General features: G+C 41.4%; 6 protein-coding genes and 1 pseudogene across 8 annotated transcripts; 2 read left to right on the forward strand and 5 right to left on the reverse strand.

Moving 5' to 3' along the window:
- Window positions 1-10,114: 10,114 nt before the first annotated feature.
- On the reverse strand, window positions 10,115-23,436 carry fbxo28 (F-box protein 28; the record flags this gene model as incomplete). Its single annotated transcript, XM_079168956.1, has 5 exons — window positions 10,115-12,872; window positions 14,126-14,321; window positions 17,921-18,059; window positions 19,498-19,607; window positions 23,248-23,436. 5 exons carry the CDS (start codon window positions 23,434-23,436, stop codon window positions 12,358-12,360), a joined length of 1,149 nt encoding a protein of 382 aa, XP_079025082.1. The 3' UTR covers window positions 10,115-12,357.
- Window positions 23,437-27,379: 3,943 nt separating this feature from the next.
- Window positions 27,380-38,038, reverse strand: polr1c (RNA polymerase I and III subunit C; the record flags this gene model as incomplete). 2 transcript variants are annotated; one of them, XM_079169255.1, is made up of 9 exons in its annotated part: window positions 27,380-27,751; window positions 28,822-28,938; window positions 29,328-29,477; window positions 31,462-31,614; window positions 31,841-31,972; window positions 34,825-34,957; window positions 35,147-35,254; window positions 35,525-35,596; window positions 37,967-38,038. In XM_079169255.1, 9 exons carry the CDS (start codon window positions 38,036-38,038, stop codon window positions 27,633-27,635), a joined length of 1,056 nt encoding a protein of 351 aa, XP_079025381.1. In that variant the 3' UTR covers window positions 27,380-27,632. The 2 variants fall into 2 exon arrangements, with proteins under 2 accessions (XP_079025381.1, XP_079025382.1); XM_079169256.1 differs by lacking the exon at window positions 31,462-31,614.
- Window positions 38,039-45,731: 7,693 nt separating this feature from the next.
- LOC306703445 (uncharacterized protein) lies at window positions 45,732-47,279 on the reverse strand (the record flags this gene model as incomplete). The annotated part of the gene is made up of 1 exon (XM_079169422.1): window positions 45,732-47,279. One exon carries the CDS (start codon window positions 47,277-47,279, stop codon window positions 45,732-45,734), a length of 1,548 nt encoding a protein of 515 aa, XP_079025548.1.
- Window positions 47,280-88,870: 41,591 nt separating this feature from the next.
- LOC306703448 (uncharacterized protein) lies at window positions 88,871-110,872 on the forward strand (the record flags this gene model as incomplete). The annotated part of the gene is made up of 5 exons (XM_079169425.1): window positions 88,871-89,617; window positions 99,993-100,154; window positions 101,964-102,039; window positions 110,114-110,241; window positions 110,747-110,872. 5 exons carry the CDS (start codon window positions 88,871-88,873, stop codon window positions 110,870-110,872), a joined length of 1,239 nt encoding a protein of 412 aa, XP_079025551.1.
- A 10,709-nt stretch (window positions 110,873-121,581) lies between these two features.
- On the reverse strand, window positions 121,582-156,382 carry prkg2l (protein kinase cGMP-dependent 2, like; the record flags this gene model as incomplete). Its single annotated transcript, XM_079168538.1, has 19 exons — window positions 121,582-121,677; window positions 122,771-122,837; window positions 130,616-130,678; window positions 131,387-131,509; window positions 132,317-132,480; window positions 132,563-132,704; window positions 134,716-134,805; window positions 135,690-135,826; window positions 138,020-138,155; window positions 138,394-138,492; window positions 139,699-139,767; window positions 141,901-141,995; window positions 145,759-145,836; window positions 145,979-146,042; window positions 149,801-149,906; window positions 151,155-151,268; window positions 152,769-152,935; window positions 154,804-155,169; window positions 156,261-156,382. The coding sequence occupies 19 exons, from the start codon at window positions 156,380-156,382 to the stop codon at window positions 121,582-121,584; spliced, it is 2,298 nt and encodes a 765-aa protein (XP_079024664.1).
- A 3,335-nt stretch (window positions 156,383-159,717) lies between these two features.
- Window positions 159,718-160,715, forward strand: LOC306703450 (annotated as a pseudogene). Its single transcript has 2 exons — window positions 159,718-159,723; window positions 159,985-160,715. The product of its transcript is annotated as an uncharacterized misc_RNA (transcript).
- A 484-nt stretch (window positions 160,716-161,199) lies between these two features.
- col13a1 (collagen, type XIII, alpha 1) lies at window positions 161,200-221,201 on the reverse strand (the record flags this gene model as incomplete). The annotated part of the gene is given in 39 exon segments (XM_079169431.1): window positions 161,200-164,753; window positions 171,876-171,914; window positions 175,404-175,490; window positions 180,309-180,344; window positions 180,966-181,019; window positions 181,109-181,162; window positions 183,384-183,419; window positions 186,864-186,950; window positions 187,094-187,120; window positions 187,924-187,974; window positions 188,104-188,145; window positions 188,342-188,413; window positions 189,789-189,923; window positions 190,318-190,362; window positions 191,624-191,677; window positions 191,765-191,788; window positions 191,881-191,937; window positions 192,042-192,077; window positions 192,177-192,203; window positions 192,331-192,417; window positions 193,010-193,063; window positions 193,152-193,187; window positions 197,733-197,777; window positions 198,997-199,023; window positions 201,277-201,321; window positions 201,774-201,800; window positions 202,115-202,132; window positions 202,244-202,285; window positions 205,465-205,557; window positions 209,124-209,186; window positions 212,524-212,550; window positions 212,976-213,002; window positions 213,100-213,126; window positions 214,656-214,682; window positions 214,972-214,998; window positions 216,033-216,068; window positions 218,182-218,232; window positions 221,059-221,088; window positions 221,091-221,201. Coding segments are annotated over 39 exon segments (1,896 nt in total). The 3' UTR covers window positions 161,200-164,720.
- Between the last annotated feature and the right edge of the window lie 67,157 nt (window positions 221,202-288,358).

The following is a 288,358-nucleotide window of genomic DNA, read 5'->3' on the forward strand; positions in this document are numbered from 1 at the left end:
CAAGGTGGTCACCCTTCCAGCTGTTCAAGCTTTTTTTCCACCTCACTGTTGGTGAAACAAGATGGCACAGAAACTGAAGGCGGCAGGAAAAAAATTCAGATGGAAACCCCTAACAAAGGATGAGTTTTTTACATTTTTGGCCGTCGTCATTTTCTGTGGACTGGTGAGGTGCCCTACAAGAGATGACTACTGGAGGAGAATACCGCCGTACAATTTCAGCTTTCCAGCCTCAGCCATGAGCCGAAATCGGTTCAATGCTATCTTCTGGTGTCTCCACCTCAGTGACCCTGATGAGGATGACAAAAATGAAGAAAAAAGGGGAACTCCACAGCATGACCGGCTTTTCAAAGTCAAGCCACTTTATGACGACATTATGGTAGCGTGTAAGGCATCCTATCATCCTGACCAGAGGCTGGCCATAGATGAGAGAATGGTAGCCACAAAAGCCAGGCTAAGTTTCAAACAGTATTTACCACTAAAGCCAACCAAGTGGGGAATAAAACATTTGTTGTTTCCAAATGTTTGATGTGTGATGTGTAATATATTTATGCCTTTTTTTTCTTTCTAAATAAATCTGCTCCACTTGGAGTCAATTTTGCATTGCTATTGGTGGTTATTACACAGTTATACACATTGGTAATATCAAAAATCTATTGAAAAGTTGGAAATTCTAAATTTGTGAGCATTTTAGCTCTAATTGATGAAATATATCAAAATGTAAAGGAAAAAACACCTTTAGTGTGTCAGAATATCATTTGGTTACCATGTGTCCAATTGTGTCTCCAAAATGTCCTTTTAGAGCTCCGCCTGCCTGGATTTCTTCATAGAAGAAACACTGTAGACTGGTCATACTTTGTCCAATCTTCTTCAAATTTGAGGCAGTTGTTCACTGATAGTGTAGTTACAACCCTATACTGTCCTTTCCTGGTACAGATACAGCCACAGACAGTTATTTATACTGAAAGTATTTTTTTTATTTTCGGAGGACAAAAATCTTCAATTTTGACTGACTTCAAAAGCCCACTGCTCTGTTTCTGTATGACCTACATGTTTTCTGACACTTTCACAATGAACTATAGGGGGTTTTCTTTCTGGCAAGACATCATTGATGCATATAGTCGGAGTGGTTCAGGCGTTATAGCCATTCTCATTTGGGTATGTCATTTTAGGCGTTTTTGCTCCAAAATGGGGGAGTGGAAGAGGTTAATTGGACCATCCAGGAGTGGAAGATTTTCTGGGCCGTAGCCGGGGTCCAGTGGACATGGTCACGGTTGTTCACCTGGAACTGGTCCTCACTGATCCCTTTAAGGGTTCTGGTGAGGCCTCCTAGAATACGGTTGAATTCAGTAAGGAGGGTGATTTGTCTGGGCCGTAACTCCGGAGAGAACTGGATCAGGGGGAACCAGATCTCCGCCAGAGGAAAAACAATGCTGGTTCGGGCCAACAGCTGTTGTAATTGTTTTTTCATATATGAGCCCAGGTTTTCATCCAGACCATTGCACAGGCCCACCGAGAGGATGACCTTTTGGGTGGTGGGGCAGGGGTCCAATTTATCTAGAACATGTTTAATATTCTGTATTTTGGCTCCTGGGAAGCTGTCAATCTGGACCGAGGGAAATTGACAGTTTGTTATCCTGGCCAGATTGGAATCCCCCAACACCAATACCGGCTGCCTGATCTCGAGGCTCCAGATGGATTTATGGTAAGTTTTCTGGTGGCAAGTGGTTCTATGGTGGGCTGGGGTCTCCCCCTCAGGGGTGGGGGCCCCTGGAATAGGAGCATCCCCTGTCCCTAAGGTAGGTTCCCCTTCCTCTTCTACCAGTAGCTGGAATTCTGGCAGTTCTATCGCCACATTGTCATGTATAAACACCGCCTCACTGGGACCAGGCAGGTAGTCACTCCTCATCGGAGTAGGAGTCCCCCAGACCGCCGAGGTCGAAACTGGGTCGAAGGCCCAGGTGGTCATCCAGGGTGCTGGGACCAGCTATAGGATGGATATCCACTAAGTGGACCTGGAGCCTCTTTGCCAGCTCCAACTCAGAACTGGCCCGAGTGGGCTCCCCCACCATGGAGGTGAGCACGGAAGTAGGAGCTGTATTGTGCTGAGAGGTAAGCCCTGAATTAGACGTCGGGGGTACAGTAGTACCTTCCTTCGGGACATCAAGAGGGAGGTCCAACAGGCCTACGGCCAGGAGCGGGGATCTGAGAGTGGGGACCCTGTTCCCCATTTGATCCCTTTTGTCTCCACCTTTTCTCCTACGGCCCAGATCCTAAACACGCGGGTCAAGGGTCATTTTAGGGAATTACAGGACCAAATAGAATCTCTTTCCAATTTCAGGATCATAGCAGCAACCAGAAGAAATAAAAATCTTAAAGACCTTCTGGTACATGCTTCCCTAGGCAACAATACACACAATAAAGTAAAACATTACAAACATATTAAAAACATCAAATTCATAACAAATATACATACTCACCTGAGCGCACCGGTCTGGCACCTGACTAAACCAGAGTCCTCCAACCTGGTCTACTGCATTGAGTGTGGAATATGCAGCATGCTGTATATTGGTCAAACCAAGAACAGCTTGTTAACAAGATTAAAACAACACCTACACTTAATCCAGAGGAACAGAACGAAGACCCACCTGTACGAACATTTCCACCAGCATGGGCAGGAGGGTCTTCGGATCATGGGGTTGGAGACTTGCTCTTGGTGGTCAGCTGGACGGAGATGCTTCCAGGAGAGGCACTGGATCAGGAAGTTGGGCACTGTCTACCCTTTTGGCCTCAACCAAGTGGGATAGACTGGTCTATACTTACCTTAGGATCACCTGCAAAAAAGTGTTTTTAAGAAAAGTAGAGTGTGTATATTTTTATATATAAAACCCAGGAGAAAACACCATGTTTTAATTCTAAAGTTCTTTGTGAGCCCGTGCATCTTCTGGCTGTCTTTTAAAACAGCCAGTTGCTCTCTTTTCCCCTGCACCTAACCGGCCATTTTAATATATCATGCATGTTATCGCTCCCATTTTTACTCTTTTAATTGCCTTTCATTGTTAATTATTCCTTTTTTAATGTTCTTATTTATTTATATATTTATATATATATATTTGTTATTTATTGTTATTTATGTTTGTTATTTATATTTATATTTATCTTGAGTTTTAATTTATTTATTTAATTCCTTCCATGGTGGAGACACTCCCCTGAGGCAGCCCCCCTCTCCCCCCGATGGCAGGCGAGGGGCCCCCCCTCCTCTCTTTTAACGGCTCACGTGGGATAGGGTTATTGGGCATAATCTTACATGCTTTTTGCACTTATCCTTTAACCAGTGTTTCCTTATTTCTCTTATCTGCATGGTTTTACCTTTTTTAAAGCACTTATCTTTTAAAGTTTTAGATGTGTTGTATTTATGTCCTATTTTATTGTCTTATTTATTTATTTATTTATATATATTTATTAAGGAAACACTATGTATTATTTTGCCTTTATTCTCTTATCTCCTTGTTTGCCCGTTTTTATGAATTTTATTTTCTTCACCTGTATCCCCCGGGGTGAACCATGGAACCTTGATCTTGTGAACCTCCTTTCCCCTTTTAACATTTTCTCTCTGACTGTCCCGCTGTTTGTTGCTCTGTTGCCAGGCTGTTTTAACAATTCTTTTTTTAAAGACAGTTTATAGTTCGTTTTTTATCTTTTATTTTTTTAGTAATTGATTTTATTTATTTTTACTTACCACCCCCCTTCTTTTTATTGTCCATTTTATTTTCCCCATTTTTTCTTTTATTTTTTATTTACTTTTAGTTTTACCTATTTCTTCCCCCCCCCTTTTTTTATTGTTCTCCCCCCCCCCCCCTTTTTAATGTTTTCCATTTTATTTTCCCCATTTTGTCTTTTATTTTTTATTTTTTATTTTTTTAAGGGTTTTTTCAAAACATTTTTAAAGGTCAGCCCCCTTGTGCCAGTGCCCTTCGTGGCCCTCTTCGGAGGGCCGCGCTCCTCACCAAACCTAACCCTCACACACGCACTTACTCAGTAATGTTGCTCTACCATGCAGTAACACCATCTCATCCTCTCCATCTACAGAAATAACACCCCAACAGCAGAGGGAGCCAGTGCTGTGTGCTGTCGGGCCTGCTAATACAAAGGCAAGCACTGAGGTGGACAACAAACCCATGATGATGAAGGGAACAATAAAAAGCGAAAAGCTGACCTCATCCCCAACATCTGAGTTGTCCACCCTAAACCACAGCAGTGGCTCGACGGTGCCACCTGGCTCCCCAGGACGGCTAGAACCTCACAAACACCCCCACACCCACAGAAAGTTACAAGACTGCGGAAGACGACCCTGATTGTTGGGGACTCGAACCTCGCACGCATTCCGACATTCAGACATCCACACATACAGATAGACAGTGTTGAGGCTGAAGCTACTGGAGGAATCGCAAGGCCGCTGCTGTGTTTACTTCTTTCTGCGCAGGCGCATCTAAAAGTAACTCGATCCGGTCCAAATTCAAAACAGTATTTAATTAAACGATGACAACTGTAAACTGATGATGACAATTACAATCTATAATGCACTATCGATAGTATGCATCTCGAGAGCAGAGACCACGTGCAACTCCACTCACAGGCCCGACCTAGTCGGGTCCTGCAAAGCGAACTACCATGGCCTGGCGCACGTCCTCGCAAACAGTCCTTTTATGTCTTTGATGGTCGGAAAGTGTCCGAAATCTGTCGTAAAACACAAAGGCCGTCTTCTGGGGTCAGTGATTGGCTTCCAATCGCTCTGACGCCTCCTTCATTGATCCGCTGCTCATCTCAATGGCTGGCTCCTTGTGACATCACCTCTGACCTGCCCTCTGTCCTGCGGCCGCATAGTGTTACCCAGGAGTCCTCTCTGTTGTTTTATGGCAGTCTGCTTCCCCTCAGTTGTCTCCGAAAAGCCTTGCCTTGAATTCCTTAACTTTCCCTGATGGCTATTCTTTACAGTGTTTAAATCCTCCAGTGTTTATGCATTCATGATTTCAATACATTCAATATGTCAATATACTGTAACATATAATATCCTTCATGTAAACATATTACAAACATAATTCATTCTTCAGTAAATATTTTGTGACTATCATATTTTACCTTTTATTATTGTGACACCTCTATTCACCACTAAGGGTGTTATAAATTCTACTAAATAATGCTTTTAATTCTTAAATTCTCCACAACAGTTACCCCGGAGCTACCCTTTACCATCTCACAGCTATCCTTAAGAAACTCCCTCCTCAGTTAGACCCAGTATACGTCATTCTTTCAATAGGCCTCAACAACTGTTTGGCAGAGAACCATCTCCTCACCATACAAAAACACCTGTGGCGCACCAGCGAACTCACTTTTCCCAACGCCACCATCTACATCCCAATCATCAACTTTTCGGACACACCGGCACTTAGAAAACAAGCACTTCTCACCCAATTGAACACCTTCATCAGCAACAAATACAACTTCATTCCAGAAATCAACCCACTTCTGTTTCACGTCAACCCAAGGGACGGCATTCACTGGACAGCAGACACGGCCGGAGTGTTGCTCAGGTACTGGAAACAGCATTTAAACATGTAACTGGGGAGGAATGTAATCATACATCTCCCCATACCTCCAACACCACCAACCTCTGTTCCACCTTCTCCCTCACGGCCGCACAGCTTGAGATACTGGAAAAAGGGCTCACTTTCATTCCCACACCAAGACCCCCCACCCGACCGGAGCTCAGGGGGGATCTCCACACCTTTCACAGGAGGCTTAAACTGATCGACCACTTCTGGGGAGCACAGAGGCGGGAGCCTGTGCCCTTCACTGGACCGTCCACCTGGGAACCACGCTCGAACACCATCTCACCAGTTATCACACAATTAATTCACACTAACTTACAAACACTCACACAATGGCGTCCACCTACACACACGCAATCCAACATTAGCCAGGAACATCAACACATCATCAAAACACTAAGTAACAACAAACACATTGTCATTAAGCCAGCAGACAAAGGGGGACAAATAGTTTTACAGGACACACATAACTACATCTTAGAAGCCGAAAGACAGTTAAATGACAACACATACTATAAACCACTTACACATTCTATACAACTAGAAACACAACAACTTGTAAGGAACATTACACATAGTCTACACCATGACAAACATATAACCGCAAAACAAAAGCAATACCTGGACGGTCCAGATGAACCCAGGCCTCGCCTCTTCTACCTTCTCCCCAAGATCCATAAGCCTCCTGGGACCTGGACGGTCCCCTCTGTTGTTCCGGTCGGCCGCCCCATTGTCAGTGACTGTAACTCCGAATCCTATAGAATAACAGAATACATAGATCATTTCATTAACCCACTTTCAAGACTTCACCCCAGCTACCTCAAAGACACCTACCATTTTGTTAATAAAATAAAAAACCTTCAAGTACCCGGTCACACATTCCTTTTTTCCATAGACATAGTTTCTCTTTACACAAACATTGAAACACCACTCGGCCTTGCTGCCATTCAAAACATCTTCAATAAGCACCCAGACCGAGCCAGACCTGACAAAGAAATCATACAGTTATTACAAATCACCCTCACCAGAAATGACTTCAAATTCAACAATAAGCACTATCTCCAGCTGTGCGGTTGTGCAATGGGCCGGAAATACTCACCATCGTATGCCGACATCTACCTGGCCCATTGGGAGGAGGAAGTATTCACCAAAATCCAACACAAACCCCTCCTGTACTTCCGGTACCTGGATGACATCTTCGGCCTCTGGGATCACACAGAACAGGACTTTCATACATTTCTGGACACCTTCAACTCACACCATCCCAGAATCAAACTTCAACACAACATTCAGTTACACACGGTCGAGTTCCTCGACACACAGGTCTTCTTCCGTGACTCCGGCGACCAGCAGAAAACACTGGCTACGAAAGTGTTTTTCAAGGACACTGACCGCCACGCACTCCTCCACAAGTCAAGTTACCACCCCAAGCACATGTACAGAGGTCTCATCAAGTCCCAGCTGATCCGCTTCCACAGAATCTGCACCTTCCCGGAGCATGTGGAGGAGGCTACCAGCACCCTCTTTGGTGCGTTGAGGCTCAGGGGTTACTCGAAGCGCTTCCTCAGAAGCACCAAGGCGGAGGTCACCGGCACCTTTAACAACAACACCCCGGTGCGGCCGTCCGACCTAATTTTAACATTCTCAGACTGTACGCAGAACTTTTTAAAGACACTGAGAAACAGTTTTCAGGGGACGAGGGAGGACTGTGCCGCCCTGAGTGGGTGCCGGATGATCTCTGCCTTCCGTAGGAATAAAAACTTGAAAGATATCCTGGTCCACACAGATCTCAATAAAGAGAGGACCAGGAAGGAGGCGCTTCGAGGTTCGGAGATCGGTTTTATTCGTCTCCCCCATGTTTTTAACCCTCATGCGAGGATTGGTTTTAATCTGGGGCAGGCCCTGCAGCCTACGGCTACAAACGCAGTCTACGCTGTCAGGTGTGGGGCCTGTACGTGGGGGAGACGGGCAACGAGTTACACCTCAGAATCAAACAACACATTTATATGATCAATAGTGGGAATGGCACGAGCGTCCTGTACACACATTTTAAACTCCATGGCTCACACAATGTACAAAGTGTGGGCCTTGAGAGCAACAGACATTGGAGTGTGGCGCAGCGGCGGGCAGCGGAGAGGAAATGGATGCACAGACTAAAAACAATAGAACCTGATGGTCTAAATGAAAAATACTAACTGTGTGTCCATTTTTTAAACCAGGTTTTTAACCCTTTTTTAGTAAATAAACCATTTCCGGATCTCCATGGTCCCACCCCCACTGGTCTTTTTAGCGGTAATTCCGTCTGCTGTACGATTATTTATTTATGTCTTTTAAACGCTCCTTCCTCCCCTCCTCCCCTCTTCCCCCCCCCCCCCCCCTTTTTTGGTTTTTCTCCCCCCGCCAACCATTTTAGGTACCCCTCCACCGTGTAGTCATATGAAATATTCAATATTGAAATTATAATTTTTTCATATTTATTTTAATTATTTATTAAATTAATAACTTTATTGTATATATTTTATGTTATTAAATATTGTGTGCTTTTAACTTTTGCATGTTCTTATATTTTATATATATATATTTGCATGTTCTAATTAATTTATATTCCTTATTTTAATTATTTATTCTTTTAGACCTGTACGGTGGTGGGGTTGCCACATATTTAACTACAATATTCTTAATTCTCACACGCAGATGGAAAATATTTTAAATAAAGGACCGTCCATTTTAACTATTCCTCTTAACCCAGTGTTTCTTCATTTTGTTGTTGTTTTATTTACATGTTTTACCCCTTTAAAGCACTTGCCTTTAAAGTTTTAGATGTGGTGTGTGTATATATTTATACTATGTGTATTTATCTTTTTATACTTTGTTATTCAATTTATTCATTTATATCATTGTTTTATTTATATATTTATAAAGGAAACACTGTATTAATTTGTTGGACGGTGCCTTTGATACTTTTATAGGAACCTCCACCGGGGGGCGGACTTTGGAGATCCTGGGGTTTCTTTTAAGGGTCTACTCTGCTCTAATGCTCTTTTTACTTATTTTATTGTTTTATGAGATTTTAATCCTTTTAACAAATTTTTTTAATGTTACCCCATTTTTAAACTTTTATTCTTTTAGAATGTCGTTTATCATGGGGGGTCTTTTAGCAAAAACTATGCTTCATATTAAAGAACACTCATATCTTTTTAGATCAATGTTCCCCTAGTGCCCGTGCCCCCCGAAACCTAAACCAAAGATGAGAATTTTGTGCATCCAAACACGGCCATGTTTTGTGACGTAATTTTCGTAAGCAAGCCGTAAGAATATAAGGGGAGGGGGTTGAAGCCACGGCCCCATCGAGGCCACGCCCCCAGCCCAAGGCAATGGGAGTCTATGACAGCAATACCAAAAGAACAAGCTAGAGCCACCAAACTTGACACAAAGGTGCTATGGATAGCCAGGAATACACACAAAATTACCTTCCTATCACACTTACCCTAACCCTAGACCTAACCATAACCCTTATACTGTGCTTGGCCACGCCCCCAGCCCAAAGCAATGGGAGTCTATGACAGCTATACCAAAGGAACGAGCTAAAGTCACCAAACTTGACACAAAGCTGCTATGGATAGCCGGGAATACACACACAAACTTTCAAAATACCCTCTTTTCTAACCATAAACCTTACAATAACCCTAACCCTTAAACGATGAGCGGATACAGATGATGGATGGATAGTTGCTCTCACATCACATGACATGAATGAGACATTAAAAAGATCCTGAAGCATTGCGTTACGGGAGATGTATGAACCCGTGTCTTGGGGCTTCAGCCCTATTAGGGAGAAGTCTGTATATCTCACCCTCTGTTTAGATTTGGGCCTCATACACTGCTAGTATGTTGAAAATGTCAGTCCACCACTTTGGTCTATTTTAACTATTGAATGTATTTGGTAGCCTACAGGATGAAATGTAACATGGACTTTTCATACAGCGCCACCATCAGGTCAAAGGTTTTGTGGTTTATGGCCAAATACCAGCAAAACTAATAGAATGTCTTCTGTCCCGCTGTTTACTGCTAATGTTTGCAGACTAACACACTAGGATGGGGACCATGGTAATTATACCTGCAAACATTAGCATTAGCACAAAGCATCTCCTACCTCAATCAGTCAGCATGGCTCTACGCTGTAGTCCTGTGTTAATGTGCATCTCACAAGCCCACCGATTTAAAACCAGCAGATCGTCTACTAAAGTTAACCCGCTGATAGAAATGAACCAGAGAAGTTACCAAAGCAGAGCCTGCAATGTGTGTAAACAGATATGTGAGGTACGTTGAGTTTTTAATAGGTTTCATTTGTACATTTTTAACAGCAATGAGTGCCACAAAACCAGAGTTAGCCCCAAGTTGGCCAACTCAAACATAGTTTTCTTGGTATACACATACAGAATAATTCACAATCTATACTTGGAAGTACAGGAAGATTACAGTACAGTTCTCTAAACTGAGATGCAGTCTCAAATTAAGCCTCTAGTTTACATCTTGTTTGTTTGGCCCAGTGTGATCATAATATGCTCTAGTGTTCTCCAAGACGTGAACTGCAATCTCCAAAGTTTCTTTAACAATAGTTCATGCCATGAGTAAGTCTTCCAAACTGAAGAGCTTCAAAGTAAGAAAACTAAAGTACAGCCACAATATGGGCTCAGAACCAAGTATGTACAGGAGAGGAAGAGCAGTGCCAGCTGGGGGACTTACCCTGACCCATTCTGTTGCTCACACATGTAGAACATGTCAAACACGCCTCTGCTGTCGCTGCACACCAGTCAGACGTTCTAGTGGTTTCCTTACTCTCATGGCAACAGGCTGATTTTACGCTTCAATTTTAAAGTTGTTGTAACAGCATTTAAAGACAAAAAGGAAACTTCTCAAGGGTCAAAAATAGATTTTCTCACTTCCCTCTGGTGACATCGATCCATACGGTGTAGGTCCCTTGTTTTGGGGTTGGAGGCAGAAGCCTCAGAGACAGACATGGCAAAACATAAACCAGAAACTATCTGAATGGCACTAAAGAGGAAGTGAGAGGAACAGAGCCTTTAAATGCCAGTACATACAGTGAATACTTTTATTGTCAACTTTTAAGGACCATACAAGTGTTTTCCACCTATTTACTACAAATAATTAGCCTGGGCAACAGTAACGAGTGTCCGAGTCCAGCAGGTCACATAACGTACTATTCAAAGCAGGTACGACCTTACATTTAAAGTATGTAGTGCATTCCCACTGCATAGTATGTGGATCTAGTGGACGTACTGTAACAACTGTAATGAGTCATGTCATGTTGATTTTCATTTGTGATTAACAATTATCATTCAACGTGATGGATAGTCACATGATCTAGAGAAGATGTGGAGGTACTTCAGACTGAACAGTCTGCTGGTGACGACTCTACAAACCTTGGAAATAAACTCCGCTGAAGGCTGTGAGATGCGCCTGAAAAGTCAGAAAAAAAGTAGGAAGTAGATCTAGAGAAATAGAGGTTTGATGGGAAAAACATAAAAAGTTCCACATACTAGCATCTCAAGGTCATGTCCAACACATACTGTAAAAAGACAGTGGGTTATGGTTGAAAGTGTCAAAAGGAAGCTTGCCAGGGACTTTGGGAAAAATAATTTTGTCAAACTATTTACAACTTGACAAAGCAATCTTAACTATAAACTAGTATTTCCAACGGTAGGGACTGAGGGAAGTGGCTGCAAGCTCTGGAGAAATCTAGTAAGAGGACCGGGTGTCTAACTTTGATCACCCCGATCGGCAGAGGAGACATCTTAACAGCACCATGTGTTCCGTTTATCAGTTTGAAAACTAAGGCAGGTCATGGAGCACATGTTTCTGCAGTGAAAAGAATGGAAATAAATGGCTGTCTAGAAATGAGAAACAACTCATTCAAGTACTGCAACACTCATTGTACTTAATCAACTGTTTAGCTGAACTGAGCTGTGCATTATTTGTATTAAATAGGCTGACATGTGTAAGAACACTGGTATGATCCTAAAAGAGCAGTTTAGTTTCATAGCACGAACACCACAGAGCCGGATCCTTCTCTTTAAGACCACATCCCTCCTTTGTGAGCTGAATCACAAACTGTGTTACTGAATATGAAAAGAATATGACTTATGTCTTACTCTTCAGATGACTTTTATTGCACTTAGCCAGAGTAAGAAGAAGCGAGTGTGAATTAAATGATTTAGACGTCTTACCCATGTGAAAATGGAAAGGAGCTCACCGATTACCCATAACATGCAACTTCAGTTGGGTTTATTATCTCGGTGACCTCAGTACTTTCACGCCTCTGTATTTCTACTGTGATATTCTTTTCATTGTGTACGTTTCTGAAATAAAATATCTTGGCAGATTTATTTTTCTAGAGACAGGATCTACATTAATAACACGTACAACTTGACTTCTGTTAACCAACCATCTGAATTTCTGTTTAGACATACCAATGATTCTGGAAGCAGAGAAGCCTTCTAGAAAAGCTTCTACATTAAAAAAGCAATACAGTCATTTTAATATAACCTTCAATAAATAGTCTCGAACAGGGCAGCCACCTGCCTATATTCTGATTTAGTGAGGGTTGACTCATCTCAGACAGTACGGGTGATGCGTGTTGGTGGGGCGGGCAGGTCTCGGGGGAGAAGATGTGATCAGTCGGACCTCGAAACCAAAAAGAAAGCTTTAACTAAATGACACACTGAGTCTCTTATTTCTTGCTGCGCAGCCGTTTGGACTGTCGTGGAAGGTCTGAGCTCTTTCTGGTGCGTTTGAGCGATGACCCCCCCTCGCCCTCCGGCTCTCTGGATAGAGAGGCTGTGGCCACGCTGCCACCTGCCGACACAGTACCGGACGCGCTGGTGGCCACAGTGGAAGACACAGCGGCGCTGCTGGACGTGGAGGGGGCGGCTGCGCCGGGTCTGGGTCCTCCCATAGCAGCGGCATTACTGTCCATCAGCTCGCGGAGCTTGTGCTCTAGCTCGGCGAGGCGGGCGTTCTGCTCACCGATCACCTGGGTCTGTTCCAGCAGCTTCTGCTCCTGGTCCTGCAGCTGCTTCTGCTGCTCCAGCTGCTTGACCCGGATTTCCTGCATCTCCCTCCGCAGCACTGTCATTGACGCCCCGTTCACCTTCACCTGCTGCTGCACCTTGGTCATCTCAGACCGCGACGGCGTGTTCTTGGCCAGCAGGGACATGGTGGTTAGGGAGGTAGATGGACCTGCCACTGAGGGAACAGGACAGAGGTTCAGAGGTCTTCAGGAGTTGACAGCTGCACAAAAAAACAACTCAAAAAGCTGAGATCCTGCTGGGCAAAAGCAAAAATGCTGCCGGACAAGACCTTTTATTTTGGAGAATATCCTAAGTAAGCATTGATGTTTGGAAGAGATTGTTTACCACTGCTCTAAGCAAACCCGGGACCCAAACCATATCAAGAATGTGAAACTGCTACTAAAAAACAATTCATATACAATGCTAATATTTTATCTTCTACAGATCTTTTCCAGTGATGATCTCGCTGGTTTGACAGTCAGGAATCATTCTATTCAGTTAGATGTTCGGATTTCAGAGACGGCAGACTATGGCTAGAACTTACCAGCAGCTAACAGCTATCTAGAGCAACTAAAAAATCCAGAAGGTGTGCAGTTTTATTTTTCTATTTTAATAAGGACCATGAGAATATTTCCTGTCTTGAAACTGAGCGATACTGGATCAGAGATCGGGTTGATACGGACATAGCTGGTCCGGGTACACTTGAATCCTGATCTCTATGATGTTGAAGACCAATCGCTTGTTTACCATTTATTATTTAAAATAATAAATGACAACTCAGTACATTTATATCTATGTATTTATTTGTTACATTTTGTTTCACGACTTTAGGAAAGGGGACTTAAAAAGTTGGTTCGGTGCATCGCTACAGAAAATACATGTTTTTTCAGAAAAAGCTGAAAGAACGTCCACTTATAATAATGGTTAAATGATTCATGAGACTCCTGTGTCTCCATGGTGAAGAACATTTAATAATGAATGGACTTTAATATAAAAAGGGAATTTCAAGTTGGGAGAAACACTTCCACAACCAGCTACTCGTCTTACTTTGGAACTCTATTGCTATCTGGACATACCTGCTTTAGTTATTTGTACTGGAACCATGGTCATATTTATACGCAATGTGTTGCACCACAGTACAGTGTACAAGTTCACATTTTCAGATATTACTAGTCCTTTTAAATGTGAAAATAAGTATCCAGTGCTACTTATCTAAACATTCAGCATCTTACAGTGAAGCTTTTAACCAAACGCGTTCGACAATGTCCCGCCATTGTTTTCGATTTAAATCATGATCAAAACCACAAGAGCTGATATTTTTATCTCATATTGATGTCATATTGAGAGCAGTAGTATTGAGAGCTGCATTAGGGGGATTTTCTTTTGAAATCACAAGTCTATGAGTCAGGAGAAATGCATGTCTGTTACCTGGCGTAGAGCCAATGAGGCGGCCGGACAGGTCGGCCCCCGGCAGCTTCTTCTTTAGGATGGGGACAATCTTCTCATCGAAGTACTCCATGGCCATGGAGGAGATATCTCTCAACTCCTGCAGGACCTCATGAGCTCGCTGGGGGGCTCGAGTGGAGTTCACGTAGCGCAGCACGCGGTAAATCTCATCTATCACCTGACAAAACATAATGGCACGTGACATAGCAAACAAGGAAAACAGAAAACACAACAGATATGGCTGAAAGAAGACTGAAACACTGATGGCTTTTTTACACCCCTGACTGTCGCAGTGGGCTCTCTGCTGGCCAGGTCTGAGAATGCTGCTTGGGCAGCTGAAAAGCTGGAGTCTTATTTGTCTTCTTTAAGAAAGGTCCAGTATGTAGGCTTTGGCAACATCTAGTGGCGAGGTTGCAGATTGCAACCAACTGAAACCTTCCTGTGTGCCAAGCGTGAAGTAGATGGACTTCGTGAAAATGTGAATGGCCTACTCTAGAGCCAGTGTTTGGTTGTCTGTTCCAGGCTACTGTAAAAGTTAAATTGATTTTAAGTGCAGTTTTGAAAGTGGCGAGTGACAGAATGGCTGGGTGCTGAAGTGCTTGGGGAGAGAGTTCCAGAGGAAAGGGGCCGCAATGGAGAAGAACCTGAGGCTGGTGGCGGCGGATCTGAGGTTGTGGGTTGGAGTGTTTTGGTGCAGGAGGTCTGAAAGGTATTAAGGGGCTAGGTTGTGAAGGGCTTTGTATGTAATGAGGAGAATCTTGAACCAGACTATTTGCTGTGTGGGGAGCCAGTGGAGGTTTCGAAGGACTGGGGTGATGTGATCTCTGGTGCGGGAGTGGGAGAGCAGACGGGCAGCTGAGTTCTGGATGTATTGTAGTTTGTTGATTTCGGTGGATGAGCCGTACAGGATGATGTTGCAGGAGTCCAGTCGAGAGGTGATGAAGGCGTGGATGAGTGTTTCAGTAGCTGTGGGGGAGAGGGAGGGGCGTAGACGGGCGATGTTTTTGAGATCAAAGAAGGCGTTTTTTGTGATGTGATTAACGTGGCTTTTGAAAGAGGGTTTGATCAAAAATAATACCAAGGTTACGGATATGTGTGGAAGCAGGAACAGTGGTTCCATCAATGCAGAAGGAGAAGTTGTGGTGGGATTTGTTTAGTGATTTGGGGCCAATGATGAGGATTTCAGATTTATCGCTATCGAGTTTGAGAAAGTTAGCGTGCATCCAAGTCTTTGTCTTTGAGGCAGTTGGTGAAGTGGGTGGTGGGGGTGATGGATTTGGTGGGGGAGATGTAGAGCTGGGTGTTGCCAGCATAGCAGTGGAAATGGAAACCATGGTGGTGTCTGATGTTTCCAAGGGTGAGCAAATAGAGGATGAAGAGGAGGGGACCGAGTACTGAACCTTGGGGGACACCTTGAGAGTGTGTCAGACTTGAATTTATTGATACTAATGAGCTGTTCATGGTCAGAGAGGTATGATTTGAACCAGGAGAGGGCTGTGCCAGTAGTGTGGTGAGAGGATTCGAGACGAGAAAGGAGGACAGAGTGGTTGACGTGTCAAAGGCAGGTCGAGTGGTATTAGCATGTTGAGGGAGTGGTCATCAGAGGAGAGGAGGAGGTCGACTTTGATTAGGGCAGTTTGTGCTGTGATGAGATCTAAATCCGGATTGAAATGGTTCATACGGTTGGTTCTAGTCAAGGTGGGTTTTGAGTTGTTGGGCAACAGTGCGTTTCAGTATTTTAGATAGAAAAGGGAGATTGGAGATGGGGCCGTAGTTGTTGTGGATGTCAGGGTCAAGGCCAAGCTTTTTGAGGATGGGTGTGACTAAGGCTAGTTTGAGGGAGAGAGGGATAGGCTGACAGGGATGAGGGGCAAATGGACTTGATATTATGGAGAGTGATGGGGAGTGTGTCTTTAGGTTCTGGGATGGGGATGACGATCTCCATGATGATGGCTAGATGGTGAGGTCAGAGCGGGAGAGGTGGCCAATTGTGATTCCAGTGGAACCAGGTCCAGGATGTGACCGTACTTATGGATGGGGAAATTGATGTGTTGAGTGAGGTTGAAACATTTAAGCATGTCCAGAAATTCTGTGGCTGTTTTACAGTCTGTGGAGTCGATATGGATGTTGAAATCACCGAGCAACAGGATGGAAGGGGAGATGGAGCAGAGCTGGGTAACTAAATAAAATAGGTCGGCGAGGAAGGCAGGGTTGGGTTTGGGGGGGGCGGTAGATCATTGAAATGACCAGGGGTTTAGGACCCCACAGTTTGAATATCAGGTGTTCAAATGAGGATTGAGTTTGGATGGTAGTCAGGCTGGTTTTTATGTGTTGCCGGTAAAGAGCAGGAATTCCTCCACCAGGTAATGATATCCAGTAGGGGTGGTTTGGTTGAGTGCGTAGTAGTCCAAGTGTTTTTGCCAAGTTTCAGTGAGACAGAGGATATCAAGGTCGTTGTCAGTAATGAATTTAATGATGATTAGGCTTTTGTTGCTTAGTGACTGCGTGTTCAACAGAGCAAGTTTCATGGAGTGTTTTGTGATTGGTTGTGAGGATTTGGGTAGGGGGTTGGCTAGATTCAAGTGCTGTTTGTTATGATGACGTAATAAGGGAGTGGATGTGCGCCGGTGTTGAGTCCACAAAGACGGGATGGGGTTGACTTAAGCAGGGTTGTAGATGATGAACTTGCACTGGAAGTCGATATGAACATAACTGAAGGATGTAAGAGAGGTTGTTTTTGTTTATGACTTTGTGAATGCGGTGTGGACGGGGCAGCCTCTGTCACAACAGTCTGAATGGGGAGAGCTGCGGCTGAAGGGGTTAATGACAGGTGGGGCCAGTAGGGGGAGGAGTCACGGGAAACTGTGGTCTGAGATGGCAGCGTAGAAGAAGAGGAATGGGGGTGGAGTTTAAATAGTCAGTTGCACAGACAGGAGTGTACAACGTGCTGCAAATTAGCCGCGAGCAGGCGACTACCCAGCTTATTCAGATGAATACCATCGTTCTTAAAAGAGGAAGAGCGGTCCCAAAACAGATCGTCTTTATTGTCGTATTTATTTTCCAGCATGACGTTGAAGTCATGAGGGGGAGGAGAGGGATGTCAGTTAGATGGGGAGGTGAGTGGAGCAATAGTAGATGTGGGGGACGCAGGGGGTCCAACCAGGAGCCCACAGCGTGTTTAGGTTTAAGCAAAGGTGAGAGCTGATTCACAGAGGGTCCAGTTTTCCGTTTACTGACAGTAGATACCCGGTATCTGTGTTCCCCGTAGCGTTAGCTAGCTCCAAAGTAAAAGCTAAAAACAAACTGGTAGTAGCCTCGGCAGGCTGTCCGGCCTGGGGAACGTTAAACTTAAAAAGGTCTAGTATGTGATGGCTGACATCGTACGCCTAGTTTAAAACATATGGAATATAACAGCCATGATCTAAACAGTTTAACATAAAATGTCATGGCAGTAATTATACACTAAAGAAAACACTAATATATTCTCTTTCTACTGATAGATCCATCTAAATGCTACACACTGGACCTTTAAAACTAGAAAAGCATAGATGCTGATCGCATATTTTACTAAATATTGGCGGATAACAATCGGATAACAATAACTTCCACTGAGTGTAATCTATGAGTGGAACCAGGACATCACATCCCGGCATAATGATAGCATGTGAGCTTCCTACTGTACTGAAAAGAAGCTTTTTAAAGAAGCGTTGCCGCTGGTTCTCTGTCTGTAAGACTACCGTTGCTGCCGCTCTGTGCACCAGAGGAAGCTGAGCTAACCTTTCCAGGGATGAAGCAACAGAGGTTGGAGTCAACGTATTTCATGAAGGTCATGTTGAGCAGAGAGAGGCGTGTCTCCACGGCAGCCAGGATGTCAGCGTGACGGGCCAGTGAATGGTTTCTCCTCTCAGACTCTCGCCTGCAGACAATTCATGATGAACACATTGGTCAAGACCCGGGCCCTAGATTTCAACAGAACTTTCCTTTACATTTCTCTCCCCATCAATGACTTCACCGATAGCTTTAGTTTGAGAAACTGAATCTTCTTTCTACATCAATAAAAAGAAAGTCACAAACCAAAGATTGTGATTCTCTCTTTAATGATTCACACAGCACGTCACAATTAAAAGGGTTCCCAAAACATCCTCAGCTGGCTCAGTAGGTAGACTGCTTGTATTTACATTGAGATGCCTTGTATGTATTGCCAATACATGCCTGACAATAAAAACTTTTGTCGCAATTATAAATAAATATATATACCAAACAGAAAGGTGTTTTATTTCTCTGTAGATTTCTTTCCATAATGTTGTCAGACACTTGGAATAACAAAGTGAGTCTGTCAGTGGCAGACACACAATGCTCATTTAGTGGACACACATCGACGGTGAGGAGCTGCATCACAGCACGTTTAGCGGCTGCTGTCCGCAGCGCTCTCCTTCAATACTGGACCAATTTCAAAAACGGTTGTCACCATCAGTCACTTACACACAAAAACATGAAAACAAGGTCTAGGTTGAACACTGGACAGCTGAAAATCCCATTTTTGTATAATGTATTCATGCTGGATTCAAATATTCATTAATAAGGTTTCTGTAGAGCTTTGGCTCAAGTTAAGTAACTCCCGGGTTGGAGCTGAGATCACTCAGATAAATATGTCCTAAACCAGTGGTTCTGAACCGTTTTTTGAGTATTGGACCCCAAATAAGTAAAAGAATGAAGGAACAGGTACGGTATTCAGTTTTAACCAGCACAGCTGTGTACACTGGCTTCATCAGCTTTTCCTCTACATTCCCAATACCCGTGACCCAAAGCATTCTTTCAGGCTTCAAGTCCATTTTCTCCTGCTGTATTGGGCTGTAAGCTCTGATAGTCTATGTACACAACACATCCCGTGTGGAGTGGACTGGAGCTGCTGCTGACGTGGTGCTTTCACTACACGGCCAGTGAAGACAAGTCGTAGGCCAGAATTTAACCTTAACTGCCGTCAGCATGACTAATGAGAAATATATGTAAGACAGACATTTAGTCACTTTTGAAATGTAATAATGGTCATTTCAATTAGAAGAAACATAACAGTAAACAAATCTATGTCTACTTATTTTTTAAATGGTAATGACCCTTCAGAGACATATAGATAGATACTTTATTAATCCCACAAGGGGACATTTTTTTCACTACAGCAGCATTTAGAGATACAGGTAAAGCAAAAATAACAGAGTAGAAAATACAAAAATGCACAATATATACAATAAAATAATACTAAATTAACTAAATAAACAATAGTGCAAAGACTTAACCAATATGTGTGATTTCACTCTGCCAATGTTATTCTACAGTATGTGGCTTGTGATACTGACCTGGGCAGCTGAGCTTTGACTTGCCTCTGGCACAGACTGTGGTAACGCTCCACCTTCAGGAAGCCCTGATTCAGGACCCGCTGGCAGATCATGTCCATACGCTTACACACCTGGAGAAGACGGACAACATAAAACAGGTGAACAGGTACTCTGTTTTAGGAGTATGTTCATTCATGACACAAAGTTGCAGCAGCAATCTACAGTGGAGCTGGTGGAGTTTGGCATCTTTTTCAAGGCCACTTCAGCAGGAAGACGTCTGCCTAGTTAGGGTTCTTACCAGGCGGCTACCTCCGGTTCTGCCGAGTGAAGTCGATGTGGGAAGCGTCTTAAAACCTGCATTCTCTCTAGTGTCCACCAGGGGGTGACTCCTCTGGTTGTATAGAAGTCTATGAGAAAATGACTCTACTTCTCTCTTGATTTATTACCTCAGTAAACATTGTAAACATGAGTTTATGGTCTCAATCTCTAGTTTCAAGTCTTCTTCAATACAGCATGATGTTCATTTAGTAAATGATGGTCCATTTAGAGTCACACAGACCATAAAGCAGGGGATGCTTTAGGGCGGGCTTACTGTGATTGACAGGTCTCTGCTGCTACCAGAGATGTACACAGCTTCTCTACTTCACTCCATATTCCACATATGGTAACTTCTGTTCACCAGTTGCAATTTACAAACATAGCGACGGCCGTAGTGCAAGATGTTGACGGCGAAATTGCCAAACTCGAGGCTTCAAAACATCAGTCCTCAAACCAATGAGTGACGTCACCATGACTACGTCCACTTACAGTCTGAAATGACATGCATTATCAGCATTGAAGAGCCAAGCATGTTATTGATCAAATCATAATAGAATAAAGCATTTTTACCTGCTGTCAAACCTGACTGGCACTGACAGGCTATCCTGTGACGCCCAGACGCCGTGTTTGTCAAGTTTGTCCTTTCTGTAGGGCAGGGAGACTCTCACAACTGCCCGTTTATGTTGTCTATATATTCTACAGAACATTCCTAAAACCAAAAAGAAAACTGAAATAATCCCCTCTTCTCTATCTATCTATTTATGCATGCATGTATGTAATGTTTGTATGTATGTACTTACAAATTGGGACTTCGGGACTACAATATACATTTAGTTGTGCATCCCTGTCGTACAATGACAAATAAAAACCGTGTAACCTATATCATAAGCATACAAAAATGTGTCATGTCAATACAGTGTCAAATGTGCCATGTGGTGAGTTAGCTCGCTAGCAAGTTAACCAATTACTTTCAAAAGTCAAGTCAACAATGTGGGCTATGAGCAAATGTGGGGTTTGTAGCGGACAAATAACTTTATACAACAAACATTTTACAGAGATCAATTAAACCTTAAAGACAGCTGGCTAGCAAAGACTAGCAGAAGGTGTGTAAACTGTGTACTACCGGCTGGTTAACCAAAATATCAAATACATTCCCTCCAGTAAAATAATCAAAAACTTAAAGGAAAGCGTGTCGTACTAAGGATCCGACGGTGCAGTAGGGTGACTGCACATGTGACAGAAGAATGCAGCTGAATGTTTTTTAAAAGATATGAGTTTTAGATTGAAATTTTTAAACATACAGCATAAAAACATCTCCCAGGGGGAGGATGCCCCCCTGACTCCCCCCTAGATTTGGGCTGAGCCCTGAATGTTTACAACGTCTACTTATGCCCCTGAACCAGAGGACATATTTTCTCTTGCAGAGGATAAAAGAGGCGGCATGTTGAGGATTAGGTACATATCCTCCTTTCATTGGTAGATTACTACTGTGACTCAAAAATCAATGCAGTAGTCAAGCCCCAGCCCACCGGCACAGGCCAGGCATCCAACATTGATTTACCATAATACTTTTGTACAGTTTTCCCTAACACAGCTGCACAGTAAGCTTACAGTAAAAGTAGCAAAGGAATTTAATTAAGTTTGAGACAACAACGTACTGTATATTGAGATGGAAGACTTGTCCACTCTTCCCCACTACACAAAAGGGAAGCCAAAATATTCCAGAGACAGGAGCTGCCATCTTGAGATTTTGACATCATATAGAGCCAGTGTCTGCGCAGCAGTGATTGGGGGTGGCTGCTGAGCCAATCGTGAGCCAAGCACAGCAACAGCAACAGCTTGTTAGTGTGAGCCACCTAGCTGCTACGTTAGCACCACAGTGGCTGTTTGGCCAGAAAGAAACAACTAACCATAACATCTCTATAAATAAATATATGATCAAACTGACGCATGTTCTATTACTCGTTAATCATTAAACATCATGTGCGTGTCTGCTGACACTGATATTAAACACACACGACGTTCTCTACGACTACTACTTCAGCTGTCAATCATGAGGTCACAACCCCTTTGCAGAGCATTAAAAAACAACTTAAAAGCAAAGAAGATTCACACTTGAACACACATCAGAGTGATAAGAACTATTTAAAATGACAAACCATCATTGGGACAAATGAATTTGACATGTACTTGATAGTTTGGCCCATGTCCCATCTGCTCATGTGAAGGGGGCGGGTTTATTACATATTTGTTTATGGACTGCTGTTTTTGAAGCCTCGAGTTTGGCAATTCCGCCGTCGCCATCTTTGTGATTACGGCCGTCGCCATTTTGCCTTGTTGCAAACGGTGAATGGAATTTACCATATTTGGAATTCGGAGGAGTAGAGGATAGATACGCCGTATACGGCTCTGTTAGTGGCAGAGACCTGTCAATCACAATAAGCCCGCCCTAAAGCATCCCCTGCTTTATGGTCTGTTTGACTCTAAATGGATGTTGTATTGAAGAAGACTTGAAACTAGAGATTGAGACCATAAACTCATGTTTACAATGTTTACTGAGGTAATAAATCAAGAGAGAAGAAGAGTCATTTTCTCATAGATTCTATATAATCTGACTTATTTTTGCAACTAGAAGTCTCAGACCTGGTCAGTAGAGAGATTACAGGTTTTAAGACATATCCACATTGGCTCCACTTGCCTGTATACAACCCATGATTTAAACCAACAACATAACTTTCACTAAACCTGCAAATTACCAGCCACAAACATGGACACAGTCATGAATAATGTGGAGGATGGGGCCTGTACCCTGTCTTTGCCCAGGGGCTCATTTGCTCTTGATCCGCCCATGCAACACAGAATTACAAGAAAGGCACAGACTGAGGCAGAAAATGTTGCATAGCAATAACACGTAGTAAAGGAACACAACTGCTGCAACCAAGCCTGCGTGACCTTGAGGACCTGACGCCTTGTCAAAAGCTCTAACTGTGCATGTGACCTTAGCAGAATTAGGTGAGGGGGCTGCTGGGAAGAGCTGCAGTGAAAAGCAGACTAGTGTGCAAACTGTCCAGTGAATGATTTCCAGCTAACCTCACGAAAGAACTTATCTAAAAGGGGCCGGACATGTCTGAACTGCAGGGATACCAAAACAGGAGTAAACGCATCTAAAGAGTTCGGTTCGAATCTCTTATTAACAATTCAACATTCCTCTCTTGGTGTGTGGTGATCCGTGCACTCTGCGTCTGCTCAGCTAGGCTGTGCTGCAGATTAGCTAACAGTGCACTAACCACTGCGGGCCATGGCTGCAGTCAGACGGCTGCACATTCAAAACTGGCTTTAAAGACTATCCACACTTATTTCTACGTAGAGTTTACATATCTGGCATCCACAGATAAGTGCATGTGGCTAGCGTTAGCTTTGTTCACCTTCTAGTCGGCTTGTTTTTGTTCTTACCGAGCGCAGCAGGCTGATTTCATCGTAAGACAGGAAATTGAGAACGGTCTCAATGGCCACAATGGGCAGTCCTAACAGCGGGTTGTTCTGGTGCGGGTGGTCCGGTGGAGGGCTGGACTGTCTCGGCGACACCGCGTCTGAGTCCAAGGACCCAACACATCCATCAACTCTCTCTACGACGGCCGCCATCTTGCTTCGCTAAGGAGGAGACGGAAGTGACGCTTCAAAGAGAAGTGGTGTTAAAAAAGTGTTTACAGAACAAGAGAGGGGAAACCTATCAGGAGACTTGATTTAGTGGATATCCTATTGAATACATTAGAGTTAGTTCCATAAAAAAGAAGTTGACATCAGTTTATTTGACAAACCTGAGACTCTAACTAGCAAAAGAAGAAAACATATTTCTTGATCCAAGATCTTTTTTCCTGTTTCTCTTCATGAAGATAATTTAAGATGAGAGCAACAGAAATATTTTGTTTCTGAACGAGTGCATTGTCTCGCTCACTTGACCTTATATTTAAATTATGTTTTGGTAACCCAAGCAAAATCACTTTAACATTGTAGCAAACTACACTTTCCACAAACATTGAACAATGATTCACGCCATGGCCACACACTGCCCTGTGTAGGACCACAGGGCCGGGAGAAAGCGGCAAACCCAGTCTCGCTGATGATGGATGGCGAGCTGGGTGGCTAGGGTGCAGTTAAACCGTTCCACCAGCCCGTCGCTTTGAGGATAGAGAAAGTTCTATCTTTGGCCATGCCACTAGATGCTCCAGACTGCAGTGGCCTCAATGGCTTACTTCACTTCTTGGATTTCTCTTTTCATTATTTGTTCATTCAAAGGGAGTTGATTTCTTTTTTTTAAATACCAGCAAAACATGGGCTGATGCAAGTAAAGTTACCCAGAATAATGTTGAAACAATCCGGGAGCAAGGATTTATATGATCGACCTTATAAGTAGTAGTTAATGCATCATTTGTTAATACTTAACAGATCGGTTATAAGGCAGTTATAAGAACAACTTTGTGTTGGCCAGTTTTGGAAAAACCATCACTTACTTATAAGCAGTTCTTCAAGATGGAAGGTTTTTACCTTCTAGAAAAGAGCTGTAATGGCTTACTAATAGTTATAACTGTACGTAACACTTTATTATAAATTGAGAAATTGCTCACAACCTGTCAACCAAAAAATGGTCTTTTTGATAGCTTACAACTGTACTTAAGTAGAATTTTGAGGTACTCGTTCTTGAGTATTTCCAGTACCACGCATTGATTCTTTATCTGACTGAGGATTTTGCCCTTGGAACTGATTATGGCCCTTCCAGACAATCCCCCCATAATTCCACCAAACGCACCGCAGCTTCCCAAAAACAGCTAGGTAGCCTACTGGTTGTGTATTTATTTAAATGTGGTGTGTATTAATACATCCATGGTGTTGTCCGTGGTGCTGAATTATGAGATGGTTTTGTAAATGCAACTTTTTCTGAGTCCTCTCCTTTGTCCCATGGGGAGCATTTACACCCAGAAAAGAAATATAAGCCCCCTACTGCCTCCACTCCTCTGCTCTGCTCTGGAGGCAAACAGTGCACTTTTTACTACACCACATTCATTCGACAGCTTTAGCTACTTTGTAGATTTAGATTATTAATATAAAATATAAATCAACAATAAATAATGATGCATTATTATGGGGCTAATGGTCCAGTGTGTAGGATTTAGGTCAGGGGCCGGCAACCTGCGGCTCGTCAGCCCCTCTGTTGGCTCCCTGTGGCTACATGCACACTAATACGTTTTCGTTTTAAACGATCTCCGTCCACACTGCGTTTCAGCATCGTTCCTAAATGATCTCCGTCCAGACTGAAACGCCTGAAATCGAATATCACGTGACTATTCACGTATACTGGGCATGTGGGTGGGTGCCGGTGTAAACAGAAAGTAGACGGCCGCTCCGTAGGTCTGATAACGCCGCTCGACACGCTGCTCGCTAATCGCTCCAATAACAGCTGCTTCCTCCGCAGAAATGCAAACTTTAACTGGACAACAGTTGCTAGTAAAGACAACAAGGTCAGTAATACCTGACCTTAAATAAAAATGTTTTAATATTTTGTCAACTAAAATGTGCGTCACATCCTATTACGCCTGTCAAGAGCCTTTCCCTGCAGGTGGCTCATCATGATCTGCAGAGCCCCGCCCTCGGTAAACTATCAATGGATAAATCCAAAAAAAGAAAAGTCAGGGAGGAAAATAGAGTTTAATTCTGCGTGGACGTATTCATTTGCTTTCACTGCCAACGATGCTGGCTTACCGGTATGCTTGATATGTGCAACAAATGTAATGTTGAATGTCACTTCCAGAACAAACACACAGCATTTGCTGGAGATGAGCGAAAAAGAGCGATTCCTCAACTGTTGCAGCAAACTCTCCTCTTCATCAGAGTTTGATATTGTTATAACAGGTCAAATTGCAATAAAATGTCAATAATTGTCTTTATTTGTGTTCTATATTTTCATAAATACAACAAACTATAGTTTTTGTATATATAACTATATATAAAACTTTATAAGCTGTGATATCAAATAGCTTTTGCGGCTCCAGACACATTTTATTTGGTGGAAAATAGGGCAAAATGGCTCTTTGGATAGTAGAGGTTGCCGACCCCTGATTTAGGGGAATCAATTGGGAGAAATGGAATGTAATATTCAACTATGTTTTCTATTGTGTATACTGACCTGAAACCAGCCATATAAAGTGGTGATGGAGCGCCACCCTCAAAAGAAATGACCACACCAGACCTACAGCTTCTGATCAATATTTTGTCACTCATATTGTGTCCTGTTTATCTAAATGTACACAATCTACACAAGGTCTATAGCTTTTTTTTTGCCACAAAGACATCTCAAGGTTTAACGTTTTATGTTGCAAAATGTGTTTTCACTAAAGACGTATGCCCGTTACCAACCATAAAGTGTATCACTGTGGATAATAGGTCTGTTTTATTTATGCTTTTATTCCCTCATAAACCCATTTTGGGCTGCTTAATCTCACCTGCACAATCTCTTTTTAATCCTGTTGAGTTAAATGTTATTTTGTTATCTTATCTTTAAGTGTGTGGTGTTGGCAGGAGAAATGTCAGAGTGATTGAGAAGTTCTTTAACGTAGATATTGTTGGTATAAAGTACTGCAGCAGAACATTTCTCTCTTTTGTAGTTTTTTCGATCAGAATCACGTCGTCAACCAGCCATACTGAAACATGGGTGATGTAGCATCTTCAACAGTAATCCAAATGTTTCATTTTATACCCGGACTCTCTTTGGACTTCTAATTGTGAGAATGCACCTTAAATAAAGCCCAGCAACATTCCTGTGCAGTGACGGTGATCTTGTTTGCACAAGGCTTTGAAACTACAATGCTTTACATTTTCATGGCACAAAATAAACATTTACAACATTATACAGACTTGAATCTTGTGTCTGGTCAAATCCTTTCAAGGGTGGGGGGACTTGACTCATGAGCCCAATATTTCTAAACCCTGATTATGGCCCATAATGCACTGAGAGGGACATTTTACAGTTCAAAAATAAATTTGTCAGCTGAGAAACAATGAAACGGCGACGATATCTCTTAATTATAACAGACATCTTATCAGCAAATATATACACGGGTATATCTGATAATACTGCTGGCTCAGCTCATACAGCCCATTTTATACTGTGCATACATAGCATGTTCATATACATGTGCTGCTGCAAGTAAGATATGAAATAATAGAAAATACATTCTAGGGAAGAGGATAGAGGACATTGCTGTTTGAAGTTATGTTGCCAGCAAACGAAAAGATCACACTGATATAGAACAGTCACATCTATGAATTTATCATAATAAAGTAGTCTTTGATTTTATATTAAAACTATATATATACTGATCGTCCACTAATACGTTAATGGTAAATGGACTGCGACCATCCAAAGTGCTTTAACACTACATGTCACCATTCACACGCATTCATACACTGATGACAGGCGCCACCTGCCCATCAGGACTAACATTCACATCCATAAACAGGAACAGCCTGCAGGAAACCTCAAGTGCATATCTGGGCATGTAGATATTACTGATGACGTTTGTTTGATTCATTATGTTTATTTGAGAATCAAGAGCGCTTTACAAAATACTGGAGACAGCCATATATACATACTTACAAGAAAGTCAAACCACCATGGCAAATTCTGCTTTTTGAAAATTCTGAATCGGTTTGATCACTACAGCCATGTTTCAACGGAGCCATTGAGAGCACATAATCAACCACACAAGCTCTGATAGACACGTGTATGGCATGTTTCAACATCATATCCTCTGTGGTGGTTCTGAGCATGCTCAGTCATTACTTCACTCCAGGTCAGTAGAGTCCAGTGCATTGAGAAACCTCTGGCACTTGACCATGAGGACTTTGATGGCCTCTGTGACCAGGACATCTGGAGGCAGGATGCCAGTCGACTCCACGGTAACTGTATGAGAGAGTAGAACTACAGTAATACAAACTGCTATTCCATCACAACAGATATTTTTTAAAAGAACAATCCAAAGAGTAACATTAATATTGCTATGTGTACATTGATGGTTATTTAGAAACGGCAGGTTTGTGCAGAATGTTCTGTGTCGAGCTAGCGACGGTTCTCTGAGCAATCAGTGGTCTGCAGTGTTTAACTCCTTCAAGTTTCAACTTGCTTGGAACCTCGACCAAAAAGAGTACCAGGTACTATCCACAACTTCTGACAATGGAAACGTGATAATAACCGTTCTAATGTGGAACGGACTGATTTGTGGAAACGTGGCTAAAGAAACTCCAGCATGTCATTGCACCGGCCAAGAAAGCACATAACCCCATGTCAAACCACAACATCTCTACACTTTGGTCTTTTTACGGATTGAATAAATATAACATGTTGATTAGTGAGTCAGATGTTCTTATCTTCAGTCAGAGCCAGGCTCCAGTCTCTATGCTAAACTGTCTCCTGGTGGTAGCTTCATATTCACCCTATATCTCATTTCACTTTAGAAATGATTTTATTTTACAAAACCCCAGAGCAGTGCAGTTTTATTAGATGGAACTATTTACTGAGTTCATGTTGGCCATGGGTCCTGATTGACAGTATCACACACTATCAGGGGAGAAGGAGACACACGCAGATTAGCTCATGTGCTCCGTCTGTTTTTGTTAAAACACAATATGCAAATTGATTGTAACTTTCCTGAAATAACAATGATCTGCTTCTTTTTCTTCAGATGACATTACATACACAACTAATAATGTTTTGAGGACATTTTGCTGTGATGGTTGATTCTTACACTAGTTTCTTCTTTAGTAGGTAGACCTTGTGAGTTCCTCATGTTGGTAGGATGAGAGTCATCAATGTTCATTTAAACCTCAGTTTATTATTTTATCTGGAAAACAATCAAATCTTCTTGTTGAGACCTCTGACTCAACAAGTCAGAGGTCTCAACAAGTTGTTCTCATTCACTTGGATTTGTTTGGTGCTGCAGAGTCTGAACGCATGAACAAGGTCTATGAACTTACAGATGAAATGGTCTCGAAGTCTTCCAAGCTTCACAGCATTCTTCAGGTCGTCATGTCGGAGGAACTCCCTGCTGCATGTATCCAAGCGACTGTTCACTACTTTGGCAACCTTTTTCCCTGAGAAGGGGAACACAAGAAGTCAGATGGCTGCATTTAAAGACTTCAGGGACTCACAACAGACTGAACAAGAATTGAACTCCTCTGCCATCCTAACATCTTTGCATTCTTGCTTGGGCACATACAGTGGAAATCTAGCTCATAAAAATGATGAAACTGCTGAGAATGTATTATTCTAACTGACAGCTTATCCGGTTTCTTTCTATATTTCACTGAACCCTTCCTTAACGTACCATCTACCTATATCTGTTAGACAGCCTCACTCTAGATGAAAGAAAACATGTGGAAATGTGCTGCATGCTTGCAGAGTTCTGTCCTCAGACTAACAGATTTATAGTATTAAGTTGTTTCATCATGCCCTCAGATTTGTGAGGTTAGTTCTCGCTTACCATCAACATCTTGTATGTCTATAACTCCTCGTGAGAAGCAGCGTTTTAAGCGCTCTGCCTTCTCTCCCTCCACCGGCTCCAGTAGGGTGATGTCTGGGAGGAGGCGGTAACTGGCTGTGGCCACTGGAGAGAACTTAGCATGGTCCTTACCTGAACAGAAAACACACTTCAGTATCAGGCAGCAGAAAATACGGACTAGAAAATGGAAGGGTTTCTGGATCAGGCGGCAACCTCTGGTTCTGAAAAGTGAAGCCAATGCTTAATGTGTTAAAGCTGCATTCTCTCTACTGGCCATCAGGGGGCGACTCCTCTGGTTGTATAGACGTCTATGAGAAAATGACTACTTCTCTCTTGATTTATTACCTCAGTAAACATGGTAAACATGAGTTTATGGTCTCAATCTCTAGTTTCAAGTCTTCTTCAATACAGCATGATGTTCATTTAGTAAATGACGGTCCATTTAGAGTCACACAGACCATAAAGCAGGGGATGCTTTAGGGCGGGGCTACTGTGATTGACAGGTTTCTACCAGAGCGTTGTCCGGTCTGGGAGTTGTCCTTGTTTTCGTCTTACAACTTAAACCATTTCAGTGTATTTTCCCTTCATGAAGTTGCCTAAAAATATCTCACTCAGGATTCAGTTGTACTAATATCTGGTTCTGAAAACCAAGATGGGGGTAGCCAAAATGCCAAACTCCAGGCTTTAAAATGTCAGTCCACAAACCAATGGATTACACCACTGCTAGAACAAGAGCACAAAGTTCTTAAACGACCTAGCCTACCTGTTATACCCGACCGCGGACCATTTGGGGTTCCATCGAGAAAGTTTAGCGTACAGAGTGTCGTACAATGCACTTTTCAGGAACGAATATAATGATGTTACACACATGTTATATACCCAGTTAAAGAAGTCTGGGCTACAAGATCATGTAAGCCATTTTTACACAATCCAAACAATTCTACACAACTAAAACAAACTAAAAGAATTAACATAATATCAGTCATATTTCACCATGAGGGAGCCGACTCCGCTACCAAGACAAAGCTACAAGCTAACACGGAAAACCAAGATACCAGAAAGCAAGAGAATTCGACACAGATTACGGAGATATCTTCAATATTTCTCTCCGTGAAACCATTACAGAGATATTAGCCAACAAGCACCAGAACCACAAACCTCTTTATTGATAATTATCAGAAACGCAGCTCACCTTTCGCTGTTTTCGTGAAGACAAAAGAATAAAATCCGTGGATATTGTTGCAAATATCTGTTCTACGGATGTCCCGTTTGTTTCCGTGAAGACCGGGGTTGAATTTGAGTCCGGGCGAGCTGGGGGTAGGGATTTGACTTTCGGCGTCTCGGATTTTACGCTTTGCGAGAGATGGTGCGTTTTTGACTCTGACTGGCTAAACTTTTCATTTGTGCTGTATGCCATCTTAATTTACTCTTAACCAGTAACATAGACACTGATATTTACACATCTGAACAAATCTCACAAGTGTTCCCTTTATTATAACATCAACATTATTCAAATAGACCTTGTAGTTAGAGAAATACACTTTTTAGTATGGGTATGGAATTTTCGAGCAGAGGCCTAACAATAGGGCTAGAGTCCAGAAGGTTTAGCGCTCACAGTTCAATGTTGGGGAATTTGTCAAAATGTGGATGTAATTTAGGAAATCAGGTTTTCTTTGCATTATAAGTGTTTTTTCAGAGCACCTTAGGCAAAAAAAGAGGAAAAAAGTATGCTGCCATACTTTGGAGTCACACTCATGCACACACACACACACATCACTTGCAGAGCCCCGTTCCCCGCCGCAGATCAAAGACCAGAGCAGAGAGGCTCACCCATGCATCCCCTAGCAAACTAAACATTTGACCTGTCAGGGAGCTACAGCCAATGAGAGTGCAAGACATGTGTTGGGGAGAACCTTGGGGGAGGAGTCGCCTGTTAGTCATCCAAAGAAATGGAGGAATTCGAAGCTAATGGCTAAATTTAGAGAAAAAGGATTGAATGCAACTGTATTAAATCACTTTCTTTGGTTTAAAAAAATAGTGCAATGTTGTGTTGCACCAAATTAATTGATATTCATTATATTTTATGATAAATTGCTTTTATTCATCATCCTCTTACCAATTCCTTTGACACAGTGCATGATGACGTCCAGCTCCTGTCCCGGTCGTAGCTGAGCTATCAGGATGTCGTCATGCACCGGTCCGATGACGGCGTCTGCAAAGACGTCTGCCTGGTTCCCAATCGGGACCCACGTGATGTCCCTTGAATAAACTGAGACAAGACAGCACGGGACAGGGGAGGATAAAATAATCCCATTACTGTTGGATGTTCTTTCTTACTTAGTCATCAGTGCCTTGGAAAATGTCCTTCCATCAACTGAAGATTTTCAACAATCACTCATTTGTGTGTATGGTCTGGTGTCAGCTACTGGTTGTGAGCCTGTATCTGCAAACATCACCAGCAATTCCTCATTCATTTGGTGTCACCTGAAACCTACCCATGTGGTTCAGATACAGCTCTCGGGGGTCAGCGGTGTCTTTGCTGGCTCTGGGGTTCCTGCTGCATTTAATCTTCAGCTGCAGTTGAATTGTGTCTATTTCTGAACCTTCCTCCTCGGCAGACTCTTCACCTGGAATAAACAAAGCATAACCGGGGTGTGTTACCTTCCCTCTCAAGACCATTCAATACGTATCTCCATATGTGGTCTGTGCCCCGATGTACCGATTTGATGACGTTTGATTCATACTTTGATGCAATCTGATACCATTCTGTTGAACTGATTTCACAGTGTTGTCTTGATGGATCATATATTTCCCTTTTCGTTGATCATGGTAGTTATTTAATAATAGCTTTGAATTTTAACTGGTTGCTTAATATCTGTAATGATGATGTAATGGAATACTATGAATTATTAACGTTGTGTCCCACATAGTGAAACGATTCCCCTCAAATTTGGAGTCAGATTCAGATTTTTGTATTGATGTAGCTGTATTGGTTCCTCTTAAAAGGAACAGTGTGTGAGATTTAGTGGCATCTAGTGGTGAGTTGCAGATTGCAACCAACAACAAACCCCTCCCTTTCCAAGCATGTAGAGAACTACGGTGGCCTTCAGGTAGAGAGTATCTTTAGGATTGTATTACTACAAGGAGCTACTTTTATCAATACTCTACTTCTTCATGACTAAATTATTTTCTTTTAAAAACACAGAGAATTAAAAATAATAAAAAATAGATTCACAACAGGATTAGGAGTGATTTATAATTTTGATATAACAAAATATTGGTTCAAGAGCAGCAACAGTAATGTTTACAAAAGCAAAGTCACAATATAAAGTAATCAATATATCACTGGAAACAGATGTTGTATCACACAGTGATAAAGTGTGTGGTTACGGGGAGAATAAGATACTCATGTGTTCCTTCCATCCTACCCGCTTTGATAGCACTTGTTTGACTGTTCTCTGTTTGGCAGAGACTACAACCAGCTGTTTTTCCTCAAACTCTGGGGGAAACATGAAATGTGGTTGCTCATGTTAGTTAGACACACCTTGCATACCGCGTGGCTCTAGTCCAGTTCCCTTTTGCTTCCATTCACTAGCTTTGAAGCCAGGGGGGGGGGGGGGGGGTACCGGTGGCATTGTATCCATATCCGCTCACACTGAGCTAAACTGTGCTAGTAGTTAGCCTCAGAACATGAACATGGGTTTTACGTCTTTCAGACTGATACAGGCAATAATGATGTTGACAACTGAGTTTTAAATGTCCAATTATTGAGTTTTCGGCATCGCGACATAATCTTTAAATACAGAAGCTAAGAATCTATTTGTTCTCCCACCCCTAGTGTGTGTGTGTGTGTGTGTGTGTGTGTGTGTGTGTGTGTGTGTGTGTGTGTGTGTGTGTGTGTGTGTGTGTGTGTGTGTGTGTCTAAGTGCAAGCACGCATATACGTCCATTATCTGTGTAACAAAACACGCAAACATCCAACCATACATAACTTAAAAATCAACAGAGGCTTCAGGGACAGAGACAGTGAACGTAACTACAACCAATAAGCATGTTGTCTAAAGACTAAATGTAGAACAGCTGCCAGCATTCACACCGCTCTGAAGATGCTCTGTTGCTACTTTTGAAATGTACATGGATCACAATAAAAGAAACACTGAAAATAAGTTAAGGGTGGTACATTTCTCTTATTAGGATAACCGTGAATGTTGTCACAAGTGACTTGATAAAGCAGTCTGGCTCGCAATTATGACAGAAGTGAAAAACAGTCTGATTTTAAAAAATGAAGGAATTATAGCGTAAGAAAGAACAGACTTCAACAATGTCCCTACTTTTGTCTGATCTTTGAGCCTGTATTTATGCAGCTGGGCCTTATGGTATTTCATTTCCTTATTCAAGAGTGTCCTATCTGTGAAGCAACAAAAAAGATTTGCTTCCAAACTTAATGTAAGGTTAATTAAGTGACTTAAATGGCATTTCAAGTTTTCAGAATATTTTAAATTACAAGATATCAGTGGCGGGCCGTGCATTTTATACCTGGGCCTTCAGTGCTGTCCTGCAGCTGAAACATCTCCTAATAACCTCATGATGGCGCCACAGCTACGGTTATTTGTTTCTAGGGGTGTAACAATACACGTACTCGTATTGAACCGAACAATATGCTTGAATAATACTAGTGCATTTGCAAAATTCAGAAGCTTAAATTGTGGGAAATATAATGTTTTCGGTGGACTGCGCTCACGTAGGCGACAACAGGCTGTGACCTCTGAACCCGGAACAATAACAAAAAACAGCCTGCTCCACAAGAGAGTCCTACTCTCTCTGTCATCACTGTACAAGTATGAGGGAGTCCTCTCCGATGAAACAATCAGTCCATCAAACTTTTATGTCCATCAAATTGATACCAGTACGTGGTCCGATACTGTGCTCATGTACTCAACTACATATAACCACACCTGATAGCACTTTACAGCAACAGGACGTCGAGCTCGAGTTGTGTTAGGATAATTGATGATGAATAACTAGGGGTGATATTTTTTATTTGATGTCGGACCGCCAACCCGTAGCTTCATTTCTTAAACACCAGCTGCCGTGTTTGAGTCCTAGTCCACCTGTGTGACGTTAGTCTCCACCACATCACTTAGTTTACTGTGAGGTTGTTTGCTCCGTCTATCGTGAGCCCGGCGGCCTGCCATGTGTGTGATGAGACACAACTGTATTATCCTTCTATATTATGGATTACACACAAACTACATCTTTGAGTTTTTTGTCTTTACAACTTTAGTTACTCTCCAATGTTGAAAGTTTAACTGAATTACATCCACAAGTGATAAGAAAAGATTGTGATTGGATAAGCAAATTCAAAACAGGATCATGACTATCCAACCCCAAACGGCTTGAAGGTGAACCACTGCAGCAGAGTAGAAGGGAGCCCTGGGCTCTACTGTTACATGTGTGAGTGAAGCCCTGTGTTGCTTTACCAGTACTCCTGTACTCAAACAGACGAGGGTCGGCTTTGATGGGGACCAGGCCCAATCTGTGGGCCAGGACTTCATCCTGAACGATGGACGTGTTGTTGTAGATGAACACCTTCTCTATAGCCATGGTCGGCACCTACAACCAACAATAATGCAACTTGCATGAAATTAAAATTTCCAAGACTCCTTTCTCTTAAAAAACTGCTACAAAATGTACAATTTCTTCACATTAGGACTGAGTCACTAAGTCCTAATGAGTCACTAAGTCACTAGTCACTAAGTCACTAGAAAAAGTAATATGTAGACCTAAAAAGACTTGTCCTACCTCTGCTAGTAAGATCCTTCTGAAGGCGTTGGCGATGGCTGCATCTATCCCCACCATGTCAAACTCCATACTGCTCTCATCCAGATGCACAACGTCAATTCTGAAGTTCTGCAAACGGAGAGGACATCTGCATTTAATCTCTCACACACACACACACACACACACACACACACACACACACACACACACACACACACACACACACACGAGTGCTCATTGGATCAAAGCAGTCCAAGTCTGACTGAAAATACACTGAAAGTAGTAACTTCATTAGTTCTTTCTTGACATAAAGCATGAAATTATGTTTCAGTTTGACCATTGACCACACTTTACCCATCACCAGCAGCCACCCTCAGGTCTAAAATAACTCAAATGTACCTTTTGAAATTTCTGCATATCCCAGGTGTCATCATAGCCAGGGTAGTTGCCAGGGTAATCTGATGTATGAACCTAAAAGCAACAAATAATCATCCAATCAATAAGCAGAAGAAGTTAACTATTCATTATATGTATGCGCTGGTCTCATAAACGTCACACCCAGAGTCAATGCTAGGTTGTTGTTGTTTTTCTTTTGCACCAATTGTATGTTGGAAATGTCTATATTTATGTAAAGGAAAACTTCTGAAGAAAATGTAGGTGATGCTTCAACATATGAAAATATAACTGAATATAATGCAGTAGGGCTCTCATTCTGGATTGCTTTCACATATTTATTCTCCTGTAGATCAAATCCTCTCAATTATTCTAATCTCTGAGGAGTCCTGTTTTGTGTCTTTATTAAATGAGGCACCTCAATGCAGTGGTGGGCATTGAGGCATTATCTTATGTTCTCATTGCACAGCTACTGTGTTCCTCAGTTGCTCTGCTTCCAGTGCAGCTTGTTTTAAGTAGAGCTTTTATCCAATCAGAGTTCACCTCTGTGTCTCTAGGTAGAAGAGAGACCCGAGGCCTGCAGACTCACCCAGTGCTTCCATGTGCAGTTTAAGTGAATGGGGACGATATTGTTGATTGTCATATTGTTCAACCAATCAGATCTTTAGTTTGACACGTTGGGCGTATTCTTTGACGTGTCAGAGCTGCTAGCTGGCATAGCCATACGTGATTGGTCAGTGGGCTAGCGTGACATGTTGGGCGGTGACAATCCCAATATCTGCTGCCTCTGTCGAGCGGACATTTTCAGCCCTCAACGCATTAAAACCTATTCAAGAAATACAACTGGGGAGGCTCGACTGTCTTTACTGGTGTCCATGAATCGAGAACGACTTCTTACTGGAACTAAAATGCACAGATGTACTGAACAACCGTGAGATTAAACTCTTTGTTAACAAAGAAAGGAGGATGGACTTTGTCTTGTTTTTATGAATATGGATTTTTGTTTGGTTTTATATGTGATAGGATCTATTGTTACGTCCAATGTTGCTCTGGGGACACATTTAGTCGGTGCACAGCAACAAGAAGACACGTGAAGCGGCAGAAGTCTAAATACTCCGCGCAAAGTGTTAAAGTTAAAGTGTTAAAGTTAAGTTTGAGTTAAAGTGATCAACTTTGAAGATTCATGTGTTTTCAAGTGGACTCATTTTCCCTCTCGGTGTTGACAGATGAATAAATCCGTCAGTAACAAGAACTATGGAGTCGTGTATTTCCTGGAGGGAGTGATCGTAGCGTTACTACTGTGTTCAGGTGTCTATGTGGATATTGTTCCCTCTGAAGTGAATAATATTTGAATGGCCCGTGCTCTTCAGTGTGCGGTGGAATGCGTGTTTTAGCTTCGCAGTTTTTTTAACGCATTGTCCGTTAATGACGCAGTAATTCAATTTAACGTTATCTGCACTTAGTGTATTTATAGGTGTTGAGCTTCATTTTTACACAAAACAAATAACCATAGCTGTGGCATCATAATGACGTTAGGTGGTTCAACTGCAGGACAGCAGTGAAGGCCCAGGTATAAAATGCACAGCCGCCACTGCCTCAATGATACATGGATTCATTTATGAACCCCTTGACTTTAATAATTCATGTGTGTATCAGCAAGACTTTTGCTCATGTTCAAAATGTTCTGCTCATTCAAAGCACATCCCACATGAGAAATCATGTGTTCAGTAAAAAGTAATATTACGAATATAAAGTCATAGAGAGAACAATGATTTAATAAATTCAGTAGTGGCTGATGATTTTATACAGAGAATATAATTGTAGTCTAATTGTGGGTTGTTTTTTTGTGCTGGTCTTTGATAAATTCAGGTCTCAATGGTGACCGATAGGCCAGGATAAGCAGGCTGATGTGGTTGTTTTATGAACATTCTGCAGACTAATGTCTTCAGTGTTATCTGGAGAGACGCACAGACTGACAGTCCTTATCATAGAATTATATAATATAGATATCATGAGGACAATAATAAACAGTAGATACATAATAAATTAATACTAAGATAACATTGTGAACACAATAGAGTAAAGTCACATGTTAATATGTTCAGATGTAAGTCAACAGGGCTAAACAGTGACTTTTAAAAGTGGTTGGCAGACTGGCTGAAAATATGGTGACTATTTATAGTCACCTTACGTTCATGGAGGAGTATTTACTGGTGAAATAGAGACGTTAAGATACGTTCATGGAGAAGTATTTACTGGTGAAATAGAGACGTTAAACGACATAAACCTGACGTCTGCCTATGGAACACGTTAGAGCTCGCGGCAGTAACGTTATGTGTTCCGCTCTCGTGAGGTGACTGAGCGGGTCCGTGCAGCAGCTCAGAGGAACCTGGACGCCGCAACTAGCAGATAACGTTGTCATAAAACCATTAATAAAAACGGACTTACATTCGTTACATTATATTCCCCCAGTATTACTCGACTCCGAATTTCTTCCACGTTGCTCATGGTCGCCGCCATTTTCCCAAAACTCTGCTTAGCTCCGCCCACATTTCCGTTCCATATTTGAATGCTTCACAAGTGGTCACATGGTGCATTACTGCCACCAACCGGTATGGAGTGTGATAATCCATTAAACTCTCATCTGTGAAATATATGATCTGATGTTTCTTCTCCTCCACAAAGGGCACATGTTCCTTGTTATGTTTTCCTATTTTAAACAATGCGCTCTTTAGTTCTGTCAACTTAATCTGGATATTCTTGTATTATTGTAAAAAAGTCTTGTTTAAATGTCTCTATAGCTCACAACAGTATGATGGTCCAAAAACTTTCACCAAAAACAGTGTTGGTTTGAGGAATGACGTCTATAATTTATCTGCATGACCGAAGGTTGCAGCTTCTGAGTCAGTAGAGACTTCTATAAAAACATCTCTCTGTTCTCTCTTCTTCCCACAGCTGCTACCTTTCTGTTAATCTGTGTTTATAGCCTGAACTCTTCAGTTCTGTTTTTAAGTTATATTATTGTGGTTCTTGTTCTTGGCTCCTTTTCCAAATTCATCAATTGTTTTCTCAAACTCTGCAACTTTTTCAGAGATGCATAGGCTATTTGCTGTAGATCCAAACACCATGTTAAAAATCTTTTTAATGGATGTATATTATACGTCTAAGTGTCTGTAGATGTTTAGTTTAAATTAAGGTTATTCAAGGTTGAAAAGCCTTCATCACCATATGAGTAAATAGAATCTGTGTTTATGACAAAGATAAACAGTTACACTGTACACGCTGGGATGTGCAGACAATGTTTGTATGCATTTGAGCCATTAATATGAAATGATGTTTTTAAAATATGGTTTAAAATAAAAATAGCCTATAAATCCTGGTTGATATCAGAGCTAAAGCATAGAGGCAACGTTGAAACGACGTCTATTGCTCAGTGGGAAACCAATATGAATAGTCCTCAATACTCAATTCTTTCTGCCCCTCATTTACTTCCAACCAGACATCTCATCTCATGTAATAACTCTATGGATGTCTGAAGCATCTTATTCTTTCATCAAACCACAATTTCAAGTTTGTTCTGGGTTTGAACCCACTGGTCAGACTTTGGGCCTATCTGTGTAGAATTTACATGTTTTCCCTTTGTCAGCTTGGCTCCCTCCCCCAGTCCTCCCACATTCTTCCCACCACCCTCCCCCAGTCCTCCCACATTCCTCCCACCATCCTTCCCCAGTCCTCCCACATTCCTCCCACCATCCTCCCTCAGTCCTCCCACCATCCTCCCCCAGTCCTCCCCCAGTCCTCCCACCATCCTCCCACCATCCTCCCCCAGTCCTCCCACATTCCTCCCACCATCCTCCCCCAGTCCTCCCACATTCCTCCCACCATCCTCCCCCAGTCCTCCCCAGTTCTCCCTCCATCCTCCCCCAGTCCTCCCACCATCCTCCCCTTCTCCCACCCAGTCCTCCCACATTCCTCCCACCATCCTCCCCCAGTCCTCCCACAGTCCTCCCACCATCCTCCCACCATCCTCCCCCAGTCCTCCCACCATCCTCCCCCAGTCCTCCCACCATCCTCCCCCAGTCCTCCCACCATCCTCCCCAGTCCTTGCACAGTCCTCCCACATTCCTCCCACCATCCTCCCCCAGTCCTCCCACATTCCTCCCACAGTCCTCCCCCAGTCCTCCCACCATCCTGCCACCATCCTCCCACAGTCCTCTCACCATCCTGCCACCATCCTCCCCCAGTCCTCCCCCAGTCCTCTCACCATCCTGCCACCATCCTCCCCCAGTCCTCCCACCATCCTCCCCTTCTCCCACCCAGTCCTGCCCAATCCTCACACAGTCCTCCCACCATCCTTCCCTTCTCCCACCCAGTCCTCCCACAGTCCTCCCATATTCCTCCCACAGTCCTACCACCATCCTCCCCCAGTCCTCCCACATTCCTCCCACAATCCTCCCCCAGTCCTCCCACAGTCCTCCCACATTCCTCCCACAATCCTCCCCCAGTCCTCCCACATTCCTCCCACCATCCTCCCCCAGTCCTCCCACATTCCTCCCACCATCCTCCCTCAGTCCTCCCACATTCCTCCCCCAGTCCTCCCACATTCCTCCCACCATCCTCCCCCAGTCCTCCCACATTCCTCCCACCATCCTCCCCTTCTCCCTCCATCCTCCCCCAGTCCTCCCCAGCCCTCCCACCATCCTCCCCTTCTCCCACCCAGTCCTCCCACATTCCTCCCACCATCCTCCCCCAGTCCTCCCACCATCCTCCCACCATCCTCCCCCAGTCCTCCCACATTCCTCCCACCATCCTCCCCCAGTCCTCCCACCATCCTCTCACATTCATTCATACATCATGTATCATACCACAACATAATAAAGGGCTCACTATACTTCCTTCATGTGTTCCATTTTCAACAACAAAGTTTCCTGAATAGCTCTTCTCATCCACCGAAACATATGACATTTAACCACTAATTTACTGAATTTATGTAATAATCAGTTCATGGGCCTATGATAGCTGCTAAAACTTTTATTTGTTCTTATTTCATATTCTAAACATAATGTTTGGTCCACTGTAATCCCATTAAGAATAATCAAGTTTCTATCTGATTTAAGCCTTTTGTTGATTTGTTCCCATAGAACTTTCACAGTCATACGCTTCTCAGCTCCTTTTACTATATGTGTATTTCCTGTTTTGTGTTTGTACAGTCTGTACAATTAATAACAAAAGCAATTAACAAAAGCAATGTATCCATAGTCAGTACTATTAGTTTGCACCCTTTGTCCTATCTTGATGTGGAGATTTCCATGCCTCCGATTTGAAAGCTCATCTGAACTTGATTTTGTCTACAGAGCAGCAATGACAAAATGATACCCTCTCACCTCATTCTCCTCACCTCTCCTCCTGGAAACTCTATTTTAGTTTTTTACAGATCCTCATCAACAGCCCAAATAGAGGGATAATATACATATCAAACATATTTTCAACATCAAATTGCTTAGTTGGAGGTGTTATATGTTCTTCAGTTTTGCACTTTACAAACAATCTTCCATCTCCAAGCACTTTGGCCGGTTCCACATGTCCTCTCTTATTCTTCAACACCCAAGTCAACGCTATCGGACTCCTACTCTCAGTCCCAAGGCGCCTGGTTGAAATGGGATCTGCACAAGCACAAGATCACATGGTCAGAGCTGTGGAGACTGAAGCCCTTCCGTATTTCCTTCCTCTTTGGATCCGTGTACGATACCCTTCCTTCGCCATCACATCCGCACACGTGGGGGCAGAGAGAGGACCCTTACTGCAAGCTCTACTCTATATTCAGAAAGGGACACTGGTACACAAATAGTCCGGGGTGCAAAACATCTCTAACTTTAAGGGCGGTACAGTCACCTGCAGCAAACTGCTAGGTCCTGGAAGGTGACGGTCCAAGAGCGACGCAGGCTGCCACACAACCTTCCGTCCGAACATTGTATTGTGGGACCAGAAATATATTCTGGTTGAGCTGACAATAGAGGAGGGATGTGAAGAGGCCCATTGAAGTACCAGTCCTTAGTTTGAGTGTAAGGACAAGGCAGGCAATGTTTTTTCCTGTGGAGACCGGCTGTAGAGGCTTCCCAGCCCAATCAGAATGTCTGTTGTTGTCAAGTGTGGACCAGGAGGAAAGAAGTGGGGCAGAACGGCATGTTGACAGACATAGAGGAAGTGAGAGGAAGGAAGCTGGAAGCCAGGAGCTTCCTTTACCACATCTTCTTACACTAGGAAGTGCTGTTCATGTTCATGCTGCATCATCACAGTGTATTAACTGTGTTTTATTACCTTTTACGCATCTTAAAAAAGTGATTGCTAACTACAGTCCATGTAGTTAGCATACTCCTGGCTGTCTGATGTCCGGTTGAAGAAAAATAAGATGGATGAAAGCAGCGTGAGGTCGGTAGCTGTTGAGTCCACATCTTCACAGAGACCTGGATCCATCAAGCTGAACTTGATTAGACCGGAGGACAGAGAGCAGGACTCTGGTGGACCAGAGGAGGACTCTGTCTACATTCCTGATGCTTGGTGCTCAAACACAGTCACAGTTGATGGACAATGTTTTCTTCATGTTGAGTTTTTAATGTGAAGATGTCGGCCACATTATCTGACCAGAGAATTGTTTCTGTTGCTGCTGTCTACATTCCGGATGATGAAAAAAATGCACTACAGGTATGCACTACAGTTTGTGTTTTGTTGGGTTACAAATGGACTACCACTGCATTTCGTTGTGCATCCCTGTGTTGCATAATGACAATAAATGATCCTTGAATCCTTCATACTGAATTCTCTTTTCATGCAACACATTCTCACTCATAACTTGTCAAATACAGACGCTTGGTGCACTGCCTCTTGCACCCGGCCTAGCAGACGCTCGGGCACCTTATACTACGTCACATGCTTTAACCTTCCACTAATGCTGCAGGAGGGTTTACATTGGAGTTCGATGAAAGCCTGGTGCTTCGAATACAGTTGCTAAAGGGTCGGTGACAAAGCGGCGGCATTTGACGAGCTGGGGGTGAGAATGTGTCACTGACTTTATTGTGAATGGCTCAGCAGTCGTAATGGTCTTTTACTTTTCATGTCAGCTAATTTATGAGCTTTTGTGCAAATCTTAACAACATGTCTTCAGCTATATACTAAACCATCGGATTTCACAAGTTGTTGCCACTTCACATTACCTAGTGGAATTATTGTGTCTTTGACATTCGCACCAGGACAAAGGCACCACAGAGTTTCAGTAATTTATTGCTGGCATCAAGATTTGGACACTCAAATTGCTCCAACTAATTTAGACAACAAGACTTTCAACTGACAAGCACTCAGTCGATATTCTGTGTTAATTCCTGTGTGGAACCTGAAATATGATTAAGGAGGGCCTCAGACAAAACAAAGGTTATACTGCAGTGATTCTCAAAAGCAGCCATCATGTGTAAAGCAGAGTACCAAGAAAACAGAGAAAGAAAGTAGTGAGTCAAGAGGCCGTCTTGCTCAATGCTACCTCAGGTTCAAAGACGTTCTTCATCTCTACCGGTGGAGAGCATAGTTCCTCATAACGTAACATAACAGGAATTTAAAATAACAAACGTTTAACACAACACATAACAGAACATATTATATGTCAGCTCTACTGTAAAATTGTGATGTTACTTTTTAGCCGGTCAGATGATCAGATGTGAGTTTCATCTCTGTAAACTGATTTGTAGAGAGTACAACATCAGTCACAACTTCAAACTCATTCAGGCATACTGTTTCTCCTTTGATGGATCTAGGCTGGTAGTCTACCTCCAGTCTTTATGCTAAGCTAGGCAAAATACTTCCTAGACCTGTACTGGATATAAAGAGATGAAACTGATATTCATCTTCTCATCTGGAGGAAGATGGCAAAATAATTCCCAGAATGTCCACAGATTTCTCAGAACGTCACGCTGTCCATTAAAACTTCAGGAAAACTTTTGGTCTGTTCAGGCCCCGACACACCGGGCCATCGGAGAGCACCGTCGGCACCAGTCAGCCCTTGTCAGCAGCTTTTCCACCGATTGAACTGGTTGAATCTGCGGCGGAGCCCGTCGGGGAGAGAAGTGACTCTGATTGGCTGTTCAGCTGAAGCAAATCAGAGTAAGAGGACATACACAGAAGGCTCTTTTCAGCTTTCATTTTTCATCTTCATCTCATCTGATCATTCCATTACACAAATATTTTCAAAAGGACACAATAGTTGCCCTTCGTCGCCACTTAGTTCTTTGATGTCGGTTTGGTGTGTCTGGGCCTTTAATCCAGTCTGTTTGCAAAAGCTTTACACTGAACTGACACAACAGAGTTGATGACTTCACATAACCTCTGGCAATGGATCTAACTAAACACAAGTGGAAACAAACAGAAAGGAAATGTGAATAATGGAGCTGAAGAAAGCAGAAATACATTCAGTGTTTCACAAAATGAAGACGATATATCTGTAAATCATTGAAATACAGTATACCGAAGTATGATATATATAGTAAATTAAAACATCTTTACGTTTTACACAAAATAAAATCTGATAACCTGACCCTTCACATGTTTCATTATTCAAGGGTTTCTTTCGAATAAAAAAGTTCTGGCATCAGGAACGGAAAAGTCTGTAAAACAGGATTGTTCACCAGTAGGAGGAATACTGCACCAAATGCTTGTGTTTCACAGTGTGTTAGACACTTAATGCACAGTCACTTTTCGTTCTTAGTCTCTGCTTCATTGATGACACTGATGAGTCAGGATCGGGTCAGGAGCTCGATTGTCTTTGCTCTATGAAGTGAAACAGTTTGATTTACTTATTTCACACCACCTAAATTATGTATTTTCCATTACCGGTGCTTCTGATACTTGACTGGGCAATTTATCAGCTGGTACTTTGCTGTATTACATTAACATCAGTTACACAGTTGTGACAAGGAAGTGGAGAGGCTTGTCTGGATCATATAAACATGATTAAAGTAGGCTGCAGTGTTCATTTCACCCCACAATGAATACTAATGTCTTATTGTAGATCTGTGTTTCCCACTCTGGGGACCCATTTCTCAAAATAATGTGAGAAAAGCTTATTTGTGCGTAAATGAACAGTCCTAATAATGTTTACTGCCATTTCCATATCACCATATATTATCTTGAATAGGTAAAGCAGACATTTAGAAAAGTTATATGTTTGAAAAATCACAACTCGCTATGTCATTCTTTTCATTTCTTCTCATGAATGCATTTAGGTTGTGTTAATAGACCCTTTTCCCCCTGTCATCAATTAAAGAAACAAAATGTATGCTAGCCTTTCATATTAGATTCATTGTTTTAAGTAGGCTAATTATCAGAATACTACACACACTCAAAGGTGTACTGTAGATAGAAATGTGTAAATAAAAGACTATGGATGAAATTCTGTTCATTTATTTGACGACCTAAATAAAATCTCCTGCAACCGACCTGAGGGTCCCGACCCAGTGTTTGGGAATGACTGCTGTAGATTATGAGCTGGTGCCAGAGCCATGAATACATAAAGTACAGCAGCCTCAGGATGAGAAGTGACCAGTGGTTTGCTGTTCTTCAGGTAGCGCTCACCATAGGCATATACAAGCCACTATACTGATTATGACATGTTACTGCTGTGTGCCATTTAAAAACAACATGTCATGTCTCATGTTCCACAAATAACACCACTCTTCAGCATCGCATCAATAGAAGGCTTATGTTTTAGTATCATGTGGTGATGCTTTGTGAAGAAAGGGGTGAATTGGACTCTATGGCTGTTTCTGAGGCCGTAGACTGGAATGTAAGATAAAGCATCCCCTGCAATGTGGAGCCCCAGTCAGCCAGGCGGAGGAACACCAAACCCACAACGTGGTGGGGATGGGAGAGGGAGGAGAAGGAGAAGCAGGGATTAAGAGGGTTTGGTTGTGCTGCCCTCTGAAAACACTGGCAGTGCAGAGCTGCAAGAATCATGATTCCAATAGTTGAAACGTTGAACCATTAGACATCAAATGATGAAATATAACGCCACTGTTAGTTCATCATTTGCTTCCTTCTCAGCGCTTTTTCTTTTTCCCCTTTTCAAACCACAAATCTTTAAATATCATTTCATAACAAGCTTTTCCATTGGTTCTGGTAAGCAGATTATTATATCTTCCATGTGCTGAGACTGAGCCTTACCCGTGTCCCGTTAGTCTACAGCTGTAGTGCAGCAGGCGGGGGTTCGGATGGAGCCCATCATCTTGCTCCTCTTTCTCTGACAGCCGGCGTTCCCGACCTGCTGAGAGACGTCGGTGTCCTGACGCGACAGCTTGGCCGCCTGGCTCGCTGTCTCCTTGATCTGCAGCTCCAGGTGTTTCTGGATGGCCACACCCAGCTCCTCCGGGTCCACAGAGGCCCCGTACACCTCCCATGTCATCCCTTCTGCATCCCACTTCACCTCCTTTACTGGCGACTTGGGAGCACCGCCTGGCTTCTTGAGAGTCTGGCTGCAGGACGTCTCACTCCTGCTCTCCTCTGCCAGGCAGATCTGGGGGAACACATGGGGCGTGACAAGATGTCCTGTCTGCACCCCGACATCCCTCAGCTCTTTGTGGGCCGTCATTGTCCCCGCTTCCCGAGTTATGGTTCTGAAATGGCTAACGGGACTGATGCAGCACTCTTCACCACCAAAGTGTTTTTGGCACTGTGGCCCAGCACCAGGAGGCAGCAAGCTGATCCAAGAGCAGTTGAGGTTGCAGCACCGCAGCAGGTGTTTGGCATCCAGGCCCGTCTCACTAACAGAGGAGATGAGGCGAGGTAGGGTGAGGTGGTTCGTCGCTGAAGGAGGTGCCACCGCATCCTGGATGTCACAGTCTGGCTCTACGCCGGCCGGGCGGGGCAGCAGCTGGGAGGGGGCTGGGATGGGCTGGGGGTGGCAGTAGGCAGCGAATGTGTCATCAAAATTGACATGATGGTTGTAAGAGCCATAGCAGAGTGTCTTGTTACATGTAGGGGGAAGAGGACCCATTTCTCTAACACCCTGCACTTTGGGTTCTGCCTTGGGCGACGAGACACAGACACACCTGGTCTGAGGCTGCTGTGCACCACCTTCTCCGCTGATGGCCCCTCTGCAAACGGTGGTGATGATGCTGCACTGCTGCAGCGGCATGGGCTGCTTGCAGGCTAACATGGAGTGAGTCTCGGCCTCTTGGCTACTTTTTTCTCCACCGTAGTAAGCAGGTGCACGAGTCCCTCTGAGTGGAGCCTGGGAGGCTGCTCCCTGTTGAACCGTGGGTAAAGTCACTGAGTGGCTCCTGTGAACAGGGAGGGAGGCCGGCTTCATGCTCTGCTCTGTCTGACCAGCCCAAGGGTTGTCATCGATTGCATTCACAACGGTCTCGTGGTGATGTGTGGATGTATGTGTCTCAGCCAGACCATGGAGGTGGCTTGAAGCCCTGGACGGCACCAGGCATTCTGATTGGCTTCGTTCTTGGTCGCCAGGCTCCCCGCCGACCCTCAGACTGCTGCAATTGGTTTCTCTGGTCGTAGAAGTAGCTGGATGTTCTTTACAGATCTCTCTGACGGCCTTTCTTGGTTCCTCCTGGGAGGTGTTACCTGGTCCTCCTGCCAGTCTGGAGGGTGTTATTGTCTGTGTCTTGGAGGTGTCAAAGAGAGACTGATCAGAGAGGGTAGAGTCCAAGGAAGCAGCTTCCCCTAGTGGGAGCTGCTCTGACACAGGACGCCCGGCCTCTGCCATGGAAAACCTTTAATAGAAATAAAACAAGTGAGTGTGGATGTCTCACACTTACACAAATAATCCTGTAGTCCTTGCACTTTGAAATTTGACAATTTTGCATCAAGAGTGTAAGTCTAACTATTGCTCACTGTATTGCCTTTAACAATTTAATAATACAACATTAAAAAAAGATAATACATTTAAAAAAACATCATCGACCACTTTTTTGTAATATGACTATAATAAATATAAATATTATTTTATGTAGAGTTGATTATTGTGACACTCAAATTCTGAAATGACCAACTAAAAATGTAAAACCAGTTCAGAGAGTGGCAGCTAGACTCCGAGCTGACAGGGGGGCCCAGGGCAAAAAGGCTAAATTAAAGTGGTTGGGCCCCATTCTCCCTCCTCCCTGTGCACCATGTACACAAGTCCTGTGCTGGAATATCATGAAGATCTAATACGGACGTATGTCTGATGAAGGTGTCTAATAGTGTCCCATATAAGCACAATATCAACTGAAATTGCCTCATGACCAGGTAATAATGAAGAACCCGGCCTTATGATGCCAGTAGATATCGTGTTTTACTACTGCATGTTCCCACATAGCCAAACTACATGTTTTTCTATTTGCCTCACAATAAACCTAGAGAGTTAGTGGGCCCTAGTTGTCTGCTTTGCCCAGTTGGTAGACCAGTTGGAAATGGGCATCAGCGATCATTACCAAGAATAATCAGGTGGGACATGCGTTACATGGTACAGCCCAACATCACAATGTGATCTACAGCACCTTTGACACCACCTAGAGGTGATGCAGCATGGTACTGTACTGCAGTGCCACGGTACATCACTGCTGCACAAAGTGTGGAAAAAGCATATTGCACTAGTTGGCAGGGCAAAGCTTACTAAAGACGATGAAGTAACTCTTTACCAGCGTCAGTGACAGCTGGTTTGGTGTGGTATTGCGTGTTATCATGGCCAAATGTGGTCCTGGAGACACAGGAACTACCACACAAGAGGTTTTGAGTAGGTGTTCATATGTCTGAGAACAGATTCTGTCACTGCTATAGTCACAACCTTGCAAGATGTAGTCATGAAACTACAGGAGTGTAGTTGAGATCAAAATGAAGGCTGAATTTTACGACCCTAATCCGATTTGGCATGGGGGCTGATGTGATCCCATCACAAGATGGTATCTAGTTAAAACATGCAGCCAAACCTCAAACACAAGTCTGTGTGAAGACGCCTGACCTCTTCTGGTGACAGCAGAAACTGAATTGTAAAAACTATTGACTGATCCTTTGCATAGACTGTAAGAGGTGGACACATAGTCACTGTGACGTCACCCATTGGTTTATGGGTTACCGTTTTGAAGCATTGAGTTCAGCATTTGGCCTTAAATTCTTGTTAATTTGCAACCAAAAGTGACATAAGAGGGAGGAGCTCAGTACAACCAAAACACGGACAACTTCCAGACCAGACAACGTTGTGGTTGAGACCTGTCAATCACTGTGTAGCCCCGCCCTAAAGCATCCCCTGCTTTATGGTCTGTTTGACTCTAAATGGACCATACTTTACTAAATGAACATCATGCTGTATTGAAGAAGACTTGAAACTAGAGATTGAGACCATAAACTCATGTTCACAATGTAGGGTAATTTTCTCATAAACTGGGAGGAGTCTGATGGACATTAGAGAGAATGCAAGTTTATCTTTAGCATCGGCTTCACTTTTCAGACCCGGAGGTTACCACCTGGTCTTTTGTGACAGGATGACTCGATCAGCCAATAACTAACAAACATAATGAAGTTTGGGGTTTGGTTATTATTTTGTCTTGCCTTTATGGCCACTCCTTAAAGGTGCTAAATTCGGGTACAGCTGGTAACCACCCCCCACCTAACACACACACACACACACACACACACACACACACACACACACACACACACACATACACACTCTCTCTCTAGGCGATATAGTCAATATGATGAATTATTTTTATCCCCATACAAACACATACTTGCAGTAGCACACAGCCCTAATCTCAACTGGGTTGATGATTAATGTGTCAAAGAAAATTCGCAGTGACAAGTGTTCTAAAGGTCTTCTAACATTCTTCAGATCATTAATATCTCATCAACAGCTATCATCTCTGTAAAGATCTAGAGGAGTAATGTCTTCCTGAGCAGAGAATGAAGTCTCTCTCCCTCTATGTGTGTTGTTATCACAGCTTCTACTCTCTTTGTTCATAAATTCGCCCGGCCGAGTGACTTTTCATGCATGTTGGTCAGAATGCAGTGCAGAATGTTAGTGCATGTGAGCGTACCTTTTACAACAGAGGTCTTCAACGTTTTTCAGGCCAAGGACCCCCAAACTGATAGAGAGATGGAGCAGGGACCCCCGACTATATATATTGTATAAATTGTGTTTTATATTAAACTGGACCTAGTGCCATGTATAAACATACCTTGTTATTGTGCATTCAATACTAAACTATTCAAATAATACACAGGTTCATATATTCATGTTATTTTAAACATGTGAAGGTACAGTGAGTAGGGGGGCCGCGCCACTGCCATTTAGAAACATACCTTGTCAACTGATACCAATGCCAACATCAACATTGTCTGTCAATTGCATGATAGTCATGCACACAAGCTATTCAAATAGACGTTTTCATTTTAAACATAAATGTGGAAACGGAAATGAGTGATGGCCTATTAGTGCCACTGCCATGCATAAACATACCTGTTATCTTGCATACAATACTGAACTATTAAAATAATGGACAGAATCACGTTTGAAAAAAATAAATAAAAATTGTCTAATCAACCAAAAAAACTCTGGTTCCCCCTCAGGAAAACACTGTTACCTCAGCACTGTTGTGTTGTTAGCACTGTTCCCGACAGCAGTGTGGATGTAAGATCTTAATCTAAATATGCTCTGCATTTTGAATTTAGCACCTTTAAACTTTTTTATTGTGTTAAGAATCTCCTTAGTGATATTTCTGACATTTTGTATTTGTTTGTATTTGGAATGTGTAATTCTTTTAAATGTCGCAGGGGCTTGTAAAGTTATTTTAAGTGTCTGTTGTACACTCGAAACAGCATCCTCCAAGTTTACAATAACTAACATAATTCAATAGCATCATGAATATGTGCACACTTCATGCTCATTTCTTCCAATTAAGATCAGGAATGAAGCCTGTTTAAATGGAGTTCCTGCTATTATCGGGGCTTTCTTGACTACATCTGTTACATGTCATGGCTAAAGTAACGTGTGTGGGGTAGCAGCACGTGTGCTTCTATGATTGTGTGTTTACATGCTAAGGACTGTCATGTGAACTCAAACCAAAGCCGCCTCCTCCAAACCACATTAATGTTACAGCAACTAAGTTGGCTGCTACTGGGTAAGGCAACTTTTCAACCTGCAACTGTTAACAATTCATTCGTTTGGCTAAATGTTGTTAGAATAATGACAATGCATTATGCGAAATCTGTGAACACAGGACAAAATGTGCAGGGGTGCAACAAAACTAGTGGAACAACAATCCCACAGCTCAAAGCATTCAAACAATTAGGAGAAGAACTGACAATAAATACAACATTTTATCATAATGATCTGCAGCACTGTGTATAAATATAACCGATGTGGTTAACAACATATAACCCCTTAAGGTCCCTCTGGTCCCTCTTTCTGCAACGTCATTTTTGCAGAAAACTAAACTAAACTAAAAAATAAAGCTGAACAAAATAACTCAATAAGATCAAATTCACACATACTCAACAGAATTGTTAAATTATAATAAGATTCACAAATACCAATTGAGAAAAAGGAATTGATAAATAATTGATTTCTTTACATTTTTAACTCTGTTACAAATACAATTTCAGTAATGTTTTGAGTTCCCGGTCTACCAGGAAAAAACTGACATGAAAAGCAATGATTTTATAACTACTGTAACTAAAATCTAAGACCCAGACAGCAACAGGTCAGTGTGCTAACAGTCTGATGCTGCCTGTAGCGTCTCAGGGATTTTAATCTAAATTGTATAGCTTGATTTAAAAGATGTTAGGCTTTTAGAATTGAAACTTTTGTAAATATATTTTTTTCAGATGCCAGATCTACTACATTGAACTTCAAAACTTGATGTACTAATTTTCTTATTTTCAATTAGATTTAGCAGATTCAGGCAGACAGATACATGTGTGGGACATTTCCAGGACTCATTCAAGGAAACAATGTGCTAAAATGACCTCAGGAGGTGGGCTGAACCCCCTTGAACCAGAACCAAAGACTACATCTCATCTTTCTGCACAACATTCTCACAATCAGATTGACACCCATGGACACAAATCAGACACAGAGCGGCTGCACAAACACATGCAATAACAATAGCGTACACACACACACACACACACACACACACACATATGATCCACATATGATTCTAGGAGCGAAGAGGGTTTAAACATTTTCATCCACCAGCTTACCTTTCACAGTGAAATACTTGCTGCTGAGCCTCTATCTTTTTCTCTTTATTTGCAGATGTGTCGGGTGATGGGTGCAGTTCCTTAGAAAGCCCTCATCCTCTTCCTCCTCCTCCTCCCCCTCCTCACATCCACAGGTGACCTCTCCCCTCTCTATCTTTAAATACACTCCATTCACTGAGATGCATGCAATCCCTCTGCTCTCTCTCCTTTGTCTCAGCAACCCCCCGGCTGTAAACAAGATGGAGGAGACCTTGAGATAATCCTTCCCTACATCTGATTACAAATGTGAGGATGCAATCTTCAAATCCCTGTTCTGTAAGAGTCGAGCCGGTTAGCGGCTGGCTTATCCAGCTGTAGTGGGAGACGGATGGAGGGGGTGGGAGAATGATAATGAGGGGAGATAGTCAGGCAACCAGCGTCATCATCCCTCCACCTGGGAAGAGGAGCAGGGCGGATGCACGAGAGAGCAAATAAAAGCAAACAGCCTGTTTCTCTGTCTCCGTTCTCCACCCCTTCGTCTTCATCCTCTCTCATCACACACTCTGACCACAGTTACCGCTTTAGTTTCACACCCTTTCTCGCTCCACGTCCCTGCCTCCTCCCCCCACCAACACCAACACACATCACTGTCCCTGTTGCTATGGAAACGGCAATACTCAATTGGCCTGTGAATTTTTATTTTCATTTTCTGTTTTCATACAGCAACGAGACCGCTGCAGCCAGTTTCACATACCAGCTCATCTATTTTCATATATATATATATATGACATATGTTAACAGATGGCAGCACAATCAGTGAGTGTAGAGAACATGGCCTCATGTTTACCACCAGCTGCTTTACAGGAGCAGGAAAATCTCCATTTGGTCAAGTGGGAGGAAGCGTGGGCGGGGCTGAGCCGGGATCAAGTAGTGGTAACCACCACGGCTGCCTGTGATTGGCTGCAACACATGTCAAGCCTTATGGTGCTGTCACACTGAAATACACTTCCCATTCATTTCTATGTGGACTGGGACGAGACACAATTCTTCAACACAATGGATGCCGAGCAAATATTAAAGATGTGTATTTTTTGGCAACTTCAAATACTGGGCTAACACACACATTATTAACCCAGGGTTAACCTAAGCCCAGGACTATAGGAGTCACACTGCACTTCTACTAGCCCTGGGTTAAATGTCCATTATAGCACGTCACTGTCGTTTACATTCCAGAATTTCAAACAATTCCACTGTTTACTTCAGCCCCGTCTCGCATCGCTTAACTTTTAGTCCTAAGTTTAGTCGATTTTGCTGAGTAGAGTCAGCCAGCCCTGGGCTAAAGTTAGGGCTAGCCTCTTTGGAATAAACCAGGATTGTGCCAGTGTGAAAGCTTTCTCTGCCCCCTGCTGAGCTCCCTTATAGTCTGGGGCTAAATGCTGAGTGCAAAGTGATGCTGCTGTCGGAGGAGACCGTTCTCCTTCTGAGACAGAGCCACTTGGAAAGATGGATACTGGAATACATCCAAGTAGCCTTTGCCCTTTCGTATATGCTGTTTGCTCCTCTCCCAAGACACCACAGAGTAGTGACTCAATTTAATCTCAGACTGGGAAGATTTTTCTACCCATACCAACAAAAGCTACACATTTATTAATACATGTGTTTTTGTATTGCTTTGTTTGATCTGCTCCTGACTCAAACACGTAACACCCACATCGTCTGCACCTCACATTCAGCACTTTTAACACCTTTATCACCTGTTCTCTCGATTGTTGTGTTTTCTGAGCTGGCCTAAATACAAGACAACTGTTGTTTCTGTGCTGGACAGAAGGAACCACTAAAGCTTCACCAAAGCATATGAAAATATCCTCTGTGTGAGAAAATCGTTTTGAATCTTTTATTTTGTAACGTTTTTTCTAAAATCATTTATCAATCAATGAAAAGCCAGGATGAGAATGTTTTTTTATAACTTTATGGTCACTGCTCTCCAGACTACATCAACCACATATACGTCGCTCTACAGTAGAATATTCACACATATCAACACCATGTTAGTAGTGCTAGTATTTGGAGGCTGCCTGTGCTCGACCTCTTCTAACACAGAAAACTGTTCATCTGGAGCTGTTAGATTTAGAAAGCAAATTCAGTAGACCTTCATCTCTCCTGGTGCTGATTTGATGTAAAGGCGACTGCATAAGAACATCAGGACGACCTGCATTTCTACCATTGGTTAAACAATAATAACAAAATAATAATAATTAAAAAAAAACTGCATTTACACGCAATAAAATAATTGTCGGCGTTAATTAATTAATGCGTTAACGCAATAATAACGCATTAACTTGCCCAGCACTAAAACAAATCTAAAACAATCGCCACACAATCCCCATTTCTCCAGACCATAATTCTTGCCTTGTAAAAGAAAACAAAACCCCAAACAGAGAATCAAATGTCCGACCCTAACCCCTACAGGTTATTATTTGTTTTGTGTAAAAATGAAGCTCAACACCTACTAACTGCAGAGTGCAGATACATGAGTACGCACATGATGGGATGCTTCGTCATTAATGGACAATGCAGAGTCAGAATCAATGTAATTAACACAATGACAAGAACAATCTCACAAGAACCAGTCACATATATTTATATGACAACAAAGCATGACAAATCCATCCAGCAACACTGCGGTGCTAAAACACGCTGTCCACCACACACTGAAGAGCACGAGCCATTCAAATATTATTCACATCAGAGGGAACAATATTAACCATATCATAAAAACGACACCATAGACAAATGAACACAGTAGTAACGATACTGCAGATGTAAAAACACAAAAGCAGTTCACTTACCAAAGCTGCTGTTCACTTCAAGACAAAGTCCATCCTCCTTTCTTTGATTACACAGAGTTTAATGACGCGGTGTACAGAACATCGGTGCAGTTCAGTTCCAGCCAGAGGTCCTCCTGCGAACGTGTTCGTTGAGTTGTAGATCCACTCAGATAGCTAGCTAGCAGATCTTAGTGTTTAGTAAGACTTCACGTTGAAACATATGTAAGAGAAGTTATGACATTTTTAGCGTTTTGCTTGGTGTAGCTTTTTTTTTTAAACACCCAATGGCTGAAGGAGGAGGAGAAATGGATTCAGGAGTTACTGACTTTGGTATCAAAGAAAGGAGGATGGACTTTGTCTTTAAGTGAAGGCAGCTGTGGTAAGTGAACTGCTTTTCTTTTTACATCTGCAGTAGCGTTACTACTGTGTTCATTTGTCTCTCGTGCTCTAGCGCTGCCGTGTTGCTAGATTGATTTGTCATGCTTGACATTTTAAATATACGTGACTGGTTCTTGTGAGTTTGTTCTTGTCATTGTGTTAATTACATTGATTCTGACTTGTCCGTTAATGACGAAGCATCCCGTCATCGCGGGGTTATTTCGAACATTTGATTCTCTGTTTGAATCAGTAGGGAACAGCAAACTGCTGTTGTTTCCCCACTAAGCTAGTTTAGCTTAGCCTCTCTGAACACACACGGGGCCTCAGCTGTTTTTTGTTATTGTTTTAGGTTTAATACGAATGCGTGTATTATTACACCCCTAGAAACAAATAACCGTAGCTCAGTAGGACAGCACAGAAGGCCCAGGTAGAAAATGCACGGCCCGCCACTGCCTTTACGTATTATCTAGCTTTCAAACTAAATGTTGATGTGTTCCTTTAAGAAAACACATTGTGTGTGTGTGTGTGCGTGTTACAAACATTAGAGCCTGGGTGTAGTTGAAGATGGGAGTGACACCGAGGAATCTCTAGATTCCCTCCATCATCAGACCATTGGACCGCAGCAGGGCCCCGTCCACGATGTGCAACTACAACACACAGAGCAGCGTCATCCAGAACCGTCTCCACAGGGGTGCATGAGATTTACATGTGAGAAGGAACTACTCAGACAAACAGCCATCTAACGTGCAGGGCCGAGATCCTTTTTGCGGCACTGGCACCCCAGTGGCAGGTGTCGGAACTGTGTCAGTCAGGTGCCACAACTGTGGCAGTCGAGCGGCACTGAGCGGCACCTGAGCGACACTCGTTCGGCAGCTGCCGAGCTGAGTGGGCGGAGCCACATTTCTAGAGAACACCCATTGTTGTTACGACAGGTCAGCTGCCATAAATCAGTTTTATGATTTTAGTTGAGTCACCGGAGCCATCCGTTCTCTGTATACATCCCGAGAGTAACCATGTTGTACTTTTTTGTTTCTTATTCATTTTATTTAAGTATGATTTTGCTGGTTTTGCAACAAAAGGAAACATAATACACTCTTTCCAAATTATTACTTTTATAGTCATTTACAACAATCGGCTAAAATAATGAAACTAAATCATCCGTTTTATTATCACTTAAAAGTATATATATATATATAAAAACGTTTTGAAATTAAAACCCATAAAATCTCCAATCCAAAAATACATGTCTGAAAATATCTTCACTCTTCCTCTGCTTATATGTAGGTGTCAGTAGTAGCCACAAGCTGCCAGTGACAATAGTTGTCACAGGAGTGTGTACATGGATAAATTAATATTAAATCGCATGTAGTCAACTATTGTTGCTAACACACTCCCATCAGCCCACATTTATTCATTTATATTTATTTATTTTTCTCCTAATGTTACCCTGGTATGTGCTTGCATCATAGACGAACCATTTTCTTGTATATGGTCATTCTATTACCTTCACTTTTATTTTGACATATTCTTACTTCCGAACTACCTGTCTTACTTTGCGTCGCTCTTGAAAAGAAAAACAAATAAACCATAAAACAGACTATCAAAACATACACAGACCAGGGGGGCACACCCCTCTGCCCTCCAACACCCCTCTGACTGCTGGCGGCACTCCTGTGACAACTATTGTCACTGGCAGCTTGTGGCTACTACTGACACCTACATATAAGCAGAGGAAGAGTGAAGATATTTTCAGACATGTATTTTTGGATTGGAGATTTTATGGGTTTTAATTTCAAAACGTTTATATATATATATACTTTTAAGTGATAATAAAACGGATGATTTAGTTTCATTATTTTAGCCGATTGTTGTAAATGACTATAAAAGTAATAATTTGGAAGGAGTGTATTATGTTTCCTTTTGTTGCAAAACCAGCAAAATCATACTTAAATAAAATGAATAAGAAACAAAAAAGTACAACGTGGTTACTCTCAGGATGTATACAGAGAACGGATGGCTCCGGTGACTCAACTAAAATCATAAAACTGATTTATGGCAGCTGACCTGTCGTAACAACAATGGGTGTTCTCAAGAAATGTGGCTCCGCCCACTCAGCTCGGCAGCTGCTGAACAGTGCCGCTCAGGTGCCGAACAGTGCCGCTCAGTGCCGCTCGACTGCCACAGTTGTGGCACCTGACTGACACAGTTCCGACACCTGCCACTGGGGTGCCAGTGCCGCAAAAAGGATCTCGCTGTCTCTCCATCTAACAGCAACACGGGATAGAGAGGCATCAGCTGACCACTGACATCATAATCCCCTGATCGCATCATTACTATATAGTAGGGCTGTAAGAAAATATCAGTACACTTGAGAGGGTTACTATGTTATACTTAGTTTATATTTACTAATTTGATTACCTCAAGAATCCTGCAAGTAGATCACATTGTTCTGACTGCATAGGGCTTTTCTGTCAAGCCCCCCTTTGATGATATAGGAACACTGTAAGCCCCCCCCCCCCCACCGCACCCGACCCCACCCACCCCAAACCTTCTTTGTTTTGAATTCATTGCATTATAATATATAAACTCTATAAAATATGTTTTTCTTTCTAAAATAAGTACATATCACTTCACTTTTCCACTTCACAGTTTATTGTTCAGTTTGTCAGATTGGACTTTAGATTGCTTTCAAGTAGTGCACACATATTAATTGCATTACATTCTTGAATATATTTTCAAGTAGAAATAACTTCAAATGTTAAATTGAAGTTAGGAACAGTGCAACAACTTACATTCCCCCTTTTAACGGGTTTTTCAAACTGAAGTAGTGTGCAAGAAAAGAAAATCCTACATATAGAATAATGATCAAAGACAAGATGTGCAAGTTACTCAGTGCTTTCTCTGCAGAGATCACATTCATATTCCTACATGTAAATTGCTTGCTGACATATTCATTTGTAAATAAAATGAACTTAATTTCTTTTAAGTGCAAACAACGTATATTTCCCCACATTTAACAGTGAGTTGTGCTTTCACAGGGACAGATGCAGCTTTCACAAAGTCACTCTGCTGGGCATGACAGTTTTCCAATTTCTTTTTGAAAAAGTCAAGTTGCTTGTTCACATTGGGTTTCCAAGTGTCTTTTCAATGTAGTGGGCTTCATACTGTCTGCCGCCCGTATTTTAAGACACACAACACACTGGGGTCTCTCTTCTTGGCCGACCATAGTGCTTGTAAAGCCCAGGGACAGATACACCTCGTTACATTTTCTTACTTTTACCTGTTTTTGTGCCGTTGTTGTGGTGGTCACGTCGCCTGTTACAGCTGTAACAGACTTGCCATCTGATTTGCACTTTATACCAGTCACACATCTGTCCATCTAGGTACATCGCTTCCTTCTTATCACTTTCTGTGTCGCTGTGTCTGTGTCGCTCTGTGTGTCGCTCTTTTATTTCTTAGATGCAACCATATGATATAGTGCCCGATCTTTACAACTTGTTTGCAATTGTATTTGTTATTATTTTATTTTATATTGTTTTACCGGTGTGTGTGTGTGTGTGTGTGTCTGTGTCTGTGTGTGGGTTGGTGATGAAGCCGCGCCCCCCTGTAGTACCACTGCGCCCCCCAGTTTGGGAACCACTGGCATAGGGGTCAATTGCATATGGCAAGTTATGGCATACGCAATTTTTAAAAATATGAATAAGAGACTAATTTGATCATTTGTGCTCAACAAATCTTCCCTTGGTAAATGAATGTTGCACGTTTTGCAGGGTTACTGCCATCAGCAGAGCAGTAACACAATGCACAGCAGACTATAGGACAGGTCGCTTTGTTCGGTTTTCTTTAGCAACACAACCCATCAGAATACCTCAGAACTCCCACCCTATAATATATCTATCTATAACTGGACAGTAGGGGGCAACAGAGTCTAGTGCAGGTTTGAGATGTCGAAGCAATGTGATGCTCTTCGTGTCGTTAACTTGAAGCGACTGCTGCATACTTCAGCTCTTCAAAGAGGTAGTCAGTTGTCACAATAAGCCCTGAAGTCTAAACGTGTGAAAGCACAGACTGATCTAATGGGAGCTGGATGACGACTTCACATTTTTAGGCTTTTCCTGCTTCGAGACGTCTCAGAAGGATGGTCCATACATATTATGAAATGACTTGTTATAATCAGTTTGCAGATGGTTTATCGCTGTGGTTCATGTTGTGAAGTACATTGAAACTTTATTAACTTACTGTAAGTTGAATTAAAATGGTCACATCACCACCAATGTTATCAGCAAGTCTTCACCAGGAACATGCTGAGCAGATGTTGAGTTTGATGTTTTGTTATGCAGATGTAACCATTAGTGAAACCAAACTGATATTATAGAAGTAATATATTGATAAAAAGCATCTTCATTCAGCACGGAAATTATCCACAAAGGACTTAAAATGAGCTGTTGACTGTTACAGTGGTAGGCTGGACCATGATGCCCACGTACCTGGCTGGGCTGGTAGTGTTGCAGCCAGCGCTCCAGGTGAGGAGCGTAGGCCCCCGGGTGAAGGCAGCGTCTCTGGAGGGCCAGCAGGTCCCTGGGGCCAGAGGGGCCTGCTGTCACCACAGCATGGAAAGTGTTGTTGTGAGGACCGAGTCCTTCGTTCAGAGGATTTTCAACGCTGCATGTGTGTATCCTCTGAGCTCCTAAAAAACACCCACAATCCTATGGGCTGGTGAAGGGTCAGAGTTGTTGATAGCAGATAGAGTAAGGTTGGCAGCATCGGTCTGTAAGTTTGAGGGGCATGATGGAAGAAACAGGTTTGTCAGGGCTGAAGAGGCTGTGGTTGTGGGGGCGGGGAGCCAAAGGGGAATTGCTAACTTTAGTAAGCTTGGATGGAATCCTCGCCTTTGGTTCTGTGAAAGCAGCTATTTGGTCGAGATTGGCCACTTTTTTGGTAGTATTATTAGCCAAATTAATGACTTTCCCCTTTATGGCAGTGATTGTGAATAGACCCGGCATTCATTCTCCATTTTCCCACCTTTTCTCCGCTGTTTGCATATGTTTTTAAGACAATATCAAATAGGCAAGTGGTGATATATTGTATTCCAAGCCATTTATCCAAGTAATCACGACCACAACCCCTTCACTTCAAAATAAATAGAGCCACTTACCTCGTACTCCTTTGGAAACCTCTGATGGATATCGTGCATCTCTGCCAAACATTTAATAATATGGATTATGCTTGGTTGTCAATTGTTTTTTGGTCCAAACATTGTAGCATCAATTTTTTTGTGGTGATTTAGCTGAGAGACCTGACAAATTCCCCTTAACAGCAGCTATTTTTATGTCAACAATTTCTTCTATAGCATTCATGTTGTGTGCCAATCTAAGATTATGCAATTTACCTCTGGATGGTGACATAAACCATTGGTTTGAGGATAGTATGGTGAGCAGAAGCTTATTTTAATGCAAAGGGCTTCACAGAGTCTAGCATTCACCTTGAATTCCATTCAGCAGAAAACAAGTCTGCATTTACAGCATGGCTTAGTAACATTTATCATGACTGTAATGGTAGTTTTTTACGTAGTATATATATATTTCTACTCAGTATATTGTATTGATGCATGAGTAATTTTGCTCTGAACTTTGTTGAACTTCACCGTGTCTCTGTTGTGCAGAAGAAGAGTTCTCCCTCTCTGTTCACATAGATAACTAACTGTGTTGTATGAGAATGTTCCAGCGCCAAGGCCTTTGGGCTGCTTGGTTTGGTTGCTGGCCGAATGTTTTTCATTGTTGTTCCGATCAGTCTGAGACCAAAAGTCTGAGACTGAAATGTCTGTAACATTGGCCATCGGCCCCCACCTTTGCTCATTCTGTATCAAGAAAGCTTGTTCACTTTCTTCTTGGTTCTTCCTCACAGACTGTACGCATTCTGTTGTGATGATTGAACCTTCTCTGCGCAGAGAATAAATACTTAAAAGACAACCTGGTTTTTGGTATTATTTATTTCACATTAAAAAGATTCATGCAAAGCGGGTATAGGAATATTTTCCACCACATGAGTTTTCTACCTAACTTTTTAAACTTGGTCCCCTGATCTAAGCAGTCTCTGAGGTGCACCACATTTAAATGCAAAATCTATAATACAATTTGTCACCAGCTTTGCAGATTTTTTCTTCACAGGGTGCCTCTGCCCACTTTGGGCTAACTAATCAGCCATAACACAAATGCATTGATTCCCTGCCTTGGTTACAGTGAGCTTCATGAGATTCATCCCAACCAGCTTAAATGCATGAGGTCTAGCAGAAACAGTAGGCCTAAGTGAAGGAGATTTATCACATATGAGTGTTTTTATACAATTATCTAATTACAGCTTTGATTTGACAGATTGTTTCAGCAGGCTTACATGTAAAAAAGGGAGGTAAATTTAGGTGTCACTTCTTACCCGTCTTGCGGATGTCAGCTTCCATTCCTGGCCAATGTAGCAGCTGATCACCACATGGTGCGTCTTCTTAACATAACAGTGGGAGCCATAACTGCTGTAGTGCATTTCTTAAAACACCTGCCTCAGCCACCGTTAGTACCAACTTTGCCAAATGTTCCCTGTCTTTCCGTCTTCTACAAATGTAGTGAAGTACTCCATCTTTAAAAAAAACACCTACATTTTATGTTAATATAACAGAACAAAATGACTTAGTGATTGATGGTGTATAGCATTAATACTTACCCTTGAGCACAAATGTAAAAGCGCTTCTCTTTATGGCATACCTATGATGTTTGGTTAGGCCCTCTGGGAAGCGATTATGGATTTTATAGTCCGTGATTTCTTTGACAATGTTTGCATCCATTTGTTCTTTCTCCTCTTTTTCGTACATGCTTTCTCTTTCAATTTTTTTTCTCCATACTTCTGATATTGTTACACTTGACTGGTCTATCTTCATCCTTTCCGTCAGCCTTGGCCTGTTGTATAACAAGTGATTGGAGATGTAGCATTTCGTGAAAGAGCCATGCAGGGCAAGAGGTTCCATAATATTATCAGAGTTCACCATGTTCCTGAGAACCTGTGAGTCTGTCTTGTTTAGAGACGACTCTGAGACTGGGTGTTCTGGCCCGTTCATGAAACACTTACAATTGGGGAGAAGATTCAGGGATAAGGAAAACCCTGTGTCTCTCCAAATGGCCTGTTTTCTTGAATTAATACCTCTGGAGCTGATAAAAATAACAAAAGCACATCTGGCTTGGATTAGGAAGTGATTTCTTCCATTATACTTCATGGTCTCTACCCATTTTCCATTGCAAGAGAGCAAATTACATTGTGTATATGTAAGTAATGGTAAATGAACAGTACTTGTATAGTGCTTTTCTAGTCTTCCGACCACTCAAAGTGCTTTAACACTACATGTCATCATTCACCCATTTACACCCATACACCCAAAATGGGTATTCAAATCAGAAAATCATGTTTTTCACAATAGGAAGTGCCTTTTTAGTGAATTGTTAAGGGTGCCATATTGTGTTTTTTGAGATACACAAAGATGTTACTGTGAATGACATTTTGATTGTGGATTCATTCTTTTTTGTGCTGTTCCTTACTGTTATGTCATCTATTTTGTTTGTATTATAATTAGTTCTTTTGTTTCAGTTCTCCTGTTTTAAATTGTTTTGATTTGAACAGAACTCGAATTTTAAATGTTTCCTGTAAAAAATGAGTAACTTAAATGTAAATAAATGCCATGTTTTAGCTGCTCATATACTGATGGCAGGGGCTACCATGCAAGGTGCCACCTGCCTATCTAACCATTCACATCCATTCAAACACCGCAGGAACAGCCTGCGGGAGCAATTTGGGATTAAGTGCCTTGCAAGGACACATCGACATGGACTAGCAGAGCCGGGGCTCGCCGATCCTCTGACTGAAGGACGACCCTGCTCGACCACTGAACCTTAGTCGCACATTAGCTAAGTGTATCGGACACAGGCTGAAGGGTATCTCCACCCGCACCCTCAGATCTTCAAACAGCTCGCTCCTCCGGGTCCCCAACACCAAGCTCCACACCATGGGCGACCGGGCCTTTGGCTCGGCAGCGCCGCGCCTATAGAACAGTCTCCCTGAGCACCTAAGGGCAACACAGACACTGGACTCTTTTAAGACTGGCCTAAATCCTTTTTATTCAGGAAGGCGTTTCTGACCTTGTGCTAAATCACTGTCAGTTATTTCTTTTGTGTTTCTGTTCGTTCACTGTTTTCTATTGTGCTTATGTTTACTAGTTTTTTTTAAATTATAGTTTGTTTTAACTATGTACTGGCTCTGTGGCACTCTGAGATTTTCTGAATGAAAAGTGCGTTACAAATAAAATGCATTATTATTATTATTATTATGAATCTTATTCACACTTATTTTTGATACAGCCTTCATTCACATCCTCCATTGACTCTACAGACTCTACAAAGCTGCCAAGTGTGCTGCTCTGTCATTGGGATACCTCCTCCTGGAATCTGTTGTTTTGGGAGCTCTTGCTGAAAACAAACTTACTCAGACACCATTTAATGACAGGCTACTGGGTCAAACAAGCTCACACATGCTGCATCAACACACGACAGCATGTGCTTTCCACCGATGTAGCTGCTCACGTTCCTTTGATGTTCATCGCTTTTAAAGAGTGGTTATGTATGAGTAGTACATGTCCTCAGGATACATTTAATTTGTGGTCTTAAGTCAAACATGTTGCCAAATAGTAGCTTTGAAAGTTGGGAGCTTGAAGCCCTCCTTGGTCATTGTTTTTCTTTAGGGTTGTCAATTTGATTTATTTTTCCAAGACATTTAAGTCATTGTCGAATCCAGAGAGTTAAACTGCGTTTGAACTCATGCTACATTATTCTCTGAAACGCCAGAGGACGAACAAACAAAATTAACTGTGAAGAATCAGAAAGACATGAGCGTAACCGTAAAAAAGCCATAAACCAATCACCAAAATGCTGAGGAGGAATTGTATGTAGTGCTGGGCGGTATGACCAAAAATGTGTATCACGGTATTTTTTAAGATTCTGGCGGTATTTTTTTTTTGCCTTGACTGTGTTTTTATATAGGCTTATAGTGGCTTACTCTACTGTCAGGAGTACATATAATATAACAACTTTTTAATGTCATCATGTATAAAGGCTTTGCTTACTAGAGGGTTTGCTCGTTTGTTAGTATAATGTTGGGATAGCAGTTTGGCTGAAGTATTGTCGCATACCTACCATATAAGACATACCTTGAATCCAGTGTTTTAATCGTTGCTCTGAGTCTTACTCGACTGTAGCGGGACCATGTCCTTGCATAGCTGGATCGTTGTTGCGTTCGTAATGTCGCTCCACCGCTTGATTTTCTTGTCATATGCAGCGCCTCGAGCAAATGCCTCTTCAAGCGATGTGTGACCCTTCAGCTTCACTCGCGCTAACGTTACTGTTACCGTTACTATCGGTGCATCTCCGGTCTGTCGTTGTTCATCCTGCATCGCTCTTTTCTGTTCTTTAATGTAGCGTTACGGTAGCGACGGAGCCTCTCGCAGCTGTTAGCAGACTGTTGTGCTAGCGGGCTAGCTAGCTAGCGAGCTGTACCCAGCATGCAGCTCGGTGGTGTAATTTTATAAATGTACAATTATTAGTGTTACAAATTGTTTATGTGTCACAAACTGTTGTGTCGTGGTGTTTTGCCCTGTTAAAGAGCGTTAGTTGTGGGTTATTAATTGTTGTTATTAAGTTATAACCATGACTAGGGGTCCCTCTCAATACACTTAAGAGAACTAGCTCCGACTTCAAAGAACATATTTAGCTTCCTGTTGAAGAGTGACAGCAATTGTTTCGACTATGTATCGGTATGACGGTGTGTGAAAAATTCAAATCATACGGGAAATTAAAACCGGTACTGCCCAGCACTAATTGTAAGTATCTGTAAATTCACATCTCATATTCATGGACTACTATATACCCAGTGAGCATTTTTCCATTTAAAAGACGTCTACGCCCACCGTTGAAAAGACGTTCAGAATTGGTTCAAAAATGAAAGTTTTTTCGCCGACTATTCATAGACGGTGATTGAACGTTCACGCTTAGACCAGATTTCAACGGGATTTGCAATACTACAATTTGTCTTCCTCTACATTGTGCTAATAGTATATCCTCATTTTAGAGGCGTACTAAGAAACCACATCCACATTTATCAGTTGAAAGCCAGTATTGCAAATCCCGTTGAAATCTGGTCTAAACCTGAACGTTTAAACAACGATTATAAATAGTCGGCGAATAAACTTTCACTTTTTAAACAGTTTTAACATGATTTCACCTCGAAATGCTCTCAGATCAATATGTAGCAACTAAATACTTAAACATAGTAACACATCAGTTTACTTACAGGACAAAAGACCAAGTGAGACAGGCAACCGTTCATTTGTATTTATTAACGTCTTGCACCCGAGAGCCCCCTATAAATACACACAATATAATGCACAATATAAATAACGTTCTTTATATATATATATATAACCATCATCTCCTTTTCCTGATTTAAATGTCGTTGTCAAAGCCGCACAGGAGCCGGTTTCAGAAGGTCTGCCATATTTTCAACTTGGACATCTGTAAATAAAACAAGTATGAGAAAAACATATTATTTATATACAAACATATTTTACGTGAACATAGACATAATGTGCTCTGCTCTCATTACGATGTCCTGGGAGCTTCTTGTTGACAGCACAGAGTCTATAGTTCCATATTTATGACGTTTTATATGAAACATTAAATGAGTTGAAATCACGTCTTCCTGTAGACCACATATCAACGGCCAGCGTAATATCATTTTGGAGAAATATGTTTAAAGTAACCAAAATCGCGTCTCTTTCAACCTACAACTGAACAAACCATCAATATTTTAAAAGAAATTGGTGTTTTGTGACACGTTGTTATTGTAACCGTAATTTAGCCGGTTGAAATGATGGTGAAAATAGGTCTAAGACGTTCAGACCCGATTTCAACGCGATTTAAACCAAATATCAACGTTGAAATCCGGGTTAGTGCTCACTGGGTAGCTTTTGTACAAGCCCTGTAAAGAAAGTCAAGTATGTATTACATTCATTTTTAAAGAAAGAAAGGCTGAATATCCTGTAAACAATTTTGAAACAGGAAAGGTCTGTGAGAGAGAGAGGTGTGTGTTTTTAGCATTTGACACAACCTAACCAACAACAACCTATGATGTAATAGCCTGCAATTAAGAAGACATGTGAAAACAATGACAGCACAATGACAGCATGTGTCTTTCCTGTGATTGTGAGTTGTTCACTATTGCCTCATTCAGGCACCACTATACATGTAAATACCTGCAGAGATGGTTCCCATCCACATTTGGGAATAACTGACTATGTGTCCGCACACACTGTATTTTACCCATATGAGTGCCCTGACCACAATCCTATTTTTGTTGGTAGTCATATGCATAGTCCATTATCTGTGCTCTGACAACAACCCCAGCTAAGGCCAGAGGGCCTTTTTGACATCAAGTGTTATCATGATGGTCGGCTGGAAAGAGATCCGCGCCCATAGCTCACATATCTTGTTGTCCAGAGACTGCACGTTCGCCGGTAACATTTTGGGGGAGTGGGGGTTAGTGAGCTCACCGCCTCATTCTTCTTCCTCCGTTTGGGAAATTGTGAGAGGGATCTTGGCTGTGGTGAGTGCTCACCTTTCTGATGTTTAGTAGCGTTTCTCTGTTGTTGGGGATCCTGTGGTTGCTGATGTCCATTGTTGGTTGTTGTTGTTGTGAACGCAGACCAGGGCTGAGTTGCTTAACTATTAAATATAAAACTACTGTCACTGCTGTGGCCTTGACATCAGTGTTTTCCAACTGTGGCATCACCAGAGCCCAAGTGGTAGATGGGTGCTACTTCCCCGTTAAGCATCAGCAGCCACACCACAAGATGGCTGCTGAGACAACAACTACAGCTCCCAGAAGGCCTCACCACTCACCCAGGTGTGGGTGTTTAAGCCACCTGATTGAGGCTGGACTTAAGGGCTGCAGGAGGAGAGAGAGCACACGGCGTTAAGGAGCACCGACAACTACATGAAGGAAAGTTCCGAACCAGAGTGAGGAGGATTTAAAAGGAAGAAGACCCGGTTGCTGGTGAAAAGCCGAGGACACTCTAAGTTGAGTTTTTTTGATCTAATACTGTTCTGCTTGAACGAACCATTATCTCCGCATGGATGCTTTTTGTTTGTTTGTTTTGGATTTTTGAGAAAGAGACTTCCTTGAGTTGCCTAGCAGAATAAGAATAAAACGTGAACTTATTCTGAGAGCCTTTGTCTGTTTTTGTTAGTTCCCTTGCGCCACCCCACCCTAGCCTGCCCTAATGACCTCTCATGACGTTGCACTACATTCCTGTTTCTCTGTTTTTCGTGTATCTCCTCCTCCCCCGTCAGTCATTATGTCTGTGTCTTGGGGGTACTAATTACTAATCATCTTCACCTGGCTTACCTGCACACCTGGTTGCAATCACCTCAACACATCCAGTATAAAGTCTCCAGGGTACACTCGTCGCCAGATTGTTCCTCTGTGGTGTGCCTCTCAAGTATCTCCAGTGAGTTTTTTTTTTTGTCGCTACAGTCTTGCAGTGGTTTTCCCCTAATGTCTGCTTCCTGTGCTTAGGATCTCCTGTCTGCGCCGGGTCTACAACCACTCTCAGTTCCTATCATCCTCAAGCAACATCATCGCCCCTCTGCCTGCCTCCTGCCATCTCCCTTTTCCCTCCGTTAGTCATTAATAACTCTTCTTCACTCAGTTGCTGTTTTTGTTTACGTTCTGAGTCCACCAATAAAACAAAACGTAACCACTCCTTAACCTATACAGAACTACTTAACTTAAAAATAACCCTTTAACTAATAAGTAGCATATAACCTAAAATGTAACGCTAGTGTTGTGCTGTTTTGCATGAGCGGGATGACAATAATCGGACGGCTTGCCATGAAATGGTCAAAAATTCAATTTGTCCAATAACTGTCAGTCGAATACATATCACTTCTATTGTTTTTTTGCCCATTGTAATAGGGGGGTACAGCCTACGTTTAATACAACTTGGCTATTATTTCTGTAGTTTTGGCTGTCATTCTTATTTAATTACACTGTATTCATCAGTGTAATTTAATCTGAGAAAGCAATGATGGTGCTAAAAAGAAAAGGCAGTAAAACAATTCAATTAAAATGATTGTCCAAAGTGTCTGTAAACATCCATCGCAGTTTACACCCACTTCCTGTTTCATCTTTGACCTACTGTCAGAGCTGGGCTGCGGTTGAAAAGTCCTTTTTGAACTGTAAAATGACCATTTAGGAACTGGGTCAAGTTAAAAAGTAAATGGTTGAATCTACATTATTGCGCAAAAGAAATGATATTGCACAGTTTCATTGATATTGCACATGAGTAAATTGTTCCTACTGAAGCAGTGTTGATTAAGTGTGACAGCAGCAGGAAGGAAGGACATCCAGTTTCTCTCCTTCACACACCACGAGTGAATCAGCCTATCACAGAAGGAGCTCTTTATAAAGTAATGTAACAGAGGGATAGATTTTATCTCTGAGCACCACGGTTCTCTTTTCCTGACTCCTCGTGAATTCTTTCACAGCCTATTCCACTGTGTTCACACAGAAACTACTTCATGTCTTTGAGATCAAGCTATGCAGATCACACTTAAAGGACAATTATTGCCACTCCTTACTCATGATAACTCCTATTGCCCTTTACAGTCATTTAGCAGATGCTTTTATCCAAAGCAACTCACAATTTAGATTCTATCTTAAGTGTCTTGCTCAAGGACACAACACACAACTAGCGGAGCCCGAGTCGGGGATCGAACCACCGAACCTCTGATTAAAGGGCGGCCTTGCTATCCACTTCGTCACAGTTGTGCCACAGCTCAGTGCATCGCTGACCCCAGATACTACTCTGCAATAAGAGACACACAGCGTGGGAGAACAGTTTACTCACTTTTGTTGTGTTGGACGGTGCATTTTGCTAACGGCTACCAGTACTGCTGTAACTCTGCTATGCGGGCAGACAGCTTGGTGAGTTTAATTTTGCTTTTGGTATGATTGTATGAAGTGTCTTGTACAGAGCCCAATTACCTGCATACATCGCTGCTGGTTTTTCGTTTAAATGAAGTGTGTTTGTCGAGGCCTTACAGCCCATTGGTGTCTGGACGGGGCATTAGCCTATGGTTGTATTCATTTAATTTGCTAACATTACTTTTGTCCAGAGGAAGCTAGTCCCACTCTGCTTCTACAGTAATATGCAATAGATCAAATATTCATTCATCCCATTATCCCTGTCTTTTCCACACATGTACATGACCTATACATATGTACTCTAGTTTGCTGAAGACAGACTGACATTACAAGGCTATCAGGCAGGGAGACAGAAGGAGGGAGATCATTTATCTTCATAGTGATGGGAGAGAGCCGTATGTGGGTGTGTCTGAATTCCATGACTTAGCTTTGTTTTTCTAGTTGGTGAAGAAGAAACAAGATGATAATGCCAGGCAAGGGGATATCCAGGAAAGCGTCAATATTTGGAAGGAATGTGATATTGAAATAACATTGCTAATAGAAATACAGCCCACTGGTGGAAGACACACAGTTTGTTGCAGTTTTTTCATGTTTGCTTTTTAAAATGAAGTAATAATGACATTGTTGTGACATTTTTATCACATCATCTAATACTTCCTGGCTTATGAGAGTTAATGAAAGACAGTGTTGCTCACTTCCCTCAATGTTTTCAATGATACTGTCGGTCAATGGTTCCTTCATGGACACCTGGTGAAGATAGAAAGAAAAACTTTCTGCTAAAAGCTCAGGCCAGATTTGATTTCTGCAAGGGATTTAGCAGAAGATCTCAGCTTTCCCACAGTTTTAACTCCTTGAATACAGTTTATATTTTGGCTGATATAATTTTGCATAACCTCAATTCAGTTTATATACACCTGTGGCACATAACTTTAAAATGATGTAAGTTATAAGAGGAGATGGTCCTTTTAAAAACTGCTTTGAAATTAAATGAAAAATACTTTTTATTAATGCTTCAAAATCCCTATAGTAGTGATATTAGTGGTTGTTCTAGTGAGCAAAAAAATACATTGTTCACACACAGCAGGTATTTCAATCAGCCACTGTAAAGGGATGTGAATGCAATTTGATCACGTGTAAAATTTGCTACAGACATTCATTGTTCCCAGAGAATGTATGCTAATATTTGGGTGAACAGCTGAATCTTCCTCATCAGGATAACGTGTGACTTTGTTGCTTTGTGCAACACTTTGATTTATGACTAAACACCTAACAACCTAATGACCTCAGCTTCAGCTGTACTGTTTTGTGCTAATTAGCAAATTTTAGCATGATGACATGTTCAGCTAAGATGACAAGTGTGAAGGACAATAGTTGCACACTTGTAGCCACGACGCAAAAACAGATTTACTGACTTACCAACGTTGGTAAATTATTAGATCCTATTTTCCGTCATACTTGTACTGACACCGTGGTCAGCATCTCTCCATCGCTGGTGTGTGTTCCTCCTCTCTCGTCCTAAAAAAAGTTGACAACCATTTAGCACTATTATTATTATTATTAGCACGTTAGCTTTGCCATTGTTAGCATGTTAGCATGCTGATGTTAGTGTTTAGTTATTCAAAGTACTGCTGTGTCTTGATGTATTGGCAATAGCCTCAGCTTGAAGAAGCATGTTAACACAGGAGACTTTCCAAGATCAGTTCAATTTAATCCAGGAGAAATCCTGAGACTGTTATACATGTTCTAATTGCCTCTCTACGAATGTCTGAATCAAATGCAAATCACAGCTTCTCCAAAATGCAGCAGCCAGACTTTTCACCGAAATCAAAAAAAGAGATCAAAATAAACTGGTACATTTTAGAATTAATTTTAGGACATTATTGACACATCTCAGATCGAGCTCCTAATTCTTTGACATCCTTCTTAAAAACTGTGGTCAGAATTTTGACTTTTAAAACCATTAATATACAAAGGCATGGTCTTTTATTTCATTGATTGTTATGTTATATTGTTCTCTTTATTGCATAACTTTTAAACAGTTTTGAATTGTTGTTTTTTGTCGTCATTTGTCCACCATTTTGATCTTGTAAAACAATTTGTAACCTTGTTTTGAAAAGTGCTAAATAAATAAATGCTAGTGCTGGGCAACGATTAACAGTTTTAATCGAGCAAAAAAAATTTGAACATTTTGCTATGCGCAAAATTCAATAATGAATTCAAAAGTAGTGTATTGCGCACTTGTATTTTAAAAGTACTGCTATATGAACAAAAGTGCAATAATATTTGGTTTGCAAACACTTTAAACAAATAAGGTGCTTTTTAACAGCAGTATTCCGTTTACACAGTAGCAGTTATAACACAGTTATAATGATTCTGATAATAGATATTCAGCCGGTGTTCACAACTTTATGTGTGTAAGAGATGCAATTTGAAATATACACCTTTAAAACTGCAAACCTATCTACGTCGTATTTTTTGTTTTGTTTGTTAAATTCTCAGTAGCGATAACTAAATGATATGCTTATTATAGATATTACAAACAAAACAACTTTAAAAACTCTAAAAAAATAATTAAAATGAATCATTTGTTTTGAGCTTTTTTGGGTTTGTTGGTCAGACACATATGCAACGCTGATTACCGTAATATGTGTGGTGTTTGTTATAAATGTACATTGGTACATAAAGGATGATAAGAAGCTGTACATGGAGGGACTTAGGACCCAGGGGAATGTAGGTGAAGCATGGGAACCTGGAGAGAGTCTGTACCGTGACAGTCACGTGCATGTGGAAGTTATGCTAATAAAGAGTTGCAGTTAAAAGCAGTTTGTTCTCACGTGCTTATATATGTTTATTTAAAAACATGACAATATGTATTTTGATATTGTCACGTTTGATCCTGTAACGAGACGATGGTGCGCGTGTGTGAGACAGGAGGGACTGACGGTTCCGGACCGGGTGTGTCACCCGGTAGGGGGGGAGCGGCAGAAGGAAGTGACGCCACACAAACACAGCTGTTCACCGCTCGCTGCCTGGTTCTTGTGTTAAAAATGTCTGCTTAATAATAAAACATAAAAAAACTGCATTAACGCGCGATAAAATAATTGTCTGCGTTAATTAATTAATGCGTTAACGCGTTAACTTGCCCAGCACTAATAAATACATTTTATTAATATTATTAATATTATTATTATTTATGAGTACAGCCACACAGAGCCCCTAGGTCTCCTTTGCTGTTATAACATCTCAGTTTGTCCTTGACCTTGGAAACAGTTGTTTTGTACTCCATGTAGTATACTGCCATTGCAACAGAACAATCGCCATCCACTGATGAAGAAGACCCTGCATGTGGCCGAAAGCTCCTAATAAGTTAGTAGAGATGTTGTAGTAGTCAAACAACTACTTCCCCAGTCAAAAAAGCTGTTGTAACTGTTTAGGACAAAATGGCTCGCATATTAGATGTCTCAAAATAAACTATAATTCAACCCCTATTTTGAAATATTTAACCATCTGTTTCATACAGCTTTAGGGTGGTTCCATCGTACACGGGTTATTCACTGTACCTGTTTGAAGTCTGAAGCTGTGATTGGTGTAAAGGGGGACTTCAAATCATTGAACTATTCTTGCGCTTCCTATAGCTCTTGTTGCTCCCTGTTGTGTAAATCTCGTCTGAGGCTACATCCACACTACTATGATCTCCGTCCACACGGCGCTTCAGCATCGTTTTAGAGATGATCTCCGTCCAGACTAAAACGCCTGAAAACGAATATCACGTGACTCTTCACGTACACTGGGCATGGGTGTGGGTGTCGATGTAAACAGGAAGTAGATTGGTTGCTTAGTTAAAATAAATATGACAGAGTAATAAAGTAGTCTTTAACAATGAAAGGTTGTGTTTGATACTTAAGATCTTCTCTAAAATCTTCCTCTAAGAACTCAAATAGACACATTTCGTGGAAAGTTTTAGAAGTTTTATTTTTCAGACTTAATGTTAGTTACAATGCTGTGGGTCTCTCTCTCTCTCTCTCACTCACTCACTCACTCACTCACTCACTCACTCTCGCTCTCTCTCACACATCAAATTCACTTTAAAATCAACACTTACACATAAAGGTTTACTAGATTATGGTCCATAAATGTGGTCAACACACGTCTCTCACTTGTTTCCTCGGTTTCATTGTTGTTCATCCTCCGTTTGAAAACTCTGGCGTAGTGTGGACGCTCAGTGTAAATGTAGCAAAACATATGCGTTTTCAAATGGAAACGGAGTAGTGTGGACATGGCCTTAGACTTTTCCCTGCTCCACCTCTCTCCCTCCAGCCGGCTGCAACTCCTCCTTCTCCCCTTCCTCCTCTCATTGCTCTGAGTGGAGCCCAGCCCCCTTTAACTTTTCCCAGCTGGAGCTGTCTGACACACACTCACACACAAGCGCTCAGACCGTCCAGCAGGCGAGGAGACACAGGTATCATGACCCCGCTCGAGGACAACCTCCACACTGAATTCCCCAACAACAGACAGCTTTTCAACTGAACTTCAAGGCAACCTCTTGAAAAACATGATGAGGAATCTCTAATCTCTTCACCACATTTGCATTGTTCTCAACCTCAGGGATTGTTACGGGAAGATGAGTGTGAAAAGGAAGAAGACTGGACTGGTCATCAGCTGGCAGAAGTCATTCACAATCCTGGCTCCTTGGAGGAAAGGTTCGGTCACCTTCTATCTGGTTCTCAGTCTTTCCATGGCAGCATGTGTGGTCTAACCCTCCCACCAGCTTGTAATTTCTCTGTGTCATGTGAGATGAAATGCAGCAGTAATTTCAGTCATTAGGTGTGTTTTATTTGACCTCTCTGATGGCTCTCTGTTCAGGGCATTTGTCTCAGTGAGCAGAGTGATGATGAGCACTCTGACGGCCTTTGTGCTGACATTTTAACGGAGAAGAACTGACTTAACTGTGGGTCTACGGGGACACTTTGATGGGAAGAAAATCTGCAGTTGGTTAAGTGAGACTAGCAGTCTAGTCTGTTTCATGAAAGTTTAATTGGAGTCTCAGCCAATTCACTTCTCTTTCTTAAGGGCTATAAACATTCAGTGGGAACTTTTAATACCTAAGTCTTCATCGTCTCTGGCACCTCATCATAACACTTTTCATTTCATTTAAAGACAGGATTTTAATAAAAACTTGGAGCTGTAAGTACTGTGTCTAGTCTGGTTGACCCAACAACACAGACATAGAGAACTCAGGCCTGTGTACCTCCTCCTCCATCAGAAGAGAACTTTAACTTATTGATAGGCAGTTGCAGGACTACTCCATACGTGAGCTTGACCAAAACAGCCAGGGAAGCTGGAGTTACTGTATCCATTTGTTGTGTATGTTACTGCTCCATTAAAGAAGCCTTGTATGTAAAGCTAATAGCAAGTTACATTACATCATAACTGTAAAATATTACAATATGTTGCTTTAATAGAATAAAAATAACTATTCTGCTAGTGTGATTCATCACCATTTAAAGTTGCATTAATTGTTTTGGGCACTTGGAGGCAGCAGAACAAGCTGAAAACAAAAGATATTATCACCCATATGAAGTTATTGGTTAATGTGTTAGCAAATAAATAGCTATTTACATGCTCTGTGTATAAATGGATGGTAATTGTACAGCGCCTTTCTAGTCTTCTGACCACTCAAAGCGCTTTCACACTACATGTCAGCATTCACCCATTCATACACTAAATCAGGAGCTACCATGCAAGGTGCCACCTGCCAGGTATAAGTAAGCTACTATGGTTGTAGATGTAGACAGTGCAGGCATTGCGGTTGCACTGGAGGCCCATGGAGTGGAGGGGCCCATCGAGTGCGGGCCCCCATGGTTTTTAAAATGTTTGCCCTCTGTCCATTTTTTATAGAAACTAGAAACTATACAAATATTTGATGAAATAAATCATTTCTTATTTTCTCTGGGATTTTCATCACATAGAGATATGCAATGTGGATGTCACTGTGACTATGTCCACTTCTTGTTTATAGTCTATGAGACCGAAGAGCTGAGCACATGGTGTGCCCGATCTATGCTTCAGACAGTATCTAGCATGCTCTGGGGCCCGTCGTAGACACCTTACACCACTGCCCAACTGGAAAACCAACACAATTAGCTAGTCGATGCTAATAGCTGTGTTAAACTGCAGACTCTGTGATAATTCCTTTTGGGTTTTTCATTGAGAGCAACTGTGAAGAGAAAAGTACTCCAGTTTTAAAGATACATAGTTGCAAAGAGCTGTCTTCATTCTTCATCATACGTCATTTGATCCATTGCTAATATGAATATATTGAAAAGTGGAGCTCTAAGGGGTTTGCATTCTACAGTATATTACTGCATGTGTCTGAAGATGATGCTGATGATGAAGGTGATGAGGTTATAACATTCAGCAGTATAAAGTTAAACAGTGTTCGACTCTGTTGAGTTAGTGAAATCTCCACAGTGAGAGTTGTCATTCTCATCCCTCTTTCTTTCTAATCTTGGCGTCAGGTTGCCTTGCATTCCATGAGCCTCATTCAGATATCACTGTCAGCTCATCGACAGTACGCGCAGCCACACCGGCAGAGCAGCAAATCCTCCGGCCGTTTTGTTGTTAGGGCGGCGGGAGGGGGGTAAATCTGTTCATTGTTGCGGCTGCGAGGAAGCCCCTACGCTCTGCTTGACAGCGTCCACATTGTTTGCCATGTTACTCAGAGTAGGAATAAGAGGGCCATTGTTGAGATAACACAAAACAGTGTTGCTGTTTAGGAGCAGGAGATTGTCTGGGGAGCTGAAGCTGTATGTTCTCCAAACTGTAACAGAATCACGGGCTGGAATCTGGTGTGCTGTGTTTCATGAGACTGCAGAAAAGTGAAGTTTGTTGGCAGCTAAATGTGTACCCATACGTTTAGCTGCCACCAAAATATGCTGCCAAGTTCATCTGAACAGAGATGACACCCCTTCTTTAGACAGCAGACAATACCGTTACAACGTTGACAGAATACATTAGAACATAACATTGGTAGAGTGTGAGTGGATATCATGGACAAGGGAGAGAATGGTTCCAATGACATATTTCACATCCTGCAGCGTTGGGAAGACTTGTGGGAATTTCGGAGAATGAAAGTTCCATTTGACCTTGGAAACAGAAGTTTGACTGAAACTATTATGACTCTACATTCAGCACAAGATGAGCTCGTACATTATCATAGCATATTAATCACCCTATTTCTTCCCTTTTCCAATTATTCCCGTCTTTCTTCAGCTGATATGAACATATGAAAATACCCAAAACCGGAAATCAGTACTTTCATTTCAGATACTTGAATACATTTCTTAATTAATATTTTGAATGCAGTTCTTTAATTAGAGTATCACACCACGGATCATTTGTTATGCTTGGCCAACACATTCTCACTAGTCCCAGTGCTTCACACATGGCGCTCTACTTTCCCCTCTGGAGTCGAGAGTTTTCACTCATTATATGCATACACTGTCTTTTATAAACTTCTGTGTTCACAGGAAACCACTTGGTCAGTTTTAGGAAAAGATTGTGGTTTGGGTTAAAGTAAGTCGCTTCTTTAGTTTGTACCCATAAATCCTTTTTTTTTCACACTAACCAAATGAATTAAATGTAAGAGCTGTAGAGTTTCTGTTAAAGTCTCCAAACTTGCTTCATGTGAAAGCACTTTGAGAGTGTTGTGGGTCTATACGGGCCTCTCTGAATGTCTCACTGAGAACACTAGGAGGACATTGGCTGCTTAAACACCATGTGTCCTGTATTTTGGAGGGATGGAAAGTCAAACACGAAACTGTCCGAGGAAATTAGTCGAAGGAGATTTTACTTGAGTTACAGTGCTCCTGCACATTCTTGCCTTATCTTAATGGTTTCGGAGTTGGGGTGTGGGGGGGAGTCTGTGTATCATCGTTAAGGTTGATGACGCCATAGTCAAGAGAGAGGTGGAAAACAGAGCAGGCACCCAGCTGGGCCACGTGTTGAGAGATGAGTCCAGAGGAACATCACCTCCTGGATTTAGAGGATGGTGATGGTTTGTGGGGCTGCAGTGGAATGTCCCACCTCATCACACACGTTTAAGCTCCTTAAAGGGCACCAGAAAATGATGCTGCTTCAAAACCTTTTCGTAGAATCACCAGTGTTGTCTGAAAATGTATTTTACTGTTAAGATAATACTAAAAGTGAAAAAACAAACAAACACGCTACCTGAATCCTTTCACTTAGAATGGCAATTTCCTAACAGGGTTCATTTGACAGGTGTTGACATTTCATTCTGTGCACATTTAACTATATTTAACTTACTCTGTGTTCAGACAGAAAGCAAAGTCAGTTGTATACAAAGTCAATGGAAAGATGCAAGTAGACACAAATTCACACAAAGACGTCCACAGACGAAATAGTATCAACTTGAGTGAAGAACAAGCAAGTATCCGGTGCTTCATGGACCTCAGACACAACAGGGAAATAACAGACACAACCGGAGTTTCTGTCAAATTGCTGTGAATGAGAATGATTAATCCCTTTAGTTCATAGCGTGACTAATCACTGTTCCATCTTCCACCATAACTCATCCTTTTTCACAGCAGACATTTTGACTTGGTGTTAACATTTACATCAACGATGGCTCTGTGCTTGTCAATCATGACAATAGATAGGTTAAGTCCCGCCCCCTTCTGGCATTCCCCATGGGATCTTATTTCTGAAAATATATGTACAGCAGTCAACGGTGAGAGACAAATCATTTTCTGATCCCGTTTAGATTGTGCTATGAATTACATATATGATGTTTGTCGATTTAAAAGATAATTCTGCAATTGAAGAAAGTCGCAGTTTGTCTGAGTAACATTTAGTTTTGTGTGAAACCGCTGAGTGAACTACTTCTCTAGTCTCGCTCAATGGACTTCACCAGCATCAACATGGCCATTACCTCGGCTTGTTGGCTAGCAAGCTAACCCAGCAATGTTTCATGCACATATGTTATTTTACCTGATGTGTTTTATCCAGCGACTCTTTTAAAAGCTGGGAAGCGGAATTACGGGCAGGAACAATACTAATTGAATTACCTGGATTGTTTTAACAACAGGACCATGGATATACATTGATTTGATTGATTTACTTTAAAGTGGAATCAAAATTCACCCACAAGGTTGCTCTGCTGCGTCGTATTGCTTCAGGTATGTTGAGCTTTAAATGAGTGTTTTTAAATAGATTGTAGGCTACTTGTTTTTTTACACAGTTCTACGGTGTAGTTTTTACCTGTTGGAGGGCTACATATCCGTTAGTAGAGGAAAGAAATAGACCAGCTACGTAAAACAATTGAGCAGCACGATGCCTGCGTGGATGTGCATGGATTCCATGGTCTGTGGAGCAACTTAAGTTGATCATAATGTACATGCCCAATGTAATTGAGCCACTAATTCATCGTAATGTTCATCTGCTGAAAAACTTTATTGATTGGTAAAAATTGGGTTAAATTGCTCATGGTCTGAACATAGTGAAGTTCCTTATAAATCTTTGTTCTCACAAAGAATGTTATCTATTATGAAATCACCCTTGTATCATGAATGAAAAACAAATAATTCGAGAAAGTGACAAAGAGTCTAAAGTTGAACAAAAGTTGTAAGGTTTGTAGTGTGAGGATTATCTGTTTGGGTCCTCGCAGTCTAAAGCGAATCAGCATTGATTAACCTCTAAAATATTTGAGATTTACATTTTTGAAATTTTAACAACACTCATGCCAACCCTCCCAAAACTAACCACTTGCTAACAGGGGCCTGACACGCCCATAACCCACCTGGACTGTAAAAATAACCGCCTTGTCACAGCCTGTTTATGACCTCCTGTGCTCAGGAGAGCTGAGAGGCCAACTGAGCCAGCCGTTTAGCCCGAGGGCTTACACAAGTCTGGAGGTGGTGCGTCCTAAAATCCATCTCCTGCATTAAAAAGCTGCCGGGCAGAACACACCTGCTGCACAGGGGGAAGTATATATCTCCAAAACATATTTCAAGGGGTGTTGTGCACTACAAGCTTTTTTGATACAGATCACAAACCCTCCTCTTAAAAGAAATAGTTCCAGCACATGACTCCCCCTTAAAACACACATTGTTGTGTCCTTGACCAGAAAAACGTTGAAGACCCCTGCTCTAGGCTATGGTTGCATAGCAACTGAAAATTATAGATAACTATTCAATTCAAACTGGCTGCCTCAGATTTTCTTTCATACATTTTCAAATATAAAACAGTTACTGAGAAGATGTGCATCCATATTGCCCATTTAAAATGAGTGTTTTCAGAGATGTAAGGCTTTGTCACAACCTCGGAGGTGGAACTGTACGTCGAGGAGTGTGGCGGGGAGTGAGTTTGGTTCCAGCAGTGACCAGCTCTTTCATGTGGTCAGTGAACTCCAGGTGGGGGGAGGATGGGGAGATTGTGAGTAGAGCAGAGGGGGACCTGGATGGAGTATGGGGGGTGGAAGTAGGTGCTGGTGAGGGAGGTAAAGACTCCTCCTCTCGGAGGGGTGGAGAAAGTGGGAGATCAGAGGCTGTCCCTGATGATGAGGTTGGAGACTCCTCCTCTTGGCTCTCCTTAGACGGGGGCATCCTTCCTGTAAGGTCTCTACGGCGATGCAGTGTGGTTATCTTTTGTTTAGACTCCTCTTGTCCTTGGCAGTAGGAACAGACGGGTGACGCACAAAGAAAAATAGGTTAGAGGAAAACAGTTTCATACCATAGCTATGGCCAGCTCTGACCCCCACTCCATAGACTCTCATCAATGGTTTCAGATGTTTCGGGCTGGTTTAGTGGATTTGGAGCTTTTTTAGTGGAACTTTGTAGGGTGACTGTGGCAAGACACTTAACCCAAAATTGCTCCCTCAGGCTGTTCCTGCCTCCTAGCGGATGGGCCCCAGAAAGCTCCCCTGGAACGGGTGGGCCTGCTCAGAAGTGTAGCTGAATTTGTGTCTGATAAATAAGTATCAAAATTGATGCTGAGAGATATCGTGTTTTTTATTCAACACATTCTTCTTTCCTGACAAAACCAAGCACCTACCCATAATGCACTGTATCCACTGAGAGAGAGGTAGAAGATTTGAGTGTGTTATGCTAATGTACATTGAGTGTCTAGCCTCAAGCAGAGATGAGGGGTTTGCTATAGAGCTCTCTGTGTTTTGTTAGCACCTGGATGTAGGCTGTGTTTTCCCTCTAGGCAGCTTGGAGCTTTGTTGTCATGGTGTCCATTAGAGAGGTCAACAGGGCAAACCACTTAACCCCTTTAGTCCTGAAAACTCTGACTTTGTAAGGAATTCACTTGAATGACTATGCTAGCACCACCTGGAAGGTGAAATTAACATGATGGGAAATGTCTGAAGGAGGTTTTTGGACAGAAAAGAGGCTTAAAGATGGGGGGGAAAGGGGGCCGTCTGTAATCATATTTTGTGGTTCTGAGTTAAAGCACAGAGACTGGAAATAGGCTGAGTCAGCCCGTGTAGACAATTACAGGCTAGAATATCTGTTTGTGTTGTTTTGGAGGGATGAGGACAGCTGGTTCCGTGGGCAAACACCTGTCCAGCTGACGGTGGTTGCTTAGAGAGGATTGCAGGAAAATACTTTATCACAATAGCAAGAAGTCTGATTACACAGCTGAGTTGGCTGGATGACTTCAGCGTATAATTAATGTAAACCTGCTCTCTTTCTTTTCTGCTGGTAATTCAGGAACAGACACAGGCACTGAGAAAACTACATAAGAAAAGGAGGAGGTGGCAAGTTGAGTGAAAACCAATGCCTGATGTTTGATTCCGAGAGAAACCATCTGCTCTAATTCAGTTTGTGCCAGAATTTACAAGTCATTTAATGAATTTCATAGCTTTCACATTCTCATCTGATGTTTTTTGCAATTTCCACATTCCTTGGAAATAAATAAATTAGAAATAAATGATTGGACTGTTCAGCAGCTGAAAATAGATTGTCTCCTTCTGTTAATTGAGAAAAGATGACACAGAGACACCACATTTGACTTCTTCAGAGTTGCAGCTTATAGAGCCAGAGTGAGTGTGTGAGGGTTAGGGTGGGGAACGGGCCTGTAGTGTGTTCAACGTTCATGCAGGAGACCACACAACTTGTTTTGACAGATATGCTTTTTAACCTCGTCTCCTGGCATTATAATGTCTGTTAAACGGTTGGTTCGTCACCACTGGTTCAGACTAATATATCTTAACAACTGTTCGATGGATTTCCATAACATCTGGCCATTCCTACTGACTTTGGTGAAATGTCATCTAGTGCCACCATGAGATTGACATTTTGGGTATTGGGTAAAATGTCTCCACAGCGGTTGGATGGATTGTCATGATATTTGGTACATTTTAATTTGTCCAGGAACAGGTTACATTTTTCTGTGTTTTTTTCACATCTATCAAGAGTTGTTTGAACACCCAGAGCCACCTTAAACGTCATCAACCGAATTGGCTACTGATAAGCTAATTCACTTTTTTCATTGATTACAGTACAGCTTGGGGATGACAGGGACTGATAGTGAAACAAAGGATGTAGCAAAGATGAGACAGCAGTGATTGTGCTCTAGGCAGCTAAACCAAAGCCTTTGCTAATATCATTCATTTGGTTGCCCCGTTTGGCACTAGTGCTATCCATTGCACCCACAATATTAATTCAGTTTTGTGTTGTATTGTGAATTTTCACAACAAATAGAATAATAAAACGCATAAGACGCAGTGTAAAGATTTTGTAATGGATAAGGGATTAAAAAAGGTGTATATTCTTGTTTCATTTATGTTACTGTTAGCACAATATTTCCCCATCCTAACCATACTGTGGCTGCCAGGCAGAAAGAAATACAATGTTGGCATAGAACGCTACAAAGTGAAGGCATTTAAAGTAAACTTTTTACAGATTTTTCTAGTTGCGATGTTTCTCTGGCAATGCTGGCATGGTCTCTGTGTGATTTGACTTGGAATAAATGATTAAGAAGAATAACATGATCTAGTATATAAACTAAGACATGCAAACGCGATCTGGCTTATGATAGACTGGTATGAAGTTAAGAGAGAGACTGGGGGCTGACTACCTGCTTTACTTTTCCTGTTGAAAGATAATGTCCTGAATAAAGTTATTGTTTGATGGGAACAATAATATCTTATCTGTTTCATATCTGGCTGAGACCTGAAGCTGCTTGACCTACATTTTCTTTTTCATATTTTGCTCCAACACGTCTCATTATTCATGCTCCTGGAAAGGTACATTACAATGTCTTACATTATTGAGATTCTAGGCCGCCCAGTGAGTCACTGTTTGATTTCTTTGTGACTGGGGAGTCCAGTCCACAAGTTGTTAACTGAAGCTTCAGGGGTTAGAAAACACAATGCCTTCTATATGTGACGCCCACCAATGTGTTTTCGCATGTGTGTTAATGTATATGTACAGCCAACATGTTTTTACAGTTATTCTGGCAATAGTTTAATAAGTGACTGACATGCCTTGACTTTGTATGTACAGGCGAAATGAACAGACACTGAAGTAGCCCTGTGTCATTTATGTGTCCTGTTTGCAGAAACATTTATCTGGCTATTTGGTACCAATCCTGGTACCTGTAACATATACTTTAACAATGACCCAATAAAAATCATCAACACTTCCTATTTGCTAGGACAGTTTAACAGTCACATGTCGGGGTCAACCGATGTCGACACACAGGTCGACACCTGAATGAAGCAGCTATAAATGTTCTGGCAGAATTTACCCAATCAGCAACTTCCCAGGCTGAACTATGAAGCTGCAGTTCCTCAAATGTCCACTTGAGGCTCCACATCTAGTCAATCCCCATAAACTTCCACATTAAAAGGGCCAACTTTACAGCCTGGTACAAAATGGTTTTGGTCTCTAAACTAATACCCTCGTTCATGACAGTCCTGTTTGGATTATAGTAAGGCTTAAAGTTATGCCTAATTAAGGGCGTGGCTGCTTTGAGTGACAGGTGGGTGCCGTAGCGTTCTGCTAGTTGTCACCTCAGCTAATTCGAGCCACTGAACTTAACCTCTCAGTCGTGTTTGTGGTTTTGGTGCCTTTTGGAGAATTTTTCAAGCAAATATCGGTCAAATAATAAGGCTTGCAGTTTGGTTAATTGTACACTGGGCATCCTGCTGGCCGATGTGCTGCCATTCAATGATGAGCATCATCTGGATGACATTCATTCTCACAACTGTTTTCAAAGGGTTTCAGTAACTGTAATGTCCATGAAACTTAAAATCCTGGAATACCAGACAGTGCCATTCAACCATGACTCTTTCTAAATACCGATTTGACAAACAGAGGACTCTGGGAAGAAAAAAGTGTGTGCCTTATTTTGAATCACGTTAACGCAAATTGAAGAAGATGGCAGGATTGCATTCCGCTGGAGTTGTATCTATCTATCTATCTATCTATAGACACAAGGGTCAAAGTCCACATTCTTTATTTTACTAAATGGTATCAAATGGCATTTGTGTTGAAAAAAAGTGTCTCGAGGTTGGACAACATGAGGAACAATATCGGCCTTTACAAAAAAAACAACTGAGAGTTGTGGCTGCACTGCCATGCACTGAGCACATGCTGCACAGTACAGCAATACTGCAATGCAACAGACTTGACATTTTCAAACCTAAAATGCCAGGGCATAATGCATTGGGGGGAGTGGGTCTTGAAGGAAATCCTTTTAATATTACATCATTTCTTTTGTATTATTTTCGCAGTTTTCATTTAACATTTATATATATATATATATACGTATAATATATATAGTATAATAATGACAGCTGTATTACTTCTTTCTATTCAGGTTGACCTTGTTTTGAAAATACCAAATACATCTGAGTACAGTATATGGCTGTTAATGTACTACATGCTATCACTGCTGCCCCGTGACCCTCTTGTGTGAATCTCAGCAGATCTCCTGACACACTTACACAACTGTCTGTATACTGTCATGTCACGTATACATGCAACCAATTATGAAAGAATCAGGAGCTGCTGCTGGAGGCTGGACATGGCTGTTACGTCTTTACAGCTCCCCTCAGATTACAGTCCTGTCAAGATGTTTAGCTGAACTTTTCACTTTGATAGTACAGTAAAACCTTAAGTGACGCCGTCTTTAGTTAATTTCAATCATATGGTAGATTGGTGATGGAGTTCTAATCAAATGTTTTGCTCTTTCGCTAAATTAGTTGCGCCAGCGATTTTAGTCTTTTAGTTTTCTTAAAGCAAGTGATTTAAAACCATACATACTGTGCCTACAAATCCAAAAGCACATATTATTATTAAAGAATTGGTCATCTGCAAAAAATGTAAAGAAGTCAGATGTAGAAATTATTTTTTTAACACATAAACATGTGTTCATCTGATCTTGCAAAGTTATATCTTAGCTATATGGTATATTATTCAAACCTACTTTCCCAATTTATATTTCAGGAATGTGGTTCAATGTTGAAATAACAGATACTGTTCCCCTAGATGACTCAACAATTGTCTGTTAGCAAGCCTTTTAGCTTCATAAATAACTGGACTTAGGTTAAAATTGTATATTCAAGAAACATATTTGTACCATTTACACATTTCACTGACTGTAGACAATTCTCAACCCAAAGCCAGAAAGAAATGTTGGTATTGTATGTTTCTGCAAACCGTTGAATGTCAACGTATCAGAATCAAGTGAACGTATCATAAATATGTTTCAAACCAACCGTGAACCACTCTGGCAGAAACACACAATGCCACGTGGGTGATGTTGTGAAACTATTGGTTAGGTTTAGGCAATATTAGGTTAAGGTTTGTGTTAAAATAATAACGTATAACTAAGCATCAATACATTAACCTGCCCTAGGTAATGTTACATAGAAAGCATAAGACCAACGTTTACTTTTGGTTTCACATGATGTAAGATCAGCGGTCTCCTGGGTGAAAGTCCTGTGTTTGTATAACCCAACTCCCTCCCACCCTTTGTGGACTTTTGCGCACCTTATACTCGTTATTACACCACATAACGTTCAATAATGGCTGCTCAATGTACATGCTCTTCACGTTGCTCATTGTAATATCTTGCTTGCTCGGCCCAACTGCAGATATAAAACAAGCAGTTTATACCTTCGGCCTTTGATGATCTGACACTCATCTGGAAAATCTGAGAAACATCAGGAATACATGTCAAGTAGAGGAGTTCTATAAAAGATACAGGTTATTCATGAATGGATAATGCCATGGATTATTTGTGCCTGTGTCAGCTGGAAGCATTTTGCATTTCATGACTATTGTTTGCATTGCTGGTCACTCTTATCATTTTAGATCATGCTCTGGTCAGAGGTATTGCTCAAGAGACAGTCAACGTTGATTTAGGCTGCCACAGCCATAAACACACAATGGGCATCACTCAATACAGTGAGGTCAGTGAGAAAAACATTACGCTTCAGAGGTGACCTGCTGAGGCAACGACAGAAATTGTTGTACGTGTTCTTCTATTTTCCCCAGCGTTTGGCAAAAACAGGAAATAATTATTCTAGTCTACAAAGAAGAGAAGTTGTTTTGGGAGTCAAAAGCTTGAGTTAAGCAATCTAAAAAGAAAATGTAGCTTGTTGCATAATCGGTTTGTGGCAGATTCAAACAAAAAGAGCTCACCACATCATTACAGAGTACATAAAGAAGAGTCATTGGTAGACTATTTTAAAACACACTGAAGTCACACAGAATCTTCATAGTAAGCAAAGAAAATATACTTCGGGCTTTGTCACTGCCTTGATGAGGTCACAATGTGATCCAGTTAGAGCGTCAAGAAAGTGGGAATTTCATTTTCTCCAAAAGGCCATGTCTAATAATAACCTCTGTTGGACATTCATTGTGTTTTCCAGTGTGCTGCTTAAAATTAAATTCTATTTGTAAGTACTGCAAAGCATACAGGGAATACAATGTGTGCCATAATGCAGTAATCAACTATCACATCTAATGATTGACAACATATCAACAAATGGTATTGCTGTCAATACCCCCAACAAGTCCTCCAGCTTAATTTTTTATTTCTTTATTCTTTATTTGTCTTTGCCTCTGAAAACAATGACTATATTACCTTTTTATTAATTGTGTGTTATTCTCTCTATTCTTATCATGAGTCCACCTTAATCATGTTCTACAGTAATCTATGGTGTACTAATAATACTGTCACATCATTATGAGTGCTTTCAACCATCATGTAGTTCAACCAGCCATCAAGAGGACACGGGAGCAAGTAAACACTAAGCACACACACATTATTCAGAATGGTGATCAATACAACATGTTGCCATGGTGATGTAATGAACACATCCAGAAGTTTATTAAGCGCCAAATAAACTTTATGAACAACACGGCATGTAGTGGCTTTCCCGATGTTCTCCACATCACCGACACTGTACAAACATGAACCATCGCTACACAGCGCGAGGCTGCATCAGTCTGTGAGACAGTAGATGGCGTGTGGTGTTCAATGTACGGCTCCAGAAGGTCTTTAAATAAATGATTCCTTGTCGGCAGAATCGATAGCGCTCGTACAGGAAGTCATGATGTGATAACGGATCTTGGCGATCTCGAAGAACTCTCTCCCTATAAAACGCTGATCTGACTAATATCGCTTCCTCATCGATGGATCTCTGAGGAAGGGAGCTGACATGTTTTTCCGGGGGAGTGGCAGCTGATCCAGCTGATCTAGCTCAAGCAGGTTCAGGCTTATGGATGTGTTGCTATGGTGATTTTTCCAAACTTGCTTCGAGGAACCGAAAAGCCTCACTTATGTAATCTCATCCTGAAAATTATCCGGCTAACTCAGTTAGCCACTTACGAGGAATAGAGCCCTGGTTCAGAGTCTTTAGAAGCTGATATGGCACAACCAAACACTATTTTATCAGTGTTTTGGCAGAGCGGCTCCTTTTCAACATTAGGGTTACAAAAACATTTCATTTTCCAGGAAAATGCTACATCAACACGGCAAAAGAAATGTGGGTGCGTTGCTGTTTTGTTATTTTGTGGAGTTTTTCTGAGTGAAATCTTCTGTATATAAACCTGAGCTTCCATTTTTTTTTCAACAATTTCATACTTATAATTTCATTAAAAGCAAATATTGCATTGTTTTGTATAAACCTAGTTTAAAGATACTTTTCATTTTGAGACTACGTTACAGTCCAAGTTGAAAACCCAATCAGTTCCAATCAGCTAACATCCTGTCTCTAACGAATCACTTGTGAGTCATTCATCATTCATCTGAGGCCTCCACCCTTCAGAATCACAACATCCCCTCTGGATCATCTAAACCACACAACACATACATGCTGCAGTTCTACTTTTGCTTTTGCTGAACCTTTTTTCAAAACACCAAAGACTTCCACTTCCATTCAAATTCTCACAACATGCTTTGGAAAAAAATCCCCTCCAAGGACTCTGTCCCCCAGAGTTCCCCTCAGAGAGGATAAAAGCTTCGGATTTACCACTTCAAAGAACTTTTAATCTCATATTTGCCTTAGCCAGATCTCCAATTCATGCTGCAGGAAGTCGCCCAACCTCCATTATTGTCGAGGTGTGTTGAATACCTCTGGAATTATATTCTTCTAAAATGGTGCTTAGCTGCAGTTTTATTTCAGGCATTTGACTTAACAACCATAACAACCCCGAAGCTTAATCAGGGCCCCTGCATTTTCCTGGGGAACGAGGTTATCCTTTTTATCCTTTCTCTTAAAATTCAAAGGTTAGAAGGTAGGAACAAATGTCCATTTGATTGACAGAGACGTATCACATTTCCCACAGTGAGAAAGAGGAGAGGACACATATGACTGCTTCATGTAATGGTCTTAACTGGAGCTTCAGATCAAAGCTGGCCAGGAAGGGGACACTGACACATTGTATGGGTCCTGTGGTATTTGAGTTATAGAATGTAGGATTACAGAAACACCGTCAATCATCCAGTTGTGTCAATACAGATGTACTTTTTGGATGGTGCAGATGATCCATTCATAGTCAAAAGACTGATTCCAGTCAGGATATTGGCCAACTGATGCTGGCAGAATGGTTGAAATACCTGTGCTTCCACAGTCTTTCATTTTGTTCTGAAAATGCCCTTACAATTCATTATCTATGATCATCAGCCAGGTATTATCTAATATGGCTCTTTGGCACTCTCTGGCAGCCCTAAACTACACTTTGGCTTAACCTCAAGTATTTCAAGGTCTTTCGTTTCCTTTGAGGCATATCAGAAACATTTCACACTGTGTGAAAACAAACTGGCGGCCCAGGTATGCAGATGGGGGACACTGTTCTCCCAAGAATAAGAGCTGCGTCAGTCTTTTCAGCAAAGGCCCAATGATTCAGGTAAGACCTATAGCGGCCGTAGGGTCAACAAAGCGTGGGACAAGAATGCCGTTTGTTTCATGTTTTATACTGACAGTCAATGCTGGTTTCTGTCAACTCTGACCACAATTGTTTGCAAATCTAAACCAATATGATGAATGTTCACTAACCTTAATCAAGTAGTTATTTCAACCCAAACCATGCTCTTTCCCTAACCAAGTCTTCCTTTGTGCCTAAACCTAACGAAACCTTAACCATCGCTGTGTCGTATCCAAAACTTTTCATTTTGTTACGGTGTTAAGAACAGTTTTGTAGGCAATGTCATCCTGCCAATAAAGGCATCGGGTCAGAAAACACTGAATCAATTGCAGACAACATATTATTGAGGGACCTGTTGAGATGGGGCTTCTAGAATAAATCTATATTTCCTTATCTGTTAAACAGGGAAAGGAGACAGAGATGCGGTACTGAACAGTGAGGTTGTTCTGACCAAAATGAAGCTCTTCAAAAACTTCCACGAGAGGCTCCTGATGGCGGACGACTCAGCATCCACAATCTCAACAGTGTCGGTTATAGAGCAGAACATCTCGGACCCCACCAAAGCTTCTGAAGTGAATTCCCATCTCGATGACAAGTCCAGGCAGCTTCAGATGGAGTCTGGCTCAGACTATCTGTCTGCCATTTTCTCAGACTCTCAGCTGACGAGGTTGTACAAGTTTGAGTCGGAGGACTCTGGAGTAGAGCTGCCCAGTGGCGCTAACTCTCCGTCCACCCAGACAGGCTCTGAGCAGAGCTTCATGGTCCACAGTCGGGAGTCCTCCTGCAACTCCTGCAACCTGAACTCTGACCTTACCACTCTCCCTGATGAACAAGTCACATATGCACAGAACTCTGAGATTAAACAGACACAGGACTCAGTGGATAATAGTCTCAGTACAACAGTGGATACTCTGGATAATGTCTTCATACACTCAGAGGAACTCAGTTCAGCAGTGAGTGCGGAACTGCACATAGGTGAGGACGTGGACGGGGACCAGTGCTGGGCTTCAGGAATCAGCCCTGAAGGAGATGAGGAAATGTCTGGACAGCTCGAGGAAAACTGTGCTGTAACTGAAAGGACCTGCTTAGAAGGAGGCTGCGATGACATGACGGCCAATTACTTTGAGCCAGAGCCTATAAGGAGGAGTGACACCAGTGACAGCCTGGAGGAGTACATGGACGAATGCTGCAGGCTGAGTGAGGTAAGAAGAATAACATATCCAAACATCCACTAATCTATCCATCCATGTTCTGCCCTTTGTATGGGAACAGGCAAAGCGAGGTAGCCTAGATGTACACACCCTCCAGCTCTTCCTTGGGGACCTTCCTTCCTTGTTCCCAGGCCAGATGGAACTAGCTTTATAACCCGTCCGGCAAGTTCTTTGTCTCCTTCTGGTCTAGAAAACGTTTTCTCCAAAAATGTTATACTCAAACATTTGCAAATCTAACGTCACACGAGATGCTCTAAATGTACAAGTAGCAGATGAAAACATTTTAAAGGGCCAGATTGTATTATTTCAGGGGCTCTATTGGCATAAATGGAATATCATATTCATAAGTATGTTTTCATGAGTGTATAATGACCTGAAACCTGTGTGGTTGTGCTTTGTTAGCTTAGAAGGAGCCCTTCATATCTACAGCGGTTCCTCTTCCACAGAGTCCATCACGTTTCTACAGTAGCCCAGAATGGACAAACCATAAACTGGCTCTGGAGGGAGCCTTTCGCGTTGTTATGTTACCTGAAGGCCACCGTAGTTCTCTCCATGCTGTGAGCCGCAGAGTGTAAAACTGTGATACCAACCAGCCGCCGTCTGATCCCCGTTGCTCTTTCAGTAGTGTTACTATGGTAATGATGGCCTCTAAGCAAGGCCAACGGCGTTTAATACGGTTTTGCACTTGATGGCTCACGTTACAGCAATCTTGGAAAGGGAGGAGAGAACAAAGTGATATTCAGTTGGTTGCAACATGCAGCCACAGCGATAGACAGTGACATCGTCAGCATATGGCTTTAGCCACTAAGGTTTTTTGTCTAGCCCTGAATCTTTCCGATGGAAGAAAGATAATCTGTAATCATCATGAAATGTAAAAAATGTAATTCTTGACCACCTCAAACTTGCTGCTGCCTGTGTGTGTGTGTGTGTGTGTGTGTATAGACTGAGTTTTATTAGTCATTCTTATTTTTATCAATCATCATATCGGTCATATGTGTGTTAACACAGAATCAAAAGTACAATAGAATTTGTTGGACAAGAAAACAGGTAAGCTCAGCAATAAGAGCACCAGTTATAAAATATAAGATAAAGAATATACAAAAACATGACAAGGGAACTATTCATAATATTGTTACAATAATCATAATACATTGAAATAAATCAAGGAAACTTCATAGTGTAAAAAGGACTAAAGACATTACACCTGTCAGAGGCTCCAACAGATTAAGTTTGTTAGAGGAATTCTTCTAAAAGAACTAATCATTTATGCCTCAACAACTAAGTGACATAGTAACTGCATATGTTAATTTTCTCCAGAGTAATTGTCTTAACATTACACGTTAACGTTAACACATTTTGTTATACAAATCCTTAGTTTTGGTTATAAAAGAACTATGGGCAATAACATGTCATTACATGTCACTGATTGATTCATCCATGGGGCTCTTCAGTGTACCTGTGCTGCATTAAGGTGAAAGTTCAGCTTCTGACTGATCTCAGAATTTATTACTTACTAACCTGTTGCATTCATGTTGGACAAGACATTTCCTGTGTGAGTGTGAGCTGTGCTTTCAAACTGTTGAATAAGGACAATTAAGGTTCCTCCCTTTTGGGTGAGCAACAAAGATATTCGATGTCCTCTGTCATTATCTCTCACTTCAAACTCATTCCCTCTATGTCACCAGGTAATTTTATCACATCAACATAAATATGGTCCACGGGTTGTTACATTTTCTAGAGTGTATTTATAGCTATGATTATGGAAGTCCATAGATTTTTGTTCTAACTTTGTAGCAGAACAAAAGAATGTAAAAAGCACTGAAAAGCCGTCCTGGGTTTGACCTATTCCAGTGCCAGGGACATGACAAAAGAGCCACTGTACTCATTCATAAGGAACTGCAGGGGCATGTTTCATTCATGTTACTGGATAAAAGAAAGAGTTATTTTCCTGTTCACATCCAAAACGAGAGAACAAAGTGGGCTCTAGGGAGAGAGCACCTGACAGCTGTGGAAGCTGCAAAGTCATAATCAGCTGTTTGAAGTTGCTGAACACGTCAGTCGGGCCTTCAGACTGTCTTTCATAGCCGGCAGCTATTAAGAGTCAGAACCTGATACAGCCTGAAGTTTCTCATTTGAATGCCTTCTGCTGTTTTAAACAGGAGGGGAACAAATGGTGGAGATTATACTCACAAAAGGTTTAAGACACCTAAGTGACAATCTTCTTTCCAAGAAGAGAATATAGTTTTTAAAGAATAGATTCATTAGTGTGAGTTACATTTCTATTGACATCGCTACCAGTTTGAGGTACTAAATGAAGTAAAACTGCTAAGCATCAGAAGCACTTCTTTGTGGATATATATTTCTTTGGTAGTAAGGTGCATGGTTCTCCATGGATGTTAGTATTTAGTGTGCTTTGACTTTACAATATACATTACAATTATATTATTAAAATATGATACACTGTGTATTAGGCCTGTATATTTATATAATAGCATTGACTTGAAACAAAGTTGCTTCAGTTTAAATATAAATAGCTTTGATTTAGTGAAACTACTTTGGCATGTTGCTGTAGCTTAGCTTTCTACTTTCTGAGGGGGAAGCTTCGTTTAATGTAGAGTATCTTGTAGCTGAGCTCCGTACGCTCAGGGCGAGTCTTGCCAAGAAAATCAGTAGGATTCATACTAACGTGACATAATACTTTTACTGCTGGTGAGATACCTCTACTAACTGAATCCATACTCTACTCTAAAACCGTAATGGTTATGTCGAAGCAAGCGACTAATTCGCCAATTGGAGTTTATTTCTATTTCATAGATACAATTTTAATACTATTAATACAATTATTAATACCATTCAGTAAAAGTACTGCATTCAAAAAACTTCAAAAGAAGAGTGACAGAGACATTATCAGCAGAAAGTACTTAAATCTACTTGACATCTGTTCAAAGTGGAGCTTTCAATTCTAATATGATGCTGGACAGTTTAATGAATAATAATGCATCATATTTTACTTGTGTCAAATCTGAATCTGCAACGTAACCAGCAGTATTTCTCTGTCAGGTAAATGTAGTGCTACACGGTTTTCCTCTGAAGTAGAAGTACACAGTAAGTAGTATACAGTTGAGTTGCATATTTGTTTAAGTGCTTTGAGGGCCTTTTTGTTATTTTGTTAAGTTATTTCATGGTATAAAGAGTTAGACTAGTAACACATTTTAATATTTTTCATATCTAAACTATTTGGAGCCCGTTCAGTTGGGGCCCCAGGTTCAGCTTAACTAACAGTAAAGTCTGTCCCTGCAGTATACAGTATGTGACTGAGGTGTTGCTCACATGTGACAGTATGTGAGCAACACCTTTGGCCAAACATTCAGCGCGTTCTGAAAGATCCAAAATGATCCCAGGATCCAAAGTCCCCTTAATTGTTCTGTCTCTGCCTCTCCATTCTTTTCTTACCTCACTTGCACCACCTGACTTCTGCTGTGCTCCGATTATGAAAAATAATTGATCATTAGGGATCCTGCGTATTTAAACATCATTCTTACCTTACATAAAATAAAATAAGTATGAACAGTGATTTATTTTATGTTTTTAAACCATTGTTATCTTTTGCTAGAAACATCTGCCAGGCCAACGTTAACCCTATGGCGCACTGGTCCCCACTGTGGGCAGCCCTGGTCCCGAGAGTTCATGGCAATCCATTCAGCAGTTGTCCACCACATCCTCACGTCTCCCCCTCAAAGATCTTTAAACATTGTGAAGCCCAAAAGCCCTTCTGAAGACAAGGCTTTTATTATCGCTGGCACATCGGGCAAACCATAACATGAGAGGCGGCTTACACTGAGACTGAAGCAGTAAGGTGCATGCGTTATGTGCTCGACAGCTTTTTCATTGACTTGCATGTCATGCAGCACCTGTTCATCTGTGCAGAGAGTGGACATTTTTCTAGCGATACTGTCGCTGACCACCTGCTCTTCTCTCATCCGAATCCCCGCCCCCCTGTTTTCCAAGTCCAGAGCTTGGCGGCTTACCTGGATGTATCAAATACGTGTCAAATATCTCAAATGACTCACATATTTACCCAGATAAAGGCTCTTTGATAGGTCCCTGGAGCCTCGTGAGGTAATGGTGTGTTGCAGCGGCTTTTAGGGGCCCAGCATGATGGACTCGAGGGGTACATTGCTGACAGGCAGTAAGCTAGTGTGGCCCCCATGGTCACCATCACTTGTCACCGCAACTAATAATGTAATTCCTTCCCCTGCTAAATGGGCTCTGTTGTCCACGGCAGTGGGATATTGGATTTTCTTTGCCTCAATTATGGACATCTTCTCTGTTTACCCACAAGCCTCGTCTCCTCTACTCTGTTCGTCTGTCTGACTTTAAATACACCAAGATTCTATAAGCTCTTCAAGTCTCAATGATGCTGGTGCTTAGCAGTCATATTTCCAACATCTGCCAGTAATCATATGGACCTGTTTATCTGCATATCCAACCTGGTCTCACTCCCAACTCGTCAAATACCAGCAGTCGGTCAGTTCCACTGTTTTTTTATTACTACTAGGAGCTACTTTACTCTAAATAATTGCTTTTAAAAACATACATACAATTTTAAATCAACTGAGAACAGGATTAGAAGTTATTTATCATTTAGATATAACACATTATTGTTTCTAGAGCAGCAGCAATAATGTTTACTACAGCAAAGTCTTTATATAAAGTAATTAGTATCTCACTGGAAACAAATCTAACATATCAATAAAATACATTTCTGAGGGAAGTTCATAAAGAAACACAATCAGATAGTATCAATCATTCCTCTTGTCCCCTGTCCTTCTGTCCTCCTTCCTCTGTTCTTCTGTCCTCCTTCCTCTGTTCGTCTGTCCTCCTTCCTCTGTTCTCCTGTCATCTGTCCTCCTTCTGTCTTCCTGTCCTGTCCTCCTGCCCTCTGTTCTTCTGTCCTCTGTTCCTCTGTCCTTCTGTCCTCCTTCCTCTGTCCTCTGTCCTCTGCTGTGTCTCAGCCAGCAGAGGTTTAGCAGAACAAACTAAGATAAACAGTAAACTAGAGACAGACAGTTTCTGTTTTAGCTTGTTGGTAACAATGTGCTAATAGCCTAGCTAGCTAGCGTGCTGTGCTTGTGTAAACATAGCGGTGGTGGATGAGAGACTGGGGACAGAGCAGATGGAAATATGTTTCTCTATTTACATGTTCATGCTTGTTGAACAGATGTATTTATATTATATTATTATATTGATATTGGGTTTTTATTCTCGAATGATTTATTGCACAGTAAGAAGTTTAGTTGTCGTTAACTCGAGTAATCTTCACTTCACCTGGTTCACCTCAGTGTCTCCACTGCAGCCTCTCTGCTCGCTGACTTCACTCTGTGTGTGTGTGTGTGTGTGTGTGTGTGTGACACAGGCTCCATGAAGAGGACCCGCTCCCTATGTAGACATACATGGCCTTTTCTAAGCTAACAAAAACATAACCATTCTTAGATTCAGGTCATTATAGACCAGACCTGGGCATTGTACGGCCCCCGGGCCATACCCGACCATATGGCTTTCGCTGACCGGCCCGCGGGACGTCAATGGGAAATTAGGAATAAAACGTAAATAAGTGTACATCATGCACAATATACAGCTGCATTGCTTTTATTTTGAAGGCGATTTATACGTTAGTACATTCGTGAATGTGTGCGAGCAGCTGCATCACTGCAATGTGTTGGCAAACTGAACTTACAGGAGATGTAAGTTAGCTGTTAGCCCTTAAAATGTCCGCCTATGTTAAAAAAAGAGATTGATACAGAGTGTAGAGTTTTTAACAAAACATGGACTTCTTAGTTTAATTACTGAAGTCAAAGGTAAAGCCGTGTGCTTAGTTTGTGGAGAACAGATCGCAGTGTTTAAGGATTACAATTTGAATACGAGACGAAACACACGGAGAAATACAAAAACTTGACTGATGCAGAGCGGACACGGACATCTGAGGCGTTGCTAGCTAAGCTGCAAAAGCAACATGTGCAGAAGATATTGGTTCTCTTTGGATCGACCTCCATATGTGAACAAACATGTCGATGTTTCAGGTGGAGCTCATTTAATTCCTTTATACTCTGTTGTTCAGTTTGGAAGAGTTTGAAAATTGTAATGTGCAAAGTAACTAAAGCTGCCAGACAAATGTAGTGGAGTTAAAAGTACAATATTTCCCTCTGAGATGTAGTGGAGTGGAAGTACAAAGTAAGTTGAATAAAATGGAACTACTCAAGTAAAGTACCTTGAATTTGTACTTAAGCAAATATACTTAGTTATATTCCACCACTGATCTTAATATTTACTCTTACCACTCACAACTCATCAAAACTATACAATGTACTGCTTTATATAAAGAGGTGGAATAAAATGTAGTTGAATTGAGTTCAGCCTATTGGACAACAGTCCCTGTTTCTCATGTGGCCCCTTGGGAAAAATAATTATGCAATTGTTACGCATATTATATTCCATTTCTGCCAATTAATCCCCGTTGGAATCGTAAACACTGCTCTTTTCAATGTCCACATTGTCAGATTGAAATGTATGCACTCCCCTCAAATATTCCCATAATGTTTTTTATCTTTATGTTAATAATCAACAACTGCAGTCGTGCGACCCTGTACCTATAACAGCTACACATTCTTACAGGTAAACTATCTTTTCCACTTACTGGACGAGAACAATGAGTGAAACAGTAACTGCACATCAAGGACGGCAACAGCTGTGCACTCAGAATGCGTAGAGGACATGAAAATTCAGAAAGTGAAGATTTGACCGGAAAACTAGAATTTTTGTTGAGTACAATACTAACCAAACAATAAAGAAACCACATAAATGGGACGAAACATAGTATACTTTTTTATCAAAGAACGAAAACCAAATCAAAGTCAGGTGCCAAAACTAACACTGGACAGAAGGACAACGCCAGCACACAGTGTCCTCAGTTGCTGCCCGACTGCTTTGAAAGATGTACAGCAGGGAGGTGAGGCAGAAACACTATCTGCGTGTTGAAAGACGGGGTCTGGCTGGGAGAAGCAGCGTACGTGCTCGGCTCGTACCTTCCTCCCTATCTGGATGCTCCACACATCTGGTGCTTCATTCCTTTCTAACACTGTCATGTTTAGGAAAGCATTACCGAGGCAGATAGTGAGTGAAGCGAGGGTTAGAGAAGGCCTCAGTTTACACACTGACCTTGGATGTTTTTGTCTCATGCTCTTATTTTTAAATTCTGAAAAAACTAAAACGGTTAAGACTGAAAAATCTTAACAAATATCTGCATTAACTATCATTAAAAGCACCTTCAAAAATACTTAGCAGGTGTTTGGATGAACCAGCGAGTCAGGAGAAGAGAAAAAAAACATCTTTTCCATCTAGAAAATCCTTCAGTGTCGTTCTTTTCTCTTCTTTCAATGAAGAAATAATCTCCAGTTCTGATAGAATGAATGCTATTGCAGCATCGCTAACCTCTTCAGGAATCGCCATTGTTGTTTAGAACAAACAGCCTGGCTGTGTTGTGTCACACACACACATAAGCCACACCCCTAAACCACGTTCCTAAACCGGATGCTGATTGGTCTGGGCTCTGGCTTGCTGGGCACAAACTGGTCACTTGAAGTCCAACAAGATGAATTTTTGCGTGATCTCGTGACATTGCGAGACTGCAGCTACCATGCAAGGTTCCCAGAGGATGAATCCTGTTGATTTTAATGAACCTTAGCATTTGTATCTGGTGCAGCAGCAGGTCAACATTTCATTCAGTCCAGTAGCATCCATTATGATCAAATGACAAAATAAATAAGCTGTAGTTTGTGTTTGTGCTAATTATTAAATGTTAAATGTTTGATGTACGCTCCAACACTCACTTATGAGATCAAATTCAGACATGGATGAGACTGGATGGTGCTTGAAGACTTGAAGAATTGAGGCCGCTGCTCCTTTGAGTCAAAAGGAGCCCCAGGACTCTCTGTGAAAGTATTTCCAGGCATTCCCAACTGAGAAGAGATGAGTTGGCCTAGAATTTACTGGATAGATTACGTAGCCCACCTGGACTGGGATTTCCCTGGCATACCCCAGAAGGCGTTGGAGTACTGCAGGGGAAATTATGTCTACCTTGCTTCCCACGACTGCAAGCATGGCTGTTGACTCAGAACTGTTGGTTCTCACTCATTTTCTGGAATTTCATGAAATCCTGTAGGGCTGTTGAGACATTGTCATTGGTCAACGCACCTATTAAATAATGTAGATCTTCCACAGGGTGACGGGAGTTATCCACTTTTAGTCATATACTTCCAGTTTGTTATCTAGCAATGTTTTTTTAGTGTTACGATCTTGATGTTTAGACTTCAGATATCCCTTTGCTGCAGCATATGAATGACTTTCAGATGAAAACACAAAATAGATATATATTTCTCCTGGCTTTCTTCCACTCACAAGGCTTCATTTATCTTCCTCCTAAGACTTGCGGGACAAAAAGGATTCCTGATCCGACTCAGCCACTAATGTTCACCTTAGAAAACATTACTCGAGCATTATCAAAACTTGCTTCATTTCTTGTGTCAGACATTTAGCTTTTCCCATCCTAGTGACCTCAGTCATTCCCATGTGTGAGGCATTATTGGCCCTTTATTCCGGAAACTCAGAGGAAGTGCAGCAGGGTGTGTGCGTGTTTGTTTGCATTTTAAAATGAGGTTGTGCACGCAAAAGTGGGCTTCCAAAATGGTAGTCCCTTTTCCCGGCTTTGGATCACTCAGTGGTCTCTGTGGGGTCGTGGATAAGATCTGCCCCAGCCCTGATAACATGCTTGTCTCAGCAGGAACAGATTCTAGTTACAGACCCTCCCCCTTATCATCATCTACCCCTGAGGAAGTGAGGGTCATCTCCGGGAAGGAATACCCTTCCTTATCTTAATTAGTCACCAAAAAAACACAAGAGGTCTGGTAGCTAAAGAGGCTCTGTGGAGTCAACAAAAAAGGAAAACCAACAGATTAATATTACATTAACCCTTTGAACCTGGTTACTGCATTTGGTGTCCAAAACTGAGAGCAGAGCGAGTGAACCACAGTAACAAAGTTGTGGTTCATAAAACTCAATGTGCTAAAAGATGCTAAAATGCTCTGTAGAGCTGAGGAGGATTGCTGAGTTGGTTCATTTCTCCTTGTGAACCCTTCACATTACACACACTAATTTGAACCATTACGTATGTTTTTGGCACTTTGAGCACCACCAGTCGAGTGGCATCTAGTTCCATTCAATTGGAGACAAAACAGACATCTCTAGGGGCAATATTTTCAAAACCAGGCTACTACATAAGAGGAAAGATATTCCTATTTGGTTTTGGGGAGTACTGTCCCTTTTAAAGCTATAAATTAGCAGAACACATTTGTCCCAAATGTGATGAATCTCCTATTTTGTACTATGACACAATGAAAGTGTGAAAGAAAGCTCAGTGTTGCATGGGAACGGGTTCATGGTCAAGATCCTATGTGATCCACACAGGGTTTGTCCATTAGAGGAAATGAGTGATGTCAGTCCTCTAGCCTGTTATGGCTGCTGGCCCATTGTTTGGAAAGTGTTTCCATCAGGACAGTTCCCAAGTGCCCGACTGGAGTTTCAGTGTCAGCAGCACGGAAAAGAGGGGGTAAAGACTCGACCCGAGCTCACATCCTGCTTTTGTTGGGACACTGTTCGGAATATTGATCATTGGATAGATATTTTCTCAAAAATTCCTTTTTTTATATCGCTGAAAAGCTGAAGCTCCTGGTTGAGCAGACACATTAACAACATCCTTCTCTGTGTTCTTGATGATGACGGTGATGTAGCAAGTAATTCATTTCCTCTTAGTAGCAGTATGTGAAATTCTTCTCTGCAGAGCTAGCATATCAAATGTGTGTTGCAACACCTTCATTTCTGCCATGGACATCTGAGCATGTCCAGATGAATTTCAAACCAGGTTAGAAGAACCAAAGAAATATCCATACTCATGTCAAATCATCAACATTCTAATCTGCAAAATCCATGTACAAAGTACGGGACCGAGAGGCAGACCCGGTACGAACTGAATTGAAAAGTATCCATAGAGAAGTTTTGTTCATTCACTTTTGCAGCAAATATAGGGCCATGTTCAGTGCCATCTTGTTCAAAATGGGTTGGAATTGCCCTCGCTCTTTAATTGGTGCATTACAGGTCTTCCTGCTCCACAGAGCTGCTAGCACTTTGGAATTTAATTCATAATTATGGATTCATAATCTCAGAGGCTTCTACATCCCAACAAGAATAATATAATGGCTTTCTTCTATCTTACTCCTGGTATCTTGATTAAGCTGCACACCCTCTGTTTGTCCAGACACAGCAGGCACGTTCCAACCCTCTGGGTTCAGGCCTGGGTTACCTCGATCACATCTGCCAACTCATCGAGAAGATTGGCCAGCTGCAGGAGACCAACCTCCAGCTGCAAAGACAGATCTGCAGCCTGCAGAAGGACGGCAGAATGACAAAGACCAAAGAGGTGTGTGTGTTATTCTTATTTCGGGGATGTGGAGTTTAAAAGACAAAGGTGTATTAGAAAAACAGGGACGGTCTAGAAAAAGATGCTTTGGTTGCATTTTGGGAAATGTAGGATTTAGCCTTTGTGGAGCTCAACTCATACTACAGACATTTGTCAGGAGGTTACTGGGGGGCGCCTGTGCTGAGGGTCAGCGGGCAAGATGAAAGGCTATTCATCTTAACCCTCTGTTCAGTTCAATTACATTTTTATTTATATAGCTATCACAAATCACAAATTTGCCTCAGAGGGCTTTACAATTCATTGAAGGAAAAACTCACCCCCCAAAAAAACTTTAACCGGGGGGGGGGGGGGGGGGGGGGGGGGAACCTTAGGGAGAGCAACAGATGACTACTAATAATAACAGCAGCAGGGGATATAATAGAATAATTATGATAATAAAATCAGTAATAGGAGCAGCAATAGGAATACAAATATGACTAATAATAATAATAGTAGTGGGTGTCAGGCAGGACCACGACAGGAGGCACAACCCCGGTCCAGGTAAACCACGATCCATGGAAAAGCACAAAGACTCTGGGGAAGAAGCAAAGTTAATAATGGGCATTAATGGAATATGAATATATACAGAGGGAGAGGAGGACGTCCCCCAGCAGTCTCGCCCTATAGCAGCATAATTAGGGGCTGGACCAAGGCAAGTGTGAGCCAGCCTTAACTATAAGCGCTCTGGCTTGTATTCAGAAATCCTGGACTGACACTAGTGCATTCAGTTTTGGGCGCAGTAGCCAGAACAGCTTTTCACTGGGGCAATGGCTGAAGCCAGCAGGAGTCAAGGACTTCAAAGCTTTTAGAGAACCCAAGTAAAGAGAGAGAGAGAAGAAAGGCTCTTTGTCACATATTTAATTCATACAACCACCATTTTAGAGTTTATAAATGATCATACCTTTACATTTTTTACTAATATTTCTATATCCACCTCAAGCCTGAAAATGTCTAAATATTGACTGCAGCTGTGACGGCAAAGTCCTATCTGAATAGACACTTCATGACGTATGACAGCTCTGGTCCGCTGTTCACATCAGCACCACAAGCACAGCGGGTTACATGAAGACTGGCTGCAGAAAAAACAAAAGCAGTTACCTCCTACAGTACACCCAGCCCTCACCTGCAGTGTAGCAAATAGACCACACAGGCAAGTTAGTATTGTCAGAAAGCACCTCATAGTCCAGATTTGACATATCATTAATGCAGTTAGAAATGAATGTTGCACAGCACACACTGGGCTCCACTATTCTAAAACCTAACCAGTCTCTTTGGTTATTTAGGGACAGGGAGCAATGGAGAGGGCACTCATTCTATGGTGTTTTTCTTCTCCCTGAATGACTGTTTAATACCTCCGACAGCCTTATCCTTTGCAGAAGGATTCAGGGTCATTGGCTCACTGTGGGTGGGATAAACTCCTGTGTAAGTGCTTACCGTAAAGATAGGGTGTGTATGATAGGGTGTACAACAGAGTGGTAGCGTAACAATCTACTGCGAATGTGTGTAAAGGGTCCTCCAAGAGGTATCTTGATCATTTTCAAGGGTACGTTGTGTCCAAAGTTGCCACATTTTCAATTAAGTTCAGACTGAGACTGTAAAATGACTGATCGAGATTACATTGAACATTTCAGCAAACCCCTGATGGAAAATCATTTATGGGAGTTTTGTGACATATGTTACAATCTAGTTTAAGGGGATTTTCTATTAAAAAAACTGTAAAGTAAAATCACATCATGTTTGTGTCTTCTTCCTGCCAATTTGTCTGAACAGGACTTCTTCCTGCATCACTGCAGCTGTGGTGCAGCCAGCCTGGCTTTCCAGGACATTCAGAAGAGACAGTCCAGAAGTGAGTTTTTATCACCCAGTGGAACCCTTTCTGACCTATCCACCATCCATGAGGTCACCCGGCTTCCACTCACACCAACCAGAGGAGGTAATGTTTTGGCATATTTTACTTAATTATCTGGAAAAGGGAAGGAAATTATACTGAAATTATACTCCATCAAACAACTATCAAATGGCAGTGTCCTGCACTTCTCTGGATTGTTGAAGGTGGCGCCCCGTTCATTCCCATGAAAATAGCTCAGTAACACATGGAGCAAAAAAAAGGTTTCACTTTTAAGTATAGAATTCAGATACAATTACATCCATGGGCCCATATAGAGCAAGGGCACTGGTGTTTTCTTTAACCCCACTTCCCAGCTCACGGTCCAATGGGTATATACATATATACTGTGTATATATATATATATATATATATTATATGTATGTATCTACTGATTTACAGACATCTCGTTCCCAATGTAAGTTTATTGAAACAGTATTTTTGGGCCCCATGGCATTATGTGATGGAACTGGAAGTTGTAATTCCACTGTGTGGCCACTGATGCTATTCCTGGGGGCTTGCTGGAAACAGGGAAAGACAGAGGGGTATGATATGCAACAAAGGTCCCATGGACAAGGCAAGTAACACTAGCACTGAAACAATCAGATTGTAAATAAATCCAGAATGTCCTTTTTATACAAGGTGCAAGGTTCATTTATCGTCAATGTACAACAGGGTTTCGCAACGAAATGCAGTTTGTAGTCCTATTTTGCCATTTCTTGCTAGATGGCAGGCAGCTGAGTGAACAGGTTGTGGCTGGGTTGGTATTGTCTTTTAATATCCTTTGAGCATTTTGCAGGCACCTCTTGCCACTAACATCACTGATATTCTGTAAATGGATACTAATGATGTTCATCCCACTTCATGCTTCATCTCTTACCTATAGTACTTAATAATTGAATAAGATAAAAACGTACTACATTACCTAAATGCCTGCCTGAATAAGTAGCTCTTCAGTTGATTTTTACAAACAGAGTCCACAGAGCAGCATATGTAATGTAGCTGGGCAGAGGCTCAGGAAGGGTAGCAGCTAAAAGCATGTTCCCCACTTATTTTGTGGGCTACTGTATGAACAGTTAAATTACCCTCAGGACCCTCAGGCTCATGTTGGTTGATAAGAAGTCTGAAATGTTAGAGGATGCTGTTAGAAAAATTCACGCAAGACCGATGGAAAATCATTAATCTGTTAACATTTATTCTTTGCAAAGAAGGAGACAGGGTCGAACACATACAACAACGTGCCAAGACTGCTCAGAGATCTGTCTCTGAGACACTGGTACATATACTTGTTTTAGCATTCTGTCACAGGAGGTGACACCTACACAATACAATACATATGGCGTCAAAAGAACAAAGGGTTTGTAACTTCACTAGAACATTTGGTCTTCAATGAAGGTCACTTTCTCGCAATCAGGAGGAGCTTTGGGCCATAACATTGCTCTGCCCCCACCTCCATGCTTCCACAGTTCTTTGTTATCCTTCTACTTCAGAATATGCTGCCGAGAGGTCTCTCTCAGCAGGCCTTGACACCTACGAAGAATAGACAGTGGTCGTGTCTGAGTGACAAAAGGAAGCCCGCTAAGTCTAGCAGGACGCCATCAATGGTCACTTTGATCATCAGAAGATGCCATGAAGTATTGACACCGTTTACAACTTTATTTACCATTACAATCAGTGCTGAGTGTTCTTTCGGCTAGACTAAACAACTGTGGCGCTTAATGTCAGAGGAAGTTAAGGACAAAGACACATAAGGACACCAAGCTTTTTAAGCACACCTTATCATTAGTCATTTAGATTTTCCCCAACAGATGCTATATGCAATGTGGCTGTAGCTCAGCATGTCGAAGTGTATAGGCCAGATACTCAACCCCAAATTGCTCCGAAGGCTGTGAGTGTGTCTGAATGTGCATTAGTTAAGATCCTACTGAGCAGGTGGTACCTTGCATGGCAGCCTCTGCCATCAGTGTACGACTGTGTGTGAATGGGTCACCTGCTATATAAACTCAGTCCATTTAAGTCCATTTACCATTTGCTGGGAAGCCAATTCTGAGCAACAAGAGTAATGTGCTCTCTTTTGCTTGACTTTGTCTTTGTTAAAAGTCTGCTGGGAGAGTTCTGAACTCGCTGAAGTTTTGCTTTTTACTGTCTGGCGCAGAACTCCTAAATCCGGCAAAGGAAAGGAGGTTTCAAACACTGTTCAACCATCTGACAATACTATGGTGTAATGCAGTGGTTCTCAAACTTTTTCTGTCACGCCCCACTTTGGAGGAAGAAAAATGTTCACGCCCCACCGCCCCAACAACATTCTAACAAAATGGTCCATGTTGAACTTTTATTGAAATAACAACATTTTGTGACTCCTCCATCTGTGCTTTTTCAAATAATAGAAAAAAGAAAATTGCAATCACTTTCAAGGAAACCAGATTGCTCCATCAGACAAAAACAATGTGCAATCACTTTGTTAGAACAATGCAAATAAAGTTATAACTAATATTTGGCAAAAAATAGCTTATTGTGGCTGCAATGAACCTGTTTTGCACTGAATATCTTTTCAAGATAATAACAATAAAGTGCAACCTGTGAAAAACTAAACAAAACAAGTTAAAATATTTGGCAATAAAGAGTTTTACTGAGTTTTACTCTGCATATCTTTTCAAAACAACAATAACGTGCAACCTGTGCAAAACTAAACAACATGAGTGCAGGTATGTGTGATATATGCTCACACATACAGGAGCATTTTATTTTAAATATGAGCTTTAAAATGTAGCATTCTGGTGAGCTCTGAGAAGAAAATTAAGTGATAAGACATTTACTTTAAGCAAAAAACTAATTTATTATTCAGTTATTAATCAGTATTTCAGCTCTATTATTATTAATCTTTAAAAGTTTTAGTCATATAAAAACAAAGATATCAAGAGTAGCGAGAACCATCGCCTGTACAAATAAAGTGATTAGTTTTCATTACTGTATGTCTTCATATTAACTCTACTGTTACTGTAAAGCTGTTAGGATTGTGGCCAATCTTCTATTTGCAATTAATATGTATTCAATCCTGTTTAATTATTTAAATGAAAATGATAATCTACTCTGGCTAAGGTAGCTTATCAAGAGTAAAATAATAGCTGTGATTTAACTGCACGTGGGACTGTTGGTCCTCTGGCTGTGGTCATCACAGTGAACAGTGTCTGCAGTGTGATGAGAGGACAGTGAGCCCTTGTTGCTGTACTTCATCTCCTTGGAGCAGAGGCAGCATTTAGCATACTCTGTCTTATCAATGTGTTTAAAACACTGTGACAGCAGGAAGCTGTACTCACGTCTGTTCAGACCTCCACCTTTATCCAGACCCAGCTCCACCTTTATCCAGACCCAGCTCCACCTTTATCCAGGCCCACCTCCACCTTTATCCAGGCCCACCTCCACCTTTATCCAGGCCCACCTCCACCTTTATCCAGACCCACCTCCACCTTTATCCAGGCCCACCTCCACCTTTATCCAGACCCACCTCCACCTTTATCCAGGCCCACCTCCACCTTTATCCAGACCCAGCTCCACCTTTATCCAGGCCCAGCTCCACCTTTATCCAGACCCAGCTCCACCTTTATCCAGGCCCACCTCCACCTTTATCCAGGCCCACCTCCACCTTTATCCAGGCCCACCTCCACCTTTATCCAGACCCACCTCCACCTTTATCCAGGCCCACCTCCACCTTTATCCAGACCCACCTCCACCTTTATCCAGGCCCACCTCCACCTTTATCCAGACCCAGCTCCACCTTTATCCAGGCCCAGCTCCACCTTTATCCAGACCCACCTCCACCTTTATCCAGGCCCACCTCCACCTTTATCCAGACCCACCTCCACCTTTATCCAGGCCCACCTCCACCTTTATCCAGACCCACCTCCACCTTTATCCAGGCCCACCTCCACCTTTATCCAGGCCCAGCGTCACCTTTATCCAGACCCAGCTCCACCTTTATCCAGGCCCACCTCCACCTTTATCCAGACCCACCTCCACCTTTATCCAGACCCACCTCCACCTTTATCCAGGCCCACCTCCACCTTTATCCAGACCCACCTCCACCTTTATCCAGGCCCACCTCCACCTTTATCCAGACCCACCTCCACCTTTATCCAGGCCCAGCGTCACCTTTATCCAGACCCAGCTCCACCTTTATCCAGACCCACCTCCACCTTTATACAGGCCCAGCTCCACCTTTATCCAGGCCCAGCTCCACCTTTATCCAGACCCACCTCCACCTTTATCCAGGCCCAGCTCAACCTTTATCCAGACCCACCTCCGCCTTTATCCAGGCCCAGCTCCACCTTTATCCAGGCCCAGCTCCACCTTTATCCAGACCCACCTCCACCTTTATTCAGGCCCAGCTCCACCTTTATCCAGACCCACCTCCACCTTTATCCAGGCCCAGCTCCACCTTTATCCAGACCCACGCTGATTGGCCAAGACTCCACAAGTCACATCAAAGATGTTTTATTGTGAAGATCACAACATCACCTTTCCTCCTCGTCTGACTCCAATCTGAGAAACGCTGGCTGGCCAGTTGACCCCCTCCCCAAAAAAACCTCTACAGATCTACACGATTCACGTGGATGATATATTTTGATTCAAAACGGCAAATTCCGCCGAAAAGTGACAAGTTTGCAGGTATGAATAAAGTTCTTGAAATAAAAGAATTCTGCATCCCCCCTGCGCCCCACCTGCAATACCGCTGCGCCCCACTAGAGGGGCGCGCCCCACAGTTTGAGAACCACTGGTGTAATGACAGATTTCAAGTGTGCGCATTTTGGCTTTACCTCCAGATAAGGTGGGTAAGAAATCTGGCTAAGTTGTCCGCTTAAGCTTTTGTCAGACCTTTTACTGCAGTTGCCAAAATATTGCTTTGGTGGGTTCAATGTTAGAAATGATGGAACCAACAAGCAGCAGCAGGAGCTGCGGGGATGAATGCAAGATTGGTTTGGATAGAACAGGACAAGGGAGTACAAGTAACTTGTCAGATGCAACTTCATCTAGTACAGTGAAAGAATTGGGCTTCATTCTTTAGTGGACAGACTGTTTCTCTGAAACATAACAGTTGTTTTCTCTGGAGGTCACTGAAACCACCCCTATTTAACCTTTAGCATTTAATTACTAGTAGGATCAGCACTTAATAACCTGCCCTAGTGGGATGTGTCAACAAACACACATGCACAACTGTGTATTCAAGTTTTTGTTGTCTGACATGTTCCTCAATTGGATCTATTACTGTAGGTATGTTATTAAAAGGCTCTAGCAGTGCTCAAGTTTCATGCTATCGTTATTGTTTTCGGAGCAGGTCACTGTGGCTGACAGCTGGGTGGTCCCGTGGGGAAAATTAAATTATGACTCAAGTGGGACAAGAGCGGAATTCCCGGCATCCTGCTCATGGCAGGAACATATGATGTCCTGTGGACTCTGGAATGCCTTCGTTCTTCCTCTCATAGGCAGGAAACTGGATCTGTAGAAGAGGTTGAGGAGTCAGGAGAGAAGGGGGGGCCAGATTAGGTGCAGTAAGTGGAGTGGATATCTCTCACTGGGCCAAGGTTAAATGTTGTACACTCTTAGAAATATAGATGTTCAGTAGAACCAATATAGGGTTAATTGCCTTGTTCCCATAGGATACCACTTTATGGTTCCTGGTAGAACCTTTTCTAAAGGTCCCATATGGCCATATCTGCCAACCACCCAAAGTACTGTACACTACATGTCAACATTCACCCATTCACACACACACACACTGGTGGCAGTCTTCAGGAGGGGTTCAGTATCTTGCCAAGGACACTTCGACATGCGGACCGGAGGAGCTGGGGATCGAACTGTCGACGTTCCGATTAAACGATAACCTGCTCTACCAGTGAGTCACAGCCCCTCAATGCAAAAGTTCACTAAGAATTACTCAAAATGTGTATCGACTAACTTTCATGTACTTAGGCTGCACTCACACCAAATCAGGTGTTGCAGCAATACGTGCAGGGTTCTGCACTGGTCTGTGAGTGTCACTTGACGTGACATTATGCTGCTAGTATTCTGGCTCCTGTGAGTGATTGACTCTACTCATCGACAGATTCAAATAAACACTTTCAATAACTAACCAGGATGCAAGACTTATCAAAGCGGTGGGTCGTGCACTGGTGCTCGGGGCCAAATTTAGTGACCTAAACATTAAACCTGACGTTACACTTCATTGTGTTTTGGTTAATCATGCTGCTCCTCTTCTTGTAGCCAGTTAAGTTGTTGGTCATCGTAGCGGGATGTTGAGTTTCTCAAAAATGTTGATCTGTTCGACCGGCGCTTTCACTGTAACTTCATTATTTGGTGTGAATGCAGCCTTACACATATAGACCTAGTTTGCGGCTTTATCCCTTTCCTTGTCTAGCAGAGGGGCATGATATGTAGAAACTGCGAGCCCATGTGATGAAGGGAGGTGTGTTTATACAGACGTGGGAGAAGAAGGGAGTGGGATGAACAGAGGCAAAAACAGGCCTGTATTGAGTTCCATCACCATTTGTCATAACAGTCATCCCTCCCTTCTCAACATGCAAGCAAACGATCCCGACATGTAAACGAACCCAATCCCTCAGAAAACAAACTCTTGTTGTGCTTTAACCACTGCAATATTTTTTGACACGTTACAAGTCAGAGTGACAATTTACAGTATGTACATGCCTAACTCCTCCTTGACTGGAAAACAGGCTTTGTAAGAATACTTAGACTTGACCGGTCCAAGCCTTTCTGGGACCGGTGTTTGGAAATGAGGGTCTCATCGGTCTGGTTTCCATCAGCAGCTGTTCTCAGCAAAAAAGCCACTGCACAATACCGGCTCCGCAGCAAACAGTTAATGCAGACCAAAGACAGCTAACTTGTCAACCCTGTCTCCTAAAAGATATGTATGCAAATACATTTCCTAAGAGATGTTAAGAATAATGCTACTGGCTTATGTTTTGTTTTTTTACCAAGAAGAGTTTTTTATTAACATGTCTGCAATTTGCCAAATGTTCATACTGAACACATCTGCTGTTCACCGATCATGTGTTTTGTACTTACTTAATGTCCACCCGTGGCAACAAAAGCATGAGTAGCTTATTTATGGCTAGGTTTAGCCAACTAATAACAGTTGGTTATGTGGAGGGAAAAATGGCAGAAAAGGTAAGTGGTTACATGAGACACGGCGTGTTTGTCTAATATTTAGTCAAAACCACAATCTTTTCTCTGACCTAAGCCTAACCGCTCTTGGCCAGAGGACACAAATTCCAGTCTCTGTGTCAAATTCCTGTGCTTTGTACTCTCACCATTCACGCCGACCACCTCTTTAGGCCTCTGTTGGGTTCAATATGCCTCATGAACTGGATAATAATTGCCACTGAACATAAACCAATGGCAAAATCATTTCCACAAATGTAACACAAACTCCCCCAGCAGTACATAAATGTAATTTTAGGGACAGTGGCTTGGACTCAAAATGCAGTGTTGGTCCTCTGATGATTCTGTATATATGAGACCATTTTTTGTTAATATGCCACTAACAACTTTATAAGGTGATAATATGTCGGATGTTTTCTTCTTGCTTCATTGACCCCAGGTGGCCAAACAACAACAACAGCAGTAACAACAATGCCGCTTTAAAGCGACTCTATGTGTAGAATTAGAGCATGTCTGACTTTGCCACTTGGTGGTATCAAAAAAAGACACTTTGGTGTCCACATGCATCTCCAGAGGACCACTGGTGTTGTTGTTTTTAAACGTCTGGAGACAGACTAGTAATATCCTACATATTGTGAATTTTATGACCGGTGGTCCTCGGGGACCTCCGTACCGCCCACACCGCTGCCGTCCCAGAGCCGGGGATGAGAGCAGGTGGGCAGGCAGGTAGGTGTTAGATCAGTGCAGAGTACCGGAACAAAAACACCTACACATCCACGACAGTCTGATAACACCATCCAAAACACACGTGGTAGTTAAACACACTGTGACTACCTCCTGTTTGTGATTTGTGTTTCAGACATGAGCAGTGCAGGTTTGACACCCATCCCACTATGGAGGAGAGGCTTGTACCGAAGGAGTTACACTGAGGGGGAGGTCCCCTTCCTCGGGGACAGCACCGAATACCTCTCCATTCCCCAGCGCAGGGTAAGTCATGTGTTCATGCTGTAGGCCCACTGCAAGAATCACATTCTGCATTGTCTTGGTATATTTTAACAAAGGACCTTTTCATGTAAAGACATATGAGGCGAATCGGTCTGCATTAGTTGAAAATGGAATGAAAAAGTTGTCCTTATCTCAAGGTTTTACAATAAGCTTCACAAATGTACAAAGACAAGAGGACAAAAACAGAGAGACTGAAAAAAAGTTATGTTTCTGATGAGCTGACACAGAAACACACTCCAACAGACACAGTCACTGCATCCATCGCTAGCTAGCTTACAACTAATGTACATTTGGCTGTTAGGGACAAAACAAACACAAACAAACGGTCCAGCGGTCCACTTTGCACGAATGACCCTCATTTCTGTCTGAACACACCTTAACAAACATTGAGGCAGGTGGGGGCTGCTGGTAGGGCTCTAGAACTTTGGTCGAGAAGTCACTTGTCACAGCTGAAAGTCAACTTGTATTAAATTGTCTTTGTGTTCAGCTGAGTGAAAACTACACATGGGGCAGAGTCAAAGACCTGGTGAGGAAAACTAAGATGAGGAACCAAAGCAGGCTGGGACTGACTTCCGCCTCACTTAAGATGTCCTGCCCACAACTCTACATGTGAGGAATACACTAAGACTACACGTTGTGCTATGTATTCTCTGTAAACTGTATATGGACCATAATACTACATCAACGCAAAGTAAAAACACAACCCATGACCCCTCTCCACATACTTTCATTTAACTCCTGTAACTGTTTTTTTTCTGCTTTGGTCTCGGCCACTTTGCATCCAATGCAGGAAAGTCTTAATGCTGCAGCTTTCAATGATGTTTTATACAACACCGTTCTTTCAACGTTGTGCCAATGGCTGAGGGTAGGCACAAAGCCAGGTCCATAGAGAGATAGTTCTCCCGGTTTTGTATGGAAGTTCTTGACTGGTCTGCACAGAGCCCTGACCTAAACCCCATCACACACCTTTGGGATGAACTGGAACACTGACTGAAAGTCCTGGACTAATTGGACTGAACGGGTGGGTTTTACTACCTGCTGAACATTTCTGCCTGTCCCACCTCCAACAGTGAGGTGTTGGGAGTGTTCAAGGTGGGACGGTTGTTGTTCTTGACCCGTCTGCAGTACTTCAGCTAGCTTCCTCAGGAGCTGGTCATCCCACCATCTGCAGTGCCCCAGGGACAATGCACCTTGACAGAAATTGTTGGAAGTTAGCATTAGTGGTATCACAGAGGGGGCCACCGCTTTATTACTGAACCACTGATGGAGGTTTCTGGGGCAGGGAAGGGTGTCACAGTTTGCCCAGAGAAGGAAGCTGAGCCTGACTTGCAGGATCTTCCATAGGTTGGCCAAGTGAACTGACCCAGTGCCCTCCTATATCGCCAAGCCTCCCTTTGATCATGTGACACTGCTTTGATGTTGTATCGCTCGTGCTCTGTCCTCGTCACCGCCGCCAAAACCACAGTTCTCTTTTTTGGTGGCTCTCTTTGGAGACTCTCCCAACCCGAGAGCCGTAACCCAAACCATGCTTGTCCACATTGCCGGCAATCTCCTGATGTTGTAGCCTGCTAAAAGCCTTGTTGATCTCCATTTAATGGTAATTGGACTACATTTGAATGGCACTTTTCTAGTTATCCGGCCCCTCAATGCTCTTCACACAAGCAAGCATTCACCTGTACATACAACGTGCAACGTGATCTCATCCCAGCTCATTTATCTTACTGCTTGGACAGAAGCCTCTGGCGTCACTATAATGACACATTCACACACAGCCATTGGGAGCACTTTGGGGATCAGTATCAAACCACCGACCTTCTGATTAGTGGACACAGCTGCCCCTGAGCGCCTGCCATATGGCCCGTTCAGACGGGGACATCTGCACATCTCACTTGGGAGTTGGTGGACCCCCTTAACTCCAGGATCTTGCCTTTCCCTGCTTGTAGGGTAACATTTTTGCTTCAATTTCAAGTCCTGCATCTATATGGAAACATAAATCATAAAAAAAGAAAATATTATTATAATTTCTTTTACAAAGATTGGCAAACAACGGAATCTATATATACACGTGTTTACAAGTTGCCACAAGTGTTACCAATATTGGAAAAATGGAGGCTCCACGTGCTATATACTGTATATTGAGCTGTTCACATTTGTACAACCTCCACTAACAGCCTCTCCTAATCTCTGCTCTGTTCAACAGCCTGCAGTTCAGTTGAAGTTTCCTGGAATTTTTTTCACAAGACTGTTTGTATCAGTCGAGTCAATCATAGCTTCTTATTTGCACTGAGGAGCGCAGGATTTAATGTTTTTTTACAGGATCTGATTAGAGTAAACTGTTTATTTGGGGCAACATTTAAATGAGACATGTAGAATAAAATGTTTTTAAAGAAATATAACAATTTTGAGCTCAGTTTCGGTTGCTTTTTTTGACGGAAGCGTTTGTCACACATGGTGTTTTTAAGGACCATCGGAAAGATGAAAATCCGACAATGACGTTTTTTTACTGCATCTGGCTATGATAAACGGTGGAGTTTTTCGCGATTGTTTAACGAAAACACGCTTTTCTATCTTGCCTGTGGCTTTTTGGGGTTCAGAGGGTTAGATATACACCCCATGATTTGGAGACTGATGGATTTAAAACTCAGCCAAACTGCAGTTTTCATTCCTACTCCATGAAGACTTTTACAACAAAACATCACTGACACAATGTCAGATTGAGGTTAAAATGTCCATACCTCACACACAGATGTTCACATTTGAATAATTTTGAGGTGAAAGATATGAAAACTATAATAAGTTCATTGTGTTTTCCCTTTCCTCTCAATTTGTCAAAGAGGTATGGACCACTAAAATAAATCTTAAATCTGTTTCCAGATATTTCCCTGACAAGCGCTTAACTTTAGTGTTCGGTTTTGTGCTGATGTCTAATCATTTTGGATTGAAATGGCACCGGGGCAAAACCCCTGAAAATGAGCTGTGCCTGTTCCCTTTGTTTCTTGAAGAAAACCAAAAAACAAGCGACGGAATGATGGTAATTTGACTGTAGTGAAAAAAAGCCAGCATGGAGGGAAAGAAAGGCTTTTTTTGGGTGGAAAAGTGGTGACAGCTTCAATGATTGTTGAGCAACAAGAAGAGTGTGACAGGTTCCTGGCAGTTAGAGATATAGGGAGCTATTATTTTTGCCTGAGAGAGGCGGGGTCTGAGTGTGGATGAACTGTGGCTTTTCTTTATTTGAGAGGTTGAGCAGTGTAGGAATCTGTTGGGAGGTGGAGGACTGCTGGCCCTTCAGCCTCTCCCTCTGTTCTGACCGGGGCTTGGCACGGACCCAGCGGACAGATGAGGGGGTTGGAGAGTCAGGCCGGAGGTATGCCTGGAGGAGTTGGAGAATTACCCCGTGGATTTAAGCTCAGTCATGGTGAGATGTGGCCACAGTCCAGGATTCATTAGAAAGAACACCACCCTCCTGCTGAGACATACACGGCGGCCAACTACTGCGCTTCTGACTATGTGGCAATAATGGACAATATATGTTTTCTCACACTCCCAGGCTGAGCTGCTGTGATGCAAACCGAAGGAGTATCCCTGATGTCCATCAGAAACACTGTAAAAAAACAGTAGCTCACGATAATAACTGTCTCCTCTTCTTTACAGGCCTGATCTGGAACCAGCAGAACCTGATTGCAGAAACAGGAACTCCATGATAGCCTTGGGCCACCAGAGCAAACTGGACTTCCCTTGGCTACAATAAACATTCACGAAGTGCAGACTGCGAATAACCAGCATGCATAATCAACGAATGCTCAAGTAATTTGTTTCTATTTCTTCAAAAGCTGTTTAACTGGGAAAATATAGGAGGATATGGTCCAGGTGAAACAAAGACTATAGAAGCTAAGAGACGAAACTCTGGTGCTTTTTTGTAAACCACAACTACATGGCGCTGCTGGAGCACTGCTGCCATTCTGGACTGAAGACCCAATGAGTCTCTGTTGTTGTTGAATCTGTAAATCACAGGATAATGTCTTCTGGTAAGTCAACATCCCAGTACAAACACTAAAAAAGCCCTCATTTAAATGTTCACGTTCTAAAAGTTCCAGAGTTATCTTCCTCGGCATAATGAGTGTTTATGTGAAACTCATTAACTGTATATTGCAGTGTACATGAAAGGTATAGGTGATGTTATCATGAATAAGACCATGGTCTACTATATGTGTAAAATAATCTACACTGTGACATAATTGAATGATTGAGTGCATTATTCATGCTCTGGTAATATTCCTTACACTTCTATAGGTTTACTTTAGGATGCTACAAAATCTGTAGCAATCCAACTAATGTGAAACATTTCATAACTGTCATATGATGTTTTAAATGTGTTATAGACAAATGACTGATTATGTATGATGTTGCATAACCAGAGTGCATGCAGAGATAATGTCTATGGAGAACGCTTTAAAATACACTTAGGAGAATTGAACCCTTCAATATATCTGATTGGAAGAAAAGGTTTTTTAACCAAGGAAATAACTTTTAAATCATATTTTCTCTACATGGTGTTTACTCACTGGAAAGTCACAAATATAAAACGGTGAAACACCAGCAGCTGACCTGAACTGTCGTAATTTTGACTTTCAGTAGTATTATTAAGGTGCATTCAGACTGGACTGTTTTAGCATTCCGTGTTTCTTTGCCAGTGTACATTTGCTGTTGCTAGCTAGCAATGTACAAATCGATTGTTCTCAAAACTTATCATGAACTGTGGTTGTTCCTGCTGTTCTTCTTCTGACTGACTGCTTTTACCTTTGTGTCTGAATGGTCAATAACTGAAGTCAGGATCGTTCAGTTCACGCAATCAAATCTTTGCCTCAATTCTTGCCGCGCCGAGGAAATTTGTAACCATTGGCATATACTTGTGTTTTTGCATTGACTTGATATGCAGTCAAGCTACCTCAAAAATGTGCCTTAGATTCAGTCTGAACACCTTTAAAACCAAACCAGTTTGTATATGTAGTTGGCGATGAAGACAGTACATATATACATACATTTTTGGTAAACAGAGAGCAAAAGACACTATTTTTGCTGTGAAAAAAACACTCTTGGAAGATTGCAAGATCACTATATCACACCTTCATCCTTGCCTAGCACAATGGATGGAGAACAAAATAAAAAAAGAGAGAACATATCTTTTGATGGCAAACTTAGTCAAGTAACAAATAAGTAGCAGCTGGCTTGTTGATTAGAACAAAGAGCTTCAAACTCAAACACCGCGGCAGAGCATTCCAATTCCAACACTATATGTGGAAATGCTTCAGCAATATTGTTTGGATACGAGGGATCCTTTATTAGTGCATGCCATTGTACTCTAAAAAGGAAAAATAGTGTATTTACTGTAAACTGTATTAAGTAAAAAAGGGGATGCAAGTTGAATTTTGTAAGACATGTTTTTTTATAAATTATATCTGATGTTTATCTGCATGACATCAGACAACTGTATATGTATTGTATGTTGCAGTATGCATATTGCATTCATATTTAAATGTATTTTCATTTAAAATTAAATCAAAAGAATTTACTCATGTGTGATAGGATTTTGTTTACAGAATTGATTTTACTCATGAGGCATGTGGAGCGATAATATGATAAGTTAAAAAAGTTTAGCATGGCATTGAAACATCTGGAAAGATACAAAGAAAAGAGAGGCCGACCGAAATAAAGGGTCAATGGTCAAGGTCCTATAGGCCATACAATAATGCTGTCACAAACACATTGAAGGCAGTGAGTTCAATAAGGTAACTGTTCCTTCTCCAGATAATTGACCATAGAGTAACCACACAGTCTGGAGCTCTGGCAAACCTCAGCTTTCCATTCAGCCAGAGATGTATTCATCGAATGAAGAGGCTGGTATTGTCTTTAGACATACAGGTATAACCCCCGTCCCATGCAGCTATATAGTATTATGTGAATCTGCTAGGTGTAGTAGTACTATGGGCACAGTTTTAAACGTAATGGCGCGATTACCTGTTTTTATACATTAATATAATTATTTTTGACACACATTTTTTTTGACACACCAAATATACTTCAACAGGCATTAGAAAAACAGTTTGGCATTTATTATATGCGGACATCAATATACTGTGCACCCACAGTCTCAAAATAAACAGAAAACCCTCGTTGCAGGCCTGAGTCGTGGTTTGGGAGCTTAGAGGCCTAAAACTGTGATGACCGCTTCACTTGTTCACACAAGCAATAAACAAAAAGCACGTGCAATTTGTCAGTACTCACAAATCCAAGGAATATTCAGAGGGGAGGGTGAGGGGAACCTGGGTAATGGACGGCAGGCAGAGCGCAGAAGAAACAGCAGCACACACACGCGGGAAACCTGGCTGCATACGACTAAGCCCCACCCCTCTACCTGAGAATGGGCTTGGATTGGCTGTTAGTTTCAGGACAAGCCAATTAAACAAAGACAAAACAAAGATTGACATACAATACTGCTATACAAGTTAGGCTGTTAGGGAGAACACATGTGCTAAATCACGTACATAATCAAACAAACTATGCTCATTTGCATGAACTGCAACCTTTGAACTGTAAAGATTATGAGTCTCTTATTGATATAAATTGTATCCCCCCATATCTATTTTTACCCATACTTATACACTTTTAACTTGGCTTTAGAAAACTATTTACATCCTGATGTCTAAATTAGTTTTTAACCAGGGCTACACAGGCAATACTGTGTATCAAATGTAGTGCAGGGAGCAGCAGAGACAGGCAGAGATGGGCAGTATTTCTATTACTTGTATTTGAAATACGTATTTCAATTACTTTCGAGTATTTTGTAATTTGTATTTGATAGGGCCGATTAAAAATCTAACGTAATTTGTAACAAAATACTTTAGAGTGGAGTAATTTTGTATTTAAAATACTCAAAATACTTTCTCCACGAATCAAAAAACAGTTCACGAGTTCAGTCTTCAGATCTTCAAGTTCAACGGATTATCTGTCAAGTTAAATATTGTATCTGAGTGTGACAGATATTTGTGTCTTTATGTCTGGGTCTTTATGTCTGGGTCTGGCTACATAGCCTATTGTATATACATGGTGATGTTTATAATATCAAGCTAGCGATCGATGCTAACATGCTAGCGATCGATGCTAATTTGCTAATGACGCTAGCATGCTGTCTAGGCTAGTGCATAGCCAGTGTTTAGCAAGTTAAGTTATCAGTCGAGTAGCTAGCTGTAGGAAGAGGGAGATTGGGAGCTTGTATGTCATATGTGATGAATATTTTCTTGTTGATACAAAGCCAAAGTTTATGGGCTGTTAAGTCCCATTAATAAAAACATATATATATACATAATCAATCAAGTTGTTGTCTTGTAATAGTTTTGCTTAGTTACACTGACATTCTGTGACTGTCTTCCTTTTTGTGGGGTTCATCAGAGCTTTGTGTACATTATAGCCCAAACCTGAATGCTCTGCTATACCAAATTGTGAGAAAACAGAAAATCCAGAAAAAAGTATTTCCTATATTTTAAATACAAAATACATGTATTTTGTTACATTTTCTGGCACCAGTATTTTGTATTTTGTTGTAATACATTTATTTGGGGGTATTTTGTATTTTGTATCAAAATACATTTTGATGTATTTTTGCCCATCTCTGGAGACAGGGAGGACACAAATGCAGACTCAGATAAGCAGATAGAAATAAAATACTATAACTAAGCAAAACCTAACAACATCAGAGTCTAAAAAGTGGGCAGGAACAGCAGGCAGGTTACAGGTGAACATAACTCCATGTGACAACAAAGACAAATGACAAAAAATACACAAGGAGAGGAGAGCGATAACAAGGGACAGGTGAAACTGTGGGGCAGACAATCACACAGGTGGGAAGTAGTACAAGACAAGACACAAGAGGAGAGGACTTTCAAACTAAAACAGGAATAAAACTATAACAAAAACCAGAGGGCCGTCACAATCTGTGACCAAAAATGAAACCTGATATTTGTCAAGGTTTCACTTCCAGGGCCCCACAGTTGTGCCTACTACACCTTTATAATTCACTGACACACCTGAATGGAACATAGCCAATATTGGTTACACCTGTGCTTTTTCTGACAATTCATACATAATAGTAATAGTAGAAGTCCGTTTTCATGACTCAGCTATCATCAGTCTTGACTGGCCTCAAGTGGTCACAGCGAGTAAGCACTACCAAAAAAACACTGATGACAGACATTGATCTACTTGAGGAAATTGCTGCTGGAGGTTGGTGCTGTCCTACTGTAACTTACTTTATTATTCCCTTTTTTGTTTGATTTTATTCTTGTTTATATATATAATATTAGAATATGTGTTAATACATGTGTTGTGTGTGTGCAGCATGGAGGGGGCTACAACTGCATCTCATTGTGCTATCTCCTGTATTGCACAATGACAATAAAGCTGAACACTTGAACCTTTGAAACAATGAGCTAATTGTTTTCTAGAATCCACCTCCACAGAAATTGAAAAGCAAATGTGAGTGAGTTGCATTCAAATGTGTTCACCCACTGGGTTATTACACCCACCACAGCACATAACATGGTGAACAGGCAAAAAGGCAAAAAGTGCATTGTGTTACAAGCTTTGATTTGCTATAACAGTCACCATGCTTACCATACTAGCTGTGACATGCTAAGCAGTGGTACGTCAAGTTAATATTGAACGTGAAAGTATGTACTTAAGCTTGGTAACAGTAGTTTGACAAAATTCATGGTCCACTTTGTGTTACATTTCAGCAGTGTGTTGGCCCCAAAAGCAGACTCAGTAAAATGAAAGGGAAAGGGAATTTACTGCAAAAAGGGGAAGGAGAAGGAAATGAGGATGGTTGTGGGGGATGGTGGAGATCGAAGCTAAAGGGAAGGGAATCCCGGATGAGAGAATCATCCAGGATGAGAGACTCCTCTCCACTGTGCCATATCCCTTCCAGTTGACCGGGTATTGGAACCCACAGGCCCGGCAGCATATGTCTGGCAACCGCCGAACCGTAAAGGCTGGATGGTCATCGATGATCCGGGCGGGAGGGGGGGATCGGCTGGAGTGCACAGAGAGCTAACAGAAAAGTGCTTTATCTGGGACACATGTAAGGTGGGGTGGATCTTCATGGCGTCGGGTAACTTCCATTTGACAATAGATGTGTTGATGATGCTCAGAATCTCGTAAGGCCCAATAAAACGAGGGGACAGTTTGTTGCACACAGATTTCAAAGGAACATCTTTCGAGGAAAGCTGATCTGTTTGGTAATTGGGAGAAGGGGTCCAGTTTTTTGTTGTGGTTTCTTTTGTTCCGGTTCAGAGGTCACACAGACCGTTGTCTCCTACGTGAGTGCAGAAAACATTATATTTCCCACAATTTAAGCTTTTGCATTTTCCAAATGCACTAGTATTATTCAAATGTATTGTTCGGTTTGTAAGCCTCGTACCAAAAGGTTTAATACAAATACGTATATTGTTACAGCCCTAGAAACGAATAATAACCGTAGCTGTGGTGCCATCATGAGGTTATTAGGTGGTGTTTCAGCTGCAGGACAGCAGTGAAGGCCCAGGTATAAAATGCACAGCCCGCCACTGCAAAATACCCTGTTGTTACTCCACATAGTATCGCTTTCTTCCACTATACATTCATTTAAGTACAAGTAAGAACTGGTAAATACTTTGTTTGTACTTGATCACACAATGGAATTTTACTGTAAATGTGTTCTACCAGTTACCAGTGCTATATTTGTGTACTCATACGACATCCTTTTCTTTTTTACTTTTCATATAATATGGAGCTCAAGCCAAGTTCAGTCAGGAAGACACTAACGGGTAATCTCTGTCTCTCCTCTCCTTGTAATTACTCTATCAGGTGATTGGGGGCGTGCACTTTTAACTATCCAACCAGATGCGGCACAGTTTCCTTAAGCCAATCATATCTGTGCGGTCAACTTTAAAAGTGTCCTCTCTGCTGCTGTCAGTTGTCATTTCAGCTAAGCAGACGTGACCCTCCTCCACCCCAGTCACCTCCAGTTAGCATCACATTCATGCTCCTGATTCATCATCAGATTGGAGCAACTCCCTTCACCACCACCACCAGTGTCTGGACTCCAGGGGGGATTAGGCCTATTGGACCGCAGTATCCCTACCCTCGGTGATAGTACTTCATGATGGAGTCCAATCGCCAAAGACTTTGCACTTTTCATATTTGCATGTGTAATAAATCATTGTTAAACTATAAAACAAGTCTCTCCTGATTGAAATGACTTTACCAGTCATATTATGCTGCAGTGATCTGAAGTCCCATCACACCCCAAGTTAATCTGGAATTCTTTATTTAATTGGCACTTAAATCCGTCAATGAAATTACACAGTAAATACACAAAGTGTTACTTAAGTTAATTCAAGCAGGAAGATCATTTTAATTGTGATATGTCATCTCTCTGGGGCGCCACATTCTACAATCCAAATATTTCAGAGGAATTTGATCAGTGATTTATTGGCTTTCCTGTCATCCAATCCTCATTTATTTAAGCCAGTAAGAATGCCCTATGGGTGGCAAGCGGAAGAGTCCCAGCTTGATGTAATTTATATCTATTTATACTTTCAATGTTTGTAGCTTGATCTATGATATGACTAATACATTTTCCCTTCACCTTACAGTGATACAGTATTGTGTGGTCACATTTAGGACTATTCTTAACCAATATAGGACAACCAATACTGAAAGTGAAAGCATGATGAACAAACCAGCATGGCCCATTATTAGTATTTGGGGAAGAAAAAGGGTCATTGAGAGGGAGCTGGAGTTAGAGGTTGGTAACCAAAAGGTAGACCAGAAGATTTCTCAGTGATACAACTCACAGCCAAACAGTGCAGGAATACATTAGAAATATGAAACAATATTACAAAAATAAGGGATCAAGATATGCACAGCAGAGCAAAACGGAAAAATATTATTGGGTTCAATGTGCTTGACTTGTTTTGGGCCACTAACTGCCGACCAAAAAGAAGTGACATATTTGGTGCCACCATAGCTTTTTCATGGCATAAATCTTAAATGCATTCGTCTGTAAAATACTGTGAAAACTGGAGGAAGTACTTCCTCATTCAGGAGATGAGAAGCCTGTTAAGTTCCTGCTAAACTACAGGTTTTATCTGTCACAAAGTCTTTTCATGTAGCTCAGGGCTGAGGTGAGGGAATGGGCTTCATTGGAAAACATTGTACTTGCTAACCCACTGTAGCCTCATGAGCCAGGTCCACTGCTAGTGCTTCGATTCTATAGAATCTGAGTCTTCAGAAGTCTTTATCCCAGCCAGACAGCTCATCAGGAGGCTCCTCTGTGTCCGGAGGAAACATATCAAAGTGACTGTGATCCATTGGCCCCTTCAGCTGCAGAAACAAGGCAAATCATCATGAAATCATCACATTTTTTCAGCATGGGATCATGCACAACTTTTTTACTGGCAGTCAGAGCTGAGTTTCCTCTGTCAGTGAGTGCACATCATGTTAATGTGGCAACCTCAATTTAAACCAAAGTTCATAATATTTAGAATTTGGCAAATAAGTAACCAATTAAAAATGATGATAAATGATGTTAAAATAGAAAGAGTGTATGGAAATAAATATCTGTTTTCTATACTAAAGACGGATTAAACTCCAGTGTATATCTACCACACGTTTATCTATTTCTGATTTGTCCCTTATGTTGAAAATCTGTGTCAATTGCATGAACAACAAAATATTCCTAACAAACTTTCATTTACTTTGACTTTTTTTTAATGATCTGTTCCCCTATATAATTACATTTCCATTCAACTATTTGGGAATTTCTGACATGGTGTGTTGGTGAGGAACTCCTTCAGGTTTCTTGGGAGCTTCCACTTCCCTCTGAATCCGTCCCAGTTTGTTGAGACACAAGCCTGGTATTTCTTTTGTGGTTAGCACCGAAGCGATCTCCGACTCATTCGGAGGAGAGTTGAGTGGTCCAGTGTAAAACACTGACAGTGTACATTTTACTGCAAAATCAATACTTTTACATTAACTACATCTCGCTGATTACATACTTTAACTTAAGTAAAGTTTTGAATGCATTACTTTCAAAGTATTTTTACTGCAGTAAAGGACCTGAATACTTCTACCAATGCTTAAAAGATAGAATCTCTGATCTGATAAATCAACAGCTAGACCACCCCCCAGCTGATGCAAAGACCTGGCTGACCTGAATGAGGGGATATTCACACCCTTCACCTCACATATACACAGAGGTTTGAACAGGTTTGTCTATTTAGAATCATCACATTCATCCATCCCTCTCAAGTTTTCTATTACATTTTGTCACAAACAGTGTCATAATCAGCATGCCCGTATTCTCCATAACAGAGATAATATTAAAGGTGAGCACATTTTTCTATTGAAGTCTATTGAACTGAAATGTTGATTCTACAGATTTGTTGCGAACACATGTGCAAGGTCCTAGTTTCACCTCTCTCCTCAATGGAGATAGCAGCTTGTGACGCCTCAAACCTTCCCAGTTGAAGCCCTGGAACCACCTATAAAACAAACGAAACAAAGAAAACCACAAAGTTGAACTTTATTTGAAATTACAACTCCCATTTTGCCCTGTGTGCACAGCCCTTATGTAGGCAATTGGCAAACTGCGGCGACAGTGACCGTGTTGACCATCATGCAAGCGTTGGCATTCATGGTGGCTGACCATTCAATGGTGCCTCCGGGGTTGCTGCACATGTGGCGCCTGCAGATATGGTTTGCCAGCCTCAGCTTGGTTGCCAAGAAGCACAAACAGCGCTTGGTTACCTTTTGTAGAGAACAACACCAATTGAAGGGAACGTTGCTGGGACGAGTGACCTTGTACGTTCACAGATTCAAAATTGACAGGTTGGGGAGGGACTTGACACATTAACTTCCTCCAACTACAGTCAGTGCTCTTTGTCCTCCAGGACTTCAAAACCCTGATACATGGGAAGCATGTGATGGTGAGGACCTACAATCAAACAATGGTGGCCTATATCAACAGGCAGTGAAGTTCAGTCCACTGTCTGTTGAGTATGGCAGAGAGCCTGTAGTTGTGTGCCTCAGACCACCTGTTTGTCAACAGACGCAACACATTCTGCTCACAATGGTTCTCCCTGGCAAAGCAGGACAACCTGTGAGGACGTGCCTATGTGCCCAAGAAAGCTGCTTTACGCCTTTCAACAATTTGCCTCGTCCATCTCATACTGTAGAGCAGGGGTCTTCAACATTTTTCAGGCCAAGGACCCCCAAACTGATAGAGAGATGGAGCAGGGACCCCCGACTATATATATTGTATAAATTGTGTTTTATTTTAAACTGGGCTTAGTGCCATGTATAAACATACCTTGTTATTGTGCATTCAATACTAAACTATTCAAATAATACACAGGTTCATATATTCATGTTATTTTAAACATGTGAAGGTACAGTGAGTAGGGGGGCCGCGCCACTGCCATTTAGAAACATACCTTGTCAACTGATACCAATGCCAACATCAACATTGTCTGTCAATTGCATGATAATCATGCATACAAGCTACTCAAATTGATGTTTTCATTTTAAACATAAATGTGGAAACGAAAATGAGTGATGGCCTATTAGTGCCACTGTCATGCATACACATACCTGTTATCTTTCATACAATACTGAACTAATAAAATAATGGACAGATTCATGTTTGGAAAAAATGTGTCTAATCAACCAAAGATTTCGCGGACCCCCTGTTGAAGACCTCTGCTGTAGAGAGTGAGACAGGAGCAATCATTCTGATAGCTCCAGGTTGCCACTTGGTATGCAGGAATGACTCAGATGATGGCAGCCCAACCCTGGGGGTTCTGTCTCAGGAGGCAGGTGCGATAGGTGCGCTGCCCACTCTGGGCCATCCTAACCAGGCATGGCTACTGAGAGGGACAGGCTGAGAAGGGCTGGTTTGTCTGTACAGATTGTGTAGATCATCCAGGCGGCAAGAGTGGAATCCACCGTTGCCTCTTACAAGGCAAAGTGGTCAAATGGTCAAGTGGTCAAGGCAAAGTTGTGGCAATGCCTGGTGATGAGATTGGTACTCAAGGTCTTGGTCAAGAGTCCCTTTGAGCCTCTGGAGCACTCCTTTCTGAAGGCGTTGTCATTCAAGACAGCTCTGCTATTTGCATTGATCTCAGCTAAGAGAGTGTGTTAACTACCCGCCTTGTTGGTGCACCCCAGTTGCTTGCTGCTCCATGGTGACCGTAGCGGGGTTACCCTCAGCCCAAATCTCTCCTTTGTTCCCAAAAACTTAAGAAGTTCTTTCAGGTTGAGGGTTTTACAGTGGGATGCTTTTGTCTTCCCCCCCATGTGAAGGTCAAAGAGGCAAAGTTTGTGTGTTGGCATGTTATGTTGAATGCACGACCCCCATCAGACAACAGCTGTTTATGATCAGACAGGTGGATGAGTGTTGAGGACATATGAACGGTGGCGGCCTGGTCTTCTCCTTCCCCCCTTTGGCATTTACACCTACATCAGAGGTATTCAATTACAATTCAGTGAGGTCCAGTTAGAGAGAATTTCCTCATGCAAAGGTCCGGAACATCATAATAATGTGTAAACTGTGCTGTTATTTAATCCCATATATATTGACGTAGCCAACAGTTGTATTAACAACTAACAATATCTAAACAATATTTATTGTCAGATTTCAAATTGAACTGGATTAATTATAAATAATACATTCTCTAATAATAAATAAATGTTCTTTCGTTTCAAGTAAAATAAGGGCTGCATTTATAAAGAAAATACATAACCGAAAGCTTTTGAAAAATGTGACTCTTAAAATAAAGTACTTAATTTTAGAAAAATGAATTGAACTGAAATGTCCTGCAGCTTTAAATTCAGTTAATTCAGGTGTGAAGTGATGTCAATCAAAAAAACATAACATTCATATTCTTCTCATCTTCTAAAAAGAGAAATTTGTGTGCAGGGACTTTATCTGTGGTTATTGAAACCACTTGTTTCAGCTCCATTCTCTCTGTTAACATCATTGTTGAACAGTGAATTCATGTTAGGATTCTGATGATATTGGACTCTTAGGTTTATTATCTGTGACTTCATTTTAGATGTGAAAGATCTGTGCTTTGTCTCGTAGTGGCGCTTCATATTGCCGCTTTTAATAATTTCCACGGCCTCTGAACATTTGTAGTGTCCATGGGAATTCTTGGTTAAAGGCTCTGGTTAAACTGTCCACTCTTCTCTTTCTGGGGAACGCCAAAATAACTTCTGACTCACGTCCTTTTCTGACTGTTGGGTCTCTCTCCCCGTCTCTCCAAAGTGTGTGAATATTGCACTCCAGTCGAGGGCGATTCTAATCGGAATACACCTATCTGATTGCCCGAGTAGCATCATGTGAGATGATTTACAATGTATATAATTGGTTGGTGTGCTTCCTGAACCGCTGAACGAGTGCTGTAAAGGCTAGAAAGGCTGCTTTGGTTAAAATAGAAGCACATCGTGAAAATATATCTATCGGTTATAGGTCCGGACTCAGACTCTGCCTGTTAGTGACACCTGACCTACATGTTCCCGTTCTCCTTGATCAGGGGTCGGCAACCTGCGGCTCTGGAGCCGCATGCGGCTCTTCAGCCCCTCTGTTGCGGCTCCCTGAGTCTACATCCACACTATATGATCTCCGTCCACATGGCGTTTCAGCATCGTTTTCGAGATGATCTCCGTCCAGACTAAAACGCCTAAAATCGAATATCACGTGACTATTCACGTACACTGGGCATGTGGGTGGGTGCCAATTCAAACAGGAAGTAGATTAGTTGCTCAAAGCCGCTAACCGTGGGTACATCCTAAGTCTCTTAATTGCATCCCCGTTTCCCTCACTTGTGTCTTTTCCTTCAGAGGAATCTTCTTGCAGATCACAGAATAAACTCTAGTTTATATTTGATTAGTTTTCTGATTCACTGTCTGGTTTAAATATATGTTCATTGCAGACTGAACAACAAAAGGACCACAAACAACTTTCTACATTTATTAGAAAGATTTGTCTTTTCATGATCTGATATTTTCCCTCAATAACTTTTATTATGGAACCTGCCAGGCCTTTGGAGGGCCTCGGAGTGTCCAGAAGGCAAACCGTGACCTGATGGACTGCCCTGTCAACCCTCGTAGGAGGCAGAGGCAGAGGCAGAGGAAGGGTCAGACCCCTGTTCCCACTGGGCCGTAGCGATCCTGCCGCCGCCGCCTCCGAGGAGCAGCGACCTCCAGTTCCGGAGCCCGCTGCCGAACGCCAGTGATCCCAGTCCGGCTCCCCAAAACTCCAGTCGGAGCCCCAGCCCTGTTCGTCTGAGCCCCTGTCGGAAAGAACTCCGGCAGTCCGGCCGTCCGCCGGAGCACCCGTGTCCAGAGCGACTCCGGCAGTCCGGCTGTCCGCCGGAGCACCCGGGTCCAGAGCGACTCCGGCAGTCCGGCCGCTCACCCGAGGTCCAGAGACCTGTTCCCCGTCTGATTTCCAGCCTCTAGAGCCCTGTTCCCCGTCTGGTCCCCAGCCTCTAGAGTGCAGTCCCCTTGGTCTCCAGCCTCTAGAGTGCAGTCCCCTTGGTCTCCAGCCTGGGTCAGCATCCTGTTCCCCGGAGCTCCCGTGTCGGAAGCAAGTCCGGCAGATCGGCCATCCGCCTGAGCCCCCTTGTCGGAAGCATGTCCGGCAGATTGGCCGCCCGCCCGAGATCCCGGCTCGGGATCGATGGCGGCGGCCGGAACTGGAGGTCGCTGCTCCTCGGAGGCGGCGGCAGCAGCAGGCTCCGGAGCGACTCTGGCAGTTTGGCCGCCCACCCGAGATCCCGGCTCCGGAGCGACTCCGGCAGTCCGGCCGCCCACCCGAGATCCCGGGCCTAGAGCCCTGTTCCCCATCTGATCCCCAGCCTCTAGAGCCCTGTTCCTCGTCCGGTCCCCAGCCTCTAAAGCCCTGTTCCCCGCCGGATCCCCAGTCCTGTTTATCAGAGAATCAGGATCCCCAGTCCTGTTTCCCTGAGCCTCAATCTTGCCAGTCCTGTTTTCCTGAGCCCCAGTCCTGCCATTCCCCCCAGCTCCGAATCAGGGAAGGACACGTCGTGACTGCTAAGAACCAATCAAGTAGTGAACGTGGGTGTGGGCATCATCGTTTCTATACGTTTACGAGCATCCACATATTTTGTTCACTTTCTATAACCATCACAACATAGCTTGTTTGTCTTTATAATCATCACAATATATAACTTGTTTACACTTTTTATAACCAATTTAACATAAACTGTTTTATTTCATATTAGATGTGATTCAGAATATAAACTGTTTTATTTCATGATAGAGGTGAACATATAGCCTGCTTAGACACTTTATGTAACATAGTCACTTTAGCCTTGAATAGTGGTTTGGTTCTATCCGGACCAATCCAGTTACAACCAGTTACATTCTGTTGTTAACTCTGGTACAAGATGCTCCTGTATGTGTGACACATGTGATTAGGGGAGGTACTAGAATCAGAGTAGTATAAAAGAAACAGAAAAACTGTAAGATAGGGCTCCCTTCCTTTTTTAGCTTTTTCCACCATCTCTAGAGACGGGACAGATTTCTTCATAAGAAGTTAGAAACCCCGGTTTAAAGGGAGAGATTTCCTTAATAGACCCTTAGGGGTCTTGCCCCCTGAGCGGGAGTAGAACACCCTTCTGCTGTCCCATTCAGAGATAGGAGAGAAGACAGCATGAAAATGAGAACTGAGTGAGAGACCCTGAAAACAAGCAGGGATTGTCAGCATTAATTGTTATATGTGATTGTTTTGGAAAAACTTTAATAAAACCACAGCCTTACCAATCTAAGTCGCATGTAACTGAACTGCACAACATATTACATGGTTCATCAAGGACAGGGGTCGGCAACCTCTACTATCCAAAGAGCCATTTTGTCCTATTTTCCACCAAATAAAATTTGTCTGGAGCCGCAAAAGCTATTTGATATCACAGCGTAGAGAGTTTTATATAATTATATTATATATACAAAAACTATAGTTTGTTGTAATAATGAAAATATAGAACAAGAATCAAGACAATTCTTGACATTTTATTGCTATTTTACCTGTTATAACAATATCAAACTCTTAAGAAGAGGCTCAGTTTGCTGCAGCAGTTGAGAAATCACTATTTTTTGCTCATCTCCAGCAAATGCTGTGTGCTTGTTCTGGAAGTGACATTCAACATTACATTTGTTGCACATATCAAGCATACAGGTAAGCCAGCATCGTTGGCAGTGAAAGCAAATTAATACCTCCACACAGAATTGAACTCTCTAATTTCCTCTGTGACTTTTCTTTTTTTGGGTTTATCCATTGATAGTTTACCGAGGGCGGGGGTCTGCAGATCATGATCAGCCATCTGCAGGGAAAGGCTCATGACAGCGACGTAAATTTAGTTGACAAAATATAAAAACATTTTATATTTTCAGTGACACAGTATCACCTCAAACTCCAAAATAAGAGGTGTTCCCTTTGAAAGAGTGTCCATGTGCAAAACATATAATAAAAATAACAGTTATTTATTTCTAGTTTCAGTTATTTTTTGTCAAAGCCTCAGGCCATGTCCACACGACTACGTTACCATTTGAAAACGCATGTTTTGCTACGTTTACACTGAGCGGATACATTTTGTAGCGTGAGCGGATCCTGCCCCGAGGAAAGCGGGACAGGCGTGCGCACCTAACGCGGTGGTTACTCCGTCGGCTGTCCCACCTGCGAGGAAATACGTCCCTCTTGGAGGTGTCGAAACAATACCGTAGGCCTTTTATCTCACCCCGTAGCTGAATCGTTAGGATTTTCGGAATTAATTGTCTTCCTGAGAGTCTTGTACGGCTACGCCCTAGGCGCTCTCAGTAGGATGCAACCCTAACGATTGGCTAGGCCCCTCTTCTTCTCTTACTTCTCTGCTGTGGCGACCGAAGTTATAAAGAAGTAGTTGGGCTGTGGTGATTAACCTTTAGCTGGTCAGGATCAGTGTGGTTGGGTCGATGATATGTTGCGGCAGGTGTTGCTACAGTTAACATTACAGTTTAGGATTACATCAAAAGGAAATGATCAACAATCGTGTGGTTGATTTTCATAAGCATGTATCTAAAAAATTCCAAAAGGAATCCATCCATCCATCCATCCATCCATTTTCCTCCACTTATCCGGGGTCGGGTCGCGGTGGCAGCAGGCCAAGCAGGCTGACCCAGACTTCCCTCTCGCCCGCAACATTTTCCAGCTCGTACTGGGGGATCCCGAGGCGTTCCCAGGCCAGCTGGGAGTTATAATCCCTCCAGCGTGTTCTGGGTCTTCCCCGGGGTCTCCTCCCAGTTGGACGTGCCTGGAAAACCTCCAGTGGGAGGCGTCCAGGAGGCATCCTGATTAGATGCCCGAACCACCTCAGCTGACTCCTTTCGACGCAAAGGAGTAGCGGCTCGACTCCAAGTTCCCTCCTGATGTCCGAGCTCCTTACCCTATCTCTAAGGCTGAGCCCGGCCACCCTACGGAGGAAACTCATTTCGGCCGCTTGTACCCACGACCTTGTCCTCTCGGTCACGACCCAGAGTTCGTCACCATAGGTGAGGGTAGGAACGTAGACCGACCAGTAAATTGAGAGCTTTGCCTTCCGGCTCAGCTCTCTCTTCACCAAGACGGTCCGGTGCAGTGTCTGCTTTACTGCTGCAGCCACACCGATCCGCCTGTCGGTCTCCCGCTTCATCTTATCCTCACAAGACCCCGAGATACTTCAACTCCTTTGCTTGAGGTAGGCACTCCGTCCCCACCTAGAGGGAGCAATCCACCGGTTTCCGGCAGAGCACCATGGCCTCAGATTTGGAGGTGCTAACTCTCATCCCCGCCGCTTCACTGGGGCTGCAAACCGCCCCGGGAGGCTGAGTAGTGTGATACCCCGATAATTCAAGCACACTCTCCGGTCCCCCTTTTTGAAAATGGGAACCACTACCCCGGTCTGCCAGTCCATGGGCACTGATCCCGACCCCCATGCGACACTGAAGAAGCATGTCAGCCAAGACAGCCCAACAGTGTCCAGCGCCTTCAGCATCTCAGGGCGGATCTCATCCACCCCCGGCACCTTGCCACCAAGGAGCTTTTTGACTACCTCAGCGACCTCTGCCAGGGATATGGGTGAGCCCCCTTCCAGGTCTTCAGGCGCTGCCTCCTCTGCAGAGGACATGTTGGTCGGGTTTAGGAGTTCCTCAAAGTGCTCTTTCCACCAGAACCTCCTTGAGGCCAACCGAATGAAGAATGATATAATTTGGGAAGTAAACTTACTTGTGTTTCTTGATTTCAATGATGCCATTCTTTTTATTCCCCAGCCTCTCTACTGGGTTTAGCCTAGAAGTGAAAGACATTTTTTGTTGTTTAATTTCAGGATTAATAACCTGTAAATGTTTAAAAAGAAACAGCCAGGAAATTTAACACACTTACATGATTAAATTAGTGCAACACCTGGCTTAATAAACCCAGCCGCAGCAGCATCCAAACACAATGAGATGCTAGCGCATTTGTGACAAATGTATGTCGATAATACGACCCACATTGGTGTGACTGCAACATAATCATTTAGTCACTATCAAGATGATACTGCCTGGTCCACTCCAAGGCTATTGAATGAAGGCTAGGACACTGTCTTGAACTATGGGGTATTACTCATGCGCAGTATAACTGGAGTTGAAATAGTAAAGGTTCCAGCAGACAGTGCTAGAAATAAATGGATTGAGTGCTCTTGACAGAACTTCTTGATTATACTTGAATGGATATACATTAATATCAGAATCAGCTTGCGCATACAAGGAATTTGAATCATCTTTCACAATGTATTGTCCACAGGGCCCTCAGTGAAAAAAATCAATCCTCCTCATGCTCCATGATCATGCACCAGCTAGTAAGCCTTCCAGCAAGTGCAGACCAGATTTCACTGTGCATGTGTTGGACCACAATGTTGGGACATCTCCCATTTTGAATATCTCTCTTCTGAATATGTGTTTAAATGACAGAGCAGTATTATCCTAATATCTGGTCATGCTTTTTGAGTCACCGTACTTGCAGAGTCTCCTGATGAGTTCGTCTGGACGCTTCCCTATTCTTTTAGGGAAGTCCACCTTCTCAATGCCATGGAGGACCATGGTGTAGATCTTTATGGGGTCTGAGCCAGCAAAGGGCGGGCTGTAAGAAAAACAGGTTTTCAGGTCAGTTGCAATGTAAACATTCAGATTACGCCGTTCAAAGGAGTTTACCATTTTTGGTAAATAAGTTTATTTGCATCTTTCTTAGAGTAAAATTAGAGGACAAAAATAATATCATGTCTCATTAATTTTTTTAAACTTTGAACAGAATCAGGCAAGTTGGTTTCAACTGCTTCTAGGCTTTATGATAAGCTAGCAGGGCTTGGCAGTAAGGGTTGCCAGGTTGCCATTGACAAACAATTCTTGGACTTTTGTTTCCATCAGTGGTAACCACTTTTTACATATAGCACACATCTAAATGTGCACCGCAAACAGCAAAATGGCGCTTTTACAGTCCAAAACAAGACTGTAGGGTGAAAAGTTGGACTGACCCGTCAACATCACAAACTAATGTGCAAATTGATTCAACTGACAAAGAACCAGATTAACCTGAACAAAAAGGAAATTTGGGAGTCTTGGGAGACATCTGGATGGAAAAGAAATGTCATCATACATGCCAAATTGTAATTTTAAGCTGACAAATAACTTTACAGTATGTTTAAGGGTTAGGTTGTTATGGCAAGGCAGGTAACTCCTCTGTTAGCTCTGAGCTAGGCGAACTAAAGGACATTCTGAGGAATCAGCATGAGCAGTTGAATCAGCTTACCAGAAGTCTTGCAGCCCTTAACAATGTCCCTAGAACTCAGTTGAAGCCTCTCATGAAAACTGTCATTTGTAGGAGGTGCCACATTTTCTTCTAAATATTAGAATCTCCTCAAGAGTAGGAGATTCTACCTCACTGACTCACTTGCCAGTAAGAAGTTCAAATATGAGGATTCCCAAGGACCAGCAATCAGCTCCAAAGTCATGGCCTTTGTTCATAATGACTTCTGGGGCCACATACTCTGGAGTCCCACAGAACGTCCAGGTCTTCTTTCCAAGGCCAATCATTTTAGCAAAGCCAAAGTCTGCCTGAGGACACACAAATAATACACACACAATGAATAAGACTCTAAAGGACATCACAGGAAAAGGTATTTTGACAGAGGCTTACCATTTTGACATAACCCTCAGCATCCAGTAGAAGGTTCTCAGGTTTCAGGTCTCTGTAGACGATTCCCATAGTGTGGAGGTAATCAAAGGCCTCTAAGACACAACCAGTACAGAACCTAGCTGTGGGCTCATCAAAATAACTCCTGATAGGTTGGGAAAAGATCCACAAATTAATGGAATTCTATGAATATCCACAGAGCCGACCAATGGCCAGTTTTAAGAAAACTCTCGGGGACAGTGCAGTTCATTTTTGGCGACTTAACCCCTAATCCAATGGGTCACCACAGTAATAACTTAATGTACAGCAGAAGCACTAGCCAAATAGACATATGCCTATGGCCAACAAAGTACTCTGCAGTATATCAACCACAGTTCTTCATCCACTCATTGACAGATCGTTATTTCAGCGAAAGTGATGGGGCACGACTCAGGCCTCCTGAATTGTGCATTGAAGTTATCTCTTGTGTGTTTCTTCTGGTTCATCTCAAACTCTGTCTTTCTGTCCCACAAGATCGCTGCCTGCCTGTCTGCTGCTCACATCCAGCTGCCAGCTCGCCCTCTTTATCCAACTTCATCCCCTATCTCTATTATATTCTTTGAGCCTTTGTGGTGCATTCCAGAGTGTATCAGTGCACTGTGATGCAGTGGTGGGCCGTCAGGGCCAGCAAAGCCTTCTCTGCTGGCCTAAACAGAATCACAAAGTTATAGCTATTTTATAATTGAATAATTTTTCTTAGATACTCTATATGTATTATAATTTATACAAATATTTTTCCCATTATCTTATTTTCTCATTGCACAGCTACTGTCTTCCTCAGTTGCTCTGCTTCCAGTGCAGCTTGTTTTAAGCTTGTTTTATCCAATCAGATTTCACCTCTGTGTCTCTAGGTAGAAGAGAGGCCCCAGGCCTGCAGACTCACAAGTCAATCCATATGCAGTTTAAGTGAATGGGGACGATATTGTTGATTGTCATAGTCTTCAACCAATCAGATCTTTAGTTTGACATGTTAGGCGTATTCTTTGACGTGCCAGAGCTGCTAGCTGGCCTACAACTATGTCAGCATTACGTGCAGCTCAGTTTTCAGGTGCAGCTCTGCAGTGAGGTGCAGCGTGTGCTGTGATTGGTCAGTGGGCGAGCACGTGACTATTGTGAAACAAAATTTAAAGTAGCCATCAGAGGCTTACTCAGAGTAGTAAGAGTTCAAATTGAAAGATATGGTAGAAAAGATGACATTTTTGGCATTTTTCTTGGTGTAGATTTTCTTTTTTTTACTTAGCTTTGTTTTTTTAACACTCAATGGCTGAAGGAGGAGAAACGGATTTGTGAGTTGGGATTTAACCGTGGGATTAAACTTTTTGTCAACAAAGAAAGGAGGATGGAGTTTGTCTTTGAGTGAACAGCGTTAAGGTTGTTTAGTGTTGCCTCTCAGAAGTTTTGTTGTGGTTTTTTTTGTTCCGGGTTCAGAGGTCACACAGCCCGTTGTCTCCTATGTGAGCGCAGTCCACCGAAAACATTATATTTCCCACAATTTAAGCTTCTGCATTTTCCAAATGCACTAGTATTATTCAAACATATTGTTCGGTTTGTAAGCCTCGTACCAAACGGTTTAATACGTATATTGTTAAACTCCTACAAACAAATAACCGTAGCTGTGGCGCCATCATGAGGTTATTAGGTGGTGTTTCAGCTGCAGGACAGCAGTGACGGCCCAGGTATAAAATGCATGGCCTGCCACTGCTGTGATGTCACCACTGACAGTGGTTACAGGTGCAACAGACTGGAATTTCAACCAGAGGAATAGTTCAGCCAAAAACAATCTGAATTGAATATATAGTACTCAGTTCCCCGGGCTCTTCATGGTCCCAGAAAAAGCTTTCTATTAAATGGCTTTGAGAGCGGAGCACATGAAAAATCACAGCATATCACTGCAAACAGAATTATAACAGAATTATGGTTATAACCATTCTTTCTGAAAATTCTTGTCTGAGTGTCTTGTATCAATTCATTGGCTGGTGGAAATTTGAACACAATCATTTTCGCTAAACTATTGCTAATGCATGCCACCACTCTCCTTAACGGTATTCAATAGAAACATCTTTTCTGGGAGCATAGAGGGTAGTTGTTATGAATGTAACAAAAGGACGTACACTCACATGTCCCGCAGCACAGTCCACAGCTCTCCACCAAGACACGCCTCCAGCAGCAGGTAGACAAACTTATCATCCCGAAATGTTCGGAATAACCTGAAATACACGCACAGACAGCCAAGAGACTCTTTGTTAACTACTGTGTTGCATTAAGAACACTTCCTAAAGCCCCTGCTAGCAAAGAGAACAAAAGAGATCAAGAATGAACTAAAATTAGGACCCCTATAAATAACGATACATGCTGTACATTGGGGTGCACGTCTAGCAGAAACTCATGTTTTGTATTGGCATTGATATCTTGTTATGGTAATGCATGCTGAAAATATATTACTGATGATCAAATTCCTACAACATGCCTATGATGCACTTCTATTGACCTATAACAGGTCACCAAAATGTGAGGCACTGCAGATTACAATAGTTGATGCGACAGCTCTTCAGATAAAAATACTTTTCGTCCTCATTCTCTGTATTTTGAGAGCCCATGAACAGGAACTTTTAAGAATTGGCATTCTTAGATTTCATTCAACACAGAGCCCTTAGAAAAACCTCAGAACTAATGAAGAAGAAACTGAGTGATAGGAGTGTTGTATTAATTAAGTGGGAGAGTGAACGTCACATTTTGGGTGAACTTTTCCCTTTGAATGACAGTCAACAGAATGCTTACACAAGGCCTTTGTTCTTTAAAGTCATAGTCCAGATAAATCTCAGAGCAGTGGTGGGACCCTGTTCACAAGCATTCTCCCAGCAAGTTCCTTAGCAACTCCACAGAGAAACCCACACCCTGAGCAGCCCCCGTTTTTATCTTCTCCTAAGGAATAAAAGAGGTAACTTACCCATACTCTAGCCTCTTCCAATCAACATCTACATGCTTCCACTAGCTCAGATTACAGAAAACAACTAAATATCCTAAAATAATCTCTAAATAAAAAAACCCCATCTAGCTCTTTATGAAACAAAGAAACCTGAGTGTATCACACCTGATGATAAACACTGAGTTTGTTTGCTGAAGGATGTTTTTCTCAGAGTAGATGTGCTCCTGCTGTCTGGTGTCCACAATATGCTTCTTCTTAATGCACTTCAGAGCAAACGTGGTGTCCTCATTCTTCAGCTTCACCTGAGAAACAAGCAATGCTCACTGAGGGACACTAGAACTGTATATTACAGCTAAACATCACACAAACACACCAGCTAAACATTGACTGAATGTCTGTATAAATGTAAACAAAAATAAAAAAGAATGATATTAAAATGAACCATCATAAATATTGCAGTTGCAGATGTAGAAATTGCAGTCACTTCAATGGCCACTCAAAGAGCGATAATCGGATCAACGTATCTTCATTCAACGGTATGTATGAAATCTTCCGAAAAGTTATTTTGTTGTTTTTTGTTTTCTTAAGAATGTCAAGCAACATTGAGAGAGATTTTTAGGCTAAAAAGCTACTTAGTTAGGTTTAGGAGAAGATCATGGTTTGGGTTTACCCCTAGGCCTATTTTTAGACCTCTGCTCGAAAATGTCCTACCCTTACTCAAAGGGGCTTATCTCGCTAACTACAAGGTCTATTTGATTAATTTAAATGGCATAATAACAAATAAATGTGAGCTTTGTTAATATGTGTACATATCATTGTATATGTTACTGGTAAATGCTGGACGAATGTTACACACAGCTCAAATTGAAAATGTTCAGGTTCACCTTTTTTTTTTGCCTAAAAAGCACTTTTATTGATTTGAAATGATGCAGAAGCAGGCCTAAACTCTGCCAAATCATATCACAACATGTCAGCAGTCCTTTTAAATAACAATTGGCTTTGATAAAGTGAAGTATGCCTGAGAAATCAAGGTCAGCTGAGGTCAGCCAACGTCAATTCTGATTTTGGAAGCGGCACATATAGCAGTTTTATTGTACTTTTATATACTGTATAACTATATATTTCACTTCTTTTATCACTAATAGTGTTCAATCATCATTTTGAGAGCCTGGGCCCTATAATAACCTGTAAAACATGGCTTATTTTCGTCTGAATTTCAGTTTTATGTGATGTATTTGAACCTTACTAAAGCCTGTGATTGGCCGATTTGCGCATGTGACATAAGATTTGAACCCGGAAGAGTATGAGGAGTGTATGATACGATCTTTGAGTTGTTTGACAGAATTTTAAGCCAATAAAATAATCGAAAACCGTGATCCACCCCCATTGGCCAAACCTGAAATAGGTCAAATGTTAGTTACCCTAAGTGAGATTGATCCCAATTTCTTCAGGAAACAGTTCAGAGCCACCACAGGATGTTGATAGAACAGTAGGACCCGGGAAATATGCCTTTGTTTACATCAGAACAGCACAAAGGTAAGGAGTTTATGAAATATTAGCGGTGAAGCGGTTTGTTGTTCTGGTGCTTGTTTGCTCACAGCTCTGTGATGGTTTCACTTAGAAAAATAGTGAAGATATCTTTGGATTCAGTGTGTTATTGGCGTGTTTTCTGCTATTTCGGTGTTCCGTGTTAGCATTTAGCTTGTTCTTATTAGCGCCTACCGGAGTGTGTGGTCGGCTCAGCAATGGCGAAAAAAGAGTGATATTGTGGACATTCTTTTCGTTGCTTATTTGAGTTTGTGTAGAATTGTGTTTGGAGTGTGTACACTTTCTTGCAGGATAGGGTTGAACAGAATCTCTTCGTTAATTTGGTATATAGCATGTATGAAGCATTAATAATATTTTTGTATGAAAAGTCCATTCTACGACATTTGGAACAGAGCCTCGGAACAGAACGGAGACCTTTTGGGCATCCTCGGGTACAAGAGGTTAAAAAACGACAGAAGTGCCGTTACTGAAGTACGGAAGTTACGTGACAAATAAATCTGACTTCTGGCTCATGACTACATGGATTACATACACATGGATTTGGGGGATTATATATGAATTACTGTGCATTACCTTTCAGAGGTATGGCTACAAACAGTTCATGAGAACAACCTGCCATTCATGAAATGAACGGACTTGAGGAAATCTCAGGCTTTTCTCGTGATTTTCTAGAATGGCTTAAAAGCGGTGTGTCACTTGAATGTTTGTCCCTGTGTTCCAGATGTTTTATCCCTCACCCTATCATATCCACTGAACCAATCCTAAGATTGATGCCACCCCTTTATCTATGCAGATATATGGGTCAGTTTTAAACAATCACAAGATATGGGTTTGGCAAAACAAAGATATCAGCTGTAAACAGAATCCAGCTCAATGATTTCCAGTATAAAGAGGGGCCGACTAATAACCGGTGATAGTTGGGGCATTATAGTGTTACTGCAGCTCACCAGCTCCACTCGTCCAAATCCTCCCATTCCCAATGTAGCTATGACCTCGAGCTCCTGGAAAGGCAGGAGAGAAATCTTCTCCCTCAGCTTCCTCAGCTCCTGGACCTCTGCAGAGTCAACCTGAGGAGAGTGTGGCCTAACAGAGGAATAACACAGGATACACGATTACATCTGGGCCCTTTTTGCTTTCTAGGCCTAGACTGACTCATTTGCAAACCAAACTTAAAATCAGCTTATGATCAGTAAAGCGGAAAATGCAGTAATGACTATATGACATGCAATCAGCCACCACAATTGTCACTTTACAAGGAGGCTTGATTAACATTTATACAGCTGCACATGTTTGTTGTGTTATTCTGTCATTGTGCACGTACAGGGCATGTCTCCTCTCATCATTCCTAGAAAGCTCCTCCACGTATTCCTTCAGGTAAGCCTGGAGTTCCTCGTAAGTTCCCACCATTTGGTTGAAATTGCTAGAGAGGAGGAGGCAAAGACATGAACAACTTTTATTTACAGTGTGTGTGTGTGCGTGTTTGTCATCTATAAGCACAGTATTGGGTATCATTGCTATGCAGAAAACTAGCAGTATATAGTTATAGTTTATTTTATTTTGTCCTTGTCTATAAATGCGTTTTTGAACTTGCCCCTGACCACAGGTGATATGATGACACATCTCCTAGTGTAGAATAGCACAGCTAGTTTGCTTTCTAACCAATATGTCATATTTTGCATGGATGCTTACTCAGTGGTATCTGTCCAAAAATATTACCTTTGTCCCCAGATGGATAATGTTTTACTGGCTCCAACTGTAAACCCAACAGTATAGTCCCTGTGCTGAATAAGACACTTTACTAGAAACACAATCTCTGAAGGCATTGCAGTGTGGATGCTGAGCTGATAGGCTGACGCTGCACTGCATTGCTGGCTGTATTATTTTTGAAGAGGGTAAAGTAGGAATAGGTTGAATTCGTATGTATATACCTCAAAAGAACATACGGATGGGTGAAGTGTTGGACGTGACCTCCAATTGCCACTGTATATTTGGTACACTGTTGGGGATCCTCTCACTTTCAGGCTAATATAGCCAAATGTACGAAACTCTGTTTGCTTCCACGTCAACATTATTTGAAAGAACACAGATTTCCACTTGAAATTATATATTTAGAGTAAAATGAGTTAGATGATGAACAATGTGTCACAATAATAATAAATAAAGCTTTTTATTTTGTAGTAAAATGTAGGTTGTGAATGCTTCCAGAAGGCTGCCAAGCTTATTGTCAAGGGTTTCCACCTTTAGCTCTTTGACCTCTCTGGCAGAACACAAAGTATTTTTCAACGGCAGTTTACCCAGGTTGACATGAAATGCTTAGATTCAGATCAATAAGATTGCGTATGTATTCTTTGATCAGTCAGTTTCTAAAAAGATGCTGTGATTAGGGGCCTCCACACTCCTTAATCCATCTCTAGGAATAATAAGAAGAGGTTATGAAAGAGTGAACAGCAGTAACAAAAATAACAGTTTATGATATTGTAAATGTACTTATTTACTTTTGAAGTATTACTATTATCTACATTGTCATCTAACGTCAGGTATGCAGATTAAATTTGACTAAAGGGTCTGGTATATGGGTCCAGCTGTACATAATAACATGCCACGTAAACAACATCCAACTACTCACTCTCTGTCCACCACCAGGCAGTGTGTGTCGTTCTCATTGCAGATGATGTTGGCTGAGCGAACATCCTCACTGTAAACATACATGTACAGTTCAGTGAAACAAACGCATCACTAACCCATATGCACACACTGCAGTGTGATGGAGCATGCCTTGGTCAGCCAACAGCATCAACTGGATTCAAATGAACTGGGTGCTAAGTGTATTCATATTACACTGATGTGATATTAAGAACATCTTTCGTTTGTTTGTATTGTTTGCTGTGGGATGAAGGCAAAGTATGTTCTGAATGTCCTGAAGGAAGCATTTTCTCATCAATGGAACAATTATACTATAGAAATGGTGCTGTTGAAGCTTTTCCGATGACCATTAAACTCTGAAGGACTCTTCTTGTCACCGACATCTTTGACTTATTTTTTTGATTGTACATGACTAATACTAGATAAGCAGAATTATTTGTCCCATGTCTCCTCTGATTCTGTACGGGCCTTCACACCAGATTCAAGACATTACCCTTTCATGAATTGTGATCACTACAGTGCACAGGTAGTTAGGTGTCATCTTCTTGTATGTATGGGTTTCATTGGTTTTAATAAATGGTTTCATTGGTTCATTAGTTATTATTAAAAGTGTGACTGGTCACAACAGTGATGTTGGATGGCTTCTAGAAAACCCTTAGTACTTAGGATTTTGATGATAATAATGTTGACTTGGCTGAAGATATTCAGATAGCCGAAGATTTAGAGTATATTGAAAATGTTGAAGATGCTGTTGAAGATGCTGAGCGTGTTGAGAATGTTGAGGATGCCGGGAATGCTAAAGTGGTTAAGGATAGTTTTGAGGATGCTTAACATGTCGAAGATGCTGAGGATTTTGAGAATTTTAATGCTGAGGATACTGAGGATGCAAGGCCTGTTGAGGTCGCTCAGGATTTTGAGATTGTTGAGGACACCAAGGATTTTGAGAATATTGACGATGTGGAAGTTGATGTGGCTGAGGATATTGAAGATGTTGAGGATGTTAAGGATTTTGTGATCCTGAGAATCCTAGTTTTGATCATCATCATAGATATGGTTAATAACTTAAGATCCCCCATGCATGCGTCTCATTTGTTAAAATGTAAACATATCTGTTCTGTGATAAAACAGTGATGGAAGTAAAAAATGCTGTCTGTGTAGATAGGGAAATGCAACGCAAAGATTCTGCAAAACTGCCACCCCAGTGTTTGATTTCAGATAGCACCTCCTCCGCTGCCGGCTCAGCTGTGGTACAACTCTGTCCCCTCCGTAGCTTTTATACAGAACGGCAAGGCAGAACATCCCCATTTTGAACAGGCTGTGTGAAAGGGGCAAGAGAGTACTATTCAGCCTGTAAAAATATTGGTGATGAGGTAGCGTCGCAATCGGTGGGGCTATAATTTCAGGTTAATGAAAATGAATCAGGTACTAATAAAATACTCACGCTATGAGTAAGATACAGGTTGCGGGGTTCAGAGAGGGGCTGGAAAGCAACGGCACAAAGCAATATTGAATACTGGCTGGGAATGAGTGGAAGTGGGCTAATAAATATACTGCAAGACTAATGAGGGCAATGGGGAACAGGTGGGCAGGTCAGGTAATGGAATGGGGTTACTGCAAGGCAGGAGGGAGTGGCTGGATGTGGGAGTCAGGTGACTGAACCAGGTGGAAATGTCTGAGGGCCTCTGGTGGACAGGTAGAGAAATGGCAATGATGAAGTGGGAATGCGGCTGGAAGGAGGGACAGAGAGGCAGAGTGGTCAACAATAAACACAACTGAGGAAGACATTGTGACATCAAGACACAATGGACAAGACACAACAGTGCACCAAGTTAACGCTCATTCAAATTGTGTGATAATGTAGTGGTTTAACAACATGGCCATGACAAACGGAGGAGTTAACCATTCACTGTCATTATTAACATCATACAATAGCTTTTTAATCAGTCCACGTAATGTGATGTAAACACTTGTGTACACCTAAAGGCAAACAGCTGGAAAGTATTTGTGTAAGTTCACTGACCGTACCTTATGGTTATTGAGCCATCTAATGTGATCAGATTTACCACAAAGAAACAAAAATCATTGAAATACAATGTTATATGTGTTCTGCGGTGTGTTTGTAAAATGTGTTAGATTTTAAAGTTCTGCACTGAGTCCTCAGCCTTCTGTACAAATGTTGTTGTACCTGATGAGAGCTTTCTCTCCAAAGTAGTCTCCAACTCCCAATGTCTTGATTTCCTGTGGCTCATTGAAGCCCTCTGTGCTTTGAGTGACTATGACCTACAAATAGAAAACATTACAATGAGGCAAAGCAACAGCTATTTTACTAATCAGTGTTATATTTCTGTCTGATGATGTTTTATCATTGGAGTCATGAAATTGAGACAATCATTTTTTCATTGTTGGACTTTCTGTAAGTCAGCCAGTGTATGGGACAAGGATTTGCCGTAGAAATTGAGTCACTCCAATGGCCACTCAAAGAGTGATACTCTGATCAATGTTTAACTTTTTGTGCATTTTCTTAAGAATGTCAAGCAACATAAGCAATCAGTGCGCCTCCATAAGGCCCTGCGGTGTTTAAGCAACAAAGCTACTGAGTTAGCTTTAGGAAAAGATCATGGTTTGGGTTGGAAAAACTAAGTGCCGTTACATAATGTGACGACACTAAAACATGAAAACTTGTTGATTTCACTTCATGTTTTACTTTGTCATTCACCTACCCATGCTTCATCAGTTACTTTACTTCCTGTCTTTGTTTAGTTTTCTGTCTGTTTTGTTACGCACCTGTGTTTCATTTGATCATCAGACCTCCCTAGTACTTAAATCCCAGCTGGTCACTAAGCAGGTGCCAGATTGCCTCACTCATTTCCATTGACGAGTTCTTTTGTCATTTACGATTCCTGTTATTCCTGAAACCTGTTTTTGTTATCCTGTTTATAGTTAGTAGTCTTGTTAGGCGTGTTGTTCGTTTGACCATTTATGACGCGTGTTAATTCTGCTGATTACCTCTTATTATATTGTCAGGCTTTTTGTTTTGGAACTATTATTATGCATGTTAAGTTTGCTTTATGCCTGTCCTGCCTTGTTTTGAACTGAGCCTCAGAAAATACTTAGATTTTTGCAACTTCATTCTCTGGTCTGTTATCGCTGCACTTGAGTTGTACTCTAATCATCACAGTACAATCTGGCCATGACAGATCAGACCGGCTCAGCGCTGCTATTTCAAACGATTTCACAAGCATGAACAACTGCTGGCTTCACTCACTATCTCCATGCAGCAGCTGCAGGCTCATCAGGGCACTTTCTAGTCATCTATGGAGAACATGGTGGGTTCACTCTCCAACCAGTTGCAGATGGTGCATGAGGCAGCATCTGCCTTTTCTGCCATCGCTCCTGAAGCACCCAACTCTCTGGCTCAGCCTTCACAAGAGGAGGTGCTATCTGAGCCTCGGTTTCCCGGTCACGAGAGGGATCCAGATAGAGAAATATGACGGAAACCCAGCCACCTGCCGCTCATTCCTGGTAAATCGCTCATTGTTATTTGAACTCAATCCTTCTTCGTACGCTACTGAGCGAGCAAGAGTGGCCACATTACCCACTTACTTGCAGAGCTTGAGAGTGGGCCACAGCTGAATGGGCTAGGCAGGCTACCATCTGTTATTCATACTCTGACTTTTCGGCAGCCCTTGCGAGGGTGTTTGACCATGGCACACCCGGCCGGGAGGGTGCTAGGGGTCTCCTTAGTCTCCGACAGGGCAGAGCAAGAGTGTTGGAGTATGCCATAGAATTCTGCACCCGAGCCGCCCATAGTAACTGGAATAAAAACTCTCTTGCTGATGTTTTTCACCATGGCCTAGCTGAACACATTAAAGACCAGCTTGCTCCCTAGATCTCCCCGCTGACCTTGATTCCCTTGTTGCCACGGTGATTTAGCTAGATAATCGGCTGGTGGAGAGAGGCAGAGAGCATTCGCAGAACCTGTTTCATCCTCCAACAGAGGGCAGCATCAACCTGAGGTTGGAGATCCTCGGAGGTCCGCGTCAGGGATCGCTAACACTGCCCTCCTTGTTCCAGTGGTACCCATTCAGCTGTGGCACACTCGCCTCTCCCCCTCTCGGACATCTACTGGCTCGTTGTCCACTAAAGGATGGGGCTCATCAGTAGGTAGGAGGTTACTAGTGAGTCAAGCCCTTTCCGAACTCCAGAATTCGGACCCTTAACCCAGGCACCGCCTAGTCCTTGATGCTATCCACCTTTATTGATTCCTGGGCTGATGCCAGCTTTATGGACTACAACTTGGCAAAACAACTATTGCTGGACACAGAGCCCCTTCCTCACCCCCTGGTAGCCAATGTGCTGGATGGCCAACTAGTGTTGCATTAGAGTTGAGTTGGAGGAAGGCTCAGTCGAGCAGCCATGCCAGAAGAATCCAAACACCCTCCTACCCTGGCTAAGGACCTTCAGGTGTCAAAGCTCATCCTTCAGGAGGTCCACAAAGAAGTAGGTCACTGGGGGCACAGTCTTACTAGATGAACCGCTTTTCACAAGAACTGGAGTTACAATTTTGGTCCATTCTAAGTCAAACGTGAAAGAGCTAGAAATATATTGTCATCTTCACCTGCTTAGAACATTCCACTTTGACGTAATGGCATCCCTGGACGCAGCCTCCTTAGTTAACGCTCTTCGCTGATTCTTTGCAAGAAGAGATCAGATTGTGGAGCTGCATTTTGATAATGTTGTAGGGGACTGAAGGGACCGAATTCACGGGGCCCCTTTAAGAGAAGTGGCGTAACCCTGGTGACAAGGGGGGTTAAAGGGTAGCAGGAAGTGAATGTGTCTGATGTGTGTATGGATGGAAATAAACAGCCACAAGGTGCAGCCAAAGGGAATACTCGCCTCCTTGTTTGTTTCCACGCTCCTACAATGGGACCAATTACCTCTGTTTGCACTATTACCACCATTCTGCACTAATACCTCAAATCTATTGTCATTGTTCTTTATGTATATATATTTACTTTTGGATATATATTTATATTTATTTTGTACATAGTAGTTAAATGTTTGTGCTTACCTCTATTCTACTTTGTTGTCCTTGTTTTTTATTTTTTACATCTTCTTGTTTATTTTTATATTCTATGTATGTACGTTGAGAGCAACGTGAAAACCGGAGTCAAATTCCTTGTATGCGTACATGGCCAAAAAAGCTGATTCAGAATTTTATCTGGGCAGAGCATGAGATCAAAAAAGCTATCCAGGAGCTGAACATCTCCAAGAGAACAATTTGCTTCAGTGAGGCATTTAGTGGATGTACAATCCCCCAACAGCCACTCACCATGAAGTATGCATGCATTAAACCACTAAATACTTTTTGTGAAGCTGAGGCCAACATGAACAGTTGGCTCATTACGACACCCTTCAATTACCCAAACAACCTGGAGTCACTCCCCCTATGTCAACTCCTACTGCTGAGGACCAAGCCATCTCTACCTTCAGGACTTTTCCAAAAAGAGGACTTTAATGCACGCCGAAGGTGGAGGCAGGTCCAGTATGTAGTGGACCTCTTTTGGAAACGTTGGATGAGAGAGTATATGCTGGAGCTCCAGTTATGCCAAAAGTGGTTGTGACTGTCAAGAAAGGTTGTGCCTGGGGAATTTGTTTTGCTTACAGGCGAGATTTATGGATTTTGGATAACTCTTTATTGTTCTTTATATAGTTGCACCTTTATTGATATTTTATATTTGCACTCTTTCTTGCTGTTGTAGAGGAGCTTTTCTCAGCATAAATAAAGTTTTATCTTATCTTATCTTGATAAAATGTGATGAACACTTGTGGACTTGTAACTGTGTTTTGGTGGTGACTAATGACATGTCTCAAGTCCACGGGAACAAAGCAAGAACACAGATTGAGAAGGCCTAGCATTTTATATTATCCATACCAGACTGCAACCTTCTTTGAACAGACTCCAAACAAATATTTGCTTTCAATTAAGAAAATATTAAGGCTTTAAGATGGCATGTTTGACAAGAATGTGCTGACGTCTCACCTCTCCTTTTGCAATAATAAAGAAAGTATTCCCTTCTTCGCCCTCTCGAATAATATACTCCCCTTTTTCGAAATAGTCCTGAAAAGACAGAATGTCAGTCATTTTCTTATCCACTTAGATACAATCTGAAACTAATTAGTTAGAAACAGATACTGTATGGAACTGCATGTAATGCATAAAGTATAGCTGCCAGAAATGTGGTGGAATGGGAAGTACTCACCACTTCAAGACAATCAACAACCTTGGCTAGTTTCTCCTCAGGTAGTCCTCGGAGCAGGGACACACTTATAGAGAAACAAATATTCACATTTATTATAAGTGATAAGAGATTGATTATATACAGTGAAACCGCAATACAATATAGTGATTTGTTAAATTTAATAAACTGACTTGAAAATGTAGGATATCCTTATAATGCTTATATAATAATAATAATAATAATAATAATAATTTATTGCCTAGTATTTGTGATTTTTTTGATAACGGTTAGATTTATTACACGTAAGATCTGACATGTGATTTTGTAGTTGATAGTGTTCTGTGTTTTTACTTTCATATGTTTGCATGTATGTTGTCTGAAACACTGTAATGCTGCTGTCTTGGCCAGGGCTTGTAATCTCAGTGGGACGTATCTGGTTAAATAAAGGTTTAATACATTTTTTAAATGTTAAATATAACTCAATAACTGTGATTATGTAATTAAGACATTTTAGTTTATTTTTCCTACAGTGTTTTTCAAATCCACAGATAATCATCGAGTATCTGTTTGCACATGTCCACTATGTTCATGTTGTCAAATGTAGGCTTTGTGTATAACCAGCTGGTATTGGCTTGGTTGTCCTCAGGGATAAACATGCACTGCAGTTTTTAATGCAGATTTCTGCACAGGTTGCGACCTGTAACTACATCTTTCAGACCCGAAACGACTGAACACGACATATACAGCCCCATTTGAAACCTAAACCCCATCTGAAAGCCAAAGCTATTATTGTTCTTTGTTACATTACTAAGTGGTTACCACTCCAGTAACATTCGCCTAAAAGGCCTGTCCAAGGCATACCCAAAGTACATTGAAAGCTGTTCTTGAACCATGTGGAGTACATGCATGGGTTTGGTCTCTTTTGAAAGGAAACACTCTGAAGTGTTTTCCCCAACAGTCAGAATCACTGTAAGTGCTGCTGGCATTGAGTAATAGAAGTTTGAACACACTGAAGGAGAAGGTTTTTATTTCCTGCAGATGACTATAGCTGGACTTATTAGCTGGAAAAGCCAATGGGACCACAGCATGAAGCCTTGCCTAGTCCAGGTTCAGATTTGATAACAATACCACAGAAATGTGGATAGGTCTAAAATGTCAAAAAAGGACATTTGGAGACCCATGGTAACCATCGTAACATACCTAGGCTAAAAAGGCCTAACCCACTTCTGATCTGAATCTACATCAGATGATTACCTATTATGTGAAAATAAAGAAATAACAGTTAGTCATCTACAAAACTAGACAAAATTCTTTTCTGTATTTTCACATGTCAGCAGTTCACACGATGAAACACAGAGGGGGGAAGGCACACACACACACACCTCCTTATGTGGGTGTGTACATACACACACACCCACATATATATATATATATATATATATGTGTGTGTGTACATACACACACAAAAAATAACGAATTAATCCTGTAATTTTACAGGATTAATTCGTTATTTTTTTAAACGCATTTAACGTATGCGCAGAATGAGCTTCCAATATACCCACAATTGACCGTTTGCCCCCTTAGTTACTGTTGCTACGTCGACAAAACTCCCAGGACTGTCAACCCTAAAGCATGGCGAGGACGGGGACCAGCGCTATATCTGTCAGTGTCAGTGATACTTTTGGAGTAATATCTCCGATATTCTCCGGATCAAGGCAAAGGGACTGCAATATGCAGTGGAAGGATATATCCAAAACATTAAGATCACGAAGGTGACACAACAATAATCGAAGCAAAAGCATACAGGCCTCAATCAAAACATCTCTAATGCAGTCAGACGTTAGCTGCTATCCAAACAAACAAATGTAACAGACTGTCTCATGTTTGTCCTTTCTGGTGTTGAAGATATGTCCCTTCAGGGTTGCCGTAGAGAGGGGGCAATTCCCGCCTCTAGGAAAAGGGCAGTAAACAAAGAATAAAGTCATGGATAATTCTGATGAACCTGAGGACCTTCTGGATGGGAAGTTCGTGTTCCAAAAAATCAAAGATGGAACATTCAATAAAACCAAAGTGATATGTACACTCTGCGGGAAGACGTCATCGTTTCACCGTAGCACTACTAGCCTACCATCTCAACGCAAAGCATGCGTTGGTCGGTGAGGGGAGTTTAAGTGGAATGCGCCAAACCACCCTCACTGAACAACGTAGGCCCCTCACTAAGTCTGCCTGTGACAAGTTGACTAGCACAGTTGCCAAATGGATTGCAAAAAGCTGTAGACCGATTAATATTCTTGAGGACGAGGGGTTCACCGAAGTTTTGCGAGTGGCAACGTAGGACTCGAGCATCAAAGCACAGCAAAGACGCACAATCTGTTTAGGATGAAGATATATTAATGTTCCATATGGAATAGCAAAGAGAACTGCTAAAGAACTGCTGAGTTGCAGCACCATTGTTTTTGTTTTTTATGAATAAAAAAAGAAAACATGTTAAATGTATATATCCGTCTTTTGTCATAAATCTTTTTGTTCTCACAAAAATATACCGAGAAAATCGATAATATGTGATTAATCATGATTAATCCACAGAAACCTGTGATTAATTTGATTAAAATTTGTAATCATTTCACAGCCCTAATATATATATATATATATATATATATATATGTATCTATCTATCTATCTATCTATCTATCTATCTATCTATCTATCTATCTATATATATATATATATATATATATATATATATATACCTCCCCCAGATCAGCAGTAACACCTAAAGACACACACACACACACACACACACACACACACACACACACACACACACACACACACACACACACACACACACACACACACACACACACACAGTGAAACAAAGGGGTAATACAACTTCACACACAGAAACACCTCCTCCCCCCAACAGGTCAGCAGACTCACTGGCAATCTACAAAATGTATATTCATAATTCAAACTAAAGCTGATTTATGTCGATATACAGTAATCTATAAGTTATTTCACCATCATTTACTTTCCTAAAGTCTCCAAAACCACACTTTGCATTCTACGCACGGACGCAAGCAGCAGACTCTCGCTGTTACGCCGTGACTTCCGTGTTCTGCCTCTAAATCTAACCCCTGAATCTGTATATCATCATTTTTGAAATTTCATTGGCTATACGAAGCGTCAGTCATCAGAGCGATCGGTTGCAATTGGCTCGGTCTTTACACGAAAGAAGAGGGGCAGGCACTGTCCTTCAAAGCGGACTCTCGTTGGTATTGTAGGCTGTGGACAGGACATGAAGCTCCTATTGGGTCAACTGAGGTGTCAATCCAAAGGTCAGAGTGCAGCCGCCATTTTGAGACCCAGAGAGCGTCAATGTTTACATGTGAACTGGAGTTACGTTGGAAAATACATAAATAATTAGGCATATCTGGCATAAATATATCTGGCATAAATTATTTTACTGGATTGGATCGTCTGGACCTTTGTTAATGTAACAAGAGCGTTTTTGTTGGAATATTATGGATGGGTGGATTACTGTGAGGCTTCATACGTGAGTTGCCTCGATTTTGTAACTGTTTGTTTGTGGGTTGGTGGTCTGACAGAGGCGTTGATTGTACCTGCTGTTGTGATTGTATCTTGAAGTGGTTTGCATAAATCGAATCACAAGAATCTTAGCTTTCCAAAGAGATGTCGCATCAGTACCTACCTATACATAGCAGTTGTGCACATAACACAGATGTACAGTTAACACTCCAATAGTGTCGGAGTGTTAACAGGTTCTTGCCAGGCTAATGCTGTTTGATTTTAGTAGAGACATCCTGTCAGTTGGGTTTGTACCTGCGCAGAAAGCTGAAGTACTCCTCATGTCTGGCTTGTGTGGTCCGCATCATGATGGTCTGGAAAGTCTGGCGGTCCAGTGCCCAGATATGAGACTGGGACACAGCTGGATTGGAATGGAATCATTAAAAACACATTGAACCTCTATCTTTATCCTCACTGGAGGATAGTTAAGGGTCCTTCTACATGAACTGGCTCATTTTATGGTACCGTACATAAAAGACCTATACACAGGAACGGAATGGGACAGAAATTCAGTCGCGGACTTTGAGTTTGATAGTCAACATCTTTTGGTAGTAATACTAACACTGATACAGTTTCTGTGGTGTAAGGCAAATCTGATGATGCTGTCGAACTTCAAGGCACTTTAGGATGTCTTGCTGACAACTGCCTACTCAGTTAGCATGTGTAGCAGAGTTAATGATTCCATTGCCATCACTAGCCATTATTTGCAATTAATTCCGTGAATTTAATTTATTAAGTCCATATCATTTTAATTTGATGTCATTTCTTATTTTATTTTTGTATATTATTCATGGTAGCTGATATGCAACAAGCTCTATTGAAATATTTTAATTTGTTAATTTCTGTGAGCAGCAGGGTTTTTAAAATCCAAAGCCATTTGGGAGTCTTCTGGTAAAATGTAAATAATGTAAGCATTTTTTTGTGTGCGCTCAAATCAATTGCAGAGTTTTCAACACTTCTAATGGTATGAACAACCTATTTGTCAGACCTGCTGCATGCTACAAATCATCTTTATATTCTCATTATTGTACCAGAACAAATTAAAGAAGCACACATAAGTAAAGACAAGCTTTACATAAAAAAATGCAATCATTAAGTGATCATTCAAAGTAAATATAAGACAACAGAATGATTCAATAGATAATATTTATTTAATAACTCCCTCTGTGAATAATCGTCTGCTCATGTAGCATCCAGCCAGTGGCTGTCTGATACTGATAGAAAGTCGAAATGATGAGATACTTAAACACAGTCATAGAAGCAGCTCTTTGGCTGGTTACTCTACATTTGACATGGGTATTACATTTATTTAACTGCATGTACAATATTTGTACACTTGAATAAACAATAATCAAATGCAGAGACAGTTATTTAACAATATGTTAGGGAGTAGTTACAGTTATACAGTCTTACAGTTACAACCGGCCCTTTGAGGGAAACCATAATGCTGATGTGGCCCAGAGTGAAGATGAGTTTGACACCCCTGCTGTATATGATATGGATATGGTTGTCACACAACGTGATACACACATAAGCACAAGGGAGTGAATGCAAGAATGTAATCCCAAAGGTGAGACGTATAGAGAACATGACTGGTTTAGTCCCTTACCTTTGACAGTGGCTGTCCTCTTACAGTTGTAGAGAATGGCCAGTTCCCCAAACGCTGTGCCAGGACGCATCTCCCCCAGCAGCTTCCCATTCTGAATGACCTCCAGCAAGCCATCTGCAGTGAGGAAAACATAGCATACAGTTTAAACTCATTTGAACCATGTCGGACTCCGTAGTTTTCTCTGACCCCCTCCCGAATCTGACCAATGATGAAATGTTTAGCCGCATGTCATTGTTCCACCGCTGGCTGTTGTGGTGGTATCCTGCAAACAATGTGGGCTTCGTAGACAACTGGGAGACTTTCTTGGAAAACCTGGTCTGCTTAGGAGTGACGGCATTCATCCCACTTTGGATGGAGCAGATCTCATTTCTGCAAATCTGACCCAGTTTCTGTGTGGACCTAATCCATGACAACCCAGAGCTCAGACCAGGAGGCAGAGTTGCAGTCTTACACACTTCTCTGAGCTTCCATTAGAGCAGTTACTCACCCAAAACCATATAGAGACTGTGTCTGCCCCACGGCCACTTCAATTCATTAAATCAAAAGTAACCAGTCGAGGAGTTAAACTAAATAACCTAATCCAAGTTAACACTAAGGCAACAGTGCAACAAAATAGGATAATTAAATGTGGACTCTTAAATATCAGATCTTTGTCATCTAAAGCTGTATTAGTAAATTAGTTAATATCAGATAATCACATTGATTTATTTTGTCTTACTGAAACCTGGCTGTGTAGTGAAGCCAGCTCAGGAAGTACAACCTGTCTCAGGAGCTGCTGATTCTGTTCTACTCCACCATCATCCAGTCTGTTCTCTGCTCCTCCATCACTGTGTGGTTTGGATCGGCCACCAAACAGGACAGGAACAGACTACGATGGATTGTCAGGTCTGCAGAGAGAATCATTGGTTCCAGCCTGCCCTCCATCCTGGACTTGTTCACCTCCAGAGTCGGGAAACAGGCAGGAAAGGTCACTGCAGACCCTCCACACCCTGGACACAAGCTGTTCATCTCCTCCCCTCTGGAGGAGCTACAGAGCTCTGTACACCAAAACCACCAGACACAGGAACAGCTTCTCTCCACTAGCCGTCACTCTGATGAACAATTAATGCACTATTACCTCCATTCTGCAATATCACCTTAATTCCATGGACGCTGTTGTTGTCATGATTTATGCTTTGATTTAGTTATTTATTCTGTTTTATTTAGATGTACGTAGAGAGCAACGAAAAACCAGAGTCAAATTCCTCGTGTCAGCGTACATGGCCAGTAAAGCTGATTCTGATATGATTGAAAAAAACATACATTTACAATTTTTATTTAAAAGAGATCCCGCAACTGTACTTTACAACCAATTTAAGATACAGGTAAATTCTAGCATTCTTAAAAGAATACTAAACCAGATTTTTGGTACAACTCTCATCTTAATGGGAAAATAACATCTGTAAATGATGAACTGAAGACCTAATGCGATGAATTTTCCTAAACTTTTCTAAACCCAACTGTATCATAAACTGTACAAAATCCCTCAATATCCCCCAGATCCCTCAGCCTTTCCAACTGTAAATGTGACAGTGGAGTAACCCATCAGAGCGACACATGTTCTGCGAAGCTTACCTGCCAGTACATAGAGGTAGTTTCCAGGTTCCCCCTCCTGGATGACCAGCTGTCCCTCCGTGTAAACCTTCTCATACATACAGTCCACCATCTCCCTCATGTGCTGTGGCTCCAGCTTCTTCAGAAAGTCATTGTTCATGATAGCATTATTGATGAGCTTCTTGGTCCTGGGATTCAAGAAGAAACAGAAACAAGCATTCCCAAATTCAAGTCAAATGTAATCATCCAGCCCAAATTTCAGAAGTCACAAATTTACCACAAGGGGTTTTACAATCTCTACAGCATATGAGACCCTCTATCCTCTAATAACAGCAAATGTGTTTGTGAAGTAGAAAGCATACGACTGGAGACTTGGATTATATTACATACGTTTGAGAGTTTGTACATGGATGTTTTCATAGTTTTGCTGTTGTTTACTTTAATTCATCAAGGCTTCCCTTTTGGATTCCTCATGGAGCTATGATATTGTTTTCTTCAATAATACCACTTGGTGAGTATCTGATATACAAATGGTCATTTTGTGGGTAAAGTATTCTGTCAAGCGAGAAATCCCACTTTTTACTAAAATACATTTTGACCTCCCCGCAATCCCACAATATATGAAATATAGAACCCTTGCACCCTGCCAATATAAGTAGGGATAATTAACCATTTGCTCAAACTCTAAACCATTTGGCACTTTGCAGCTGGAATTAGGTCTCTTAAGCTTTGGATTTCTCAACATACTGAAGTAGTGTGCATGAGGTTCTACTCAGAGCTTAGATGGTTGTGTTGTTTTTTAATTTGTTAAAAATAAAAAAACTTAAATTGGATGCTAAAATGTATATTATTTTCAATAACAAATATAATCTTATGAATGCCGTTATGCTTTTACCAGACATTGTTGCCAGACAAATAGAATCAGGCAAATGTGGGTCCTGGGTCCAAGCCACTGCATTAATATCTGCAATTTCAATTTATTCAGCAGATTTCCCTGAGCGGAGTGTGCATCCCTGATTACCACATCACACAGATGATGTGCTAGTACATTCATTGAAAAGGAGAGTGCTGAATGGATCTGAGAGTGGTGGGCAAGAGAGGCAGCGTAGGTTGAAGCCCATAATGACTCGGATCCTGCATTTAGATTCCGTGGCCTTTTGTTTCCCTCCATGTCTTTCTGTTGTCCTGCATGCTAATGAAGCCTTTCAGATGTGGGGGATATTACAAAAGCTTGCCAGAGCTTTCACGTCCTCCTACCAATAATATTCTGTTTGGGTTGATCACAATTGATCAAACTATTTCAATGAAAATATTTTTTGAACAACCGAAGAACCTGTTGACGTAATTTATCATTTTCTAGTTGTATCATAAGTGATGATACATTTTGTTTTACTTTATTCATTCAGTCTGACATTATGTTGAATGAACTAAAATATGTATTATCATCATTATCAATTTTACAAAAGTTATCCTTTTACTTTGTTAAAGTCATCTATAGTGGTTATTTGTATAAAACACCCATGTCAAATGATTGGGAAATTAAAGATTGTATTTTTATTGTTAAAATCTTGTCATTAGTAGTTTTAATGACGTATTATAAGCTGTTTAGAGCTAGTGTTCGAAAGTTAATCATTACATAATTCATTTTTAATATCTGTTTTATATTGCTGCGGAAACATCTTCTTATACATGATAACTTTAGTCCAACACTCATTGTGACTGAATGGAGGTCGTTTGATTACATAGATTGCATTGCATGCACACCATGATGGTTACACTGTCGAATTCATCTGCCGTTCACATGACCCCCTGGTCAATTTCACACACGGAACCAACCGGCGCACACACGTGCCATGTGACTCGCACAAGAGGAGATTTCAGCGCTCACACAAACGTGTTTCCCGAGGCTTGTTTTTAAATGGCAGCAATGCAGGAATCAGGACACCAGAGATATCGTGGCTTCTTCAATTCTGGCAGTTATGAATCCGAGACGCGGTTATGGCAAAAAAGGTTAATACCGACCTCCCTATTTGTGTGGAATTGCCCTTTCACTCACTGTGAGTCTTTGTGGATGGACTTTGCAATTGAGATGTGGGCTGCTCTGAACCCTCCACAGAAGTTCTCCGAAGTGGGTTCAGCAGACACGCCTTCTTTTGCTTTGAGCCTGCGGTGGACCTCCACAGCCACCCTGTGGAAGCGGCTGGGACCCTGGTTGATGACACTGAAGCGGTGGTGGTTGTGGTGGCGCAGGGCCGGCGGAGAGCAGCCCAGGCTGTTGTTGTAGCCGATGGCATCCTGGAGCTTGTCGATCTGGGAGATCTTGGCCTCCAGTTGGACGCGGAGATGCTGTAACTGGAGCTCCTGGGTTCGAAACTCCAGGTCCCGATGTGCCAGCTCCGCCTCCAGTTGGGTAATCCGCAACCTGAAGATTAGTATTGGTTCAATCACTGAATACACATAAAGGCAGCCTCAAAAAGCCAGGCTACTATACACCAACACATTTTTCACTACAAGACAATGCAGCCACATCTAGCGAGAAATGAATACCTTTACCATTCACATGTTGGACTAATCCATAAAGTACGGGGCAAGTTTAGGTGGAAATATGAACCTCAAAACTCTGTAAGCTTGTAAAAATCTATTTCATTGTAGTGTTATTAATATAACAATACACATGGTGAAATATAGTAAAAGTTACACAAGCATTGCTATGGAAGCCCTTTTAAATGATGTTTTACCTATCAATGCATCTTGCACCCTGTGCTGTCCTCTGCTGTCAACTACTGAGCCCTCAGGCGACACTATTCCTTAAAACTAACCTTTGACTCAAACTCTCTGCAAAGAGCAGTTACTTGGTAGCTCGACCTGGCCTTCCACCCTTCTTACCAAGAGCCAACATCGGTGTTGTTTAACCACATTTCCTACCCATAACTTAGTATGGTAGTTTCTTTAAATCATGGCAGATCAGAAAATGCTTGGATGAGTCTTTCTGTAACAATAATGAAAAAGGTTTTGGAAGGCACTGATAAACGTTTGCTATTAAGTTTGGAGGAAGTCTTGGTTATAAAGGAAGCATGTGTTTGCAACTGCATGCATATGGTATTTTGCCATTTTGTATTCAGAAACTGAATTTGGTTTCCACAACACCCTCCACACTATTACAGTTTGAAACCCATAAGAGAAGGGTGCATCGATCCAACCATGGTGATCATGACAGGCTTCTTGAAATGATTCACCTTGATGATTGATTCATTCAAAGTATGCTTTCACATTTCAGCAACAGAGGTTAAGAATGCATTAGACAACATGACAATCTGGATTCTTGATACTTCATTCTCTTCACTGTGAAAATTGGATTGGTACTAGGCCCCACAAACACACACAAACACACACACACGCACACGCACTTAAAGTAAGTAAGTAAAATAAACTGTTTTTAAGAATTCCCGGGTCATCCTGTACTTATCTTAGAATAGTTTCTTTTATAACGGAGCACATATAAGCATGAGGTACCTGAGGACATCTGTGTCCAAGCCAGGGCGGTCCCTGTGGATGGAGGCCAGGCAGCTGTTCTCCTCAGCCTGTGGGGCTTTTATCGAACCGTTGCCCATGGCCAGGCATTGGCTGGCCACCATAGGAATGGCTCTCAGTCTCACCGCGATGGCTGTCTGAGAGCTAGCTCTGCAAGCGGGCAAGGTGCTCTTTCTTCTTTAACGCCTGCTTTATTAAATGCTTAAGTGTTCTACAGAAAAGAAAAACACTGATGAATGATTATTCTGACTGACAACCTGTGTTAGTGAATCAACTATGATTCTGATATCTCAGATACGGTGTATAAAGTTGACAAAATCCTGCCTTAGATCATCCTTCACAGATGCTACTTACTCAGTGCTCATGGGCAAACAAACATTATTCATCCACATGTTAAACACCTCTCACTATACTATCTGCCAATTGTCCTAAAGCAAGTCTTATAATCAGGTTTTTGTATCATGCCCCCTTTAGATTCTACCATTTTCTATAGAGTCTACTTATCAAGAAATAGAACAATTTCCATTATTACTTACAGAGTGGCTGAGGAATCTGTTGAAAATGATAATCCTGATGCTCTGAAACACTGACTATGTGATCACTGTTTCATGCTTCCTCCAGAATTCAGTTGCGTCTCATTTGGTTGCCATCCACAAGCACAATGACACTTACTTATGCTGGGAGGCTGGAGGCTCTTTTACCATCTCCAACTGTGTCACCAAGCCCAAGAAGTGGAAGTATCTGGCAACCCCTGGTGGCCTTGCAGTGTTTGACATGCTGAGAGAGGGAGAGGGAGTGTATATACAGTATATATATATCATTTTTTTCATGATGCTTTTTGTTTTTTTCTCAGTATCTTTCTCAGGTTGGACAGTTTCATATAATAAGTGTACGGCGCACAACTCGGAGTGTAAATTAGAATCATGATCACCCATGATGGAAAACATTGACTCAGTGACTGAAGTACTCACAGCTTCAGAAGTAATAAGCATGATATTAACTGCAGCAGACAGCCAGCACAAAACATGTTCAACCTGCCACTGTATCTCTATTTAATGCATTCATTTTGAAAGAAAAATATGTACAGTATACATGTTTTTGCTACCTCCACCACCCAGATCAACATGAGTTGTATCCTGTATAACAAATTAATCAGCTTTATTCATGATAAGGTAAAACAGTTTTGATACTGTAACCTTGCAAACAAATGTGGATGCATGACACCTGAGTGCTATTAAACCATACTGGATTGCTGAATTCACAAACAAACTATGAATCTTTAATTGAGGCAAAAACTTAAAAAATAATGGACAAACAATTTAGAACCTACTGTCATGGTCTTCGGTTTTTGTTTAGTCAGTTTCTTGTTTTATTTTAAAGTTCACTCCACATGTGGTATGTTTGGTTTGACTTGTTTTTGTGAGTTACAAATCTGCATCATTCAGCCAATTCAGTTTATTTTGTGTTCATTCAGCTGTAGTAAACAGCCGACTTGTGGCTCGCTAGACAGTGAGCTCGATGAAATCCACGGAGCTCCTCCGGACTATGTTATGAACCAGACATGACGGCGTTTAGTTTCCTGATATCTGGGACTTCCACAACACGTACTGAGCAGAAATAGAGGTTATTTGTTCCACGATTGATGGCGGACAGTTGAACGGCTTCCAGGGCGATAAGCCACGCCCCCTCTCCGGTGCGTCCAGCGCGATTCACGCGAATGGCGGGACCGGCGCCGCGAATGACGAGATTAACGTTAATCGCGTTTGGTGTGAACACGGCATAAGGATGTATACAGAACGGGTGGCTCAGGTGACTCAACTAAAATCCATACTATAGGTGCCAGGTATGGCCTGTGCCATTCTGTACAACCTTTTTTGTCACTTCCGGTAATTGAGTCACGTGGTGTTGAGGAAAGCAATGGGGATATTAGCTGTGCAGTAGTTAGTTGGATGAATGGAAAGAGAGGGGGTGAGAGAGGGAGTCTTATTTTTGGTTGACCGCTATTTACACGCTATTCACACTATTCACACAACTATTGTCATTGTTTGACGCTGCTCATTACCTTTGCACAACAAAGAGAAAGCTTGTTTGTTTGAACACGCCTGTTATCCAGTTTGTTCGTTGTCCACAAAATAAACTCACAAAACTCAGCCGCTGGATCGGTGTGAATCATTTACTGCCAGCACGTCCGCAGGTCAGTCTCCCCTACTTAGCCTCTCGGTGACTAATTTTAAGTTGCTGATAGTCACCTACACATACTATGATGATAAAACTGATTTACGGCAGCTGACCAATCGTAACAATGGGTGTTCTCAGGAAATGTGGCTCCGCCCACTCAGCTCGGAAGCTTCTTGCCGAACAAGTGCCGCTCGCTTGCTGCTGTTGTGACACATTTTTTGAGACTACTGACATGTTGTGCTATGATTCGGGAGAGTTTTTAGGCTTTCAGCTGCATTATTTCAAATAAATAATATCAATAAAAGTGTTTTTTTTCCAGGAGAACCTGACATTTTTCAATTTGAGCTGTGTTCCATCTTCATTTAGTATTAACCAGTAACATATACACTGATATTTACACATCTGATCAAATCTCACAAGTGTTACCATTATTATAACATCAACATTATTCAAATAGACCTTGTAGTTAGAGATTTACACTCTCTTTAGTATGGGTATGCAATTTTTGAGCAGAGGCCTATAAATAGGGCTAGAGTTTAAGAGGTGAACACATCGACATGCGACTAGCGGAGCCGGGGATCAAACCACCGACCCTCTGATTGAAGTACAACCCTGCTCTCCACTTAGCCACAGTCGCCCACAGTAGGAAAATGTAACCCCCCTGCAGCTGTCGCTTTAGAGACAGTGCAGAATAGACAGAAATTAGGGGAATTATCAAATCTAATCTAGGTTCAATGAGGAGATTGGTTAATATGTCACTTGTTTGACTGCTACACAGACAAGAAATATCCACCCCGAATTACACGAAGCAACGTTTAAACAAAGGTTTAATTAGGACACAATATAATAATCAATACTACAACAATTTCACATTTCCAAACATCAAAAGGTGTCCAGGCATGTAGTATGAAAATCAAACAAACCTCTGAGATCTCAGGAATAAATTAAATTGAAAAAAATGATAAAAGAAAGAGTTCAGTTCTCAAATGTCCTACCGCCCCCCCCCCCCCCCCCCCCCCCCCCTGTGCACAATGTCCAGTGAAATGGACTCCAGGTGAACTGTGATGTCCGATTGAGATGAAGATTCCCTCAGGTGAAGGTAGATGGTACGATGAATGGAGAGAGTGGTGACAGGCAGGACGGTGGATGGACGACACCTCCGGTTCCAGCGAAGAAGCGATACAAAACAAAAAACCAGCCTATGCACATATACGGGACAATGGTTCATTACTAAATTTACTCAACTGGGTCTGCAACCCGCATGGCTGTAAACATCACACACAATATAACAAAAACAAGAAAAAACAAAGATCCTCTATTAAAAAACGGATTATCACTTCTATCGATCTCTGTGTATGGAGAAACAAAGATCGTATATTACGGATAAGATTGACTCACCTAGCATTCTTCTGTGTACAGAGGAAAAAACGGCTATCTGACCACCTGTCGACCTCACTTAAAGGGACAGTAACGTAGTTCCAAAACATAATTAAGATCCAGATTAAATTATTATTCTGGTTACAAAAAGAAGAGAGGAGTTTTGAGTAATCCAGTGAAGATGAAGAAAATCAAAGAAATGCTGCGCCAGAATCTCGACAACAAAAAGAAGAGGGAGATGTGAAAAAAAGAGAACAAAGGAGACAAAGAGAGAAGAAAAGAGAAGAAGCACAAGAAAAGGAGTTCAAGTTCAAGCTCAGTTGAGAAAAAATACATGTCACATTCCCGAGTTGAATCTTCAGCAGATACCAAATATCGTTCCCATCATCATTCAGGCTATGGCCTACAGCTCCCCGCTGGCAGACATCACCCACTCCATCCAATCACTCAGGGCGCCATGGGAGGAGCCGCTCCCAGTCGCCACACAGAAACAACAGGGAAAGTCACTTCAACTCTTCTTCCTCACACAAAGGCGACAAGAAGGTTGAGGCCAGAGCTTTCAGCCAACAAGGAGAGCGTTACCAGAGACACCCTGTGTCCAAGAAGCTCTCTTCAGATGAGCTGGAGCGCAAGAGGCGGGAGATGATGGACCAGGCCAAGCAGAGGGAAGAGGACAGGGAGAACAATGTGAAGAGATACAAGAGGCAAGAAGAGCAGGAAAAGCAGCAAAAACTAAATGTCAAACATGACCGCTATGCCGGCTTCATTCATAACATGAAGTTGGACAGTGCTGCAAGCTCTACTGTAGAGGACAGAGTGAAGAGGAACATCCACTCCATTCAGAGGACGGCAGCCTCCCTGGACAACTTCATGACGAGATGAAGACACAACACATGTATTTTACAGATGATCTAAATTAAAAGGCTTTGCAAGAGTATGCCACCCATTCCTTTATCTGTCTCTTTAATGTATTAATGCATTGAGGATGGATAGTGTGGTGGGAGTCTGTCATGAGTTCAAACAAGGAATTACAGGCTCCATGCCTACCAGTTGCTTTTCTTTTGAAAAGTATTTTCCACAATGGTAACATCATTTTTATTTTTCAGACTATCGTGGCTGATCTGTTTTAGTTACTTTCTTAAAATCCAATGGCCCTTTAATGTTCATGTAATCAGAACGTTGTACAGTATAATAGGACCTGCTTTTAAGGTTTTTATAATATATGTTTGTTACTTAGTGTTGTTACTCCTGTGAGTGGCACATTTAATAAAAATAAATAAATAAGAAAATAGATACAACAACAAAAGACATGCAGGTACACAAAACAACAACAACAAAAACGTATTCCATTGAAAAAAGGGTTCTTTATTCTGAGTCAGTGACAAATTGCTTAAAAAGTGGACTTGTACTGAACAGTGAATCTGTTTGGCAATTAGTGACGACAGCTGCCATTGTTTGGATAAAAACAATAAAAAGTACAAATAAATTCTTTTGGAAAACAAAAACAATATCTTTACCTTATAAACATTCAGTTTTGACACTAAACTAACAACAACTCAGCATGTGGATTGAAGTGAATACCTCAACTGTGGTTGGAAGTCACATTGAATCTTGGAAAACAAACGTATACATCTCAATTCAATGTTGTGATAGCACAGGAATCTGCACAAAGGTCACTCAGTTGGCAGATTTCTTTTGAATGAAAACATAAAATGCACAGTACATTTAATGTTGTATTACTAATATAGGAAACAAGATGAAAAAACAATAGCATGCAAATTCTACATAATGCCCTCTCAACCATTCTGAGATATTATTCGAATCTGACAAGCACAGAATTTCAAACTGACACAAATTATACATCAAGATTACTACTTTGATCAAAATAAAGCAGGCCAACTTCTTCTACTTAATTCTACTTTACGTTCCAAATTCAACACAGTGTGACCTAAATAAAAGACAGTGAAACTGGTACTGTAGATACAAATACAGGCCATGGTAAGTACAATAATGCACTCTGAGGTGTTCCAATATAAAAAAGTAATGGCCACCTAGCCAGGCCCCTGAAACACTGCCCTCATTTCTGATTGGTTCAGTGATTCAAACAGGTCTGGTGTTTTGCCCTGGTCAGGCCCTGATGAGACATGAGAATCTTTTTTGATTGTTTCAATGAGAGTGAAGCGCTTTGCAAACAGTTTTTGCATTGCTGAGCACCTCACGTTTTTACAGGAGCGCCCTGAATGCCTTAAACTGAAAAATTCAACTCAGAATGGAAAAGCGCCAAACATCACAGGTTGTTTTACTCATAGGGGTGACTCTTCCTGAATACCTGGAGCTATATGACTTTACCAACAGTAGTTACCGTGATGTGAACAGAAAACAGCAGGACACAAATTAGCAGGTGGAAACGGTTCTGTTGTGCTAGGGTTCACGGCGGGATGGTGGACAGCGCTCCTGCTGTGTCTTACGAAACAAGGTGTTGTTGCTCATTGAAAGAACTACCGCTTTTGTCCACAGGGGCCACCCCAATCAACAACCAAATGAAAGTTATTTTCAGTTGATAGAAATCAGCTAACACAAGCCTGATATCAGACTGAAATAATGAATTGAAACAAAAAGCAGTCTGATTACACCATCATTACGGCATACCTGAAGAACTCATCAAGGGAAGTAAAAAAAAATACATAACATGTCTGTCCCACCAACAAAATGTAGCTGAGGTTGGATACAAAACCCAGAAGTATATGTGTACTTAATGAGTCAAATCATGCCTTTGTTATGATTCAGCGCTGCTAAAAACATGTTCTTTTTTGCAAGATGTTGCAAATGGTTAATTAAAACATACATTATTACATACTTGTATTCCGTAACCCAAATTCATGCACAAATGCTTTGTTTGCAGTGTATTACATAAAGAGCACACTGTTACAACTCCATAGGCTATAGGACATAGAAAACCAAGTAAATAAAGCAAATGCACAACTTGCTCTCTTTATACAAAGACAACTGTGTTAGTTCCATGTTTGTGCAAAATAGAAATGTGGAGTTTAAAACAGAGACCCCATAGAAAGAAACTTCCAGCATAAAATGTTAAAGATACGGTCCCTAATTTTGTTACAGTTCCCAACGACTACCCAGACTTTCCTCTCCATGATGTTTAAAGATGAAGACCATGGGAAAGAAGAGGGCTGAAAAATCAGGGAGAATATCTTTCAAATAAATGAGTTGTTAAATGCTACATTGCCTGACATGACAGTTGCTATTGAAATGAGTGATAACAACACAATAACGACGTAAATGTTTTAATAAATTTAGATGCTCTTGATTGTAAATTGTGGTTAAGATCCTGTATGTTGGCTGAGAGAGCTCGAGGCATTGCAAATTAAGAACACTACACGTAAACAGACAAAATGCAATCAGTTAGACTATCCAACTCAAAAGACAACACACATTCAATTGAAGAAAACACAAGCTAATGGACAAAATTATATTTTTTATCTTTGCTTGCATTTTGTCTTTTTTCTCATGGTTTCTGAAGTTGCAGTACTTTAAGCTCCCTGTACTTTTTCTATTGAAAGGTTTCTTTTTCAAAGTGAAAATGATTCAATAATTACATTAATAACATTTTTATTTTAGGCTAATTCCTTTTAAATACGATTTAAAAATGAACAATACGCTCCCCATTCACTAAATAGTTTTTGAAACGATGAAACTGCATTACATGTCTTTCAATTTCAAACTCCAGAACTGAAAAACTGGAAAGACAACAACAACAAAAATAAAAAACCCAGGTCTGTTTGCAAGGCAGCTTTGAAAATGACATAAGGAATGCTTCTGTACATATTTTCAATGAAACAGGAAAGTGTGACACACTGACAAAATGTGCTTTTTAGGTTATTTGCATGTACAGTTGCAGCTGTTAAAATATTACGACTGTGGTGTATTTCTTTTTTACTAAATATCAATTGATATTCAGAGTAACAAAAGATTGAATAATTTGGAAAAAAATATTTAAAAGTAAAAATACTATTTGCATGCAATATATTTGATTGCATGTGAGACTGGATATGTTGGGCATGCAAATGTGAGAATAGCTAAATATCAATCATCTGTACATAATCAGCATATGAATACTGACCTTCTTTGCTTATTCTGGAAATCATGTTTCATCAATGCAATCTATTTACAAAGACTGAGTACTTTTATACATACAATCCTTCGTCTTCTATTGTACAATAATTACAATTACAGCGTTAAATCATGGTGTCTTTGAACACCTCAATAAAGACAAAAAGAAATAATACCATATATGTGACCAGGCATGATGTGAGATGCTGGTGTTTCCTCTACAGCACAATCTTTCAAACAAAATGCCACAGCTGCATGTAAAGGGATTTTTGAAAAGTCAGAGAGTCAGATAATGTCTAGAAGGAATCATCAAGAGGGTCTCCCTTTGTTTTTTCTCGGAAACACGTGGCATCTACCTGCTCTGTGAGCTGCTCTGAATTCTTTATCACAGTTACAGTTTTGATGTGACGTCAAACACATAGAATAGCAAGTGCTAAGGTGTCCATGCCTCACTTTCACTAGGAGTTAAATAGATCAAAGTGTATGCAGTCAAAGAAACACATCAGTAGTGTGGCTGTGATGGGTGAGAGCCTTCAATAACTAACTGAAAGACACTGCAACGTCTCTACTTTCCAGTCTCATTGAGGTCAATGTGCTCACCACTGCCTCCCGAGCCTCCACCGATACTGGCCCTGTGTCCAGCCTCCTGGAAAGAAACGTTGAAATGCCAACTCCAGGTTTGGGTAAAAACTCAAAGATATCTCCAAATGTCTTCAAGTTTCCTTTTCTGTGGCGTCATGGATACAGTCTCTTGCGGCCCTACTTCTTAGCCAGTTGGAAAGGATGTTGACCCTTAAAACATACGTGGGAATACAGTTTAATCACTTCAAAAAAACACAAGCAAAAGAGATCAGGGACGTTAACTTGTTACCACTCTGACGGCCCGTCCGCGGACTATCGGAGTGTTTACTGTACATTTGTGTCATGTACACAACGGCTATTTATAGGTAGGCACTGAAGCGATATCTCGTTGGAAAGCTACGATTCTTGAGATTCGATTCATGCAAACCATCTCAAGATACAATCACAACAGCAGGTTCAGTCAACGCCTCCGTCAAACCACCAACCCACAAACAAACAGTTGCAAAATCGAGGCACCTCAACTTTTGAAGCTTGATAGAAATCCAACCATCGATTATATTCCAACAAAAACGCTCTTGTTACATTTGGCAAAGGTCATGACGATCCAATCCAGTAGAATAATTTAGTCCCAAACACATTATTACGCCCTTAAACACCCACGTACTGCTGTTGCATCATTTCAAATTAGCCGGCAGATATGCTAACTAGCGATCTATTTTCTCAACATACCTTCACTTTCCATGTAAACACGGCGCTGTCTGTATCTCAAAATGGCTGCTGCATTATGACGCTTCGACTGACACCTCATTTGACCTATTAGGAGCATCCATATGCTCTTCAGAGCCTAGAATCATTTTCACATAGAGTGTAATACCATGGGTCCCCATATGTCCTTTTTTCTAAAGTGCCAAGACATATTCATAGTAAAGCATGTCTAAAATATTCATCATTTGTGCTATTGATATAAAATTTGAACCTGAACTAGTTAAGGCTTCATGCTGTGGTCCCATTATGTTTTCCAGCTAATAAGTCCCAGCTGCAAGCATCAGCTTGCAAAGAAATATTCAGGCGGAAAAAAAAACCTTCTCCTTCAGTGTGCTCAAACTTCTATTACTCAATGCCAGTGACCCTTACAGTGACTGTTGGGGAAACCACTTCGGAGTGTTACCTTTCAAAAGAGACCAACACCATGCATGTACTGCACATGGTTCAAGAACAGCTTTCAATTTACTTTGGGTATGCCTTGGATAGGCGTTGTAGGCAAATTTTACAGGAGTGGTAAATGGGTAGTGCATAGAAGAGTATTTATCGTTAGTCGTTGATGTCCAGTGCATTTTCAGACAATCTTTACGATTTAAAAAAAATTTGTCTTTCAACCTCACACTCCATTGTGGAAACACATAGAGCCACCGGCACACTATTGCTTCAGCATACAATTTGTGTTTATTCCACGTAATTGCGAACACAGAAGTATAAAGAGTAACACATGACGGGTAGGGAGGAGGTTAGGGACTTTCGTCCAAGTTCCGTAATTACTTTTTAGTCATGCAACTTCAGTAGTTTTTAATCCTGATCACAATATGTTTCTGAACCTAACCAAATGGTTTTGTTGTCTAAACCTAACAAAGTTGTTTCCTGTGACACTGTAAGTTTATTTTGAAAAGACTGTATGCATTGCTGGACATTCGTAGAAAAAAACACAAAGAACGAGGAGGAACTTTTCCTCAGATGTCATACAAAGTGTTGACGTGTTATCCCATGTGTCCCTGTTGAGCTTCAAGACACATTTTAAAACGTTCTTGCCACCGTATACTATATATGTAATGCTTTAAACAACCTGCTCTAAAGTGTAAAGTTTGTTCATAAAACTCTTTCAGTACGTACATACAGTATGATCCAAGTCTCATTTATCCAGTCGTATGCTCACTGCTTCACAAACACATGCCTCTTCACTGAAACAAAGGGCTCCTTGTCCACGGCAGTAGTCAACACATTCTCACTCCCAGCTCTTCAAATACCGCCGCCTGGTCAGTGGCCCTACGCTTCAATTTAAAATTCAATCTACGGATCTGTTAGTGTCAGTTTTGGAGTCATATCATATTTCCGCTCATTTCATGCATAAATCCTCTTATCAAAATAAACATACAACATAGATTTATTTCGTTTTTAGTTTTACTTGCGCAACAAAACCAGGTGTTTCAGTTTAGGCAACAAACCCCTTAGTTTGGTTTAGAGAAAGATTGTGGTTTGACTTAACATTAGTTTTGTTTGTTTTGTAAAATAACGTAGCTTATTACAGAACTGGTATCCGGAAATACATAACAAAACTACTGAACAATAGCTTTGACTTGGTTTTACACAGGACACGAACATTGGTTCCCTGGGGGAAAGTCCTGTTTGTGTGACTCATCCATCCATCCTCCCCTCCCATCCGCCCTACTCTCACTTACCGCTGTTTAAACTACCTCAGTTGCTCTGACCGCCTAATACACACGCGGATGGATTTACATTGGAATTGGTTTCTCGGTGCGTCGGTATCAGACTGACCCCAGCTGTGGTTCTTGAAGCATTGGTTGGGAGTGACACTGGGTTAGAGTAGTGCGCCCGAACAAACTTTTAAACAGTCAAGTTTTAGTGAAGATGTTTTTGTGAAGTAGTGATCATACAAATGAATAAATGAGACTTGGATTAAACTGCATGAGTTGTGTGAGACTTTGTAAACAGACGTTTTTGTATAATTTCGCTGTTGTTAAATGCGCCCCCCCGATATTTGATTCTTCGTTCACCATTCAGCATTAACGTGCGGCTTGATTGGTCAGTGGGCTAGCTTGACTGTTGTGAAACTAGCTAGCAGAACTTTGTAGTAGTAAGAGTTGAAGTTTAAAGATATGTAAGACGTTTTTACGTGACATTACATTTTTAGCGTTTTGGCATATTTAGCGGTGACAATCCCAATATCTGCTGCCTCTGCTGAGCGGACATTTTCAGCCTCAAACCGCATTAAAACGTATTCAAGAAATACAACTGGGGAGAGTCGACTGTCTTCACTGGCGTCCATGAATCCAGAAGGACTTCTTACTGGAACTAAACCGCACGGATGTACTGAACAACTGTGAGATTAAACTCTTTATTAACAAAGAAAGGAGGATGGACTTTGTCTTAAAATAGTGAACAGCAGCTTTGGTAAGTGAACTGCTTTAGTTTTTACATCTGCAGTAGCGTGACTACTGTTATTTTTTTTATCGTGTCATTTTTCTCATTTGGTTAATATTGTTCTCTCTGATGTGAATAATATTTGAATGGTGCGCTTTAGTGTGTGGTGGAATGCGTGTTTTAGCGCTGCAGTTTTGCTGGAATGTGCAGAGGCCTGTTGAATCATGTTATTTGGGTTTTATGTTATTCTACCCGCTTTGTTGTCATATAAATATATGTGACTGGTTCTTGTGAGTTTGTTCTTGTCATTGTGTTAATTACATTGATTTTGACTATATGCATTGTCCGTTAATGAGAAAGCATCTCGTCATGCTGGCGTCATAATGAGGTTATTAGGAGGTGGTTCAACTGTAGTAGGACAGCACTGAAGGCCCAGGTATAAAAGGACCAGTCTTCTCTTTGTCGCTTTTTGTGAAAGAGTCTCTTTCTTACTGTTCCACTGTCCATTGTTTAATCTTCTATTATTTGGCCTTATTGCTTCCATAACTCAACCAAAAAGTGGAGAGAACAGAGTTTCTCTGCCGAGGCATCATGAGTGACATTAGGCCAACTAACTGACTTTGTAGCTAGCTAGCAAAAAATGTACCGTTTTGTTAGGAATGAAGAGCAGTCGGAAGTTAAAGTTCCCCCCTCTTTTATAGCCTTCTTATAGTTCATGAGGGCACATGAGTGTTTTTGTTTAAATTTGGGTCAGCAGACATCTCTGTACTAATTAAACTCTATTTAATTTAGGTTTAAAGTTGGATTTTCCATTAAGAGAAAGGTGCAACAGAGCGCTGCTTAATTTTAAACCTAGTTTTTCAAAACTCTGATTCAAACTAATCTTAGATTAACTCAGACACTGACAATAAACCTCAGTAAAATCAGGTCTGCAATAGATTTAACTTTTGACATTTATGTGATTTCTACAGGACAAAGCAGCTGGTTTAGACTAAACCACAGGAGCAGTTTAAGACACCGTGCAGTTTTGTTCGAGACAACACAGGTTGAAACTCGTCCTAATACGTGAACTGCAAATAAGATAATGACAGAGCAACAGTCATGTAATCTGAGATGATGCCGTTCTGAAATTATTTTGTTTGTTTTTAACTTGTTTTCTAAAATGTTGCATCTTGTACAGAAAAAGAATAGAATTGATCGCTCACATCTATACGTGAGTATGTTTCAAACATATTTTGAGAACAAAACCACAATCCTCAGAAATGTATAATTAATTATTGAACACAATCAACACTTTTCAGCACATATCTGGACGTAAGTATTTATGATTGGTATGACAGCAAAATGAAGGCCAGCGAGTGACTACGGTGTGGGTTAGTGTGAGGTACTGTACATCAACATGACATGATGAGATCCAACAACAATCTCTCATGGCAACATCAGATCCAGGCGAACAAAACGCAAACAAAGCTTTGTCAAAGAGCAGCAGCACATCGTGAATCCATTCTGGTCAGTCCATCCATTTCTTCAACTCGGAGTCACTTGGTAACGTTAATGAGGTCAGCTTAATGAGCACAGCTACTTCATGAACATGCTTGTGATTAAAATGCTGTATAGTTCTTGATTAAGAAAAAAAAGATCCCTATTGTCCTAGCGGGTTACAGCTTTCCTCATAAATGGATGAGACAATGTAACGATCACAGCAGCATGCTTTAAGGGTCAGCAGTGATATTTCCATCCAATGGGCTGTATACTGGACTTCAGATTAGAACACAAACGAACAAGAGCCTGACAATCTTGAAGCAGGAAGTGGCCGCCCATAAAATTTGGCAGAACTATTTACAATGAACTTAAAATCAGAAGGAATGCAAGAAGCTAAAACATTGAGCAGATGCTTTTCTGCTGTAAAACTAAACATTTACTTTTCATGCCGGAACTTTAAAGCTTCAAATGATGAAGAGATCTTGGTTGACACCCTCCTCCAGGAAACACGTGTTGGGTTTGGAGCAAATTGTGATTGTCTGGATTAGGCTACCTGATTCTAAATCAGATCTCAAACACTGGATTTAAGGCTGTCACCTAATGATTGATTGACACAGAACGTGGCATGGTGTGGATATAATGCCGATATAAAATCATTGCTTTCAGCACCACCTATAAAGATTTTGCATTACTTGTGTAACATAACAAGAACAACAGCCCCTAGTGACGCCAATTGTAGTTCCATGGAACAGTCAACATGTACATTCTTTCATGAATCATTTATAATGTATTTAGTCCTATAGGTGGCAGTAGAGGAGCGTTCATGCAATACCCAGAATCAAAAAGGTTCATCCTCTGAGGAGCATGGCATGCATAGCAAATTCCATTTCTTTTTGTCTACAGGCTGAAGGTTGGAACTGATTTTTGCAGTAAAGGAACCTTCCTAAATCATTCAGGAATCATCCTCTGGGAACCATGTTTATTTGATGCACATTTCTTGGTAATCCTGGCATGAAATACAGAAGGTTCTACTATTGTTAAGAATCATCAGTGGATATTTGTGGAAAATGTAATAATTGTGTTTAATATAATAAACAAGAAACCTGCCCAAAATGGAGAAAGATGTTGAGCACAAAATGTAATCATTGCCAAAGCTGGAGGCCCTGCTGCCAAAAACTGAACTTATAAAACTGATTCTGGATCTTTGAGGCCAATATAGATATCAATATTTGGAACTTCAAAACATCCGTTAACAATATATGGATGTTTATATTTTCAACATAAGGCTAATCCCAAACTAATCTGAAAACTGATCCTGTAGATTAAAAAGAGAAATGCTGGTGACCATGTTAGTGTGACTGAATAAACTAACTTGGTGCTCCCTGTCCCACACATCTTGTAATCTAAATGACCTCAAACCTAGTTTGGTATTCATGTACTGCAATCTCTTGTTAATAATCAGATGACCTACACAGACAGTTATATCATCAATAAACTGATATATTCTGCCTGGACCAATTATTTGTCTTGCTCTAGTTCTTTGTCCTTGCTATGGCACATAATGAAATGCCCATGAAACACGTTGAATGCACATAATCAATTTAATTTAGTGAAATATTTAATCTTCGTCATTACATTTTTTATAAAACAAATGCCACTGAAATCATGGTGTTGTATACTGACAAACTACAAAAGGCAGTAAAAGAGAAAAGAAAGAAGAAATATAAATGTGTTTTAATTTGGTTCCCTCACCTATTATTCTGATTGGAAGTGAAAGAAAAAGTACAAAGCTTTATATATATTTTCATACCTCATTTGAACTATTTAGCCAACAGCATAATTAATCGATAGCTCTCTCTGACACCGTACAATATATATAGTTAATTATACACAAAATGTATAATACAAAAACAGCATTTTAATTGCTTTATAATCAGGTTTGCCTTATCATTTTTTATTACTTCAAAATGCAGTTATTATGTTATGCACAGCTGTCAGCTCCTAAAGGAACATCATTACCAGACAAAAAGATCTATTATTATGGTGACAGCCCTAAACCGGATCCTTTAACTCTGCATGTTCATCATTACAATATGAGCATATGACCAAACATTCAAAGTGCACACTTTTATTAGCTTTCTGTCACTGTGTGAACATTTAGTCAAGTTGAAACTAGTGTCTATGCAGTGCTTGTCCATGTTAGTTTTTCAACACCTCATCACAAGAGGAGAGTTCAGCTCAGATCCCAAAAGATAACACATCATCTTTCCAGCCCCACAACTCAGTGCAGCATGGTCTATTACAACACAAGATAATACAATAAGTTAATAAGCAATATCCACTTCACATTATGCACAAATATCATGCATATGTTTTACTTATCCAATCCAATACTAAAATAATGCATAGATATAAAAATCCAATACATAAACACTGTCATACGTAGTAAAATAAAACATCTGTACAAAAATGCTGCCATATATTTTTTAGGATTACATTTTTTCCCCCCACGTATAACAGAATTGGGAAAATGTAAAAAAATAAATATCCTATGTACAATCACACAAGCCATTCCAAAGTTATCGTCACTGCAAGGAGAAAGCAAAAGGCAAAATATCACACGTTAGTTCAAACACTGTCCATGGGGAAGTTAGCATGATGAGCATTACAAACACTGAGTCAAGCTCTTCCACTTACTTTATTCCAACATCCTGGTACAGGTAAGCCATCGTCTCCCTGAACAAAGACAAACAATATGTGAAGTGAAAAATAATGTACGCAGCAGAGATCAACAACATTATCACGCCTGAAGCCACAACGCATACAAAAGCAGCTTACAATTAGATACAGACATTTGTTTTGAAATTGGTATTGTCTTTATTAGGTAGTAAAGTGGTAATAGTCATTATTATGGCCATCCAGAGTTCTAGAATGAAATGTTCTTTTGGTTTCAAGGTTCAAGGTGTCACTTATTGTCATTGTACTACAGGGTTTGTTGTTACATTTCGCTGAATAAGAAAATATCCTAAGAAGGTTTCTTCTCATGTATTTTATGTCGTAAAACAAAATGTTAAAATCTCTTCAGCTTGTGAAGAGACAGTTATTTCTGATGTCTAACGAATAACATTCAGATAATACATTCATTCTGAGATGAGGGAACCGGACTCATTTCCTGGTTTCAGGACTAATTTTATTTTCAAGGTAGTTTTATTCTTTCTTCTGTTATCAAAAGAAATGTGTTTGGTGATAGTTTTTGTTGACAAAATGAACAATGTGTACATGCTAATAGATACAAGTAGCAATTTGTAACAACCACATCACACATCTATCAGTGTAAATCAATTTTCTTTCAGGCCAATTTAGGATGATTATGGATCCTAATTTCAATGACATAGAGTTCTACATTTGCTACAGCTCTGATTTGAGCTGCTGACTCGCCTCTACAGTCATGTGTAATGTGACATTTAGAGAATAAAAACTTGATTTCACAGATCTATGTTCAGGAACATGAAGGTTATCATCAAAAGAAACCTCTCCAGTTGTTAAAATGACTTTACCTCCCAACTCCATAGAGTACCACATTTGAGTATAAATACAAAAAAACAAATGAGATCATAACCAAACACATTAGCAGTCTCTGTATTTAGATATACTATACATGGTTGGGTTTGTCAGTACATGTTGCAGTATGGCACACAGCAGGGGATGGTACCTGAAGGTTTATAGTTTCTAAATAAATGAATGGTGTCTTCAAATGACATTTCCAGTCAATAACAGGCTGCCAGTTGTGTGCAATAGAGACTACCAATATGTTGCTACATGATTTCATTTAGTTCAGTAATAATGCAGAGGATTACAAAGACGTGTTGATGTGTAAAACACAGCCTTACCTGTGAAGCTGCAATTCAGAAATTAAAGAGACCTATTTTCTCGATCAGTTTCTACATTACCATATTTATGAACCATGATCAAGATACCTTCCAATACCAATCTAACCACCTGGAATCAATTAGCTTTGCAAAGCCAGACTACTTATTGCAAACTCAGTTGTATTGGAGATGTCCTGAGTATTGACATTCTGTGCATAACAAGATGCATGTTATCTCCGAAAGTCCCGCAATGTGAATAACAGTTAGAACTAACATTTAGTTTGTTGTAGTTGTCCTGTTTGTGATGCGACAAACCGTCTGCTTTACCGGCTTTATCCTCAGCAGTGGCAGTAACTCCTGATAATACCTGGATCTTGCATTTAGTATCACCTTCTGAGCAGTGTCCAAATTGAAAGCTATAAAGTCATCCCCAATTCAGGCAGAAGAAAAGTGGAAACAAAAGCAGGAACCATGGCAATGAGTTGTCTTACTATACTTGCTGGCTTTGTTCAGCTAAAAGTCTACACGAGAAATAAAAACAAAACAAAAAATGTGCTGCAAAGATGATAATTCACAGCTAATACCAGGACTCTGACTTGCTTTGAACAATTAATCTAGTTCCTTACTGCTTCTCACCACCTGTGGTATTATGATGCCTTGAAGATGGAGAAAATTGGTGCTCCATGCAAGAGATGGTGTAAGAAACAAGGTATTATGAAGGAAGGCTCTAGCACACTTTAACAACAATGTCAAGGCTTTAGATTAAAGATTATATCTGGTTATGTGTTTGCTGATATTAGTCACAATCATATATCTGCATGTGAAGTTAACATAAAAAGCTTAAGTAGTTGTGATGGAAAGGTTGAGTTCAATGAGTATTTGGCATCAGAAGGAAAGGCTTGTTTACTTTAGTTCTACAGGAGGTCAGTTGGAAAAGTTTTGGCTTATTATGAGGTGAGTCAACTACAATAAGTAGATATAAATGTCGATGCAAACATGCATTTTCTTTTTATTTACAGTGCAACATCTACGTGGCCATAGTCAGGGGTTTGGTTAGGGATAGCTAGAGGCATGCTGGGGTAAGTGAAGGGAAAAAAGAGCACCATACCACAGGGCAAGGGGCATCCAGCCCGTCCAGGCCTGGCAAGCCCGGTTCACCTTTCTCCCCTTTAAAGCCTCGGAAACCCTGTTTGTGAAATCAACCATTTAAAAACCAGTTTTGCAGGTCGTGGGTAGCAGAGGAGGGTTTGTCTCCCGCTACTTGACGGCAAGAAGATCTCCACTTCTGTCCTCCGGGATGGTGATGGGATTCCTAAACATGCAGGAAACCTGGGACTGACAGGAACTGGGCTCACTGAGATGACTTTGAAAGGTTTATGAAGCTTTCAGATGTAGAATGTGATGACACATTTTTTATTTATGGAAATGGGTTTGAGCTAGAGTTCTGCTACCAACCAAGAGTCTCATAATAATGGGCTTGGGTCAAGTTTAAGTTTGAATTATTGTGCCATTGAGTCAAGGATTTCACCTGGATGCCTTTTAGAGGACCGGGAGGAGACCCTGGTACAGACTGGTGGACATGGCTTGGAAGAAGGATATCTGGTCTACCTTGCTTAACCTGCTGCCACTGACAAACAGACTTAGATACATGGCTGAAATGGATGGATTGATGTGTCTGTTCAGGTGCCATGTGTTGCAAGTTCCAAGAGCCCAATGGGTAGAATGAATAGAGCGTAGAGTGTAACCAATATGTTCCTTTAGTCTGGCTAATGGTAATTAGTGGATGAAAAAAGCTAAAAGTTTCAGATCTGCTACAGGTCTGGAAATTAGAAGTATCTATCACATTTATTTGGGCCGGGTATTAAAGACATGGTTTTGGGCAGGATTACAGTCTCGGTTTTGGGCTTGTGCAGAACTCTAGTTTGATTGTTTACAAAATGCAATTCAGGGTTGCAGAGCTGCAGGATGAAGACTGAAAATCGAGACAAAACGCTTTGGTATCTATTGATACTCATCAGCAGTGGCTGCCTAGTTCCTGTCGGCCTCTTTCCTGTAAAAAAGATGGTTCCTCAGGCAGAGTTGTGGTCTGTGGTCTTGCGCTATAACCTCTGAAACTTTTTTTTTGAAAAACATTCAATTTAGGATGGCATCAATTCAATCAAATATCTCCCCATACCTCTACAGGCTGCAGTGGACACTTGGACAAAACACTCCCTGAGGTTGATTAGAAACACTGAACACCAGAGCCAAAAGGAAGCAGACTACTCAATACAAATCTTCAGTGAAACTGAGGACATATTCTCAAGTAGTGCTACTTCCTTTTGCCTGTTGGTTACACATCGGACCACTGACATACCAACGGACAGGGGGCATCTAATCCAGGTGCTCCTTGGTCTCCCTTATCCCCTTTGGCCCCCCTGTTGCCTTTCTTGCCCCTCTCTCCCTGCAAACAACAGCGTATTCAAAAAGACAAACTTTAGTCCTCCCTCATTAAGCCACACATGAAGCAAATGTTTGTTTTTTGTAAGGTTCATCTATCAGGTATTCTTCCATTTATGTAATTTAGACAAAATGAGAAAACAAGTTGTGTGCCTTTAGCTATTTTAAAAAGACAATATGATTTTGTGATGTACATTTAGCAGAACAGGAAGGTAAGTAGAGGAAGTTAGAGAAGAGGGTTTAAAGCCCAAAGCAGTTAGTGAGCAGCTTTCACATTGTTTTGCAGCTACAGTAAAAGTAGGTTTTGGAAGACTTGCAAGTGAGAAATGAGAATGCAGAGTGAGAAGGTTGTTATCGTGGAAGATAATCTACTGAACAAAACATTAGATATGAAAGTGAATAAGAGGATCATGTCCAAAAGTAAAACCTAAAGAATAAAGAAGTGGTGAATGGGCCGTGTGAAGTGACTGCTGGAGGAATTCAAAGAAGCTCATTATTGGCCATGAAACTGTTTAGTTGAGTCATCATTACAAACAACGTTAAAATCTCGTCAATTGAGAAAAAAGTCAGAGGTTGAAGAATGTGATGGCCTACATATAAACTTTTGCAGCACAGTGAACCACAAGTCCCACTGGGCATTGTGGTAAGAGACATTCAACAGTGTTGGTTTATTGAGCTCGTTCTTTATTAAATCATTTTTTATAGTGATCTGTAAAAGGTTTGGAAGGCACGCTGTTCTCCCGCTGATAAAGATGATGATGATGATTTGGTCATTTTAAAAGGCAATGACATATTTTGTCATTGAAGGGGAATGCCACCAATTTTACACATTAAAGTCTGTTTACAGGTGTTTGGGGAATAACTATTTCATATGTGAAATGCAAATCCTTTGTGTCTGCAGAAGAAGCTGCATGAAGTCACTTCAAGTCAGCGTCTGTCAGGGCCAGGATTCGAAATACAGGGTAGTTACTTAGAGATCATCTCCCCTAAAAGAGACACAAGCTCCCCAGACAACCCTGAGGGATTTAGGGGGAGCTCTAAAATATTGGCAATTTTGGTGCCACTGTTTTTTTTCTGAATAAATTAATATTTTCACATATATTTAGACTCCTGAAATAAATAGTGGGCTAAGAGTACAGCACATGTCAACGTGCATGTTAATTTGCGCTGAACAATTTCCAATAATTTGTGTCTAATAAAATCAATGCCATCCGTTCCTGCTCTTGCCATCCATGCACGGGGACACACTCAAGTATTGCTTAATGTTTGATGGTGTATTTGCATTGCAACATAATCTGCAGAATATTTACCATGCAGCGAGCATTGGGTGTTGTGTTGAGAACAGTCATCATGCTATGTTTTCCGTAAGACCAACATTTGAGGCTGTAGTCATGTTCACCACTGTGATGTGATGACGCCTCTGTTTGACAAAGCAACACAGATCATTGCCTGTCCTGCGCGCTGGTCGGGTCTGAATACTACAAGTTTGAAAATGAAACATAAATAAATCTGGAGGAGTGGAGTTAGAAAGACCTCTGGTCTGCAGCTCATATCTACTGCAGACCAGAGGCTCCATTAGCCGCTGCTAGCATAACACATTTTAATGTCTGAACAAACTGTCAGCAGTCAAGTTGCATTGTGGGTAATGTGGGAGCCAGGTTTTGACAAGGAAGAAGAATGTGTGAAATATATTTTCTTTTAACTCTCCATAATGAGTCAGACAATATTTAAGGAGTGCAATGCTAATTCGGTGTACTGTTTGAAGTTGACGGTGCTTGATGAGACTTCCTTCCAACTGTACGCAGACTACCGTTCCTGTGCTGGATCACAACACCTGCTCACCAAAGAGCAAGTAGGGAATACACGCACATGACAAACTCACACACTATGTATGTCTTCCTTGCATTTATTTCTTTACTTTACTCATCCTTTTGTTTTGTATAAATCCATTTGGATCTGGTTATTATAAATATTTTTGTATGAAAACACTCATATTTGACTAATATTCAGAATATGAAAATAGGAATTTGATATAGGTCATGTGAACAGCATATTCCATTTGGATATTCTGAATTAGGCCTTATTCCGATGGTAGCATTTTCCGATTAAGAAATGTGGGATGTACTGATAACATTCAGGTTTCAGGAGCCTTCTATGTACATGTGTTCAGCGCATTCCGAATATTTGTATCAATTGCGGGTTTGACGGCAGTTTGCGACTCAATACCTCTTGTCTGCTTTACGGTCAGCTCTGTAACTAGCCATCAGTTTGCAGAGCTGGAGTAGAGATGCATGCCCAAAAGGAAAGAGGGAGAAACACAAACTACTTTAAAACATTATGAAATACTTGGATATCAGCAGGTTTTTGGAGATGTGCAAATGGTCCGACCTTTTCAGGTTGAAGGAGAGAAAGAGGGAGGCTGTGTTTGCCTGGTCGACTGAAAACATCCTATTTTGAAGGCTGCATGTAAACTGGAATGTTTATTCCCATTAGCCATGTAAACTACTTAGTAGGAATATTGTTTGTTTTTATCAGAATAAGGGCAAAAAACTGAATATTTTGTACATGTGAATGTATGTCAATATGTACAATACTTCTCCCACTGCTGGCATCACCTACACAACTGGAATCCATATAAATCTATAGAGGTTCAGGCTTACGGCTTCAGTCTCAAATGGTTTTGGCTCAAATGCAAAGACCAGTTGTGAGTGTTGCGCGCATGGAGTCACTGTAAGGGACACAAAGTTTCTTCATGCAGTCTTGCTGTTTTTTGATAGAGTTGAAATTATGAAGCCATCTGCATGACCTTTTAGTAGTTTGCAAATCATGCCAGGGACGACAAGTATGGCAGCTGTTTTAAAGGTACTGGTTGCACACTAAAAGGTTCAGTCTGTGTGGAATCTCATCTAACTCTGAGATATTAAACTGTCTTGAAAATGACAGGCTCATAAACATGCAACCTTTTTTGGTGCGCAAGATTCAAAATGTAGCAAACATTTTGAAAGTGATGGGAGAGCACTGCTTGCACATTTGGGGTACAGGTCATGGGTTGGAGGGACTACATGCTTGCATGGAAGAGGTATTGGTAAGTAGGAGTAGGAGAAGTAAGGAGGAGGTGTAAGAGGAGGAAAATTAACCCAGGACTACATTAGAATGCAGGAGGAGGAGGAACAGGAGGCCAAGGTTTGTGAGAGGGAGAGAGGGCAACCCCGGCAATAAAAAGAGCCATGGGCCACAGAGCAAGGTGGAGGGAAGGAAAAGGGGAAAGGAAGACCTGCGGAAACAAAGGAAGACAGGACAAAGAGTAAAAACACCAACACTATCCCATAGCTTTGCCTTCAGCACTTTCAACCGGACCGTCGCATTCAGGTCTGTTTAACAGAAGTGTATTCTTCTGGGTTCTCTAGCTGGACATTGAAAATATTTGACAAGAGGCCAGTTGAATGTGCTGAGAGAGCTTATGAAATGTGCAGACTTAAAAGATGGGAGTGGAAATATTAAAAAGAGTCACAGGTTAATGGGAAGGAAACAGAAACATTCTCTTAGAGGAAGGGTGTGATTCTCTGAAACAGTGCAGCCTGGAGATGAATTACTGGTTTCACACAGTAGCATTTTGCAGGGCTGTTTTGATATTCACTTCCAATTAAAGGAATTGTTTAATGTCTGTGGAAATTATTCATAGTCTTTATATCTGAGATGAAGAGGATGGATATCAATCTCATACAGTACAGAGCTGGAGTCACGACATGATTGGCTTAGATTAACTAAAAGACTGGAAGCAGCGGTGAAGAGCCTGGTTCTGTCTGAAGATCAAAAGTGAACTATTTATCCACCCGGCCAGCAGCTTTGGGTAGCATCTCTGACTAAAGCATGGATTATCAGGTATGGGCAAAGATGTTGGTGTCTGTGTAGGCAATGAGCTGAAATTTGATATAAAAAATAAAACTGAATAATTAAAAATGAAGCTGAAGCTGGTGATATTTGTCTGTGGAGTGACACCTTTCACCCCATAAGCCTCGGTTATGCTTTCCGCAAGGACGGCCGCACAGACATGAGCTGACACAGAATCGTGACGAGGAAACATTTGGATCTTTGATCAAGTGGTGTACAAATATTGGTTATAGCTGTTTCAACGCACAGACATGAGAATGATATCCATCTTTCAATCTCAAGTGTAATCTGAATATGCAACATGATGTCACATAAAAGACAATACAACTGTTTGCTGTCTCCAAGGTAAACTCAACGACATTAATGCATTCTTTTTTTATTTTTATTTGATGAAAGAAAATCATGTCTGGACCATTGTCAACTTTATTGATGTAATTTAATTCGGGAAGTTTATTCTTACCCTCAAAACAAAGCCACTGCAAAACAAATACATTTGCCAAAGAAAGAAAGGCATCTTGACGTGAATAATTCAGGACCATTAAAACAAAATCAAAGGAAGCTATCTGACTCATCTGGCTTTCTCTTCATGCTTGATATCAAAGAGAAAATCCAGGTTTTTGATGTTCAGCTCTTTAATTATCTTCTCCTGCTTGAGAGTGTCTTTGAAGTCGTCACAGTTCTACTCAGGTGACCTATTACGGCCCAACGAGGCAGTTGCAACAATAATGGCAGAGGTAAAATAATGTTTTGGATGCAAATACCAGTCTGTTTTATTATGACTCATGAAGAGTTTAATTCAGTGGCTGAATGTAATGAGCATGAGCATAGAAGTGACCTGGTTAAATGACATCTAAGGTGGGTCTATTGGACAGAATCATGTCCTTGGTTCTGCTATCTTTATAACTGGCAAATAATATAGGTGGCATCTTACCCGGTTCCCTTTGAGTCCTTGTGGTCCAACTAAACCCTGCAAAAAGAAATGACAAAAAAACATTCTCTTTGCTGTGCATGTTTGTCTCACTTTGGGAAATATGCATATTTAGTACATTTTGGGAATCTTAGATTCCTCTTCAAAAGATGACATCGCTGAAGAAAGTGAGTTAGGCTCCGCTGGGGTTAGGTAAGGTCTTTATGCTGAAGGGATCCAATGTACGTGATGGCCTGGTATACCCAGATGGATAAGTGGTAATGAAATCCCCTCGACTAAACAACACATCTTTGATCAGTACTACCTCCACTATGACACTAAACACATCCTGTAGTTATCTTTGTACTGGCCACATAAATGACAGTTCTCATGAGGTTTTCATCTGGGTGAGAGGACAAACAAGCAAATGTGGACTTGTGGACTTTATGCCAGAAAGGTTTTATTTGATCCCAAGCCGTGGTATTTACCTAAACCTAACCAAGTAGGTTTGTTTGATAAACCGAAGGAGATTTCTGGCAGAAAGCCCTGATGGCAAACTTCCTCTGTGTGCAAAACGCAGTTATTGTAAAATTGTTCCCTTTGTTACAAGCATGCTGCTTCCAGTGAGATAAAAGATGCTGCCTGTTGTGATGGATATTTGAAATGTAATTAAAGACTTACAGGGATGCCTTGAGGCCCAATTGGTCCTGGCAATCCTGCATCTGCTTTTTCACCCTGTAGCGAAGAGAGAAATGTCAAATGTATATTCTCCGGAAACTATATTTATTGAAATTAAAAACAGAACAAAACACAAAGATACTCACTCTCTCCCCCTTTGGTCCTGCTGGCCCTGACACACCTGATGGTCCTATTAGACCCTTTAAAACAGAATAGGGAAAACATATACCTGTCAGCAAATACAAACAGAGTAGTTCTAGAGAAGATATCATCACCAAATGCCTCAAATCAGTAAATCAACAAGCTTTCCGGTGGAAATGAATAGATCTCACAAAAGGTAATCTCATGGACCATTAAGATACATTTTGTAGTAATCTGGAGTGACAGAAACAGGTTAGGACATCATTTTCTGTCCTGACACCTGTGGCATTAACGCACCAAGCTTGTTGACCACTGTTCAAACTGTTAAATAGGAGGGAAAATGAATAAAATGTCAACAGCTGCAGTTATCTGTCTGAGTAGCTTTCAGGATTGGAGAGGAAGACCTTGCATCTCAGGCATATCCAGAATGGGCAGTGCTGTATGGAGTACAGCGATCCAAATGTACTGTATGACATGTCAACATGCAGCATGGGCATATCTGCATGCTCCTTTTCCATAGTTCTTAGCAATGGCAACTTTGCAGCCCACTGCTGACACAGGAGCACGAGGCAAGGAAATGTTGCGGCAGCATTGAGGACTGAGGATTCACACTATTGTGGCGTTCGATATCAGACCAGATGGAAATTCAAAGCAGCACTATGCAACATTCCTCTTTAGTTATGGGAGTTTAGGGACAGACTTTAGAACATTTTAGCCTCAAGTACACAGCAAACGCAGAGTGGCCATGGTGGCTCATGAATTGTTTGGACCAATATGAAGATATTACAATTGTTCTCATAATCACAAAATGTTTATGTTGTTATCTTGGGTTAAAAAGTTCAAACATATGGTGCTTGAACTGTAAAATCTCAAAAACATATATATCCTTAATATTATTATAATAATAACTTCATCCGGAATAATAGATTTATCCAGAAAAAAGGCATTGTGCTGAAAGGGTTTTCTTAAAACTGGAAATCAGTGATTAGATCAGATTAATGTGCAGTTGTTCCTTTCATTTTCACAGCAGGGTGGGATGATGCCTGTTGAGTCACTGAAAGGCTTTTATTGTGAAACATCTGTGTAGGAAGTGTTAGGTTTCATTGAGTGGGTCTTAGCAGGTAGGAATAAAGGCAGGTCTCTGTTATAAGCCTGTTAATGCTGTTCTCTTACACTGTATGTACTATACTTACAAAAAGTAACTCTTATATATCTGACAAAATCAATTTGTATGTAATCCCCTTAATGGAGAACAAGTAAGTGTAAAAAGCACCAAACTCTGCGTAGGGAGGACGTTGTGGTGCATGAGTGGGTCTAAACACACCAGACCAGCTGAAAGCTGTTTGAGTCCTGCGTAAAACTAAGATTCAACATTGATCTATTTCTTACTTAAGTAACGTCACATCCGTAGTCATTTTAACCCAAAGAAAGACATTTCTGTAGTAACGACCTTTTCCTAAACCTAACCAAGTCATTTCCTGTTCAGACAGAAGTTTATTTTGAAAGGACTGTATGCAAGATAAAGGAGAACCGCTGTACGAGGATACATTGGCCTGTTTTGAATCCAGGTCTGGTTCTTTCTGCAGTTCAGAATTTGGAATATTTTTATATTGTTTAAGTCTATTAATCATAAAGTGTATAGCCTGACAAATATTGAGCTCTTGAGACCCTATTTTTTCTCATGAACACAAACATTTTGATAAGGATCAAATAGATCTGTTGGTGACGGATATGTTGGCATATGTTACATTTGAAAACAAATCTTGTCAGCGATCTGTGTTGGATTTACTGTTTCTAAATGACCAATGATACTGTTACATATTGGACAATATATCTGCTGATACCAGTATATCTGCTGTAAGATATTGGCCCATATGTTCTAATAACGTGTTTCAATTATGGGCTATGGGAAGCTCTTCTTCCTCTTAGTCTTTGGAATTAAGACTTAGAGAAAGAATCTTGCTTCGCCAACTTCTATGACTGCTGAAAAGGTTGTCAATAATAACCATGGGGGCATAAGGGTGATGCATAGAGTTGCCTTGTTTGCCATGAAAGTAGATTCTTCATGCCAGTGCATCCCCAGAACCCAACCCTGAACAGTGCTGTCCTCACAGAGCTACTTTAGGAAGGAATACAGACATGACAAGCAGGAAAGCAGGAAAGCAAGCAGATATGACAAGCAGACATGGCAGACATCAAGCAAGCTGTAGCAGGGAGGTGGAGGAAGAAGAAGAGGAAGAGAAGGGAGGGGGGGACTGGAACGGGACTTGTGCCACTCACCACTGGACCCGGTCTGCCGTCTAACCCATGAGCCCCCTGTATAGCGTTGTACACAGTTAGAGAGCAGAGATGATGAGGGAGATGGTAGGAGGAAGGAGGGGGGGGGGGGGGGGAGGGAAGCTGTGACTCAAGTGACATCAAAAACATTCAGATGATAACAAATAAAGGGTGAGGAAGTGGTGGAGGTGGAGGTAAAGTGAGTGAGAGTAACTGTGAGTCATGTCTTGTCCTGGTCATGGTGTGTGCAGCCCTGCTGTGGCTCATAGTAACTCTGTTCTCTGACCGCCAGCACATTCAAAGAGTTAGTCTGTCTCTCAATCATTTGTGTCAATTTATAGTAACAGCTCACAAACATGTATTTCTTTTTCTTTAAAAGATTCAGTAAACAGCTGGTCACTGCAGTTTTAGCAAACGTTACTTAAAACAGGAAGGAGCAGTGCATTTATTTGGAGCTATTTTCAGCGGTGGATTAATCCACATTTAGTGCTCTACTGAGTATTTGTGCCAGCAGGACGGGGAACGTGGGATTGAGTCAACATAAACTAGTGTCTGACTGAGATTCTCACCATTAAACACCGGCAATGGTAATATATATATATTATATAATATATAATAGCACTTCAAACAACCTGTTATTTGACCAAGAATTAAAATGTTGACTGGCAAGGTCCACAATCTTGTGTTTTCCAGAGCTTTCATTCACCACTTATGGTCTTAAAGTTAACTACGTGCACTGATGATGGCAGTGAGATACATTTGAAAGCGCCAGAAAAAAATACCCAATTACATAAAAAAAAGGAGTGTGTTGTCAAATTGGTGAATGTGTTTGTTATTTTGCTTCAGCGATGAATAAAGAAGCGTGCTGACAATACAAACACACTGAACGTCATTTGAAATCAATTCATAACACAACAGAACTTTTCAAGGCACACACAAAAATTGATGAACAAACTGGTAATTAGTAAAATGCTAATGAAACAGAATAACACAGTCAGAATGTTAAAGCTAAAATTGACCCTTTGCTATGTCCCGCCCCTCAAGCGCAGACTGGCCAATCATAGTGTAGCATCGGCCAGCTCTGACCAGGGCTCTGCTCCATAGACTCTCATCAAGGGTTTCAGATGTTCTTCATGTTGAGGCTGGTTTAGTTGATTTGGAGCTAGTCATGGTTAAACATTGTATAATAGTGAATAAAGAGGAATGTTCATTGTCTTTTGTCTCCATCACCAGGTGATGTGGTGATTCAGTGGAACTGATCTGTAGGCTTCAGCTTCTATCTTCATCTTTTGAATCTCTTTTTCTGAATCAGTTTGACATCATGTATATATCCTTCAAACACATATTCTAGACGCTTTTGTCTGCTTCTCCCCGAAATCACCTTTTCTTTTACAGAAATGAGTTCATATTTCTTCAGTGAGTGAAGTTGGTGACAGTGTGGGCTCCATGGTATAGTAGTCGTATTTGTGTCTGTAAATGTGTGTCTGGGCCTCTAATTTACAATTCAAATAACATCATGTGCTAATAGACATAAGCAGTCTTAGAAATCATCATATTTAATGAAAAAATCTCCATTTGCATGACTTGACATTACAAACCCTCAACAACATTTAGAAATGGAATTTGTGAATCAAAAGAGATTCTTATGGATCCTTTGGAGACTGTTGACTGCTGTCGTGTCTCAACTAGTATTTACAAGTAAAGGGAAGACCCAGCTCTCTCCAGCAGATAGCGATAATGAAACATGTATGGATGCGTGCACATTAATGTTTAGATTGAACAGCTGTCAAATCTGGAACTTGTGTTGGCTACGGGCTGATTACCTCTTACTGTGTGGTGTTTGATTCATGCTATAAATGATGCATCAATGTGCATGCATGTAAGTATCCACTATCCAGTTATAATATAGTTAAGTTAACACTTATACGTTTTTTTGTCTCTGTGGCACCCATCAATGTTACCAGAGCGTTGGATACAGCTGCAGTAAAACAGTCTCAAACTGATTGTAAATTAGAGGAACATATACAGAAACAGATGTACAGATACAAATCACTCTGCATTTATTTGTGCATTGTGTTTTACGCATTGTGTAACTTGACATTCGTTTGTGAATACTTGACTGATATAAGACTATTTTAACACCGTAGCATGTTGTCTTGTTTTATTTGGGAGCGTGTCTCTTTATGACCTGTACGTGTTGCTAAACTGGTAAATGTGTTGCTTAATTTGCTAGATTTATTTATTTGCAGTTGTTCCTTTCATTTTCACAGCAGGGTGGGATGATGCCTGTTGAGTCACTGAAAGGCTTTTATTGTGAAACATCTGTGTAGGAAGTGTTAGGTTTCATTGAGTGGGTCTTAGCAGGTAGGAATAAAGGCAGGTCTCTGTTATAAGCCTGTTAATGCTGTTCTCTTACACTGTATGTACTATACTTACAAAAAGTAACTCTTATATATCTGACAAAATCAATTTGTATGTAATCCACTTAATGGAGAACAAGTAAGTGTAAAAAGCACCAAACTCTGCGTAGGGAGGACGTTGTGGTGCATGAGTGGGTCTAAACACACCAGACCAGCTGAAAGCTGTTTGAGTCCTGCGTAAAACTAAGATTCAACATTGATCTATTTCTTACTTAAGTAACGTCACATCCGTAGTCATTTTAACCCAAAGAAAGACATTTCTGTAGTAACGACCTTTTCCTAAACCTAACCAAGTCATTTCCTGTTCAGACAGAAGTTTATTTTGAAAGGACTGTATGCAAGATAAAGGAGAACCGCTGTACGAGGATACATTGGCCTGTTTTGAATCCAGGTCTGGTTCTTTCTTTATTTGCAGATTTCTTGTTCTAAATGTTGGTTATGTGCTTCAGTGTATCTCACTGGTCAGCTGGTTAGGGTATACTTCTTGCCCATAATGAAAGGTTACTGTATTATTTTAACAATACAATATTGCATTCAATATTGGTAGTTTGACATAAAAAGAGGATTGACTGTGCAATGATCTATTATATATTGCTATCAAGGTCAAGGAAGAGAAGGTTTTTACGTGACAGCGACTGTGTAGATACATGTTTTTGTTAATGTTAGCGTAAACCAAGAACAACAAATTGAAACCCAAAGTGCTCGACACCATATAATAGTAGAGTATAAAAGAACATTGAAAACAGCCCAATCGTAATTTGAATAACATTTTGAGTAAATATGTCCACACAAGCAGAACATTTTTTAGATTTGGAGTGTTATGTAAATGATTAACTTCCTTTGAAACAATCCACCCTTCCAAACAACACTTTAACAGGCTTATGATGACAGAAGCAACATCTCAGACATGAAACATCAGTCAATAACAAATGCTTGAACTAGGATATAAACAATATGGATTTTTAAGGTTGATAATCCCTAAATAATCAAAATGGTCTCAGGAAACTTAACAGGATCTAACACAGACAGAAGATAGAAGGTACAGGAAGTACAGTGTACTTACAGGGAGTCCAAGATGGCCTCTGTCGCCCTTGTCGCCCTTCTGACCCGACGCTCCCTTTTCTCCTCTAATGCCTATGCCTGGTTCTCCCTGATACACAGAGTAAAATGTAAATGTATCCTCACACCTTCATTCATTGAATAACTATGATGCATGTATACAACATGTGAATGGAAGCCTATTTAATAAACGTAGGAGCTGTTAGATATTATTTTATAGTAACAATATCTCACCTTAGGCCCTGAAAATCCTTGAGATCCCTGGATGGAGCAAAAACAGTGAGATTACTGACACCATTTTTACTGTATCCCAATTGTTGAAATTTACCAGTGCACTGGTACATTTGAGGCCCACCAAGATAAATAGTGCAAATACAAGTTCGGCGTGATTAAGCAAACTCTACTGGTGTGGCTTCAGTTAATGAACAACATATCCTTTTATTTCCCTTATTTTCTTAATTCAAACTCAGTTGTATTTCTCCCTGTCCAACAGATTAAATGACTATGAAGTGTTGAACAATATTGTTAAACATTTGTTAAAAGGTAAAAATATAAATCACAAAGAAATCACAATTCCCTTATATGGAAATAAAAATATATTGTTTATGATGCCTGATCATTATTAAATAAATAATAAAGGTATTTAGAATTTTCTGCAGGATTCGTTGCAAAGGGAAATGATGCAAATCAACGAACACTTCCCCAACCCAAAGAGAAGATGCCAGGTACACACCGTACACTCAAGAACAGAAAATAATAGTGATAACATCTTTTTATATATATTGTAGATATAAGATTAGACCTGTTAGAACTGCGTTGGGAGGTTGCACTTGATTGGCAACCTTTCACTCTCCGTTTGCAAATGTTAAGGTGTGACACTTGCAACTTGATCATTCTTATTGGCTCATTACATTGAGGGAAGTCATGTACCATTCAGTATATCTGTCAAACTTCACCCTGAGGCCAAATTAGCCAAATGAACTGGAAACACTTTGAAAGTGTTTGGTGCGTTTAAGCATGGGCTAGTGTTAAGGTTCAGTGGTTGAATGGCATATTTGACTCACTGCTGGGCCAACTGGTCCTGAAGGTCCTGGGGGCCCTGGAGGTCCATAGACCTAAATACAGACACATACAAACACAGGCAAAAGGTTTCAATTCAGAAAATGTTTCTCATAAAACCTGCTGTGCTATAATTTACCAGGAATTGCACAAATCAGACCTGCGGGTTAATGACTAATCCTTACCATTTCTGACCTTCCTCCTTCTCCAGATTCACCTTTAGGACCCTGTGAAAATAGGTGGCAAAGACACAGAGGGTCACGTTCCCAAGTCAGACAAACTATTAAGTGAATGAAGAATGAGACAACACAGCACTTTTTCACACAGCATTTGGGGTGAACACAAAATATATTCTACTGTTCCCCCTTTGCCAGGTCAGACACTGCATCCAGAAAGATGCAGCCTGAGGGCACCATTGCGTACCATTGAGCCAGGTAATCCAATCGGGCCATGGGCCCCTGTAGTCCCCTTTTCACCCGTAGGGCCATCTAAACCCTACAGAACAAGAAAGGGGAGATGGACATCACGATAACGGCAGAGCGCTTGAATTTAGGGACTGAGGAGTTAATCTTCATGTTTGAATCAAAGCATAAATAACAAAGCAGAACGTTTTCTTTTCATCCAATTTTAGTATCCATAAACAAAAGCTTTGCACCAACCAGCACCCGGGCCAGTATACGTCAATTGGGGTTCATTCTTATTTGAAATAAAACATTGTTATATATTTTGCTTTCAAGCTAAGTTTGCGCTGGGGAAAAGAAATGCTGTTAAGAAATGTTACCTGCAACCTATGGTTTATAAACAATTATTTAATGCGCTGACAAATGTTGAATGCTTGGTTTTCCATACTTTGATCTGTTAAATAAATAATGTTCGGTCCCATCATGCCCTAGCATGGCACCTATTTGTGTTTTACTTGTGTGGGTAGCGAACGTCTTGTTGTTAGAAACCTGTGGGAGTGGGAGTGGGAGTGTTGTGTTATAGATTAACAGCCCATTTCTACATGACCAATAATGATTTCAATTTACTAAGTACTGTACATGGGTACAAATTTGAGGTTTGCGCTACTTTATGCTTCTACTCTACATTAGTTTAGTTACATTCAACTGTATTAAATGTAATGTGTTTTATTATATTCATTTATAAATTTGATGGAGCTTTTTTATATTGTTGCATTGGTACTTTGACTTTAATAAAGGAGTTGGTTAGTTCTTCTCTCACTTACCATCCTCCTGCAGGCTCATTCACACATTCCCACAACATGTTCATACAATGTTCATACAGTCGGCAAACGTTACTTAAGCACTGCACAATCCAAGTACATGGTGGGACTGTATAGGATGGGCCCTTGAAGACATTTCTTAAAATAGAAAATGATGCATTCAGCAATAACATACAAAGAGATTTCTTAATTAGGGGTGTTGTGAAGGCCCTACTTCGCATTCAATCTCATTGTTGTTGGGCCAGCCCAAGACAGCATGCTCAAACAAACAAAACAAGATGAACACACAAGAGCAAAATAAATGTCTCCCTTAATAAGTAACGTAGCAAACTGTCAACCGTACATATATACAGGATACAGAAGAGCAGTTTTAACTAAAGGCTCTCAAAGTAACACCGGGCTACAAATAGCATAGCATTTTATATGGGGGCACATTTGGGATCCATGCTGCAGTGAATTAAAAGCCGAACACAGTGTCAATCCTCGGGTCCCCTCCAAGCTAGTGAGTCTCTAATTAGATAATGAGAGGGCAGCTGGAAAACCCAAGGCCTTCCCTCTGGATAATGACAGATGTGAGACTGGCTTTGGTCAGGGAACCCCAGGCAGTGATGTGATGTGGTGTGGTGTGTGGTTAACACAGTCACTCACAGGTGATCCAGATGGACCCATGTCTCCCTTGTCCCCTTTGGGTCCAGAGAAGCCCATGACACCACCCTCCCCTCTGGGACCTTCAGGACCGGCTGGGCCTGCAGGACCGGGCTCTCCAGGCTTCCCCCTGGGCCCCTGAAAACACAATAGGTCAAGGTCACCTCACTTAATTTTACCTGATAGAAGCTATGTTAAGATTCAAAGATCATTTATTGTCATTATGCAACACAAATACATACACAACAAAATGCAGATGTAGCCCATTTCCAACACAAGAAAAACAAGACAAAAAACTAAACAAGTTGCATCAGGAAGAACGCAAACAGCAGCAACAGAAACAATTCTCTGGTCGGATAACATGGCTGACATCTTAACATTCAAAATATTCAACATCAGGAAAAAAGTGAAATCAAAAATGTGAGCTTTAATCATCATTCATCACTCCAATCAATTGACTACTATCACAATGTAGATCTATGAAATAATTCAACTGCCTGTCTGGTAATATGAAGTACTGATAACGTATTACCTTATCTCCGTCCAGTCCTGGAGGACCTGGCAGACCAACTTCACCCTGAGGACACACCAAGGCTGTATTACCTACTAGGCAAAGCATGCAACTATTTATAATACTTACACACAGGATTCAACAACTCTGAAAAGTCATCATGGCAGCAACTATTTTATCTTTCATCGCAACAATGGCAAGGTGAACTGTAGAAATACACTATTGAAGTTACAAAGTAATCCAGCAGGAGTTTGGGTTTCTATGTATTTGATTGGCCGCCAATGCGGCACCTTGCTGGATGATGCTGCAATGCATTGCTGTAAAAGTTGAGCCAAGTTCAACTTCTTTGCCAGAGGACCCTGCATTTTGTTCTGGAGCACTTTGCATTGGCACTAGTGGAGTAAGGTAATACAACGGGCCCCAGGACACACTGTTATGGCGGGGCCAGTTACTTTCTACTGCTTTTTCTTTGAAAGGCATGAATGCTCACTGGGCTGGCAGATGTGCTCAGCACTTCAGTCTTGACAAATTTGTGCCTAAACTAGGTAGAATATATTGTATAGTCTTGTCACATGATCAAATAGAGACTAACATCAACATACATATTACCCATCATCATGTCTGTATGAAAAAAAATGATTTTTCATTTAATTGACTAGTATATTTTTAGTATTTAGAGTTTATGTCGAATAAGCATATCATCTTTTTATAGATTTCTACTGACCATTTTACAAAAGGAACAAAATAACAAATGGAAACCAGATATGGGTTCACCTTTTCTTTTTCAAATGTGTGTTATATAATGTGAGCTCTTCATGCGCATACAGGCATATTTTCAAGGTTCTATTTCCTTTAGAACTCGTGCATCACCTCACACATTGCCGAAAGGCCTATTCTCTCCATACATGCTGGCCTCATCTGGTGGCGTAAGAAATACAAACCGTCTGACTGATATCATTTAAATTAAGTTAGATGTGCTTCGACCCAGGGCACATGCCTTTTATGCTTTAACATTCTATTTTCTACTATTTAGGTATGTAACTCAAGCTGTTTTCATACACTGTTCATAGCTACTGTATCTACGAAAAGTGATGCACTATAATTCGTATAACCCACATGTATGATTTGTAATTACTACAAATAATCATGATCTTTTCCTGAGCCCAGTCACTCTGGCTATGGGACAAACACAACATTAACAAACACACCCCAAAACAACATCTTTATTTTCTGAATGTAGGAATTGTGGCTCATCTTTTACATGCAGTGTGTAATGAAATAGTGTTAGAACACAACGTGTTAATTGTCATATTAAAATCTCTCCTACTTTGGTACCAGGGAGTCCAGGGGCCCCTGAAGGTCCAGGTAATCCAGGGGGGCCCTAGGAGGAGAAGATATGACGTCATTAAATAGAACTTTTACTACTGTTCTGCGCTTGGACATGTGATGAACCCTAGAATGTACTTACCATCAGGGGTATGTTGCGTATATCCTGTGGAGGAATGTTAAATGTTACAGTATTCGTTTACTCTTTACTGTTAATACATGAAAGGAAAATTGCTACTAAATATGAGTTACACATACATTTTCATTGTTGTGGATTTCAGCCTTTCCTGGCTCCCCAGTTGGGCCTGGAGGACCCTATGAGGTGAAAAAAACAAACATTTGTTAACGACATCATTATGATTATAAATATACATTTTGTGTCAATATTTGCAACGAGGACTCTGCCAGTCCCCACTTACTCTTGGTCCAGCTGGGCCGTCAGGGCCTGCTTCCCCCTAGAGGTTAGATGAAGGTATGACACTTAGATTCTCCATAAACACTCTCAACTTGTGTTATCATTTGGAAAGTCTTCCCATTATGCTGTTTTATCTCACCTTGTCTCCCTTATCACCCGTGTCACCCTGAAAGATAAATATACAGTCACTTCCATAGACACTAGCTTTTGTTAAAGTGTTACTTAATAATGATTGATGGAGGCATTGCTGTACATGCATGTATCTATACTCTAATAAAACTATTGTCCTTTACCTTTATTCCCATTAGGCCTGGCAGTCCTGGTGAACCAGGTTCTCCTTTAATTCCCTGGGCTACAATGCTCGCTTCTCCCCTCTCACCCTGCCACACATAGAGAACAAAGTCTTAGCTGAACAAAGTACGACGTGTTAACCAGACAAGAACAATAATGAATAGAGATTGACTGAAAAACATTGATTTTTTATGTCCAATATGGTGCTGAGACATAAAAAGTAGGATCCACCGATAGAATTTGAAGAAAAAGGAAGTTAGTACGCTAGTAAGTGCTTATGAGTCGAGATTATTTGAGCATTTCTGTACATTCCTACAGATCACAACATATCCAAGACAATCCATTCTTCTTTGATTCAGACTGAATCAAAGAATGCATGTATGAGTGTTCTTAGAAATGACAAATGGTATGATATGGTTTGCACAGTGCAACAATAAAGAGTTAGCACCCCGATTCTGAAGCAGTCATTTAAGATGACTCATTCTGCCATCCACAGACACCAAAGCACTCCAACAAACGACAAGGGAAGCACAGTCTGATTTGGAGCTTTGGCCCATCACAAACACAAAACACTGATGCGATGAATGTCTGACGATACAGATGTCCAGTTATTAGAGGAATAAGGGTGACTGACTGAAGGACAACCAGACAGTAAGGGTGCTCATTCCATTCCAGGCCTACCCTGTAGCCCCTCTTGCCTGGGATGCCAGGGGTACCGGGGAGGCCAGCCTTGCCCTTTGCAGTAAAAGAAAGACAGTTATGACCCACTGATCTGATTGGGTATGTAATAACTGCCACACACACTGCTCATTAATGACTTTACCTTTAACCCAGAAGTGCCCGGGAAACCTGTCTCTCCCTACGATGGCCAAGTTGGCATAAAGGTCAAAGATGGTGGAAAATGAAAACAATTGTCAGACAGTTTTTTTCAGGATATTGAAAAAGACATGCAGACACATCCAGAAAGCAATTACACATGCAATACATGGATAGAGTACTGAATGGGCTAACTGGGCACAAGAGAAGTCAATCAAATGACTCCAAAGACATAAACAACCATAATGAGATGCAAAATGACTACAAAGAGAAGTAAAAAGACTGCAAACAGCATCTCTGGGTTGTTTTTGTGTCTCTGACAGTTTGGTAGTACTGGTTCACTGCAGAATATAGCTGCAACACACACACACACAACAGCAAACTGACTACAAAACATGCTTCTCTCAGACTGGGTGTGTTTTCCTATGCAGGAGGAGTGGGAGCCAGGGGCCCAATTTCTCATTATCTGCCCATGTAAGAGTATACCGTGAAAGGAACCACACTTGAGCCTTTTAGTTTGTCTGTGTTCTTGCTCCTCTTTTTAAAGATGAGGAACAGCCACAAAGCACAGACACAGCTGGATGGTAGAGGGAGTTTCTACAGTCCTGTTTTCCCTATAGTGGAATCGGTAGGCTGTCAACTCTGTGTCTGATGATACTTGAATGACAGAGGATAGCAAGTTAATATTAAGTGTTTTCGCAGAGGGCTGTGATTTGCTCTGTATAGCAACGTGCAAAAGGGAGACAGAAGATGCAGGAACCATTTGAACAAGCTCCATCAAATTAGCACTAAAATACAAAAAAGACAACATAGCGAATATTTCGCTTGCTTAAATAAAATTACATTGACTAACCTTCATCTTTGTATCATTAGCATGCATTTGGTCATATATAGAAGACAAGATGTCAGAAGAAGGTGAGAGCTTTATCCTGTGATTAATTTAAAGAAATGTATGCTATGGATTACCCACATTATCATACAACTTTTCTGATCTATCGCTGTATCTACTAGGCCTACTAGTGCCACTGTAGCTCATTCTAACACTGCTACTTCTTGCCTCTTAACCAACTTTTCTTACAGCACCATTGAGACAATACAACAAGCATTCATTCTTGGATATTGTCATTACTGTATCTTGAGTACTGAAGGTCTTTTCCAGTTTTAATCACATGTAATTTATGATTAGGATGGAGATTAAAGGGGCCACAACAGGACAGAGTGTCCATTGGCATACAAGAGTTTGTCGCCAGATAAAAGCCATGCTGGATCTCCATTATCCCCGCTACCCTCAGAAGTACCTGAGTGGGGATGGCGCTAAATGCACAGAGGGGTTCATTAGAGACGTTCCCAAAGAACCAACTGCCCCAAACAGGAAACAGCATCTCTCTTCGATCCATGACTGCTCAAATCAGCTTGTAGCATTCCTCTGGTCCTGGAAAGTTTGTCCTTCATTCTATTTTAACATCTCTCTTTCCATGACATGGGTGGAGGCCCAGATGGACCCTGTCACACTGGCATGCCTTGTCTTGATTTATCAATATGCTAATCTCTTTTTTGAGGGCATGCAGCCAATGGCTTTTCACTTCAGAGGAAAAGTACGGAGGGATGAGTTTGAACCAATCCCTCACCCTCACACTTACAGGAACTGTAATCATCTTCCTATGATGCTGCAGGATCACTTGTTTTTATTCTGTTTGTACTGAAGCCAAGTCGTTCTGTTACACTCAGTTTCAGAGGGAGGACATGGAGACGCAGCTACTCATTGACAGTTTTGGTAATGATTTACAAGGAGAAGTTCCATGTGTACACTAAACAGTGAACTGGTATGCTTGGTAACAGATGGACAGGATTAGGTTTAGTCGAATGCATCAGTGTCATGATACAAAGTTCCTATAACATTAAGAGCACTTAACAGTTATACATCAGTGAGCCAGTGTCACTACTGCCAAATATCATAGAAATAAGGAATTTTCCAGAAAATATTGATTGTCAAATATATCAATGCCACATGGTTTCAAAGAAGCACCTTTGCCTAACGGTCAAGACCAATCAAATATGTTTTGCTCAGATTTCCAACAAGTAAACAAGAAAATATGTGTCAATGAACAGTTTCATTGTCTCTCAACTGAGTACCGCTACTTATGTATATATATATATATATATATATATATATATACAGTTATTGTATATATAACTATATATATATATAAGTGTCAGGCATACTGTGCTATATTCCTGTTCAAACAAGCCACGATTGGAGGCAAACGTGCAGTTATGTGCAATATCTTGATAAATAGTCACTCCTGTATTGGTTCTTGCCTGCCTGTATCCTGTTCCTGACTCTAACCCTTCACATGTTAACCTGCTCAAGATCTGCTGCTTGTGTTTAGTTATGTTGCCAGTTTGTGACCCGACTTCCGGCCTTTGTGTTTTGGGATTTCTGTTTGTGTGTTTGTACAGCCTTTTGCTGCCAACTGTAAGAGTTCATTGACCGTTCACTACAGTGCTATATTCATTCTGCTCTGCCTTAGCGACTGCATTCAGGTGCTCTTTCCTCTTGCTTGTCGATAGAATGTGACATTGCATTTCTGCTTATTCCTCTACGATCCTCTCAAAATGGTCTGTACAAAGCTGGGGACGTATTGGGGGGGGGGGGGTAGGTATTTTGCTAATTTGCGCTCATACTACCAACAGTAGTTAGTAGTACTTTTCATTCAGAATTCTTTTTTCTCTCTCACATTTAAAAGGGTACATCCTCTTGAGACCATACAGACAAGTGCCAAGTATTATACATATTATAGAATATAATGCAGGATATTAGGCTTAAGAGTGCTAGTAGTAGAACATTCATGGGGTGCACCAAAGATAAATGCTTCAAGGAATCTTCCTCTAGGCACCATGAATATTTGGACAAAATAGTTGTATCTTGCTCTGGACCAAAGGACAAATCTAACCCAACCTTGAGATTCAGATTTCTTAATAAAAAAGGCTAACTGTTAAATTAAGTGATAGAGAGAGATAACACGAAATGCTGCATACAGATGTATGGCCACTTTGAAGACTTATAGAACACAGTGGGTGATTGGGGAACTTAACTGCTGTCTTCCCCTCTTCTCATAATAGTTCTCCCAGCTGGGTAGCTCATTGATTTTCATTTAAAATGTTAAAAGGCAGAGATACCTTTTTATTTGGTCAAAGAAGTGTGATTGTTGGCACACACTCTCCTTTGTTGTGAAATCCACACTCTCTGTCATCGCATGTTGCTGTTACCAGAGGTAAAGATGGAGCTTATTAGATCAGTCTATAGCGAAGCAGTAGAGTAATTCACCACAGTGACGAATGGGACAAGGTCTCGAGGTGGTAGTTGGTCTGCTTCCTTCATGGAAGTCATTATTTATGCCAAGACCTCTACCTGGCCCAATTTATTTCGCTCAGCTCTCTGAGATTATATATAGAACAGACTTCCCCTGGGTTGATGAAAGCCTCAACTCCTTATGTGACCGTACCCTAACGTTGAAGGATCGGCCTGCAAAAGCTATTTCACTTTATTATTAAACAGTAAAAGCTTTCCAGATCCCTGCTTCCTATGGATACCAACGAATGCGCACTTTCTTTGAAGTTTTCTGCTTTTTACTCCCCCACTCCATTTGTCCATTTGTTAGGTTTAATGGAGAAAACACACATATGACTGCCACTGCTACTGCCATGCTACTGTAGCCAAAGAAGCTGTTGCTGCAGGTCAGCTGGGACTGGGACTCCTCTGTGTAGTCTGCATAAAATTGGACAGATATATTATATCCATTAATAAGAGGGCCTTTAACCTGCATTCTTTCTTGTCAGGGGGTGACTCCTCTGGTTGCAAAAATAAGTCTGATTGTATAGAAGTCTATGTGAAAATGACCCTATTGTTTATTACCTCAGTAAACATTGTAACCTGAGTTTATGGTCTCAATGGCTGAAGTCTTCTTCAATACAGCATGATGTTCATTGAGTAGACTATGGTCCCATTTAGAGTCAAACAGACCATAAAGCAGATTATACTTTAGGGCGGGGCTACACAGACAGGTTGCTTCAAAACCATAGTCCACAAACCAATGGGTGACGTCTGGTGGTGTTTTGAACTATGGAGTGCCCAGAGACTGTTATAAGAAATGGACGTAGTCACCGTGACGTCACCCGTTAGTTTGTTGTCTCATGAACACTGAAATGTCCCTATTAAATAGGATCCTACCAATTTAAAATAGAACCAAAAAGGCCAGATTAAACATCACGACAAAAAAAGAAAGATCCCCAGTGCACGTGCACTATATGTATTCTTGCCAGGTAAAGCCTCTAAGATTAAAAAACGTAAGGGCCGGGGTGTTAAGAGCCATAATATGGAGTATACTATTGAAGTATAACTCCATGTCCTCTCAAATGGATTTAAATTCATGATGGATTTCAGGTAACTTTTGAAGTACCTTTCCACTTAGAGATACATTTTAAAGATGTTTTAATCCACACTCCAGCAGCCACGTCTGTGATCTCGCCATGCATAAATAGATCTTGACACTCCACACACAAACTCCATGCTTGGCTTTCGCTCTACCTTCTCTCCCCTCTCTCCAGGGAAACCCCTCTTTCCTTCATCTCCCTACAGAGTGGATGGAAACATCAGCTCAGAGATCAGACATACCCTTTCAACCAGGGTCAAATCAAAAGACAAGCAGAGGCTCAGGGGGAAAAGGGAGTATTCCTTCTAGACTGACAGGAGGAGATCTACATTTTCAGAGATGACATCAGGGGCCTCCTATCATGTTGGTCCCTGGACAGAAGCAGCAAGAAGTTGCCTTGTCAAGAAATTAGTAGCAAGTGGAGGGGTGATGCAAGTAAGGCAACTTAATGTTAACCCATTTTGATTAACATGGAGACGTAAAGTTTATTCTAGATCCAGATCATGACTCTATGATCATGTTTTCAGTTAAAGGCTTGTCATATAGGAACAAATCTTGCCATTCAACATTTGCTAAGGGTATGGTAAGGCCATAGCAGAACCTTAATGCTAACCCCAAGGTTGTGATAACCCTTTTCTCTGCTGAATGAAGTGTCTTTCCAATAAACTACAAATCAAAACTCCCAAACTTAGATCATGATTAAGTTAGCAAGAAGATTCTGTGTGAGCAAACTGTCTACACAGGGCGTTTAGATCTTCTATTCTTTCCAAAGAATTGACAGACAGAATAAGGAATACAAGGTCCGTTACTCTGTTAATACATCCATGTCAGTCTAAAACACTAAGACACAACTGGGCCGTAGCTACTACTGACCTCAGGTAGCATTTTATCATTATTTGTTTTTGATATAAATGTGGAGGTTTTAATTCCTGAAAGCGCAATTTACTTTTTATAGCTAATAGTTACAGACTATTACATTTTAAATGCCCCAAAAGTTTAACAAAACAATTCTAACTCAAGGTCAGTAACTAGCTTGTGACTTATTGGATTTGACAATCTGGAAAAATCTATTGTTCTAAAGCTGAAAACTGATTTTTCATTTCCTCAAGAAAGTGAACATCTTGCAGAAACACCGTTTTATGCATCTGTATGTATCTTTGTGAGCAAACTCCATCTACTAATTAAGATGATCAGATGCATTTGAGAAAAACAGTAAGTGGATCTTCAGAGAAGATTCTTTTGTCGGTACAAGCACAGGTTGTTTTTGGTGTGTTTAGAGGAGGGGATAGGTCTCAGGACGTCAGCTTTTCTAAAATCTTTGCCCTGAATAGAACATAGCCAGTGGGGTGTAACTTTCATTGGCAGCTGTTCCTACTATTTTGAGACTCTTAAGAAAAATGAAAAGGTAAAAAATCTTACCTTAATTCCTTGGTCTCCCGTAAATCCCTGTGAAGCAAAGCAGAGGAAAATATAGTAAATGTAACAACTGACAACAATCAATCCACTAGATGGAGCAGGAGATCCTCTAGGAGCATTATGGGGAGCAGGGAGGACTGTGTCCAAAACCTCACAGACTGGATGTTTAAACTGAAGGAGCATTTGCATTTGCAATTTGTTGTGCAACCTCTGAAACAAAAAGCCCGCGTAGGCCTCTTCTGTGTCCTCTTAGTGACCCTCAACTCGGTTGCCTGATGTGCTCATAAAGCTCATGGCAGAAAACAGATTCAGGGTTCTAGGCTGAGTTCATGGGAAAACAAAGTGAGACGGATAATGATTAAAGTTTACAAGGCAATAATCTGCACAGAAGCTCGCAGCAACACAGTTCTTCCAGTGGTCCTGTCCTCAAAACTTCAGGCTGAATCCCTTTTACAGAGAGCCATGTTGTAGATATTACTGCAGTTTTGTTGGGACAGCAGCAGCCAAACTGTTGGATGATACCCAGATGACTGAGATGTTTCACTTAATCTCAGCAGAGTAAAGTAGAAGGGAACAAGTAAAGGTCATGAGTTAATGAACATATGACGTATTGATTACATCTCTACATTTTATAATTTACTTCAACACTAACTCAACACTGTTGCAGTTGAGTTTTCTAAAGACCAACATCAAGTTGGAAGGTGTTATTTAGCATAACTTAACAAAAATGATGGGTGGAATCGTTAATGCTCTACTAATAGTTCTCTGAATTAACAAACACAACAGCGTAATGTAAAAGGTCTCATTTGTGTATTGCCAAAACCAGAGGATCATCACCAACTCTGCAGCAATCCATTTGTGGAAATGTATCCATTTGTACATGTAGCTACATATCCTAGAGTTCCCCACACACTGTGTGTGGTAATATTGGATTCAAACGATGGTTTCATCCCAAGCCAACATTTGATCATCCCGAGCAGACAGTATACACTTGTATGATCACAACCAATGTTTTTCCCCGAGGCTTTGCAGAGGGGATGTTATGTGACTACCAGGAGTAACAAAGAAAATGCTGAGGTCATAAATGGGACTACAGTTCCGATTAGCTCTATGGAGCTTTTCAGCTCCTTATAGCTCACTGTTTTGGTTTTGACAGTCTGCAGCTGTTGAACCAGCAAGCTAACAGCAAGCTAGCAGGAGAGTGGACTTCCATTGATCAGCTGGCCAGAAACATAACTCCAAATGAATGCTGATGTGGCTCTGAGTCTACTGAATGTGTAAATAGGCAACTGTTTGCCAACACGTCAGAGCCATAGACTGCCTAAGAAGTGGACATAGTCACAGTGACGTCCCCCATCAGTTTGTATAGACGACCGTTTTGAAGCCTTGAGTTCGGTATTTTGGGCTACCCCATCTTGGTTTTTGGCCATGCCTTCTTGTTTTTATGCAACAAGAAGTGACACGAGAGGGTGCAGTACAACCGAACACTGACTAAGACATATTTAGACCAAAATGTTACAATTAACCTCCAGGAAGTGAAAACACACAGTGAAAGGGTTAAGTTGTAAGATGACAACGCCGTGGTAGAGACCCGGGTTACGTTTGACATAGTTATAGTCACAGTCATTCTAAAGACGACTCCATATACAATTTTGGCAAACTTTAAAAAAATATTGTTATGAAAGTTCAAATATGAGGACATTGTCAGTGTGTTCTTATATAAATCGAGCTGACTTTCCCTTTGATTTTTTGTAAAATAACTTTACTGTAAAATGTAAAATGTGACATGGCTACAGTCAGGGTTATTCTGAAGAGGACTTTTGAGAAAATTGAGCCAAACATGCTCTGTCTCTTCTGTGCATGCGTTGTCAACATTTTCTTTTTTTTATGTGACGTGAGAGCATGAATAAAGTGTCAATTGCAAGATTTTCATGGTCAATGCGTTGGCAGCAATAAATGTCAGACAATATCCATCAGCCACTCTGGACATTCCAGCTTAGAAAATCTCACAGCTGAGACAAAATAAAACCTTTTTAAGACAACTGGTCTTCCTAACTGCAGTTTCTCCAGAGCCCCATTTGTGTTTGATGTTTATCTGTCCTACTGGAGAGCAATTACTGCTTTTGTTCCTTTTTATCTGCGGACTTCACAATAACCCATAATCTAGTAAACTTTTATGTGTAAGTATGGATTTTAAAGTACATTTGATGTGAGAGAGAGAGAGATGAAGCAAGACCCGCAGCGCTGTAACTAACATTAAAGTTATGAAAACAGGTGGAATACCTTTGAGCCTTCAGGGCCTAGTGGGCCAACATCACCTTGATCCCCCTGTGAAGGGACAGAAGGGACAATATTATACCTTCACACTGATTCACAGAAAGTTGACGAAAAGCCAACAGACAGCAAAGGGACAGATGATTTGCTGAAAACATGTCTTCCTGAGGCGCTCCTGTCTGTCGTATGTCTTCTTTCCTCTAAATTACCAGCTTACTTGAAAACTATAAAATGTTTTATTCACCAAATCAAAGCAACCATAAATCAAACACAACTTCCTTCTGCCACTGCATTAATCCCTGCAGGTACATGATAACAGAAGGAAATAAATGGTTATTGTTTCATGATTGTCATAGAAAATCCATCTATTACTCAATGGATAATGTGCACAGATTGTGTATAGATAGATTGTGTACTAGAATAATTATTTCCTAGCCAATCCAACCACATCCTGGATTCAACTGACCAAATTATTTTTCAAAAGTGTAATTCAGAAGACCGCTCACCTTTTGTCCCGGCACACCTGACTCCCCCTATAAAGATAAAACAAACTGTGTGCATAAAAAGTACATATCCAGCCAGTGTAACAAATGCAGTATTTTAACTTGAAAAGTGTACAGAAAGCAAGTGACTGAGGCTTGGTTTGAAGGCTTCAAATGCATGCATGTAGGTTGGGGTTGGTCTGAATACATGGTGACCTGATCCCTGTTTCATGGCTGGTTTTATTCGGGCTTTGAGTGTGTTTGTCTGTAATAACTAATAGTCACCATGAGAGGTCACTGTGATGCCAATCATGTTTTCTAGAATTGTAATTTTGCTGTTTGGATAAGAAGAAAAAAATGTTTACCTTCAGTCCCGGTAAAAGCTGCAGAAACAATGTAGAAATCACAAGGAGGTTAATATCACACAACACATTTTCTCTAATGAGAAGATTCTGTAAAAATAAAGGTGGACGACTCAATGAACCCCAGCTCACCCGTGGGTCTTTTCCTGGTTTGCCTGGTTCACCAGGCTTACCCTGTATGAAAACAGCACAAACTCTTTACACAGAATCAACAAGACAATCTACAATACCAGATCGTAAAAGCAACTATGTAGGGCTGCAACAACGAATCGATAAAATCGATAAAAATCGATTATTAAAATAGTTGGCAACGAATTTCATTATCGATTCGTTGTGTCGCGCGATTATTACGCCACTCAATAAGTCGCGGAGATGTTTGCCTCTCGGCGCCCCTCGATGCTCTTAACTGAGTGTCCCGCGGGGTCCGAAGCTTTGCTTTAAAAAATGAGAGTGTTCAAAGCAGGCCCGGTCGCCTGAATACCGCAGTTAGGAATAATGGAACAGGACTCCGGTTCTATTTTGTGGGTTTTTCTCTGAACTGGGGCCATGATTAAGAGGGACGGCCGGGACACTTCGTATTGTGCCGCTAGAGGTGAAATTCTTGGACCGGCGCAAGACGGACGAAAGCGAAAGCATTTGCCAAGAATGTTTTCATTAATCAAGAACGAAAGTCGGAGGTTCGAAGACGATCAGATACCGTCGTAGTTCGACCATAAACGATGCCAACTAGCGATCCGGCGGCGTTATTCCCATGACCCGCCGGGCAGCGACCGGGAAACTAAAGTCTTTGGGTTCCGGGGGGAGTATGGTTGCAAAGCTGAAACTTAAAGGAATTGACGGAAGGGCCCCACCAGGAGTGGAGCCTGCGGCTTAATTTGACTCTACACGGGAAACCTCACCCGGCCCGGACACGGAAAGGATTGACAGATTGATGCTCTTTCTGGACTCTGTGGGTGGTGGTGCATGGCCGTTCTTAGTCGGTGGAGCGATTTGTCTGGTTAATTCCGATAACGAACGAGACTCCGGCATGCTGACTAGTTACGCGGCCCCGTGCGGTCGGCGTTCTTCTTAGAGGGACAAGTGGCGTTCAGCCACACGAGATTGAGCAACAACAGGTCTGTGATGCCCTTAGATATTCGGGGCTGCACGCGCGCCACACTGAGTGGCTCAGCGTGTCTACCCTTCACCGAGAGGCGTGGGTAACCCGCTGAATCCCACTCCTGATATTTGTCCATTTTTTTTTTTAATTATTACTTTAACAGCTCAGGGATGTTCGAGCAACCTTTGTGCACTTTCTGAAGATTCTTTGCACTGTGAGTTCTGTTTTTGAATAAAGGGTTGGAAATTAATGCTTTTTTGTTTTTTTATCCGATTCATCGATTAATCGAACAAATAATCGACAGATTAATCGATTCTTAAAATAATCGTTAGTTGCAGCCCTACAACTATGTCTCTCCAACACAGTCTCACAGCTCATGAAATAGTCACAAAATGTTTTGTGTACAGAGACACGACTTGTCTGGGTATTTGCTTTGCGTCGCTCGCAACGACTTCTATTTCGGGAAAACATTATGTTACAGAACGAAAGTTAGGTTTAGACTACAAAACCACCAACACTTTGGGACACGCAGTGTCTAACACTGGTCTTAAAAGTCTTGTGTTTGTTGGACCCATCCACTGACCTTCCTGCCCACTATAAATGTTTGTTGTCAATATTTCATATTACGGCACTATATCTGACCGTTGAATAGTCATGTGGATTTGTTTAATTTGTGGGTACAAAAAAGGATCCTAATTGGCTTTCCAAAGAGACGACTTGTGTCCATGTATACAAAACCAATAGAATGCCTTTGTGACTATTTCCTGACTTGCCATATCACTGGGCTGGTCTTTTGTAGATATAGTGAGAATCTGTCCGTAAAGTCTACATATTTTCGAAGTAAAAGGTTTGAACTTGCACCTTAAACCTTAAAGACGCTGTTGTATCTGGACCTAAAACCAATAGATAATTGAGAATTATACAATTTTGACGCAGCGCTTCTATTTTCACCAGCGCAGCTTTTCTAGCCTTTACAGCACTCGTTCAGCGATCCAAGAAACACAACGACCTATCACATGCATTGTAAATCCCATCACGTGATGCTGCTCAGCCAATCAAATATGTGTATTCCGATAAGTTTCCCGACTCGAGTGAGATTCACACACACGGGGGAGACAGTGAAGTTATTTCACATGGTGTTCTCCAAAAAGAGAAAAGTGGACAGCTTAACCAGAGCCCTGCAAGAATGGACAGACTCTTACATGTTTATTATTTCCACAACCAGCTCAAAACCAGTTTGTCTCACATGTTCAGTGACCGTGACATTAATAAAAATGAAGTGCCACTACGAGACAAAGCACAACTCTTTTGAGCAAACGTACCCTCTCACATCTGAAATGAAGACACAGATAATAAACCATTTAAGAGCCGAATATGATCAGAATCCTAACACATGAATTCACTGTCCAACAATGATGTTAACAGAGAGAATAGAGCTGAAACTTGTGGTTCCAATAACCACAGATATAACGTTAGTCCCTGCACACAAATTTCTCTTTTTAGAAGATGAGAAGAATATGATATCATGGTTTTCTTGTTTGACATCACTTCACACCCTAAATTAACTGAATTTAAAGCTGCAGGACATTTCAGTTCAATTCATTTTTCTAAAATGAAGTACTTTATTTTAAGATGCACATTTTTAAAAAGCGTTCGGTTATGTAATATATTCTTAAATGCATCCCTTATATGACTTGAAACAAGAGAAAAACATGTATATATATTGTTGAGATATTGTTCAATTGAAGGTTGTGTATTTGATTTGACAGTCAGTTGTTGACTACATACAGACGTTAATACAACTGCTAGGCTACTTCAATGTACAGTATATATGGCACTAAATCACAGCGCATGTTAGAGATTACTGGGATGTTCCGGACCTTTTCTCTCTAAATGGACCTCGTTGACTTTTAATTGAATACCTCTGTTGTAGACTCTCTTTATGTAGAAGAGTAGTTTCTGCCAAATTATAAGCATCTTATGAGGTTCCAATATAGTCTTCTCAACACCGATTAATGCAATTCATGTATTCATTCTAAATTCTTCAGTAGGAACCTTTGGGCTTGGTGCTGAGGGCCACACACAGCGTGAGGAAGTCATAAAGTATTGAAAAACAGACACACACATTGAATGGCCATTGATGCATCATTTTACGCTGCTTTTGAGTCTCTGTCCAACAACTTGTGTAGGTGGGCTATTTAACTGGTGTAAACGGAGGATTTGAATTTCTGTTTGAAATCAGACTGGGACTCACCATTGGGCCACTGGCTCCATTCAGGCCGGGGGTCCCTGGGAGTCCGGAGGGTCCTGGAGGTCCCGGGGGTCCCTGCGCTCCAGGCTCACCCTGCTGGGAGACCTTGAGTTACAATCTGCCATGCTGGAGCATGCCTCACCACACTGGCCATGCCCACACAACAACCTCACACAACACCACAAATAACTGCAGCAGGGGGGTTGCAGAGAGGAAGGTTAGCCGGGGAGCAAGGCAAGCGTTTATACTGTAATGCTTGAGCATGAAGATTCACTCTTGACATTTGGAATGCACATGTTGGATAAAATATTCCAAATTCAAAGATCATTCTTTCCAGGGCTTGTACAATATCCAATGGACTTCAGCGAATTGAGCTGAGTCAGGTGTCGGGACATAATCAAGGAGCCTTGTTACAGGTTCTTAGCAAGTACCCTGGGCAAGAAGGGCACCAGAGGCACCTTGGTCATGGCATGAGCTGGTAGAGATGCAAGCTCAGTGCAGAACTTTGTTTTACTGACTCCTGGTCATTGACTTTGATCCGTTCCTTGTGGATGTTGCGCCTAGCTGCCAGGCCCTTACCCAGGGCCCCAGCATGGAACCCAGGAAAATGGAAGAGCACCGTTTCCGCACTTTCTCACTCCCAACTTGTCAGTTACTGACGCTTGGTCTTTGGCTGTGCTCTTCAAACTATGACCGAGAGGGTCATAGTTTTGTTTAGTCCAGCGTCATTTTGGATGTGGCAAAGACGGCCTGTCAGTTTCCACTCATTACAAGTCCAGTGTTCTTCGTTAGATTCAGGAAAACCGCTTGGCTGACTTGACTGACTAGCGACTCAGGTCGTTACTGAGTGGCAGAACAAGTCATGTGACAAAATATCCACGTTTACTTTTAGTTCCGCATTGGAAACAAACAAGTCTTACATTTGTTACTTGAATTTCCATGTTCACAGGAAACTTACAGTTTCTGCTCATTACATGCATACAATCTCTTTTAAGGTTTATTAATGCAACAAAACTACTTGCTTAGGCTAGAAAAAGATTGTAGTTTGCGTTAAAATAAATGTAATTTTTATGTAAACTAAGTACATTTGTTACATAACTACATAACTTAAAAATAGATACTTAACAAAACTGATGTCAAATAAGTTAACGGTGACTTGGAGCAGTGGCCTCCTGGGTGAAAGTCCTGCATTTGTTTGAGTCACTAAACCTCCCCTCTCACTCGCCATTCGCTGACTTTCTCACTCTTTATACTGTATCAGTTGGTCTGGGCATCTCACAACGTCGTGATAGTTGAAAGCCCAGTGTATCTCAAACTGCCACTAAAAGGTGCCTCTGTGCTTCAAACTGGTCACAGCAGCAACTGAGAAGAGGTCAAAGTCATTGACCAGGAGTCAGTGGACAGCAGCAGAAAGATCAAGGAGGACATCCACATAGGAGGCCGGAGGCCATCTTTGAAGAGAGACAGGGGTTACGATTTGAAATGTCAAGTTACCAAAGGGTGGTACTTAGGTCACCTGAGCAAGTTCCATTATCTGACAAAGGCCAATGGAGTTGAAACGTTCTAGAGAAGTGAGCACACTAAGTGCTTTCTTCTCTGAGACTACTTTTGATAAGAGAGCAAGGCACTGGGAAATGTGTGACACTGATGTAATTCTTTAACTTTTTGGCAAGTCACATAGAATGACCTGGATCTCTTAGATCACTTGCCATCAAATGTACCCCCGCTTTATAAGTTGAGCTTTAAATTCTAATTGGGTAAAAAGAACATCTTAATAATTGAAATGAATGAATGTCATCTTGACATTGATCCTTCCTGCAGCTTCTTTGAAACACACTGCTAATCTGAGTGCGTTTATTCTTTAGACAGCCAGAACCCTGGGAATTGACTCAAACCAAAGCCAAGACTAAACCAAATCAAATAAAGGAAATTTACAATGAGCACAGGATATGAAGAGAATAAATACACCTCAGCGGCTGAAATAAATTTGTCTGGCTGCCACACGTCCTGAACCTGCTTCTCCTTTGTTTCCTGTTGAAATCATTTCTGCTACTCACTGTTTGGAGCTCATAAATTAAATGTTATGTTTCTTACAGTTCAATACTTTATAGAGAAGACACCTCCATATGGAAATATGTATTACCATAGAGGGCAACAAGTTAGCATGGCATGATATTTAATGCATTATGCTAGAGTACATGATTTATTTGCACATGTGTTCCGACTTAGAGAGGTTCCTAACACAACGCGCTGGCCTTCTTCAGTCACTCAGCAATCACCGTGTTATTGCAGGAGAACACACATGTACAGTAGCTCTGCCAAGCTTCTATTCTAAGATAATGGAGAACATATCCGATCCATATTTTGTCAGAATGTGTCCCGATATGATTTATGTCTCTAGACATGTTGGGATTTTCTCAGGGGTTATACACACACTGTTATTGGTAGAGTGCAGCCGCCAATGTGCTGTTCTGGACTATTTGACCACACGAAAGAATATTCTAGAAGGAAAATAAACGGATGTCCATTATATCAGATGGTCAATACTGATTGGCTGATATCTTATTTATTATGGGAGGCGGGGGCAATATAACCGCTGTAGTCCATCTTGTATTTTCAAAATGAACCACAAGGCAGCACTTTTATTTGAAACAGTACCTACGATCCATGCATAGATATTGTAGAAAGATGTAAACTGGGAGTCAGGAAAATCATCAATATCATTGTTCTTGACCGGTAATAGGGTCGATTAGCATATGCATATTATTATTTCCATTTTATATCTCACTGTTCATATTGAACTAATCTGCTAAATATTCTCAGTTTTTGTCCGTTTAGTATTTCTTCTATATCGGCACATTGCCGCTAGGCCTTCATTTACTATTTTGTATTATTAATCTCTGGGAGTACTACTCAGCCTTAAGTGTGGAGTTTGAAAGGGTCTGCCAATGAGATGCCACCACGTTGTATTGTGGGAAATGTAAAATCTTGCTTTTTTTCCTGCTTCACTATTGACATTTTGTCTCAATACTAAGTCCCTTTAAGGTTAGGGAAAGGTGGTGGTCAGGGTTAAAAACAATGATTATCAAAAGGATTATTGTCCGTACTTTGTGTTTCTGCCTGTGCTGACCCTAAATGTTGTCACTGAAGGTAAATCACTAATGCATTTTCATTTGAAACAGAAATGTCTGCAGGACTTTATGGAGGTACTAGGATGGACTGGACCACAGGGTTTAGTCCTTATTTCAGTGGATTGTTTAACACTATTTTGATAGATAAACGCTATTCGTTGAATCTTTTGCATGTACATGTCATTTGTTGTCTTTTCATGACATTAGCTACCTCCGCTTAAAACCTCAATGTATAGTTTTGCCTATGATTTTTATTCTAAGGTGAAAATAGCTCTAAATAAAACATGATGATTTGTAGTGTGCTTGAAAGTAGAACATTGGAGTATTTTTCCTTCATATACTGTTACGCATCATTGAAAGAAAAGGTCTTGAATATGGCTAAACATTCAGAAGCAGTAGCAGCCAAACGTTGGTTAATTACAGCATGACGGCAGAGGAGGGTTGGGGAGGTGTTGGCGACGGATCACGGCGGTTGGCATCCACATGGCGAGCAGAGAGCAGGGGGGAGGTAGGGGGCAGAGAGAATTGTACCTTGAGGCGTTTTAGGATTAGAGGGCTTATTGAGGGCATGTTGCGTACGGTGATGGGCAACATCTGCCGGGGGGAGTCACACAGCACAGGTGGCCAGCGGTGTAAAAAGGTCACAGGGCAAAGGTCACCAGGAGACCAGAGAAAGGAAACAGGGTAGAACCAGGAGGAAAGATGGGGGGAGGGATATGGAGGAAAAAGAGAAATAGAACATCATAGTGAAAAGCAAGGAAATGGGAGGGCAAAGGAGAGAAAAAAGGAAACAAGGCTGGAGAAAGGAGAACAAGGGCACCAGCACAGCAAACTACGGGCTTGGAGTGGCAAAGGGGATGGTTGATGTACTGTGATGGTTCTTTGTTTAAAAAGAAAAAATTATGGGCGTTCGAATTCTAAAATGACTGTCAGTCTGTTGGTTGCAAATCATCAAGCATCCCCTATTCAGGATTCATATGCATCAATGTCCCCATTAACAGTGAGCCAGGCCCCTAGATTGCAGCGGAGCAGAGGTGGGCGCCAGTCTTGCCACAAAGAGAGTACAGCAGTACAGTTACATTGCACATCCAGACTTACTGTGGCCAACCGTCCAACACAGGGCTGTACAATACGCCGCTTCTGTTGAGATGACCAGCAGGATCAGATACAGTTTAGGACAAGACGGTTCAGGTACGATCCAACTGACAGCTACATCTCCCCACTGACACCAAGTAGAACCAGCTGCATGCAACTTGCCTACTTTTTACATAGTGTACATATTTCCACAATTTGTATTATGGAGCAACCTTTAAAGCAAAGATACCTTCACCCATACCTTAACATACATATTTCTAGTGTTAATTCAGTCTTGGAAAATACTTCTTCTCATTGTAGATCCATTGAAAGCCAAAAATAGCAATAGTACTATTTCTATGGAAATATATACACAACGTTAGAAGTAGATATAAGTAGGGGTATAAATGTAGTAAGTAGGCAAGTGTGCTGCTTTGTCCCTCACCATGTCCAGCTATCCACCACAACTGCTTAGAAGCTATAGAAGTCAAGAGCTGCCAATATTAATTGATGAAATATTATATTATATGTTCCAATTGTGTTACATTTATGTATGTTAAAAAGATATATATATTTTTGTGTTTAAGCATTGTTTGTTATATATAATCCGTTAGATTATATAATAATAGTTAGAACATTTCCAAATGGCAGACCATTTTCAACTGACATCTGAAAATAAAAGTTATATCTCTCTATAAATTGTATTTTTGTAATTTAATTTTGACATACATGTGCGCACACATGGCTTTTTCAAATTAAATTCACTGATTTAATTTGAATATTGGCATCCCTATGCTTCAGTAGTATGCACAGTTAACCTTAATTCCAGTAACAATTTAAAGATTGCACAATTTAAAGATTGCATATTACGTAAAATTCTTCTCATCTAATTTTTTGGGATATATCTTTTTTGAAAAAGTGACTTGAAATACTGTTGAACCAAACCACATTGATGGTTTTCTTTCTTTTGGGTGGAGAGCAGAGGGTGGAGGGGTGCCTTGGCTCAATAGGGCACTGGCTCTCTTTGCGGCATGACTTGGTGACACCCTGCTTAGGGTTATCTATCTGGGTGTTGGCACCCACAAACCTTCAACATCAGAGCCTGACTGGAGCGCAAGGCAGCCAGGGATTTCAGAGGGAGATCCTGCACAAACAGGCCCTACACACCAGGGAAGCGGCAATTTAAGTCACAGCTGGTAACGGTGGCATGTCATGTCTCATGAAGCCTGAATTCCAGATGATTTCAGTTTACAAGAATAGCTCTTCTTTTAGAGAGTGAGATGTTCAGATGGATGTCAATCTTAACAATTTATCATCTTTGTGTTAAGTTCAAAGCTGCAGCCAAGATGTGGTTAGCCTAGCTTAGCATAAATACTGGCAGCAGCTAGCCTGGCTTTGTGCAAATTGAGGAAAAGAAATTGACTTAGTCTCATGAAATATCCGTTTGTTTTAAATTTCATGTGAACAAGAATTTAAAATAGTAATTCACGATTAAGACATATTGGGCATTGCATCAAACATGCATTATAGAGAGAAATAAGTTATGGCCAATCAATAAACTGTTGACAAGACATAACTGCCCCAAAAACCACAACTGTCATTTTTATTTGTCTTTCTGAATGAAATGACAAAAGAGATACAGTCTGTTAAACAGTCAGCTTTGTAGCAGTTTGTTGGTTTATCTTTACAGTTTGGACAGAACCAGGCTAGCTGTTACCTGCAGCTTCCAGTCTTTATGCTAAGCTAGGCTAACCACACCCTGAATCCAGCTCTGTACTCACACAGATGTGAAATTGATATCAATCCTCTGGCTCTCAGAAAGAAGGTAAATAAGCATATTTCCCAAAATGTTGAACTATTATCTTAACAGCAGAGCTGCTGCTGAAATACACATTACACAAAAACATTTGTTGATTCTGCTGGCTTTTTCCTGTGACTCATTTTACCTCCACCTACAGAAACCCCCCAGACCCCCTAAGGTATCACTATGGGATTGAGGCCTGGAGTGTGAGCAGACTCTGGGAATCAACCTCCCATACAGACTGCTGCAGGGGGTTCTGAAAAGTGTATGAAAAACAAATTCATGAGGCATACTGCTCGTTAGAGAAGGGGGGCCGGGGTCCCCCACAAGCTAAAGACATTAAACCCCAAATCCTCTCTGGGTCCTTCTTCCTCTGACTCCCCCTTCTGAAATGTATGCGACCTCAAGCACTTCCTGTCCAGAGATGTATATCATAGTGCATTATCGATAACAGCTCATAAAACCATTTCAGTATCGTGCTGTTGTTTTGAGATGCCTTTAAAAATGTAGCTAATGTCATGGCGATGGCAAAGCATGACAAAAAAAACTTTGATCATCTTAGCAGGAGCAGTTTAATAACTGAAAGGTTGAATTACGCTGGAAATGGCCTCTAGATCTGAAAAATCCCCCTTTACACAAGAGACTCTTATTCTTGGCACACACAGACTCTTATCACGTAGGGCTCCAGCAGGCCGCCTGGTAATTGCCTTGTTTTCTCTCAACTACCCAAGCCAAAGAGATGACGGGCCAAAGAACTGCAGAGCTCTGCATGTGCTAGCCTTCACTGTGCTACCAGCCATGTGTCTGTCCAGCTGCTGGAGTAGTTTCCCTTCCTAAAGCTTCACTCTTCTATTCCGATCATGAAGAAACTATAGTGGACCTCTGAGACATGAATGCTTTACGCTGTAGGATGAACAATAGTACAGGTTGAGTTTGTGTCATAATATTAACATTTATATTGCAAAACAGGCTAATTATTTCAGTTTTTGAGCATAAAGACTAATGGTGAAGTGCTTTTTGTGTCAAAGAGTTAGTTCCACAATAACGTTTTCATACCCGGTGTGTGTAGTCTCCACATACGCCCTGGAGAAAACAGAAAACAAGTTTCATCAGAAAAAGAAGACTTTTTCATCTTAAAAATTCATATCAGAAAGTCTCTGTTATAAGTGATAACTGAGGGCAATATATTTAAAAGGAGGTGTTTACCAGGCAAGGGGGGGTTCAACAAAAATCAGCTTTCATCTTTTGTATTGTAGGACGTGTAGTGTTTCAGAGCTTGGCCCATACTAGGGACTAAAAGTCAGGATATCTGCTGCTTCAACTTTGAACTTTTTACGTAATTTCTCCTTTAAGAGTCCCACAACTTTATGGAAGTGCGCTGCTAATTAGCTGGAGTGCCCCATTACAGAAAATAAACATCTGATTCCTTTTTTCCACCACTGCTGGATGGTAAACTATAAGATGTGTTACTTGGCCAAGTCGTCAAACTACTGCAAACCATGTCTCACCTTCTCCCCTTTGGGTCCAGGGTCCCCCTAGAAGAGAAACAATAAAAGGTGAATGAGATAAGTGAGTGGTTAAGCATTTAGCAGGTTATTATCGGATGAATGAGATCCGACTTGAGGAACTTACTGGGAGTCCTTTAACACCACGATGACCCTGAAAAACAACAGCAGCACAGTCGGTCTTAGATTTGCAGCTTCACAACGAATTCAACATGACTGAACACGAATGGCTCCAATAAACATGATGGAAACGAGTAAGAATGCCACGGTATCAATCACACTGATGAATTAGCTATTACAGGAGTCTATTCCAATTACTTGTTGTGGGTGAAGGCACTCATTTTGACTTCCCAGCAGGCCCTGGGGTGTGCCCAGTGTAAGTAGCTGTCAGAGCTCAGCGACTGGTTGATTAATGAACTCAGGGAGAGGGCCCAGTAGGACACATCCACTTCACCCCACGCTGCTGACCCCACAAGCTCGGCAGCTCCAAAGCCACTTTGTGAAGGCAACAACATCTCTATACATCTACCAGCCCAGCCCTCAAAGCCCTTTTTAATACTCCCTGACATCTGTCAGGAAGGAGACTGAGTAACAGGAGCTCATTACGGCCCCATTAATTAACATTAAACAGTATTTCAACAGTATCCAGCCCCACTTGGCCTCCTGGAAATTCTGACATTTGTACTGGCATGGAGTTCACTGGAGCTGTCCTCCTGCTTTAGAAAACAAACCCCTGATCTGACCAAGAGTAATGGTCTACCAACAGAGGCGTGCGAGAAGCTACTGAAATCAGCAGTCAGCCTCAGCTGGACAACACTGAAATGACCGACATGCACACGGCAACATCATTCAAGAAGAGAGCTCTTTTCTACACAAATCTGTTTTGAAGCTAGAAATAATTCAAGATGATGATCCAAATTGGTAAGTAACATGGCCAGTTGAAGGAACTCCTACAGAGTGAGAGAGCATTGATATCGAATGATTCTGCAAAACCTCAGAATGTGTCCAATAATTATGTTTCTTTTATGTTCAAATGCTTAAAAGTTAAAGATTGTGGTTAAGTTGAGTAAAAGAATGAACTTTAGATGTCTGTGATAGAACACAAACAACAGCCTTCACAACTTAATCTTCCTCCTCAAGGAGGTAAAGGCCCAAAAGGACACACCACTTCCTTCATTGAAGCTGAACATTAACTTAAATAGTAAATGGACTGTATTTGTATCGTGCTTTTCTAGTCTTCCAACCACTCAAAGCTCTTTAACCCTACATGTCATCATTCACCCACCCACACCTATTCATACACTGATGACAGGGGCTACCATGCAAGGTCTTGGCTGCCCATCAGGACTATCTAACATTCATACCCATTTATACACCGCAGGCTCAGGAATCAAGTGATTTGGGAATATAGAACGTTAAGGGTGAAGCAAATGCTTGAGGCTTTAAATGTCCTCTAGCCTCAGTGAGTGTAAATCCCTTTGGGCCCATTTCACTTGGTCAGAGTTTTACCTACTAATTGCATGCAACCCACTGTTAGCCCATCACTGTGTGATATAAATCAGGCCAATCACTTCATTTTTGCTTTGGCTTGTTGGTGTAAATTCCATACATGCTCAAAATGTTATGGGCTCAGATGACCGGTGTGGATGGTATTATAGTGCAACTATGTTTATGACTGCTTACCATGTCTCCCTTCGGTCCGTTCTGTCCCTGTGTGAACATTAAAGCAGTGAGTGCAGGTGGTATAATAACTGAATCAATCTTAACAGATACCAACACTTGATTTCCTCGGACAAAGTTCTTAGAAATATTCATAGCATGTTTAACCCCGCCCGCTAAAATAACAGTTATGACGCTAATAGAGATTGTATTACAATAATGACCATAATCATCCTTAGCTTAATTATGCTCATTATCATCACTGAGTGCTTCTGGGTACTGAAGAAGCACTCAATTACTCAGTTATTTCACTTTTTGACAGGAACTTGGGGAAACTCACAGACTTGCCATCCAACCCAATTGGGCCCTAGGATAAGAGAAGAGAAGGGGATGTTTTAGTACATATGGAGATCAAATCACTGCACCAGCTGGTCCCGTTACAAAATCTGTTGGAAAACTGTCGATTTGCAAATACTCACTATATACTTAGCAGTTAAAGTAAAATGCAAAGGTGATGTCAGTGTGGATGAAGCCAGTCATGTTGGCAGTAAAGTGAAATGTAGGTTACGATAAACCCTGATTCAGGATCGTCCTGTTCATCATGTAACTCGTAAATATCAGTCGGACTTCAACATTCAGCTCCAGGCAGAATGTTGAAATACTTGTTAGTATTGTACCTACCTACCTTGCATGCTCGTAAAGTAACAAAATATAGTTTTCTCCTTCACCCACCCGACTTGAGTACGGATGAGAAGCCCTCAGTGCTGCCACTGGTGGCCAGAAGCTATATTGCAGCAATGCTAGTAATTGAAATAGTATTGTAGTTTATAAACCTTCTGCCTTTGGTCAGTGGGGAAATCATTTCTGATCTTTGTTGGCTTGTTTTGTCTTTTATAGAATAAATCATGTTGTTTTTTATGTTGCTTCTTTACAATACGTACTTTACTTCAAAGTCAATACAAGATTGCTGACAACCATGTCAGTTTGTTTTTTAACCTGTAACATATAAAAAATAAAAAAGTAACTATTTACTATTTTACTTTCTTATTTCTTCTAATCAAGCATGCAAAATAGAAGTATATAGTCACTGGTGGTGTATCATTGGCAGCTGATTCACCGTTATTCAGGAACAGTCCATTAGGAAGGTATTCAGAATGCTATTTAGAGATATCTATAGGAACTAACCATTCGTTAGCATATTATCTAGCTCTCAATTCTCAATTCACAGTCTTCACTATCACTATATATTTGAGAGTTATTCACAAATGTTCTTTGTGAAGTCTTTGTGAATAAATTAGTTTCTTACCTGTTCCATGGTCACTTGTAATTATTTTGTAATTACGCCCTCCTGCCTTTTGTTTATTCAAGTAAAATCTAAATACACACATGGTCATGACTTACTGGAAAGCCTGGAAATCCTCTTGTCCCAGGTTGTCCCTGAAATAAACAGAAAGAGCAGTGTGTTTGTTGTTGTTGTTCTGAAAGTCTGATTTCAAAAAATCAGCTGGAAGCAGGTCAGTGGAAGAGGAACCAGTTCTCTCCCTCTACTGAGGTTTGAGGTGAGAACAAACATTGATTTTGGCACAAGGAGTGATTCTGAAGACTCTGGGGAACACATTGAGTGTGTGTGAGTGTGTCCTCTCTGCACAGGAGGAAATTGGATGCTGAAATGGAACACTGAAAAGAAAAGCGTTCTAATCTGATGAAGATGTAGGACTAGGGGGAGAAGGATAATGAGCTCAATGAGTGTATGTCAATAACAACTAGCCAGGATACTTCAGCTTAGCTCTTCAAACTGGCACGAGACATGTAATGTCCGCGGGAAAATAGTGATGTGAAAACAAAGATGTAGGGATAGACAATTACCAGGCGGTGAACGTGACTAATGACACAGGTTGTCTGGAGGCCGAGGTAGTGCAGGCAGCTTTGAAAGGTTTCTATCCAAAAGACCAGACTTAGTATTTTTTTTATTCGTGGTTTTAGAATTTAGGATAATTTCAAACTTTTCAGAGTCTTGTGGTCAAACTCCAAAACTCCCTTTGGTTGCTAGTTCTAAAAAAATGTATATATATATATATTTACCCAAGGTTATTTTTTTGTAGCTTTTAATAGCTTTTTTAAATTAATGTAAATTGAAAGCTACAAAAAATGTAAGAAAAATATTCCTGCGAAACATGAAAAAGACGTCCTAAAAGAGCTGCTAGTGATGACCGTGAGAAGCAGCTGGAAGCTCTTTGAAAAAGTAAGTAAGTGCACCTTGAGTTCTTTTTTGTTTTAACAAAATACTATTTCCAAGGTCAATAATTCATTTCCATGCTCAACTTTTACGCCAACACTGGCAAGAAGTAGATACATGATACATGATAAAAGGATGAAATCGCTGCAAAGTTTCTTCTTTGAGTTAAGTGACTTTCATGCTCAAATCTTGGGGCTACACGCATCAGTTCTAAAACTACACAATCTGTTGATGACAACCATGAGATGTGGTTGAACGTTCCAGAAAAGCTTAACATGTAAAATGAAGAATCGCCTATTACACTCACTGACTTCCAATCTAGCATGGAAATGCCTTTTGCAAAAGTTCCCATGTAAACAAGCATAATTGTCATTAAAATGTTTTCCTGCATGTAGTTAAGAAGTCATTGTGCATGTGCTATAAAACACCTTGTGCATTTATCAATAAAATGAGCGTTATGCAGCACATGGTCTCAAAGTGGAAAGATCTTTGCCCTCATCCATCTAACCCGATGAAACCACAATGTGGAGAAGAAGTCGAGGCACCGGGCTTGCCTCAGCTGTCAGATCCTCTCATTTTCCTCACCTCTCTGTTGAATTAACTCTCTTTTTCCGTTTAAGGTCACGACTGGAGTCTCTCATGTCAATCTCACCTGCTGTGCTGAACTAGCTTCTAAGTGTTTCTGACTGACTGGCCCTCTAAGTGCGGAACTTGGCTCCTACTGAACAGAGCTTCCTACACAGCCTGTTATTCATTAGAGGTGCCTATAACCATCTAGCAGGAGTGGGTACACACGGTCAGATTGTAAGAACCACCAATTAGAAGAACAGATGTGTGCTCCACTTAAATTGGCTAGACTTAGGCCATCCTTAGAAAAAGGCATATTATAGTACTTAGAGGCAACATTGTCCACCTGGAAAGTGAAAAGGAGAAGAAAAACAAACACTGAAAGCATTTGGCCTCATGACAGGAGAATTTGGTTTATAACAATAGATGTCTGGATAACTAATATTGAGCCCAGTTGGACCAGGATGGATTTTCTCGCTTTGCTTCCTGATAACGCAAGCATGACTAGTGATCCAACATGTGGCACAATGCTGCTGTTTCCACAGTCTGTAATTATATAGCATTATTCTATCATTTGGGGTGTGTTCATGTGCTTGGCTGGACTCACCAATTGTCTAGTTTAATCAACAGAACTGAAGGTCTGTTATGTTTAGGAACCCTAATATGTTAAGCAGGGGTCTAATAAAATGCTTGGTTTGATTCAAGATTAGAGGTTTATGAGGTGTAGGGAGAGGTAAAGGCACTTACCGGAGGTCCTCTTGGACCAATGATAGACAGACCTGGCTCGCCTGGTGCTCCCTATCGATAGATAGAAGAGAGGAAGAAAGAGGAAGATATCATTAGAGAAATTCAGCGCATCCAAAAGTAATTCGCTTTAGCGGAGGCAAATCCAAACGAACACTGTGTCTAATCCTGACACATGAATACTTCCTCTGACAACTGTGGTGGACATGCACAGAAATGTATGTCTCACTCTGGTCTCACTAGAAAGTTCCTCAGTGAAGTTGATCCACGTGATCCTGTGAAATAGGTAATGCTAGAGGCTTGGCGACTATTTGTAGGGTTAGTCGGTTAGCTGCTTTAGTTAGCAACTAACTGCTAACAAGCTGACTGGTTATTATGACAGACACATATTTGTAGCGACTTGTCGAGTCGTGTAACAAAGCTAATAGGCTTCCACTCTTTTGGAATCTGAAGACTATTTGCTATTGATCAAGAGCACATCAACTCATGTCAAAATCAATCAAAGCCTAACTACCATTGCCCATGCAAGCAAAATCTCAGAATGCAGCAATTTAATCTTCGATAATTTTGCTGGAATTTTTAAATGCTTGATAGACCACGCCTCAAATATTTAGATTGACAATCACTTTCATCCCAGACCAACTGGTTTCAGGACCGTGCTTCATAACTGGACAGTGTGACTCAAAAGGTCAGCGGTGCGGCTGTACAAACAGCGGAGTGCCTCTGGGCTCTAGATTTGGCCGAGAATAGTTGATTTGAACCTAACCCCCCCCCCCCCCGCCTGCACAATCCCGCAAACCACCAAGGCCACATTGGCCAACTCGGGTTTCCAGCACTTTCCCTTAATAGCTTCTGTCCTCCTGAAGGGAAACCCTATCTCAGGGACATATCTGATGGTCATCCATCAAATTAATTCTAAATATTCCTGAACAAAATGAGTTTTCTCACTCTTGGTTTATTGTCAGATGTATCACCAAGGGGCCAGAAGGCAAAGGTACTGGTGGAAAAACAGGATTCCTTTCATCTGAGGCAGTTTTCAGTGACTTGATTGTGTTTCTACAGCTTTAGTAGGTTAGACAAGTGAAGATCTACAGACACACTCATGGAGAAATTGAATAACTTTGATTGCAAGAGGTCAAGGCAATGAGCTGAAGTTAGAATCACAACTAAAACCAGGACCCACTCATACACCAACATAAAACCATGCATATGTTGGGAAACACAACCAGACAAATGATGTAGATCTCATTTCCTTCTAAATGGAATTTTCTCAAGCCCCTAAAGAGTAGGGTGTCCATCTGCTGTGTTATTTTTGCAAAACCAATCCATCATGTCTTTCTGTTTTTTCTCTCAGCCGGACTCACTTTGCCAGTCTCTTCCCCCAAACACTGTCCCACTAAACCCACAGAAGCCACTTGTTTGAAGAGTGCAGTGTTTTGGAAAAGGTTTGTCTTCATTTATTCACTTTGAGTACGGTGAATATGGCCCTGCCCTCCCTAACCTTTATCTCTAAAACTTAAAGACGTAAAAAGACAAAGGAGGGAAAAATGTTAATATGAAAACTATTTATTGTATCAGCTGAAAAGATATTGCTCAACAATGTCTTGGAATACAGAAAGTGGCCACGCATAGTATACAGATGCCCAGTGGAGTTTACTTGTAAACTAAGTTTGTGTTTGAATTCACAGTGTGAATCCTTGAGGCCCAGCACACATGTAGAATGCATGTTCTTCTTCATCAACTATTTGTAAAGCCAATTTTGAAACTTGCATTGTTTACACCTGTTTACAAGCTGGCAGTCCTCTTCTTCGCTTTCTTTGTTTTTGATGGCGCTGCATCTATTGGCATGTCACTGCTGTCTGTCACTGTTGTTGATCAGTGGAATAGTGTGAAACCATCGGTATGCATCATGCACGTGCATCTATCCATCTACACAAGAACAAACTCAACAGGGACTCACTCTTAGAAACATTGCTCCATAGCGCTAAAAGTGATCAACTCCACAGGTTACGCTTTCAGATTGACTGGTAAGCAGCTGTGTGTGTAACTTGATGTAACTTCCACATTTGGAACTTAAACTCGACCTTCAGCAAACTGCAGCAGACATCGATACTCTTTGAGGGTAGAGTTCATTTCATGGATGTGAATAAAAGTGATCATTTTGCTTTGTATGTGCCTGTGCTGCTGACCATGACAGATTTACTGCATGTTTACCATCTCTGTTGACACTTATGCTATTCATGAAGCCAAGTCGGAGATATCGGAGCCTACAGTAAAATTTGTTTTACATGGAAATTCCACCTTGAGGCCAATATCAATCTTGTCTCTCCCAGCTGGCAGCTTATATGCATGGTAACTTCTATAATGCACCAGAAACAACATTTATTTATCTCAGTATATAACTCTATTAATTCTAAGTTCTCTTTGAGAAGCCCCTACTCTGCTGTGGCCTCTATAAACCTTTCTCCACTTTCTTTGGGGAGTTTTAAATTTGAACTTTCAGCCGCTTATGTGACAAATCATTACTATTGTGTTTCATGGTGTAAAGAGTTCAGGTAATCCAACCAGGGTGGGAAACCATTAACAGAACGTGACCCTCATGCTGTTTGAAAATACAGACCTGAGTCCCTGATATAAATCACATGCAACCTGTACAGTGCACAGCTCTGCACTTGAGCAGCCTGATGATAATCCACCGTTCCACGCTTCTTCCTACTCGCGCTGATGCAAACAGACTGGTTTGACGATAGATGACCAAAGTAAGAAAGGAGTGCTAATCAAAGTCAAATATTTACAGGACAATGTTTGTCTTTGACTGATGCTTTTTTGACTGACTGATTTTGAAGTAATCCTGCTCATGGCACATGGTCCCAAACTTACCTTCTCCCCTGCTTGTCCTTTTAAGCCCTGGGATCATCAGTCACAGCAGACACAGTCGCATGCAAAAAGGTGTGAAGGGAGGAGACACAAGAGAGAGAGGAACCAGTGTTAGAGATATGGAGAGGGTTCGGGGCATGCAGCATCCTCAGGACTAGTGATGAGGAGGTGGTGAAAGAACTACGGCGAGCAGCTGTATGTGTAAGTTAAGTGGAAGCTAAAGGCTAATGGGTGTCTGACACGTCCTGTCTGATGGTGGAATCAGGGATCAAACTTTGAAAATGTGAGATTCAGTGTATCATGCAGCGCTTCAGGTTTGTGCATTGAATCAGCCACATCATTGTAGCTGGTCTGACAAAGGTAGTTTGTCTTCCTCATACAATCATCAAAAGGAACACTGGTACATTTTCTTTTATGAGGCCATTTTACACAAACTGCCTCCTTATCTATGTCATATCTATTATCATAACTACAGAGACATTTAAACTGGATTATTTTATAAGCATGCACGATCTTAAAAAGAGGATTAAGGACTATTTGACCCCTGAATGCACATGTCAGTGTTACTGAATGACACTGCTAATTCTTTTTAAATCTTTGTAATTGTTTGATGTATTTTGCTGTTTGTTATAAGTCTGTTAATTGTGCTTTTATGTGAAACTGTATTTGCTGCCGTCTTAGCCAGGACTCCCTCAAAAAGACATTTTGAATTTCATGGGACACTGGTTCTATAAAGGTTTTATATAATATCTACAAAAAATGAACCATTAAACAGAATTAACAGAAAAGTTCTGCATTCACGCCCACTTTATGCAGCTTCTTTTCAATATTCTTTCAGCAACTTTCCTTACTTATTGGGCATACTTTCGAGGAGAGACTGTCCAAATATTGTCCCCAAATACAGGACTCATTGTGATGATATTACACAGACATACAAAAGAGACAGAGTTCTTGGCGAGACTTGCAACCAAGTTAATTTAAAGCAACTGAGACTTAAAAGATTGCAGCACATAAGTGCAGCATCAAGATGGACTTTTCCAACAGACACCATGATAGAAAAATAGTACAGGTTAAACATTTCACTTCACTTCCTTTGAGAACGGTCACGAAGGAAAGCGTGTGACTCCCATGTCATTTCACTATTACTGGCCTTTCATATAAAATGAGATAAACATCTGCATTTTCTTAGCCATGTGAGAGGCCTGTGAGCTATGGAGACCACAGTGTCATATGAGTAAAACATATAAATAATACCTACATGTGATGGGGCTGAAACTGTTGGAAATATGGCATATCCAAAAGAAATGTTCAAAACTAACCAAATGAATTGAGCGGTAACCCTGTAAATTACAGGCCGTCAACTGCACAGAAATAGTTGGTTGTGGTTACACAACTGCACAGCAGCCTGGGTGGGCTGAGAGGGACATCATCACAAGCTGTCTTAAATAGCACACAGTGACGTCTAATACCTGAAGAATATATTAAAGATGCTACAACTGACAGCTGGAAGGCCCTAAAGACACATTTAGGGGTTTGTGTTACTCTGTGCATATGAGAATATGGCAGTATCACAATGTATTTTCTAAAATATGATTGTATGCATTCCACATTGTTCTCCTGTATTGTATTACAGTACGGGTAGTGATACAGCACTTTCTGGGAATGGTATCGTCCTGCTTTTCCAAGCTTTGTCTGAGGGGAGGCTGACCTCGGCACTACAGAGTTCAACTGTTCCAAAGGTTTCCTCCAGCGAACGCTGATAGTTTTACTGGATCAATGTTACATTTGGGGATTCTGGGAATCGATAGTTGCTGTAGGAAAATGAGCAAATATAAGTTTAAACAAGCATTATTATTGATTGTAATTTTAATTATTATTTATCTTGATTAATGTTAATTCCTGACATCACAATTAATGAGGTCAAGGAAATGTGGGACTAATTAAACTAACACTACCTGAGTATCTGTAGTTGTGGTAAACAGTTCTTTTCAGTATTTCATTCTTGTATATTAATACCACAGATGACTAATTACAATTTACCAGTGTTCATTTCTGATTATACGTTATTAGCAATACCATGCTCACCTAAAGCTGACTAGTGAGAAAATCTCAACAATTATAATGCTACACTTTTCAAATTCATACAATAAACAATGCAGTTAAGGTCCCCGAACACCCCACAGGTGTTTTCAGTGATTTTGGTTAATGCTGCTCAGTTTGAAGGTGGGCTTTACTATGCTGGGTGAAATGTGTTCCACCCTAACAGGTAAAGGGGATGTCAATCAAACAGTCTGTGTACACACCCACTCACACCTGAGAAGAGCCCTGATCAGCCAAAATAAGTGACACTACTGGTGTGGACTAATAAAGGTGTGTCGGTACGTCTGGACCAAAAAAACCTAGTGCGGAGTAGCATCGAAACGTCTCCAGTCAAACGATACCAGCTTTCGACCCTTCTATATACAGTATGTGTATGGTTTGTCTCGCAGCATATCAACGTAAGCACTCATGGATTTATGTGTGACAAATAAAACACATTCAGTCAGCATGGTGTATTTGACGGAGTTGGTAGTTCTACGTGTCGAGATGCCACCAAAATATTGAAAAGTATGGCTTTACTACGCGCCTGTGGCATCTGGTGGTATTACCATTCACATGATGGGCATCATAGGATGTATAGAAATAAAAGGGTATCATCAAATGAATTCTCCTATTGGTATGACTTTAAGGGGATTGGTTTTAAACGATACCAGCCCTATTGTGGGTAGACCGCAGATCTACTGCGTTCCTTAGAACTCATGTTGCTTATGTGATAATAAATGTAACCATTACAATAGCGCACCTGGTCCGCAAGCGCAAGTCACTCACCATTCTCCCAGGAATCCCCATGTTTCCTTTGTCTCCCTATTGACCAACGCAAATTCAGAAGAAACAAGGGTCAATAAGAAGGTTAGACTGAAGTGAACTCCTAAAGGGATACCTTGACATATATACTTTACTTATTTTCACTACATAAATGTAATCTCATCTGATTAAATGGAATCTAATTGAAATAACTTCCATAAGAACAGCAGATACTATAGATCCCTAACATAGTGGGAACGACATGCTAATACTGGGTTTGTGGAAGTCCTAATGCCATGGTATCCGTTTAAGGGCTTGAATCATTTGTGATGACAGGCCTCAGTCAGTGAAACATGCCATGCCTTATTCTGACACTAAAGACACACATTCCATGATATTGTGATGCTGTGAAGAAGAACAAAACCATTGTGCTGCATTCATGCAACCCAATGAGAGATTCAGTTTAAGGCCCTCCTCCATCGCTTTATAAAGACTCTCCTTTCACACTATGGATAAACATTAACAGGATGATGAGGGTCAGGCTGTTGCCATACATTGTTCATAGCTATACCTACAAAAAGTAATGCAGTATAATTGGTATATAACCCACATAATCTGGAACCAGCACAGATGATGTAGCATAGAGAGCGATAAGGTGAGCACAGGGATGAGGCTAGGACGGGTGGGTGTGTCTGAAACACAGGACTCTCACACAGGACGTGTTTGTCACGTATCTTCCGTACTTAATGCAATTTCCATAGTTGTTTTAACACAAACTATGATCTTTTCCTAACCTAACCAAGTAGTACACAGTGTCAACAGACTTTTGACAGCATTGGGGACACCCACTTGATAATAAACTCACAACATACATTATGGACATCTCCCACAAGTTTCCTTTTTCCAGATTTCTTTGGAGATCAACTTTATCATAAATATTCACAGCTCAATTTCATGAATTGAAAGCCAATGCAAAAACAGAAATCTTCATTTGTAATACCACGATAGCAATTTTATTACAGTTTCTTTGATAAACCCAGTCGTCAGAAAAAAACATGTTGGTATTGTATGTTTCTGGAAACACAAGATGGTGAATATCGTCATTTCTAAATGACAAATAAGTTTCATATCAGCCTCCTATCACACCTGCAGAAACACATAATGACACGACGTAGTGAAACAATCAACATCTTTCACACTCTACATACGTGTTTTTAAGAACGATTTGTTCTGGTTTAGCGACACCGGAGGTTACCTTACTTTGCTGTTGAAATAACACATGTACCAACCACTAAGGGCAGCAGACACCCGGAGAGGCCACTCTAACTGAAAAACAACTAGTGCTTCAGCTTACAGACAGTTTATAGCCATATGTTGAAACATCATAAAACCACTGCACTACAGTACAAAACCAAGGCATGCTGTCCTGTGTGGTGCTCAGCTCTTACTGACTGTTGTCTGTCTTCGCTCAGATGTAACCACTCAGTGTTGAAGGCTGGGCAAATGGCTGCAAAATACATGGCCTCAAGAAACTAATTAACTCAACAGTAATGTATCTTTCTAGCTGGCGAGAGTCGTCCACATCCACGGGAGCATGGGTTTGCTACTGTATGGTGAATTCATCAGCTAATATTTGATCAGAAACCTATTTTTAGTTGAGGAAGTATTTGATATTACCTCCTGAAAAGCCTGTTTAAAGCAAAGACCGACCCGTGATGTTAGAGTGGTTCATGTTGATGTCTTAGTCAAATATGAACTGTCAATCTTCTACCCAAGCAACACATTGTCACAAAAAACATATAGTTTCCGCTCATTACAAGCATAGAGTCTCTTTTCAAAATAAACCTCCAACGTACAAAATTGTGGTTGTTGCTAAAATAAGCACATTTGTTATATAACTTGCATTTGTAGTACGGCAGTTAAACTTTGGTCAAAATGGACTTGGTTCTACAGCAGTCTTCTGGGTTAAAGTCCTGTTTGTTTGACCCGTCCAACCTCCCTGAGCCTGGACAGAGATTCAACTGTTTTCGGTACTGAAATATCAGATGTGCTGGTATCTCTGTCATTAGTATGTGGTATATTCTTTAAGCCTTTAACTACTATTAGGCTTCATCTGGGCTCTTTGAAGTTCTGTCCAAGGTTGTGATTTAAATCAAGGCTTGGGAATAAATCTGGCACCACCAAAAATGGTTTTAATCCAGAGCTGGGGGCTTTACAAAGCGCCTAACGTGATTATTTGCTGTGACCACAAAATACAACCTTCTCTAAAGTAGGTTTTATAGCCATGAGACGAATAGAGTGGACTGTGGTGCAACACATGAACTGAATGAGGTTTTAGAGATGGCTGCTGCACTGATGCTGTCCATTCCAAAACATGGTTTCTTGCCAGAAAAGGTAGGCGTTTCTTTACTGTACCGACAAACACCCACACACACACACACACGAGGCCTTGCGCTGACAAACACACTGCTATGAAAAGGATTTATGCAGGTCCTTAGCAGGGCAATGTTAAGGTGTCTGAGGCATATTTACAGTCTTAATGGGCCTCAGCTGGACCTTGACTCAGGCCAACCACACACACACACACACACACACACACACACACACACACACACACACACACACACACACACACACACACACACACACACACACACACACACACACACACACACACAACTGAGCGCAGTCACACCAGCCTCTACTCGCCACCAGTAGAAGTACTGCCTGTGAAAAAGACACCCATGAGACCACGTTTGTCTTGATATAGTTTTACAGTGGATCAGATGAAGGCAGATATCCAACCCGGTCTCACTCCCAATTCCACCAGGCTTTCAACTGACTCCAATATAAACCCATCCACGTCATTATGAGACGCTCAGAGCAACCGAGAGTCCTTTTTAGAGTGGGCGGGATGGGTGGTGGATGGGTGGTGGATGGGCGGTGGATGGGCGGTGGATGGGCGGTGGATGGGCGGTGGATGGGCGGTGGATGGGTCAAACAAACACAAGACGTTCACTCAGGGGAACGCTCTACGTGTCTTGTGTGAAATAAAAAGCCAGTGTTGACTTATTTTGTCACGTGACTCGTAAGTCATTCGTTCGTCACGTGAGTCATTAGTCAGTCAAATTAACATCAATTGCTACCTAAACCTAACTTCTTGTGAAGAGGGAAGTTTGTTTTGAAAAGACGCTTTTGGTGTAACGAGATGAAACTGACACATTGTCCCTGACACGTCCAGAACTGGAACTAGACGGGAACCTAGAGTGTCATAGTTTGAAGCTCAGGGCCACTGAACAAGCGTCGGTATTGGAATGGCTTGGACTGAGAATATGTTCTGATATCTGATGTTAACTTCTATCAATTATGAGAGAATTATTTATTATTTGAGTTAGTAGGAATTATACGAATGCTATAATTCTGAATGGGACGGAAAACAATGTGTTTGGGATCCATCATTATATCAGTGGGGTCTACCTTCTGTGGTTATAAAGACCTATACTTTCACATTCTGAAATAACCACATTCCACTGAAAACACTGCTCCCTCATTTTCAATTCTTACAGGCCGTCTTTCCAAAAACCACATCCTCCCGCCCTTATTTAGTTTAAGGCTGCTGGTGATTTCATTTCCCGCTGCTAGACGTGTGTAATCAATCACAAATCCTAGAAGGAATCTCACCCTAGCTTTGACACAAACTCTGCAAAACTCAGGCAAAGGAACATGGGAGAAAACACTGGACGGGTCTCTACTTGAGACGGTTTTATGGACCTGTTTCACAAGTGTGTTTGTTACAACCTAATGGGGGATTGGTGGTTGTAACTGGCTTCCAAGGACAAAGGTCAGATACTAGAAGGCCACCTGTTGTCTTGATGGGAACCATGTGGGTATGACATATTGAGAGCGCTGGTTTAGCAGAAAGAGGAGGAGAGCGTTAGACTGAAGAGAAAGGAGGCAGAGCAAAGATAAAAGATTGTTTTAGGAATAGATTCAAGCTGTAGCAGAATTTGAATTAAAACAACCAAGAGGCCGTGACACGATCCAGCCAACAGCTCATGATGTTAGGAATGGTCAGTGTTAAGGTTTTAAAGCTATAAGCACTCAGTCCCACTGCTGTACTGACATCTCTGAGGTTCTGAACTGAGAAGTGATCATAGAAATAACATAGAATCAAATTGTTTGACTAATTCTACTTCTCTGTTCTATAACAAGCCTTTGATTGAAGGTTCAATTCAATGCAACCCTGTTTCCAGAAAAACACATTCATACTAACATCATTTGCAAAACATAATCCTGCCAAGATTATCTGCATATGTGGAAACATTTATTGAACAAATCTCTATGTATTATCAGCTATTGTAGTGCCTGTGAACGTTCGATTAATCACTTTTGAACATTTAACCAAAAACTGTTATCTTTTCCTAACTACCAGGAGTTTCAGTAGACGATACCTGAGGCACTCTGTGGGACCGATATCCCGTTCTTTAAAGTCAGACTATGTCACTTTTTTCCACAAGTGGCAATTGCAAGATAATGGTGCTTGTGCATCTCGAGTCAGTTGCTTTAAAGACAGTGACAGACAACTCCACTCTCTACTTTGGTATGTGCTGATTTGATTTGATTAAACACACATTTTGATTTGGTAATCCAGTTTTGGGGCCACTAATCCAGACTATGTATTATATGTTATGTTGTGAATGGTTGTGGGGTGTACGTTCACTTACAGCAAAACTGCAGAGTCAATTATGTTCTCCTGGATAACGTTTGTTTCCATGAATATTTGACTCATCATAGTCTGTGGAAGTCTGCAAAGGGAGGATGTCGGGCTAGATGGCTGGGCTATACAAAGACAGGACTTTAACCCAGGAGATTGCTGTTTGGGTCCTGTGTGAAACCACAAATCAACTTTGATTTATTTAAATTCACGTCTGTAGCTTTAATAACATGGTTAGGGAAATAATTATTATTATTTCAAGCCAAATCTTGATATATTTTTCTCATTAACTAAGTCATTTTGTTGCCCAAACATATCAGAGTAATTTGGTTGCATTTTAGTTTTGTTTCAATTTATAACATTAACCTTAAAACTGCAAATGTAATCCAGGAGAAAATACTTTTGAACATAAAGAAATACAGATTAGTTGTAGTGGAACGTCATTTTGTATGTATGTGCGTCTTCTGCCAACACATTGAACACAATGAATACTGACTCTTGGTCAGTGGCCCTAAGCTGTAAACTATGACACTCTTCGTACTCCTCTAGCATTAGCTTTGGACGTGTCGGGATAGCCTGTCAGTTTCTATTCGTTACATGCATAGTATCTTTTCAACAATAAAATGTTGTCTTCACAGGAAGTTAGGGTCATACAATAAAACCACTTATTCAAATGAATATCAACTACGCCCTATTTCCCTAAGCTAACGAAAGACTGACAACAAGTCACGTGACCAGCGACTAACGACCCTCACCCAACATGACTCAAATGTCTAGCTCTACTTTTAGTTTTGCACGGGACACGAACAGCAGTCTCCTCGATGAAAGTCCTGTGTGTGTTGGACCCATCAACCACCAATCCCACCAGCCCTGTGCAGACTTCCTCTTTATACGACACAGTTGCTCTGAGCATCTAATAATGACGTGGGGGGGGGTTACATTACGTCTACAGACTATGAGAGGCGCATTTGTTGACCAACCGCCAATATTTGATGAGTTGGGACTGAAACCCGTTCTACATACGGCATGTACAATCTGATGTGTATTCTTTATATTTACAGTACACAAATACATCTGCATTCACAGATATATGTGCGCTTACATGTTGTATGTTTTTATACAATTTCCATTTCTCTTTTGCAGTTATTGCTGTAAATGTTTTGTTTGTTGATCCAGAACTACAAACTTGCATTTTATGTGGCAATCAAAAATTAAAGAGCTACGCTACAAGCAAATCAGAGTCATTTTGTGCTATAAATAATCTAATGTGATTGTCAGAGAAATAAACTTAGATTACACAATGTTGCCTAAAAGACAGAATGCAGCCATATGTTCAACGATTTTACAAAACAGCTCGACTACCATGGAAAGCTACATATGTTACGTGACAAACTAGTTCTTCTGTAAAAGTTTCATCTGTAAAGTAGAGTTTGTGTTATTTCCACTTTCAAAAGGTGCATAGCCTAAATTTAATAAGCAATGTAGCAAATATGTTTCCTCCAAAACAAATCCAGCAAAGGAAATTAGCAGGATACAGATGAAATTGTTTCAGGAGATCTGTATGTTGAATTAAAAAAATAAATGTCTTGGAGCCAGCTATCATCTGATAATAACCGCTGATATATTTCATTTAACTAAATCTATGATCATTAAAACTCATTAAAAATCCAAACAAAAACAACAACTATCAGTAGAGAGCAGGTGAGAGATCATTACTGCAGTGAAAACTAATTACTCATGCAAATACTGTATATGGAGCCACACACAGACACAAGTTCAAAAAACAGTTACCGGAAAGCCTGCTCGTCCAGGAGGACCCTGAGAAAAGGGTGAGAGAAAATTGGTACAAAAAGAAAAGAGTGAATTTACAGATTAAGTCCACATCATGAAATATGCCTGCACTGATCCAGACCAGAATGAAATGAATTGGAGGTCAGCACAGAGACAGAACACTGCTGATGCAGTAACATCGCCTCTTTAAATTCTCAACAGGCACTCATTGAATCAAGTTTGAACACAACACAAAAATGTTCTGAACATGAAAGAACAAACTGTTTCTTCATTTCACCACAAAGACTCATGCAAAGGTTGGTTTTGGGAGAAAGCATGCATGTTTCATCGTAACAAACCAGATTCAAACCTCCTAACTGACCTCACCCTACTGAAGTAACTTGCTAATCCCGATGTGACAACACGTCAGCATGGTGGCTTCCATCAAAAACAAATCACAAAGATCTAGAATACAATGGCTTTCAGTTATGGCCAGGTTCAAGGAACAAGAAGGAGCACATTGACAAAAGTCAAGTGTGTTTTGTTTTCATTGAACAAGAGGAACACAAATGCTTCTTCTGTGAGCAGCTCTTGAGAAAAGGATGGAACGCTAATTGGTTGGAAGTCAAAACAGGAACTCTTGACTTTTTCCAAAAAGCTGATGACGCTTTGCTGAGGAATAAAATGCTCTGGAATGCTGGCATCGATTGTCCTCCATGAGGAGTCCAGTAACAGCACTGCACTCTGTTACAGGGAAACACAGAGAGAGAGAGACAGAAAGAGAGAGACGTAGACTGACACATAGAGAGAGAGAGAGAGAGAGACATTGACTGAAACAGAGAGAGAGACAGAAAGAGAGAGACATAGACTGACACATAGAGAGAGAGAGAGAGACATTGACTGAAACAGAGAGAGAGACAGAGAGAGAGAGACATAGACTGACACATAGAGAGAGAGAGAGAGACATTGACTGAAACAGAGAGAGAGACAGAGAGAGAGAGACATAGACTGACACATAGAGAGAGAGAGAGAGACATTGACTGAAACAGAGAGAGAAACAGAGAGAGAGACATAGACTGACACATAGAGAGAGAGAGAGAGACATTGACTGAAACAGAGAGAGAGACAGAGAGAGAGAGACATAGACTGACACATAGAGAGAGAGAGAGAGACATTGACTGAAACAGAGAGAGAGACAGAGAGAGAGAGACATAGACTGACACATAGAGAGAGAGAGAGAGACATTGACTGAAACAGAGAGAGAGACAGAGAGAGAGACATAGACTGACACATAGAGACAGAGAGAGAGACATAGACTGACACATAGAGACAGAGAGAGAGACATAGACTGACACATAGAGAGAGAGAGAGAGACATTGACTGAAACAGAGAGAGAGACAGAGAGAGAGACATAGACTGACACATAGAGACAGAGAGAGAGACATAGACTGACACATAGAGAGAGAGAGAGAGACATAGACTGACACATAGAGACAGAGAGAGAGACATAGACTGACACATAGAGACAGAGAGAGAGACATAGACTGACACATAGAGAGAGAGAGAGAGACATAGACTGACACATAGAGACAGAGAGAGAGACATAGACTGACACATAGAGACAGAGAGAGAGACATAGACTGACACATAGAGAGAGAGAGAGACATAGACTGACACATAGAGACAGAGAGAGAGACATAGACTGACACATAGAGACAGAGAGAGAGACATAGACTGACACATAGAGAGAGAGAGAGACATAGACTGACACATAGAGACAGAGAGAGAGACATAGACTGACACATAGAGAGAGAGAGAGAGAGACATAGACTGACACATAGAGACAGAGAGAGAGACATAGACTGACACATAGAGACAGAGAGAGAGACATAGACTGACACATAGAGAGAGAGAGAGAGACATAGACTGACACATAGAGACAGAGAGAGAGACATAGACTGACACATAGAGAGAGAGAGAGAGACATAGACTGACACATAGAGACAGAGAGAGAGACATAGACTGACACATAGAGACAGAGAGAGAGACATAGACTGACACATAGAGACAGAGAGAGAGACATAGACTGACACATAGAGAGAGAGAGAGAGACATAGACTGACACATAGAGACAGAGAGAGAGACATAGACTGACACATAGAGACAGAGAGAGAGACATAGACTGACACATAGAGACAGAGAGAGAGACATAGACTGAAACAGAGAGAGAGACAGAGAGACATAGACTGACACATAGAGAGAGAGAGAGAGACATTGACTGAAACAGAGAGAGAGACAGAGAGAGAGACATAGACTGACACATAGAGAGAGAGAGAGAGACATTGACTGAAACAGAGAGAGAGACAGAAAGAGAGAGACATAGACTGACACATAGAGAGAGAGAGAGAGGCAGATAAAGAAAAAAATTCACAGGTGCACGACAAAGCGCCTCATCCGCTTGCAGACCCTTTGCAGGCCGTGATTACATCATTTTGTTGTGCAGCCTCACTACGATGAGTATAAACTAAGCTTGAGAGAGGGACTGAGAGAGAGACATAGACTGAGACAGAGAAACAGAGAGACTTTGCTACATACAAGTCATTGCGCTATGGCTTCGTGTCACCCTTTTTGTGTTTGATGTCTCCAGATTCGGCCCGAGGCATTAGCAAACTAAGTGGCTGCTGGGGGGCCCCCATATACCGCCCACCTGAAACATCCCACAAGAGAGCTTGACACAGAACAAGCGGCCCTATACGATCGCTACACAAGTTGTGTAGGCCCCTCGCAAATTACGCAAGGGCCCCACCTCCCTCTTGTGTCTCCAAGTTTGATTTCAGCAAATAACAGTCACGTTAAGTTGCTGTGCTAGCTGTCAGTGCATCTCTTGGTCTGTCTTTGCCTTGCTTGCTCACCGGTCACTTCCAAGACTGAGTTCTGTGACTTTGTGTATGAAAAGAATAAGAGTGACATACTATTTATGACATTTCATAAACACCACAGTAGCGGTGTTTGTTAACCACAGCTCAGCAATGATAACCGTGTTGCGTGTGAACATGCGTTCATATGCGTGTCCACCAAATGAAACTCCAGCAGCAGCGTCTGTAGGGACCAATCCATAAAAATGTGCGTGATGGCCCTACTTTACAGGTTCTATGCTAAGTTTGTCAGCAGAGGAGATGCTGGATCATCAGCACAAGCAGAGACTGAGTTGATCCACATCCAGCAGAGCCAAAGCTCAGTTTTACATTTTTTGTATTAATTGTTAATGCTAGAATTCACTCTATCTTTTCAATAAATGTTTGTTTATATCCCATTCTGTTAGGTATATGCTTACCTATTTTTAGACTGATTGATGGAGCAAACAGTTTTAAAAGAGGGAGGATTGTAGTGAGGGCGCTGAGGTGCGCAGTGTGGCAAGGGCAAATGGTTTACATGGCTCACGGGTCAGGAAGGAGGGCCCCTTGGCAGAATCTGGCTTAGGGCCCCACATAGGTCAGGGCCGGATCTGCATGTCACTGTGTTGTGGATGGATAATAGAGAAACTGTAGTTGTGTCATAGTTCACATACAAACGCAGTTAAGTGTTATACAAATTGAGGATAGTATATAAGAAACCAATGTACCAATGAACAGCCAATCCCTTTGCACTCAGTATTAGACCCAATTTAGTGACCAGTAGGGACAGTCGGGGATATAACTGCACAGTGTTGGTGGCATTATTGATTTATGAACCAAAACCACAAGTTTTCAAGGTCTTGTTTTTTTACTCTGCTCTCATCCACGTGATAGAAATGTACGTGCACTTCCGTGTTTAAGGTTCTGGGTCAGTGTGACTGCTGCTTAGCTAGTCTACTAAAGCAGGCTGGCAGTGCATGAAGGTGCGTAGCCAGGTGCTGAGTGTGAACAGGCTGTATGGAAGCGCCTGCCCGTTAGCTACTGGGTCTCCACGGGCTGACAAAGGTCACCCACTGCCGGAAGGAACCCTTCACTTGAATTACACAGTAACCCTCCAACATGTGGCTCCCATTTGGCAAAGTGCTGCTGAATGAATGGGAAGGCGTGGAGGGGGTGGTGGGAGAGGGGTTTATTTGGCCGTGGTTTGTGGGATGTATGGTCCCCTGGGTACTCCTCTGTTCAATAAGAAGTGAGTTGGGATGTATAATACCATTCTCATTGGTATTATTTTACTCAGAAGCTGACTTGTTGTTGGTGTCACCCTCCAACTGTGAACAATAATTTGTTCTTTTTATTTTCAATTGGGAATCCACAACTGTATAATGCAAAAAAAACCTATTTGTCATTTATCATTCGTGAATCCAACACAAAAAAAGTAATGATTTTTTTTTCATACTTTGATTTCATGCTCATGTCAAAAATAGCCATGGACTTTGTTTGCCACAGTTTGTTTTCTGCAATAATCTAAGATCTAATGAAAGGTCTGGGTTGGCCGACAGTAATACATCATCCCTGCAGCACTCTCCTGTAAAAGCTAAAGCAGGATCACAACCTTTATGCTTCTTTAGCCTTATCAAGGTATAGGAGTTTGGCATACTGTATCTCAAGCAAGATGTAAGAGACGATGTGGAATCCGACCACGTCTTGGAGTTTGAAATGCTCAGATCCCGTGGAGATGGAAGTGTAGTGAGAATGGAAAATCTGCCTCGCTGTCTGACCTCATGCACCTTAAAACTTCTACAGTAGTAGCTATCCCTCACATTTTCCATGGAGGGATAGAATGGCAGAGGTGATTTTGAAACTGACAAGCTGCACAAAAGTCAAACTCATAGTGGCCAGATGTTTGGAAACTTTGTGCCATGGAGGCACTGGAGTCAGGAGGTTTTCTTTTCAACCAAAAGCTGGATTTCAGCTGTAAGATGTGATCCACTTATCCTGTGCGTGCAGAGTTGCATGGGGCTGAAGCCTGTTCCAGCAGTCAGTGGGCGAGAGGCAGACAGGTCACTCTGTCACACGACTGGCCGACGATTTCAGGTTTGTCAGGTTCACACATGCAGGCACTCATTTAGAAGAATAGCCAAAGAGACACAGAGGGGACAATTACACCCCACACAGAAAAAACCCAGCTGGCCAGAACCTTCTTGCCGTGAAGGTTACAGCGCTAACCACTGCAAGCCACCACTTACTGAATACTATTAGAGGCCAGGTACTTTAAATGTTAATTCACACAGTGAATATATCATAAACTGGGAGAGTGATTTAAAAAAATCCGCGCTGTGTGGACAATTTGAAACGTACAGTAGTTGAGAACATAAAGATATACAAAACAAAACATTTGCTTCGTGAAATAATATTATAATTATACTACAAATTAATGAATCACTTATAATGAGCCATATAAGGAAGCACTGCACATTATCACTGCATCCACACAAGGCAACATATTGACTACAGGTCATGTTGGAGGGGACCTTACAGTTTATCCACTTCATACCAAAGTCACTTTACCACATACAGGTCACACAGGGCGTCTGGTCTACTTACTGGAGGTCCTGCAAGACAAAGAGAGAGAAAGAGAGAGAGAGAGAACGCCTTTAGATTTATACAACATAGATTTCATACAGACTGAATATGTCAAATGCCATGCTTAGGATTGGTTCATAGTGTATTAAATGCTGTGAACGGGACCACTGAGCTGTGGGCCCACTTTCTGCCCATAACACCTGGTTTCCACATTGCTTTGTTTTGTTTTGTGTCCCAGATCCTGTATAGCAGTGGTCGCCAACCCGTCGATCGCGATCGACAGGTCGATCTCGGAGACTTTCCCTGTCGCTCTCCAAAATAAAATAAAAATAAATTCAAGAAAAATAAATCATGTGTTTTTATTTTGAAGGGGATTTTGTCTGCAGCCTGTCTGCTCATCATCTCCACTTGTGTGCACGTCTCAGAACGCGCAACTGGTGGGCCCCACCGAGGTGGGTCTATGAAGCAGTTTAATTGCTGATTAAAGATATAAATGAGTGACATACAATTTAGCCAATCAGCGTCCTCAAATAGATTCAGAGTGGGGCCAAAACGATCGTCAGGAGAAGTCTCTACAGGCGAGCGCCAGCGCGAGCACTACTCCTCCAAGACCCGTTTGAGAGGAGAAGTTTGAGGAGAAACTACAGTGAAAGATCTGATCCCAGATCAGCCTGACCTCACAATCAGACAGCAGACTAGCAGGAAAGGGAAGCAGTACATGAAGCTTCTCTACTAGCTGTACCAGAGAGGTTTGGCTAGCTGGATGCAGTCATGCTAACAACTTAAAACAACGGGGACAGATCCAGCACGGACAGTTAGGGAGTGAGGGATGAGGAGGTAAGGAAACATGAGAACACCAGGGTAGGGAGTGAGGGATGAGGAGGTAAGGAAACATGAGAACACCAGGGTAGGGAGTGAGGCAGGAGGAGGTAAGGAAACATGAGAACACCAGGGTAGGGAGTGAGGGATAAGGAGGTAAGGAAACATGAGAACACCAGGGTAGGGAGTGAGGCAGGAGGAGGTAAGGAAACATGAGAACACCAGGGTAGGGAGTGAGGGATAAGGAGGTAAGGAAACATGAGAACACCAGGGTAGGGAGTGAGGCAGGAGGAGGTAAGGAAACATGAGAACACCAGGGTAGGGAGTGAGGGATGAGGAGGTAAGGAAACATGAGAACACCAGGGTAGGGAGTGAGGCAGGAGGAGGTAAGGAAACATGAGAACACCAGGGTAGGGAGTGAGGGATGAGGAGGTAAGGAAACATGAGAACACCAGGGTAGGGAGTGAGGCAGGAGGAGATAAGGAAACATGAGAACACCAGGGTAGGGAGTGAGGGATGAGGAGGTAAGGAAACATGAGAACACCAGGGTAGGGAGTGAGGGATGAGGAGGTAAGGAAAAAATGAGAACACCAGGGTAGGGAGTGAGGGATAAGGAGGTAAGGAGACAGACACCTCACAGACTGCCTCAGACTGGCTGTCTGTGCTTATGAGCCGAACTACAAGGCACTCACAGACAGTGTTCAGTCACAGCATCACACTGACTTGAGTCACATGACTTCTGATGGCATTGTGATGGGACACAGAGCTGAACTGCACTTACATTAGTTGCACTGACTGAGAATTGTTGTCAGTGTTGTGTTGTAACGTCAGTTGATAAATACAACAGTTAATATTGGTAGTTCATCCAGCCTGCTCATTGCAAATGTGTTTTTTCTTGTTCTTATTGTGTGCGGTCAACAAATAATTTCCTTTTTATGTTGCACTGAAATTAAGTTATTTAGTGTGTTCTTGGTCATCAATTTGAAAGCTGGACCAAAGTGTTTGATTTCATTCAATTACAATTAGGCCAAATAAAAAGCCTCAAGTTGTAAGTACAGTCTGGACAGTCTTTTTCTCTCAACGCCTCAATAAGTAGATCTTGCCGGTCACCAAGGCAGAGGTCAGGGATCTTGGGCTTAAAAAGGTTGGTGACCACTGCTGTATAGTATACTCGTATGCCCCCTAGTGTTGAACACAAGGAAATCTATCTCTCTGCGGATGGATAGAAATGCTACTGCATATATGGGAGATTTTCAATAGACGAGTCACATTCATGCATTAACACAGCTAGCATTGGTAGCATGCTAGCTGTGTAACATATAGAGTGTAGGCATAGTAGTTCATACGTCTTTAAACTAAATATTTCAAAAACTAGTTTAATATGCGACGACCTTTTCACTTTCGTCAATCAGTTATTAATTCTCTAATTAGCATAGAATGCTAAATCCATGTAGCACACAGTGCATGCAGTCCGTACGTAAAAACAGTCTGCTGCAAAAGTTGTAATTTTTCAACGTGCTTGTTGCAAATTCTTGACCAAAAAGCAAACACAGCGATGATCACGAAGGTTCCCATGCATGAATGAACTTACAATCAACTTGCAAACATACGAAGAGCTATGCAGAAATGAGTCGTAAGTGTCTGGGGCCTCGAGCAGGTTTCCTTCTACTTTCAGAAATAGTCTTTGCAGCCTCTATCTTTTTGGTTCATTACTAACTGATGTGTTTTATCTGCTTCTTCACATAAGAACAAGACACTAGGAATTATTCCCATACACAGCCTGGCTGGGCCATGATTACAAAGACACTTCATGTTCAATCATTGAGACATGAACCACAGCATCAATTTCAGAATTTTAGGGGTCTCGATCACCGCACATCTAAAAAGCTCCATGTGTTGTCCCCTGGGACTGCCACAGTGAAACCTGAAAACTGCCTACCAATCAATCCTGGGATTGATGGGAGGGAGAAGCCAGACGATACAGCAGGAGTAGCCTAAAACCGACGAACAGAAGAGCAGAATCCTTCCTCGAACTATTTCCATAACATCCAGTCCAAATTAAGTCAAGCCGCTTAGTTGCCCCAAGCAGTATCACTTTGGTGGAGCCCTTCAATTATGTGAAATCCTCTTATATAAAAGACTCAAATGTCCTGTGAATTTATTTAGTGTTTGGTTTTATTGGCATCTCCAGACTGGGAAACCTTATCAAAAACTCTACTCTGTTTATTTCAGATCGTATTTGGCTCAGAAACTCTCATCAAAAACATAAAAACATATGTGAGGGACAGTCAGCCCGTAGAACAGACTTTTCACATGGACCAATACGCTTCCCCTTGACCTTATCATGAGCACAATGAGGTCACCGGACAAAATCAATTACTGCTGAATCCAGACAAGGGCCACAAAAGATGCTGTTACGTCAATCACAGCAAGGTGGGGAAAACCAGTAATGGCAAATCTCTCCTGTGAAAGGTCGAATCAAATCCTCCGCTTTATCTTCTGAGCAGGTTTATTACGTCTGCTCATCAGACTGGTCAATTCCATTTGTTCACTTTGTACTCGTATAAAAGGAAAAGAGACAGTTAAGTGGAGGAAGGGGTTCTATAGACAACTCAAATAGGTAAAAAGTAGGAGTTCAGATCTGTAGTGTCAAAAGATGCTTCACAGTGAAACTGCAAGTAATGTTTATTTGCATTTTTGCGAAAAAATACAAGTCATCTCTTGCTGGTTTTAACATTAACTTGACAAAATCCAACACTAATATTATCTATTTCACAGTTAACGGAATTGTTGCAGTCGTCACAACCTCAGACTTTACCTGACCTGAAAAGATAATGGTCCTCTAACTTTTATACATGTTTTAGTCATCTCCATGATCATTTATTCACTAGGGAACTTACAAAGGCCAAAATGACCTTACAGAAATGTAAAAGAGCAAGTTGCTACCCATTCATTTCAATGAAAATCCTGATAGTAGCTTTGCCGCCCAGCCTGGCCGCAGTGGCCTACTTCGACCTTTCCACAGGAAGTCAAAGACGGTCAGGTTAACCTAAAACTTTGGTCCAAGATGAGATTTCTTTCCTGCCAACCTGCCTGACCCTAACTGCCATATAATATGGGGATTTGCAAATTGTCCTCAGAAGATGATCCTAATGATTATATCTTTCTGATTATGAGTTTAATAAATGTAATACATTTGCTTTAGATATTCGTGTCTCCCACAGAATCAATCCATTCAAAGTCATTTTTAGAGCACCAGCAGCATCTGTCCCTTTTACCTCACGCAGTCATTTCTGCGTTTGCTGCTCCCAGTGGTCAATACCTGTCTCATTTTAACCTCAACTTTGAGGCCTGTATTACTTCATTAAATGCACTTATGAGGTGATGGACTATAACTTTGATCTAACGTTACACGATATAAGCACCCACAGTCTTATCATATGTAAGGTCTCTGTTATGAGATGAGATCTGCTTTATTCCGTTTTTAGTTGCAGCAGGGCAAGACTGTTCCAGTCACTCCTGCAGTTGTCATCCACTCCCTAAAGGGTAAGCTTAGACCTTCTTTGAATGCAACAGTGGGGAAAGCAAACATGTAAGCAAGATTCCTCTGGCATTCTGGGCTTGCCATCACATCCTGTTGGCTCGGATCACTCAACCAAAGGACATACTGCAGAGCACCTTGATCCAAAGGCACTTTGGGAGGCCTGGGGGAAGGGGGTTCAAATATAGCGCATGAAGCGGCGCCTGGAGCGGGGCCGCTGAAGCAACAGCTTTACATGCAACAAGCAGCGGGCACAACATGAAACAAACGTTACACTCATAAACACACACACACACACTAAAAGGGATTTTGCTTGACTGCATTGATGTCATTGCTGTCAAACTATTGCAGACACCTGTTGTTTCTGCTTATGTAACGGCACTAGTTAGACTTGGCTGGAAATAGAGATCTAATATTGGACGCCAACATGCAAGTCATGGGCGTTCCCTTCTCCTGCTCCTATTGGAGGCAGTCATCTGCTCAACACTGACTTTAGCATGTTTTCAAAGCAATTGTGCAACCTAGGATGCAGTCTAGGACACTTTGCTATATATAGCAAAAACTAAGAATGAGTAAGCTCAACTCTTAGTACTAGAATACTTTCGTCTCTGCATTTGCAAGAATTATTAACCTTCAAATCAACCTTTGTATTGGCCCCTTTATAGTCAACTTTATTTACCTTTTGGTTTACAAAGATTAAACTGGTGTGGTGGGAAGGTGGGCTGCCATCTTGAGACAATCGCTGTCCCACATGATACAGAAATAACCTGTGGAATTTCAGTTCTGAATATATCCAGATCCAAACCCACCACAGCCTCCTCATTGACCCCTGCTCTCTCAGATTCCCCTGCTTCTCCGGTTGCCCTTGTAAACACACAGCAGCAGCCGGTGCAAATGTTTTGGTTGCCAGGCTTCCATTTTGGTGAGCACCAAAGACAGATTCAAGGAAATACTATTTTTCAGACTACACTGGGAGACGAGTGAAAGATAAGACATTTAATAGCAGATAGAAACATCATACGATGGTCCACTGGAGGGCGTCTCAACGGCCTGCTTCGAGGTCATATACAACAACTGTTGAACTGAACATTGAGGCTAATGCAGGCAGGAAGTCTTTTTTTTAAAGATTGCCTTCCAATGTGACACATAGGAGTGCTCCAAAATGACTCATGCGCTTTTATGTTTATGTTACAGTACGGTTACGTCATGGTTAAATTTGGATTATTAAAACTCTTTAGTAAGGTTAGGGGAAGATCATCCGCATCGTTAACACTGACATGCCGCTAAAGACCCAGCCTGCATTACGTAGGGAGTTACAGATCATAATTCCTCTATAATATCTACGTATATATTGCTGTGAAACAAACATTTTTTATATGTTACAATTTACATTCACCCAATACTCATTTCCACTGGATAGAGCTTGGAGGCATCATAATGCATCCTTAAAGGTAACGTTAACGTTAGCTGTTTGCTCCGATATTTAGCCAAGCAGGACTGCACTGCACACCGGCTGCAAAGAGCTAACCTTAACTTGCTCTCATCCTGCTGATTACAACACAGAATTGTTGTTCACATTGTAGCATTATCAGAGGAAAATAGGGTGAAGAACATTGTTTAACCACAGATGTGCAGTAGCGATCGGGCAGGTTGTATAAATTGGGTAGCAAGTGACATATCAGATTGGTGAATAGACTTGCGTACTCGACGGTACCCGCTTCAGCATTTTAGGCTGTATGGAAGGCATTTCCAATACTAGTATCAGAACAACTCTAAAAGAAACCATACAGGCTAAGCAAGATATCCCAGATGTCCTTCACTCCAGCTACATTCTCCAGCTCCTCTAGATGGGGTCATACTGTATGAACCCCCAGCTGGGATCCCCCTCAGTTAGACATGCCCGGCAAACCTCCAAAGGCATCATGATCAGAGACTATACTGGTTGCAACAATGATCTACTCTAACAAATAAAAAGAGTTCTGTGTTTGGAGTTACAAAGCTAATAACCAAGTGCAAGGCTTAAATGAAGAACTCTGACAAAGTGAGAGTTCAGGTGCTATTTGGCTTTCTGCAGAACCAGTAAGGCACACCTCATCCTTTATGAAGTGGTCTGCAACACTGTAATTTGGAGTTAGTGTGATTTTTCATAACAAATCAAACAGCTTGTCCCAATAAGTAGCCTGATGAATTGTGCAGGTGGTGTGAGGTGAGTTTGAGGTCTATGTCCACATTATGCAATAAAAGAAACGTAATCCCCCTTTATGTCAAAGGTCTCATTTAGACATATGGTGACAGGACAGTGACAGGCCTGTTTGCATTATCAGCAGAGCATATTCACTGACCTTCACAGCCATGCATTAATCACTTGGCTCTGAATCGTTCAAATTTCCAGATATTTTCTGAAAAGGAAAAAATGACCACGCTATGTAAATCCACTTTCACACTTCAAGGGTTTTCAGCTGCAGGTGTGCAAACAGTGGAGGGGATTTACTGAGGGGTGTGTCCATCAAAGGATACAACTAAATGAACTTTTGCACCCCACTCATTGTGAGGAGAAACGCCCCAACATCTTACTGAGAGCTGGAAAAATCTCTTTTTTTTTTTTTAAATGTCATTGCACACACACACACACACACACACACACACACACACACACACACACACAGTTGTGTTTACATGACTTTTGGAGACATTACATTGACTTACATTAATTTCCTGGAGACTTATAACTATAACTGCTACCAGCCTAATCCTAAACCTTACCCTAACCTTGACTTAATCCTAACCTTACTTTACCTTAACCGTAAACCAACTCTTCACCCTAAAATGCAATGATTTATGTTATGGGGACGTGCAGTTTGTCCCCAACTCCCCACAAAGTGACTGTGTAAACAGGTCTGTGTCCCCATATGACTGGTAAAACACACACACACACACACACACACACACACACACACACACACACACACACACACACACACACACACACACACACACACACACACAAACACCTTCAGTTTCCAAAGGAAAGATGTGGATAGACATCCGTCTGGACGGGTGAGGTGAGGTGACCTGTCCTTGCTGCAGCCTCAGGAGATTAATAGACCCTGTAACTATATTGGGTTCGCAGCCCTTCACAAAAAAGAAAAAAACTGTTGATTGAAAATAATTTCCTCTGTTTATTTACAGCCTGTCTCCCATTCTTCATCCCCATCCTCTGCTTATTAATTATATAGAAGACAGCTCAGCCATTACCACAGAGCACTTATAGCTTTGTTGCCTTGTAAAACATGAAGTCATAGTCTTAAAGCTGCCTGTGATTTCTTTGGCTCCATGCTAACGTGATGTCTTGCTATGAAAAAATGTCAAATGTGAAGAAAAGGGGAGCATGCTATGAAAAGATGGTCTCTAATACTGCTGAATGGCCACTAGTAAACTGAATGACAGCTGAATGTTCGACTTTGGCTGTCGGACATAGGTGAACCTGCACCTCCAGTCAAACTTCCTACATGTTATTTACTTTGAAGAGGGAGGTTCATAGCCAGGGAAGAATTGTGCATCTATAATCTTTTTTGGATATGACACCTTCAGAGCCCAGACTGTGGAGCCAATATGCTTTAGGGTGGGGAACAACATGCTGCTCGCACTGATGAAATCTCCATGTGCAGACTGTAAAAGTATCATTTTGCAGGATATCTGATGCATTAAATGAATAAGAGGCCAGACAACCTGCCCTGTTTTACACAAACAATCTCTAATTCCATCAAACTCTCCGCAGCTGTTTATGTCATCTCATTCCTGTCAATTCATGAATGGGGAAAAATGTGTTTGTTTTGTTATCAATGCCAAATCATTTTGTAGAGAGACTGGAATATTTTCCAAAAGGCATTAAACCACAAAAAAACCCGCTAAGCCTGGGATTAAATAATTACACAGCAGCTCTTACAGCAGAGCACTACAAAAGTAGCATTGTGCCTTTGCCAGGAGAGCTGCTATTAACCTGACTCAACAATTATTCTCTGAAATTGCTCTCAGGAGTATGAAAACACATGTATTAAGAAACTTCCAGTGCTCCACTCTAGTCTGGACAGAAGACAAGCTTCCTAATGCAATTCATGGCCACGAGTGGGACTGAAGTAGCATATAAATCAAATCAGAGGAACCTGATTGTTCTCGTGAACTACAGTTAGGATTTACTGACAATTTGAGCAAATATGACACAAATATATTTTTTTATTAAAATTACCAAATGCAGCTTTAAGTGCTCATAAAAAGGGCTAAAAACCTCTGTAGAGCTGAGTGAGCTGCAGAACCTTTGACATGACACATAGAAATGTATATCAAAATCTAACAATAGATAACCGCTTTAAATAAAAGCAAGAATTCAATTGCAGCTCCAACAAAGTCCAAACTCCAATGTACAACAGCAGGCAGTGTGGATTAGCCAGTTAAGTGATGAAAGACAGTATATTTACTTTATATACATATGTCCTCTAAATCATCCAACTGCATTAGTTTCACGTTCTTGTACAATAAACACTTCACTCAGAGCTTGGGAAGCTAGTAAAGCCCAGGGTCTATCATTAGGAAATTAGGCTGAACATCAGTGCCCCGGGATACACGGTTACATTTCCTTGACTCGCTAATTCATCTAACCACTAGAAATGCAGTCAGGGCCTTTCTGCAAAAGGCCAGTGCTTTTAATGAGCCTGTTGCCCCAGCTCCTTTCATTGACTTAATGTGGGGTTGCATTCAGGGGCACTGAGGGTTTATTCAAGTTCTGCTTTTGAACACGGTGATCTGCTGTTGGGCCTCGGGGCAGGAATTAGCGGGACACAAAAGATCTGTGAAAGGAAAACAACTGTTTGACTTTCCAAGTAGAGGGGTCTGAGGTTTAGGTCCGCTGGTTTCCAGCAAAGCAGAGAGGGAAAATGCGGGATGCCGGTGGATAATTGAGAGCAACAAATAATCAAAAAGAGGAAGACCTTAAGACGTGCCAAACAGAGTCCGAGACAGACTCTCTTTAAATAGTGAGGGATTATGTGGGAGAAAAGCTGGAAAAATTCACAGAGTGGAAAAAAAGGAAGATCAGAACGGAGGCACCGGAACAAGGCTTCTTCTCAACGCCTTTGGCTAGGATGCGACCACCTCCCACACTGTAACCCAAGAGGGCCCCTTTGCTGTGAAATAACCTTCAAAAGTCCACGGGCCCCTGTCATGAAAACCAATATGTCATCCAGCTCGCACTTCCTTTGCTCGATGTCACCAGCTTAACGGAAGAGAGAGACAGAGGAGTGTTTGGAAACGGAGATTGCAGTTGCAATTCATCTGCTTTGAGTTTAAAAGATTGATTCAAACTGTGCGTTTTGGCGTGGCGGGTGGATGTCTGAGGTGGGAGAGGAAGTGAAGAGTTCTATGGGTGGAGAGGCTTTAACAGGCAGAAGCTGTGCCAAAAGGAAGTTCTACTAAAGAGACAAAGATCTCAGGCCATTCAAGTGTAAACAGACTTGACATATTTAGGAAAAATGATGCCAAGTGTCTGTCTTCATTTTCTATTGTCTGCTAAAGATTAATATGTTTGGATTATTTGTATTGCGTCCTTCTCTAAATGGATAACGCAGCCTTCACCTGATGTTTCAATGACTTCTTTCACACAACAGAAAGAGCCAAGTTAAAGCTTCAGTATCTTTAATAAACATAAACTTAGTCATATTTGCTCAAACTGTCACAGTATCAGTAACAGATCATCTCTAAAAAACCTCTGTTTAGTCCTAATGGCATTCATATTTGATCAGCGCTGCCTAGTCTGAGAGTCTGATCAGAGTTCACCAGCTTCACCATCAGTGATTGAGTCCAGATCAGAGTCTGAGTCCTCCGCTCTGATTGGTTGTTTTTCTTCAGGTGTGGCGGAATCCAAACGCATTAGAGCACTAAAAGGAGGCAGAGGAACCTAATTACATGTTTTTAGATGTTCTGTCTCATGTACTGCAGCGAGCAAATATGACAACAAGTTAAGTACAGAAAAAGTTGGACACTTTGCGAAATAAACTAGAGCTATAGAGAAGAACTAAAGCACTTTAACGTCTGCCCTTTAAGCATGGAGCACACATTGTTAGTTTTACATTTCTGTTTGTGTACAGGTTCAACAAATGAGATACATTGTGTATCTTGTGAACTATGTATTTAACACTATAAAGTGGATAAACTAGAAAACAGACTAGCATTCAGTGTTGGATATATTTTACAAAGTCTCTAAAAAGATTCAGCCGTTCCATGCTGCATTACAAAGCTTCTGACATACAAATCTCACCGGAGCCCTCATCAAAGCCACGCAGCGGTTAATACCTCGCATTCCACATACTACAACCTGAAGCCAACTATTGTGTAGACTACAAGTTATATATTAGTGTAGTTGTGTATTAGTATTTTAAAGCAAACAGGACGCTTTGGAAGGGAAACATGCAGCAGCAGTAAATAAATCAATATAAATAATGACAAAAACAATTGAATGTAATATGGCACAGGACATCGATCCTGCTCCATGTGATATTTTGTTTATTTCTCATCATTTCTAGTTCTTCGTCAAACAAATGTATCATTGATGTGCTTGTGAGAACAAACTGGTGTGGCTTTGGGAGGGTGCTGGAATCCCAGTGGTCTTTGTGTTAACAAAGGAATATTTCCTTTCGACCAAACATGATGGAGGAGTTCATTCACAGATCCTTGATGTAGCTGTTTACCCAGACTTATAGACTTTATTGTATTAAGAATGACGGATCCTCACAGCCATCTTGCCCCTACTGACTCACATCACGTACACAACTGTTGGATAAGGGGAAACGACCGGGGTCCAACAATACTTTTCCTTACATTCCCTAAACGCATCGTCCAATTTCCTCATATACTTCCAGACCTTTACTGTGTAGGAATCCTGCCCTTAAATCATCTTTAGGACATGATAACATTATTCTCAATCATCTATTGCAGGCAGTTTCTAATAATAGGCCGAGCTCACGGCAGGTCTAATGTGAGCAGCATCCAGGCGCCACTCTCTTCCTCTCTAACTGGCTTAATGCGGGAGACTGTAGCTGTGATGGGAGGGAAACCTCACCTCTGCCTGACCCTCAGCACATTACTTAGCCAGAAAAATGGCAACTCAGCAAAGGTTAAAAAAACAAAGTCATTGAGGCAAACCCACGGAGTGTTTTATGTGTGGGTTAAGACAACAGCATGCACTGTGTTGCCCTTCCTCTGTCTTTTGATGCTCAGTGTGCATGTTTGTTCTTCATTAAGAGACTTTATCTACATCATTGTATTGTTTTCACAACATGATGAATGAAATGATGAATGAGGTAATGAAACAAACCAGGAAATCACATCAACACGTTGCAATGAAATATCTTATTTCATCGTTCATATCAAGCCCTTTTTAGTTCCGCTTTATACAACTTGGATCTTATTTTGGTAGTTTGGCCATCGTTCCAATTCTGAATATGACAACTTATAAAAGAAAACTTAGTGAAGTCTTCGTGATGGGGCAGGAGACAGCAGTTAGACAATGAGACAGGCTTGAAAGAGATGACTGGAAGGCAAATGAAAACATTCTTACCCAAACTATCCATTATAAACTTCCATCACAATTTACAGATCAACTTCAGTTCATCTTTGATCATATCCCAACATCCATAATTATCAATAACATTTCAGGTGCACCCACGTATAATTGTACACACTGGCATCACCAGGGGCCAGGTGGTAGATGGGTGCTACCTCCTCTTTAATGATCAGCAGCCACATCACAAAATGGCCACCGAGGCATGAACTACAGCTCCCAGAAGGCCTCACCACTCACCCAGGTGTGGGTGTTTAAGTCACCTGATTGAGGCCGGACTGGAGAACCTTTTGATTTTTTGCCTGTTTTTGTGAATTACCTTGCACCACCCCACCCTAGCCTGCCATATTGACCTCTCATGACATTACAGCACAAATAAAGTGGTTTAGATCAGAGGTTCTCAACCTTTTGCAACTTAAGGCCAGCTTCTGCATATTACAAAATATTCCCAGGGCAACCTTTCCAAATAAATGAAACAAAGAAGAACTTTGCTAAATCGGCTGCCCCTCTCCGTGCTCTGTCCTCAAATGGTCAGCTAAAGCAGGTAGGAAACCCTGAGCAGTTCCGGTGTGTGTGGGTAGTTTTGGAACACAAACTGAATGCTTTCAAATCATTGAAGCAAAATGAGTTTTCCGCTCCAGTGTTTGATGCATTCAGATATCAGTAAGCCTTTCTTTCTGGCGATTAATGCTGGTAATCGGGGGGGTTGGGGGCTGTCATGTCACAAGAGGGTGAGGGACAATGATGGCCAGTGGTAGATACAAGCTGTGGACTCCCACCATCTGAGCCTAATATGGGGAACTATAGTGAAAGGACACTAGAGCTGCTGGGGTTGAAGTGGGCTGTTATCAATGTACTCAGGGATTATCGGATTGGTAGTAAATTCACCGTGTTCACTGATAATAATCCATTGAGCCATTTGAACACCGCAAAGCTTGGCACTGTGGAACAGCAATGTTTGTCTGAATTTGCTTAGTTTGACTGTCAGATTGTGTACCGCTGAGGAAGGTAGCATGCACCAGATGGTTCTGTCCCAAGAGACCGGACCCCAAGCACGCTTTGGTGTCTAGCTTTCCCTCTTTTAACATTTCTGCAGCGGGTAGATACCCTCCGTGACAGGCTGCTACGTTGTGTATGGCCAGTGTTACCCCGAGTAAAGTCCAGTGTGGCCGGTTGCCGTCCATGTCGTTGTCTGGTCTGGCAATGGGAGCGACATGTTGACTACAGTTATCTGCATTAACTGCGGACATTCTTGCTTCATTGTGAGTAAACTATTTGATGTCATTTGGTTCTTGTTGCTCGGACAGAAAATGAAATGATACTTTTTGATCGTTGGAGATCTCAGTCTGGGAGGAATCTTAATCTGATGTTGGTGGTGGTGTGTGCCGCTGGATCACTACTCTGATGGACATGTTTATACTTGTGGCGTTTGCATTATGCATTTTGAAAAATGATGTACTATGTAAGTTTGTATGTGTATTGTAGCGCTTCCTGAGCAGTTGTGGACAAAGATAGTTAGGAAAGGGTTTGCTGTACAGCCGGTGCTTTTTGTTTCGTTGTGAGGAGTTGTTTGGGAACAATGATGTTTTTGTTTGTTTCATTGGCAGCAAGTGAGCCAATGCCTTGGTCATTTATTTCTTTTCTTTGGTTTTGATTTAACTATTAGTTTGCATTCCATCCCGTGTTGTTGTGAGCTGGCACTTTATTGGCAACATTGAGCGCCTAGGACCTAGGTGCATCATTTGTGAGCTCCTCTTGCACTGGGTTGCGTGCAAGACCTGTAGTCCGTATATTAATCGGGCCGATGCTCCTAAAACTGTAAATTGTCCTTATTATTCTTAAATACATATTGTGATAATTATCATAATCGATCAATATAAATACATAGCATGATACAATTTTTGGTTAGATCGTCCAACACAAATGTCATGTTGTTCTGATCTTTCATTCAGCAGGATCTAGTTTATTGACCATACATAATAGATTGTAATTCACAAATTTAGAGTCACAAGCTGCAAGACCTTTTATGAGCTAACATTGTTACACTTGTGATTTAATTCCTCAGTGTTTTTCGTGGCTGTTCTGCTGACATGCATCATAATTTTCGGAGAAATGTAATCACAAGATGAAATTTACATGACAATTAGTTGCGTTGCTGACACCTGCAGCCTTAAGACAACCAAAACAAACTAATTTGATTTACGCAGGCTCCCCTATGTGTGCCCGGTTCTGTCATCTCACTGTGATGAGTGAGTCAAATACTTTTAGTCCCGCTTTGTCAAATCGCTAATGCAAAATATCTTTCTGATATCTCCCTGATGACCAGCAGGGCTGGAACCTCGGTACCCTGAGTGGTTTCATAAGCTAGTCTTTGGCCAAGTTTAAGAATGAGGTGCTGTGAGGATTTAAAGAGGTGATTCATTCTTAAATAGAGTTTCCAGGCAGGAGGAATGGTAGCCGGCACACTACGCTATGTGAGCTATTAAAACAGAAGCTCAGACGGAGAGAGAGGGAGAGATTGCTGAAATAAATGGAGGTAGAGTCAATGTCTTTACCATGTGTGTAGGAGTTTCACGCTCCACACTACTCTCTGTGTTAAAACGGAGGGTCTCACTCTAATAGCTCTTGCCTGTTAGGCTAATAACAAAAGCAGAACCACCAATATGAACATCACACGTCTTACGTACTAGAGGGGACCAAGGGGGTCTGGCTCTAATCACACAGGGTTAAACCAAACTGAAAAGGAAGTGAAAGAAAAATAAAGAAACTGTTAAATTATTTGAGCATTCTAGATGGTATGATGAATGGAAAAGATTTGATTTGGGCCTTAATATATAAACTGAGAGGAAATGGGAGGCCCGGGCACTTCAGCAAGCCTTCCCTGTGCATTTAATAATATTTGGCCACCAATGCATACCCAAGTCCTTGAAGTGTTTCTGTGGCTCCACAAAGCTGACAGATGAGCTCGAGATTAAAGCGGTCTGATGGTGGGACGACATCTCGCTCTACCCACTATCTGATTCCTTCTAACACCCTACACTGAGCTGAACTCTGGGTTTCTGAAGGCCGATGTGGTTGCCAACATATCTGGAATGAAGCCAGAATGCAGGGGCATCGTTAGGCCTATTTTAGGGGGGCTGAAGCACCCCCTAAATGTTCTTCAGCCCCCCAAATAATTTGGCATTATTGGCTTTAAAACATTTTTTTTTTAATTTGATGATGTCATTAAATTAAACTATTGTTTCTCACATGGACAAGTTATTTATAACTCTAACATGCTACATATGTGCGTGCGTTCTGGTTTGTATGTTTTCTCCTTCAAATTACAATCCAATAGCCTATCATCATACTTAACGATATAAACCCCGGGCACTAGGACCTTGGGGAGGCTGCTGCGCTGCCAAGTAACGTCTCTCGTCAACGACAGCCAGGATTATAGCCAAGGAGTTTAGCTCAAAGTAAATGATGCACGGAGTGAAATTGTAAGTACAGGTAGTTACAGAATGTGTCTATCTGTAGTTAACGATTCTTACCTGCTTACATTTAGGTTTACTTGAGACAAATGAAAGGGAATATTGTCGTGGGCTATTTTAACACTAAGCTAGCTAGCTAGCTGTACTTGAAATGTTTTTTTGTTTTTTTTTGTTATTCATGTTGTTGTTTTTTTCCATTGAATGGTATATTTGACATTGAACTAGTTCATCTTTATCTCAGTAATAGTGTCCAAATGAGCATAAAATATCACTGGTAGTCAGCAAATATTCTAATATGTAAATAATATATATATAAAAATACACACATTGGATTATGAAACTATGAAAAAAACCAAAACGTTACCAAGTGTTTTTGGTGTAACAGTATACCCATCATTTTCTGGAGCTTTTCTCATTCATGACTTGAAATATAAAATGTTGACTTTCATTGAGAAACTAAAGTGTCGACTTATATCAAGTCTGAGCTGAATGAATATTAAACTGCAGCTGAATTTACAAATGGACATCTATTTGTCCTGTTGTCATGACAAGTATTTAGTGCCTAGTATTTTGCAGGGTAATAAAGCCTCTGAAAGAGGCTTTTAGGCCATAGGGAAGCAAAACTTTGCTTTGATATTCTACTTGATAGTTTGGTTGAACCCTTCAATTGACGTTGAGTTAGCTAAGAAACTCCAACCCTCCATAGCTGAGAAACAGGCTCAGCTCAGAATGGGAGCTGTCATCAGAGACATTAGTCAGCCGGACTCCTGTGTCCAAAACAAATGAATCAGGCATACATGGAGACGTGATGGGTGTAAACAATCACTTTAAAATAGCACACAGAAACCCTACATTTAACTTCAGGTGAAAAGTGAAACCCACATAGACTCAGGATATAATGTCAGTGCAAAGATAAATGAACCCAGTTTGCTTGTGGGGAGAAGTAAATGCACTATTTTCTATTCACACAGTTAGGCAGATTTATGAAGCCAGGAGGTCGCAATGGCTTGAGACACTTTTTTAAATATGATGCATTTGACTTAACTTGAATTCAAATTAATATCCCAAACCTGAATCCAGGAATGCTGCAAATCAGGGCTGTAGTCTAGACCAACTTTATCGACTTCAAGTCATGACCAAGTCCAAAGGCATCAAGAGAATCAAATCGAATGTCTTTCCAATGCTAATCCTCGTCCCTCCTGCATAACTGCACCCAGCACACACAGCTTGGATAACCGCTCATTTTTGTTAATGCATTCAAAATATGCAACAGAAACGTTGCATGGAATATATATCAAATGTAGTGATCACTGGTGTTAGCAGTCAGTGACGTGTGAAGGAATAAAAGACAGTGTTGGAACTAAGTTGGAACTTGGTTTACAGTGGTTGAGGCAAAATCAAGTAACAGTACTAGGTTTGGGCGATACGTTCACATTTTATAACTGGCCATCATCAGCCCAACAAGCGGCAAATGCCAATGTATTTGCACAGTTGTGTGTGTAGACCGGACTCGAGCTCTACAGCCGAAGGTGGTCAATAGAGGTGTAGCAGATCAGTTTTGCCCTGGAGCCATTGTCACCAGTTTCACCAACTTTTCAGAATTGTCTATTTATTATTTTCACAAAGCGCTCTGCATGGAAAGTCCTGGTGCTAAAACAAGCACACTGGTTCATTCATGTGTTAATAAGTTTCAATTAATTTTGTGATAGCTGAAAAAAAAGATGCTAAACATGCTGGCTTCAGGGTAGCATGGGAGGATTCGCTGCTTCTCCTCTGTTTTCTATCATTTTAACCTGAATAACTTTTGGGTTTTGAACTGTTGTCACATTGTGCTACCACTAACTGATCATGTGTATATGTGGAGCACAGATGAGGAAGGATGGTAACATTTAATGAAGAAAACCTCAACTGAAATGACATTGCGACTTTTTTTTTGGCCAGGCAGTGTATGTTGTCACCAACATGTGCTTGTGAACTGCACAATGGATGTGTTGCTCTTTAGCATGATGCGGCTGTGACACCAGAATGCCTTTAGTAGATGAGGATCTGACCCACACAGGGAGGCTTTGTAATTCCTGTGGTAAACCTTCAGGTCTATGCTCAGTGTCTCGCTCTCATTCCCAAACAGGCTATCAAAATAAACAGTAACGTCTGATGAGGGATGGCATGTCCACTGCAAAGACAAACAAAATGAAAAGCTCAATCACACATGAGATCGGGTTTCGTACAGAGTAGACCATAATGTGAAAAACAGGCCTGGCCGCAAAGACGGCAGTTTACCTCCAACTTGGCAGAGTTATGACTGACAGGACATTCTCGCATTCCTTCATCTCACCACCAGCGACCCCTTCTGCATCTCTTACCCTACCTCTCCTACCTCTCCTACCTCTCCTACCTCCTACCTCCTACCTCCTACCCCTCTACCGTCCAGAAAAGGACAAATCTGATAACAAAACAGAGGTGGAAAAAGCAAACATATTCTCTAGCCATGCATGTGAGGCTTGTAAAGCTAAGTGTTGATATGTGATACCCATGCAGTGTAGCTTGGGATTTCACTGCTGTATAACACCACACAGTGTGCACACACTGTTGATGCTATACAGTATGGAGTTTGTGTTGGTCAGGTGGGCATTTAGACTAGACAGGGTTACTAGAGGAAAAGCCATGGGGGGGAACCGAAAAGTAGCCTCACATCGCCAGACCTATCTTCTTAGCTGGCTACACCTATGATTGTTCTGGTATAGAGGGAAAACACCCAGCGACCTTCCAACATAGAGAGCGAATATAGCAGAAGGGGAGACGAATGGCAGACCTATACCCACTGTCTGCAACAAAATCACTAGAAACCATCCTCTGGGGACCATTAAAGTCCACAGCTATTGGTAAGCTGTCAAATGTTATTGATCAACCAACCAACATACTGACCATATTAGAAATGCCAAGTTTAAATGTCCCATGTGTAGGATAAAGGGAGCAGTAAGACTAAAGCTGAATTTACAAAAGTCAGCAGATCTGATCATCAAAGTTTACAAAGACCATGAATGAAACGTGCATAGTATTCTATCCAGGAGATGCTGAGGCATTTCATTCGGAACCTAAAATGTCAATTTGCTCGTGGCACTTAAGGTAAAGTCATTAAGACCCACTTTACACCATGCATTACAATGCATTTATAGTGATTAGATTACAATCGAATGGGGCTCGAGCACATGGCCGGACAGTACCGAGTACCGGCACTTCTAAATTTGTACTCTTTAACCTATTGTGACTTTTACTTACTCACCGGTACTGCTCACTAGCTGCTAGCACAGCGCGGAGGACGGGTGAGGACAATGATGCTGATATTTATTTGTGAACAAATATAATCAATGAAACATTATTTAAAGTGTTTATGAATCTGCTCTTTTGATTTACAGAGTATGATTTAACAGGGCAAACACTTCCAGAAGAAAACTGTAAATAATTAAGATTAACTACAGTAATAATATTAATATGAATACTAACTACAATGGCAAGTTATGTCTTTTAGCTTTTGGACTTTTTGGACATTATCAATCAAGTAATAATAACAATCCAAAATTATGTAAAATTGCATAGTTTTCAGTCAAAAACCTTCAAATATTCTAGATGACATTAAACTGACAATTAACAAAAATGGTTTCACAATTGTTTTTTTGTTTTTTTAATTGCCGGTGTTGTGATGTGACAGCAAACGAGGCCCAGCTGATTTAATATGGTGATGAATAACATGGAAAGAATCTTCATCTCCAGAAAGCCCCAGATCTCTCTGGAAGCTCTCTTACTCTAAATAATCAGAATTGTGTTTTCCTTCCAATCTCCTTTCATCTCTGGCAGTTTTCCACCATGCACCTTGGAAGAATGTGAAGCTGTTCTAGAAAGCCCTATTCTTCCGTCGTCAGTCTGTCCTTCTGTCACATAAACATCAGCTCTCTGTTTCCAGATGTCTTCTGCCCGTCTACAAACACTCAGATCTGATCTATTTGGGATTTCCTACACATCTGCCTATCAGATCCACAGTCAAACATACACACACACCTCTGCATGCCACCCAGACGCTAAACCTAAACTGCAGAGAAAACCAAGTTAAAGCTACAGCTGGGAATCAAGTTTAGGGTATTCATTTTAAAATGAATCATGTTTCTACTCTGGGACTCCTCATTCTCTCAATATGAGCTGGAAATACTGTAATGATGACTACGATGTCTGATATGTTGATTTAAAATGAAATTGCGGCACTAAACAAAGCAAGACACTGCTAATAATTGGCTTTTCTGAGATGTTGGGGTCTCAGTGAAATGTTGCATTGTACTGTATATTTAGATGCTAATTTAACCAATTAAAAAGCTAAATCATGTGTTCCCTGATTGCATTTCAGCTAACGCATTCTGCCTCTTTTATCTCTACATGGACTGTTTACCTGCACTCTCTGTGAAATTATATGAAATCATGACTTATGTAAATATTAGCAATTAACAATGTCTCATATTTTAGGGCTGTGTATCTGAACACGTGATTGAGAACTGAAGGTGGTTACTGGTCAGCACCTCCAGGGTTTATAGACTTCAAAGCTTTTTCAAAACAGGGACCTCAGTCCTGTCGCAAAATCCAATTTAACAATCCCAAATTTCTCCGAACTCTTTGGGGCGATGATAAAAAAAAAAAATAACTGGGGTTTCCGGACAGAGGAAGCTCGGAGACAAGAGCACTGGGCCTCTTCTCAGTGCTGATTATGTTGGTCCAGATCAACCATCTGCTATTCGATTGTTACCTGAGGAACAAAAAGTGGAGGCCGCTGTTTGTCTCAGATCAGCAGAGTGGAACCTCTGAGCAAACACGCCTCTAGTCGCCCTAAGGGACCACTGACACATTGCTGGAGGCAGGGGAGCTCTGGTGTCCATTTTGGCTCGCTGGAGCGAGACTGAGCCACCGTGGCAACACACTGGTTGTCTGAACCCCCTTTGGTGGCATCAGGCCTCATAATCTGGGATATCCATGTCATCACATGTGAAGTGGAGTGGGTCAACCATGACGGCAAACACTGAGGAGCCCGCGTATGAGAAGCTGTCATTCATAGAACTTAGAGGTGCAATGGAGGATAAAGGTGTGTGGTTTAGCGCTGCTTCTGCTGGGCAGCAGCTCCTCTGGCACATCACAAGGTTACTGATTTAAACTCCAACAGGGATCTTATCACTTCAAGTCCCTTGGCCCTGTGTGTGTCTAGTGATGGAAACAAAGAAGGATCCTAAAATATAGTGTTCATCTTTAGGCAACAAACCTAAATGCTGGTCATATGCAGTGGTGTTTTTAGGTGGAAAAATGAGTGGACAACAATAATTGTGCAAAAACAAGAAAGAAACATAACTTTACAATTTGACATAGGTTTGTATGGGCCTGTTCAGGTACCATCCCCTCCACATAACACCCATGGGATACCAAAAAGCATCTTCACTGAAAAGCTACACTAAGCCATTTTTATAAAGGATTACTATTATTTAAAAATGTTGATCCATATAAGCAGTTTATCACTGTAAACGTGATCACTATACGCAGTTTACACTGTATGAGCGATCATGTGATTGCAGTTGCATTTATGACAACAAACCAGTAAATATGGTACATGTCATAGTACAGGGCGTGAGCTGTTTCTTGGCTTCCAGAAAGAACTCAGACAACCTGGATAACGTGGATAACGTGGGTAACGTGGACATCATTAGACCCACAAGATGTCCCACGAGCAGCATAGGAGATCATTCCTGCCGGTGACCATCACGCTGTTCAATTCTTCCTCACTCTGTTGCAGTATGAACATCGGTGGACTGGGAAGCTGCTTAGGCTCTACTGGACTCACTAACTCTGGCTGGCAATGTATAAATCATAATTACATCAATTTTTGCCACAGCAATTCGGTTCTTGTATGCATGCACATGTTTTAAGGGCAAACTGTTTTGATTTTCATTTTTATCTTCGCACCTTGAACTGTTCTTATTCAGTGTGGTCTGTCTGTGTATCTGTCTATCATTCGATCTATCATTCTGTCAAACAGACTGAGTGTGGAATGTGTAATTCAGGGTGTGAGGAGATGTTGGACTGGGAACCTGGATCATCCTCAGACTACCCTCCTGAGCTTATGCTGGAAGACAGCATCCTGGGTCTTTAGTGAACGATCAACTGGGGACACAGAAGTCCATGTCTATGACCTCACCAGTTAACTGCTAAGGTGTGTCTGTCCGTCGAGGTTTGTCTCTGTGTTGAGCGTCCCTCTGTTGTTGGTTATGAATCCAGTTCCAACTTCTGATCTGTGATTTTGGACACACTGAAGTTTGTCACCATCTGTTTATTCAATAGCAGCAAAGCGTATGTGTTGTTGTCATTATATTCTCTCAAGTATCTGTCCATTCTATGACCCAACCGTTGGCTGGAGTCTAGACGTTTTTCCATACTAAGTCCGAATTCATGATGAGCAAGATAATGGCAACAAACCAAGCAGGTGTTTGAAATACTCCTTGCAGAGTTTTGTTGTTCCTGATTAATTGACTGTTGAAATGAGTATTTGTCCAGTAGGCAGCAGCTGTAAGCTAGGACGGGACAGTGTAACCTGGGTAATCCTCAGCCACATATTCTTCTCCATATTCAACCAATGGTCCAGCAGTTTGTACTTTCCAGGTCAAAGTCACAGCATAAACACAGATAAAGCTGTTGCTACACAATGGTGACTGTGGCTCAGTGGTAGAGCAGGGTCTTTCTTCAACCAGAGGCTCGGTGGTTCGATTCCCGCCTGCGCTAGTCCATGTCGATGTGTTCTTGGGCAAGACACTAAACCCCAAATTGCTCACAGGATTGTTCCTGTGGTGTATGATTGGATGCAGGAATGGTTAGGTGGTAGCCCCTGTCATCAGTGTATGAATGGGTGTGAATGATGACATGTAGTGTTAAAGCGCTTTGAGTGGTTGGAAGACTAGAAAAGAGATGTGCAAAAACAGTCCGTTTACACACTCTCCACAGTCCACGTCTATTCAGCAGCACATACATTTACCACAGGCAGCAACCGTTTAAAACAAAGGCCCCATGTCACAATGCATCATGGTGCGAGGCACATGACGGGTGATAACATGCACTGAATGCTCCAATAATAACTTGGTATTGTAAGGTATTTGTTTATTTCTTACACTCTTATACACTATTGTTTTTTGCATATTGTTATGACATTTGTAAGTATGTATACTTTTGTCAGTATAAAAGTCCCTGTTTTTCATACTCATAATAATGCCTTCACCTTGGACCTTCCTCGATATCAACAGTATGGCCAAAATGATGATTGATTATTTTTGATCAATATTGATATCACAAATATTCATCGCTTTAGGGAGAATATATTTCCATTGCACCTTCACATTTAAATAAACAGACCCTGCTTTCATTTCCATGTTGTTACATTCCTGCTAATGTTCAAATCTCAAAATAAGTCTGCTCCTTATTCACGTTGCGTCTCCTAGAAGCAAAATACACCTGTACCAAAACCTTTCACCCAAAATTGAGATACAGCCTAATTAAACATGAAACACTGTTGTTGTGAAGCATTATGTTGGTGTGGCCCACATGAATTATGGCTGTTTTTAGTTTTTTTTAGCCATGAACAGTTGTGTCGCCAGTTGATTACTAACTATGACTAGCGGCGACACATAACTATGATGTTATAGAGGGAAATGAAACCATCCACAGCTGACATGGAGTCTGGTGTCACGGAACCCTTTTGAACATCCAGACAAACATAACTGCAGGTACCACAGTGGTACAATGTAGCTAGGACCAGCCCAGTGAAAGCTACGATGATGGGCCATAGTTACTCACTCATGCTTTTAGTTTGAAAGCCATGACTGCTCTCTTGTCACATGATCAGAGAGAGACTTGATATTGGACAATACATATTATTCAAATATCAAATATTTGAGAAATTATGATAAAGTAAAATACTCTAAACCTCTGACAATCTACTATTAACAAAACAAGACTGAAAGGAAGACATGAATTTTGCATGTCTCTCATGTTGAGGTCATATCAAATGCCTTGCAGAGACCATGTGAATGATGTGGCCTTACACACATAAACCACACTGCCAGTTTACACACACACACACACACACACACTGTAGGGTACCATGGGAAAGGGAGCATCAGTAGTGTTCTCGCGCTCCACCTCTCTGGATTAGTCATCACCTCCCTGCTGAGCCGATGTTGACTCAAGGTAAACAATAAGAACAACACTCCCCCATTCTCTCTCTCTCTCTCTCTCTCTCTCTCTCTCTCTCTCTCTCTCTCTCTCTCTCTCTCTCTCTCTCTCTCTCTCTCTCTCCACCTTGAATACTATAAAGGGGGCCTTGACAAGCTTGGAGCACTGATCCCTGCTTTGAAGCCTGTCATACACTCAAATAACGACATCAGGTTCTGGTGGCTGTGATGTGAGGCCTAAGAAATGTTCTTCCTGCACGGCCTTTACAGTACATCAAATAAACTTCAACTTTATTACAATGGTCATATACTTTAAGGTACATACATCATGAACCGTGACCTCTACACTGAACCCATCCTCAGCATTAGGAGCTGATGTGAAGCTCCAGGGAACAACTTGGGTTCAGTGTCTCACTCAAACATACTTTGACCTCCAACCTCGTGGTTTAAGGACCAGCTGTACCCACTGAGCTACAGCCTGCCCATGTGAGGTGGAAGTCGTCTGGGGGGAGAGTTCTTGTTTAGTCATTTCATACCGCCTCATCGTCATAGCAACGTGAAACAGAGGATCTGCAACTCGACAATTGACCACGGCATTGTTGTGCCCATTTCAAAAAAAAAAAAAGATCTCAGTCAAGTGAATAAAAGATAAAGCGGTAGCTTGGCTGTTCAAAAACAGCTGCTTAAATAAGTTTGGCGCAGGATGTCGCTAGTAACGGTTCTCAGACCAATCAGTGCTCTGCAGTCTTAAACTCCTCCTCTTCTAGTATCGACTCAGCTCGTTTATAACCTCGACCGTGGTGGTACCAAAAAACGTTCCAGGTACTATCCACAACTTTGGAATAACGTGTGCGAGCTGTGCCGCAACACGCAGTGGAAATCCAATATGTGCACCTGCTGAAGGCAATAAGTAGAGCGATGTGGTTGTACTGGATAGCTGGCTGCGTGAAAGTGCCACAAAACAGCATGATGCGCTGTCAACTTTCTCCTGGTAAACAAGTAGAACACACATTTGGCAGATGGCCCACTTGGTCTGTCACCTCCTGCACTGTAAATAACCCTGTTTATGTTAGAAACATCAAACGGGTTAACAGCTAGATGAGCAAACCAACTGTCCTCCCCCCACCCCCCTCGTCACTCCTTCTCTTCCACCTTTCCCCCCCTGATACTACCACACAGCGCTCTCTCATTAACAACAGCTGGGGAAGTCGTACAGACGCATGGTATCGCCATCATCAGCCTGCACACACAAACACGCACACACATGCAGCCCGGGGGTGAGCCAGCGACAGGTTTGTCCTCTGACCTGCTAACTACAGGTCCCCATAGATAAGATCACTTTACCTCCAATCAGCAGCAGCATAGTCACCGTATCCACAAACAACGGCATTGTGATCAACAGGAAGTCTGTATGTATTGGTAAACAAGTAGTCAGTGTTCTTTGCCAAATTAACTTCACAAAAAGAAAACGCAATGTTTTTCTGAAGACTTCAAGCAGCTCCTCATTTTCCCACAAACCAATGCATTATGGGAGAATAGTTTCCATCACCTTTACTGTGGACTAAATGCAATATCATTTAGTGATTAGAAGTCATTTTGTCACTTTACCAATGTGAACGCGCTACAGCAGGGGTCTCAAACTCATCTTCACTCTGGGCCACATCAGCATCACGGTTGCCCTCAAAGGGCCGGTTGTAAATGTCAGACTGTAAATGTAACTACTCCGAACATATTGGTAAATAACTGTCTCTGCATTTGATTGTTGTTTATTCAAGTGTTAAAATATTGTACATGCAGTTATATAAATGTAAAAATATATTGAAGCACATTTCTGTTATAACTTAAATCCTTTTAATTTAGGGTTAAGAAACCCACATTACTCGATCACACTTTAAAGAAAATAGCAAAGACAAATATCAAACACAAGTTATTACAATAGCTTTGTTCAAAGCTTAAAATATAGTATTTCATGTGTTGTAAAGCCACGTTTAACGCCGTCTTCAATGTACTCACAATACATTTCAAATGCAGAGTAACCTGCCAAAGAGCTGCTTCTATGACTGTTGTGTTTAAGTATCTCATAATTATGACTTTCTATCTCATCATTTCTTGCCCGCGGACTCACGGGCCACATAACGTTTGTCACCCCTGCGCTACAATAACAAAACCTAGAAACAACTTTTTCAAAAAATAAATGAGAAAAACGACATCAAATGAAAAACAGAGGAAAGCTTTGGAGCAGCATTTAGACCATAGAGCAGAAATATAATGAATGAATCAAATTTGATTGTAGTGGTAATGAGAAAGGGTTGTGGTCATTTCACATTATAGTGGGTATATTCTTTCACTGAAATGTTACTTATCATGCAATGACAGTTGTGAGAAGACACATATTTGACAGGTTTCTAAACTATTTGCCATGCATCAGCGCTCACTGACTGTATTTGTTCCTCATGAAAAGCTCAGGGCTCAGACACATGCTTTAGCAGGCAAGGCCTGGGTGCGTGATATTTTTATTGAAAGTACTCGGTTATTATTAACATCAGCATGTCACAGATAGGTTTACATGGCTTCCCCTATGCGGGCCTCTTAAAAGTTGACCCCAGTCTGGCAGGCGTTTTGTCCGTCTTTTGAAGTGGGTTTGATGGAGAGACTCTGGGAACGGCCTCAGTCAGTTGACAGCCCCGTAGTCTGTCAGACATGCTGCCCAGCTAGTGCTGAACTATTCTTAGATGGGGGGGCTTTTGCAGCAACTGTGATTGATAAGTGTGTGTAGAAGTTTGGGAGACGATAGTGTCAGCTCCGGAGAAAAGCTTAACCTGACTGCAGCCGTTCACAGACTTTGCGGGGTAGAAGAACCAACATTTCTAGCTTTTCAGATGGGCTGCAATAGTGTTTGAGAACAGGAAAAGAGAGAGAGATAGATGGCTGAACGGGCGTGTGGAGGAGCACACCAGAGGTGGCTTTTCCGAGGCGTTTGAATGATGGATTGACAAGATTACTCGCCGTGTAAGAGCCCAGCTTAACTCTCCGTCTGGATCAAATCTCAGCAGTTACCAGGGTGTCACATGCGACCTGAGTGCTTCGATATCTTTCACTTCTCACGTCTTCACAATGCAATGATCCAGTCTTCCTCCGTTCCAGTGCTCAGGTTTTTTTTTTTAGCTTTTCACTGACTTGCGCAAGACTTAGTGTCTCTGGTAAAGCCATAGAGCTCCTGTTGCATTCTTCAACTGGCCTCAGAGACCTGACGTGCTAACGTCTTTACAAGACAACAAGAAGCTCCTACGTGGAGCGCGGCACATTCTTGGACTGCTGAGAGGAATCTTACGAACTTTGGTTCCACGTCCAAATTCACACGACAACAAAGACCCTTTTACAAGGAGAGCTTTCGATGGTTTCTGTGGAGTGGATGGCATTAAAGGAATGAATGGGAAGAAGAATAGACCAAGAGAGAGGCTCTTGAGTGAGTGTTTCTTGGTGTTTGTGTTGTGGCTTCCTAGAAGCAGAAGTGATCCTTACGGCCCTGTACCTTCAGGAGGAAGAGCACTCTTCGCCATTAATCATCACTGTTTGTTTTCACAGCATCATAAAGTCACAGTGTGCGAGACGCGTGAGTGGTTTTCCTTCCTCTGTCTCGTCCAGGAGAGCAAGGGGATAAGAGGGATTAAGAAAAATACGTCTCGTACTATTGTCCTTCCTATTGTCTCCAACAAGGAAAATTGTGAGATTGCAATTAATGTATTTTTAATACTTGTGTTGAATATCTCAAGCAACAAAAAAAATGGTTGTCAGTTAAGGCGGGAGCAGTTAGGGGGTTGAGGGTGGTAAATGGTAAATGGACTTGTACTTTTGTAGTCCTACGACCACTCAAAGCATTTTAACACAACGTGTTCATTCACCCAGTCACACCCATTCAGGGGCTACCATACAAGGTGCCACCTGCCCATCAGGACTAACTAATCCTTCATACCCATTCATATATACCGATGGCACAGCCTACGGGAGAAACTTGGGGTTAAGTGTCTTGCCCAAGTACACATTGACACGGACTAGCGAAGCTGAGGATCGAACCGCCGATCCTCTGATTGAAGGTCGACCCGTTCTCGTGGTGTGGTGGAGTTACCTTACATGGTAAATTCAGCGCCGGCGTTGATACACTGCCACACTGCCAACAGCTGACGGCTACCTTGCTGAACTGCTACTTGCATGCCTGTGGCGTCCACGCTGGCAGTGTTCTACTACTGCCAGCCCCTTCTTTCTACAGTGTGTGTGCCTTTCAGGACAGACGCACTGCAATGTGTGCATGTCATCATGTCTCAGGTATACTTATACATAATGCTCCAAGATTATCACATGCAAATTTAGTGTGGGTAGTCGGTTGAGGGTCAGAGGTCAAAATGACCCCTTACACAGTCTTTGGAGCTTGTAATGGATTCCCCCTTTTCTGACCCGGGGGGCTTCTGATGAAACACTTTTTATCCTCACCTCCCACACTGCTCCATCAGTAGTCAACGCTAACAGCACTGAAAAGATCCTGTGTCCTCAGAGAGGCCTATAAAAGATCCTTGTTGTAGACCAGGGATGAGGAGATGGAGGGCTGATGGGCGTAGGGGTCGAGGTGGGGAGGCAGAGGGGCTTGAATACTTGAAACATAGAATAACTGTATATCCTTCCAGATTCAGCCTGGCACTGACCACCTACCTACCAACTACCTACCGAAAAACCAGGCTGTAATGGGAAGAACACAAACTCATATCAGCACCAGTGAGTCAAAAATAACTTCAGGACACACTTTATTTTAAGTTCTGGGATTTTCACGCTTTGTTCACAATTTATAAGCAATCAAGTTACTTTTCATGACTACGTGTCATAACCATGAGTCATGAGTCGTGTGCATTTATAAAATCACGTAGAAAGCTTTAAAGTCATATTTTCACAGGGAAAGTGTATCTTCACCCAAAAGCATTTCAGATTCTCACTCTTCAGTTCTTGCTCATAAACTCTACCGTAGTTATTATGTTCAGTTAAATTCTTGAGGGAGTTGTGTGGTATGAAAAACATCTTAACTGTGTCTGATATTTTGAGTGTTTTGAGTTTTCATGTCTGGCTGACAGATCGTGCATCTCAAAGAGTTGGATTCGGATGGCACGCCTGCCAGTCAATCTGAGAGCGGAGCACTGTATAAAGTGGCCCCACAAGCCCTGTGGTTTATGGCTTCATACGAAAAGTCCATTGAGCGTGAGGGGAAATGGAATAAGCTCAACCTCAAGGCTGATCGGACAAATCAGAGCCGCATGTCTGACACAAAAGGTAAACCATCCATGGGTGAAGCCTCTCATACTGTGCGCATCTGGAAAAGTCCTTGATAGTATAAAGGCAGCATAAAAGCAGAGGTTTTATTCACATCGACTGATCTGTGCATTGATTTGGTCTTTGAAATATTAGACGCAGACTTCTCTATGATGTCCAAACAGCATTGCCTAAACCTCTTGGCAGCCTTTGCTAAAGCTGTGCCTGCGGTACTTTATACTAAACCACTGTGAGCATGGAAGTTTATTCTTGATGTTGGGGTCAGTATATGCGACAAATTATCTAACCCAAAATCCATTTCTTGTTTTCAACTGCATCTCAGGTCGTTATCAGCGTATGGAACGGGCTCAGGTGTCATCACGTGACCTCGGCGTGGAATGTCGAGGCCATTATCCCTAATGTGGGAAACGCGTTCACATTGGACAATTCTACAAAGGGCCGGGACGAATTTTAACCAAATACCTTGATATCAATATTGCAACAATATTATAGGGGAAACTGTTGGTGCTTTCGCTAAATATTTACACAATGAGATTTTTCATGTCATGCCTAAGATGGAAAGGCAATTAATAGAACAGTTAGAACAGTCTAGCTAAGCTTCCATTAAAAATAAATGTTTCAATCCACAATGACTCCATGAGACGCCCGTCTGACAGAGAGAGTGGTACTGCTTGATTTAGATAGAAACAAGGTGAGTCCATGGAAACCAAACAACCGTATCGTCCATTCAGAAGGATGCAGCTCTTTAGAAGATGAACATTCAAGCCCTGTTTGGCACAGCTCCTTTTCCTGTAGTCCAGGTTTCAGCTTTCTACATTCCTCAACTCTTTTTCAAAGCCAAATATGTGGACTGGTTCTCCAGTCACCAACTTTAAATGCAGACAGAAAGTATTTCAGCAGAAATCCCATAACTGAGCCACAGAATACAAAAGCCCCGAGTTAGATTCATGTTGACAAAATTTGTCTGAAGTAGAAACATCTTGTGAAAAACTCCTCTACTGTCCAACATGGAGGGCAAACATCCATCAACGTCACCACGGCACATCAACTCTTTCCTCCTGAACTGACTGCTGATGTTACAGCTGGACGGAGAGGAAAACAATCCTTTCCTGGACCACAGTTTGTGGAGAGGAAGACATTTGATTTCAAGCAGACATAATGTTATTCAAGCTTCCAGTCCTTCTGGTCAATCATAACGTGATCCAGAGCAGATCGTCCCTTATTAGCATGAAGATGTTTCTCACAATTTATGTTCCAAAATAACTATGGCTATCTGAAAAAGAGTCAAGATGTATGATGGATGCTATAATTTGACCAAACATGATTGGGGACAGATCAGCCTATTTGTGCTAAAATGTTATGACAACACTGTACTCAAAGTAACTTTAAATTGGCATAAAAGTCTATTCCTATGAACAGCAGTTTGACAAAATAAGCTTAAAGCATGTCGCCTTTGTCCACATCCTAGTCTTCATCGTGAGGGTTCACTGAAAGCTCCAGAGAAGGCTAGTAAGTGAACCTTGAGTTGACAAACATATAATCAGCTTTTCCCCAGTCAAATCATGCCGCTATCCATCCGTACTTCACAGGGGCCTAACAGATTATTATTATTAACATAAGCATCACAATCAACGATATTTTTAGACTTTCTGTCAGACATTTTAAGGATTGCTTAAAGATGTTGATTCCCTCTTTGTGTGTGTGTGTGTGTGTGTGTGTGTGTGTTCACTTCGGCCCAGTCTTTCAAGTGCCCCTAATTACAACTGAACTTTGAAGGTGATACATGACCTTTTGCAAATGAGCTTCTGCTATTTTAACTACTATTCCCTCTGCCCTCCTGCAGCCAGCTGAAGAAAAAAAAAACAGATTCTCAAATGCGTTCCTGAAAATGCCTCTGAAACGTGCTGTTGTTGGCAGGTTGCCCAGGTCAGTTAACATAAGAGCACGCTCCCTGTGGGTTTGCTAAATCACTCCGATACCCACAGGATGTCTGGAGCAAAGCAACACAGGCCTCACAGACTGTATGCCAAACTAGGAGTGTGTGTGTGTGTGTGTGTGTGTGTGTGTGTGTGTGTGTGTGTGTGTGTGTGTGTGTGTGTGTGTGTGTGTGTGTGTGTGTGTGTGTGTGTGTGTGTGTGTGTCAGGGACCTGTGATGTCAAACAAAATAAGAGAGTAAATGTATGTTTTCATCAGCTCTTCTTAAGACAATAAATTAGCCTTCTAAACATCTGAAAACAAACTGATTATTAACATTGATCATTCAGATTGGGCCAAATAAAGTCAGCTCTGTAGCACAGTATATGTCATTTCATAATGCGATACTGATATGTTGTATTGTGATAAAGCAGTTTCAGGAAAATAAGTTGGGTTTATTAAGGTTGGGTTGTTATGGAAGATGCTTCATAAAATCCATAGCCAAGCTCTAATGTGTGCACTACAATGAGGATTCATGGAGTCTGTTCTGTCCTTCTGTATTGTGGCTTGGTTTGGGAACATGGCTCTGGCCAATGAGAATAGGTTTGGCCGGCTTGTCAAAGTGGACAGCAAAGTTACTGTGGTGAGTCTGACCCAGACCATGCTGGACTGTCCTGATCACCTGTTGCAGAGAAGTTAGGACAAACAGATAAAAAGGATCTCTTGTTTGCCCAGCGATTAGAAGCCTGAATTGGCCCAGGTGATCTCAGCACCTAAGCACAGCATTCTGCTGTTTTTTGTCCTGACTTTGATTGAAATTATCTCGCATTTGTACTCCCTGTGATCTGATTAGATTGTTGCATTATGTGAGTATGTTTTTTATGATGAGTGTGATTGATTACTTGGCTGCAACCAAACCTCCACCTGGTGGGATAAATAAGTTTGACCTGACTTGAACATTCAGTTAGCCGTCTCACTTTTAAATAGCGATGGCAGAACCTTCTGCAGATTAAATGATGTAGCTGGAGGCAGATTGAATAATGTTCAAATGAGACTTGGCTGCTGTCTGGTGAATGTGCTCTTTAAAGTGGACAGTGGAAAGTGTGTCTTAGCATTCCAACAACACTTATGAAGCGTTAACGTCTTAACATCTCAGGAGTCTGAATCTCCCAGATAAACAGTTATGAACAACCTAATACTAACACTCCTGAATCTGGACCTCCAGTATGTGGAGCAATTTTTGGAATATTTCAGTGTTGGCCTTCATTGATAGAAGTTTCCAAATATCATCTTCTCTCCAGTTAGACATTTTGATTAGCGTGTTCGTGTAACTGACCCATCATCACCCTTGGATGTTTGTTTTCTTCCGGTTCGATATGAACCACATGATAGAAATGTCCTCAACACGCTCACGCGACGCTGTGAATTCTCTGGACAAGGAGCAGCTCTATTCTCACACGGGCTCAATAAGACATGACATGGACGATGTAGTAGGGAGCTGGCAGGTTAAAGTCTGTTTAATGTGCGGTTCGACTGATTTGGACATTTTTGTTCTCACATACATCTCCTCAAGGTAATGTCTATGAGTTCAGGGCTGCAGAGCATGTGTGAAAGGGGCTACTGTGGCTTCAAGGGCTTGTACAGGCTGTTGCTACAGTCGTCATAGTGTGAAATTGCGAGTGTGATATTCACATGGGGACTAATTAACAAAGCCTAAAATGTGTGAAAATGAGCAATGTGTCGGTGAAGTGTGAATTCAACAAACACATTTTGTTTGGAGTGGGTCAACTTGTCCAACGAAGCTGTTTTACTGGCTAAAAGCCAGTAAAAGGGAACTCACACTAATACCACAATGTGAACAATCATTCTGGATGAACATCACTTCAACCAGCATAAAGCTAGTACTGAACCTGTAAGCTGTTTAGTTGGGAATTCCAGGACCATCTGGAAAACAACTCAGCTGTCCATGAGAATAACATTTGACTTGAAAATGAAGCTGAGATAAATGTGTGTCTTCATCCAATGCAAACAAACACGTTTCTTTCTTCACATACTTCAGTTGATTACTCTCAGTTCCTTGCCTGCATGATTAGGAAGAAGCTTTCAGCCAAATCCTCCACCTATGCCCCAACATACGACTGTTTGTTGATTGCAGAAAAGGTTTGACTGGTCCACATGTTGGAAGTCATCACATATGGACGTATAATCGGACTCTTTTCGAACTTCATTGTAGAGATGTTACCATATTCTCAGATCTGAGAAAATAGTTGTAGATTGTTTCCAGTCCTCAGATCTTTTTCAGAGATTAAATATGTCTGGTCTTATGATTGGGGGCATTATCTTCTTGTGCCCAAGCTAGAATCCTTTTGGAACAAAAATAGCAACAGTCCTGGATGAGGTTACCCAGACTACCCACGATGTACAGTCTCAAACAAAAAGGATCAAAGCAACATTGACCATCTTCAAAATCTGGCACCTACGATACCCACTCAATTACATTTGGTTAGACATTCAGGTGTGTTGTGCTAGCAGTGGCTAATGTTGCCTCTAGCCTACAGCAGAGATGAGCAGTGGGCTGCAGAGGTCTGGTAAAATCACTTCTTTCTAACTCCACACCTACAGTTTTGTTTTTACATTTTCACAGACCAGATTGACGCTGACTCACGTGACATCACTTGAGGACATGAATCAGACTTCACGCAGCTCCTTCTGGAGACATTGCAGACTTTATACTACTCTTCACTGGGCAGTAGAACTCCACAACACCTGGAAACAGACTTCCATGTGTACATTTGGGGTTCCCCTTTCAGGTAAGTGCTTCTGGCAAACTATATCTCAAAAAAAGATATTGATTTGATGAAAAGTCCAGTAACTAATTTGGGGTGCACCATTCCAACTGGGGGTATAAGCAAATACAGAGTCCTGGTCCAATATCAATGCTACTGACTCTCTCTTCCCCAAATTCAAAATCTGTAAACCAGAATGCATGGAACTCTTTGGAATCTTTTTTACTCCAGGTAACATTAAGCCAGGCATCGCTCTGATAATGAGTTGGCGGCTACCAACAAAGAATTCAATGTGGATGGGACACCTCATGGCCCATACTCAGTCCTCCTCATAAGGCCAGCAGTAGCTCTGATCATTTAATACATACATAACTCAGACGAACAAAACAAAAAGGGAATTCAGTCAGTTATTATAACTTCTAGAATCAGATTAAAAAAGGATATGCTTGTGTAGTTGCAAATACTCAACCTAAACGTTTCTATAACTCAATCTGCATCCCCGATCTGCTGCGCTCCATGTGTGAAAACACAACAAACACAGAAAAGTCACGTCAGAAAAGGTTTAAAGCCTGTGGGCTGCAGCAGTGTGCCAATACAGCCGGACTCCATTTGGAACCCCTCTTTTCCATAAGAGGCAGCTGAAGAGTAATTGTTCTTTGGGGATTGGGGTGCACTCAGGAGAGATCAGTTTCAGTTACCTCGAATTTCACCGTGCTGTATTGACTAGCATGATTTCATTTGGAGGAGCAGAAATGGCCGCTTGCTTGCGGTCAGCTCTTGCTGAATGCATTTCCTGAATCCTATTCACACAAACACGCACTGAGTGGGCCAACATGAAACAAGATACAGTGGAGCCTTCAGACAAATGTCTCATTCACAAGCGCGCTTGGTGCCGATGCTCTTGGAGGGGAAAACTCACTTCTGGTGTGCATCGTGCAAAAGGCAAAGAAATATTTTTTTATTTCAAAGGGCATGTTTGCCCCTTTGATTTGAAAATGAAAGATCAGTTTTATATTCTCCTCATGTTAAAAGATGTTCACACTGTAAATTTAACTCGTGCTCAATAATTTCCGTCCAAATTTGCATTTCTCAAAGTCAGTCCTGACAAGACGCAGGAGGCTAACTGGCTCGTAAAGACATTTCTCAGAGAGTTGGCTGTGAACACTTTCCAAACAAGATGCTAACAAGTTTAGGATGTGAGCAGTGCGCTGTGTGTGTGTGTGTGTGTGTGTGTGTGTGTGTTCAAACTGGAACAGTGAGAGAGAGGAGATCAGGTGGCTGAAAGCTCACTACAATATTTATTATGAGGAAAGCAGATGGTGTTTTCTTCACTCACCTACTGTACTGCTGTCAAATCACGTCCTCAGACTAGCTTCCTCCTCTGCACACGATTTAGAGAGCAACTATTAACATATTTCAAAGGGCAGCTTGTCAGTGCCCCTTTGCAGAGAGCACTGATGGACTTTGAACGTGTGTGACGTGGCTAATGACGGGCGATATATCATAGCAGGATTTTTTTCAGGCAGGATCATGATTCACAACCTTGTTTGTCTTGTTTATGTTGGTTTTTAAGATGTTACTGAACAGTGTGACCAAACTAATATCCCTTTTAAAACACCATACCAAATTCTGTTCTCAAATTCAACACTTGTTGTAAATGTTTTGAAGTATTTATCAGCCACTTTTCAAAATCCACATGAAGCATCCTTCTCATCTGTATAAATGAGATCCACCACACAGCAATTAACCAGCTGTTATTTCATTGAATTGTAAATCTATTTCTGTTCTATAAAATGTCTTTATGTTCATTACAACAGCTCCGCTGTGTCTTCGGCTATCTTTAAAATGGAGGCACATGGAGAAAGTTAGAGGTGACCAAAGGTTGTCTGAACTTAACTGCCACTGTGGCAAACAGCCCCCGACCCTCACGGAGCTTTTCCAAAACAATGACATAAGCCTCCCCTGATATCATTGTTTTGGAAAAGCTCCGCTAACCCCGTACACACTGAAGCTCCAGGCTGGCGTTTGAAGTTTTACCCACTCTTTCTGTTTTGGAGCACTGATGTCACACTTCATTCACGCTTCAAAATCACCGGCTCGTTTATCAGCAGTTTGGCTACCAGCGGACTAGTGACGTCCAATCACATCAATGCAGTGATTTATTGTCAGGTATCATCAGCTAGGTTTCACCTATTTTACCCTTTCTGTCCCAAAAGGGAGAGAAATACCAATCTGTCAGAGACTGCCAGTTATGATATGAGTTTATTAAATGAAGAAAAATATATGAATGAACAGACTGCGTAACCTCTCGGCTCTGTAATCCTGCAGCACTCGTTGTTGTGAGGGATCCAGGGCTGGGGGGACACGATTGATCATCACAACCATGGACGAGGCAGCGTCTGTTAGGATGTTCAGCTTTCTGCTCAGAGACTGGTCTATGATCCGTCTGTACATGCGTAACAAACGCAAAATGTGCTGCCAACTGGTATATCATGGTGAAGTTACCAATCTTTTACCAAGCGTTTACAACTTAGTATAAGTTTTCTTGCATTGTGTTCACCTGTCTCTCGGCTGGTGCTCCCACTATCACTAACATCGTTGCCTGAAGGTCAGAAGTTAGACCACACTTTAGGACTTTTTGACAGAATGTAAACAAAAAGCTTCAATGATTACATCGTTGGTCGGTTCCCGTTCTAAAGCATCCTCATAGATAGAGAGAAAACGCCAGAAACAGCATTTTAGAAGTTTATAGAAACATCCGTACAAGCACATACAATCTAAAACAATATCAATTCTACATAATGCTCATTTTCTGGTGACACTGTGAAGTTAGACTAGCTTTAGTGGAGTTATCCATGCTGAGTGGTGTTTCTATTAATATAAGTCCAAAGGCAGAACGCTGTCCCCTTGATAGAGAGAGGATGTGTTGTAGGGCTGCTGTATTGGTAACTCAGTGTTTGTAATAATTACTTCAAATGAATTTGAGTTGATCATGTTGGGTTTTGTGAAGTGGTGTGGAATTTAGCACTGGTTTGTTGATAGCCCTATGCTAGCATAAAGGATCATAAAATCCAAAACTAATTATTATTTAAGATAATTATTCCATTCATAGTGTTTTGAGGAGGTTTTTTGTTGAGGTCATTTATGTGTTAGCTGTAGTTTTTCTAAATACAGGCAAAGTACACTTAATTCCTCTTTATCGTTTCTTGTCTCCTCTTCTTGTATTAATCCCTCTTCTTCCTCGTTTGTCGGTATAACTGCCAGTGCCCTGTCTCTTTCCTCTCCCTGCCTCTGGCTGCCACATTCCTCCAAGTATGGCCACACGCTGGCAGCTGCAATGTGAACTTATCACGGACGAAGAAAGGGGATCTGCCGTGCTCTCTTCCTGTCAGCATTGATGTCAAGGTGAACTTGGGGGACTCCTTAAATAACTGGCTTTGCGACCCCCCTACACCCCCTCACCGCCCTGTCAGCTGCCCAGATAAGAGGAAGTCTCTTGTTTAAAAGGGTATTGTGGGGTTTCTTTTTTAGCTGCAACCGTATCTTCAGCAAAGAGAATATTTATACAGCATTTAAAATGATTCAGCTGCAATTTAATATAAATGAGCTCAGATTCAATAGCATTTGATATGTTTACTTGTACGTGAAGTTCTATTAGTTTTGACTCTATAAGGCTGCACCAACAAAAGTAAGCGTGGCAGTGACACACTGGTAAAGGCGTGATGGTGGTTTAGGGGTTTAAGGTGCAGGCCATGGCATTGTGACGTCCCCAATTTGAGTCCAGCTGGGAACCTCTGATGCATGTCATCCCTCACCTCTGTCTCCACACTGTCCACAATTATTAAGTTATTATTGCAACGTCAAGAGGCAGCGTTTGACATGTCGGACATTTCTTTCAGCGTAGCATTCTATTGCCCTGCTCTCAGGGCTCGGAGATCCAGCTGCCCTCTTGTTGCACCACCACTCTAGCAGTCCGAGTTTGTGTTTTGTGGCAATAACAAAGTCACATTGCTGCTGCATAGCACTGTCTACACATGTTGCCCTCCTGTCCTAACCAGCGTGCTATTTACATCTCACGGATACAAGCACAGCTAAGCTCCTCTGGTATTATCATGAAATGGCACGAAGCCAGTTCTGCTGGTGAGAAGATAGCTTTGGAATTGTTTTGTGGCCCCTTCAATCCGTTTGTTTGGACCCCACCCATCTTCCAACTAAAGTTTTGTGACTGCATCTTGCAAGTTTGTGGCGCTATCATGGTGAAAACATCCGCCCACAGACAGACAGATATATTAACAGCTGGTAGAGTCCTCAAACCGTCTCTGTGGTAGTTGCTGCTACAGTCGGTGTCTCCACTCTGACTCACACGGTGAACACAATAGCAGCGTCGCTGTCACAACTGGTAATATAAATTGTGGACCTTTTTAGGAATGTGTTTGAGGGGTGAGTAAAGGGTCTGAAGCCTGAATTATGCCAACAATGCCAGACTGTCAAGCTGTGTGGCTGGCAGGGAGAGGGTGGAGGGGGGTCGGGGGTCAGGGTGGGTCAGAATCTGTTCTCTACTGTCATGGCTTCCCCTGTCAGGAAAACTTCCAGGTCCACTTCCTCCCGAAGAAGAGGGAGGCCTTAAACCCACCCGCTCTCTTTCCTTCACTAGTTTGGTTGACTAACATGGCCGTCCATCTACAACCTGCTTGATAGTCTGACTGCTCGGGTTTCTTGCCCCATCTGAGTTCTAATTTAGCGATGCTGCCACATTCCCAGATCTCATCAACTAATTAGTGGGACCAGTGTTTTTATAAATTATAAATAAAACAATGCATGCTGGCACAAAATAGATGAATTATTAAACCCAAAGTGTGATTGTCAGCTCTCTTATCAGCCCTCAGAACCCTAAATATGTCTAGGCTTCAGCGTGGCTCTTTATAGATAATGCACAGAGCCCTCCCCCATAGCTCCAGGTCCTTTGGCATCGCGATGCTGCTGCACAAAGCAACTAAATCCTGTGAGTCAGAGCTTCTCTGCTGAGGCGGAAATGTGATTGACAGGAAAGGGAGGAGGGGTGTTGGTGCTTCACAATCCTTCTATCTCCTCTTTCGACTGGTGCACGAAGAGGTGCCACTCAGCCTCTCCCTGCACAATGCGGGGAATCAAGTCACTTCTCAGACTTTGGGCCGGAATTTAAGATCACCACCACATCTCTGTACTCACGAGGCTTGTTTAAACAATTATGGCATTGTACTTGTTTTGCTCAGAAATAATAGTTGGTGGAATTTGCCATTTGGCTCTCTCTAAATAAAAATGCAAACATTGTTTATGACAGGACGAGGCTGATAAACTCTTGCTGTGTGTTCACACCCATAAATCACTGTATAATGTATACACACTGTATCCTCTGCCCTGAAACACAACAATGGCCTGATCTCATCGCACAACATGAAAACGGAGACAATCTGAAAGCTCTGTTTATGTGACGATGAGATTTGCTTCCTCTGATAGTTACTGAACATATCTAACAAAGCTTATTTAGAGCTGAAAACTGTATATTTACTATCCTGTAGTAAAAAATGATGTTAAGACAGATATTTTTGATAGGCACTACTGATTTTGTTTTAACAATGATCCAATGCATTCTACTTTCTGGTTGGGTATTTAACAAACTGTTGTTGGGGAGTTCATGGCTGAGGTTACCTTTGTTAAAGTCACAGAGGACAATAACTTAGAAGTCAGTATCTGGTCGGTGAGCCTTCACTCCGTGGTCCAGAATTTACAGGCGATCCGGCAACAGAGGGCGTAGGAACGCTTTCTATTCATTTCCTTGCAAATGAGCCCGATGCACTTGGCTCACAAAAGTTGGGCCAGGCTGTCAAACCAAACCAGGCATAAAAGATTCAGCAGTAGCTTAGCCTGATTCTCGCCTTATATATTTTTGGAAATAGATTTTGGTGAATTATTTGTACGGAAAGATACACGGAAAGATTCATGAGAAAGGTGCCATGTTGTTTTCTGTTTGAAACAACATTGAAAGAACCACGAACCAATCAGGTGCATTTCATGATAGGACACTTTGAGTGGAACCAGCGAGTCCCCTAGTGTCCTCGCCGGATCTGGTAGAAATGTAACATGACACTTTTTGGATTTTGGAGGGTGTGATAGAATATAACATGCATCATTAGTTTCTGCTTTTCGACCTTTCAACAGTATTCCTAGTTCTTCACTTAGCACCAGAAGCTAGTAAGTGGACCTTTGAGCTTAGATATTTTGGTTTCATATTCCCTAAGCAAGGTCAAATAACCATTGTCTGACTGGATTCTCGTATCTTTGAGGGGAGAATATCAATGAATATGAATACATGTTTAATCAATAATAAGTTATTTTAACTTTTCAAATCCCTGTTTATACTATGTGATGTATTATAATGACTACCACAGAGTAATGATTCATTCATTAACATGTACACAGTACATACATTGAGTGTTTGGTGGCCATGCTTTGGCCTTGTCACTAAGATGTAGCAAACAACAAACAGCCCCAAGAAGACTAGGATCGGAGCCTGCATCCATGCTGATGTAGAAGTGGAGCTCATTTCACTTAAATACTTACTTATTTAAATGATACTGAGACAAATGGCTGAGAATTGTGAAAAGCTGAAATATTTTTCTTCATGAGTCCGTAACCTTCTAAGACTTCCCAATAAATGACCCATAGAGAACTATATCATTTGGTACAAAATATGGGGAAATATGTCCATTCATAACTCCATTCAAACAAAAGTCAATGTCATCTATTATCAAAAACACCATTCTCAGTTTGTGTGAGGGGAGTGCATGTCTGTGGACAAATTTCATAATTTTTCAATTCAGACAAAGAGTTTCTAGTTTTTACATTAAAATATATTTCTTAAAATGAATGCATTGCGTTTCTAATATCCCTATAATGAAGAAGTGCTGGGAAATTCTTCAGACCCATTAAAACAATGACATATTTGATATCTTCCTTACGACCAATTCTGCACAGTTTAACATAACAGCAGCTACTTTCTCAATATATTTGAAACTGGGGCAGTATTGAGATCTAAATGCAGGTTTATTGTGAACAAGCTCTATTAGTCTAAACTGCTGCTGACCTTAACATCCCAATAAACTGCCTCTGCCGTCTCTATTCCACATGTTCAAACTGCAGGAAAACATGTGGAATAGCCATCATGTGTTAACAAGTATATAAGCACTCTATGGAAGAGCAGCAGTGATGACTGCAGAGAGAAGCGGCAGTGTAAGAGTCAGCTGAGCACTAACAGCTTAAACACAATCTCTTCCAGCAGAGAGAGCTGGATGTATGATGTACGGAGTGGAATGTGTTACATGTGAGCGTCAGAGCGCTCCAGTTGTCTGCCTGAACCGGCTCACGGGCTTTGCTCTATTAAAACCTCATCCTGGTCTGACCCTAATAGGCCATGTGGTGATTGCACATACACAACATGCCCAGACTGTTGATATGAGGCCCACTCAGCCATAAGCAATGTGTCTGGTGATTCATCTCCATCCACTTAAAGCGACACGTATGTTACACATATTTTAAGGCCTATTGCTCTGTTTCACGGCCACGATAAACATTTGAAAGACAACAGACTCTGTGGCACCTTCGAGGCCTGAAGTGTCTCAAATGCTGCTGCTCTACTTTTAGCAACTTGCAAAGTTCATTTTTCACAGGCTGCTCAGAAACATGTCAAGCTCAGAATAATACTCAGGGACACCCGAACACACCCACTGGCCCAGAGTTACAACTACAGCCATGGCTGAGATATATTCATCTTAACCTCTGGCACAACAGGAACCTTTATGAACCGTATGTATAGATTGGTGATAGAGAAAGGTTTATTGGGTCACTCCATTGGTCATTCTCAGAGGTAACAAAATCATGCTCAGTGAATGAAATGCCATTCTACCGTTTATATAGAGGGAATATGTTGGTCAACTTCCTCAATCCTTAGGCCTGGCAAGTAGCGTTAATAACTACACATAATCCATGTGTATAGAGTCATCATCTAGCTTCTTTGTGGCATGAGCTATGTCCTTCCTTTTCCCATATTCATTGATCATCTACTTCCTTTAATGAAATCCATTTGTCCATCACTAACCCACATGAGCTCCAGTCGGGCTGAAGCGGCTTCACGTCACACGTTAGCTTGTCTATGTTGTACACTTCACCCCTCTCCTCAGCTTCTAATGCAAATAATTGGCATATTAGCATCATTTTAGTGACTAACTCTGCCTCGTCTCCTCATTAACTTTGTAGTGGACAACCCACCGACATGTCATCTATTGCGGCTCGTGGCCTGTCAGACACGAGTGGCTTCGTTTATAAACCCACATAATATTATGTTCATCACTTTGTCATATTGATTATCAATAAAGCAAAAAAAGCTGGATTTAGCGCCATCTGCTGAGCTCCTGTTTAATTTGTCAGAGCGAGTCATAATGAAAAATGCCGGTTCAGCTGTTTTGCATAGACCAAAATGGGCTTGAGGTCGTACACCAGACCGGACTACTGTAGTATCTGTACCTAGACTCAGATCAGAGTTCTGCCTTCTCTGTAAACTGGCACAGTAAATAATCCCCACACAACTGCCACGCGACAGTGTGTGTACATGAATACATCCCACAATTCACTGCAGCACAAGGGCCAAAGTGAGGCCTGCTAATCCAACAACAGCTACAGGTTGATTAACACCATATATTATACAGTGGACCTTTGTACATTGAAACAGGAGGAAAGATGAAGTTTCTATGGGCACTTGACTATTGTTTTATGACAGACTTGAAAAGTTGCCAACGTATCCTTAACAGATATGTCTTTACCTACTAAAACATCCAGCACGGAGAAAAAGAAGAAAAGCAGACAGTGGTGCTTTTCTGTGGTCGGTAAGTTTTGGCTGACAAGTTACTCACAAGCCAAAAACCTCCTTCTCTGAGACTCAGACATTCAGCCTGTTGTGGGACACAGAAAGTCGCACAAAGCTGTAAAAGCACCAGACCACCTGGCAGCTCGGAGTTGAAAGACTTCCACACCTGCAGCGACTGGAGGAGCTCCTCTGAAGCTGCGAGCACACCGCCACCTTAACAGGCATTCACGAGCCATCACAGACATTTACCACCAAGTTACAACACTAACAGACCAATTAGCACTAATGTGTGGTGGCTGGCTCCTCCCCCTGTTCTCACAGGGCTGTCGCAGGCAGACACACGCACACAAGTGGAGTTGTCTGTCCATATTCTAAGCTAAACAACAGTATTCAACACCTACAGCTCCCATGGGTCTTAGTCATAGGCTGTATTAACACAATAGTTCAGATTTCAAGAGTAAAAAGCCATTTGAGATATCATGTCTCTAAGTCTACATCCCCACAAATATTGTTTTAAAACAAAATCAATCTCCGTCCACACGGCGTTTCAGCATCGTTTTTTGAAATTATTTCTGTCCATACTAACAAGCCGGAAAACAAATATCACATGACTATTGACGTACACTGGGCATGCTGGTGCTGGTATAAACAGGAAGTAGATTGGTTGCTTAGTTACAGAAAATACAACATAGTAATATAGTAGTCTTTAATAATGAAAGGTCGTGTTTGATACTTAAGATCTTCCTCTAAAATATTCCTCTTTAAACACATTTTCGTTTTAGAAATGTGTTTTGGTTAGACTTAAGTTACAGCGCTGTGGGTCTTGCTCTATATCTCTCACATATCAAATTTACTTTAAAATCAACACTTACGCATAAATGTTTACTAGATTATGGGTCCATAAATGTGGTCAACACACGTCTCTCACTCGTTTCATTGTGTCTGTTCTCACTCGTAGCTCTGCTGGAGGCTGAAGTCTCTGTCCTACTGGAGAGCATTTACTGCTTTTGTTCCTTTACATTTTCTGTGCGGACTTCACAATAGTTGTGCAGAACAAAGTTAGCATTGATAAGAAAAGGAAAGTCCTCCGTTTTGTGTCCATCGCTTCTCCCTCCGCCTTCCACTGTGGCCGCTCGGAGCAGCTATAAACACTTTTGATTTTATAATTATTATTTCTAACATTTTCTCGATCGTCATTGATATGAATACAAATTATAAATTAATAAAAAATAAATTTGAGCAAACAAAATTCAACATACATTGTTTTCGTTTTTCGAAATGAGGTGTGTTTTTTGTTGTTAAAATGAGCCTTTTGGCACATTTACAGTGATGTTGATCAATGTGCATTGTCCCTGAGAATGAATGAATAAATACAAAGTCTTGAGCTGTCTGGCCACAAGAACACTTCCACACATAGGAGTACCTCCTACCATCCATCCCACATGACGTGAATAAGTACAAGAGTCAACACACACACACACACACACACACATCCCTTGTCTATCTGATGACTTAATGACGACCAGCTGGGGGCTGCATCAGAGAAACAGGTTACCTTACTCTACTAGTCTCAGCAGTACTGCTGCTTTAATCATGTCTGAGTGAGCGAGGCGCACAGCTGGCATGTACACTATCAAATACAACACATCACATCAGAAAAACTGACTAGATGGCTCACGTTTGATATTTCAAGTGAAGATGAGGCCTAGACCCAGTCAGCTTAGCCAGCGAGAGAGAGAGAGCACTGCATGACACAAGTGACCAAAGAGAAAGATGCTTTATTGTTGACCGTGTTGCACTAGTAAAAATAAATGTAAATAATTGTAAGCTTATTGTCAATAGTTATTTAAAGATGAGGAATCATATATCTGCCCCCTCTCTTCATCTGTTGTATTGTGTGTCTCTGTATGGCCACATGTTGATCGTTCTGTCTAAACGCTCCCCTCTCCTCTCCCACTAACTGATGCCCATCAAAAACACAGCAGTGCAACGCAGTATGTTCACTGATGATTGTGATGGTTGATGAAGATATCTCCCCACACAGTGCAGCTCTGTCTATTGACCCATACATGCTGGAGCAACATAAGAACTTCTCAGGTGGGAGGGGTGAGGAACTTACCTGGGGGACACAGGCAGCTGTGGGGAGCCTCCCTCGTCTCCCGTGTCTTCGGTAGTCTCGCTGCAAGCTTCTGCATGAGAGTGAACAAAGCATTCATTCACTCAAACAGGAACTACCAATATTGGCATTATTGTTTCATTGTTAGCACGAGGCCTGACAACACCTTTCAGTCTTTCTCCACATATAAAAGTGTGACAGTTGACCTCATTCGATAAACAAAAGCCTGCATGTGATGTGACCCTGAACAGAATAGAAAAGCATCCGTGTGTGTTCTCCACTGCAGTCAGTCCCACTGCTGGTTACTGTTTAAAGCCTGCAACAGGTGCTGAAGGGGATGTCATGGAGGTCCTGTTATTCTGAGCACTGCTGCAGTATTCTGGGTACAGCCTGTTACCTCAGTGGGTCTGTTATCCCAGTTTGTGGGAGGACGGTGTGATGGCTGCACCTGCTGAATGTCAGTAACCCTCCTGCAAACACCAGTGTTTTCTATAGTTTACGCTCAATAGCTCATTTTCTCCTCACTCAGTTTGTTGACTTTTTGACCACATGCACATAGCTCAAAGATCACAGATCAGGAACATGATGACACACACCTTCTGTTTCATACGTCAAACTCATAGTTTATTTAGTATTGTTGGCAATACATTCATTTCTATTTGTAGCACATACATTTAGTAAACTTCTGTAGAGTCACACTTTTGACTGTTTAGTCATTCCTGGTTCTATTTCTTCAAGTGTTCAGTGCTGAGTGGGGTGCTGCTGCTGCTGCTGGAGGGACATCTTGGCGAAAGATGGTCCTCCTTACTGCTCTATGCCGTGTTTCCACTGCTGATAGTACCCCCTCAGTATAGCTGGGACTCTCAGCTGATCGCCGTAGCGACCACAATGTAACAATTGCCACATGAAACTATTGTGACAATTTTCAATGGCACACTCAAACATAGGAACATCTGTACTTAGTCAATTTTAAGCGTAGTGTACATAGCGTATCAGTCGTAGTTTTTTTAAAAGATTGCGCCACTATTGACAGTAGCTTTTATTTATTAACAGTGTGTTTGTGCCACTAATGACTATTCCTCACCTAGAGACAATTGCTCACCACATGATGGTTTAGAGATGTTGTTTATATATTTAGGGTATATCAGTTTGTTAGTGCTTTTGCTTTGATTAATTAATTATACTGAAAGATTAATTGTCCTGTCTGATGTTATTTGCAGTTTAGGTGGTAGTTTTCTTTTTTTTCTGTTATATGTAAATTGTTTCATTTTTCGGTTGAAAACCCTCTATTTGAAAATCCACCTTTGACTCCTGCCTCACAATGGCCATGAGTCGAACCATGGAGGATCATTAATAAAAAAACGAGACATGAGTTACGTTTGCTTGGCCATTTTTCATGCCAACCAGTGTCTTCTGAAGACGTCTAAAGCCTGACGTCATATTCTAGGTGTTGCATAATAAGAGAAGTTCAAACCCTGCTTACCGTCATACCTCATGAAGCCTGATCAATTACTGAGATTGTCTGTTTCAGAATTGTTGGATGGAGCCTGAACCCAATTCCGCTGGGGGGTTCAGATGAAACATTTACTTTGAAGCACATTGAGGCCTTGATAAGCATAAGAGCATCGGAGAAAGTGAATGTAGATAAACTAACTCAAAATAAATGTACGTCCCACAGGCCTTACCTGAGGCCTTCATTCCTTAAGTATGGGGTTAGCTATGAAACACACTCTTAGAAATCTATAACTGCCTAAAAATAACCATGGATTCCAAAGTTAAGTGCTTTTGTCATTCAAAAGTCTCATGCAGAATCAAATGAATCAAAATTTTCCTTCAACTCACTTTATTAGGGCCCGAGCACCGACGTAGTCGGAGCAGAGGACCTAATGTTTGTTATTATTATCATAAGTGTTTCATCGTGAAAAGGAGGTGCTTGGGATACTGGTAAGCTTTTGAAATTTGGCATGCAAGCCAGTCGTGGTGAAAATTGCAGTCTGATTGGGGTGTCCAGCACCAGGTATGACATATTGGCTTAATAGCGCCCCCTATTGAGTAGCCCCAACATTGGGTTTCACCTAGCTGTTTAAAATGTGGTACGTATGTGTAACGTGATGGGACGTAGAAAAAATCATCTTGGAGTTATTTACTAAACCAAACAGGAAGTCGGCCATTTTGAATTTGATGACGTTTTTTGACCATTTCAAGGCTCCGTACTTTAACAAACTCCTCCTAGAGATTTCACCCGATTGACTTCAGATTTGGTCAGTATGCTCTTGAGGACATGGCAGTAAAAATGTAGTCAAAGATCAAAAAGTTATCAAACTATGTATCCGTGACGTGGCTTAAAAAAAACACCATTCGCCATGAAACAGGAAGTTGTTGTAACTCTGCCGTACATTGTCTAATCTGCGCCACATTTCTCATATGTCATAACATCCTGACCCTGAACACATCTATATGACAATTTAGAATCGTAGTAATAGCTTCACCTAGTGGCGACAGGAAGTTATAGGTTGTGTACTTTTACATTCCGCTGCAGATTAATCAGATCCCTCCAAAACGTTGTCAGAAAAGCCTTAAGACCTTGATAATGCTTCATTGTGAAGATTGTAAGAATTCATTAAAGGGCTATGATTCTATGCCATGAAAAAGGGCGACTGTGGCTAAGTGGAGAGCAGGGCCGTCCTTCAATCAGAGGATCGGCGGTTCGATCCCCGGCTCTGCTATTCGCATGTCAATGTGTCCTTGAGCAAGACACTAATCCCCAAAATTGCTCACTGTAAAAACCAATACAATGGGATGATTCTTTTGCTCCACCCACTGAGCTTTAATTCAACCAATGATATTACTTATGCCTGAACTAATTCAGCTCTGCATCCTACTACAGATGTTCTGTTGGTTATCAAGGTCATACAATGGTATCCTACAGACTATGGTTATGATGTATGTGAGGAGCAGCTGGGCTGCTTTGGGTAAAGGGGTTGAATTGTGTGCGTGTGTTTGTGTGTGTTGTGGTGGTAACCCGATGCCAGCGTGTTGTAATGTGGTTTGAACATTCTATTTTAAAAGGATGACAAACCCTTTTACTATCCTGTAGTCTGATTAACAGTGAGACCTGGCACTGCTGCTCCACACACTTCCTGTTATGATGTTCTGAGTCCAGGCCTTCACTTCACTTATTTCTTAGCTTCTGAGTGCTGTGCTGCGTCCAAAATGGCATTCCTTGGACTACATAATCAACATGTGTACAATACTCAACATCTTTTCGGACACTCTGAACATTGACTACCACTTCACTTCCTGAGAGCCACTTAGAGACACGAAACCATGCTAACCCGTGCCAACCTCACGTAAACAATGATTTGTGAGAATCATAAAGTCTGACCTCATTTTGAAGAAAGAGAACAGCGAAGTGGAACCTTATACTTCCGGTTACTACCGTATTGCATTGTCGGATGTTTGCACACTGTAATATTTCACCAGAAATAGTTGGCAATTCACATACTACTAGTTTTAGAATAAGGTTCCAAACATGCTAAATAATTGTGCATGCTGTTTTAGTATACTAAATATGGAATTGAGGACGCAACCTTGAAGTCAAAACAGAAATTCCTTTTAGAAAGTAGAAAAAAAAATCACTGACATTTGAAATAATGCAATTTCCAATCAATTATGCTCAAAATCATTTTGAGTCATTCTTTTTTCAGAGAGGTCATGTTATCAAATAAAAAACGTTATTTCCTATTTCCATAACAAACAGTATTTCTCATTAGATACTGACTGGTTGACTGAGGTCACACTACATTACATCATTTGAATGAGCTACACAACATAATTAAAATGCAAAAAGTACTGTTATCAATTCCGTTTTTCACCTTCTGGTTGCATATTGTCCAAACATGAAAATGAAAAATGAAAAAACAATACATTTCTCATTAATTTTCCCATTCATTTACATTATTGTTCTTTCTATTGTGATGCACCCTCAAAATTTAATTTCAACTTGATTTTGACTTTGATTTTCATTAAATCGTGTATGTTATTTCATGTATTTTGAGCTGTTTCCATTTTAATATGTAGTGTCACCATTGTTTGTATTATTATCATTATTATTATTATTATTATATGTAAGCAATACTGGTACTAGTAAAATAAACTCAATACATTTTAATATTAGCGGCCCCAGACCATAGATACAATTGAGTGAAAAGCTAATGAGAATGCAGATGTTTGGGGTGTAGACGTGTCTTTTAGACAGCAGCATTCTCTTCCCCTGAGACGGCAACTGATATATCTAACAGGTACATTATTAGCAAATGGGTATCATCAATCACACAGACAGAAAGCATTTAATACGGAAAGAATAATAAGGAAATTATTTAATAAGGAAAGAATTTAATAAGCATTCATTTAATGCTTAATTTAATAAGCATTTAATAAGGAAAGAATCAATGAGACATTTCATGACATGTCATGAAATGTCTCATTGATTCTTTCCTTCTGGACAGTGATGTGATGTTTTCATTAAGAGAAACACTCATTGTAAATCCTTACTCCGCTGGATATCTTTACAATATCGACAACTGAGCGGGCCTGTTTACTCTCAAGTTCAACCGTAATATATCATTCAGGTAGGAGAAAAAAGTCACTCAGTGTGTGTACATGTTTGTGTGTTTTTCGTGTGTGTGTGTGTGTGTGCAACCATCACTAACAGTGCTCTGATGAAGTGCAGAGGTGGCTCAGGCACTTCTACTTGAGTGTGCTGTTTGCATTTGGCTGTCTGATTAGCACATGGGTCATTTGTACTTACACACACACACACACACACACACACACACACACACACACACACACACACACACACACACACATCATAGAGGAAGCACACATGTCTAAGCATGTATTTGTGTTTGTGTTGTGTGAATGCATGCATAGGCCTTACAGTGTATTGGGTGACAGGTCTGTGGGGAGCAGAGTGAGGAAACCGGGGCAGGGGGAGACTATATTTTTCAAGTTTCTGCACCTCACAATGTGGTCTCCATCTCCCATCATGCCTCTGCACTCACTATGCACACCAGGTCTCCCCCAGGTCTGCAGAGAGCACTTTGTGGTAAATTGTAAATGTTAAAGGGGCCAAGTTTGGGGCGAGATAATAAAGACAGAGTTGGGGGGTTGGGCTGTTGTCAGGGGTGTTGTTGAGGTTATGGTTGTTTTGGGGATAGCTACAAATGCCTTCAAGGACCTCACAAAGCTTATTCTTAACTTGGATACCTGTTGAGCATTTGCAGTGACAGAAGGCTGTGAACCTTCACACCTTTTCAAAATAGGAATACATGTTTTGCTCGTACAGAGAAATGTTTACTCTGTAGGCTGAATGATGAACAAGAAGATACTATTTTATTATACTGCAGGGACACCTGTTTCACTATACTTGAAAGCTGCTAAATAATCCACGGCCAAATGTTATGAAACACACAAGTGATGAATACCAATTAGGGCTGCACCTAATAGTTATTTTTTCTAATTAGTCGATTAATCAAACGGCTAATTGATTGATTATTCTAAAGACTATCTTCAAATGAATTTGTCCCGAATAAATATCAACAACTTGTCTAATTAATATTTTATTCCACTATCTTCTCTTAAAAACAAAGACATGTAACAAAATAACAGACCTTATTTGTCAGATGATCAGTTAAATACTGGGCCTCACATTCAAAAGGATTGCTGTGACACATTTAATGTGATTAATTTATTCTCTGTATGTCATTGCAACCAGAACCGGAGAATCAGAATTTGTACTTTAAATGGTTATGACATTGATGGATTTCTTTACTGGAGTAATATGCAGTTAAGATAAGGGAAACACCAACAGTCACAGACTGTAACAACTGTTAATGTTAGTGAAAGCCATTTTCTTTTACATGGCCAGTAAACTGAAAATGTAAATTAGCAAAGTTCGATGACACATGGTGAAACGTTACATTACTACATTAGCAGCCTTGCAGAAATACTTTTCAACATGAGGGTGATGAAGAAACATGAAGAAAAACTACTTTAGCTGACTGTCTAACAGAAACACGTTCTGCGTGTTGATAATGCTGATACATCATGCTTTTGTGGGGACCAAAAGTTAACAGTCGGAGCTGACTTATTTAAGAAAGGCTTTGGGTTGCGTTCACTTTCACAAGTGTTCGTGCGTAACACTTTGCGGCGCTAACTGGGCATCACAATGTTGGGTCTCTTCTCTGTCTGAAATACTTCAGAGGATCGTAGGAGAGTTTTTTTTAGCTGCAGCTTGTTCTCCGGGGGAATGACCGAGCAGTCACTTCTTGTGACGGCCAATGCATGTCACGCAAATGTATTTTTGTAATCGATGAGGCCCCAGCCCTAATACCGATCATGTCTGAGGATTAAACATAGAGCAAGAAGCAGGACATGGTTTGGCTAGCTTAGCATTAAGAGTGGAAGCTGGGGAAGCAAGTCTGTCTCTGGAGTGCAACGGATCATTAAACTCATGGTTCGGGTCGTATCAGGGTTTTAAGTGACGGATCCAATTGGCAGAAAAATAATTAGCAAATATAACTTAAGAGACGCTCCCATTGCGCTTTCTTGGTTATAGCAGTTGGTCTACAAGGCTCCAGATAGGTATTTTTTTAGGTATTTTTCACCACCGTCCTGAAAAATTCTATCAACCGCCCCAAAGTCAAGCGCTAAACCATCAAAAATACAAAATGTTATCATTTTGCTTTGTTATTGTCATCTGTAGAGGTTATTTGCATAAAATAAATACAATTCAGACAATTAAGAAATAAAATATTGTGTTTGTATTGATGAAAAAAAAAAAGGTCAACACATATTTGTTCACAACTGAATTATCAGGGATTAAGACTAAATGTCGATCTCCTGTTTGGATATTATTGCTGAATATCGGTTGATAACGATCTGCAGTAAAACTTTATTTCATACTATGATGGTTAAACTGTGTAATTAATCCATACTGTCCATTGGACCGCTCACTTACCAACACACCTGAAGCTCAATAATTAACACACTTCATCTTGTTAGTTTAATCCACACAAAACAGAAATAACAAGGGGCCATGATAGACCGCATTCTTGATGTACAACAGTTTATCATCAGCCCGCACTGCAGTGTCTCCTGCTGCAAGTTGCCAGATACGGTTAGTACCAAACTGGTACCAAACCTGGCAACCACATTCCTAGAAGTCTGCTGTTCAAGAAATAATTGCAATGTTGCTATACAAAATACTCAATAAGATAATGGATTCTGCTGTGATCCAGATTGGAGTGGAATAATAAGGACCAACTCTGTGCTGCTGGAACAGGGCAAATTTTCCATAACAGAGTAATCTGGTCATCATTGATGGAGACATGGAGCTGCATTCTGGATATAGTGTTGGGTTAAAGTACCACAGGCGTGTGTGTGTCTCTCTCTCTCTCTCTCTCTCTCTCTCTACAAAATGACACATCTGTGCTTGTGTCCCATTAATAATAACTATTTATACATTCAGAGATAAACAAAGAGGCAGGCTGCATCGCCCCAGGCCCTTCTGGAGATGAAGGAGAGATCCTCTTCACTGGGCCCCATGGAGGAGCTCCAGACCCAAGCACTCAAAAAGGACTGGATATCACCAGCACCTTTGATTGTACATAACTGAGTCCTTCAGTACATCTACACCTCTTTGTACTATTTGTGAACACATAACATATGAATGCAGCTTAGTCAGCGGCCCTAAGATTCAAACTATGGCGCTC

The sequence above is a fragment of the Pholis gunnellus genome (genome assembly GCF_910591455.1).
Source record: "Pholis gunnellus genome assembly, chromosome: 11".
NCBI classification, from domain to species: domain Eukaryota; kingdom Metazoa; phylum Chordata; class Actinopteri; order Perciformes; family Pholidae; genus Pholis; species Pholis gunnellus.